Source organism: Electrophorus electricus, chromosome 7 (genome assembly GCF_041902795.1).
Source record: "Electrophorus electricus isolate QZ-2024a chromosome 7, ASM4190279v1, whole genome shotgun sequence".
NCBI lineage: Eukaryota > Metazoa > Chordata > Actinopteri > Gymnotiformes > Gymnotidae > Electrophorus > Electrophorus electricus.
The window spans coordinates 6,033,504-6,321,861 of NC_137503.1; the positions used below are offsets into that span (position 1 = coordinate 6,033,504).

The 288,358-nt window shown below is 40.9% G+C and overlaps 12 protein-coding genes and 1 long non-coding RNA gene across 41 annotated transcripts in view; 5 read left to right on the top strand and 8 right to left on the bottom strand.

Annotated features, from left to right (window-relative positions):
• Positions 1 to 3,446: 3,446 nt before the first annotated feature.
• On the bottom strand, positions 3,447 to 7,258 carry cfap144 (cilia and flagella associated protein 144). Of its 8 annotated transcripts, none has more exons than XM_081716839.1 (6): positions 6,996 to 7,258; positions 6,495 to 6,554; positions 5,550 to 5,653; positions 4,795 to 5,292; positions 4,560 to 4,664; positions 3,447 to 3,996 (listed from the first exon to the last, which is right to left on the bottom strand). In XM_081716839.1, exons 1-4 carry the CDS (start codon positions 7,132 to 7,134, stop codon positions 5,179 to 5,181), a joined length of 417 nt encoding a protein of 138 aa, XP_081572965.1. In that variant the 5' UTR covers positions 7,135 to 7,258; the 3' UTR covers positions 3,447 to 3,996; positions 4,560 to 4,664; positions 4,795 to 5,178. The 8 variants fall into 8 exon arrangements, with proteins under 8 accessions (XP_081572965.1, XP_081572961.1, XP_081572962.1 ...); XM_081716835.1 differs by having other exon boundaries at positions 3,447 to 4,075; XM_081716836.1 differs by having other exon boundaries at positions 3,447 to 4,128.
• A 16,246-nt stretch (positions 7,259 to 23,504) lies between these two features.
• dmrt2b (doublesex and mab-3 related transcription factor 2b) lies at positions 23,505 to 27,892 on the bottom strand. 2 transcript variants are annotated; one of them, XM_026998810.3, is made up of 4 exons: positions 27,554 to 27,892; positions 27,081 to 27,177; positions 26,017 to 26,413; positions 23,505 to 24,631 (listed from the first exon to the last, which is right to left on the bottom strand). In XM_026998810.3, exons 1-4 carry the CDS (start codon positions 27,890 to 27,892, stop codon positions 24,607 to 24,609), a joined length of 858 nt encoding a protein of 285 aa, XP_026854611.2. In that variant the 3' UTR covers positions 23,505 to 24,606. The 2 variants fall into 2 exon arrangements, with proteins under 2 accessions (XP_026854611.2, XP_026854610.2); XM_026998809.3 differs by lacking the exon at positions 23,505 to 24,631 and having other exon boundaries at positions 25,105 to 26,413.
• LOC145658795 (uncharacterized) lies at positions 27,084 to 29,743 on the top strand. Its single transcript, XR_014124687.1, has 2 exons — positions 27,084 to 27,147; positions 27,562 to 29,743. It is a non-coding gene; the product is annotated as an uncharacterized LOC145658795 (long non-coding RNA).
• A 34,864-nt stretch (positions 29,744 to 64,607) lies between these two features.
• Positions 64,608 to 180,180, top strand: lrp8 (low density lipoprotein receptor-related protein 8, apolipoprotein e receptor). Of its 6 annotated transcripts, none has more exons than XM_035524327.2 (19): positions 64,608 to 64,741; positions 65,318 to 65,437; positions 120,036 to 120,158; positions 133,268 to 133,396; positions 144,576 to 144,962; positions 146,578 to 146,703; positions 147,057 to 147,179; positions 148,870 to 148,989; positions 149,386 to 149,511; positions 157,797 to 157,968; positions 162,103 to 162,330; positions 163,123 to 163,241; positions 164,230 to 164,369; positions 167,918 to 168,059; positions 168,691 to 168,843; positions 169,560 to 169,952; positions 172,480 to 172,548; positions 173,830 to 174,020; positions 175,560 to 180,180. In XM_035524327.2, exons 1-19 carry the CDS (start codon positions 64,615 to 64,617, stop codon positions 175,596 to 175,598), a joined length of 3,027 nt encoding a protein of 1,008 aa, XP_035380220.2. In that variant the 5' UTR covers positions 64,608 to 64,614; the 3' UTR covers positions 175,599 to 180,180. The 6 variants fall into 6 exon arrangements, with proteins under 6 accessions (XP_035380220.2, XP_035380221.2, XP_081573590.1 ...); XM_035524328.2 differs by having other exon boundaries at positions 173,848 to 174,020; XM_081717464.1 differs by having other exon boundaries at positions 169,560 to 169,649; positions 169,788 to 169,952; positions 173,830 to 180,180.
• Positions 180,181 to 183,305: 3,125 nt separating this feature from the next.
• mier1a (mesoderm induction early response 1a, transcriptional regulator) lies at positions 183,306 to 190,024 on the bottom strand. Of its 4 annotated transcripts, none has more exons than XM_035524755.2 (13): positions 189,973 to 190,024; positions 188,688 to 188,715; positions 188,141 to 188,289; positions 187,752 to 187,895; positions 187,526 to 187,649; positions 186,976 to 187,034; positions 186,808 to 186,880; positions 186,549 to 186,700; positions 186,291 to 186,372; positions 185,968 to 186,062; positions 185,689 to 185,735; positions 184,653 to 184,756; positions 183,306 to 184,458 (listed from the first exon to the last, which is right to left on the bottom strand). In XM_035524755.2, the coding sequence occupies exons 1-13, from the start codon at positions 189,979 to 189,981 to the stop codon at positions 184,427 to 184,429; spliced, it is 1,098 nt and encodes a 365-aa protein (XP_035380648.1). In that variant the 5' UTR covers positions 189,982 to 190,024; the 3' UTR covers positions 183,306 to 184,426. The 4 variants fall into 4 exon arrangements, 3 of the variants coding, with proteins under 3 accessions (XP_035380648.1, XP_026854689.2, XP_081574493.1); XM_026998888.3 differs by having other exon boundaries at positions 183,306 to 184,551; positions 189,973 to 190,023; XR_014124677.1 differs by lacking the exon at positions 183,306 to 184,458 and adding an exon at positions 185,329 to 185,437.
• An 869-nt stretch (positions 190,025 to 190,893) lies between these two features.
• slc35d1a (solute carrier family 35 member D1a) lies at positions 190,894 to 202,382 on the bottom strand. 3 transcript variants are annotated; one of them, XM_081718211.1, is made up of 16 exons: positions 202,203 to 202,382; positions 201,664 to 201,834; positions 201,323 to 201,426; positions 200,097 to 200,256; positions 198,367 to 199,706; positions 197,903 to 197,936; positions 197,721 to 197,807; positions 196,773 to 196,840; positions 196,477 to 196,548; positions 196,302 to 196,370; positions 195,866 to 195,968; positions 194,859 to 194,951; positions 193,402 to 193,469; positions 193,248 to 193,326; positions 193,083 to 193,165; positions 190,894 to 192,414 (listed from the first exon to the last, which is right to left on the bottom strand). In XM_081718211.1, the coding sequence occupies exons 5-16, from the start codon at positions 198,474 to 198,476 to the stop codon at positions 192,306 to 192,308; spliced, it is 975 nt and encodes a 324-aa protein (XP_081574337.1). In that variant the 5' UTR covers positions 198,477 to 199,706; positions 200,097 to 200,256; positions 201,323 to 201,426; positions 201,664 to 201,834; positions 202,203 to 202,382; the 3' UTR covers positions 190,894 to 192,305. The 3 variants fall into 3 exon arrangements, with proteins under 3 accessions (XP_081574337.1, XP_081574336.1, XP_026854676.2); XM_081718210.1 differs by having other exon boundaries at positions 201,664 to 202,382; XM_026998875.3 differs by lacking the exon at positions 200,097 to 200,256 and having other exon boundaries at positions 201,664 to 202,382.
• A 5,670-nt stretch (positions 202,383 to 208,052) lies between these two features.
• il23r (interleukin 23 receptor) lies at positions 208,053 to 220,281 on the top strand. Of its 3 annotated transcripts, XM_026998862.3 has the most exons (13): positions 208,053 to 208,211; positions 209,288 to 209,507; positions 209,644 to 209,916; positions 210,902 to 211,044; positions 211,192 to 211,354; positions 211,815 to 211,897; positions 212,271 to 212,475; positions 212,719 to 212,910; positions 213,088 to 213,186; positions 216,963 to 217,046; positions 217,524 to 217,611; positions 217,918 to 218,008; positions 218,198 to 220,281. In XM_026998862.3, the coding sequence occupies exons 2-13, from the start codon at positions 209,441 to 209,443 to the stop codon at positions 218,795 to 218,797; spliced, it is 2,088 nt and encodes a 695-aa protein (XP_026854663.3). In that variant the 5' UTR covers positions 208,053 to 208,211; positions 209,288 to 209,440; the 3' UTR covers positions 218,798 to 220,281. The 3 variants fall into 3 exon arrangements, with proteins under 3 accessions (XP_026854663.3, XP_026854664.3, XP_035380419.2); XM_026998863.3 differs by lacking the exon at positions 209,644 to 209,916; XM_035524526.2 differs by lacking the exons at positions 208,053 to 208,211; positions 209,288 to 209,507 and having other exon boundaries at positions 209,710 to 209,861.
• A 2,058-nt stretch (positions 220,282 to 222,339) lies between these two features.
• il12rb2 (interleukin 12 receptor, beta 2a) lies at positions 222,340 to 233,129 on the top strand. Of its 3 annotated transcripts, XM_026998815.3 has the most exons (16): positions 222,341 to 222,530; positions 222,706 to 222,843; positions 222,998 to 223,240; positions 223,761 to 223,875; positions 224,125 to 224,288; positions 224,427 to 224,569; positions 225,843 to 225,975; positions 227,118 to 227,197; positions 228,208 to 228,403; positions 228,662 to 228,838; positions 229,358 to 229,456; positions 229,539 to 229,688; positions 230,081 to 230,230; positions 230,757 to 230,853; positions 230,943 to 231,030; positions 231,821 to 233,129. In XM_026998815.3, exons 2-16 carry the CDS (start codon positions 222,774 to 222,776, stop codon positions 232,286 to 232,288), a joined length of 2,373 nt encoding a protein of 790 aa, XP_026854616.2. In that variant the 5' UTR covers positions 222,341 to 222,530; positions 222,706 to 222,773; the 3' UTR covers positions 232,289 to 233,129. The 3 variants fall into 3 exon arrangements, with proteins under 3 accessions (XP_081573835.1, XP_026854616.2, XP_081573836.1); XM_081717709.1 differs by lacking the exon at positions 230,081 to 230,230 and having other exon boundaries at positions 222,340 to 222,530; XM_081717710.1 differs by lacking the exon at positions 222,341 to 222,530 and having other exon boundaries at positions 222,740 to 222,843; positions 223,075 to 223,240.
• Positions 233,130 to 233,317: 188 nt separating this feature from the next.
• On the bottom strand, positions 233,318 to 238,814 carry serbp1a (SERPINE1 mRNA binding protein 1a). 2 transcript variants are annotated; one of them, XM_026998816.3, is made up of 8 exons: positions 238,462 to 238,814; positions 236,806 to 237,058; positions 236,379 to 236,519; positions 236,178 to 236,249; positions 235,724 to 235,789; positions 235,203 to 235,374; positions 234,777 to 234,956; positions 233,318 to 234,389 (listed from the first exon to the last, which is right to left on the bottom strand). In XM_026998816.3, the coding sequence occupies exons 1-8, from the start codon at positions 238,715 to 238,717 to the stop codon at positions 234,330 to 234,332; spliced, it is 1,200 nt and encodes a 399-aa protein (XP_026854617.3). In that variant the 5' UTR covers positions 238,718 to 238,814; the 3' UTR covers positions 233,318 to 234,329. The 2 variants fall into 2 exon arrangements, with proteins under 2 accessions (XP_026854617.3, XP_026854618.3); XM_026998817.3 differs by having other exon boundaries at positions 236,178 to 236,246; positions 238,462 to 238,813.
• Positions 238,815 to 240,929: 2,115 nt separating this feature from the next.
• On the bottom strand, positions 240,930 to 245,241 carry hsd17b7 (hydroxysteroid (17-beta) dehydrogenase 7). Its single transcript, XM_026998870.3, has 9 exons — positions 245,130 to 245,241; positions 244,249 to 244,452; positions 243,913 to 244,005; positions 243,618 to 243,732; positions 242,724 to 242,918; positions 242,444 to 242,548; positions 242,264 to 242,320; positions 241,751 to 241,849; positions 240,930 to 241,464 (listed from the first exon to the last, which is right to left on the bottom strand). Exons 1-9 carry the CDS (start codon positions 245,162 to 245,164, stop codon positions 241,357 to 241,359), a joined length of 1,011 nt encoding a protein of 336 aa, XP_026854671.2. The 5' UTR covers positions 245,165 to 245,241; the 3' UTR covers positions 240,930 to 241,356.
• A 186-nt stretch (positions 245,242 to 245,427) lies between these two features.
• On the bottom strand, positions 245,428 to 272,414 carry ddr2a (discoidin domain receptor tyrosine kinase 2a). Of its 3 annotated transcripts, none has more exons than XM_081718217.1 (17): positions 272,128 to 272,414; positions 262,466 to 262,573; positions 257,820 to 257,901; positions 257,162 to 257,393; positions 256,801 to 256,948; positions 255,834 to 255,936; positions 254,778 to 254,961; positions 253,660 to 253,900; positions 253,344 to 253,409; positions 253,049 to 253,185; positions 251,952 to 252,168; positions 251,624 to 251,844; positions 251,211 to 251,338; positions 249,775 to 249,972; positions 248,619 to 248,853; positions 248,265 to 248,414; positions 245,428 to 247,836 (listed from the first exon to the last, which is right to left on the bottom strand). In XM_081718217.1, the coding sequence occupies exons 2-17, from the start codon at positions 262,569 to 262,571 to the stop codon at positions 247,705 to 247,707; spliced, it is 2,580 nt and encodes an 859-aa protein (XP_081574343.1). In that variant the 5' UTR covers positions 262,572 to 262,573; positions 272,128 to 272,414; the 3' UTR covers positions 245,428 to 247,704. The 3 variants fall into 3 exon arrangements, with proteins under 3 accessions (XP_081574343.1, XP_026854673.2, XP_026854672.2); XM_026998872.3 differs by having other exon boundaries at positions 253,049 to 253,161; positions 257,820 to 257,922; XM_026998871.3 differs by having other exon boundaries at positions 257,820 to 257,922.
• A 1,973-nt stretch (positions 272,415 to 274,387) lies between these two features.
• On the bottom strand, positions 274,388 to 285,387 carry uap1 (UDP-N-acetylglucosamine pyrophosphorylase 1). Of its 4 annotated transcripts, XM_026998883.3 has the most exons (12): positions 285,244 to 285,381; positions 284,037 to 284,188; positions 282,702 to 282,994; positions 281,232 to 281,439; positions 280,514 to 280,689; positions 279,960 to 280,132; positions 277,551 to 277,744; positions 276,963 to 277,103; positions 276,428 to 276,616; positions 275,992 to 276,033; positions 275,295 to 275,361; positions 274,388 to 275,096 (listed from the first exon to the last, which is right to left on the bottom strand). In XM_026998883.3, the coding sequence occupies exons 3-12, from the start codon at positions 282,976 to 282,978 to the stop codon at positions 275,004 to 275,006; spliced, it is 1,560 nt and encodes a 519-aa protein (XP_026854684.2). In that variant the 5' UTR covers positions 282,979 to 282,994; positions 284,037 to 284,188; positions 285,244 to 285,381; the 3' UTR covers positions 274,388 to 275,003. The 4 variants fall into 4 exon arrangements, with proteins under 4 accessions (XP_026854684.2, XP_026854685.2, XP_026854687.2 ...); XM_026998884.3 differs by lacking the exon at positions 284,037 to 284,188 and having other exon boundaries at positions 285,244 to 285,387; XM_026998886.3 differs by lacking the exon at positions 275,992 to 276,033.
• Positions 285,388 to 285,578: 191 nt separating this feature from the next.
• uhmk1 (U2AF homology motif (UHM) kinase 1) overlaps positions 285,579 to 288,358 on the top strand; it is a 6,024-nt gene continuing 3,244 nt past the window's right edge. The window contains exons 1-6 of the mRNA XM_026998889.3: positions 285,579 to 286,456; positions 286,917 to 287,209; positions 287,370 to 287,561; positions 287,765 to 287,859; positions 287,940 to 288,016; positions 288,108 to 288,206. Coding sequence (XP_026854690.1) covers positions 286,156 to 286,456; positions 286,917 to 287,209; positions 287,370 to 287,561; positions 287,765 to 287,859; positions 287,940 to 288,016; positions 288,108 to 288,206 — 1,057 coding nt within the window. The 5' untranslated portion in view covers positions 285,579 to 286,155. The remainder of the gene's footprint in view (positions 286,457 to 286,916; positions 287,210 to 287,369; positions 287,562 to 287,764; positions 287,860 to 287,939; positions 288,017 to 288,107; positions 288,207 to 288,358) is intronic.

Genomic DNA, 288,358 nt, shown 5'->3' on the forward strand with positions numbered 1-288,358 from the left:
GATAAAAAAAGAAAAATGGATGGGGGGAAAAGCAAGAGTGGTGGGACAGGTGCCTACGTCGCTCTGAAGGGGACTGGCTAGTCCATTAACTGCACATATCCCAGAGGGCTGGAGGAGGGACTGTAGACAAACAAAGCAGAGGGAACATGCAGGAGAAAAGCCAGCTAGTCACGCAGAGCAAAAGGAAAGATTCGTGGGGTAATAAAAAGACAGATAAAGAAGGAACCTGTTAAACACCAGAGAACATACAGAGGCGAGATGGAATGATTACAAAGGGAGAGGGAGACACGCAGGAAAATAAAATGGTCAATCCGTCTTGAAAGGTCAAACTAAAAACTTGACTCTGAGTTTTCCATTTAAATCTCTTTTATATCCCAACATGCCCTTTTCCACTCAGGGTTGCAACACTGCCATGTTGGCCTAAAAAGATGACTTTAGCAGGGGCTAGAGAGCAAAATAATAAGGTGATTATGCAGAGCCCTTCATCGCTCTGTCTCTCCCGCTGTTCCAGACTGATGGAAGCCAACGTCGTGTTTCTTTCGTGACAGCAGCGGTGTCCTCGGCCAAACGCCAGCATCCCCTTGATTAATCTGTCTCCTCTCTTCCAATCAGTGTCACAGCGGGAGAGAATAGCCATGTGCTTTAAACCCACTGCCTTGATGCCCTGATTCGGGCTGCTTTACGAGACGGGCCTCCCCTGTATGCAGGCGCACACGTGTGCACACACTAACCCTGTCTGTCACTTTACCACGTAGTCTGTGCACTGTAAGCCATTAGCCACAATATTACAAGGAATAAGCCACAGTCCTGTTTCTCATGAAACACACAGATGTGCGTCTAAGATGAATGCAAGGCCATTGATTTGCTCCGGTGACAGATCCTTCTCTTGTAAAAGGGTGTGAACTCCTCCAGGGTGACGCTCCTCCTCTCCTCAATGCCTTGGGGCACCTTCCTGTACTCTGCCTGCACCTGGCAGCCATCAGGTTGCAGCTCCTGCTAGTGCTCATACTTCATCGTCAGCCTCTGTCGTCTCGTCCACTCCCAGAGCCACACGGAGGGGTGGGTTGGAGGGGAATGCTGGACTGTCTGTGGACTGTTGCTGGCCCAGGAGCTCAGGTGGCTACTGAATGAAGTAGTTGCAGGTTCCTTCTGCTTCCTAACTCAGGCAGTTGAGAGGATGTAAATGAAACATGTCAACTACTGACATGCAGTGCTGAGCAAACTCCTCAGTATAACAGATCTCTTTCTTTGTTTTCAACCCCTGTTCTTCCTCATCTGAGATCTTCCATCTGAGCAGACATCCATGCGCAGACACTGTCAGCAAATACTGGTCATCAAAATGTATTGCCATCTAAGGACAGGGAGATAATAACCTTTTTAAATAGTTATCTTAATGTCTCCAGGGCTCAGGTGAATAAGAAAAGCCTCAAACTGGATAAGGAAGCTTAATATTCTGCAGGCAAATTTACATGTGTATGGGACACCGTAGCTGCAAGTCTGTGTTTGATGGTGTACTTTGAAAACTGTATGGAGGGATCAAGAAAGGAACAAGCTAAGTTTAGCGAAAAATCTGGTGGAGTAAAATAAATGTTTTCCATATCACTGTTTGGCAGTGTAATAGCTGCTTTTTTTGACACATTGACTGATCTGATTTAAGCCCTTGCTCACAGCATTTACAGTGAAGGGTTTTTCTGTTCACAGAGCTATCTACAAGGTATGGGTCAGAGGGGTGTTTGATTGACTGCGCAGTGATTTGTTTTTTCATAGGCTGCTGCAGATGCAGATCAGTCCAAGAACACTGCCATCTGCTCAGTGTGAGAGGAGGCATACAGGTGGCCAACATTTGTCAGCTTTTATCTTTAGCTGCTCCTTGTTCCAGACCTATTGGTAATGCTTGATTGAAATGTGACCTTCAGTGTCCTAGTTTTCCAGGCCAGTGCCTCTACACTGATGGTGCAATCTATTCTGAATGAGCAGAGAAGCTGCACCGAAAGTGCTTTTGGGGGGCTCAATATTGTGATTAGTGCTTAAGTCTTAAAAACTCACACTTCTTGTGTCAAGGACCTTCTCTTATATTGACCCAGCAATTAGATTCAGCCCTACTGCATTGGAGCAAATGGAACAGGAACACCATCAGGTGCTCCTTTTCGCCTCTGCGTCTTGGATCTCTTTTATAGTGCAGTCTGTCCCCATAGCAAAGGCGGCCTTAAAGATGGGAGAGAATAACTGCAATGTAGCCACTGCACTTCAGCACACAGTCCCTGGCCTGTGTGGGGGTTCCATTCGCACATGGTCCTGGCCAGGACATATGACCCTAGTCACCTGTTGTCCATGCTCCAGGCCACAAAGGGCACCTACAACTACACAGCAATGTGCTGAACACCACCATGAGTTTGCCAGTTTATTTTACTGTACGGATGCGTATTTCCATTTTAGTGTGCAGGTACATGCAATGTTTGAATCACTGACCTGTAAAACATTAATTTGCTTCATCCTCCATGAATGCTATGACATTGTGTGCTCTCACCTTTCCATTGTGACCCTGAAGAGTAAATTGGTATAACATTTCAACTGACTGCAGCAAATTTGTGTCCTCCATGATTAAAAGCACACTGTGGACACACACATAACATTATGATCAATCAATGGTTTTAAAAGAAACTCCTTTAATACAAACTAACAATGTGGCATCAATGAGAAAAGTAGCCTCTGTCAAATCTGATCAAGCTTGAGGTTCACACACTCTCCTTAATTCACATCACGCACATTTTTAGTTCCATTTGTGGGAAAAACTGTTTGATTTTGTATTCAAATGTTTTATGCGATTGGATAAAACCCAAGCTTTGTCTGTTATTGTTGTTTGTCATAAATGAATATTTTCAAAGCATAAATAATAATTTACATCCAGTCATCACAGAGCAGTTAAAAGAAATATGGCCAATAATGAAATAAATCATCTTTGGGCAGATGAAGGCTGAACAGTTCTGTTGTTTTAATTTTATTTTTGCTTGCCTTTGCTACTGGATTAACCTTCCTACAGCCCTGCACACTCTTTGAACTCTTTGAAGCCTCTGATGTCCTTGATTAGTAGGCTTATGAGACACATCTTATCAGAGAACCAAACCAACAGAAGGAGGTTTGAAGGGTGGAGGACAATGCTATATGCCTCCACCTGGAGCTCCTTATACAGTTCCAGTGTACTGAATCAGAACAAAGAAAGATACTGAATTTAGGCTTTGGGGTTTGTTGACCATCCCAATTATGGGTGCTCATATGACAATTCACATGAATTGTCTCAATCTCTACAACTGTCTGCTAGTCAGGCAATGGATCATTACCCCGATGTCTCACACAAGCACAGGGCCTGCAAAGCAAGGGTAATGTTATAAAGCTGGGCCACTTAGCTGAGTCCTACTTCTCATCATCCTCTGCCACACTAAATGATCAGCCAAGACAGTGATGTATTAGCAACATTTCTTTTTTTAATGCAATAACAAATGGTGCCTTCAAAAACAATGCCGCACCCTTCATAAATACCAGCATCCAGTGAGTTACCCCTAGCTCAGTGTATGTCTGAAAAGTTGGTCTACTTTTTCCAGTGTTGCATGCTGCCCTCAGCTGTCCCACCATGGGTCACTTGACTCAAGGTACAGACCCAGAGCCTGTACCAGCAACAACCTGCTGTGGGACTCTAGTTTCTTTTGTGGGGACTGCTTCAGGGTGTCCTCGGTGTAGGAAACCGCTTCATGTGCATTGTCCCATGGGTTAAAGCTCATCAGACATTCATTCACAGGGTAGGATGATCCATTTACATTTTCAGCCATTTTACATTTTCAGCCAGGATGGCCTCGGCAATGGTATTTTGCAGTACTGCTGCCCTTGCTGGTGGCCAGCACTCCCACATCCTGTAGAACATGGTCCAGTCTGGGACTCTTGACTGCCCAAGCGAGTGGTTGGAGTTGGATGTAAAAGCCATGAAGATGAACACCTGAACACCTGTTCACACACATCCAAGATAGCTTTGAGTGCTTTGAGCTTATGGCGAGGGCTGTCATGCTTCGGTTCCTTTCTACATCTGTGGAGAGGATCCTGCGATGCAATTAATTCCACTTAACACTGGTATCACTCCTGAGTTTGTGGAAAATTGAAAACACCTGGAATAAACACCCTGCCACTTCTGGTATATGTTCTAGCTTCCATTTCTGCATGGGTAGTTAATGGTCTGGTAACGGTAGCAGACACAGTCGGCCACCCTTCTGCGGGCCAGGGCCACAGTAAAACTGCGGGGCTCTAGCTGACATTGATCAGCTCTCCACAAGTGCACACAACTGCCTAGTTGACTAATAAGCATTAGGAGCGGTGTGGGCAAAGAAAGCGTTTTGGAAAAGCGTATTTGAACAATGCGGTTAGCACATTGTAATTCCAAATTGAAATCTGTAAGTGCTTATTGAGCTGCTGGGCTGTGAAACCTCAAATGCTTGCCAAATTTTTTCTGGATTTTAAAGTCTGGCTATCATAGTGCATTATAATTGATGTAGATAATGACCTTTTAGACTCACCTTTGACACTGGAGGACTCTGTAAAAACAATTTGTTTCGCAAAGATTTAAAAAAATGAATACTAAAGGCATTCTATCTCCATTAAATGTGACTATTCACCAGATGCTGAAAATAAAATAGAAAAAGATTACACAGGCGGTACACATCCATATTCTGAAAAGACAATATTCTTAAAAAAGAAATTAGTTAATTTAATAGATTTACAAAGCATGTTACGTAAAACCATAAATTGTACCTTATTAGTATGTCATGCATCTTACTGTACTGCACTGTGTAAATGTGTATGAGAATTAATCAACATTTCTTGGCATATCCTTATTATAATTTTTGTGGTGTTATTCCGACATGATCTGATTTCTTAACATTATCACTGTTAAATGGTTAATATATCAAGGAAGATCAAAACCTGAATTCAGTCTACTGAGTTTTCTCAAAAATATTCCACAAAAATAGTTTCAATCATTCATGCCTGGAAAACTGCATGACTCCACATGCTTAATCATATGGTAATAAGGTTTAATAATAGACTCTCTGACAAGTTCTTCTTTATAAGCGCTTCATGTTTGAGGGCTCCAGGGAGAGGCACGGCAGTTCCAGAGCAGATGCAGTCATATGGCTTTCACCCAAGATTCTGAGTCTGCTCTTTCAGACGCCAAGCAGCATCCATGTATTTGGTGATTTCTGAATTCTGGCGTGGAAAGTTCAGTCTTCTGTCTGTGCGATCTGAAACAATCTGAAATGTAAAATCGCAGGGTCATTGTCATGAAGCAAAAAGATCACATACTTATCTGGGCTTTTATTTGAGTGAAGAAGGATGATGAAATAAAGTACCTTATATAGTTATTTACATAATAATAAACTAAGTTACCTGTATCTTCCATCTACTGGTGTTGATTTCTATTCATGAAACTAGATGTGTATCAAACTAAGTTCAGTTTTATTTACTCATCTTATTCCTAGACAACTCCTAGAAACTCCTGGAAAGCCTACCAGAGGGGTGGCGATCCAGCCAATTTCCTGAGCCTCAGTCATGGGGTGAGTGTACTTCTTTGTTGGTTCTAAATGAGCTCCATGAATGGTCTTTAGGAAAGCAGCTGGCGAGGAAATTGAATGAATTACCCAAAATACCATAGAAAAATTAACTGAGAAAAATAACATAAATTATCCCAAGGAAATGAACTTATTAGAATTTTAATACACTCTCCCATTTATCTTTTTAAGAAAACCATGGTCCTGGATGGCTGGATGGTGTGCCTCTGGGTCCTGTGTGATCTAAAGAACCAGGCAGCCAACACAGTAACATTTAGAGAATCCCAAATATCATGATGCAAGAGCTGTGGCAGAGTTGTAACTTTGGCCAAAACCAGCCGATCACAGGTTCCAGTGCTGTCATATTCCATGACAGAAATAAGGCAGTTCTAATATTATCCCTCTCTGTCATTGCATCTCTGTTTTAGACATGTCTAGGTGGCAATAGGAAGGTAATGCCATGGAAGCAGCAGAATTTGAGTAGGGATACATTTAGAAAACGGTTCAGTCTGAGGATGATCCTTTACTTGGTGATTTTTTTTTTTATTTTTTATCAGGCTCTTCCATAGGATCACCAAGTATCACCTTCAGAAACAAACAGAAGAACCCCCTAAAAAGTTCCTAACCTCAGCCTTTTTCTTTTAGGGGCATATCAGTTAAACTGTGGTTGTTACGAATATATGAATGCCTTTTTAAAAAGTCTGTAAAAATCAATTAATTGCACATGTCTTATTTAAATTCTATAACTTGTAGCAAATTACATAATTGAATAAAATAAAATAAAATTTGGTTTTGATTTCAACATTTAAACATAATCCAGTTGTCCATATACCAGCTGGTAATCACTGAATGAACTGAATATATATTACCTGATACTGAAGTGTAAATTCCCTTATAAATACTTACGGTCCTCCTCTGTCTCTTCATGCGTTTTCCTTGCCATGGGTTTATCAGTCAAAACATGCACTGAAAGAAAAGCATGTAAAGCATGATTACCATCATGAATCGTTCACATTCTAGTTTGCAATATGTGATTGTCTTAAAAAATAAGCATGTTCACTCAGTCACCTAGCTACTGACTTGACCTGCTTTTTTAGGCTCATTTACACTTCCTTCACTGCAGAATACAGCTACTGACTAATGGGTCTAAATGCGTCCTTTTTGCAAATCTTAGGGCAGGTTTTGCTAGTGCCACAGCCTAATGTACTCTAGTATCTAGTACCAATGACAAAAATGCTCAGTTCAGCCGTGCCCATGCCTGTTATGATATTAAGAAACTGAAGATAATTAAAGCTAGTTACTGAATTAATGAAGTGCTTCTTAATCATAGTCGCCTATTACTAAACTATTTCAAATCTACATAATATATCTTAGCTAATCTATTTAACTAGCTATAAAAATACTCACATTTTTTGAAAGGATTGATGCTGAACTTGGTGTACAGCTTCTGACTCCTCTGTTCTTTCATTATTGTCTCCACATGAATTGCATTTTGGTGAACTATATCCACGGGCTCTTTTTCTTTGGCTTTACCTGATGCTGCCATACTTACTGATATTTATTATCTATCTGTGGTGGTAAAATGTAGACGGCAATGTATAGCACTTCCCAAATTTAGCCAGGTTAGCCAAACTAAGCTACCTTCGTCAGTTCTGCTTGCGCTCTTTCGTTTCCTGGGAACGGTAAACAAATTACGGTTTATGCTCTTTTTTCCACACGGGGGCGTACAAAGCTAATTTTTCAAACTCAAGCTTTCCGTTAAAGACAGGAAAGAAGTGCTAGGTTCTCTTTGAAAGAATAAACAAAAAATAATTTCATTTAAACTAATAACATTTCACAACCTTTAAATTTTCTAGGTATAAACATATTTAATACTATTTTTTTTCTAAAGTGCAAACATGATGATAAATTGCAAATTATTCCTCCTACTGGCTGGCACCTTCTGTGTATTCCTATTACTGCCTCTCCCAAATAGTTATTTGGTTGTCCCAAAAGCTATTATAGCAGACTTTGTAATGCATAATTTCCTTGTAAATGAAAACCATTTTTCTCTGTATTTCCCTAGTTGATTTAGTTTACAAAATGGCTAAATGTCTTAAGATCATCTTAAGACAGATCACAGTCACATGTGTCTTCACAGAGCAGATGTGTGTGAAGACAGACTTGTCTTATACTGCAGTGGCTGTCGTCAGGCGGTATTCATGCTGGTGCTTTAACACACCCCACAACATCACTCAGGAAGGATGACAAGGATGTAGAAGCAGCTGGCTACAAGGGTGAGGAAGTTTTTTTGTGTGTGTGTTCCAGAAAGCTCCTTAATAAAATGCAGAAAGATTCAGTAAACTGGCACACAGAGCAATACTGGGCATCTCCATGTGAATTAGTAGGCAACAAAATCTCCGAACTGTAGGAACAGCAGACTGGAAATTAAACCCACAACAATAGTAAACACAGCTTAGTGATGCTGAAGAGTGTTTGTCCCAGGTAGTGTGCTTCTTTGTGCTTGTATCTTGACTTCAAAAGGAACTGGCATGAATGATCTAGGAGCAGGAGTTACCAGTGGGGACCAGTCTGACCAGAGAAGTGCAAGATGAGAATCCGTCCTAGGACTGACTCAACCACAATGTCCAGTCATGTTAGACCCCAAAGCACCTTTTCTTTTTTTCTTTTTTTGTGGGGGGTGGGGGGTGGGGTGTCATTTTGTGCCTTGTATTACATATTAATTTTTTACTTTAAGGGTTGAGTTCACCAGTAACTGCTAACTGATAAAATCTGGACCACAACAAAGTTGTTTAGCCCAGTCTGTTTTTTATTATGTACCAAAGAGAAGACTCGAATTACAAATAGCTTACTAATGAGATATAATAAAACATAATTAGTTTATTTGATTTCAGAGGAAACAACTTTATATGTTGTGAAGTAAAACAACAGAATAAATAGCTTATAGAATGTTTTACTCATTAACACTAGATTAATCATTGATTAAGTTATATGTTGATTTTAAAAATCCTACATAAAGGCTAATATAAAATTAGGAACCATGGTAATGAGAAGAGGTAGATAGTTCCCATAAATTGCAATTAGTCTCATATTTTGAAGATTACAGTTAAGAATTAACAATAATAAGATATCGAATGAATTAATGTATTTCTAAGTTTATTGCAATGTAGTGCCAGCTAAAATTTTGCAAACATACTATCTCATTTTTATTTGTTTATTTGTTAAACTCCATTAAAGGTTGTAAATACACATGGGCTAAGATGTCAAATATCCTGTGCCAAACCATTAGAGGTTCACATAGGGCCCAGCCTGCTCTCTTCATGCTAAAAACCACAACACCGCCAGCTCTTTACAGGGGTCATCAAGTAAGCACCGCTCTATGTTGGTGTTTTGCTGAATTAAGCCCATGACGCCTCTAGAAGGCTCAACAGTGAGGTCTGGTTTCTCAGCTCCATGCCCCCTCCCCCAAGCTCACTTTTGAATATGTAAATAAGGTTAAATATTTACAATACATATAATCCCTCTAACTACTGAGACTTAGAAAATATTTAGCAAGTTGGACATGGAAGCACCAGAGTGTCTGTGTCAAGCAGTCATCCATAACCACAATCTGTGCTCAGATATAAACACACACTGCCTACTGACCTATTGTCTCCACAAACATGATGATTCCCATCTCTTACACAAAGGGGCCATGTTTATGCATGTATGGGTTTATTTGTGCAAGTGTGTTTGTGTGTGTTCAGAAGAAATACCCCTGTTATCAAATATACAGGATTTGCCCACTTTGACGGTAATTCTACCATTGTGCCATTCCCCCAAACACAGCTGTTGATGGGCGACTAAAAAATCTCTATCTGGTAGATAAACCTCAGTGGGACATTGATGGCACTGATAATTGTGAATGCACTCGCCAGGGCCCAGTGCTGACGCCACCTATTCATGGGAAAGTAGCCCCAAGGAAAGGCCTAGGCCCATACTGCAGCCTGAAGCATGGATAGATTTATCAGCACAGTCTACACCTTATCCATAATGAGTAAGGCACAGTAACTCGTCCTACCGAGCCCCAGAGATAGAGCAATGCACTCGAGATATCACACTGGTGCTCCATGACGCTTAGTCTAACCTAAATCTCTGTGTTTTGTCTTTCTGCTGATGCTGGGTGTTCTTGGTAGCCTCTGAGATTACAACACAGACGGCGGCTGCCTCTCAGTTCCACTTTGTTCCCATGTGGCCTATTAACTAGTCTGAGCACCAAGTAGACTCATCACTGTGGGTATTTTATGGATTCATCCTATGATAGCTTTTGTAATCACTCCTCCTACAAGAAAAAAAGCGGATTTCCAGTTAGTATTGTGTCAAACGGAAGAATTTATACCATCTATATATTTATACCCAACATTAATGCCTGTATTAAGAATTCTTATTAAAAATCCACCACCACAGAAAGAATAGAGCCACTAGAGGACAGCGTCCAGCACACCGCAGCTCAACATGCCCCAACCTCCCTTTGAGCTTGTAAGGCAATGTGAGGGTAATTTATCCTCATAGAATTGCAACACACTTGTCTTCATTATGTTTCTGATTGAGAGAATGTAGAGATGATGATCTCACTAGCACTGTAGCACGGGTCATTAGCGAAATGTCTGTGTGGGCAATGAAACGGGATGCCCTTACGGCCCGAGAGGACCCGCCTGGGTCACCAAACGACCCATCTGTTACTGACATGCTGCTGAAACAAACAGAACAATCCTTCTCTCTGAGTTTCTCATCTTTCTGTCTGTATGCCCATGAGTGCTGAACGCATTCCAGTACTACAATTACACAATATAATTTTTTTTCCCACAGTCATGTCATATTGCTTATTTATTGTCATGTGAGTATGATGTTACAATTTTACAATCTATGAGCGTAATTTCACTTAACAACCTGACCACTCAACACTGTTCTTTAAAAACGCGGCACTCTGCCTCACCCTCAGGTTTAACAAGCCCTTTTAATTGTGTTTGTTAGAGGCCTCCATATCCCTCAAGCTACACATTAGAGAACGAGAGACAGGGACGTTGAAAGCACTGTTATTGTCCTTCAAGAGGTTTCGTTTTCAATAAATGTGAGTTCTGATGCATGTCAAACCATTAATTTGTTTAGTGGACTATTAGCCAAATTAAGTCACATTCAACACAGGCCACCTAAGGCAAACTGCAGGTAATTCTCACTGTATGCAGTACATCGCTGAGGTTGTTAACATGAGAACCATATTGATGCAACATGAGGCAATCTCTTTTTACTTGTTTCAAATCAGTTTTATGTGTAGATTTCCATCAGACTGTTATCACTCTGAGCTGCCAAGAGAAAAGCTTTTCCCAGATATCAAATGCCTTTCTTCTGTATTCCCTTTCATTTCCTTGTGTTCACATGAGATACGCTCTCCATTAGTAGAAGATGTGCTTGTGTTAAACAATGTATCGATGGCACTGTGCATACCCAAATATTCTATGGAGGAAGTGATATCTTGCTTGGAGTACAGCACTGCTAACTGTTTGTAATTGCGGCTGCCTTATGTAAGTCATATGAAGAAGTTATGCTGGAGACACTGAAGTAATACCTCAGTCATAATTGGTGAGAGGCGTGACACTTTCAAATTAATATCTGAAGATACATAATTACATAATACACAAGCGCCATTCATTTTGTCCACTTCTATGTTGTTACACCAAAATGAAAGCATGACTGTCATATGACATATTCTAGAAAGCTGTTTGTAAAATGATCATTTTCAGTTATTAGTTTGACATTTGTGAAAGTATGTTTCCAACCTTTCATTGGCTTACTCTGGCACTCATCTTCATGGGAGAAAGTTTATCTGATTGGCTTAAAACACTGTCTGCACCTTACGGACTTATCCAATGTCTGCTCTTTGTGTTGTTCTTCATCACATTGCAATTGATTAACACTAAATAACTAAACAAAGAAATGCTTACAGATGTTTCATGCAAAGTCAAAGCCCGAGTGCTAGAGATGGTATTTCACAAATGACTTTGCCTTTCCTTCTGGCCCAACAACTGAACAATTGTCACTATAGTAGCATCAGTCTTTGAGCCGAACTGGAGTCTGTAATGGGAGAGAACTGGTTCACTGCTTATGTCACGTTCCTCAGAGAAGTGGCTTTGTTTGAGAAGGAGAATCAGCCACAGTGAGAGACACCCTGGAATGCAGGATGAGTGAGGTGCACCCCTGACAGGTGAGAAAAGATATAGGGGCAAGAGTCACTGAAAGTGAAAAGGAGGATTAATTTGTCAGCACGCTCCCCATCGACACTCTGCTCTGGTCTTCTACATGGCAAATCCAGAGTTCATTCATTAAAGATACTTATCAGATAACTCTGCCTTACTGACTTTTTTATAAGGTATTAAATGTCAGTGGACACAATAGGTGCCGTACCTAATATAGTGATGCTCTTCCATTTCTTTCTTTTGACCCAGAATGACATTAATTACGCATCAATCTGTACCTGATCAGATGCGCATTTGCTTTGCATTTTTCTTTTACATGATGGTTGATAAGACATTAGCTATTAGAAATATCGATGCCTCACTGACACATAAGGGTCCTTCAGGCATATGTCAAATGAAAACACTGGCATTTGTCATTTCTGATTTCAGAATCATGACTGAAACAGTTATGAATTTTAATCTTTTAAAAGCTCTTTCTTGTGCGATTAAAAGCTGGCCATATTAAGTAAACAGCCTCCTTTCTTTCAAATTGTGGCTGAGAAAATAAGCAAGCAGACCCTCCCTGACTGGCTGATGAGCCAGCTAAATGTCACATCTGTCCTCAGCTACCACTTACTCTCAACGACAAAAGAAGGATTGAGTTACCTGTGAGAAGCCCAGCAGTGTTTGCAGAGTATCATTTGGGACCTGGGCTTGCTTGGGCCTTGCTCCAGGAGTCAGACTGGGAGGGAGCTGGGTTTGGGTGTGTTGAGAGCATGAAGGAAAAAGAATTGGAGGACCTCATGTCAAAAGGTGATCCCTCAACCAAGCTGTCTACAGAATACTAGAAGAAGACTTCAGTCTCCAGGTTTTACACCACAATTACACGTCCAGGAAGCATTTGACCTCTGTTTTGGTTGTATTTTTACAGTGTAATTTCTATCCTTTTTTCAGGTTCACATTTTAATATTTTACCAAAGTAAACCTATATTAACAGAGAAGTTGATATTATTAGAATGCATTTTCTACATACAGAAAAGCCCCATAGCATATGTTAAATGCACAGTTGAATGTTGACTGGCTGCCATACAACCATCAGATTGAGAATTATGACCTCATTAAGTTCAAAGAGACTCAAAGATGGTCCATTAAACCTTTACTATGAGGTGTTCATCTCACAGGTCCTGTATGGCACAGCTTGTCTATCAAACTCCTCCTAGCTAAAAAACATGCCTCTTTCCTAAGCTATGTTCTAAAGAGGGGAAGGAATGTGCTCTGTTTATCCTGCATAACAGTTTGTGTAGCTTTGTCCATCAATCATCTTTCAGAGCGAAGACCATTTGACTGATCGGGCTGATCTGAAACCTGAAAAAATAGGCCACCTTCTCTTTGCTGCTAGTCACATTAGGCCTGTTGAGTTTTACAGGGAAGCCCCATGATGGCATGGCTCTTTGTACTTTTTAGCATGGCTTGAGATGTCACTGAGCCACTGACAAATGCAGGCACACTCCCAAGCTAAAGTAAGCTTTCCTGGGGGAATCCCTCAAAGGTCATTTTGTTGTTTGGGAAAAAAAGGATTTGAATAATGTATAGAACATCTGTGAAGCTGGAGCTGATGGGAAGGACGCCATACAGCTAATGCTGTTCAAGCAAAGAGCAGTTGCTGACAGTGGCCTCCAGCAGGAAACCACAGGAGCACAACTGGATGACCAGTGTTAATGTGAGCATTCTATCACACACACATCTTCAGACAGATACTGATGTAAATCTGTTAATATGAAGAAAATGTGTACTAAATGCTCATGTGCAATGAGACAACCTTCAAAAGAAACCCTTTAGACATGTTGATTGATGCAAGAGGACTCTTTGCTTCAAGAGTCTGTGTTCACTGATATGAATGAGCCAGTGTTCACTGATATGAATGAATATGCATTGCTTAAAGTATATTTTTTTCTATAAAAAGAATTCTAGATAATATTTTCATCTGTAGTGCTTGTCAAGAGCAGGTAATATGTCGGAGTTCATGTACTACTTAAGTAAATATGGTGAGAGCCAGAGATCTATGTTTATTAATACACAGCTAGTAATGTGAAATATCTCTCAACATCTTCCCTACTCATTCCCATGACCTGCCCTGTTCTAGTTTAGACTCATACATGTCCAAACGTGAGAGACATGATGTACGTGTCAGTTAAGGTTTCAATGGTGCCCACTGTTATTGTTGAAGCTCTTAGAGGGAGGTGAGAGAGAGAGACAGCTAGACACATGCCAAACTGCGCTGGTGACTCCACACAGGCAGATAAGCGCACACAGTCTCCTCTCCTTCCCCTTATCCAACGGTATGGCAACAGCGTCTGTTGGGGGAGAGGATGATGCCAGTCACTGGTTTGTCACTTCTACGAAGCGTAAGCAGTGATCAGGTTACATCGGCTGAGGCCCCCTCTTAAAGAAACACTTAGCTTAAGAGTCTCTCCTTTGTTCTGACACGCATTCTCCTCACTAACTTCACACCCTGAAGTGGGGATCCTTGTCCTGTCTCACTTGAGATGTACCTGAATTTCTCATGCCACTGCAGGTTAAAGTGTTAAGAAGACATAGCAACTCACAGGAGCAAATTTGAACCTGGTTGTAGATTAAACAGCATTATCTGAGCAAGTTTGCCATCGCCAGAATTTTATTTTTTTTAAATGCAGATTTCTTTTCGGTCTATTCTTAGAGATACAAATATGTCTCCAAAATAAGGACTCGCATCGGAAGAGCCAAAACTAGAAGCAGTTCTGAGCCTCGAGAAATACAAATGGTAACATTCCTACTTCCCCCTCAACAGCTATACGTTCATGAGAAAGACAAACACAAGCTAATTAGTTCCTTATTATTTGCAGGGCCATTAAACATGCTCGTGGGCCTACAGAGCTGTTCTGTTAGTATTGCACTTACCATTCAGGTAGATTCTTAAGTAGTGTTGATGAGGATATGGGGTTCTGGAACTCTTTAAACACAACTTCATTTTGGTGGTTTTGTGTCTTTTGAAAAAAGAAAGTGAGAGAGAGACATACAGAGATGTGTAACCCATATTTTTAATAATATAAAAATTCCTAAAGACAGCATATGACAGCTTATACATAATGACAGCATATGTATATACTACAACAATTGCTTCAATATGTTCTTAAAGAACATTTACAAACTCTGCTATATGAGAATATGAAAGTTCACAAAGAACCCTCCATGAGTCAATCAAATTCACATGCATACATGTATATTTCTAGTATGAGAATATGTGTAACTCCTTATACCAGTCATCAAAAAACAGATTTTATTTACTGGTATTCAGCCACCTCCACACTTCTGGCCCCACTGTCTGTTAACGTGGAAATAAAGTGGAAATTAATCTAACAGATATTTAGCATTTAACTAAAACTCCTCACATTGCAGGGTCCCATATATGACTGATATTTTGATTTTATGTTCACACACAGGTCATTTTTTCTGCATTTCTATGAACTGCCTATAGATTTAGATGTTGTATTGTCTATAAATTTAGAGGTGGTACATCTGTTCTTTTACTGGAGACAGAAGGTTTTAATTTTTCTGTGAGATACTCTCTGATAGCATCAGCACACACCAATGAGTAGAAAGATGCAGAAATTCAAACAAAAAAATTGCATCAGTCAAAGGTGCAGTGAAGCAGTAGTGGGAAAGGAGGTGTGTGTGTGTGTGTGTGTGTGTGTGTGTGTGTGTGTGTGTGTGTGTGTGTGTGTGTGTGTGTGTGTGTGTGTGTGTGCACGCGCGCATGCGTGTGTGTGTCTTTTGGTTACTGAGGTTGAGGTTAGGGTTAGGTGCAGGCATATCATCATTCGATCAGTAATACACAAGTTATTGGAAATAACCCACAAAGTAAGTATTACAAGATTTTATGTGTGTGTTTGGGGGGGACGATCTGACATCTGACTGATAATCAGGATCTCATCATCTCTCAGTGACTCCTTTGGTAGAGTGAAGTACTGACAAAAACTAGATCTGATTCAAGAGGCTAGTCTCAGACAAACAGACAGCCTTTGCAACAGTATTCTCCTCCCTACATGCTAACCATGAGCAAAACATACCAAAGAAAAAAATATTGTTGTGCTATGTGCTGATTAAGAACGTACATTTAATATGTCTAGGGCCTTGTAACACAAATTCAGTTATCACACAATTCCAATGGTGTAAACAATCAAACAATAAGGCTAAAGAGCTACAGGAGAGTTCATGTATTTTGGACCAATAATTCAAATATAGCAGGAGGATGTAGGATGGCAACTGAGGAGGTTGAAGAAGAAATGGAAGAGGGAGTAGAATATGTCTTTCTGAAGAGATCTGCAACCACGTAATAATTGACAGTGTCCTTACCCAAGGAAAAACAAAGCTGAGTGAAGTGCTCTGCCAAATCTGAGTCCCTCCATGGTAGTAGCATCAATAATCCAATAATTTCCAGTAGTGAAAAGAAGTTTAAGCAAACTTGGATAATTCTGGACTTCTGCATGAGTGGCTCCTAAAATGTAATCTAATATACAAAGACATTGCAACATTCTACATTAATATATCTTCACTGAGCAGATATGGTTTAAACATTAAATTCAGAAGCTTAGAACTTAAACCAGGATCTTAAATCAGAATATTGAATTAATTCATCTGTGATTTTGACCTACAGTACAAAAGTTTGGTTGCCTGCTTGTCACAACAGAAATCTGTCGCACTACATGTAATATCATGTAATATGCTCCGATAAGTGCAAAATGACCCCATAAAATAAGATTTTAAATGAGATCCTTTCTTTGAGATCAGACCACAGAAAGACAAATGGAAAGAATTCATCACTATTGCACTGTTGCTGTGAAACCTGAAATGATTAGGACATCGCACATCACAGAATCCTCTAAAAGAATCCTGTTATGATCTAAACTCAAGAATAAAACAGTACATCAGAATATTAGCCCATTCAACCACCAGACCAGCACAATGAAAAATATGACATTTTTGATCTTTGGCTTGTCATTTGAAACTTTTCTAAAAGCAGTAGAAGAGTAACTAGTGGCTTAAAATGGTAAATCAAATTACCATAAACTATCCAGTCATCTAAAAAGAATATATACTAACTATAATAACTACAGTTCCTAATTTAAACAAAGAAAAACTGCACCCCCCCCCCCAAAAAAAAAGGCCAAACTGGGTTGCTCACCTCCAACCTGCAAGCTTGTTATGCTTAAACACGGATATCTCATATAGCTAGCAATTCCCATTTAAACTAGAATGATGCTCACTTGAATTTGACTGGCTTGCAGCCTTGGGCAATTAGCATCTTCTGGAGAGCCTGTGTCTTTAAATAGTGCGGCACAACCGTTCAAAATCCACCAACATTTAACCTAGAAATCGAGAGACAGAGAGAGAGAGAGAGAGAGAGATCAGGAACACAACACCTCTGGCAAAGGACTCTAAGGTGGCAGTTAAGAATCCAGTTCATTAATTAACCCTGCAAATGGTGTTCATGAAAGGATACCAGTCATTAAATAAATGTTTAACGTGTTGCACATTTCAAGTTTGCTAAAGATCATCTAGATGTTTCAGGACTGAGGATGGGTCATGCAATATAACACAAACACAGAAGGAAATAAATGGCCTGAATGCTAATATATATATTATACCAAAAAAAAGTATAGTCAGAGTCTTGACTTTAATCCCATTGAAATACTGTATGATGTAGGCCTTTCAAGCAAGACATCCTCCAAACTTGAGCAGTTTGAAGAAATCCAAAATGTTCACACTTTCTCAGACTCTTGCACTTTATTGTATGCATTTTGTTTTTTAATTTATTGTTAATTTTACATAGTATACTCTATTTCAGGTAATTATTTTTTCTAGAATGTGTCTTTTAACCTTTTCACTTTACCGTATTGTTGCAGTTTTGTTTGTTTGTTTGTTTGTTTGTTTATTTTTAATACTCAGTATAATTGATCTCAGCAGTGCTTTTTATGTTTTTTTCTGAGGCATCTAAAGGTAAATTTTAATTAAGATGGAAATTGACCATGCCTTCAATGAACCAAATGGCTTTTGAGTAGAGATTGTGAAACTGTGGGGAGAGAACTTGGAGAATTGGGGCTTGGAGACTGAATTAGAACCACACCTGCTGCTGAAGAACTGAGAGGTGTAGAAGTCAAGGATGTCCAAGCAGACAGGGAGGTGGGGATGTGTGAAAACATCACTGCAGAAAATGGACAGAAAGCTAAGAGTATGCAGAAATTTAGATAGGAGTGAAAAGCTTCAATCCCTGCTTTGTAATTTCAGTTACTGTATAATTTTATTTTGAGTAGTGTGTGGTTATGAATGTTTTTTTCACAGAAGTTCATGGCTTGTACAAAACTGTGCATTTTTGGTTTTGAGTTTATAGTTGTGAGAAATTGAGCTCTCTTTCAGGAAATGGTTCTTAGCTGCCTGGAAAAACTGCAACAGATGTTTTTTTTACTTCATGTAATTTAAAGCAATTTTATTTTAGTGTGTTCACTGTATTTTTCTTGTTTCAATGAGACCTCTTGCCTAATTAGATTGATGCAGAAGGACCATCCAGTTGCATTTCTCTTTCTGCAAATGTGAGAGTTCAAATAATGTAAGGTCTATAACTTGCTCTGTTTATTAGTTAATGTGACTTATGATATATTGGGCAGTCTGGCCAGCAAAATTGTCTCTTTCTCTCTTACGTATACATACACACACACACACACACACACACACACACCTTCCTGAGTTGAAAATGTTACAGCTGTATATGCTAGAGTGGTGGGACTTTCAGTGTAACATTCAATAACAGTCAGTAAGCATAAGTGACAACAGTCTTCATTCTTTCCCACAAAGGAAACAACCTGAACTATGAAGCAGTTTCCAGAGTTTACCTCTGTCAAACATAATACCGTCATGCTTACATGGCTAAATGTATAGGTAAAAAAACGCTCACATGTATAGGTAGCTCTACAGGGTAGCGCTTTTCTGAGCCCCCTGTACCAAAGTTCTCCGTCCTCATGGAGGAATCTCAAATTGAGCTGTGTCAAAATTATGCAGCACACCTGATGGCTTAATGGAACTCCAGGGACGCCAAATCATCCAATTCATCGTAAAAGGAAACTAAAAATAAACGCTGCCTTGCTTCCCCGGCTCAGTCAAAAACCCAAAGAAAACAGTGAGGCAGTATGGAGACGCGCAAAATGAGCCGCCTCAGGAAAGCAAAATAATTCTGTGGGTGAAAACGATAGCATGGTCCAGTTACTGCGAGGTTGAATGGCACAGCGCAAACGTTCTGACCACTGATGGCGGATTTTGGCGTGTGTGAAGCCTCTCAAAACAAACTACTATAAAAGCACCTGCGGATTGCAGCGTGTGCCATTTAAGTTTATGATTTGCAGAATATTTCATTTAATTTCTTCAGTGAATACGAGAGCAAACATCCGCCAAGATTCTTGCAGGTACTTTTGTAAAAACTCCTTGCAGCTTTTATCAGCAGAATTTGTCTTCCCTTGAACCTCCCTATAAAGTGGAATTTAATTCGCCAGATTTACAAATCTTTTCTAAATACAAGGAAATATCTTAAAATTATTGCTCGTGACAGCCTTATGATACAAATGTGAAGGAAATTAGGAGATTAGGTTGAAAAAACACCAGAATATTTCTTTAACAGGGCCCCTTATTTGTTTGTAGACCTGAAGGGATTGTGGCCCTTACCGGAGCCCATAGGCTCAGCCATATCCACTGATTGAGAGCAGAATATTTTTTTTTGAGCACCTGCCAAGGTTGGCTTGGATACCCAATCCCATATGTATCAGAATGTATCTCTTCCCTCTGGTGTATGCGGTTGATCTGTGCTGCTTCACTGCCTGGTTAAAGGGGCTTGCTATATTCGGGGACCTTGTAATGAGACCTCAATGCCTGCCTGAACTGCACCTACAACAGATGAGGTGAGCTGTCCTGTGTTTTTGGTGGCTAAGCCCTGCTGCATGTCCCTGTCAGGGCAATATTCCGCTCCACAAGAATCGGAAATTCAGCTTCTGGCCCAGGGCCACAGGAAAGAGACCCACTGGGGCACCAGCCACCCAGCAACACTTGCATTCTTGCATGCTCTCCTTTTTTGATTTAATCTGTCTTTCTCTCACAAAAGTACACAGACACACATACATGCATGCATGCATACCCACATGCACAAACACACACACACACACACACACACACACACACACACACACACACACACTCCTTCTCTTTTCACTCTTTGTGTTCTCCCACTTCATCCATGACTTTTTCTGACTCACACACATTCTTTCTTTTTTTGTCTCTGTCTGTCCCATTTTCATACACACATTCCTTCTCTCTTCATTTTTCCTTATGTTCTCTCATTTCGTCTCTTACTCTTCCTCTCACACATTCTTTCTCTATACTTGCTTACTCTATTTTTTCTGGTGCATTGACCTTGCTAACAATTGATAACATTTTAATTTTTCCTTTGTCTATGACTGACTGACTATGGTTAAATCTCTGTTTAAAGGGGAAACAGGCCTCCATTTACTTACTATTGGTTTATACCCAAACTGAGCTCCTGGCTCCCTATAAGTTCCAACACACGTCTCTGTCAACATACCCAGGTCAACAGGGTGATACAGGTGAAAATGCGTCTCCCTTTGGTCTCCTGGAAAATGCCCACCTCTTGAACCATGGAATAGCTCAGGGTTTCAAACACTGGGTACTGTATCATAAGCCAATGTATGTTATGAGCATAATGATGAGGCTTATTCTGTCACATGCTGATTACTTTCTTCATCCTAGATTACTGTACACTCTATTACTGCACTGACAGCTTCTTTTTTCCATGGAAATCTGACACAGTGTCATAAATGTCACTATGGCATCAACTCCACCTACACATAGATGATCCACATGTCAACGACTTGGACATGTACAGAATGATTCAGTTTTTGTAACAGTGTAACAAGATAGATATGTAAGTCTGCCTTCAAAGCAAGTACTTTAGTGTAAGATATCAAACGTCTGGCACTTCACCAGTGGGTGAAGGCTGGTAAAGCCATGCTAGTTCACGTTTTGTGCACTCCTTGGACAGGGAGGGAAATCTTTCCAACCTTAAATTAGCATGTGGACCTTCCCCCAACAAGTCTCTCCTAACAGAGCAGGTTCATGGGGCTATCCACGCTTCAGGTGCCCCTTTCCACATCGTTAGTGTTTTGTTATCTGGCTTCCGCAAATATGTGGAATTGCTGCCACAAATTGCTGCTCACGTTGATTTATGTCCTGTTTGGTAGCCTGGAACAGTCCGGGGTTTGAGGTGCGGTGAGCATCTGGTGGCGCAGGTTAATTGAGGGCGATTAAGGTGATTAATAGCTTTGTTTAAAGTAAAAACACAAGACAGAAGGGTTGGTGTTGCAGGCCAAACACACCAGAAGGAGGCCAGGCCATGAGGAGCCTGGCTGAGGGGAAAAGGTGTAGGGGCTCGGAGGGAGAGAACGATGATGGTGGAGAGACTGTAAGGAACCTGGGTGCTGTGCAGAACAGGTAAAAGGCTCGCAGGCTTATGCTGTGTGGTAAGGTAGGCTAGTGTGCGAGTACCAGAGGAAAGGACAATATTGACATGAAGCTTCGTACAGAGAGCCACTGTTTATACTCAATTATTCTTTTATAGACGTGTCTGTGAGAGAGTTTACACCAACAGCAAAACAAAACAAAGAGAACAAACAAATAACCATCAGCTAACTTTCCAGTGGGGAATCAGTTCATTATCACAAATGGTTGCAGACCTCTGCTCATATAAAATAAAACCTTTCATCTGTGATAATGATCATTAACAATGTATGCAGCTGAAAACTTAGTAACATTGTACAAATGAGGTTTCAGCATGACCTCACTGATAGAACATATTAAGAGAAGTCATCACCCCCTGTGGACTAGGATCAGCTATGTCTGCTTTCACAACCACCCACATCATGCATGAAACAAATGTCTGATTCCGGCTTTTACTGACGCTATATATTGTCACAAATATAAGAATGAGCGGCAGCCCTTAATCCTCCCTCTGCTCTTGTTTTCTATCAGTATTCACAGCATGAATTGTCATGTCTGTAATGGTAATCCAGTTAGAATAAATAGCCCTTAAACATGGTGGTGTTCTTGGCTGGTGTGCAGACCATGCAGCTGGGCTGCATGCTGGCATTCTCTGCTATATCACGCCATCTCGCCTCTCGTAGTTTCTGCCAGCTCAACTCAGCTCAACTCTCTCGCTCTTCCTCTCTCTAAACCATGCTCTCCCCATGCCTCTCACACATTGCTTTTGGCCAATCAGCTGTTATTATTTCAAATTCCCACATCCCTTTGCTCCTTGAGCTTTTATTCAACATCCGTGGAGGTTTATGTGTCAACAACCCCTCTTTTCCTCTTCATGAGCTTGGCCCTGGTACAATCAATCACTCCTAAGAAGGTACCAATATGTTTGTATGACACCTTTACCGAACTGTGACCACATAACACACAGGAGTGGGTAAGCTTTCCAGGACTATGAGGTGTTAAAACTATCCAGTGTCTTACTCAAAGAGGAGAATAACTTACATGCAGGGTAAATACTGCACAGTTATAAAGGGTAGCAAAGACAGCAGTTTTCAGCTGTATGTTATGGCCCACCCTACTGAAGTCATCCAGGATTCTGACCTTCAAACAGTTGGGTATGGGTTATTAAAGTTGTGCTAGATTTAAATTGCTTTACTGCAAAAGACAATTGTCAAAGCTGCCTTTCATGTACATGAATATGCCATGGTACACTAGTAAAGTGTGCGCATATGTTAGAGGTAATACCAGGGGATTGGCCTGTATGCTCACAGCCTCTTTAGTTAGAATCAAGGAAGTCTGTGATTTACTCTGATGGAATGGTAAAAGTGGATACTGGGCTGGGTCGTTCAGCAGAAGGTAACAGTATAGCCACACAGCTGCAACAGTGGGCACAGGTTCCATGTGCCTGAGAGAGTGAGTGTGTGTGTGTGTGTGTGCGTGTGTGTGTGTGTAAGAGAGAGAGAGTATAGTGCATACTGCAGTGGAAAAACCCAAACTCAGGGGAAAGGGAGTGGGAGGAACTTTATGCTCTTTCATTAATTTTTAGAATTCTGTGAAATTTAAATTCACTAGCACTGTCAAAAAAACAACAACACAGCAATTATGGTTTATGCACCCTGACCCTAAAACACCTTTGGTGATGACTAATATGCTCAACTAAATGGGGGGAGGGGGGGGGGGGGATTAAGAAGAATTCAAAGCTCACATTGACACTTTTTTGTTATATTTGATGTTCCCTAAAACTATGTGAGTTAAGAATAACAATTTTACCAAAGTGCCGTAGTATTACAGTGAAAAACATTTAAGATAACCCAACTTTTACAGATGACGAACCAAAAAACCCCAAAAACGCTTACCTTCTTAACTCAAACTGTAACACTTTGTGTCACGGTCATGAGTTATCTGCCATGCAGTAAGTGTCCATGTATTTTGGGCCAATGACACATATAGGAGTTTTTTTATTGGGTGCAACAGGTGAGGGGCAGAAGGCCAATCCACCCTCCCACCCACCCGCGGCTGTGTGTAACCCTAGAGCCTGTTTTGGGGGGACTTGGCCTGCCTGCCAAGGGCAGGGAGTCAATCTGACAGATTCCGCTTGAGTAGGGATCTGGCAGTGGGATCAAAGTAGCCCCTCTGCACCCTGATACTAAACGTTGCTGATATCCTGTCAGGAGAGAGGAGATGCTGATATCTAGATTGCACAAATAAGATGGGGTGACCATGTTAAAAGAAGGTTATGGCGATAAATAAGTCCACCATGAAAGACATACAGGCACATTTTTTCTCCTCCATGGCCTACATAGTGTGTGACTGTGGTCTAGTTAGCAAAGCTGTGCCTCAAATGTGGTGGGCGCTGCTGTTAAAAATGCCACTGAAATGGAAATAAGGAGGAAATGGAGGTGAGGAAGCTGCTGCATCAACTGAGAAGCTGCACAGGAGTTGGGCTCTGTCAAAATGGGGGCAGAACTAATGATGTGGTTATGCCTCTTACCTGCCTCATCAGCATGTCAGTGCTAACTCGATTCAGCAAAGCCCACAGCATGGCTTTAATGAACAGTGTTATAGTAATAAACTGTAGCATAGCAACACAGAATAAGAGCATTTAGGACTCATTTACGTCCTCCATAACCTTGAGAGATCTTTGGGAATCTAAGAGACACTAAAAATTAAACTAATAATGAGCATCTCATTATTGGGCAGAGATGGTATAAGGAGAAATCAAAACAGAAATGGCAATATTATAAAAGGAAAAAAAATCTTCTTTTGTTCCTCACTGTAATCGTTATGATTTGTGTATTTGTATATTTGTGTTTATTTATGCTTAATTTCTTCATTTTACTTCACAGAGACAATAGGCAATTTATTATCAGTGAAAAGCTAATAATGGAAAAGTGAAATTTCATCATCCCATGTCTGGTACCTATGTAGACAAAACACACTGTGAAACAAAATGCTGATATTTCTCTGCTCTGTAGAGATCTCAGGTGAAAAAAGCGCCAAAGGCCATGGAGACTGTGCGACGCTGCGGCTGTACGCTCCCTAGGGAACTCGCTTCGTGTGAAAGCGTCCTGATGCAGGCCCCTATGTGAGCGTTGAGATGCACTTAGATAGGGACACACAAAGAGGCCACAGCACTATCACTCATGTTGACGCCATGCGGTCCCCAGATGTCAAAACTATCTGACTCCTCTATCGGAGAAACTGTAATGAAAGGGAAAAAATGAGAAGAAAAGAAGACGGATATAGATCAGCTGCAGGTTAAACAACCCTGTCCAGGCTCCAGAATGCCACGCTAGAGAAAAAAGAACAATGTTGCCAAGGCAACATTATCAGATGTTCAAGTGCTAGCATATATAGCTGAAGCTTCCACTTCACTGTCCAAAGGTTAAAAAAGTGGAAATGGTTATTTTAAAAGCAAACTTGCTGCAGCTGGAAGAGTGGCCCTTTTCAATTAAACATTAAGTGTGCTTAATATGATACTTGATTGCTGAAGCTGATTAACCCATAAGTAGCCTAATTTAGAAAAGTGCATTGTAAACAAAACTTTTGAAAATGTGAATTATGGCTTTTACATATTCAAATCATTTATATGTTCTTCTACTCCTGCTTATGTAAATACATGGTCTGGGCTGTGTTATATTTTGATACTTTATTACACAATGTTATGCTTTGTTTAGCTAAAGGCCCTTTAATTAGTTTTCTTTAAAACTGTAGGGAGATGGACATGAAAGGACATGAAGATGTGAGATTTATTTAATCAGCCTTAAAATGATGATTCCCATTGCTGATATAGTATGTTTGTGTGTGTGTGTCTGGACATACCCATTACCATCTGGACATATCCATAACAATTTTAGAACCAATTTGAAATTATCCATATGTAAAAAAAAAAAAAAAAAAAAAAAAAGTCAGTGCTGTACAAAATAACATAATCAGGGAAAAAAAAAATGGATAAATGTAAAACTAGAGGCCTCTATATGAACATATGATTTTAGAAAAGGATAAATAATAAATAAATCTAAACAAATTATACTTAATTTGAAATGGTACACAATACATATCCTAACTCAAAAACTACTATCATAAACAAAACAAATCCAGATATTTGCTTATAAAATGTCTGGAGCATAAATTCTTCTGAAATATCAAGGAACATTTTATTCCACCGGAAAATAAAAACAATTCTATGACTTTATAAAAAAGTGTATTCTGCAGAGAATTCACCATGTCATCACATCAGCAAAGCTTCTACAGAGAAGGGTAAGGGCCTCACGTGGGACTCTTTAATGCAGTTCGCTCTAGTGGAACAGTCCTTGTGTGCTAGAGCTTTAGATCTGGGCACCCTACAGCACCTATTTGGCATCTCTGTCTGTGACAGCACCTTTCCCTCAGTCAGAGGAAGACTGCCGTCCAGCGCCGACGCCATGTCCAGCCTGTCAGCACCAGCACTCTTTGGCGTGCTGTTAGATGAGTCAGCCCGCACACTTTCTGACCCGGGCTTTGCTGACTTGATGCCTGTGTTTTTGCTGCAGCAGTGCTGAAAGCCTTGAATTGAGGTCAATGGAAAAGATTCCAAGTGTAAGTACCTCTCGTTGCAGGTCTCCCAGCCTTCTGCTGCCCGAAGAAGACAGCTCTTTGCGAGAGAGTCCGTGTGACGGGGTTCTGAAGTCCTGAGTGGGAACTCGTGGGGGTGGCAGTGGAGGTTGCACTCATACAGCAGTGGGCCGTACTTGTACACGGGCATGTAGCTGGGCAGGCTGGCGTCCGACAGCGGGTACAGCCATGCAGAGGAAGCAGGCAAGGCAGCAGCCTGAAGGAGCATGACTCCGGGTAGTTCCTCCATCTCTCTCTGCCTCAGCTCTCTCTCCAGCATCACACTCTCCAGCTCTTTGTCAGCGAAGGCTCTCCTCTTCCTCATCCTCACGCTAAGCGAAGGGAAATGGAGTTTCTTTGGCCAGTCGTCTAGCGTGTTCGGTTTATAGCCTATGGCATGAAGAAAGCATCGACCTCACTTAACACACGTTCATGAGAATAATCTTCCAGAGAATAATATTCTAGAAATAACATTTGTACAGTCTAAACTGTGTATTAATGCCTCCATTAATGTTTGTATTAATTTGCAAGCTTATTTTTTTTTCAGCATGAATAGGCACCACATACAGTCTTATTTTAATAATCTATCAATTTATCATTTGAAACCAGATTGTAATTTACCAGTACAGTAATTTATTTGTCACCAAACTCTATAGAACATGAATATAACAATCTGAAAATGTTTATTTTGTTTTCCCAATACATTTAACCATCTGAGAAACATTTTGTACACATCCAAATATCTTGCAATAAAATATTGTGCAGTTAAATGATCAGTCTAACAAACAAAGCCATTACCTATATTAAAACTTTAAACTACCTTTCAAACACTGACACTGAAGAAAGCATATCTGAGAAGTTTAAAATCCAAAGCCATTACATGATTCCACTCTGCTGCAATTCCTACCTTCATTTGCATAATTTTAATTATCTTAAACAAACACAAACAAATCTATTCCAGGCAGAGGGATCTGTAGCATAATGGCTGAACTAATCCAGGTTCTTCCAATATGGCCTGAGAGATGACTTAATGAGATGCATATTCATTAAACCTTACCCTCTAGTATACTCTTTGCCAGCAGACTAGGCTCTCTGGTATAACGTTGGTAAGCTGCACGTCTGAGGTAAGAAGCATTCCGCTGATTTTTCTTACCCTGTTAAAGAAATAAAACAACTCTGAATTCTTCGTGTTTACTATTTCTGAAATATTTGTGATCATTTTGGTGGAGCTATTGCTTGATGATTATGTAAAATTAAAGTATTTTAGATCATGAACACTATATTCGTAAAAAGTGTTTAAAATGTGTAGATTTCTATTAATGTTTATGCGACATAATGCAGTAAGAGCTATCTGAACCAAAATAAAAGCGTTATAAAAAATCGTTTAAAATTTTTATTCATATATATATATATATATATATATATATATATATATATATATATATATATATATATATATATATATATATATATATATATTTGAGCTTCTGTCAGCGGCGTTGACGGTTTGTGACACTTGCCCTCGCTCACCTCGGTAGCCTGCTGCCTCCGGAGGGCAACTTGCGCAGCCATCACTCGTTGTCTCTCCACGACGAGGAGACAGTTCGCGCACTGACAGTCCCGCCAGCGGCAGAAGCGCTTGTGGCCTTTGAGACACGACACGACGCCGTGATTCCGACAGCGAGCGCACTTTGGACTCCGGCTTAGCCTGCGCTGAGGCTGCGCTTCCGTCGTCATCTTCGCTTCCCTCTCGCTTCGACTGCCGCGTCCGTCCACGCTCTCCACGTCAATCTCCTCATCGTATTCGCCTTTGAGGGAATCGAGGTCGGCCAACTCCAGCTGGAAGTCTACTTCAAGTTTAGTGGACATCTATAAACAACCCTTTCCAACTTTGTGCTGTTGTACACTCGTGTATTGTCAAGTTTATTTTCATGTAGCCTAAACTCTAAAATACTGGGCTCTGTGCTGACATGATGTTGTGATCCCCGCAGAATCTATGAGCGCACCAGACTTGAGAAATGTTATGTCACTGAGCTTTTTTGAAGTGCTAGAGATGTCTATACAGGAATGTAGACTTTTACCTACGACGCGACAGCTGAAGAAAATTTTGAAGGAGAAGTTTGCGCTCATCTTACTCATCTCTCCGTATTTAAGCAGCGTGGTTAAGTTGATGTGGACGTCACAGAGTTTGGGGTGATCAAAACAAACTCCTCCTCTCAACTTCTCTTGCTGATTTACTGTGTTCTTGAAAAAGATTTACTCGAACTCTTGTTTGTCCTTTCATAATAATCACGTCTTGTTAGTGTATGTATTTTAGGTATAGAGAAAGATAATGAGAAAGCATTTTAAATTTGTAACATCAAACATGTCCCTTCAATAATTTTAAAAAACGTTCAAAAAGAAAAGATTAATAATAACAGTATTTCCATTGGAAACCTTTTGTCTGCAATATGCTAAATATTTTACCCATTTAATCTTGACTGGACATTAAATGAGTAAAATGTCAGAGTGGACATTAATTGAGTTTTCCAGTATTAGTATGAAAATTGAATTTAATTAATTTAACATGGACATAGCGTCTGGATCATGTTTTTAATAAGATAGGATGCGCTTGAATGTAATTCTGAGATTTTTTTAACACGTTTAACATGCTCAATTCCCAGAGTACACACTTTATGAAATATACATATTACAGGAACAATGGGGGAATAGGCCTGCAGATTTTTGTGACCAACGTAACCCTGCTCTTTCTAGGCAAGTAAGCTACCCAGAGATAGAAAACATTTTAATTGCTAGTGGTGACTGCCAAACCACCAGAGCACAATTAATTAATATAATGCCAACTCATTAAATAAAAGCTTGGGGAGTTGCTCTGGTGTAGAACCAAGTGAGTGTAGCCACCATGTGGATGGTCTTTGTACTGTCACACACTGCTGGATCTGGAAAATGTTACCTTAGGTGCCCCTCTATGCTACAGACACTCATAATCATGACAGTCCATGTATAGCGTGCCACAGGAACCTTTGTATTTTTCCTTCTCTACTGTTTGTTTGTTTTTTTTTTCCTCAAAATAGTCTACTTTTATCATTATTTCTTTATCATTATTTTTAGGTCAAACTAGCTGCTTATTTATCTATTGCTTTTTATTTACAGACTGTATAACAATAACAATAGCTGTACTTACTTATCAAAATTCTATGTTAGCAAAGAAAATATCCCTAAATAAATATAAAAAATTAATAAAAAGAAGTAGAAAAATGTGTTAACAATCACCATGGAGTCAAAGTTAAAGTTTAGTTTTCTCCACATTTTGAAAGTGCTTAGAGTTGACTTTCAGCCTGACACTGGGCAGTGTCAAACATTCAAAAGGAAAATACAACAACTGATCTCGCAGGTGCTGCATCTGAGCCACACTGGAGTTTGCCTTCAGACAGCTTTAAGACATGGGCATTTCCTTTTAATCATTGCTGTGTATTTTGTTGTTTTGTTTGCCCAATGTTTGCCCAGGAAGGGCTAAGGCCACACAACCCTCTTCTGAAGTGTAAGAGACATACACAAAGTTTCCTTTTACACAGCTTTTAACTACTTGTTATATTTTACTGAGAATTTTAAAGTACTGAAGGGAGATAATTATTCCATTGACTGTGGTAATTCCAGTATCTTTCACTGCTTTCCACTCCACGTTTTCAATAAAACAATTAAATTTAATTTGAAAGTGTTATTTTCCTTAAGGGCCATTTATTTTAAGAGGATAGCATTGCATACATCACTACACAATACCCACAGTTACAAGAGACAATTGTCAAAAGACAATATGACATTGAGGGTAACCATAATGTCATAAAGACCTAATGAGTGAATAATACAAAGAATGAAAAATACAAATAAATAATCCTCATAAATAAAATGGAGTTAGATGTGAGTGAAAGTCGCAAGTCACAAAAGATCTACTTCTCAAGTATATTAATCCCAGTCATGTTTTCAAAGCATGCGGGTGGGGTTCTCAGTAGGACTAACATGACAAGTGAAGCAGTGCATCAGTGGAAATGGAGACAACCTTAATGCAAATGCATAATAGCATATGTGTGTGTGTGTGTGTGTGTGTGTGTGTGTGTGTGTGTGTGTGTGTGTGTGTGTGTGTGTGTGTGTAAAGAGTAGGTGTGCTCTGGAACTGGCCCTTCAAAAGTCTGTTATAGAGAACGCTATGGCAATGCATACATGTACACATGTGCATCCTGCTGCATGTTCAGGAAATATGCTTGATGACCTGGAGAGAATTCCCTGCACTACAGTTCACTCCTCCATGGGCCATTTGAGATGACTTATCCTGCAGTTTAATGATCTCTTTAATTCAGGTTTGTGGGATCTTAGTCTTCTCTCACCCCATGAGCTCACACTTAAAGGAAGGTGACAGGTAAAGATCCTCAACAGGGAAGTTCAAGAGCCTTAAAACCTCACAAAATGTTACTTTGATGTTGGATGTATTTGTAAGACAGAGGTATACTCTGCTGCTGCATTTCAGGGTTAAATGATCACATTTAATTGGAAGTGGTTGTTGCAGACCATATAACACATTAAGCATTAAGCCTAGCACACTGGCAACACTGATGTGCAATAGGGGAGGAATCTCCTGTTTCTACTCATTTAGAACTGCTAACTCTAAACTGCAGATAATGAAGCCACTGAAACTCTATCATCATCCATGTTTTACCAGCTATAGCACCCTGGTAGGACTTCACTTGAATCCAATAATACACATATATACTGGAAAATAGAACACTAGTGTGCTGGTTAACCCACCCCAAATGGAAGCATATGGAAGTAATTATTATCAGACCTCTCCTGGGAAATCTATTTGCAATCTCGATAACAGTATTTCATCATTCTCACAGTCACACCTGCTGCAAAGTTGGAGCGCGCGGGTGTTAGGGTGACAGAGAGAGTGGGAAAAACAGAGATAGACAGAGACCATGCCCCAAAATTCCACCCGTGTTAGATTTGTGTATCAGCAGGACTACCGTTTTCTGTTGAATTCTGCACAGGTTAATGAGATCTACTAAATAATGCAGAGACAGCACTGCCCCCATGTGCCTCAAATAAGAACATTTTGTGGTTGGTCTTTGTTTCCTCTCACTGATGGCTTCATTATAGGAATAAAAGAAACTATTGAAGAATTTCACATTTACTACAGATTCCATTTTCTCAGAATGACAACAGTCTTTCAGTAGTCCCTGATCTTGCCTGAATTAGGGCACAAAGAGTGCTGAGGCAATAATAGTAGAAAATAAAACACTGAATGATCAGAGCTCAGATTCCACAGCAGTGCCCATGTGGGAACTCTTCTCTAGCTGGTGGGACAGTGAGTAGTACACGAATGTTTTGCATTGCAGAACACATTGTTATTGCCAAGCATGATTATTCAAAAGGACTGGAATAGGCTGACAGAATTAAACAGCCTTAATGCAGTTTTATTCAAACCAGATGCATAAACAAAAACTGATAAAGATAATTGCTGTTGCACATCCTAAATATTCTGCAGTGATTTCCCCAGAATGTCAAATATGTTCCTTCAGAGCTTTTTTTAAATATCATTTAGCAGACATTTTAAGACAGAGAGGCAGCCAATTAACAGATGAATTAATATTTATGCATTTTATCCAAGCAAGTGCTAAATATAGACCTGGGAGACCACTTAGGGTGAACACATGCTAATTGTCCCCCCCCCCCACTATCTCCTTCCGTTCTTCTCTCTCATTCTGTGCTTCCAACATCTCTCAGTACTGAGGAGCACTGAATGGATTTGACAGCAGGGCAGAACCTATGGAAAACACTGATGAAAAGTACATTATAAATGCTCTTACGCTTCACTGTTTCCCCATTAAATCTACTTATGAATCAAATTAACTTTCCCTCCCTCTCTCTCGCTCTCCCCATACTGAAGTGTATGCCCTGCCAAAATGGAACGGGCTATATAATATAATGAGTAAATGGATCTGTATATGTGCATGGAATATGCACACAATTATCACAAATTTAACTGTAAATTTTAGTTTCAAGGTATGACATTAACTGGGAAACTGCTTCTGATACATTAGCTTGCTCTCTTTGCATTAACATCAGCTAAAACAAGAATAAGCAATACTCTCTCCAGTTTATTTTCCTAATTGTTTGTAAAAGCAACATGTTTTCCATATACATGACATAAGTCATTATTGTTGCATATTGCTCATAAGAGAAAATGGTTTACAGTTAATGTATAAAAGGTGGGATATTATGTTCTTTAAGTTAACCACAAAACCTTTTCAAAAAAATCACTCCTGTAGAAGCAAGTACAATATGTTTATTAAACAATGCATGAGCAAGTAGATTAGATTAGAGTGCGAGATTTCATTATCTATTAATTAGAGGGGGAGAATTCATTATCTTCCTAAGTGTGGTACATAATCACCACAACACTACAATTCTACATTCTACATTACTAGGCATGTTAAAATTGTTGCCATATGAGTGATTGCGTGATAATGGCGCAAACTCAGCCATTTTCTAAGTGAGGTATTGACAGTGGAGGGAAGGACCAGGATGGAGAAGACTTCATGGTGTGTTTAAACAACCTCAGGTGTCTGGTCCTCACACTAAAGCCAGTATCCACGCTCAGTACTAAATCCCACTCCTCTCCCTTTCAGGGTGAAAACAGGCAAGTGTGCGGTGGGCTCTGTGTAGCGGACTCCATGCAGTGGGCTCTGTGCATGTCCTCAGCATGTCTTTTACACTACAGAGTAGTGTGGCATTTAGGTAGAGGCTAAGTAGAGGCAACCTATCAACTGCTTAGATTAATTTGTGAAGTTCAAACAGCAAGAGTTTGAAAAACCAGGAAAATCATAAAGATGACAAAGATTAAATACCCAAAGGAAAACAAATGTTTGCCTTTTGTGCTAAGGCCATTTAAATGGGAAAAAAAAAAGAAAAAAGAAAACCTCATTGCAGCACCGACACGCCATTGTCTTTCTCCCTCATATAATACCATTGAGATCTGTACTCTTACCCCAATCAAAATAAAACAAGTTAGAAGCCTGACACATAAAGAAAATTAGCCTTCATCTGTGATATTATATGTGACCACCCATTGGATCTTCTCAAAGAGACAAGAGTCATGTTGTTAGTTCCTCTCTGATTCGATGCAGTGTGTCTCCTGTTGAATACCTGAGTGCCCATCAGGCTCTCACTTCACTGCAGAACTGCCCTAGAGGCCCTTGACCCATCAGCCTGCTGTAATCTGCAGAACTGTGTCAGGCTATTAAGGTTTTTCATCTTTAATGGGACTCAGTGGCCGAGCCTCTGAAACTTTCCTATCTCTGTGATGAGGACTAGAGTGTCAGCTTGACTTTTTTCAGAGATTTCTGCTTTGAAAGGTCTGTAATTCTGTCTGGCTAGGAACTGTGTTCAAAGGTTGACTTTTTGACGTTTAGGCACAGTAGTTAGGACAGTTCACAATACTCCACATGCAGAGTTCATTCTTTTGGAGGTTTTTGGTATTCAAGTCCAGCTAATGATCAGAGAAGCAGCTGTGGTAAAGGATGACAGTGACCTCTGGTCTTCAGAGGGAGGCCTTACACCCAGATCTCTGTGTTTCCTGGTGATGATTTTTTTCTCCATCTTTTCCACTCTGCTTTACTGTCGGCCTTCATCTGCCTCACCCTGGCTCAGCTTGCTTCTCCCTTCCCCTCTACGAGTTTGTTTTTTCTCTCTTTGTCACACTTGCTTTTGCATCTTTGACAGTTCATATGTAGTTTTAATAACCAGTTCCCATCTAACTGTCCCTGCCCGCTGTTATCTATGCTTATTTTCCTGTGCTGTTATTCAGTAATATGTCATACATCAAAGACTCTAAATTTTAAAAGGCATCAAACAATAAGTTAATAGTAATATTGTTACTAGCTAGCTATTGACACACCTTCTTTATTTGTTTGCCATTTTGACTTTTTAACACTTGACCAATCACAAACAATTCTCTTAACAGTAATGAGTGATGATTTAATGTTATATTGCAGTTTAACAGAAACAATTTTGAGAGTGCAGGGTAAAGCGCTGGACAAAAAAAACAAAAATCTGTGCGAAATATCTATCTAATAATTTTTATGTTTAGGTGGGTTAACAGCCTATCTACTACATGTCAAAATATATGCTTTTGTCTGGTAATCTTTCTAAGATTGCACTGGTGTCTGCTGTAAAAATGTCAGACACCTGATTCAGTGATGCATTTACCAGCTTTAACATCATCTCATATGATGGGATTCAGTCATAGCCAGTTTACCAGGAGGGTTCCCACACTATGGGAGGTCAAGTCACTGTGTCATTTTGAGTCAAATGTCTTTTGTTAGAATTGTTTGCTTTACAGCATAACCTCCGAGTAATTGTGCATTGATGACATTAGAAGCACAGGCTATTTACAGGCCCTGCAATTTACAGGCCCTGCAAAACACCACGCCTGTATATATGGTATTACCCAACCTCCCTCGCAGATGACCTTTCATTACACATAGACTACAATGCACCATGGGACATATATGATGCAATATAACTGTCCTCTCTCCCAGAAGAATTGGAGAATTTCTCTATCTATCTATCTATCTATCTATCTATCTATCTATCTATCTATCTATCTATCTATCTATCTATCTATCTATCTATCTATCTATCTATCTATCTATCTATCTATCTATCTATCTATCTATCTATCTAATCTTGATTATATGCCATAGCTCTAGTTTCCTCCAGGCACTTCATTGCATGTCCTCTGTACTCTGATGCATCCATGATGCAATTTTTTTCCCCATGAAACTACCTTCCTGTCAAAAAATCCTCCTCTCTCATCCACATGCCTGCACATGTGCACATGCATGTGCACATACGTACTGACATACACACAGTGTCTATTTTCCGAACCCAAAAATATTCAACCTAGTTCATATATTTACCACCAAAATACCAACCTTTTTTAAATGCAAAATACATCAGCAGTGATATTCTCCCAGTATTTAGGTATAGTACCTGTACTGTAAGTATACTGTTAATCTAGAGCAGTGTGTCTGCATTCCTCAGTTTAATGTAGTGTTAAAGATCTCCTAGAGTCCTTGAAGCCCCTGAGAGAAGCTGTCCAGTGTGATTAGAAGCTACACAGTGATGCCTGTCCTCCGATGCGATCTTTCTTTTTAAATTGAAGCTCACTGAGAGAGTAGACTACAGATCCAGGTAGTAGGATACATTACACTGTCATTTTGAGCCTAATTTGTGACACCCAGTCAAAAGTACCATGTAGCCAACACCAGAACACCAGGGTTAATTGCTAGTTAGAAACCCCGTCAGTCAGTGGATCTGTAGCAAAGACTGCTCTAGCTCAGCCAGGGCTGCACTTCCATTTGTGCCAGACTGTCTGGTACAGCTACTGTGCTTTTACCTGGCCAATCAGGAGGCTACCCCTAACATCACATGACTCATTCAAAGTCACGACGCAGTTTACAGCAAAACCCTGTGGTTGGTATTGCCTAATGAGTTCATCTCATGCATCGTGCACCTTGTTAGTAAATGAGAGCCCATCTCTAATAACACCTGGCTACCAACATCCTCCAACTCCATTATGCCAGCCAGTTGTGGGGGGTTAATGTGGTGTCAGAGACAGGAGCAGGAGGAGAAGGAGAGCGAGGGGATGGAGGAGTCTGTGGGAAAGGCAGTGCTGGCACAAATCAAAGCAGATGACCCCAATCAGGTGCAAAAGCTGTGGAAAAAATCAGCTACTCGCAGCCTTGTTGGAGTGCCATGCCATGCCTACCCTTCGTGCCTCATAGCAAAGATGCCCGATAACCCTGCTGTGTGCTGATCTGCTCCAGCAAGGGTGCACTGGAGCATTGATAGTTTCTCTGTAATGTAGGTGCTATGGATATAGTGCTCCTTTCAGAGAAGGAGTAGTGAACTATAGTAATGATAGCCTCATCCTATGCCTTATAGACAAGTCAGCAGTGAATAGTATTAACATCTCTGAATAAATATCCAGTGAGCATCAGTGAACAAGCTCATTTCCCAGTGCCCATGCTGATGCGCTGTTCTGCAGCCCTTCCCCTAAGGGGCTTAGTGAGAGGCAGTGGGGTTTAGAGACAATGACTCATTGGAATGACATCAGTGGCCATTTCAGCAGACCTTTAAAAGTCTTGCAGACAGAGGAGCAATCCCCGATTTAATGAGTGAGCTGCTGGCTGGTGCACAGTCAGCCAGGCCCATTCACAACTATGAATGAAGACGTGAGGTCATGGGTGGGGATGAGTCAGCTCCTCCCATGGTCGGTCATAAAGGAATGTGATATATCCCAAACATATTTACAGCTCTTGCAAGTAACTGTTGGGAAAAACAATTGATGGCTTTTGAGAGTAAGGTTAATTAAAATGATCCAGTTTTGTAATCGCCCCAACCATTCTATTTTAGAGGGGTTCTGCATAACAGTCTACTCATGACTGACCATTGTGCTAACATATTTCTTCAGAAAAATGGTTAATAAACAGTCTTTGAATTTGTATCTGGTGTGTATTTGAGTAAAGTTTCTATGAAACTGTAGTTCCAAGCAACAGTATTATATCAATAAACAGAGCATAATCTTGTACCAAGTTAAAAAGAACTGTAAAAAAGGAGTGATCTCAATTAATCTCTAAACCTATTATGACTGGTATCTGAGTTGTTCTTTCAAACTTTTGCTTATGTAAAAGTTTGGAGTGTCACATTTTCTCTTATTCGGGTAATTTCCAACAGAGCAGTGCTTGACTAAAGGTTTCCAGAGACTTTTATCACTGCTTATACAAGGGGATGCATAAAGTGTTGTAGTTTGCCCTCTTGACTAGTGCAGAAGCCCTTATGCCTCCATTACTGTGAAAAGGTTGTACATGTCATAATATGAATGCCCTCCAACAGCTGCAGCTACCGGTTCTGCTTTCTCTCTTCACACTTATCCTCTGTAAATGCCAAAGAAGTAGAACAGAACAATGTGCTTGATGGCCTGCCTCAATCACCATTCACATCAGACAGAAGTAACACACACACACACACACACACACACACACACACACACACACACACAAACAGCAAGTCTTAAAGATGATCCTGGGAGATTACTGTTTCACTTCAGTCATTATACAGTATGAGCCAGTATTTATCATTTCCAAGTCATAAGCAAGACAGTTATAAGCATGCCTGTCACTGCTTTCCTCATCCACATAGCTTGTATGACTGTGCCCAATGATTTTATGTATTTTCGTTACACTGATGTCTGGCTAAACAACTGGTAGACCTGTGCTGTGGAAGGGCGACAGGGTTAAGCTGCAATACTTTCTTGCCCAAATAAACAACAGTCTAGGTGCTGATAATAAATGTCCTCAGGCATATCACATCTAACAGTAACAAAGTCATTGGCTTTTGCCCATTGATCACAGTCAAAGACAATCTATTATTATGCACTGAAATAATAGATTTCTTTAAAGGAAGCCATCCCTCACTGCATGTGTAATTGAACTGTCCTTATTTGTCTTTGAAATTGTTTAAGCGTTGTCTTTGATAATGTTTGTGTCTTTGAGAGTGTTTAAGCATTGTCTTTGAGAATGTTTGTGTCTTTGAGAGTGTTTAAGCGTTGTCTTTGAGAGTCTTGAAGTGTTGTCTTTAAGAGTGTTTAATCATTGTCTTTGTTCACAGCATTCCCATTTGCCCTTGCCAAATCCAAAATTGTGGAAGTTAGTTGATACGGGTTTACGGAGTGAGTTTACGGAGGCAGTAGTAGGGTTTATTGGGAAACTGGTGGATGACACGATTCCAAGAATCACCATCAAGAAGTTTGCCAACCAGAAGCCCTGGGTGGACAAAACCATCTGCGAGGCCCTGAACTCTTGCACTGCTGCCTACAACGCGGGGATCATCGGCGGGAACATGGAGGAGTACAAGTCTGTGGCATACAGAGTGGGCAGGGCGGTGAGGGACGCGAAGCGGCGCTACGGGAGGAAACTAGAGACACAGTTCCAGTAGAGTGGCTCTAGATCCCTGTGGAAGGGACTACGGAAGATCACAGACTACAGGAGCCCACCCTCCAGACTGATGAGTGCGGATGAGTCTCTGGTGAACAAGCTGAATACATTCTTCACTCGCTTCGAGGCTACATCTAGCAGCGCTAATGCTAGCAGCGCTAATGCTAGCAGTGCTAATGGTACTATCGGCGCAGCCAACGGTGCATGCGCAGAGCCCACCATAGAACAGCGCCCTCTCATCATCATGGTGAGTGGTGTGAGGAGAGTGTTTAAAAGGGTGAATACCAGGAAGGGGGTGGGACCAGACGGTATCTTCCAGAGGGTCCTCAAAGCCTGCGCCGATCAGCTAGCCCGGTATTCATCGACATCTTCAATCTCTCACTGACGCTCGGTATCGTCCCGTCCAGCTTCAAGCGATCCACCATCGTCCCCGTCCCGAAGAAACCTCGACCCTCCGACCTCAATGACTACCGCCCTGTTGCCCTCACATCAGTCGTGATGAAGTGTTTTGAAAAGCTAGTCAGAGACTTCATCACATCTTCACTGCCAGCCTCCATGGACCCACTGCAGTTTGCATACCGCCACAACCGCTCCACTGATGATGCAATTGCACATCTGCTCCACACCACACTGACCCACCTGGACAAAGGGAGGGGTAATTATGTTAAAATGCTGTTTGTCGACTACAGTTCAGCATTTAACACTATCATCCCCTCCCTACTCACTACTAAGTTGGAGGATCTAGGACTACATACATCCCTGTGCGACTGGATCTCCAACTTCCTAACAGACAGACCACAATCAGTACGGGTGGGCAACTGTGCCTCATCCACCCTCACCCTCAGCACTGGAGCTCCTCAGGGTTGTGTCCTAAGCCCCCTGCTCTACTCACTGTACACCTACGACTGCACAGCCACCTCCAGCTCCACCATCATTGTCAAGTTTGCTGACGACACCGTTGTCATGGGCCTGATCTCGGACAACCATGAGAGGGCCTACCTGGAGGAGATTAAGCACAAGGAAAACTGGTGCCAGGAAAATAATCTCCTCCTAAACGTCAGTAAAACAAAGGAGCTGATTGTGGATTGCAGCAAGAAGCAGGAGTGGCACTACCAACCTGTGAGGATCAGTGGAACCACGGTGGAGAGAGTAGATAGTTTCAGGTACCTTGGTGTTCACATCTCGCAGGACCTGTCATGGTCCCTCCATACCAACTCCCTGGCAAAGAAGGCTCGTCAGCGTCTTTACCACCTCATACGCCTAAGAGACTTCAGACTGCCCTCCAAGGTACTGCGGAACTTCTACACCTGCACTATCGAGAGCATCCTCACGGGGAACATCACAGTCTGGTTTGGGAATAGCACCAAGCAGGACAGACAAGCACTCCAAAGGGTGGTGTGTTCAGCAGAGCGCATCACTCACATGGAACTTCCTGACCTGCAGACCATCTACTACAAGCGGTGCCAGACCAAGGCCAGGAGGATTGTGAAGGACCCCACCCATCCCAACAATAGGCTCTTCTCTCTGTTGAGGTCAGGGAAGTGCTTTCTCTCCCTGAAGACCAAGACAGAGAGACTGAAGAGGGGCTTCTTCCCACAGGCCATTCGGGCGCTGAATCAGGGAAACTGATAAACTGTGGAGACCACCACCACCATGTAACATAACTGTATATATATTCAATAACTGTATATATATTCAATTACCACCATGTAACATAAAAACTGTAAATATGTCTTTTTACAAAATGGATCTGTACATTCTGTACATTGTGTACATACATACATACACAACCATATACATTGTACATTGTGTATATAAACATAATATACATATATTGTACATACATTGTCAATATATTTTTGTACATATATAGAATATATATTCCTCTATGCAACCCTGTTTTCTTTTTCCTCAGTTTGGACAGAGCACTCTCAACCATTTCACTGCGAGTTATACTCTGTATGACTAAGTATGTGACAAATAAACCAAACATGAAACTTGAAACTTGATGCAAGCTAATTTGTACACATTCACTGACTTTTGGCTGTCTGGTTATCACAAGAACTATAAATTAGTTTGAAAGCTAGAGATTTAGTAAATGAATGAAAGAGTCTTATACATTATTTTTACAAGATTTTCTTTTCCAGCTTCCTCTGTATTTAGTCTATTTTAAAAAATATTTAACCTTCTCCTCTTTCCTCTCGCTCAGTAATACTTCTTCCCTTGCTCTTTCTCTCTCCTGCAATGGCAGCCCCCTCCATCCACACTAGCAGTTAAATAATTCCTCTTTTTTATTTGTGCGTGTTTTCTGCCTGTGAATGCAAAAAATCTGCTTCGTGATTGGACGACCAGGGCGGAAAGATCCCTGGGCTTGTCCATTTTATCGAGGCGCTAATGTGTAGCAGTCATTAGTGGCCCATTACCGAGCCATGCTATAGAGGAAGAGCCTCTCTTGCACCATCTTTTCTTTTTACAGCAGCATCTGTGCTTGTACCATATTTTTGCTTTCTCCCATGCACTTTTTAACTCCTCTTTGCCAACTGATGCATGCTCATTTGTGTCTGCCAGTGGGCCAGATGGTGTGGGATGAGCAGGGACACAATTGTGAGGCTGGTGATTCCGATAATGACAACATGCTGAGTACAGAAGGGATTTTGGTTCTCTCCAGAACAGACTCTGCATTTATGAACACTTTTTAAAAAATCATGTCTACTGGACCAAGGCAGCTCAAAGGAGAACAGTGAGAGCCCGTGTGATTGTGATTGGCTGGTGCATCGCAACACAGACAGTGCTGGAAGAGGTTGTTTCATTACCATTGTATACTGTATATTATTCAGATAATGTGTGGTGCTTGTAAAATTTTCCCTTTTTTCCATAGACTTATCAGGCTGATAAAGTGATTACTCTGAAGCCATGTTCATCTATGGCTTTGTTCTAGTTATCAGTTAATTCACACTCACACGGGCATGATTACAGAGGAGAACAGTCTATGATTACATATCAGTTCTACTGCTAGGATGAAGGCAGCTTGTAAAATCAAAAAGTGGACTTTCCCTGGAAAAAAAATAGTTTCACACTGAAACAATCTTTGGACTTGGAAGGGTATCCCAGATCAGTTGTTGTATTCAATCAATTGTTACATCTAGAAGAGCTTGAGTCAAACTGATGGAGGAGCATGACACTGTACGGTTTTCCATTAGATAAGCATATTCTATTCAGTTGCATTCTGCTGGAACACTTACAACAGGAGATGGCATAGTTCCCACATTTCATTAAAGCAGGAATCAGGAGGGATAACTAATCATATGTTCCCACACTACCACTCTTCCTGAGGATGTCGGCTGTGCTCAGCTCTGTAGGTTCTCTGACTGTGGTTAACGGACATTAGAATAATAACCTGTCAAGCTCTGTGTACACATCTCGTCAAACCACTCATCAAAGTCACACTTTAGTGTGACAGTCACATTCTGCTTTCATTTGAGCTTGTCCTTATCTTATATTTACTTATTTTGACACTTGCTGAACGTTTATTAAAAAACAAACAAACAAACAAACATCCAGATCAACAGAGCTTTAATGATTGGGAAGATGTGATGAGCATGAGCACAACTTTATTTAAATGCAAATGGCACTGACAGATAGGAACAGAAACAAGAGTAAGCTACATTGCTTTCTATTGTTTGAGTTCTGTGCTGATTTCTGAGCAGTAGATTTGAATTCTGACTGATGAGAGTTTTCGAGATAAATGAAAATCTTAAAAGTAGAGTATGATTGCTACAAGATTCCACAGGAACTCTGTGAGATTCTTTGGTTATTATTTGACTTACATTGACCCTGATATAAAACTAGTCTTGCAATAGAGGGTTTGAACAGAACTGAACACTCTTTTGGCAGTTTGTTTTCTACACTGAAATAGCACCTCAATGCTTGCTTCCTTGAGGCATGCATTAAACACTGTGAAAGTTCTTTCAAGGAGAATGATAAACAGTCAACTTGTCATAGTCACACAAAGGAATGGTGGGATTTTTGGCCTTGCAGACAGAAATTCACTGTCAATCAAGGACTACAGGAAATACGATCACAAGGTTTTCTGGAGGGCAGGATGATGTCTTCTTTGGTCGCCCTTGGGGGGGGGTGTCTGGGGGGCAGATGAATAAGTGTGTGCATTTGTGTGTGTGTGTGTGTGTGTGAGAGAGAGAGAGACAGAGAGAGGGAATGTGCTTGTGTATGTGTGCTGTATGTCAGAAAGGTGTGTGAGAGCAGATAAATGTCATGTTATCCTTTGTGACTGTCATTTTGATGTGACTCCCAGAGCTTTATTGTGTGTGTGTGTGTGTGTGTGTGTGTGTGTGTGTCATTTGCTGAACATTCCCTCTGAAAATAAAACTTTGCAAAAATGCAGAACCTGAACCACAGAACTCATCATTTTCTGGTGAAACAGCAATCTCACAGCAAACTTGACTTGTCTGCTGTCTGTGAATGTGTTATAAAGGGTAAAAATCTATACTATATATCTTCTCATATTCAATATGGGTGTTACATCCATCTACATCCACCCAGTAGATGGGGCAAAGATTTCCTCCTCTGTGACAGGAATAAGAAAAAGGGGCTTTCAATAGTTAGCACAGGTTTTTTTTTTTTTTTTTTATCTGTGGCTGATGCGATCAGGGAAGGAGTGTGTGTGTGTGTCAGGTTTGATGTCTGATCCAGACACAACCACAGCAGGGAAGCTTTGAGTTATTGGTGTCCCTGCTCCACTCTCCTATTGCCATCATCCATCTCCCCTGACACACAGCAACAAGCCCTAGATTTCTACCCATAATAATTAAGATATTACACATATGCAAATAATGTATAGGAGCAAAAATATGCAACTGAGAACATGGCTTAACTACAGTATAGATATCAGCGTAATATTTGCTTTTGTTGAATACTAAAAATATCCTTTGGGCAAATAGCACAGACCAGTAATAAAGGATTTGCGTAGTTGATCCTATTTTTCATGGCAGATCCTCTCAAGCTCAGATTGGATGGCAAGTGTCTGTGTACTGCCATCTTCATATCTCTCCATATATGTTAAAAAGGATTCATTTTGGCCATTGGTTGGGCCTCTCAAGGACATTAAGAGACCTACTCTGAAACCACTCCAGTGTTGTTTTGGCTGTATGCCTCAGGTCACTGCTGTGTTGAAATGTGAACTGAGCCTGAGTCTGAGATTGTGTGAGCCTTGGAGGAGTTTTTCTTCAAGGATGTTGCTGTATTTGACTCATTTATCATTTCCTCAATTGTTACCAGTCTCCCTGCCCCAGCTATTGAGAATGCCACGATCCCCATGTTTCACCACAGGGATTGTATTAGCCAGGCGATGTGCAGCATCTGTTTTTCACCAGACATAAGCTTGCTGTAGTGCCAAAAGAATTAAATTTTCATCTCATCACATTGGAAAATCTTATTCCACACGTTGCCGGTGTCCTTCAAATGCCATTATATGCTGTTATATGCATTTTACTCAACAGAGGCTTCCATCTTGCTACTCTGCCATACAGGCTTGATTTATGGTGTGTTGCAGAGATCACCATCCATTAGGTTCTCATATCGCTGCACAGGACTTTTGGAGATATTTTAGAGTGACCATTTCAAAATTATTGAGGCCCCTTTGGACTTAGGAAAATTCAAAGTCTCAGATAATGTATTATATGCTTTCCCTGATCTATTCCTTGCTGCAGTTTGATCACAGAGATCCACGAACAGGTCCTTGGACTTTGTGGCTTTTTTTTTTTGTCCTGACAATGCACTCTAAATTGTGGGTGCTTGCAGATCCAGGCATGTACCTTTCCAAACTATGTCCATTCAATTCAAACTGCGAAAGGTGGACTCCAACTGAGTTCTAGACTCATCTTAAGGACAATTAAAGCAAATAAGATGCACCTGACCACAATCTGGAGTGCCACAACAAATTAATTCTTGCTGCACATTATCAAGGTTGATAATGACAACCATGTTATTTATGTCAATATTGTATCTAGTTAAACCTGCAATTGTTATTTGTGTAAAGCGAGGCAAAAGGCATGAGTCGTGTTGGGCCTCACAGGGCAGTCACTGGCCTGTGCTATTTAATGGCTATGCTATTTAATGTAACCAGCTGAATTTCTCACTTAAAGTATCATTCACAGTGCCCCAGGCCTTCAAGTTCACTCTCTCTCTTTCTTTCTCACTCATGTATTGTTTCACCTGCAGGATCTATTGTGTGGTGATTAAAGTGAGTGCATTGTGGTCCCTCTTGGCCTAATGGCATATTGTGCTCTGTTTAAGATCCGCACGTTTGTCATCTTGATTGCTGGCCTTTCATGTGGTAAGTGAAGGATTATTTATTCATGACTGCAAATAAAGTCTTGCTTAAGTTTTGCCGTTTGTTGGAAACTTTTACAGATTTAGGAGGGTCTTGGTTATTTGTTTTGAGATGTTGTTAAACCAGTGTCCTTTGCACAGTAATGTAACATATAATGTAACATTTTTTTGTGACTGCCAGGGAATTTCCTGCAACCCTAAATATACTTTTCAGCTCTATGTAACTTTTAAAAAAAAGGTCCCATTATGCTGAAGGTTGAAAAGATGTGACTTGTCTCTCTACGTTATTCATGGGGCAGTGCCAGCAGGGCTGTTGGCCAGGCAGACTCTCCCATTGTCCATTCTATGTTATGCAAATGAGAGGTGTAGCCGGAGCATTCATCTCACCGTCCGCTGCACCTGCCTCCACCATCATCTGCCTCATCGCATGCTCATGAGTATGGTATTTCAAGACCGCTGTGTCCCCAGGTAAAGCCCATGTGAGAGCCCCTCTTTCAAATGGAAATGGGGTCTTATAAAAATGCCCAGCAGCTGTGAGGGGCCGGCTGGACAGGTCACCCCACCTGGTGGAAACACACTGGACAGGTTTGCAGAATGTGAAATATGGGGTGGAGACTCTGTGTAGTCTGCCCAGTGTTGGCACTGACTAAAGCTTTCTTTTCACTTTAAATACTTTTTTTTTTTTTGCCTAACACACAGTGTATTCTAATACATTTTAAGGGTATTGAAACTACTAGAAACAATATTAAACAATTATTAAACATAATATATTATAGTGCTATTCATGATCAATTCAGGCAAATCTGCAATTAGAAGCTAAGTGTCAGCCTCTCTTGTAATGGACTAAAGGGCAGGGAGGAGTAATACTGTTTGTCCTAGTCTCTCCAATAACCTTTACAGGAGTTAACATGCATTTAAAAAGCATAATCCTAGCCAGTGCATTAGAAAGGGTATTTCACTTGCATCCACCATATGTAGAACAAGCATATACCACATTCAGTTCCCTGTATCCTCTACAACATTTCCCCTCCTCGAACTGGCTCCTGGAGCACTGGTTGTACAGTCCTAGACCCGTATCCCAGCATGGAAGGGAGTCAGGGTTTCATGAACATTAGTATTTTACTGGCCTCCAAATAAAGCACACAGCCAAAAGTAGGGTGAAGAGACAATGTGTGAGAGCTACATAGTTGGATGTCCCTCCAGGCACTACTGACTGTGTCTGCTTCTCTGGAGCTCACAGTGTGCCTCTCTGCTTAGGAGCTCACGCAAAAGCTAATGATTGCATACGAACACACGCACTCCATAAATATGCATGATAAGTAGCCACATAGTTTATGTCGTTACTTAACATAGACAAACAGAATAGAATATTTTATCCCAGGTCCATCTAAACTTGAGATCATGCAGGTAGTTGTAAGTTTGTTTTCTGTAGTCTAATCCACCATGAACCTATGAAACCATCCACTAAGACCAGATCTGACTGCTGTGTAATGGGTGAGAGGATTACCTTTTTGGAGAGTGTGGCGAATGTCCCTTGACTGTCTCATTGGAGACAGTTACAGTAACAGTTACTCACTTCTGCCTGAAAGAGGGGGCTCTGAAATAAGCTTTCCCCTTACTGATGGGGCCACACTGGACACCCTAAAATGTTCTTGTTTTAAGATAATGCAGAGAGGTGTGACTCTTATGATTGGGCATGGAGAGGTTTGCAAAACAGGCACCAGGGTTGACCCATCCTCTTTAGCCCACAGAGCGGATATCTGGACACATTAACAAAAGGGCAAAGATGAATAATTTTTCATCAGCCCCCTGTGAAACGGCAGTGTTCGTTGCCAGATTTTCTGGCCCTTTCAACTGCAATAGAATGCCACATATTGCTGGCAGACGACTGCCCACATGGTGTGTTATGGCATCTGAGCTGGAAGTAACACCACTGTCTCAAAAAAAAGGCATTTTCTTTTGTGCTGCAGACATAATTATAAGGAGGATCATCATAATCAAAAACTCAGAATATATACAATTTACAGTCTTTTATAGATTTACAAAAAAGTACATTACTGTAACCCACATCATGGTCATGAGACAGGGGTTAGCAGGCGTAACTTTGATTCACAACCTGTCAAAGTTGAAATAAAAAGAACTTCAACAAAATTGAAAAAAGTGACATTTTAGGAGCTTTTCATTGTAATTTTGATTGTTCCCACAATTCTGTGCTATGTAAAAAAAAACAAACAAAAAAACCCAACTTATTTTCTCATTATTTATTTACTGAAGGCCATTGGTCTAAAGCATAGTTTTCCAGTATTGTTCCTTGTTTATCATGTCTCTGCATTTCTTGACTTAGTCATTTGTCATGTTTATTGGGTCATCACTCAGTTGGCGTGGTCTCACTTTTCTCTAGATAGAACTACAGTCCTCATTTTATCTCTCCATTTTCTATCATTGCCTAGACTTTCTTTCAAAATAATTTTATCTCACCAGGTTTGGCCAGCATCATTTGTACCCTTTGCTCCTCAGTCTCTGTTACGACTGTTCATCACTGCGGCCATCATTTGTTTATAGGACTGGAAAGCTTTAATTGCATTCTGGACCTGATGACTTTGCTATGAGTTGAATTATCATTGCTCCCCTCAGCTTTGCACAGTAACATGGTTAATGGTCTTTATTTCTACATTTATATTTATATTAGATTTCTTTTTTACATTTATTTAGTTATTCTTTCCGTTAATGTATGTTTTATTCTTTAAATTATTAAAATTACTTTATTCTTTAAATTATTTAATTTATCTCTTTTCTTTTTTCCCTTCCTGGAGTGATCTTGGGATTTAATAATCTTTATTATTCCTCTACATATTCTCTGTTTTCTGTTAAAAAAGTATATTATTATTATTATTATTATTATTATTATTATACTCTTTATGGATATGTGGGTTATACCTATTTCTCATTAAATGTCCTGGGGTGGGCAACAGAACACAGAGGTTTTAATTCCCAAAGGTATGACCTCTGTCCCAGTAAGTGGACTGCTTAGTGACATTAAATAGCAGTAATATTTGATACTTAGTAACAGTAGTGACAAAAGTAATCTAAATGCTTGCTTGGCAGTTTGTGTGGATTTGAATGTCATGATTGAGGATATTGTGATGTAATGGAACATGGTGTGAAAGTTTTGTTTTGTGATGCAAATTCTGATTTGAAAGAGAAATGATCTGCCTGTGTTGAAAACTTCATGCCAGTGCTCACATCCTTATTAGCAACCTTTAGTCAGGGGGCTTCTTTAAATCTGACATTAGTGTGCATTTACATAGTCTACATAATGCGATCCCTACCTTCCACTCTCTGTAAGCTGTGTGTTCCTTTGTGGGCTTGCACAGAGAAGAGCCCTACTTGGACAACATAGCTCGGATAACATATGACATCCTGCAGAGGCCTGTTGTCTTGTATTTCCCATCAAGCCTCATGTGTGTCCTCATATCTGAAAACCTGGACTTCTTCATTGGAATAGTAGAAGACATATTGGCCTCACTCCAAAAAATGGCCACATATGGACCACATTATAATTTTATAGCATGTGGTTTTTAAAATGACTAACCATGCTTTTGGATTGTTTTATGAACAGATTTGCAAGCAAATATGGAATAATAGATCACCCTTTCTGACATATTAAAACTCTAATGTTTTGAAATTGCACTTTTCTGAAAACAATATATTCTTATATCAATGTGAAAGCATCAAATAACCTGCCCTTGAGCCATTTTAATTCAAAATACAAAATAAGTTTTGTACTCATGAATAATGCACTAGCAGGCAGTTATGTATTTGTGAATAATGTGGTATCAAGACAAGTATGAATGCACAGATCAAAGTTCTCCGTGTTACTGTCAAGCCATCTATCCTGGTTGCTAAGATACATTTGACACTTCTGCAGGTGTACTTTTGGATTGGTTGTGAGGGGAACTATTCCAATCAGGTAAACTGCTATTGTAATTGCCAGACCTAATACACATAAGTATGCAAAAGTGCTCCCATATATTATATTGGCTCATGAAGCTAGAGAAACATTGTCCCTTAATTAGATATGAGGTCACAGAGGTCTGGACCTCAATAGTTTTGGAATAGTTTTTTCCTCTTTTTTAGTTTTGAAATAGTTTTTTTTTTTTTTTTTTATATATTCAGTTGTGAAACTGAATATAGAACATATAATATAGAATATAACCTGCTTTGCATAAAAGCTTACATTGTAGGACTACTACAATTGAACAGTGATAGTTGCTGATAGTTGATAGTCTTTGCAAGTTGCAGTCTTTGCAAGACTACTAATTGCCATTCATTTGCTCATTAGATTTAGCTCTATAACTAGAATTAGCCTAATAACCTACCAATTGTCCTCTCAAAATATTATTTTTAGTCAGATGCTGAACTGTATGAGACAGCATTTAGCTTTAATACTGGGTACATAACTGAGGTTTTTGTTTATACGTCTGGCTTTATAACAAGCTATAACAAGGTTTAACAATGTCTTAAGTTTCAAGTTTTAAAAAGGTATTACTCTTTAGTTTTTATTGCATATGACCACAAGTTTCAATATCTGAACTGACTTTAAGATTAAAATTAAGGTAACAATGAAGTGGGGAAAAAGCAAAGATGATAAGAAAGTGGTGTACTAGACCTCCAGATTTTCAGCAGTGGGGATTATTCCTCTGTGTGACGTAGGCAGCATTTATGCAGCATGTACATCACTAACATTTTACTCCTGGTTATGACCCCGTTCATAAACTGAGTGGAAAGTGCTTGAGTGGTGAAAAACTTGTGGGAGAAAGGTTTAATGTCTTCATTATTCATAAACAAAAAGGTGCACAAAGGGATGACCAAAATTAACCAGAAGCAAGGAAAGGTAATGCTTTCTGGTTGTCAGACTGCATGTGCATGTATGGAACAGGAGCGGTGCACTTCCATAGGTCTCTGTCTGCAGGTCTATTTTAGAATATATTCTAAAATATATTCAGAATTTCTCAGAATGGCTTTATTTTATTTGTTTGTTTTGTTATTTGGGGAGGTTTTTTAAAATTGTTGTTCTTGTTGTTGTTTTGTTTTTCGGTTTGTTTTTTTGTTTGATTGTTTGTTTGTTTTAGCCTCTTTTCTCCATGCTGTTATGAGAGGACTGATTATAATGGATCTCCTCTTTTGTATGTCTCATTTTTTTCAGCCAGAGTAAATCTACATGTAATGCCTGTATCCTAAAGGCTGATCTGTTTGTAATCAAACTAACAGCACTGGTTGGTCTTGATGCCAATAGCTCCAACATTTTGTACTCTACCCTATTATATAAAAATCACACATTTACCTAACAGTCATCTGTTGTGTATATTTTTATTTTGGTTTCAGCTTTTATAAGAACAGGAAATGTAATACAACTGTATGTTGCAGTTACTATGAATGGTGTATTGATGATGTATTTAACCACAACCAGAATGACTTTATATTATAAAGCATGTGTACTACTACAAATATTATCTTTTCATGAATGAATGTTTCTCGCTCTCCTCCCACCCTTCTTATTTTAAATGTTTGTGAGTAACTTCCAAATCACAGTGAGATATTGCACATAAACATTTACTACCTAGAAGGATTGATCACTGTCTATTAAATGGTGCCTCATATGATTTAACTTCACTAGCACTCCATGAAAAATGAACGGCTCCTGTTGGGCTGGGAGAGGAGGGGTGGGGCTTCACAGTGGCACAAAAAGAGGAGAAAACATTCATGAGTGGCCAGCAAAGTGTGCAGCAGTACACCGGCACCTGGATTTGAAATGGAGCAAAGATGATGAAGATAAAGTGCAGGCTGTCAGCTTTAATATGTGAGCATTTACACCTCTATTACATGAAGTGTGTAGGAATTAAAGGAGTTTCTGTCCAATTTTTATCCTAATTTGTCCCATTTTATGCCAGCAGGAATGTCAGAACAGTCTACTTTCCCATCGAAGTGTGCTGTGCTGGTTCAGGCACAAGAGAGTTAACAAAAAGTGTACAGTTGATTGTACAGTTGACACTTGCATTTTTTATTTCTGAACATGAAGTCCAAAAATTGTTAATGCCAGTAAAGCAGGCCACCAGGTTGCATTAAAGATGAGAATGTATAAATCAATCAGAGACATAATCAAAACACTATATGTGTCGCTACTTTAAATACGCATCACACTAATGAACCTAATAATCAGTGTGTTAAATAAGTATGTTAACAAATCAGAATGCTAAAAAGCACATTAAAACCCTGTAGATTTCTGGGACAAAATGTTATGTCCAGGTAAGATGCAGATTATCCTATAGGATAGTGAAGAGTGGAGCAACAACAGAAAAAGAAAGTCCTGATCCTTGGAGCCAAGAGCAGGGCCTGAGTGCTAGCAATGGATATGAATCTGTATGTAGCAGTCAAAGCAAAATAATGATACAATAATGATACAAGAGGCAACAACGTTACAAGATGCAATAATTGTGTGACCCTAATATAGCGGCCCATCTGTAAAGCGTGGTGGCCTGAGCGTGTGTGCGACTACCATGGAACATGTGCTCACCTGTGTTTTTATGCTTGTTTAGATTGCAGATGAGAGCAGTGGGATGAATTCTGAAGTGGACAGAAGGATGTCAGATCTTGATGCCTTACACTCAATCAAGTGCCTCAAATCTCAGTGGACAGTGCTTCATCTTGCAGGAGAACAAAGGCCTAAAATACAATATGAACTAGGGAGTTTTCAAGGACAAAAGTGAATGTTCTGGATTGGCCTAGTGAATCACTCCACCTGGTCCCCTCATAGCATGCACTTATCCAGTCCTGGCTATTGTTGTCCTGACAGCATTATCTTGTGCCAGTTGGATTATTACCCTTTGTGCCCAATGAGTACAGTGTGTGTGTGTGTGTGTGTGTGTGTGTGTGTGTGTGTGTGTGTGTGTATCCTCATTCCTCATGGCTCTGATATGAACTGAGTGTTACCTGTTTTCACATCTTTTCTATGTTGAGATCCTTCATACATGCTGTGACAATGAATTGGCCCAGGAGAGCACTAGAAGTGGATGTATGATCTCTGATAACAAAAAGGTCTCTGTTCCTTCTTTCTTTCCCTTCTGTGCCTCTCTTCATCTCTCACTCAATCGAGAGAGCGATAAAGCTGTCTTTCTCTCTCCAACTCTTGGCAGACTTTGTATGTTTACCATATGCATGAAGGAGCTGGCCATGAATCTAAAGAAGAAGGAAGTAGTTAAATAACTAAACCAGACCAGAGTCAATTGTGGTCAGAGAAACTTTAGTATATTACTAGCAATGGCATGGTATTCATAGGGGTTGAGGAGGAGGGAAAGAAGGATGTGTGTGTGTGTGTGTTTGTGTGTGTGTGTGTGTGTGTGTGTGTGTGTGTGTGTGTGTGTGTGTGTGTGTGTGTGTGTGTGAAAACGTCAGGAGGTGATGAGAAGAGCTAGTTGGGAACAGTTGGAGATGAGCCGACTGCTGCCAGTTATCATGAGCACTGCTTGAGGACAGAAGAGGAACAGAGAACGCTGAACCATCAGATTAGTGCAGGCGTGGCCTTGATTCTTACAATGCTGAGGCGAAGAACTGTACCACAGCTTGAGAGGGAAAAAATGTCAGAACCTCTGAATGTGCATGAGGAGACTAAATAAAATATCCTCCAGTGTATGGAGGGTGAGCCCTACAGGTGTAGAAGCAGCAGGGAAACTGCTCTTAATTTTATGTATCGACCAGAAAAAAGTATCATTTACAAAGTAGTCATTATATGTACCTGTACTATTGCTATGGGTTTGTGTTCTGGAGAGTAAGACAGAAGAAACATATACTGTCCCCTTCTACAGAGGTGGGCTGAGCAGCAGGTGCAGGTAATCCACAGCTAAACTGGGGCATTTCAAATTGTTTCAAGCAGAAGCGTCTCATACATTGATGTTCCTGTAAAGAAACACTCTTAAGGAAATGAACATAGAAAACCATCATTTGTATTTCCAGTTCAGTGGCTTTCTTCACCTGATTTGTGAAACTGTTTTTGATTTAGGCTGCTTTTTCCTCCTTCATCCCGTGTTTGAATCAGAGTCTTAACATTTTCCATTACAGCAGATTTTGGGTTAAAAATAAAGCCCATCAGTCATAAGACACCTCATGTAATCCTTCCTCTGTGCACCTTTGCCGTGTTTCACCTGGTTGCTACTGGCTTCTTTTTTTTAATAGCCTTTGTGTAAATTCAGAGCTCCCTCATACCCTCAGAGCTAACATGCTTATCACACAAAACAAATTTTTATTTTTCATTTATATTATGAAATATTCTTAAATGTAGAAACAGGTTTGCTATACTATGCCCCACAGGAATATCTATCTATCTATCTATCTATCTATCTATCTATCTATCTATCTATCTATCTATCTATCTATCTATCTATTATATATATATATATATATATATATATATATATATATATATATATATATATATATATATATATATATATATATATAAAATACTTAAACATAGAAATCCTACAGAATAATGCAGAGACTTGATCCTTTTTATGGAGCCTTCACTAATCTCTTTCTAGCAAGGCAAAAACATCAAAGACATGCTTGACAAAAGTGATATATCTATCAACATCTATCAATCTCTATCAATATCAATATCTATCAAATATCTATCAAATAATAACTGTGATATTGTAGCCTGCAACTACTATAAAAGTGCTGCATGTAACCAGTTCTAAAGCATCAGTTGTTATCATCCAGTTTAATATTGCAGAAGATACCAAAGCACAACCATGTCTTATGAGTATACATTGTTTAACGAAATGACTTTCAGATTAACTCTCAATGCTTCTATGCACATTGACACAGGCTCTTCCAGGAAGACTTTCTCTGCTTTACCCTACTCTCGGCCACGGGCCATAGTTATGGACTGGGTCTTGCACTTTGTAATAAAAGTTATGATATTTTCCTTCTCATTTTGTTCATATTAATGCCTTTGTTCATCAATATTCTGGCAAATGTAAGGCTGAGGTGCTTGTTATGTGCATACAACTACGGTGATTTACTGGGAGAAGATCTTCAGAGGATTTAAAGTACTATAATTCTCATTCCTTCACTGCTATCTAAAACAATGATGCAAAACAAGTCTGCAAGAGCCAGTGTGCATGCTAATGAAAGAGATTAATGTGCTTTAGAAGCATGATATTCTCCTGCAGACACATTCATCTTCTGGAAACAACTCCCAATTCCTCACTCTACTTATACAGTTGTATTGTTACATTTCATGTCAAGTTTACAATTTCAGGAAATTATTACTCCTGTCATGGTCTTGCCGTTTCCAGCATAAAGCATTTTTCATGCGCCAGAGAAATTCTTGTGGATCAGCTTTAACCTGCAATGTTATTGTGTTGTGTTGCTGATATTTTTTGCTGGAAAGGTTATGACCCAGTTTGAGACCCAACCCATTTGTTCCTCGCAACGGTTCAGGAGTGTTCCTCCAGACATCTGCCCTGTGAAATGGTTTGGCCTGGTGGACTTGAAGAGCCATCTGCTGCTGGGATGTCTTGTGGTGTGATGGTGACTCGTGTCACTGTGAGAGCAAACAAGCGAAATAAATGAACCAGTGAAAATAGGAAAGAGAAAGGAAAGCTCCCAGATTCCACCTGTCTTAAACATCTACTGCCATATTGTGTTTGTGGCCACCTTTGGTACATGTATGCAGTGCACAAGTGAATAGTATGTGATCTCCTTTTTTTCCTGAGCCAGAAGGGAGGAGATTTTTAAAAATACTTTAAATCTTTGTGGCAATATATTTCTTTGAGGTATTTTACATAAATAATGGACTCAGTGTTGCATGATGGTCATCTGCCTCCTCAAATAAGAGCTTGGTGACTATTTTGAGAACATACACCTTTTGGGTATATACATTTAGTTAAACTAGTTTACATTAGTTCAAACAAACAGTCAGTAGCACACACACACACACACACACACACACACACACACACACACACACACACACACACACTGCATTTAATTACTTAATAAATTGCTCATTTACTTAACCTTTATATAACACGTTCAAGACCCAATTCATGTGTAAATATAGGCAGGCTCAGCTTGCCAGGCGCTGTCCGTCGTGTCATGCTCCTCTTGCTGTCTTCTTGGCTTACTGCTTCTCGCTGGAGAACTGGCTACAATTGGCACGCTGTGGGACAAACAGTCCTGGGCTACGGCACCCACATTCCTCTCCTCTGCCTTTCTCCATGTGGTCTGCAGCTCTGGCTCCCCAGAGCCTCCAGCCGTAACCTGTGGTCACATCGCACTGCCTCCTTGCAACAGAAAGAACAGAGGGCTCAGAGTTTAAAATGCTGCTGCAGAGCTAATGGTGAAGAGTCTGTGACTTCTGACACCGGCCACTGCTCTGATTGTACCATAAAGTCACTGCCTCTGCTTCAGTGACAAACTATATCAGAATGGGATGTGAAGGAAGATAGCTATCTGAGAAATCATCTTATCAGTACTTGTCAAGTCGTGCATAACCCTGTGGTCTTGCTGACAGAGAGAAATTAAAGGTTGTCAGATATTCACAGAGAGTGCAAGGGAGGCAATCCATTCATGAGGTCATTTGTTATGTTTCTGCTATGTGGTTAACTGGTTTGGTTTTTCACAAGTTATATATGGTCATTTTCTTTATAAGTGATCTTATTAGGGCTGACAGCTGCATCGGGAAATTGAGTGTTGAAATGTTTATAGTGTTGACTTGCCCTCATAGAGTTTGTGCTTTCCTGCTTGACTCTCAACAGTAAAGTTTTTTTATCAGTTTTCTTTCCCCATGGGCGACATGAAAAATGGATGTTGTTTTGCCCTTAATATGTCTACTTTGCATTTAATTCAGGGTTTGACAACATTTTTTTCACAATCAGCTGTGATTTAATCCAGTTTAGGGTGGGTGTGAAGCCACCACATTACTCACGTTGTCATGGTAATGATGGCAGCAGTTCCGCACCCGGGCTGAAAGAGGTTTTTATATGAGCCCCAGAGACAAAGCTCAAGGGCCATCTGGCACAAGTGGACCAAGTGTAGGAGCATGCTACGTACGTTTGTGAAGTCTGAGACAGACAGACATGTTTATTCACATGCAGCTAGTGCTGTGTGCCCGTGTGTCCATGCATGGCCAGTCAAATAAATAATTCAGAAATTATGTGGCATTTATCAGCAGATAAACCTGACAGATGAGCACCTTGACAGGAAGGTGGACATCAGTGAGACTGAAGGACGTCCTGGCAGACACAGCTAGAGACTTTAAGGACAATTACTGTACAAACAAAGTGCGGAGCAATCAAAGTAGTCAGCGGCAAGCTGGAAAACTGCTGGAACTGCTGGTCTGGTTTTCCTTGGTTTTCCTCATATTCACATTCTCTGTACACTGTGAGAGGTTTTGATTTTAAAGCTTACAGAAATTTCCATGATTTCTGGACACCAGGCTCACCTAGAAATGCGCCAGTCAAGTGAAATCAGCCCTTCATCTGGAGAAAGGGGGAACATATTTTGGAAAAAAGTCACACGCTTGTTTTTTGTTGTTGTTGTTGTTTTGTTTTTGTTTTTTTGGAGAACCCATGTCAGTCTGAATCATTCTATGCAGCTCTACAGTGAAACATTGCCAGATATAACTATTAAACGCAAAGCTGCTAGAATCAAGGAACTAAATCTAACCAAAAAATGACAGCATGAGAGAGATGTTGCTGGATTCCATATGAAAGAAGAAAAGGTATGAATGCAAAAACTCTAGCCCTAATAAGGGGGTTTGTGTCCATGTACAGCATGTGACACATGCTCTTCTCAAGAGCAACTTACATTATCATTAGTGTGACAATTTGTGTGTTTCATGAGAATTAAAGCAATGACCTGGGGTTCATGAACACAATGCTCAAGATGATCTAGCAGTGGAACTACAGACAGGCTAAATTCTTGAAACAATGAGAGCGTTAAATACAGCAATAGAAGCATAGCATAAGGATTCGCTATATAACTATTACCAATACTGGATAAAAATAGGAAATCAGTGGCATATTCTTATAATATAACCCATTAATTTAGAAGAAGGATAGCCAGTATTTTGAGTTTACAATGTGACCTGATTGCTCAATTAGCCTCATTGATGTACAATATAGCCTAAGCAACACCCAAGCAACACACATTACTTAAAGGCAACTGCAGAGAAGCCTGTTAACTGAAGATTTCCCAAACCTTGCAATAATGAAAGCACAAATACCACACGTTTCCACACAGAAATTTCAGCAGGGAAAACGTTTTTTGAAAGTGATTTTGTAAATGACAACCTACAAACCACAGGCAAATTTTTTATAAAAATGCTAAAAGAATAAATATCACTCCAGTGCTTCATCGCTTCTGCTGTTTTCCTGCTTTTGGACACCATGGATTTAAACCCTGAGGCCTGCTTACCTGCAAAGCCAAAAATAGATCACCCACCCACCCCCAGATGCTGGTCAAATCCCACACCGTATCTCTCATCCTCTGCACCATAAGTACAGCTCAGCTAGACTGGCTGTCAGGAGACAATGAAGGAAAATGTGTACTCTAGACTCGTCTATGTAATGGTACTCAGGCAGTGGAATAAACCTCCCTTGTTCTGAAGATGCCCTTTTTAAACAGCACTTAAAAGCAACACTAATGTGCAAAATACTGCACATCAGAAAACAAACCAACTAACTAAACCACTACTGCCCTTCTCCTCTCTCTGTGGATGCATGTTTTTACTGACCCTTGACTCTGGCAGGTTGACAATATCTTCAGACGCTAGCCTCTATGGGCAAGTATTAAGGCTAAATGATTTCCAGACACACAACAAAGCACTTGTGTGAGTCACTCTGGGTAAGAGGGTCTGCCAATTGCTGGAAAGATAAATGTAAATATAATGAAATGTCTTGGGTTTGGAGTGCTTCTTCAATGAGCTAGGTGCCAACTGGGTAAACGAGCAGTTGATATGCAGCGGTCATATGAGGAGGAGAAGGAGAACAAAGCTCAGCTTCATTCTGATTCCTGTTTTTATGTTACACCCCACATGATGGTGAAAAGCTTGCGGAGCAAGGCAGTCAGGTACAAAAGAGCAGTGCGGGAGCCTGCTGCAGTTTGCCTGGATTTCTCATCAAAGCTGTGTTCTTGGCTGCTAGCATGTTGCTGGCTATGCTTTCATTCAACAAACGTAGTAGCATACTACCAGTACAGCCCACCTTATTAGGAAAACCTACCTTGCACCTAATTGGACACCTTTCTGCACTGCAGGTGCATTTTATAGGTGTATAATTACCCATGTGATACCATACCAAATTTTACAGCCCCCTTCTACGTCTGCTCTGATCATAGGACCACTGCTGACTGGAGATGAATTGTGTGGCAGACCATTCTCAACGCAGCGTTGACACAGAGATGCTAGTGTCATGGTAGTGGGTGTTATGCTGGTATGAGTGTATCAGGCATAGCAGTATTGTTCAGATTTTTTTCTCCATGTGCCATGTCACTGCCAAGTTGAGTGTTGCCCACCACCCAAAAATATCCAAACAAAAATATCCTGTGGTCTGGAACTGACTACAGAGAAAGAGTTGTAGAACACCTATCAGGGCTCATTTGGAAACGGCTTGGTCTGTAACTGCACTTCTACAAGGTGTTTCTAATAAGTATATAGTTCTAATGAAGCCTGTGGCATGTGTCCACTTCTACATGCTTTCTAATTTGTGGGACATGATGACCGCTTTGTGTAAAGCGTAATTGTGTATGCTCGACCAGGTCTGTGGGGCTATACAAGTGAGTCGGATGCTTTAAATTTACTTCAGTCTGCCCAGATCAATCACTAAGGCAACTTAGTCTTCACTACTACACTACTCTACAGCATGTTATATATATATATATATATATATATATATATATATATATATATATATATATATATATATATATATATATATATATATAAAAAAAATTCAGATAATTAATAATTATATATAATTCAATAATTCGAAAAAAATGTTGAGTATTTAATCACTATCACTATGATGTTCTAGAATACAGTATGCAACACAAACATATTCTAATTAAGTGAATAAATACTATTTTAGTGTACTTACCTCCACATATCACATGTACACTCCTACAGTCTGTAGAAAAAATGTTTTTCCATTCCTGATCACTCTTTATTTTTGGAGTTGTTATTGCAAGGTAATGCTTTTTTCTTAATGCTCTTAGCTGTTGTGTACATGTCAAAAAATCAATATTGATGTCAAGCCGGTCTTGACCCCATTTTATATCCCTTAATCATTATTCTTGGACATGTGTTGGTCATCTTACCACTGGGCTAAGTAACGGCTTGGAGAAATGAAATGGCACAAGACTCTCCATTTATGAGCTGGTCGGAATTCCATGTTTGTATGAGTGGCATGTTATGGACCCCCATCTCACCAAGAGGGAAAGACCGTTCTTCTTTCGACTGCTTTTGTTCACTCCTCTATGACAGTTTGTCACTCTGTCATCCTTATTCTTCTGCTCTTGCACAACTTTATTCCCCTCAGGTACGTAATATATCTCTATGCTGCTGAACATCCACTAGCTGCTGCAGTCCACCATCTTGATATTAAGCAACTCACATAACCTTTCATGACCACTTTATCTAGCTTTTCTTTCTTTTGTTTTAATCATCAGTTGCTGGCAACCATTTCCATTTTGTTTCTGTGTCTTCATTCCAGACCTACACCCTTTTGGTCTCTGTAGATCATTCAATTGTACCTTAACTTATATCTCTCACTTTGTTTGGTGTTGCGGAGTCAGAATCTCTCTCTCTCTCTCTCTCTCTCTCTCTCTCTCTCTCTCACTCTGGTTATGCATGTCTCTGTCACCCTCTCCTTCTGAAGTGCCACAGTAAATTGTTTCTTGCCTCAGCACTGTAAAATGAATCATTATACTTCAGTAAGCTGGAAGAGAGCAGACAGAGCTCACCAGTCTTATTACTCTCCACCACAATGCCTTCTTAGACGTTGAATACCCTTATTTCAATTCAAGAATATTGCTTTATTAAGTCATGCTAAAAATTGAAAATAGAAACTGATTATGAAATAAACCTGAGTTGGACAGCTACAGAGGCATCTACCAAAGCATTTCACCAACATGCCCTACAAAAGGGGAATGTGTGCCTAGAAGAGAAGGACAGCCTTTTTTCTCTAATATGTCTTAGTCGAACAGATTGCGCACAATCACTGATCCAACTGCTCCTGAGTCCCACTGTAATTACATTTAACCACCTTCTTCTGGTTCTTGCATGTCACAGGTCCTGTGCTGCAGTGTATTTACAATTCTTCACACTAAAGGAAAAACGTGAAATAGCTCACTAAAACCAATGTTGTAACATTTTTTAATCAAGAATGAGCCAAAGTGATGGTGCATTTTGTGTGACTTTCTTGTTTTATTGATTTCATGAAAATTCACTATGGAATCAGGTTGGATGTTTAATTAAATAGTAGCTAATCCTTTCTCAATCTCATTGTTCCTTTTCAGTTGTTTCTGATCTGTTTTCAAATAACATCAGATACAAATGATTTAGTAACAAAAACTGGTTCAAGTGAAGGTTATGTTGAAATCTCTTCTGTACATGTTTTATAACTTTAGTGTCTGGCCTAAAGGATATTGCTTTTAAATGTTTCATTTTAAATGTTTAATATATGAAATTCACTGAATCTTAAATATGAAATTTATCTCAGTACTGTTATTCAGTATAGTATTACCGAGACTTGTTCTCTAAACAGTTAAACTTTCACAAAAAACAGCCAGATGCATGATGTGGAATTATATCAATATGCTGAGAAAATCTTCCTCTCATGATTTGCATTTAGACGAGATGATTATTATTATATTATTGCAATGATAGAGAATGTACCACAAGAACTGAGAAAATAGTCAACATGTTAAAAGGTTTGTGTGTGTGTGTGTGTGCGTGTGTGTGTGTGTGTGTGTGTATGGGTGTATGGGTGTTTGTGTCTGGCCTAAAAAATATGTGACATTGTTGCTATTTCAGAAGTGAACTTATCTAAATAATGCCATATACTGGATAATACCAAATGTTTGCATACATCCCCAGATAAACCTGCAAAGGCTGTGTAAACTGATTGTGCAGTAGTGTTACGGGTTTTTGTCATTACGTGTGTAGACACATCTACACAAAACCACTACTTTCACCACTTTTTCATCTCTTTACACCACCTGATTTACATGCAAACAGGTTAATCTCCAAATCTTAGTGGCTGATGGAGGTGCTTGACTGTTCCAGAGTTGTACCAAAAGCAGGAAGTTGCAACACCCCGAAACAATCTCCATTCTTTTTCTCTGTGTCCAAATAAATTTGGGGAAAAGACTCAAATGTTTTCTCACTATTGCTGTTGAACTAAATGTGTTATCTGGTAAGTGAAGTCTTTTAAACTTTGCTACCTGGGGAGAACAAAACAAAGAACAAAAAAATCTTACCCAGACAATGTGTTTTGGAATTGAATTTGAACTGCTGAGATCTTAAGAAAAGATTGATTTAGATGCTTTACAGATAAGGAACAATGATGAAGCACAATGATTGTTCAATTTCAGGTTGCTTATATTTATTAGATTACCTGCCTTAAAACAAACAAGGCCAGGCTACAGAGTGTAAAGTGCTCACCTAATTTGATATACATTATGTAGCACATACAGATTTGTAAAAAAAAAAAAAAGTTACTGCTTAATGCCTTGAAATGTGAAAATATATAATATATATAAAAAATATATAAATATATAATAGTTGCAGAAAGTACTTAAGACGTTTAACAAACTGAATTGACAGGAGAGAAGAAAGGTGTGTTTTGTCTTACATTCACTAACATGTTTTACCAAAAATCCTGTGTTTGATGCAGGAAGCTTTAGAGATTATCTTTTTTTTTAAAGCAACCCATGCAAGATAGGCTTCGTACTCATTCAGCACAAAGCATTTCACACACCATGGTGTTAATCTGACTGTTATACCATGTAATCCTAAATTACAGCAAGTCTATTTACATATTTCAGGAAAGTCTGGTTAGTTCACAGCTCATACTTTTGTAACAAAAGAGGTATTCTTAAATAAAATAAAAAATCAAATCATATTCTCAATGCACACCCTAGAATTTGGTTACAGTATAGTTTTTACAGATTATGTGACCTAGTATAAGAACACATATTCTCTTATATATATATATATATATATATATATATATATATATATATATATATATATATATATATATATATATGCTATTCTACCTATTCATCTTGGCAGTGAAAACTGTCTCAATGTCACTTAGCTGTTCAAAGGTCACTGAGCATCTGAATTACTGGGCCTGAGATATTACAAGCATTGTCTTGCTTGAATGACATTGTAGTAACACAGACACTAAGAGAACTAGAGGAGAAGTGAGCAAGAGGAGCTTTTGCAGTCAAATTGGCCGAGGCATATATATTTATAAGCTTTGCCTTCACATATTCTGCAAGAAGTCTTGTGTAAAATGTCTCATTACCCTGTAATCATAACACTGCTCAAACACCGTTGACTGGAATATAACCTTGCCTCCACAATGAAATAGGCTAAAGTCCAGAATGAATAACTGCTGTATTACAAAGTGCTAAATGCATGCTTTCTGTTCAAGGTGGATTGAGTTCCTTAACCTAGCTAGGAAAGTAGAAAGTATATGTAGTTTGCTACGTATCTTTTGGAACATCCAGCTGTGTCAGGGGTTTTAAGTGCAAATGACAACAATATCATTAACTTTCATTCCTAACACATTGGATAAAACCGTGTTCAAATCTTGGTCCTGACCACAATGTATGGTGGGCAATGGGCCAAGTATTGACTAAATGTTTCTTTGCTTTTTGGGTCAGTGGCTTGGCAACTAGCAGCTTCAGCTAGTTCTGACTGGAAAATGAAAGAAACTGCTGAGCACTCTCTCCCACATATCCTTTTGCGCAGTGTGCCAGAAAGGCGTTGATCTTATTGTAGGAGCCTGAAGACAGAAAAGAATTAGAAGAATATTTGGATAGAGACGTGAGTCTCCCATGTAGTTACCCCTTTCAGTGGAAAGGTAGCCCAAACACGTAGTGTGCTTTGGTCTTCAGGAGGCTTGTATTAGAAGGCCTAGATAATCCAACTTTACATGATCTGCTTCAGATACAGCTGAATGTAAAATGTTGCGATGCTTCTCAGCATATAAATGAGAATGATTTAGAAATGCACCAGTGAAGACTAACTGGTGCACGGGGGGAAAAGTGAATGAGGGAAGGAAGCCATTGTGCTGCAGGTACACAGACTGACAATTTAAAAGTGAAAGCTCAGGTGTTTCAGAATGGTTGCGTTAGGCTGGCTGCATGTAACATGGCACAGCAAACGTATGTTGTCATTTGGCAAATCCTTTCCAGGATTCCAGCTCATATGTCACAGAATAAAGAATTGCTCTTTGGCTATAGTTCATTAAACCCCTCAAGCTGATGAAATCATAGGATAATACACTTGTAACACCACGCCCCAGCACACACACACACACACACACACATACACACACATATATACACTATATATATATATATAACACTAAATGTTCCACAGTCAAGTGTCAATGGTATTATGACAAAGTGGAAGTGATTGGGAACTAAAGTGGTAGGCCATGTGAAATGACAGAGTGGGGTCAGCGGATGCTGAGGCGTGTAGTTTGCAGAGGTCACCAACTTTCTGCAGAGTCAATTGCTGCAGACCTCCAAACTTCATGTGGCCTTCAGATTAGCTCAAGAACAGTGCGTAGAGAGCTTCATGGAATGGGTTTCCATGGCGGAGCAGCTGCATCCAAGCCTTACATCACCAAGCGCAATGCAAAGTGTTGGATGCAGTGGTGTAAAGAATGCTGCCACTGGACTCTAGAGCAGTGGAGACGTGCTCTCTGGAGTGAGGAATCATGCTTCTCCATCTGGCAATCCGATGGACGAGTCTGGGTTTGGCGGTTGCCAGGAGAACGGTACTTGTCTGACTGCTTTGTGCCAAGTGTAAAATTTGGTGGAGGGGGGAATTATGGTGTTGGGTTGTTTTTCAGGAGTTGGGCACAGCCCCTTACTTCCAGTGAAAGGAACTGTTAATGCTTTAGCATAGCAATAGATTTTTGGACAATTTCATGCGCCCAACTTTGTGGGAACAGTTTGGGGATGATCCCTTCCTGTTCCAACATGACTGTGCACCAGTGCACAAAGCAAGGTCCATAAAGACATGGATGAGCAACTTTGGCCTTCTCATCCACAGCCTCACAAACTCTGACCTCACAAATGCGCTTCTGAAAGAATGGTAACAAAATTCCCATAAACACACTCCTAAACCTTGTGGAAAGCCTTCCCAGAAGAGTTGAAGCTGTTATAACTGCGAAGGGTGGGCTGACATCATATTAAACCCTACGGATAAAGATTGGGATGTCACTCAAATTCATATGCGTGCGAAGTGTGTGTGTGTGTGTGTGTGTGTGTGTGTGTGTGTGTTTACATATATATTCACAGTTTTTGCCATAATAGAATTCTTCCCTATTTAGAGATTTAATATTGCATTTTAAATGGCGAGATTCAAATGTCAGTTTACCCTTAAAATATATTTTGCAGCCCATGTGACTAAATAACGTGGATCACTGTTTTATGAATTGTTCTGTTGAACAGGCTATATTAAAAGTGTCAGTAGTATCACAAACAGCCCTGGAAATTATTACTTCGTGGTCCATCCTCTTCATTGGCTTATTGCAAACAGCATATCCTCCATCAGATTATTTCCTACTGTAACGGACCGATATCACTTTGCCCGCTGCCCACGGCCGCTACGACACTGCAAGCGTGATCCCGCCCATGGACAATGTCGTCACCAGTTCAGATCCGCAGCTATTGAAGCTGGGGCAACTATGAGATAGCACACTGGCTTCGTGCGCTCAGGAGAAAGACTGTCACAACGCTTTTTTATATATATTTATATACACGCATATATATATATATATATATATATACATACATATATATATATATATATATATATATATATATATATATATATATATATATATATATATATATATATATATATATATATATGTATGTATGTGTATAAAAATATATATATATATATTTCGAATGAACAGAGAGTCCACATCTAGAAGGATGTGTTCGGGAATAAGACAACTGCTGCTCTTACATTTGTTCCTCATGGAGATTCTTTATACTAAAGGTAGGTGGTTATTGTCGGAACTTGAGAGAATAATTGCCGTACGATCAGGGAAATAGAGAGAAGAGCAGGCACCGGCGCCGATGACTCCTTGTTCCTAACTCCATATAAGTAATTATGTTAAGAAAATGAATAGATTATTTGTCATGTGGTCATTCAGATGAGCTAAAACACTGATTTCGGCGTTAAGAATAAACCCTGCGCAGACTGATAGCTCGCTGTGTTGCACAGAGACCGAGGACCGTGTGCGCTCTGTTCACATGTGCTTCTGCATGTAATGCTTTTTGTAGGCTACATAATAACATACGAAAAGAGAAAAACAAATGCTGTGAAGTGATGGATAAATGTAAGACGCAGTGGTTTCGGTTTGTTTTTTTTACGCAGCCTATCGACCTGGGCATTAGCGCTCCATGTCTGTTTTGGAAACATAATGTCAGCATCAGTAGTCGGACCCGTCACGTATAGGACCGACACTAAACGCTGTTCAGTGGTCAGTCACAAGGTTTGCTCTTGCCTTTGTAAAGTATCCTCCACATATCCCTAAATGACGCCGATCCTTCAAAAATGCTTTTGTTGCAGGGACCAAAACGGATTGCGAAACCGGCCAGTTTAAGTGCAAAAACGGCAGGTGCATTCCCACTCCGTGGCGATGCGACGACGACGACGACTGCTCCGATAACAGCGACGAGGACAACTGTCGTAAGTCGTCGGCTTTTGATAACAGGGGCCGTATCTGAAGTTTCAGGACCATGTCGGCCAGTATACCGTTGTTGCGATGGCGCTTTGCTGGCTTCAAAAGTGCCACCAAAAAGTTTGATTGCGTGCATTAGCGGGGGTCTGTGGATTATTGTAGGTCAGGGGTTTTTTGTAGAGTGGCCCATGCAGTGTGATTTTGTGTGGGGAGGTTATTGAAGCTTAACTTACCGTTAGACCTTTTTTTTTTTTTTTTTTTTTTTTTTTTTTAATCAAAAGTTTAAAGAGTTTAAAGCAATGAATATTGCACTAGTCAATGTGAAGTAAGGATTAAAATGATTTTGGTGTTTTTCCAGCCATGATTAAAAAACAACCTATCACTTTAGTTCAGACTTAGTCACAATTAACTTGCCCAAGCGGGCAAATTAACATCACTTGAACATGTCTTGGAGGGTATGGGCTAACATGCTGGCTATTAGTACAAGACTGGCATGATGGGCTGCCAGTAAGTTGGCCCCAGGCCTATGCTTCATTGCATACCAGCTGCTAACACTCCTGTTCTTTCCAGCCACCCTGAGCTCTAAAGCAGCAATAACATTTCTCAAAAAAAAAGACAAAATAAAACAGTAAAGGACGGGACATGAGGTGGCATTGCCAGCTCGCTTGCCCTCTGAGTTCAGTTTTGCTGCCTGCGTCTGGCACACTGCTGGCATCAGTTATGCTAGTTAATATGGATCCATGATGGGTGCCTTCATTCACACCATATCTCCAGCACCCAGGGCTTCTGCAGGTCTGTATCCAGTTTGGGGGCACTCTGTTGGATTGTCAGCACCATGAAAGTCCCCTTGTCTATTGGGCTTTCCCCCCTGTGTATTCAGAAAGACAGGGAATTAAAAATAATTCCTCAAGGATGAAGGTTTTGTGCTTTGCTTTAAGACATGGACTACTCAGAGATGTGGAGGGATTCTTCTTTGGTTGCCCATGGAGACGGCTGTAGCAACACTTCAGAATACGGGCACACATGCGTACACATATGCGCACACGCACACACCCCCACGCACACATACACACACAGTCTCTCCCTGTCTCTTTTCCTGTTTTTTTCCTCTAATTCTTTCCTTTGTCACACTCTCTTAAGTGCATGTGTTTGAAGACTGAAGTTATTGTCTTATTTTTATAGTGTGACTTTATGACAAATAGGCTGCTGATCAGCTTCTGGATAATAACATAGCATATTGATTGGAATTTATTTATGTATTCATTTTTACATAAAACGGTGTTTATGGGTGCTTATTAGATTGTTCACACTGTACTTTAGTTTGTTGAATTTAATGATGGGAAATCTGTGGGCATGAGGGCCTGTTATATATTGGGGGTCATCAGGTGGGTGGCACTGAAATGATTATTATTAGCATGTATATTTCCTTGGTTGTGTGCCTGACAGCCAGGGTGTGAGATAGTGAGTGAGAGGGAGTGGTGGAGCTGGAGCGGCTCACCCTCACAGATGAGGCTTCACAACAAATTTCATGCCTCTCTGTTTGTCTGAGTCCTATGAGAGACTGCAACAGAAGTGTTAAATCTCACTACTCCTCATTTCTCCTCTCTCTCGCTGTCTCTCTCTCTCTCTCTCGTTCTCTTTCTCTCAAACAGCAGTGAAATAGAATATATCCTACAAGGTCAAAGGCCAGAGACTTAATCAATTTCCTTTTCTACTATCGAATGTTTCAGTCCATTGAAAGTCAGACTCAGAGAGAGCAACAGAAGCAAAGGAGCTGTATGTCATTTGATAGTGAACTAAGAAAACATGCAAGCTCACAGTTAGCACTAGTCGTCTCTCTTTCTGTCACGCATTGTCCTGTAGCTTTGACATTGTTTGCTCAGAGCCTGTCTATTAAATACACAGTTTCCTAATATAAGCTTTTCTAATTTAACTTTCCTAAATTAAGACTGCACAGACAAATGTGCACACACACACACACACACACACACACACACACACGCACACACACACACACACACACACACACACACACACACACACACACACACATAAAACTTGTGGAAAAATCTGACACTAATATTGTGCTGAAATGCTGTACCAGCAATGTGGTCTCTGTCTGCTTTTCACTGTCCTTCTTGTGTTGTTCCTCACGCTGATAATAAATACAGTGCTGCCCATTAGGCCACTGAAAGGCAACGTGCACAGCCAGCATCCTGAGGAGATGATAGCACTGTAATGTTATCTCCTGTCATCTGATCGCATGGTCACAAGCGCACACCCTGCCTCCTCTCGTCCTGAGCTGCACACGGATTCCACTCATTTAGAGGGATGAAAGGCTTTAAACACAGGACTACAGGTTTTACGTGTTACAACAAGCAAGAACTGCAAATTTTGATGTTTTATCTAGTCAGGTCACTCTGTGCAAGCAGTGTGAACCCTACACCATATTGAACGAGGGGAAATTTGAAATCTTCCAGAGCCAGGATCTGGTGACCTCGAGTAGTTACACTCACAGGATCCAGTAACTCATCGTTTAATCTGTGAGTTAGTCATTTGAGCTACAGTAATTTACTGAAGTGACCTGGCAGAGTGAGTAGAGCAGGTGACTTTTTTGTGTGGAGGGGGATTGTTTTCTATAAATGCATGAATGTTGTTGGAAAGAGCTATAGCGCTGTAGTAATTATAGCTAAGGTCAGTTACTGCCTTGAGGCTTCTGTAGTGCAAGAACATGTTTAGAAGACCCCCAGTTGTTCTTCAAGGAAAATCTGGGTGTATTTTTACTGGCATGGACATGAACCAATCCCCTCACTGCCTGTGCTTATCATCATCATCATCTAATTAGTGCCTATCCCTCTGCAGCAGTGTCTGTGAGTTTGGCATAAGGGGGGTTCTTTAAGGCAACCACTCACCACCCACCTTCAGCATCAGAATCTCAGCTGTGACCTGTGGCATGTTCACAGATACACAACATTCACAGTATACATTCAGGGCTGTGTGCCGGTCTTTCCTCAAGCAGTGGCTGGAGCCAAATTATGCTTTCCTTGAATATGGGGACACATTTATCACCAGGAGGTGTTGTGCATGCTCTCCTGAAATGCAAACACAGACACGTGCACGCACACACACACACGCACACACACACACACACACACACACACACACACACACACACACACACCCACACACACACACACGCATATGTGCGTGCACAATATAAGCCCTGAGATAAATCTATTGGAGCATGTGACCAAGTCTCTGACCAGCTATTGATTTGCATCTGGCTGTTATGGTGATTTATGAAACTTGGGATTTATATATTCTTTGCAAATATGAGCAAAGGATGTGGAGCATGGGGCAGTGTGTGAAGGTTGTATGATGTTGCAGGTTTAACAGCTCATTCTTGTAGTAATGAGGCTCCTCCTGGTCTAGAAGCCCGGGGCTTTGTGGTGTGGCCGAGGGCACTGCAAGGGGAGGAGCAGGGAGGAGCAGAGAGGAGGAGAGAGGCGCACAGTCAGTGCCTAGAGCACACACCCAGTCATGTGTGCGAGCCCCCATTTGGCTTTTCTCTCTCCTCCTGGCTCTTACTCCTATATTCCCTCAACAACTGTGCTGTTTCCTTTCCCTGATCAAGGTAGAAAGGCTAGAATCATTTGGGGAGAACATGATGGGGAGGGGATGGTATCAAGGTTTTGTGTGTGTGCACACACACACCTCTGTACCTGTCCCCAGACACAATTTTTTCCCTACCTCCCTGATAACACAGCCCTAGTTAAATTAATCCCGGTGCTGTGTGATTTGCCTCAGTGCCTGGTGAGGTCTCAGCACCTAATCCCTCCCCAGATTAGAAAAAATATATATCTTAATGTGACTCTTTTATTTATTTATTTACCCATAATTTTCCCAAGTGTGTCCTTCACTTGCTTGAATTTACCACAAAGGGAGTTCATGGAGCTGTGTATTGCTGTTTAATTCATAACTAACGCTTCCCTATCAGAAAGACTGGTGCATTTCAGCAGGTATGCAAAGCTTGCTTAGGTTTCAGTTCAGAAGTCAGCGAATGACACAACACTGTCTAACATCCGCCTCATTAGCCGTTGCCGTCCTCTCAGTGGGACATGGTCAGCTGTGCTTCGGGGAGGCACTGTCCCAGCTACGTAGCTCAGTGCACCAGACTGGCTCTCAAGTTTTTCCTTTGCCAAAGGACATAGGGGTTGAAGTCTGTGGACTGGTCAGTGAAAGTGTGCTAAGCTCAGTTCCTTCTTGAGTAATGAAAAAGCAGGCTTCCTGCCATGTCATCATCAAAGACTCTTATCATATAATCAAACAGTACATGCACATATGCACTCATAGGCACACAGACATGAGGGAAATAATGATGGTTACTTTTTATCCGGTAGACGGCTGAGCTGGGAGCGCTTGTCTGAAACGGTTGGCTAGCACAGTTCTCTACGGCTACCACGTGTGCTCATCCTAGCTGATTGAACATGCACACGTGTTTTACACCACTCGCGTGTCACTTTCTTTGATGCGTCATATCTTTCATCTTGGTTATTGAGGACGCATGAACACAGATAGACACCCAGCTGATCTGGAGGGAAGGTGGGGGGCTGTGGGTGGGGGGGGGGGCATGAGAGAGAGAAGGAGAGTGAAATCGAGAGGGGGAGTCTCCACTCTGACATGCAGGTTCTTGGGTGCATGGACACAGACACAAGATTGGCACTGAAAAAAGTCCAGGGTCACTTGTGGTCCAGCAAAGTGGACGTGGCGCCGTGTGCTAACTGAGTGGGCTCCTGAGAGCCACACCAAGAAGCACTAGTGTTCATGCTTCTGTTGATTAACTCAAGACAATGAAAGGCCTAAACAGTGAGTGCTTTTCCAGACACAGAGCATCTGCTTCTGAGAGATGGGGTCAGGCTCTCACAGAGCTGTTTATCTGAAGCCTGTGACCCCCTTTTAGAACCCCCTCCTCTCACACACCTTCACTTGCTTTTACTCGCAGCTCTTCCAAGTCTCTTGTTGAAATGTTCTGGTGTTTTCTCTCTCTCTCTCTCTCTCTCTCTCTCTCTGTCTCTCTCTCTATCTGTGTCTTTCTCTCTCTGTCATCTGGGGGCCCCCTGCTTCCTCTCCCTCCTTTTTTTCCATGTTTGTGTAAAAGCGCAGCTCCTGTTTGCATGCAGCCTGACACTTCCTCAATAGCCACGTCTCCACGCATGATTAGTGCGAGGCCCCAGGTTCCCAGCGCAGCGTGCGTGGCCAACACGGGACCCACGGCTCGTGTGTGCGTGTCTGCATTTCACCGTGCGTTACTGTCTGCTCCCGCACGCCTCTCCACCTTTGCGTCTGATTGTGTTCGTTTGTGGCAGTAATTGGTTTGGGTTTCATGTTGTCTCTAGTACATCCACAAAGTGCTGCTTTGTTTGTTCTCTGACGTGGTTGCTGATTATTCAGTGCGGATAGGCAGAATCCAGAATTTAATCAATACATGTTGATGCACTTAAATGATCCTCCCAGGTCCTTTCAGATGGTGATGATCAGGTGGCGAGTGGTTGGCTGGCTAGGAGCTGACCCAATGCAAATGTGGTTTTAAATCAGGGGCCCTCTCACTCCATTCACGTTCCCTTTCCTACATCCATTGACTAATCTGTCAAACACCGGCCTTATTTATGATGGGTGTTCATCGCTTTTTGATCTGAGATCCAAGCCTATGAGAGACTAAGGCAAGAACTAGGCTATTTTATTTATGGGTTCTTGTATATTTGTGTATCTGTGTGTGTGTATGTGTGTATTTGTGTGTATGTGTGTGTGTATGTGTGTATTTGTGTGTATGTGTGTGTGTATGTGTGTATTTGTGTGTATGTGTGTGTGGGATGAGGGGGGTCTCAGGCACATTTGCATTGGATAAGCAGGCTGCTTCATCCATCTCTGATGTCTTTGTTGCCGTCACAGGATCCTGCACACAATCCGTAACCACCATTTAGCATCCTTTGATTGCTTTTGCTGTGTGTGTGTGTGTGTGTGTGTGTGTGTGTGTGTGTGTGTGTGCGCGTGCGTGTGTGTGTGTCCTAGAACTGTGAGGCGGCTGTTGGGACCTCAGCCAAAGCAATGAAGAATATCTTACAGCCTTGCATGATTCAGTTGTACTGTATCAACCCCTCTCCCTTCATCTCTCACCCTCTGCCCTTCTTCGTTCTTCCTTCTCTCTCTCCCTCATGTCTCTTTTCCTCACGTCTGTCTCCCTCATGCTCTTGTGAATGGCCCACCGGGACACCTGCTGCTGATTGAGGCTCGGGCTCAGCACAGGAGTTGTAGTCCATGTATTGCCAGTGGTTCCAGCCCCACAGGGAGGGAGTACAGAGCATGGCTTACTAGTCTGCTCTCACAACCATGTCCAATGAACCAGTCCCCAGATGCTGCCAATACACACACACTGTTTGGACTGTGCAGCCAGTCACATTTACAATAAGGGCTAGAGACTAATGCTATCTGTGGCAGTCTTATAAACATTCTAGAATGCACAGAACAGTAAAACTGATTACAGTGGTCATAAAGCCTCACAAAGTAAAAGGATATTATGCTACTTGGCTTAAAAGCACATAAAATGAGCCATATAATGGTCAACTCCAGATGCTGTTTTTGAGATGGGTAATCTGTGAGTATTGTGCTGTACAGTGTGCTTCAGTTTACTAACTTGGTCACAGGCCATGGAGTAGCTGCTGAGCTGGGTGAAGGTCTTGCTGGAGTCAGCCAGCATCTGGTTGCTGCTGAGCTGGGTGGAGGGTTCTGCTTGAGTCAGTCAGCGTCTAGTTGCTTCTGAGCTGGGTGAAGGTCCTGCTGTGGTCGGCCAGCATTTGGGTCCTACTCATTCACTTGTTAATGGCACCATGATGTAAATCTCATCATTACAAGACAGGAGCGGTTGCTGTGTGTTTGAAAGACAGAGAGAAAGCGAGAGAGAGAAAGACAGACAGGCAGAATTCATAAAACCTACAGCCATATTTAATGTGACGTTAACAGCAAATAGTGTTTTATAAAAGCAAATAACACATTTCCTTATTCATAAATGTGATTTGTCAGGAGATTTTACCTTTTACGTGATATGAGGTTCTATCACATATTGTACTCATTTACATATGACATTAGCAATTCATAATAGGGCACCCTTCTGCAAAAAATACCACATGAACATGTCTAATGGTAAATGCCATGGTAAGAAGCTGACTTTTCTCTAAATGATTGGTCACTAATGCAAGCCCTCAACAAAATTCTGCACAGGTACCCATTTAACTAATTGAAAAATGTATTTAACATGCATGTTTTTGGACTATTTGGCAAACGTTGCAGCTGCAGTAGTAGGAGTACATGAACAGGAAGGTGACATGCCTGAAAGGAATCTCAGGATTCCATAAACCTTCAAATCAAATTTTGATGTTACAGAAAAGGAGACTATAAACAGATATAGACTGAGGAGAGATACAATTTTGCTGCTCTCTCATGATTTAGAAGTACTACAGTAATAAACTAAGTGCAACCCTGTATTTCCCATCTTGGTGAAAGTTACAAATGCGTTACATTTTTATGCAACTGGCCATTTTTTTCACTGTGCCACTGGTCTCACAATTGGAATTTGTCAGTCATCTGTCATTGGGCATGGGTTTTTAATATGTATAACCTCATTTACGCACTGATTTTGATTGGCTTTCAATTTACCTCAGCAGTAAGTTGACACCGGTGTACCAATTATCGCCATGGTGGCTTTGTGAATAGGAATAACATACTGTGTCACGCATTTTGTATGGTGTAGTGTGGTTACCATTAAGGCTATGAATCTGGCACAGTGTGGCCCAAAACATCTGCAGATCAAAAAGAGAGCTCATGCTTAGTCCAGCTCTTTAGCTGCTGGCGTATGGCGTGAAGGGGGTCGTGCGGAGTAAGGGGGTTGTGTGGCAGGACGATTTAGGCCACCGGTCACTCATCGCTCCCTCCCTTCCTCACCCCCTCTGACATTCTCATGTCCACATTATGGTGTGTGGTGTCTGAACGTTGTTTCCTCTGTTGAAACAGCTGCAAATCAGCAGCGAGGAGTAGAAACAAGCACACAAAGGTTTCCTAGGAGCTGCCAGGCCCTGAAACCAAGCAAGCATGTGTGGGAATGGGAATGTGTGTGGATCCACTTCAATCTCTCAGCTTTTGACTTTTTTCTTCTTTTTTTCTCCTTGTTTTTTTTAGACACCCACTTTACCCGAGTGACTTTGCCAGTCAGACTTTTTGTTGATCAGCTCACAAAAGTCCCATACTCCTAGATCTCAAACCTCTGTTTAGTTCTTACAATATAGTCTAGCTTGAAACAGGTGATTAATGGATCATGTTGGCACTAACAAAATCATACATCTTTCCATGCGTCTTAAAGTTGTAAATCATTGTAGAAGCTACTGCAGTAAATTGTCTTCATATCTAAGTATGCAAATTACATTCACGGTCCAACCCAGCACCATAACAATGACACATCCTTCATTTCAGCAGGCAGTTTAGATAGTGGGACATGTCCATAGGCGTGTGTTTTTAATAGTTGTTTCTGGCTTTCTTTCCTAGTCCCACTGATTTCCAGGTATTGCCTGGATCCACTAATTTTTAGTATGGAAAATAGCTCAGCATGCGCTTTCTCTAAATGCTAACGGACATTTTTATTTTCTTATAAACTATGTCAAAATAAATTTGTCATACTTTTTAATTACAGTCTGAGACAATTTGAGATGCGTTTTGTACAGAACAAGCTGTTACTGAAATGAAGGTGGTCATTAAGTAACCCACGAATGGGGCGTCTGAATAGCTGTACCTGAAAGTCGAGGTGCAGTGCGTTTGCTCTCACAACTCTAACAAGGCCTTCCGCTTATGGTTATGCTGGTGCGTCTCCTTTAACCAGTGTGTTCCTTTGCATTCACATGTGAGGTCCGAACCCCTGCAGCACCCAGCATAACTACGAAGGGGCCCACGTCAGTCAGACCCATCTCCTTCCACAGCACGTAGCCTCGGCTGAAACTCTGTGGGTTAAATGTGGAACTCCTGACTAATTGGCATTTTTTCACCATTTACTTTTTTTTTGGTTCTTCCTTAGGCAAAGCAAATGTGGACAAAGCAAATGAGTGGGATATTCTGTGATAATTAAAATTCATCACAGTTACTCTGATTAATTATTTTCCCTCCTGCCTCCTCTGCTGTTCATAAATATTAAAGATTGCAAAATATCTTCCTGCCAGCTGCTGAGGACTTGTGTTCACTTACCCACTCAGTCTACTTCCCCTAGTTTTCTTTACCCCTGGACGATGTAACTGATGGAAGTGATTCAAACTTCCAGCTTTGGGAATGACTTGTCCCGCAGTGTGCTGTCCCGCACTGCTGTGCGGTGCCGTGCAACCCACCCTGTAGCCTTAGGAGAGCGGGAGAGGAGCATCGGGACGACATGTGGGGGCTGCATAAGAGCGAGCTGACAGAGGGAGACACCAGCCTTGGGGAATCCACAAACCTCAGAGCCTGCGAGCCCGCCATCTCTGTGCATGAGGGAGGAGGAGGCTGGGCCAACGTTTTGGAACATGATGTTAATTTAAGAAAACGATCTGATGCTCCACACTCCTGGGGTGAGCTCTTTTATCTGTCCACTAGATGGGATTAGAAACGACCTGATTGCTTTACTCCAACTTACTTCTTCTTTTATTTAGCCGGGAATTCAGTGTGTTACTTTTGGAGAGCGATTAAGTGTGTGACAGATAAAACCAGTCAGTCACAAATTGGAGCAAACGAGCTGATTGATGCATCTCTGTCAGTTACACTCCCTTCTGTGCACCGAACATTCGGCTGGTTAACGTTCAAACTAAGTATTCTGGACCTTTGCACCCCCAGATAGCAGTGTAAGTATCCTCTGTGCAAAGATTACCTTACATTAATGTTCCTTATTGGTATTTTTACAACTTCATCTTGTATTTCAATAATTGAAGACCATGCTGTGCCATTGGAAGTGATGCAGACACTGAGGTAGCATCTGGACATTGCGTGCGGTAGCTCCGTTTGCAGATAGAATGAGACTTTTGACCCTGGGGACTGGGCCACATTAAGAACCATGGTGGGCTAATTGAATTAAACTATAATATGGGTTTACAAACTGCTTATTTAATTGCGCACTGCCCAGTCCAGGGGATGCCAGCTACTCTGCGATCTGTGCAGTCAATGTTTTTATAATGAGATCAGTCTGCATCATTGTGTCCACACCTGAATGAACACAGAGAGCTGCGGGGGTGTGCCGTGGGCTGGAGCATGTGCTGGAAGAAAACCCCGTGCGGGAAGAACCCGGAGGCCTTTACCAAACCACGCGATCCCTGTGTGAGCTGTGTCTATGTGTTTGTGTGCAGCCAGTCTGAAGTGAGATCCATCCAACCTGTCTAGCTGATTTAGCAGCCACAGTATGCAGGTGCATTTGTTTCTTAAGCCCCTGGGTTTCAAACATGAGCACCCACACATACATATAGATTTTCAGTATTTGTGCATCTTTGCCATTATCCTCTGGGCTAGTGTTTGTGATTAACACATGATGTCACTCAATCAGTTCTAAAAATATGTTTAGCAAAAAATACAAAACCTCACTTACCCCTAATGCACATTTAGCTGGCAAAGCTAAAATATTTGATTAAATCAACATTGTTAAGATATATAATTTCATCTTGATATAAACAGCTTAGTATGGATAGTCTGTATTTAAAAATGTAAGGTTAAAGTGTAAACCATTCATTTAAGTGCTGAGGTCTGAAGCCTAAATGCATTGTGCTTTATCGTCGTGCACTGTACTTACCTTTGCTGTATATAGTGTAGCTGCAGCTTCAGTTCCTCAAGATTCTTGGTAAGTCAGGACTGAAGTCCAAATGGGTCAGACGTACGTAGTTATGGTCTTACACTCTTATACATCAGCCGTTTGATGAGATGTCATCAGATAAGGGCATTTGGTTGCATTCCTTTTCAGTTCTGCGCTTGTGGGTAAGTTTATCTTTTATCAAGGTAGATCAATTAATTTACAGGTTCATTAAAAAAATTCATATTGTGTATGGAGAAGTACCAAAGCACATGCAGAGCAGATGAAGGACCTCTGGCCAAAACATCCTGACAGGGTACAGTTTGTTGTTTTCTTTCATGTTTAAAAATACAATACAATACGTCCGGATTGCAGTTTCCACCTAAGTGCACATGCCTAGCACTTAACGACACCTGCTATTTATGGAGGCAACAAGTCCCTTATGTTTGTTTCATGTTTTTATCATACATGTTCTCAGGTGGGTTTTTCAGCACTGTAATGAGGGGTATGAGATTCAATTTCCTCATCCACACTAATACCATATATATCACATTCCCACAGAGCTCTATAGGACATCTTCTTTCACATTTCCTCACATTTTACTTTACACATCCCCTCCGATAGCAGTGTATATTTCTAGATGATTCTATCCATTATCATAGTTTCTTTAACCAAATGATACAGTTTTTTATATTGAACTATTTTGCCACACATGCCTGTAAGTCAGTGCTGCTACTGGGCCCTGTTCCCCCAGTGCTAAACTGGCAGCCGTCGTCAGGGGGAGGAGCCAAGAGCTTAGAGGTTGAAAGAAAGTGAAAAAGCCTGTAAAGAGAGACATAAAGAGCGCGAGAGAGTGATGACACCAGCATGCAAGGGAGAGTTCGCAAGAGATCCTCGATGAGAGAGCGCACCGGTTATTTACAATCTTCAGGTGACATGGACTTGCTCTCAGTAGGCTCCTTAAAACGTGGGCCATTATGAACATTAATCCAGACAGGCCTTTATTTCAGGGCAGAGCTGCAAACGGCCATTGATTTTGGGCCACGGTGTAGTGGTGTCTATGAGACCACACGCCGGTGGAGGGCCAGGGAGTCGATGACACCACCTGGCCGAATGCTCGTCTGCGGCATTATTTCTCCGACTTCCTGCTGAGTGTAACCTCAATGTCAGCACACACACACACACACACACACACACACACACTGGCCCAGCCACTAATGAGACCCACTGGGCTGAAGGTAATTATGAGCAGGGCGCGCGCACACACACACACACACACACACACACACACACACACACACACACACACACACACACACACACGCACACACAGTCCAGTAACAACTACTATGACTCTGTACTTTACCTGACTGGTGAGTGACACAGAGGCTGGTCTGATCTGCCAGAAGACTGTGGCTTAACTAAAAGCCATGCAGGGTAGACAGGCAGGTGCGTTGGGGGGAGGGAGGGAGGGAGAGAGAGAAAGAACAGTGGAGTAAAGACTCTTTCCTCCATTAAATCAGCTCAGTCATAGCTGATATCCTTTCTTCAGTGTGATATTCTACAAGGTTAGCATGCTCACACTGTGTTCAAGGTGAAACACAAGTGAATGACAGGTTTCTAGAAGTCAGGCGTTTGAGTACAATTCACAGAGCACAGATCATCTAGTCCTGTTCAACACATCTACTCCCTCTAGCTCGCTTGGTAGAGCCATTAGACCAAAGTGTCTGTAACACCTAGGTTGTGGGTTTGATTTCTAGGGAGCACATATACCATCATACTGATAAATATATGTAATGTTATGTATGTTGAGTGTGTGCGAAGTGTCTGTGTATGTGTGATACACCTGTACAAATAATTAGTTTAGAATTCATGTGCATGTGTGTATTACTGTACTACTATATGCGTTGATTAGCTTACACTGTCTGAACAGTAGTAGTCGGTGGTGCTGGATATGGGGTGAAGAATGCAGACAGATGCGTCGTATTGAGCTAGTGTTATAACAGTGTATTCAAAAGAAAGAATAATGAGAAAATAAATTACATTTATTTTAAATGCACATTTTTCCAGTGAACTTGTTGTGTGTGCATGCACACGTACACGCACACACACACACACACACACACACACACACACACACACACACAAACACACACACACACACACACACTCTCGTTCAATGTCTTTCTTGATCTTGCTCTATTTCATTCTGTTTTCCTTCTTTTTTAGGTGGCTTTTGTAAAGCAGGGTGAGAGCGAGAGATCTGGCTAACAGATCGAGAACAGAGTGTTCCGATGGGTGACTGAGAGGAATGCAGATTCTCGTGTGTGTGCTGTCTGTGTGTGCGTGTTCAAAGCCGCTCTCAGGTGGAGCTCCTTTTACACAAGCTCATACACATACCTGTGGCCCCACACGGCTCCACAGAGCTGGGTCTGCTCAACACCTCCAGGTCCTCCAACTCCTCCGCCCCAAAGCCCGATGCCCCGTTGTCATTCGGCATCATCTCAGGGTCCTCCCCATCTCCGCCTTCACCCGTCTCCTAGTGCTCCCTTCGTCACACCCTTCCAGGCCACCTGCTGCTCCTCCACTCACGAGCCCTCTCCGTTCTGGCAGGCAGGCGTGCCGGGGCTCCGGCACTGCGGCCAAATGCTGCAGCTCCTCTTCAAACATGGAGAAAGAGGGAGAAAGAGAGGGATTAAAAGAAGAAGAAAGGTGGTGGGGGTGGGTGGGGGGTGGAACAATCTGCTGCCTCTTTGTTGGTGGCAGACTTGGGATGCATGGCCCCTAGTGACCCAGATACACAACTCTTTCCTCATCTCTTTCGCCAGCAGCCAGGCCCGCTGGTGTAAGGTACCAGGGGTGAGGGTCATGCATGGAGCTTTTCAGCAGGACATGGAACGACGCCATACAAACATTCCAGGGTTTATTGCTTTGCAAGCCACAGTAAAAGGAAGGGGAATTATTTCAGTTTCTGTGTCTGTGTGTGGCACCTGTTTACAGTCAGCAGCCTTCAACCTGGAAGAGCTTACACATTGCTCTGATCCGTACCTTCTGTAGCTCCATCTGTTTGATGCTTGACTGTGTGTGTGTGTTTGTGTGTGTGTGAGTGTGTTTTTTGCACTGTCTCCAAGGCTCCGTGTCAGATGGCTTGAAGCTCAGTGTATTGCTGCCTTGGCCATGCGTTTGGCAGGTTCTCACATTCTTTGTCCTCCTCTTTGCACTTCTCATCCCTTGTTCCCCTCCTCCTTTCCTCGCTAACCCATCTGTCGCTCAGAGGGAGAGATAGAAAGCGCTCCAGCGATGCACACAATTGGTTTAATCTGTTCTTTAATGCATGTGTGGTGTATGTATGTATGTGTGTGTGGTGTGTGTGTGTGTGTGTGTGTGTGTGTGTGTGTGTGTGTGTGTGTGTGTGTGTGTGTGTGTGTTTGTGTGTGTGTGTGTGAGAGAGAGAGACATGCTGAGTGAGCGGGGGAAGTCTGAGCTACACATCTATGCCAAACCTGATCTTGTGCAGCAGAGTTTAGTGCTGTGAACAGCTGAGTCCCCCCAAGCAGAGAAATGTAGTGTAGCATTCTCTTCATCATAATGCTATTCCCTGCTCTGCCTCCCCGCGGTAAGCCACACCTCCACCATGCACGTAACTCTAAAAGTGCCGTTGCTCATGCTGTGTGTTGGTTGATGCCTGATGCCAATGTGAAATCAGTTTTAATTGGGCAAATTTGTGTCAGGCTGCATCAGCTTGTGCTGTTCTATAAGACGTGTGTTTGGTTTTGAGCAGAGAGCATGTGAAAAACTGTAATCAACAAAGCTTCTGATCAAAGAGGAGAAGGTTTGATGTTGTGCGTGTCAGCTGGACAACCTCTGATTGAATATTATAGACACTACTGCATTGCTAATGGTATTGCCTTGAGTACTAGATACACTTACAACCATACAGTTAAGGTGCTTTCAGCCACACCGTACAGTCCTACAGACATGTATTCAAACACTGTTCTTGAGATCCACACACGTACCAACACAGACTGGCAAGCAAACAAACACTCTCTCTACGTGCACTGGGCTGCAAACAGATGAAAAAGGCTTGTGTCCAAAATGTAATGCTCTGTAATCCCAGTTTTGTGGTGATTAGAGGGAACTAGTCCCTTTTGCGTTCTGTGTCTTGCCTCTCCTGGAGGAGCCGGAGCATTAGCATGTTCGGTTGGCGGCTCCATCTGTGGGAGTGTGCTCAGGGTGGGCAATGTGATGATACTGGGGTTTAATTACTGATCACTGAGAAGAATGTAAATGGGCCGGATTCAATCCAATATGGCAGGAGTAACATAATCCTTCATGTCACACAGTCCGGTAGGGGGTTGCGTCTGAGTCAGTGCCTAGATTTTTGCTGCCGCAGCTTCAAGTGCAAGTTTCTACCCTCATATTCTGCTCTCCAGGCTAGGGAGCTGTCCATGCTTGGTGTGTGTGCTTGTGTCTGTGTGCCTGTGTGTGTGTGAGTATGCGTAAAGATGTATGCATGGGTACAGCATCTCGCTTCACACGAAACTGGCTTGTTTCAATTTCACCACTCTTAACTGTTCTTTCTTCTGTGCCAGCTCTGAAAATCTTTGGTGTCGTTGCTGGATCAACAGCGATAGGGCTCTAAGCTCCGCCAGGTGTGGCGCTGCATATCGATGGCAGTGTTTAAATTCTCCAGCATCCAAGTGCATATTCTCATGCGCATGCACGCGCCTGCTCTTCCTGGCCCTGGGCACTGGCAGGCACCAGCGGTGCCAGGCAATCGGTGGCTCACCACAGCGCACACCAGCGCTCAAGGGAGCTGGAAGGGCCTTGACCACCCGCCTCCCTGCACCACAGTTCGATCTCTCGCTTCCTGTTCGACCCATTTTGGCCGCCGCTGTCTCCACCTGGCAGGAGAGTCCTGTGGGGCCGTGCCTCGCTGCATGTCATCAGGGTGTCATTCAGCTAAATGAATTCCATATAAATATGCAGCAACTGAATTCTCTCTCTTTACATGGGATGAACTCTTTCTTTTCACATGCTGAAATTTTGTCATACACACTTCCCAGATGTCTGGACTAATTCAACTAATAAGCTGAATCTGGTTTGGGTTACTGTGAGTGTTTTTACTGATCTATGCATTATTATCCAGCTGTACTAGGCATGTAACATTCATCATTTGCTTCAAGTAATAAATACCCTAAGAGTCGGTTCAGCGCATTTATTTCCTGAGCAAAACATTTACATTTACATTTATGGCATTTAGCAGATGCTCTTATCCAGAGCAACTTAGAAACGTGCTTTGTCATTTACTTATAGAATACATCCTAGCTGGTAGAGTAGGTTAGCGTCCAATTTACCAATGATCTGGAATACTGTAGAAATGCAGGGATCAATGCTCATGCCTAGAAGTACAAAATACATAAGGTGTATCTTAAACATTGTGCAATAAACAGAGTTGGTTAGACAACATCAGTGTCATAAACAATACCTTATAATAAGTACTAGTTTAGTTAGTCAATATAGGAGCAGGGTCAGTGGTCATATAAATATTCCATGAATATATGGGTCTTCAGTCTGGGTTTGAAGACTGCAAGAGACTGCTGTCCAGGCAGCAAGCAGAAGTTTATTCCACCATCTAGAAGTCATGACAGAGAATAGTCTTGATGCTTGTCTTCCATGAGACCTGAAGTATGGTATTTCAAGCCAAGCTGTACTTGAGATTCAAAGTACTCGAGGTATGGATCGGGCTTTGATCATTAACCTCATGTATGGAGCGGCTGGTCCATTTTTGGCTTTGTAGGCAAGTATCAAGTTTTTAAATCTGATTTGTGCAGCTACGGATGTCAATGAAGGGAGCACAGCAGTGGAGTAACGTGTAAACTTCGGAAGATTGAAGACCAGTCATGCTGCTGCACGACTGTATCACTGTGAAAAGTGCATGTCCAGGGTCGGGTCTATCGCCATGGAGTATCTATAGAGTATATATAAAAATGTGTTTGTAACAAACAGCAGCTGTGAAGCACTAGTATGATTAGCCCCGCTCTGCTCTCCTACACATGGGTGTATTTTTGTCTGTGTGCAGTGAACAGCAAAGAAAGGTGAAGCTCCATGCCCAGTTCCAGCAGGCAACCAACTCCTGCTCTCAGATTTTAGGTGCAGTGGTAGCTCAGTGATTAAAGTACTTGACTTGTAATCAGAAGGTTGCTAGTTCAAGCTCCCACTGCCAAGTTGTCACTGTTGGGCCCCTGAGCAAGGCCCATAATCTTCAAGTTGTACTCAGTTGTAATTGTAAGTTGCTTTGAAGCTAAATGCTGTTAATGAAATTAATCTTCCAGAAAATACTAAGACTATTAGCCAGCATACTGTGCTTAGAGCAGAGCCTTTCAGCACAGGGAAGTTTTCAACACAGTTTAGCCCCCTTTGAAATCCATAGGATTAGTTCTGGCACTGTAAGGATTCATTATATCACTTTAATGAACAATATGCATCTCATTTATTTTGCATGGTGTTAAAAATGGACAGGATTGCCTGAGAGAGATGAACAGCAAGGAAATTTGGCAGATGAACATGTGTTTGAGCAGTTTATTGGTAGAGCATGGAGTTAAATTCGTTGGCTCATATTAATACTGTGATTCATCAACACACTTTAATAACACTGATTGGGAATATAGCACTCAAAAATGTGATCTGTTATAAAATCCACGTAATGGAACTTTATGCAATATCATCATTGAAGAGGGCAGTGTTGTGATGTCATCATTGCAAAAGGCAATGCTGCCATAATGTTTAATAAACAATAATATAATTTCCAGCATGAGTGTTAACAATGGATTTTTCAGTTCAGTGGAAATACACAGGCTCACAGATTCACCAAATGTATGATATCCAGATGTGGTGATGATGCTGATGATGGCCACAATGTTGATATTTGTGGTTCATTCTGCACGTAAAAAAAAAAAAAAAAAAAAAAAAAGACGAGGGGGCGAAATCTGCTTGTTCATTACTGGTCTCCTCTGAATCCCCTATCTTATTAGCAGTGTAATCTGGAAATGAAATGTGCTGATGGAAGAGATTAGCTGAGCTCTAATAAGGACCCTGGTGGCTTGGTTGTGCAAGATTAGGTCTCTGCTCTCTGCAAACCCCTAGCACACCACTTTAACTAAGAGAAGCAGTCCGGCCAAAACCCATCTCCCTGTGCTCTGTCCGTGCCCCGAACCGCTCAGCTAAACAACTGGAAAGTATTGGGTGATATCACAACTCCTCTATCCATTGGCCATACAGGGTCGATCAGTCCTTCACTGTTGCACTGCTTTTGTGCAATTTTGCTTGTGTAGCCTGAGATTTACGAGCATGCTTTCACATTATAGATATCTGATAGCCTCTGGGGCCTTTGGAAAGAAAGCCTCGATTTCCTGTGCCTGGGTTCCCTCTAACACCACGCTGAGGTCATGTAACAATTGGGAGTTTGTGTGAGTGTGTGCGTGTGCGTGTGTGCGTCTGAGTGTGTGTGTGTGTGTGTTTGTGTGTGTGCACTGACAGTGTTTCCCTCCTATTTTGAATCCTCTGGAACCACAGACTGAAAAGGCATGTTCCACTTAAGGTGTCAATAACTGTACTGTAGCAATTTGTGTCCAGTCAGCCAATATCTGTAACCATTTTAAACCAGCCAACCTGCAGGTCAAAACTTCATTTCATGCTTCCCTTCTTCTGTCTGTGCTGCTTTATAGTACCTCTCCACCTACAGGACATGTGTACAATGTCCCAGCACCTTAGCATTCAATTCAAAGCCAGTTTACCTTTCAGTAGACTAGCACAGCTTCTCTAAGGGCTGATTACTCAGACAGATTCAGGGGCCTCCTCCCTGCATCCTAATACTCCTCTGTCACCATTAGGTCTTATTAGCTGGGGAACACAGGACACCCAATTATTCGAGCCCACGATAAATTGGTTTCAAAACAGGAGCTAGGCTGACCCCACCATTGGCCTCAGGAGTCTGCAGGGAGTCGGTCCTAAATGCCAGCTCTGAAGGGAAAGGAACAAGCCGCAGTTGCTCTCAGAGCAGCACGGCCGCACCTGCGGGTCTTTTAATAAAGTCACTAGTGCCTGTTAAGAACGCTGGCTTTGTCATTTTCTCCATTAAAGGCTCTGAGTCCCAGTGGCTGTTTTAGAGTGTGTTCCAGGCTGACAGCAGACGACCACCTAAGCAGCTTACCTTGATTCCTGCATGCACCAACAGCACACCAGACCCCGCATCTCACAAAGGCTGCTACACACCTGGGCCCTTCTCATATGCTATGCTATGTTAATGCTTTTGTTGACAACGTGCCTTGCTGAAATAATTCCGGGCCTGCTGAGGCCAAACTGAGATGTGCAGGGTAAAATGTGACGTGTAATGTGGTTTGGCAGTTAATTTGGCTTGGCAGGTTCAGCTGTCTGATTGGGGTTTAATGAGAACTGGTTCCGCCTAGCTGTGATCTTGATTAAGAACTCGCGGATTTGCAAATACAGAGACATGCCACTTGATCTGAGCTGGGAGGAAAATTTATTTGGCCTATGCTTCCTTGAAGCATGTGATCTGAGCCATGGTCCCATGTTTGCCAGCCTGCACTCACTGCAGATTAGACTGGCTTTAGCACCTTGTTTTGGAGGTCCAGCCTGGTCTCGCAGAGGTACGTACAATGGTTTGTATGGCTTGCTGTGTTTCTTGGCTTGGCGGGCAAGCCTGGGCCTCCGATTCCGGAGGGTAACGCGGTACGCTGACCTGCCCCCTCTCAGCAGGCAGGCGGCCCCCACAAACTCAGCCAGCTTCATTTGATTTCCACCTCAAGCCTCGCTCCTGACATCACCATGACCTCAGCACAACCTTCTCCATGGTGATATTTTTGCCAGGCCCGTGCCAGGTCTGACCGCTCTGATCTGTTAGGCTCTCACTTGGCGGGTAGAGTTCGGTGTGATATCCCCCCATGGAGGAAATGGCATTTCCTGGGACTTCACCAGCTGTCACACTACTGTCCCCTACCAGCCTGCTGCTGGCCTAATGTTACAAGCATGCCTCCCTCTACCTCTGCAATTCAGCATGCAAACACACATCAGGGCATTTACATTTTTCACTCTCATGCTGATTTTTTTTTTCTTCACACATTTCACAGGGCTGCTGTGCTCACATTTGCTTGTTCTGTGAATTTCCACCCTAATTTGTGTGTGTGTGTGCACTTGTACATTAGAGAGAAAGAGTCTGAATCATCTGTTTTCAAATGCACTGAAGCCAGAGTGTTAATCGTCAAACCACGTTTTGTCAGCTTGTGAGCCAGTGACTCCATCTCAGGACTATTTATGCAGGGCAGTCTTGCCCTGCGGGTGTTCTGTGACTAGAGGTATGTTACTTGAGGTTCTGTGACTAGAGGTATGTTACTTATACTGGACCTGTAGCTTCGTTAGTGCCGTGGGCACTACAGTGCTCAGTTAGTGGGAGAAATGGCTACTTGCCACAGCATTGCCACTCATCTCAGGTCCATGAGTATCTGTGACAGTGTGGTGTGCCTTCACGTCCTTCGCAGGCGCTGTGATCATCATCTCCCTTCTGCGCCATGAATCCACTCACAGCACAAGCTCAAGAGGGGTCTGCATGAGAGAGGGTGGTGCGGGGCACGTAGTAGGCCGTCGTGTCGTTCCTCTTCACTGCTCTTTCCGCTGCTGTAATTATGGCAGTGCAAGATTCGGTACTTAAGGGTTGCTAATAATATGGAGGAGAGACAGGAGGGAATAACACGCTGAGATTTCATTGAAACATGGTGTTGTTCTCTGGCCTTCTCCCGCAGTCTGTACACAAAGAGGCAGGCTTGCCCCTTGGCAAGTGGCAGATATTCCTCTGTCGCGGCAATTTGCCAGACGGCTTGCGACGCTAAAGCCTGCTCTTCAGATCCGATCCGATAGGTTCCCGCTTGTCTGTCCGCTCCGCTCTGCTGCCCGATCCCATTTCTCGCACCTCCTCTCGGCCACGGGTGTTAGAGACTGTCTCCAAGATGCGAATGTCTGCTTTCCTACCTTGGCCAAACTCACACGCCTGCATGAAGAAGGCTCCATGAGCCAGAGATCAGCTCATGCGCTTGCTTCCCTGGGGAGCGAATGTGTCTGCGTGCATGGCGTCAGCCTCCTGTTCTGCTGGGCCTGTAAGCACCCAGTTTGGTGCAAAAACCCACTGACTCGCTGTAGGAAGGGTGTGTGTTTAATTGGTGATACACCAACAGATGTTGTGGCTGTTGGCAGGAGGGGTTAATTAGTCTAGTAGGCGGGAGCTGCCATGTTGAAGCGTTTGGTGATGTAATTCCACTGTAAGCCTTTTCGTTCATGCACTAATAGTTTTCATAAGCGTTTTCTCCTCAGTGGGGGGTTAAAGATGTTCAGAGTTCCAAAGCTCAGGAATGACCTGTCACTTGCCAAATCCCCACATCTTAAACATTCCCCAAATTGAAGAAATAAAAACATATTCTACATCCTACACAAAAACAGTGACCTTACTCATCATAATTGCAGCTGAAGTTTTCCTACATGTGTTGAAAGTCTAATTCTGCCTTACTTACCTGTTGATCGGTTTCTAGCACCCGATGTCCTGAGGACAGAGAATAGGACAGGATCACTATAATAGACTTAATTATGGACTTAACCTGCAGACTGTGGTGAAGAATGATGTAGTCCCACTCTCTGGAGTAGGAAAGCCTACAGACCTCTTATCAGGGAGTCTGGTAGGCCTTTTAAAATTTTAAAATCTATTTATAGTTTATTGTTATTGTTAATTGTGTAATATTGATTTACAAAACTGTCCAGAATGGGACCCTGCCTGGATGGGTAAGAGTGTGAGGCTTAATGCAGTTAAACCCTCTCTGAAGGAGTGCGAGTCTCAGCAGTGCGAGTCTCAAACATGGTCAGGTGTATACGCATGCGTGTGTGTGCGCATGCATGTGTGAGGGTGTGTGTGTGCGTGTGCCCAATTGTGAGTGTGTGTTATTATACAACGGGGCTTAGGCTAATATTTAGGATACCTTGACTGTTGTCATCTTGTGTATAGTTTCTATGTGCATGTATAGTAGTCTATACTCCTTTCATGACACCTTTGAAAACCTTATCGTTCTGTCTCCTGTGTGTTGCTGTTTAAAATGAATAGAGCTGAATTTTTTAATGTATTTCATATATATATATATATATAAAATTGTGAAATGTAATCTTTTATTTATACTGTGTAATTTCTCCCTAAACAAGGGACTCTTTGTACATGCATTTATTTTTATGAGGGTAATGAATAATGTTATTGGAGTGCTTTAGTGTGGGAAGAAGGTAGATCTGCAATCCCCCCAGTTCACACGGTGCACAGACAGCCCCTGGGAGGATGGCTCCTCTTCTCTATCATTTCATTTCCTCCGTTGATGGATTTCTTTTCATGATTATAGCCCAAACACCAGGCACTCTGATTCAGCTCAAATTCCTGCCTTCCATCTTCACCCCCGATTCCCACCATCCATCTTGCTCTGATTTTTCTTTTTTTAATGCCATTTTTCTTTGGATCTGAGTATTGGAATGACTTGGAAAGTGAAGTGCATAGTAATGGCACACAAATGTGATGCGGTGGTGGGTTTTTCCTTCTGTGTTCAGTAGTGTTATAGGCACAGGACTCGGACATGTGGGGGTCATACAGACACAGACGTGGCATCATTCTCTTTTTCTCTTGTGCCACCTCTTCATAGCCTCGTGACGCCTGAGAGCCGAGACAGTGCTCCTCATTTGTGGCCTCTAGTTTCTCCTTCTCTCTCACTGATGGGCAGGCCCTGGTATCTCTCAGCCTCTGTGGTCTTTGTGGTGCCATCGCGGCTGGATATGTACACCCTCTCATCTGCAGAGTCATCGCCACCAGGAACCCTAGCCCTGAGCTAGTTTTACTAGCACCATCCATATTTTCACCCATCTGGCTCTCTGCCCTGCTGATGACAGAGCAGCTCCCACCGTGGGCTCTGGAGCTGTGTACTTCCAGGCTTCAGCATCTATTCACTTAGCCTTCTCATGGTGTCTGATGTTTGAAGTGTTAATGCATGTACCTGAAGGTGCCCCGCTGCATCGGTCGGCTGATCCGTGGCATCTCACTGTTCCTTTCTTCTCCAATGACACTGTGATTTGTGCTTGGCAGTGATAGCGTCATCTCCTTTTAAAAGGAAATGTAATTTTTTTTTTTTGGGGGGGGGGGGGGGCTTTTAGACAGCTTGTGTGTTGGGAATTTTAATCGAAAGAGAGCCTGGCTTTGTGATGTTGTGTCACTCTGTTGGAATTTACTGACTGTGCACTTCCCCTGTGCCCTTCCTTCTGATATTAGCCACCTCCAGGGCCCTTTAAAGTGGGTTTTAAAGGCATTTGTGGCTGTGCGAGTGCGGTTCTGCGTGTTTGTGTGTGCACATGCATTTGTATGTGCATGTGCGCACTTTCATATATGCACATATGTGTACATGCATGTTTTTGTGTATGGTTACGTTTTGTGTTGTTTTTTTTGTGTGTGTGTGTGTGTGTTTGTGTGTGTCAGTATCTGTGAGTGTTAGGGAAAATGTGGTGAAACTGCTCTTCCAAAAGCTGCCTGCTCAGGTGGCTTGCAGTGCTATGGAACATGTTCTCTGTGAGATCAGGAAGATTGCACTGCACATTCTATACTTATGAGGGGAATTGGTCCCAGGACTGAGCAGTGAAATCCTCAGCTGTCTCTGAGCCTTAGGTTAAGTAAAATTGCCCTCTCTTTATTTCCTCGTTTAATAAAAACAGGATTAAAGGGCAATAGCTAATGCTACTTTGCAAGGCTGTGTGTTGTGCTACTGTGGTTCACGGGAATGTAAGAGCTGGATTTCAAGAAAGATATTATACATGTAAAGATATTATATGTGTATATGTGTATAGATGTGTTTTCATGAAACTTGGGCATTGTCTTTGAAGATCATGAAAGACCACACTCCTGAGCATACCATTTTTTATTCATTAGGAAATTGTTAGTAGCTGTAGAACCAAAGTGATAAAAGCAATTGCTTATGTTATAGTACTCTGAAACCAAAAATATGGATATGGAACAAACACGAGATGAAATTGTGATAAACGGCATGATTGGCCCAAAGGCTTCATTGGTCCGTGCCAATAAATGATTCAAGTAGTGAGAACAAGCAGTGTTTCAACGTAAACAACAGTTTTTTAACAAATCGTAGCAGTTCCACAAACAGCTGGGTCACCTGAGCCCAACAACAAGCTTTTATAAACATCAGCTTTTAGGCTATTGTATATTTTTATGCGCGAAGCTTTACCGATTTTTATTTATTATGACAGTGCTTAACAATGCCATTTTAAAAGACAAAGCGTGGCTCCTAACAGATAAGTGTAATTGAATTCCCGCTAAAAGGTCCCGCGGTCGAAAAACACCCTTCCTTTCAGCGTACGTCTCTCTGAACCGGCCGCGGTTTTCTTGAAGCCGTTCTCTTTGGGTATTCCAGTGCAGCTGTCCCTGGAGCACTCCATCCTGTTTCTTCCTGCTTCTCCGTCGCGGACAGATGGCCGTTTTATGTTACACAATGCTCGAGCTCAAGCAGCCAAGAATCTGTTGCGTTATTAAGTTTTGTCTCGGTGGTGAAAAAAATAATAATTGCGAGCTAACCGTGGGTCAGGCTAGCCGCGGCGCAGTCAGAAGGTTTAATCCGGATACGGGGGAGATGTAAACCGCTCGCACGGAACAAACGCTTGTGCGCCAGAGATGAGACACGAGGGAAAACGCCGCCTTTATTCATTAGAATGAACGGTGCTTCATAATAGCCGTTCAGGATCTATGTGGAGAAACGTTTGTTGCGTGTCTGGCAGTGGCAGCCTTATAGATTTCAGAAGAAATCATAGGTCTACAGTTGCCTAAGTAGCAGGAGTATTGTAGTGATGGTTGAGAATTAGAAATGTACCCAATTGCTGTGGTAAGTTCTGCAGAAATGTAGCCTTATGTCAGGAAATGATTCCACAAAAGTAGTAATAAGATTTGATGCCAGGTGCTTATAGAGATTACTTTACGAATTTAATCCCACTCTAGATACTCTGCTGGTATCTAGACCTATCACTGTCCAGAGAGTAACCTCTAGTGTCTTCAATCCACAGTTGTTATTGGCTTTATCATATGATGAAAAACTCAACCTCATTTTATTAAAAATAAATGTTTTGTCTCACTTGGATTCTCACTCTGACTCTCTATGATCACAGGAAGATCAGTACACTTTCCTGTCTGTGTTAATTTCTGCCTGTGGCAATCAAAAGCGCTTCCTGTAAAAAAAATGCCGTCTTTTTCATTCTTGTGCACTTCCTTCAGTATTTACACTACTGAGGCTTTTAAGATGAACCTTAGAACAGGGCTTTTTATCAGCTGTGTGTGATGATTCTAAAGAGCTTACGTGTGCAAATGCCACCCCCTCACACACACACTGTGCCTCAACTGACAGGAAGCAGCATGACTTGGTTGAATAGGCTGCAGCTCTGCTGCATGTGCGTAGTTCAGCCTCTTTCTGTGCTCTGCAGCCTGGCTGTGGCCCTTGCTTCCATATCCATCTGTTTCCAGATTTGGCAGAGAGCAGGAGATGTGCTTTTAACTAGGCAGAATGAGGGGTCTGAGGGAGAGAGCCAAGATGATACAAAGCTTGATGGAAGTCCTGGATGGAGGTTGGATATCAGTGATGCTCATTTGAAATGTATATGTTTAGTCACCTCCTGAACGTAATTTAAGAATATTTTGGAAGGTTTTCTCTCTGTCTCAGATCTCGGCTGTTTAATTAGTATGTGTGGAAGATGCTTATGGTTAATGTTTTTTTATGGATGCAAATTGTGAACACTTATGGACACACTTTGTAATGGTCCTAAAGAACAATGCCTGCATAAATCTTGCAATTCCAAGTGAACTGGAGTGGCTGTGACCAGACTGCTTTATTCTCAATGGTCATGCCACTTCCACACTCACTTTGGGCCTTTTCCAATCCTTGCAGGTTTTCTAATAGCCTTTATACAAAAGCTAGATACATATGTGGTATAGTTGTAATTAAATGATTTCGTAAAAATAGCCGATATATTTGTACAAGATCGGCATGTCAACAAATACAGAGTGCTTGAAAGGGAACATATATGGAAAATATTTTACTGTATTTGAAAGGGGCCAAAATAATGTAAAATAAAATGCATAAATACTAACATAAATAATCTTATGATTTTATGAAATCATTTTATTTTTTACACTGTTTTTACATATGGATCAAAAGCCTTGTACCTCCACATGTGCTATTTCAAACGGATTCTTCCTAACTATACCATTAAGGTCCCAATACTAGAGGTCATGGTTCTGGATAGCTATAGATATACTTCTCCAATCCTTTAAAGATATCAGACACAATCTACTCTCATATAAGATTTAGAAGGATTACTGCTATACAGACATGGAGAAGACAGCTTTATAGGACCACTATGCAGTTTTCAATTTGAGATTAACTACAGATTATTAAATTGATAATTTTCCTTAATCTCTGCCCTGTGGGTGAGTTAGCCACAATGAACCAGTTCATTAGGAATAAAACCATATTGTCTCCATGTAATGACTAAGAATCAAAGGTGTTTATCTACAATTAATACCATTCAAATGCTGGTCTCATGGTGCCCTTCCATGTTATGTTCTTTCTGCCATATTCTGATCTTTAGGATCAGTGATATATGAAGAAAATATGATGTCAACATATAATTATATATAAAGCATTGTATTTTATCTGTCTTCAATTGGCTTCTTCTGCTGTGGTCCACAAACACAGACTTGCCTTGTATACTTACCAACCAAGTTATATTTGGACTTGGTTAAATTTATGGGTACATTTTATTTCAATCTGTCAGAACCAATAGTTCCTAATACAAAAGTTGTATTATACTGTAGGTTCTAGAATACCATTGCCATGGCTGTTCACCTGCTAGGTGTTATGACAAAAGTGGGTGGCAGGGCCCAGTGAGCTTCATTTTACCATCCTCGATGGCTGGCAAGGAGAGGAATCATGCCCAGATAGCTGAACCCTGCCTATTCATCATGCTGTAATCACTTTGCAAATGACAGCCTCCAGGAAGCTCATTCTAGCATGACAACCCCTGAGACACTCACACACCTTCATAAAAATATGGAGAGAAAATACCGTGTGTACACAAGCTATTTGTTATTAGATGGAGGCATTGGATTACATCTTTGTTTATTAATTTCCTCCTCCTAGTTTCCATAGCTGTAATGTTTGTTTGTACAAATAAATCCATTGAATAACCTGCATATTAATGTGCTTTGAAGAGAAATACAAATAGTAATAATAATAACTTCCTTTATAGTTGTAAGAAGAATACAAGAAAATAAATAAATAAAGTTTAAGGTTATCTTTAGAATAAACAGGAAATGCATTAATTATTCAAAAGATTGTGAACATATCTTGAACTAAGTCAATAATAGACAAATGCAATGTGCTTAAACTTCTCCCCACCATAGGAGTGAGTATGTTAAGATCACAGGTTGAACACCGGCTCTAACAGCCAAGACCCTGCAGGAATGTCTTGAACTTGTCACTTCAATGTCTTCAGGTTTGTTTGTTGTATTCATAAAAATGTGAAGGAAATGACTGCTCCTCAAAAAAAGTAAGAAAACAAACAAAAATCAAGCACAAAAACCCCCACTGCATTAAGTCTCAAATTTGCAGATGATCACCTGAATGTTCCACGGTGCTTCTACAGCAGTGTTCATAAGACGTTGATAATGTTCAGTGCTGTTATAAGGACAAAACAAGTGTGCACATACACCAAAACCTCAGCTGTGAAGCTTGATGGAGGGAGTGTCATGGTTCCAAGCTTCTTGATGCCTTGCAGCCTGGACAGCTTTTTGACATAGAGTCAAAATAGAGACCAAAAAGTCAAAATTGTGTCAGGAAACTTTACAGGAGTATTCAAGGATTGTGGTTCATCACTTGAATAGCCTGAAAGTGGATGTTGCAACAGGATAACCTGAACAGGATAACCACAAGAGGAAATAAACTTCAGAATGGCTTTAGAAGAAGGTTTGTGTCGACATGATGAGATGATGTGATATAACCTGAGGAAACCTTGTTGTGTTGTTTTGCTGCAGGAAACAGAGTTACTGCTGTACTTTACCAAAAATAGCCATTATCAAACATTAAATCAAACTAAATAATGAGGAAAAAGAAATGGAGAGTAACAGAATGAAAACCTGGCTAAATGCAATAATAAAAATGGTTTGAGATCATTCAAGTGTGTTAACTCTCAGGTGCAGGAGAAAATCCACAGCTTGAGGCCATAGAATCTAAAAATGATTCCTCAGTCTTCTTAGGAGTGGCCAGTGTTTCAGTGTTTTATCTGATTTGCAACATGTTTAATTATTGCTTTGGTGGAAGAGATTATTAGGAAATTAAAATAAGGATCTTACAATCAATTCTAAAAGATAAAGTTGAGCAGAGAAGGGATTTAAAAACCAGCAAAGCCTAATGTAATCACTCATTCAAGACTGGCAAGGGCATTCTGATTCCATTGTACATTTTTAACCAAGCTCTTGGGTTGGCTGGATAAGAGAGAATTACAGTAAAAACAAATTTTCCAAAGTAGTAGAGCACAGACCTTTTTGACAGATTACAGAAGTGATTCAGGCAGTGATTACTTGCAGACATTACTTGAAGGCGAGATCACTATCCAAAATAACTTTTAAAAATGAATAGAAATAAAAACAACTCCCAGTGATGTCAGTTTAAGGCTTGACCAGGGAGGCTAGTCTCATTTTGGAGCCAGTCAAGGAGAATCTCATGGACAGCTCTTTGAGATATTGAACCAAGCTTTAAGGAAACCAAGACATCAAGACAAGACATCTTAAGTCTTTAGCAACTGCTTTTTAAAAAAAATCTGGTGGTCCTAAATTATTTACACATAAAATGGAAGGCTAGGGATGGTTGTAGTTACTAAACACAGGGAACAATACTTCTTCAGTAGATGTCTATCAAATTGTAACACAGCGGCTAAGCAGGATGCAGGAACGAGCCGTGTAAAACAAAGTGATACATTTATTCACACAACAAACGACAACGTAGCTCACAGGCTATCATAAGGTTCAACACCGACAACCAACAATGACTACACAAGACTTTACAGTTGTGTGAAAAAATCACTTTTTTCCCACACAGGGCCATGTAGGTTTGGATTTTTTTTCCCCCTTAATATTAAAAACCTTCATTTAAAACTGCATTTTGCATTTACTTGTGTTATCTTTGTCTAATATTTAAATCTGTTTGATGATCTGAAACATTTAAGTGTGACAAACATGCCAAAAAAATTAGATATCAGGAAAGGGGAAAACACTTTGTCATTGTTGTCTTTTTCACATCAGTTGCCTTTCTATTCTTCATCATTCTCTGTTTAGTAAAATAGTGGTTGCGGTAGGGGGAGATGGCCTGAGGTCTTTAGTTGTCAACAGGGCATGAACACATTTAGTACCTCGATAATTCTCAGTTACACTATCAGGGCATGAAAAGGGCATGAGAGGTGAAAGGGATCATGAAGGTTACAGCAGAGCCTGCAGTAAGGGAGGGCTTGGTAATAGTCCTCTCATCACATTGTGTACCAGTGCAGATTGAGAATTCAAAGAAAATAAAACAGTGGTCCAACATTTAGCCTGAGGCCCCTTAATGACTCCCTCAATAAACAAGGGGGTGGCCAAGACAGTGATGTGTCAGATATTATGTACAGTAAAAGGAATTCACTAGCCTAGTTCCCAGTAATTAAAACCTAGTAAAAATCAAACAAATTCCTAGAAAAAAAATTCCCCAAATTCAAGAAAACCTGTGCTGTGTCTATCAGCATGAGATGACCCTGACTGCTACAAAGATGTGCCTCAAGGTTTACAAATGTAAAAAATCTCCAAGAGAAATTTGATTCCAGCATAAAATAAAATGGTGTAGATAGCTGTAATGAACACACACATAGAAGATCCAGTTGCAGAGGTTTTATTTTAGCAACCAAACGAATACGTGCAGTAAGACAGGTAAACATGGTCGGGTCGGTCCGGGGTCGATGCACGGGGTAGCGTTCAGGAGGTGTCCGAGGGCCAGGTAGAAGACAATAACCGGGAAAGCACACAGGATGCGGAAACACTCGGTACACCACATAGGAGCAATACTTCGCAACTAGTATGCGAGGAGAAGCTTATAAAAAGGTAGGTAATGAGGGAAATAGGAATCAGGTGTGTGCTAGAATTCCGGTGAGTCAAATCGAGGGTGTGTGCGAGTGGGCGTGGTCGTGCAGGGCTGATGGTTGTTCCTCGGGTTCATAACAATAGCCAAATAAAAACAAAACACAAGTAAAATTTAAGTGCATGGGAGAAATTCCACAGGATACAAAATGATTTCTGTCAAACCATGTCTCCCTCACAAAAATTATGTCAAGTAAACAATTTACTATAGCCTGGCCAATTATAAAAGATTAACTTATTGGTTGTTGGAAATGTATTGCAGAAGTATAGTTGCTCTGCACTGCATAGTATTTTTCACTATTATTAAATTTCATAGTAATTAAATGATTCTTATAGGAAAATTTCTCCATTGTATTAAAACCATGCTGCAAGCTATTTCAAATAACCGGAGTGTTCTAGAAAGTGATGTGATTTCCTGCAGATCATGTTATACTGGCAGGAACAAGAGAGTTTGTGCTTGCAGACGATGGCCAGAAGCTCCTCTATTTCCTCTGTCTCATTTCTCAGAATCAAAGTGGATCTAAGGGGAGATGGCAGGGTTCACAGCTTCTTCTTATTAGAGTGCTGGGTCCATGAGACCGGCTTTGTAGCAGACTTGTTGCCAGCATCAACCTCCCGACAGCATTCTTTCAATAGAATGAAACCGCTTAGCTTTAAACAGGTCCTGCTTTCTCAAAACAGGTGAAATTTGTCTGTAAGATTCAGCTTGCGAGCAGCACATGCAGACGGAACAAAGCGTGCGGCTCCGGCAGACTGCTACAGAGGCCGGTCCTCGGCTGGCTGCAGGAGCTGGACATATGTGCTCTTGGGGCGGGGAAGAGTAGGGAGTCCGACAGGTGAATAAAACCTGTTGTTAAGTCTCTCATTGCTTTTTGGAGATTCTATTGGAGCCTGTATGCATCATAACTCACAGGGAGAGGCAGAGGAGGATGTTTTTACTCACAATCATTTGTTTCTCAGATCCTGTAAGTAAAGCATGGGGATGATCAGTTTTGGGACAGGTGAAACGATATATAAGTGACAGCAGCTAGAGCGTGAAGCACTGTAGTGTGTGTAGATGTGCACACTGACTTTATTACAGAGACTTTATTAGAGAGTAATTAAAGAAATGAAATGGCCTCAGACTGCTTGTCGGGGTTATAATCAGTGGCTGATTAAGAGCCTGCTACTACAGTCTCAATCTTTGGAATGTGCCTCATCAACCTTGAATAGCAAATAAACCCTAGTCAAGGGAATTGGACATTCAAGTACGCTAGATATTAAATATGGAATGGAAATCAGACAGATATTTTTGTTAGGTTGTTTAAATAGTTACTTTTATTTAGACAGTGCATGATTTAAAATAGGAGTTATGTAATCTTGAAAACATTAACATTTGCATACAAATGTTTTATGTTGACTAAGTTGACAGAGCCTAGGTTATTATTTTTCAAAGTTAATTGCTTAGCCATTTGTTTTTCTGAGAATTTTTGTGCTTTTTATATTAACAAAAATGACCTAGAAATGAAGTGGTGAAAATGCCTGAAGTGTTTATGCTATACCACTCTCTCCCCAAGACAGACGCCCCATAAAAGTACTATATTGTAGATCAAGTCATATTTGTACTATATGCATTTGCTCACATTTTATTTCTTTATTCAGATTAGTTTTTACTGGAGATGGCATGATACCATTTTGTAATCGATCTACTACTGATATCTCGCATTTGAATGTCAGCTGATATTGATACAGAACTGATATTTTTTCATTAAAACCACGAGATCTGTGGTTGAGTTTTTTGATTGAAATTTAGATTGTTGGGGAATATTTTTGTATGAGATCTAATATATATGCTATCTTTTTACAGATATCATGCATGGATATGACAGATAAATATAAATAAAATGATTTAAAAAAAAGATATTTATTCCTTTGGTCACCACCTGTTTGGCTTCCAGCACACAAACTCACACTCCCTCCCCCTCTCTCTCTCTCTCTCTTTCTGCTTAGCATGACTTCCTCAATGACTGACTGCTGAAATGTGTACATATACTTTGCATTTTCTTCTCATTACTGAATGCAAATGTAATTCCACAACAACTTATTATTGACCTTATAAGTACTCATCTTGTGAATTTCAGAGGTAAATCACTGTCCTTCCTGCTACACACCTCACACACAAAAGGCACTAAAAGAGATAGAGAGACGTGTACCCCAAGTCTTCACTCGACCTCTGCGTAAAACCAATAGAAATGCATTCTGGTAATGATTACAAGATGGTTATTCTTTATAGCTGAAAAATAATGTAGAGAGAATGATATTAAGTTATTATTCTTTTTCAAATGCTCAAATTTTCCAATCCACCTTAAAACTCAGCAGTTTGTTTCTGCTTTTTCATGCAGCTTAAATATACTTAAGACATAGTGTAAAAAACTTTGTGAATGTAGAGAACGAGGGTGCTGTACTTGTTCGGTTAGTCTTTCTCCTCTCCTGTTTGCCTGTTTCTGTCACATTTAGCTGCTCTTGCTCATTCCCCTCACCTTAAACTTCCTTTACTTCACCAGTATGAACACCATTTTTTTTTTTTTAAAGAATGGATTATTAAATAAATCACTGTTGGTCATGGATCCATGGTGGTGAATATACTGTGTAGAAACATGTGACATGCTCAAATTAACCAGGTTCAAACTAACTTGGCTGTTATCAATTTGTTATTGTACTATTTTTAGTCTGGATTTGTGATTTGTATCAGATCAGTTTCCTTAAAATATTTCTTCCCAATATCTGATCCAGCATTTTTTGCTGATATTGACTCATTTCCGATTTGTGGTATAGGACTGGTGACACATCTACTTTTTACTTTTAATATTATTCTTTTTCTTTTTTAAGTTAATCATTTTGTCTTTCCTTGTGTTCTCTTTGGAATTTTGTATCTTTGTTTATTTTTTTTATCTTAGAATTTAAATATTACTTACTTTGTAGTAAGTAATTCAGTGTGGAAAGTTGGAAGGGGGTTGACATAATGCAGCCAAATAGATAATACAACCATGCAACTGTCTCAAACTCTCTTTCTCAAATTACTTTCCTTGTGCGTGGCAGCAAACAAATTATTAGGCCGCATCTGATATTCACGTAACTAGTTTGATACTGGGTCCGCAGCTGAAAAAAAAAGGCAATTTTAAAGAATGTCTTTTGATTTCTGGATATTAAATAAAAGAGAGGATAAAAGAGGTCATTACCAGTGAGCTCACTCCTGCTCAATAAAATAAAAGCCATGGATGCATCAAGGGCACTTAGACGCACCACTGCCTGGCCGTTAATAGAGAGAATGAGGAGCTATAAAACGAGAACTGGGGGACTAAATCAGTATGCCACCATGAATGACTTTCTGCCAGTATGATCTTTACCCACCTTGGCCACTGTCCTGATGATGTAATGAGACATTATTTGTTAGTTAGTAGTAATAGCTGTTATTTTTATCCCATGTAACCATGATGACCATGTTTTGGTGGTACTCCAGAAATGGGATGTGTGGAGTCACGAATCTACTGTAACTGACTCTGGGATCATGTTCTTAGCCTGATGTACACTCTCACAATGTGCGGTCTTCGAGGCAGCTAGACTTCATGCTGGAATAAAGAGTTGTCTTACGTCTCCCTACGGATCTTCTTTGCTCATGAGTGACATATGGAACTTGTAAGATACAGGTCTTTTTGACCTTCTCCAGAAGAAACAAAAGTGTTGAAAAACTAACGCATGGAAAATCACCTTTTTCTTGATGGGGAAAGAAAGATGTTCTAGCGGTGTATCCTTTCATAAAAAGGTTTGTCCCTGTTAAACTCGGCTCCTCTAAACAATTACATGCATAAAGAAATTTAAAAAACACATCTGATTGTCCCACTATGTGGATTGGAAGGAGCAACTGTGTTGGTAGCAGGCGAACTAAGCCAATCATAGTTGAACACCTAGTTCTACATACTGTGGTCTTGGTAGGGCTACTCTTGATCAATGAGCCATTAGCAACAAGATGACCAAACTTAGTGTAGTACAACCTTTGCCATGTAGGACAAGCTTTGTCATTTCTTAACCTTTTTTATGTCTCTGCCATTTGTTGACTGTCTGTCTGTACACTAGGGCCTCAACCCAAATACTCCTCCCCTCTTTCCTGTACGCATCATTGCCTTAGGTTTTGCAAACACAGCAGTGAGTCGTGAAATGAGGTTTCAGTGCTGTTATTGTTCAACCCCAGCCAACCCCAGCCTGGTCCAAAGATTGATGCCATTCCTCAGTGACTGCTGTCACTATTTCCACCAATCAGAAGGGTGGATCAGCAATAGGATTGAGCTATAGAAGAGCTTCCAAGAGCAGATACTGGAAATATGATGCAATTAAATATGGAACATCACTGCTACAAAATAGGTGAGAATGTACCAAAGTGTGGCAAAGTGTGATTAGCCCAGTAAAATTGTTTACAAAGGTTTGCTCAGAAGCTTTTGATCTTGTAATGTTCTCTGAAGAGCAAGAGAACATAACTGGTTATATATTTATTTTTAGTGGTTCACAGTGTGGGGAACATCTGAGACCTTCTTTTAAAATATCAGACTTATTTGGAGCTTCTGTATATCGATTAGGTTCCATCAAACAGTAATTCAGATACTATAGTATGGTCTGCTATCTCTTTGATTCCAGTGTTCATTGATTCCAGTAATTCTAGTGTCAAACAGACGAACAGTTAATAGTCTTTCCGTGGAAGTGTCAAAAAAGGCGACTTTCATCTAATCAGCTTTCAAATACATTTGGCCAGCCAATTATTATTGTCTTTATTTGTGTTTTTGTTGTTATTGTGAGTGGCAGATCGTGGTGAGGGTTACTTTTAACTCCTCCACTTCCCACTCTTTGAAGTGCCAGAGTAGGGGTGTTGGGGGGCAGATTTACATATGCATCTCTTTTATCCACAGAAGTACAGATAAACTACTTCTGTGTTTGGGTCTTCCTTCCTTTTGGTATTGTACTATGAGTTGAGCCCTTGAGCTAGCAGTCACGTTTGGCTGCTGGGTCTGTGTTGGCCATGCTGGTCAGTATCGTGATCATAGTGCTGCTGGGATGGCAATGAGGCAGCAGCATGCTGTATCTCCCACTTCTCTCTCCTTTAACCTTCATAATCCCACTTTTGTGTTGAACACCACACTAAAGATGACCCTCATATCTGTATATAATTACAGCTAAAGTTGGCTTTTAGAATTAAGCAAAATGTTGCTTTTGCATATTGATCCTGTTAACATTATTAGCTGTTAAACTATTATTAGCAAACAGTATCAGTGTTTTTATATCTGCTTATTTAAATATACTTAAATATACTTATTTAAATATACTGAGTAGTACAGCACAGTACAAGGCCTTCACCGTAAACCACTGATCGGTAAACCACTGCACTGCTGCGCCAAGTGCTTCTTTTGATTTGGAATACAGATCAACGCATCCCATTGTTTAGCATTCCCAAAGGCATAGCATGCTTAAATAGATAATAGAAAATAATTAACAGTGCATAATGTGAGGCGTGTCTAAGGGAACTCCACTGGCGGTGTGCATCTCCTGGCAGATATGGTTAAGTCCATGCACCACCTAATATGATGGTGCCTGTGAAAGAGTCCATGCTAGCATGGTAGCTGGCCAACAGTCAATAAATATTAAACTCACATTGATCAAGCACACCATCAAACGCAAAACAACAAAGATAAAATCCGGACTGACATAAATTATACAATATAAATATCTGAGTTTTTTTCCCTTTTCTCAGAAAAGTAACCTCTTCAAACACATCCCCCATGGGCTATTGTGTCTTTCATATGGAATCAGCTTTGAGGTAGTAGGCTTGTTCTTTTTTTCTCTTGTTTGCTTTTCAACTATAGCTCAAGTTCAAAGAGCATCTTAGTTTCTTTGTCTATAACCGTTCAGAGCTAATTGGTGTACCATAGCACTTGAGGTTAGATTTCTTAAGACCGCTAAAGATTCTGCAAGTGTTTCTGGAGATATCACTTCGTGGCTTTATTCTGTTAAAAGGTTTCGTTCAGTAAAAACCAGATCAGGCAATGATCTACTATAGACACTAAGATTTGCATAGCATAAGTTTGTCCATGGATCTAATGACCGAGGCATCGTTTGTGTAAACGGGCTTGAGAGCAGTGAATGCCAGAGCAGCTGGGCATGGAGCGATGGTTAGAGCTCTGTTGCTGTTGCCGCACACAGTGTGCCCTATTCTCTGATGACCCCGCCCCCCCCCCATGGCCCCCATATGGCCCCCATATGGCCCCTGCGGTCTGGTCCTGCACTGAACTCCAAGTGCAATTAGGCAAATAAATCCTGGCCAGGGCACATAAACCAGGGTCAGTGTTTGCCCTGAAGACCACAGTGGCTTCAGTGTGTGTCCTCAGGATTATTTTTCCTTTGCCTCAACACTTGTACATCAATGCTTGAATGGTATTATGCTCAAGTATAGTATTAGTCAATTATTATAATTATTATAAGAATAGTATTATTAGTATTAGTTTTAAGAATAGTATGGTCAATTCATTGTCTCGGTTCTAATTAAAATACATATTAGTCATGTGATAAATTATGTGACATGCTAGAATTTTCACAATATTATTATATAGAAATAAACCACAAAATGTAGCATGAGTTGATGCTAAAGATGTATCCTCAATAACTGAAAAGAAAAGATTCTTACCAGATCACAGGGTGGACATTACTGAAGTAGATCTTTATTCACTTTCCTTCTGACAGTTCTCAACAGATGCAGTCTGAAGTGTTGGGTGCATGATGCGGTGTGTGGTGGTGAGGGGTCCACCCCTCTGCCTTCAATATTCTGCTCACCTGCCTCTGCAGCCATCATCATTACCGCAGCAACAGAGTTCTCTGTCTTTGAGGACTGATTTAATGTGTGGCTTCTTTATATATATATATATATATTTCTGCCCTTGACTTTTATTGAACTAGTTCAAGCCCAGCTAATGTCCAGACTGAGAAAGTAAAGCAAATTATTTCAGATGTCTTGATTAGCAGGTTATTAAGGACCATCACTTTACATCTTCACTGAAGTTTCTAGTCTAAGGTAATTTTGGTTATCTATCATTTGTTTCATTTTTAGTTTATATCTGTTCAAATAATGAAACATTTTATATTGCAGGGAATATATGATCCTTGTGTTTATATAAATACTTTGTTAGCAGTTATATACATCCTTTGGAAGGCAAACACTACCTGTGTAACCTTAAAGGAGTTCTGTAATGCCTGACATTTGGAAGAAAATTGTACTCCAGCTTCCTTTATCTCTGATCTCTGTGACATACTTTCACAGACCACTGCCTCCCCATCCAAAGCTGCCCAACCCCCAACCCTGCAAATTAGAAAGGCAGACTCCTAATGTCAGCATTATACACTGATGCACTGAATGATGTAGTTGGTTAAGAAACAGATGTTGTTGTGGAGATCACGCAATTTAACTGAATTTATTTTAGGTAGATATTTTTAAAATTACAAAATGCAGAGGGTGTGCCTGATGTTGATAAGTAGCCAGGCATTGTCAAGAGACAAAGTCACTGGTGACTTACTGGAACTCAAAGAACAAACATTGGAAGCCTTAATATAGACCACTGGCTAAAATTTCAGCAGCTGAAAATGTTATTGCTTTGTTTGAAATGAGATCATACAGTGATGTTTTAAGGCCGTAGCTTTCCATTAAAGTTTGATGGAGCCATTCACTTAATTGACATTCCAACACATTTGTTTTGAAATGCTGAACACATAATTTGCATCACCCAGCTTCAGTTCACAGTCTGAACTGCTACTGCTAGGTTTTGTGTCTGGCACCCTTGGCAAACGGATTAAAATCACTGTTCACGGGTTTGTATTTTAGATTGTATTGGGGATCATTTCCCTCGAAGTGTGTGCCTCTGTTTAGTTATTGCTGTTTTAAATAGCAGAAGCAACCTCTCAGTGGTTTATGACTGATAGAACACACTTTCAACCATGTGTGTAATAAAGCCTCTGTTGTCCTTGAGAGTAGGGGAACTGCGTGAAATACAGAAACGGCCTCGTCATGCATTAAATTAAACTGCACTCTGGTTCCTTTCATGTGTAGTTTTCAGCTTTAGGCTCTTGTTTCTCTGCAAACGACAAATGAACTTGAATTTCAATTATTTCTTCTCCCTTCACTTTGTGCCCAGTATGTTTAGAGACGTGGAAAAACTCTTTATTTAGAATGCTGTCTATAAAGCTTAATTGCTGTTGTTACCGTATAGTTTTTTTGGTTTTTTTTTGCATGCACCAGTGTATAGAGCCTTGCTTTTCACTGCCATATTCAACTGAATTTCGGAACTCATTGTTTGCTGTGGTGAATCAGCACTGCTTTTAACATACATTTCCCTGCCTCACCGAAGTCTAATGAGATGATCTATTTTGCTGAGAAAGAGAGAATGCAGTCTTCACAGGGTTACCTACCCGAAGCTGCTTATCCGTTGAAGTAAGCATTGTCATTAATACCTTTCAAAATTTCAAACGTGCTGCTCCATGCTTTCACTTTATCTTGGGCTTTTCAAATGAGAGATTGGGTGTATTAGTTCAAGTGTCATGTTTGGTAAGGCAGAAACACAAGGACCAGGAGAATTGGGGGGGGGGGGGGGGGGGTGTCTAGGTTCTGGGCTTAGGGAGGTGCCGACTTCTTCGCTTGGCTGTACACACTCCATGATGGATTCTGTGGAACAAAATGAACATTGCTCAGGAGAGATTGATGGCCAACTCGTGGGCCGCATTTAGAGCTTGAACAGGAGCAGAAACTGCTTGAGGAGTTTGAAACTTTCCACTGTTCTTTGTGATGTGAAGGAAACTTTCCTAACATTCCATTTTGGATTTGAAAAGGAGAAATGTGCTTAATCACATATTTTAAAAAAGCAAAGCTTCATAGGCCGAACATCCCAGAAGTGATTTTAATCTTTAAATCATTAATCATCCAGTGAATGCATTAGGCTCATTACTTGATCATAACATAATTCTGATCTCTAATAATTGTAATAAGGAGAAAATACAAAAAAAAAAAAAGTATCAATATTATTTTAAAAAAGTGATTATTGTGAGGGCAACCACAGCCTTGGTGTGTATTGAGTGATGTAGGGATGGAGCCTGGCTTTGCTTTACTAATGGTGCGGAAAGTTCACCAAGCGCCAAAGCCCCACTGTGTTAGGCTGTGCAGTTAAGTGGAGGGGAGGTCCGTATAGCACAGGAGGCTGTTGAAGTGGACCCAAGGAAGAGCATTAATCTGAGCTGAAGCCTTTAGCTGTCTGCTCTAGCTGTGGGTAGAAAAGGCTCCTACACTCTTGGCTTCTACACAATGGCACCGTGATTCAAGTGGGATGAACAAACTGAAAGCTGATCGGTGATCCTAGTGGTTTATTTTTTGCAACTCACATATCCTCCATTGTCGATCGTCTCATCTATATTAACTGATTAAGCTTCTTTTATCCACGGGTTAGTCTCTACTAATGTTTTCATCTCTTTGTGCTCCTCTTCCTTACACAGCCTTGTAGCCTTATGTGCTTTAAAATTCTTCCCAGGCAAAAGGGTTGTCTTCTTTTATATCAGAGCTTCAGTCAGTCAGTTGGATTTCTCCCTTTTGTTCTCTCTTTCTGCTTTATAGTCTATTCTAGTTCTCTGTTTGGTTCTTAGAGGCTGTCAGTAATTGTGCATAGCCTTTGGGGCAGACCTGACCTTGAGATACCCCAGAATATTCAATAAGCAGCTGCCTCTGAAAGAATTACCTTTCCTGTCTGAGGAAAGGCAAGGGCAGTCTGAGGGTAGTCTCCCTTCCTTACCCTTACACTTACCCTTCACAAGTTCAGGTTTGGCAGTCAGAAACATTACGGTTTAGGGCCTTAAAGAGTTGGGGCATTTGTTAGAAAGAGAAAGTGTTCACATTTTTTGAGCAAACTGCTCATTTTGTATTCTTGCAAAATTAAGGAATAATAATTTTTGTAATCAGCTGTTAGAATGATTTGGCATTTTGATAACATTGGCTTGGTCAGTAAATCTTTTAGTATCTGTTTAGGGCCTGTTTACACCTTGCATCAACTTGTGCTTAATGTCTGGATGTAGATATTCTTTGGCCTGATTCCGTTTACACTTCTCACTAAAATGCGTTCCCAGTAGGACTAGATGAGATCCACTTTTACTATAAAAAGCATACCAACACACATGACATTTCAGTTTTACTTCTTACTGTAAACATCATTACATCTCACCTGTTGTCAGCACTTGCCAGACATATTCACACAACTATATATGGGTATGGTAGACACATTAAATTTACACTTCAATTAAATGTGGACAATATCTCTGACCACCTAATATGGTTTGAGTGATCTGATCATAATCCAATCATATTGTGTCCATGGGTGTTTACACCTGGCTTTTCATGTGGTCAAATTAAATCTGAAGGTGATCCAATCACCAAAAATGTAAACTGTAAACTGTGTCACAGAGAACAGGGACTGTTGTGCTGACATGTTAAAACCATTTCTGCTTTACTTTCTTTCCCTGCGATTGCATTTTACGCCCACATTTCTTTCTTATCCATTTTTGCCAGAGCTCAGCACCTCTCTCTCTCTCTCTCTCTCTCTCTCCTTCTCCCCATCCCACTCTTCATTCTAGGTAATGGCCATGATCCTCTTAGGCATGGAGTTGTATAATGTTCACTCTTAAAAGCAAATTATCTCCAGAGTGCTTTGGGATTACACTTCCTTTCATTAAATCAAAATTCTGGTTTCATTCTGCCTTTTTCCACCTGCAAACACCCCCCCACACACACAACCACATACAGGCACACCCTCACTTGCTCCATGCGGATCAGAGTTAATACAATTAAGATCCATAAGCTCTAGCCTTCAATGAAAGGCGGGAAAGAGATGGATTGTTCCCAGGTTCACCAAGGGCAGCAGAGGCAGCTGTTGTTTTTGGCGTTGCAGGGGTGAGGAGTATGTCAGTGTGGTGGACCCCTCCTGGGGCTCGAAGCCCTAGCTTGCCAAGTCCCTGGACTCATTAGGAGACTATGCTCAGAGCTACTGAATGCATGTGTTAGTTCTTTCTGCATAACTCAACCCTGACTTTGTGGTGGGCACTGGACATTGTGGACAATATCGATAATCTTGTTTGTGTATGGTCATTGCATTATCTGTACCACTACCTGAACTACCTTGCCTTGTAGATTCAATGTCACACTTTATTAGAAAAGGATGACAATAATGCAACTTTACTGTTCAGTATTACAGTATACCTGATTTAATATATTGTATTTGAAAGGGTTCTAATACATTTGTAATAAATTTGGCTTCCAGGTTGTTATCTTAAATGAGTTCTTGGTCACAAAGAAAGCATGTAAAATTAATTCATATGGGCACTCTACAGTAGTAGGATGTTTAACTGAAGAGAAAAGATTCTGCAGCTGGTGGGGGTGGGGGGATTTTTTTTGGGAAAAGAGTATAAAGGTGTAGCTCAACACTCCAGCTCATTTAAGGGTCACCTGAAACATGACCTATCTGAAGCTAAATTGTGCATCTTTATTTCCACAGAGAAAAAGAACCATGAATGCTAATAACTTTAATTCTTCTTATGTCTTTTTCAAATATGTTTCTTTTTCAGATGGTTTGCATTTAGCCTTGCTAGCTAGACGCTGCCTCAAATGAAGGTTTTATGTCGACACTTTGCGTGGCCATGACTAGGAATGGTGTGTGTGTGCATTGCATATAGTGGTCATTTACTGCTTAGGCTGCATCCAGCAGTGTACTCTCTAATGGTATCTTTTGTTCAGATGTTCTGTTTAAAGGAAAGCAGTGTTCATTTGTTAAATGTTAAAACTAACGGTACAGGGAGGCCTAATTGAGTATGCTGTGAGGACCCAACCGCTCTTCAGCTGCGGTCAGCATAACCGAGTGAGTGTGAGTCACATCTTACAGAGGCTGTTGGCTGAAACAACGGGAAAAGGATCGAAAGAGAACAGAGTGACAGCTTCTTTGTGTTCAGCCTGCCAGGCTGATGTGTAAAACTGCCCTTTTTGAAGAATGTTGAAGTGCATTGCAGAGTGCCTGCGAGATGGCTTATGCCTGACTCATTATTTGTAACAGCATGTTAGAATGTGTCTCGTTAGTTTTCTTTGACAGAGTGAAGTTCTCTGATTAGCAGTGCAATTTGATTTCTTCCCTGCCTAATGCATGATATAGTTTTCTCTCTCTGTCTCCACCTATTTCTCTCGCTCTTTCTCTCTCTCTCGCTCTTTCTCACTCTCTCTTGCACTCTCTTTGTTCTCTCTCCTGCTTTTAGAATATGCTGTCTCCTAAGCGGTGTTGAGAATAATTGGCTTTTTCTGAAACAATTTCTCCTAATTCAGTTGAGCCTGGGTGCCACAGAGGTTAGTGGTTTATTAGGCCAGATACAAAATACAGGCCAGAAATAAACAGGGACTGGGATGTCATGTGGGATTCCCTGCTGGTTCCTCAAACGGGCAATACTAGTACTGATGTATAAAAACCAGCCTGCATGTCCTCAGAGAGCTTAGTGTAGCTGTCAACTGCTTCAGTGCACTGAAGGAGCAAAATGTTACCACCTTCTTTCACACACACACACACACACACACACACACACACACACACACACACACACACACGCGCGCGCACACACACACACACACACACACACACACACACACACACACACACACACACACACACGTACGCCATCAGTGCAACCATTTCTTATTGGCGACCTTCTATGCCCACTGCTCATCAAACGGTGTGACGTCTTTTTGGTTTAACACATTTCAATAATTCAGTTTTTGTCCCACAGTAGTTTGCCTGGTAGACCATGACTTGAGAGAAATCCTGGAGAGAGGTCCTTTAACTCTACTGTGGGAAATGCAAGTGTGACACGACTGTAAGTTATTCCCACTATTCTATTAAGCCTTTCCGAGCCCTAACCCTTTGCTGCCATCAAGGCTCCGCTGGCTGGCAGTCGTCTGTAAGTGGCAGCAGTAGATGCAACTCCATGTGGGGGATGGGTGGTTTGTGTGGTAGCCAGAGGCAGCCAGCGTGGTGTTAATGCGCCACTCCACACAGAAGACTCGTTCTTATTCACGGGGTGTCGGAGCAGATTTCACGTGCTATGATGCCTTGCAGGTGCTCCAGGAGGGGGAAGGAGGGGACAGCGTCGTTCGCCAGAGGGCCAGCTCCTCTCTCTGACAGAGGGCCAGCTCTTCTCTCTGACAGAGGGCCAGCTCCTCTCTCTGACAGAGGGTCAGCTCCTCTCTCTGACAGAGGGCCAGCTCCTCTCTCTGACAGAGGGTCAGCTCCTCTCTCTGACAGAGGGCCAGCTCCTCTCTCTGACAGAGGGTCAGCTCCTCTCTCTGACAGAGGGCCAGCTCCTCTCTCTGACACAGGGCCAGCTCCTCTCTCTGACAGAGGGCCAGCTCCTCTCTCTGACAGAGGGCCAGCTCCTCTCTCTGACACAGGGCCAGCTCCTCTCTCTGACACAGGGCCAGCTCCTCTCTCTGACAGAGGGCCAGCTCCTCTCTCTGACACAGAGCCAGCTCCTCTCTCTGACACAGAGCCAGCTCCTCTCTCTGACACAGGGCCAGCTCCTCTCTCTGACACAGGGCCAGCTCCTCTCTCTGACAGAGGGCCAGCTCCTCTCTCTGACAGAGGGCCAGCTCCTCTCTCTGACACAGAGCCAGCTCCTCTCTCTGACACAAGGCCAGCTCCTCTCTCTGACACAGGGCCAGCTCCTCTCTCTGACAGAGGGCCAGCTCCTCTCTCTGACACAGAGCCAGCTCCTCTCTCTGACACAGAGCCAGCTCCTCTCTCTGACACAGGGCCAGCTCCTCTCTCTGACACAGGGCCAGCTCCTCTATCTGACACAGGGCCAGCTCCTCTCTCTGACAGAGGGCCAGCTCCTCTCTCTGACACAGAGCCAGCTCCTCTCTCTGACACAGGGCCAGCTCCTCTCTCTGACACAGAGCCAGCTCCTCTCTCTGACACAGAGCCAGCTCCTCTCTCTGACACAGGGCCAGCTCCTCTCTCTGACACAGGGCCAGCTCCTCTCTCTGACACAGGGCCAGCTCCTCTCTCTGACACAGGGCCAGCTCTTCTCTCTGACACAGGGCCAGCTCCTCTCTCTGACACAGGGCCAGCTCCTCTCTCTGACAGAGGGCCAGCTCCTCTCTCTGACACAGGGCCAGCTCCTCTCTCTGACAGAGGGCCAGCTCCTCTCTCTGACACAGGGCCAGCTCCTCTCTCTGACACAGGGCCAGCTCCTCTCTCTGACAGAGGGCCAGCTCCTCTCTCTGACACAGAGCCAGCTCCTCTCTCTGACACAGAGCCAGCTCCTCTCTCTGACACAGGGCCAGCTCCTCTCTCTGACACAGGGCCAGCTCCTCTCTCTGACAGAGGGCCAGCTCCTCTCTCTGACACAGAGCCAGCTCCTCTCTCTGACACAGGGCCAGCTCCTCTCTCTGACACAGAGCCAGCTCCTCTCTCTGACACAGAGCCAGCTCCTCTCTCTGACACAGGGCCAGCTCCTCTCTCTGACACAGGGCCAGCTCCTCTCTCTGACACAGGCCCAACTCCTCTTTCTGTTCTCCACTCAGCCGCCGCCATCCGCTCTTCATTCCACCTTCTCACCCCTGGCTTTAGCCACCTGATGCTTTTCTGGATCGGCTGCCTTTCATCCGCAGCCATTCCCTGTGATCATCGAGTTCCCGAGAAGGACTAAACGCTGAGAGAAGTCAGAATCTAAAGCCATTGACTAGATTCTGTCTGCAGTCCCTGGCATAGCCTTCATGGAGCTATGAATGGTGCACATTCATACAAGAAGGGTCAGGTTTTGTCCCCCCCCCCCCCCCCCGTCTTTGAAACCCTTCCTGCTTTTGTGCTAACCTTGCACTTTTGGGGCCAGATGCGGGAGTAGTGTTGGCTCAGACGAATACTAATGAAACCAGACAGATTCTATAGAAATTCCACAGGGGAAAATGGAAAAGATGCTACTCTCGGTCTTGGAGGCATGCTGCATACATTTGTTGTGATGCAAGGTCTGCAGTGGTTTGCATGGAAACTTATATATTTGGATATAAGGTCACATCATTTAAAAGATGTTGCTCTGTGTTCCCTGTTTTGGTTGTCTGTGTTTCCTGAGTTCTGTTGGCTTAGGTTTGACCTTTTTCTAAGCCACTGTGCTCATGTTGCCTGTTTTACAATCAGATTAGGTATCATAGCCTGTGTACCTATATGGTCAGGAATCATATATTTGAAAACATATAAGGATAACATTTGCTTGCTTCTATGCAGGTAGTGTGATGAAATGCAAAAACAAATTTTTGCCCTGTTACACAACCATAAATTACATCTGCCTGCAAATTTCAGGTCTACACTGCTGGTGATTTTAGGACTGAAGATATTGTTCATTCCTAATATTTTTGAGTGTATAGATAAAAAAATATTCTAACAGATGTTCTTTTTAGACTGTTTAGTACTAAAATCTCCATTTGTATTCACAAAGCTACTTGAATAAGCCACATATTTATTAGCAGAAATATTCTTTTCTGTGAACGGTTATTTTCACTCCCTCTTAACTACCACTTCTGGCTAGTTTTTTTTTTTTTTTTCTTGGCTAGTTTGTTTCTTTGAAATTGTAAAGTGGTCTTGAGTATGGCAAATTGCTATATAGGTTTAACATTATTATTATTATTATTATTATTGAGACTCAGTTAAGACAAAATTATGAAACCGAAACTTGTTAACCAATTAGGTTAGTATAAACTCCATTTAGTTTCAACCTAACCACAAAAAAATATATCCATTAATGAGAAAACTGAGTGTCATGGATAGCTTGCCTAAACATCCAAACTGTATCTGTCCTTTTTATTCCAGTCACAAAACACAGGCTGCATAAGCTTCTTTCTGAGCATTTTAGCAGCTCACTGAGCACATACAGCAGTTTATCAAATCTCAACAGGGTCCGGGCAGCCTTAAGCTGCCGCTGAACAGGGGAGAAGGCCAAACACATGAAATATTAAAGAGGGCTCATTCACCTGCCATGGGTCCAGACACTGATCAGAGAGAGCTGCATCCAGAGCTGCGTTCCTTTGATGGAGTCCCAGCCCAATTTGCCAAAACCCACACTGGGCCTCTGGGGAACACTATATCAAAAGCCACACAGCCAGGGTGCATAAAGGTGGGAATAGTGTGGGTACTTGTTTTGAAATTCTGTGTTTGCGTCATTGTCTACTGTAAGCATGCACATTTCTTTGCGTCTTTTGGCAAACTTTGCTCAGGATGTGTTGGAAAATTGAGATGACAGTGCATGACTTTACCATTTCATTCGAAGTCTTCGAACTGTGAAAACCTTTGGCATCTCCAAACATAGAGGTATCTTTTGTTCCTGTCCCCTTTTCCCTCAACCCACTGCGGGTCACGTCCTGTGCCCTGGTCCCGTCATGTCAAAGGACTTTCCTGCTGCTGGCCCTTTTCAGAGCTCCCTACACAATTAAACGCTGGTGAACACGTCTCCCTCTGTTCTCCCAGAAAGACACACACATATGGAGTTTTGGAAGTCTTCCTGTCGGGAACAGTCCCGCGCCCCACCGCGCCCCGAGACCATGTTTGCCCCCGTGTCATTCGGCTCTGAAATGCAATGAAGAAGAAGTCAGTGGGTACAGGAAAGTGCAACACTGTGACAGGCACAGAAGCAGCATGGGGTAGCGGGGTGTTCATTTGTATTCTAATAGGACGGGTAACCCTGGATACGCCTAGGTGACTGGAAAACATTCAGAGGAGAGGAAGTGAACAGACCAGTATTCGACCAGTGCGCTCATACCCAGGCTGGGGTAAATCATTGCACACAAAGGAAGGTAACTCCCGGTCATTTTTGTGGACAGAGAAAGATGATCTGGACGTTTTTTTTTTTAAATAGGCAAACATAGGCTTATGTTTTCCCCATGGGCTTTCTAACCATGGAATTTATGGGAATCAGTCAGTTTTGATGGGAATGAACTTGGTCACAGGCTCAGTAGAGGGTGTTTGTGCAGTGTCCTGTTGGGTAATACCCAGCATGATACTCTTATTCCGCTGAAATGAAGGCTGCACCTATTCTATACACATCCTACCAATGCCCCCAAAGAACCCGACATGCTGGTTCGGAGTTTTGAAATCTTGAAACAGGATGCCAGTTGAGTTTGAAACTTCAGATGTAAAAATTCCCAAGCGTCCTCTTGAGGCAAATCTGTGCTACCCTCGATCAAGGCACCCCCTTGTGTCTTTTTATCTTAGCATTATGATACCAGAGGTAAATGACAGAAAGGCAAATGTATTGGCCCGTCCCTGTTACACTGCTGCAAGTTCTGTAGTCAGTGCCAAAGCTGAACTCATCGCTGAGTCTGACACGTTTAAACATGTGTGTGTTTAAAGCTGGGTGATCCACATCCGTCAACCATGCCACTGCCAAATGTTTTCTTCTGCCCTATAATTGAGGCTCCTTCTGTGGTGCTACAGAAAGCACCAACTCATTGTATCTTCGTGCCTTAGAGATGAACTTCAGAGGAAGAACTATTGGAGAAGAAACACGATTGTCTTGACAATCGGTGAGAATGCTGAAGCATGTGTGTGTTTTGCTCCTTTTTGTTTTCTAGTGCTCTACTAATGGAGCACCTGTCTTCGGTGATGGAAAGTGCTGTAAATAAATACCAATATACATTTTCAAACTGGAATGAACTGAAGTCATTATAATGGGACCCATGAGCTTCCTTAAAGGACAGCCTTTGTAGCCACGTATAGCTGATTGTATCCCTAATGTCACCCATTAAAAGGCATCCTACGTTCAGGCGATTGGTAGGAGAGTGTGGAATGCGTGGGAAAATAGGGAGGGAGGGGGGTGTGTGTGCATGGGAGACGTTTGCACACATCCATCCTCTGCTTGAACAAAAACAAGGATGTGGTGCGCTTAATCGGGGCTCACCATCCTTCACTGCCAGCCAGTCGTGTGTGTCCTAGTATGTTTATATAAGACCGTGTAGGCATGTTTGTCTGTTTGCGGCTCAGGGTAATCCAACCCAACTCCGAACACACACACACACACACACACACACACACACACACACACACAAAAAGTGCCCAAAGTGACTGACAATAAAGGACGATGGGTTTGGAAGAACATTGCTGTCACTGCAAAAACACTAAAACTGAAACACAGGCTGAATATAGCAAGAGGGAAGAGGGGGATGGAGTACATGGCATCAGGAAGAGGGGCCCAGACCGTACAAGAGAGAACAGATGTGGAGGCCAAAAAACCATAGCAGGGTCCAAAAAAAAAAAGAGCAACACATCTTTATCGATGATGTACATTTTCAGTTTTCATTTCAGTTCAGTACTCTTTAGCACACAATCAACAGAATATGAACCGTAATGTGCTGTTTAAAAAAAAGCGAACGGAGTGTTTTTATGGACATGGAACAAAAAATGGGCTGTTCTGTGTGTGATTCATGCTCTGATGACAAAACGGCATCCCTGTCTGAAAGGAAAGAATGAAATCCTATTCTCCAGTGGTTCAGAGCAGCAGGCTGTTGGCTGTATTCTTCCCTGGTTTTGTAAATGTAGTGTAGCTTTGCCATCTCTCCGTGAGGTGTCTACTGGACGTCAGGATTTCGGATCGTTGCAGAGTCAGCGGGGTGAATTTATTCACGGCCTCCATTGGAGCCTTGCCGCTTTGTCTAGGCTCTCACTATTACCTCATCTATTCTTCACAGATACACACACACACACACACACACACACACACACACACACACACACAGACACACACACATTGTGTGAGGAGAGTATTATTAAAGTCAATGGCACACACTCTAATGGTAGGATCTGACTGGAGTTGAAGCAGATCTTCGAGTGGAAAACACATTCACTTCTTACACACACACACACACACACACACACACACACACACACACACACACACACACACTTTGAGTGCACACAAGCCTCATACTGAGATCGTATGCAGCTTATCAGCATGCCTTGTCACAGCAGAGATGTTGTTTTATTGCCGTTGTATAAACCCCTGTTGAGCACATCAGTCACTGCAAGTTCATAATCATCTCTGAGTATTGCAAGTCATAGCTGAAGCTTGCTTTCAATGCATAAAGCCAACATGAATGACACTTCAGTCAGTCGCATGACTTGAGTGATGTGTTTTCTCATGCATGGCTTGTGTGCAGGGGTTTTGAGTTGGTGATCGAGGCGATCGTTGAATGTCAGAAATTGCAGACGTGGTAGATGGTTAAGTGCTGATATTTATTTGTTTACTGGAGGCTGTCTGCATCTCAGCAGGTCACTCCACTGTCTTACAATCAGATTGTGGATCTGTGTTTGCGCCTGTGTGTGTGTGTGTGTGTGTGTGTGTGTGTGTGTGTGTGTGTGTTAGTATGCGAACATGCGCATGCATGCATGTGTTCAACAGGCTTGTATGCCTTCATTACCATGTTATGTATGGTGAGACGTGGGTAGGCCTGTGTGCCTGTCTCAGTGGGTAGTCTACTCAGTGACACACGGGAAAATAGGTGACGGAGACACCTCCGTCAGGTGAATGGATGTGGTCCATTGTTGGACAAAGTGAGAGAGAGAGAGAGAGAGAAATAGAGAGAGGAGCAGGGGTAGCGAGGGTTAATGGGTGGAGCAGGGGTAACAGGTGGAGCAGGGGAGTGCTGGTTTGCCTTATCTTTAATGGAAAGATAAGGATGTAGATGAAATGGCCTGAGTTTCCAAACTGTGCTGCTCAAATACACCTGTTCCAGAAATCACCTCTCTCCTGGAAACTGAATGCATGAAAAAAAATCAAGAAATAAAACCCCCAAGCAATTGTTGTTTATCCAAAATTCAGTTTGTCTGGAAGGGAAGGTGATGTTTGAGTTACTCAGGGTGGAATGCCATCCGCTTTCACTTGGGCAGCAACCACAAATCAATGCGCATTAACGGCTGGAATGCTGTTAAATAAAGAAACAAGTGGTCTGTGGACGAGTGAAGGAGCAGGCATGCCAGAGATGAAAGAGCCTTATAAAAGGGTTCGGGCTTGTTGTGTCTCCCATATTCCCTCTTTGTTTCCCGCCTCCACGGTGGTCCCAGCTCAGCAAAGCGCCGCTTTAAGCTGCTCCGGGCCATTACCACCATGCTCATCTGACCCCGCTGTACAGACAAGGCTTTCACCATCTTTGCTTTTATGAGCATCGGCCACTGTAAGGCTTCAGGTTAGCCTGTGGGACGTGTTCCTGCATGCAGCTGTGTGAACTGATTCTGCACTTCAGGTCAGCGTTCTGCCATGTGGGGCACAGCTGACACCAGTGCTGTGTGTTTCCCGCTGTTTCTAGTCACGTATTTTTTAAACTTTTCTGTTCTTGGAACGCGCAAGAAACCTGACTTTGCCTGTTTATCTGACTAAGCTGCGAAACCGTTCAACAAAGCCGGAGAAATGCAGGCGTGAGCCAGGTTTCCTGGCAGGGTTGGGGGCCCTGCACCAAGCCACCCTGAACTCTTGAGAGTGAATAAACAAAAAACGAGCAGCTGAGAGAGATAATGAGATGTAAGAAAGCCATCATGCGAACAGGTGGATGAAGCCATGTAAGGCAGGTGGGGAGCATGTCCATGTTAGCCACTCCTTGTCTGGGCTGCTTGGGAGCTCAGCCAGGGAGATCCACCTGGGATTGGAGATTAGTTGAGCCGGCACCTCTGCTGCCTGCCGCATTATTGTTTCATGGTGTGGTTCCTCCTGTGCTGTTTCTAGAGCGGCATGTCTGGATAAGGTGTACACACATGCACACACACACAAACACACACATACACCCAAGCGTTCTAGCTCTCGCCTTCCTTCAGAGGTGGTCATGATTGTAAGACTGGAATAGGTCACTGCCAAGATGGTGTCTCACTCCCTCTGGGCATTACAACCCATAACTTCAAATTTCATTGTGTTTCCTTATGGGAAGCCTAAGCATTTGATATATTATTCTGTGTGTGTGTGTGTGTGTGTGTGTGTGTGTGTGTGTAGGCCCTCTCTCTACAGGGGTCAGATTATCTCAGCGCCCTATATCCTCATATCTGCACACTCTGTAGTTCACTAGCATGACTTCAACCAACCCAACCATACACACATACACAAATATATAGTACACAGACATAAGTTTTATAATTTAAGATTATTTTTTATACTCTACTGCTGAAATGATTTAAGCCAATCCACAGTAGACAACACAGTCACACACATGCACTCATGCCTATATTCTGCAGGCCAGGAGCAGTGTTGTGCAGAGCTGACCCACCCCTCTCTCATTCCCACTGGAGTGGACTGCATCACACATAACACTATACATACCGTAAATCTTAGCAATTTTGCAGTCTGTGTGTGTGTGTGTATGATTTGTCACGGAGATGCAGAGAGGGCATGCTGTTTCATGCCCAACCTATTCCGATCCATTTTGGGGGTGAGAGTGGACCCTTCATTGGTCACTGAAGAGGACAGGTGTGGTGAAAAAGAAACGAGGAAGTGACTTGGTGGGGTTGGTGGGTCAGACTGCTGCCTGCATGTGTGCTTTTTTGGGATTCTCTTATCCTGCACTGGCTGGCTTCCTCTTCCTCTTATCTCAAATGAGCTCTCAGAAGTAGATAAGCTGCAGTCGATCAGGCACAGCTGCCGGCCGTCTCCTACAGCAAACCACTGACCGCTGAGCACATTTAAATGAGTCTTTCTGTCCATTTGCTCCATGCGATGGAGCGTTTTCCGTCAGGACAGAAGGGAGGCTCTCCAAGTCGAACAGCTTCCCATCAGAAGTGCCTGAGCCAGTGCTGAAGTTGGAAATCCAGTTTATGGATCATGTACCTAAGTGAATCAGGGCTGAGGCATGATGTCAGAAAGGATTTTCACAGTGCAGTCAAATGTTTGTCATTTGCTCAAGTCCTCAAGTAGAGCACTTATTTGGTCACTATTTACTAAGCCTACTTGTTTTGAAGTGCAACAGACTGCTAATCATGAGAAGGTGGTTTACTTTTCTTTACACTCTCAGTAACACCAGTGCTTGGTACATTAAGTCGGCTCTCTGTGCATTGAGACCCTACTACACTCATCTTGTCAGCTGGTTGGTCTCAAGGCCTTAACTATGCTCTTTATTTGATTGTTGTCTTTCATTGCAGTGGAAGGCCAGAAGGAAATGGTGTGGGGAAATGGGAAGCTGTTGACCTTCAGCAGCTGCAGTGCAGTAGGAGGGCAGCGTGGTCCCTGGTTGCGTACACCACGGCCATTCGTCCATCAGTAATCACAGTGACAACTGGACACGTGCCCACATGCTGGCGAAGGCACAGCACGCACAGAAACATATGTTCCCTCCGGTGTTTCTAAGATGGACCTGTGCAAATTAAAGTGTTTCTCCACTGGAAATGAGACGATGTAACATCAGCTCAAGCTGTCTGTGTGTAGAGTTGCACTGTGCATCCCTGCGTGTGTGTGTGGGCATGTGTGTGAGTGTGCGTGGGTGGGTTAGTGAGTGTGCGTTTTTAGTCATGTCTGATGAGAGCCAGATTTGTCTTTTGTATTTTCTTTCATATTAAACACTATGCGCAGTATTAGCAAGCAGTTTCATCCAGTGCATCTCTGCTGTTTGTTCCCCCCGAGTTGTATGTTGTAGCGTATACACTGCTGTTTGCTGTTGGGGCTTGTGCTATATGCCACAAGTCATGATCGGCGCCTCTCTTGGGCCACCGCTGCCCAGCCCCTTGCCAGCACCAGAGACGCGCACTTCCTTCATGCTGGCGGAAAAATAAATGAAAAAAATCAACACTTGTGCTGGCTGGTGTTTTCTACAAGCTTGAACATGAGCACCCCCCCATCCCATAAGCCCTGGCGCTCTCCAAATCAGCAGCATCTGGCTCTGCTCGGGGCAGCCACTCTGCATAATTAAAAGCATGTTGCAGTGCCTGCACAGTCTGCGCACTCCTCCTGAAGAGCATGCCGGACAAGTTCTGGACAAACGCCACCGGCGAGCCAGCCCAACTAGGCCACGTCAATTCGGGCTCTGTCCTTGAGATAAGACTAGTGAAGGAGCTTTGGTAATTAACAGAGACCCAGTGCTGGCTGACCACCTCTGTCTGTGTGTAGAGGGGTCAAACCCTAATTCTCCTCTCATGTTTCAGGAGCAGGTGAGAGGAGAGTACAGCTTGCCCTGTGGGTCAGTGCCAGGCAGTGGTGCAACACACTGCCAGAGCCTAAGTGAAATTTGCATGTCCTGATGGGACAATGAGCCCATGCACTTGTGTGCCATTCCAGAGGAGGACCTAAGAGCAGTTTCACTTCTACCCACCTTCTACCCAGCCTCTCTCTCATTTGTAATGTTTATTCCCTTGTGATTTTCACCATTTCATTTCCATATCAGGCTTTCCTAATGTCCCATAATTTTATATGGTTATTTTTTTTTTATATATATATGTGCATATGTAACCAGATGAAGTAAATCAACGTAATTTGTCCTTCCACTTCGTAGACTTGCACATGATTGATAGTTTGAAGCGGCCCTAAATCCCTGCATCATTACCGGCTGATGCTCTTCCCACTGGTCAGTCTGGCCTCCTTCAAACTTTTAACAATGACCACAAATTTTCTGGACACCCATGGTAGATGGTCTTTATCATACACTCTCAGACACACTCACAGTGGCGGACATGCTCACACATTGTTAAGGATTTATGGACCCACAATAATGTATACCTGTGCTGTTATAATGGCTCCCAAAGGAGCAATTACTCAGTGCTGTGAAAGCCCCTTCTCGAAGTAAACTACACGCTAACAAGCAAGCAAACAGAAGAAGGCTCTCCCCAGCCTCTTCCACTCAGCCTACATGTCCCAGCTAACCTACTTTTCCTACTAATCTACAACCTACTTGGGTTGGTGTTGACCTGACTGTATAGTGGAGTTTGACTGAAAGAGTTACCATGAGGGAATCAACAGTTAATGTGCGTTTAGCCACACAGTGTTCGTCATTTGTAATTAGGAAATCAAGCTTGAAGCAAGCTTGGCTTCTTTGTGCTCAGGTTTGTCTGAGCTTCTGCTTCCGGGCGGTTATTTTCAGGGGGACTGAATGGAGTATTCCCTAGTCTAGGATGCTTGTGAGGTGTTCCAGTTTTACAAGGATGAAAGTAGAAAACAAGCACTGTGCTTGGGCTGGAATTCCCTGCTTGTTGTTTTGGGTTTGTGGTTGTTGTTTTGTTCCACCATTTTAGCTTTATTTATATTATGCATATAATTAATGCAAGGAGCTGGCAAGGAAATTGCATTGGGTTTAATAGATATGTCCAGCATGTTCTGATATCTGTCTTTGTGTGTGTGTGTGTGTGTGTGTGCGTGTGTGCATGTTGTTTTTTACTGCGAGCAGCGAAGAAGACCTGTGCTTCGACCGACTTCGCCTGTAAGAACGGCCAATGCGTGCCAGCACGCTGGAGGTGTGATGGAGAGCCTGAGTGTTCTGATGGATCTGACGAGGCCGATTTCACCTGCAGTAAGTGTCGTGTGTGTAAACTACAGACTGTCCTCTGTTTCCTCAGTGAAACGGTATTTCTATATGCTTCAGGCCTGTGGAGAGCCTGCAGACTAGTCAGGGGTGTAGTCTGCCTGGAATTACTCTTGGTGGCTCTTCTACTAGGGGTGGCATACGCTCACTCAGGCTGGAGGAGATGAAATCATTGTCCATAAGCTGTGACCACGTCCCAGTTCACTGTGCCAGTCATGGAGCTCTGAATCAGATCTTTGCACACCACCCTTGCATGGTCAGTGTCTAGCATGGCAGTGTGTGGATCACACACTGGCACACTGAGCTTAAAATGGATTTTCTGTGTTTATGAAGTGTCACGTTCCCCCAAAATCCTCTGTTCTCAGTGTTGATCAAACTGATGGTGGTAGAATGAAGACAGATATAACACGTGCATACACAGACACACGAAAAGCCCCACACATACTCAAACACACCAATAAAAAAAACAACTCCGATGTCCAAGGTTAGCGCTCCGTGGTATGTGTGTTTACCAAACATGTTCCTCAGCCTCCTTGCCCTTTAGATTAGATTTCTTTTGAAAATTGCTCATGGCTTTGTTCAGACATGACTTGCTCAACAGTCAGCTCATGCTGTAGCCTGAAGTCTCAGTGCTCTCACAAGAACAGCCTCCTCCCATAGTTTTCTGTGCCTCTCCAAAGTCTTGTCACAGAACCCACCCAGAATGTTCCTGGTGCCACTCTAATGGAGAACTGAACGGCTGCAGAGCAGACTGGAAAGCTGATCTCAGCTTCCATCAGCATGCAAAAACTGCTGAAAAATGAGCGCAGCTCAGAAACTGCACGCACTCCATGCGTAGCCTGATCAATGGGGATGACAGTGGAGCCATTATGCTTGCATTAAAGAGTCATAAACAGCAGTGTGCGCACACGACTCAGTGCTTGCCTGAAGCCAGCACTCTGTGCACATCATATAGCTGTGTGATCCTGAATAATGAAAGCAAGGTCGTGCCTCATTGGGCAGGAGCAGCCCCCTGACCCCACGTACACCTATTCTCTCCTCATGCTACATGCCTACATGAGTGTGTGGGAATTTGTAGCATGTAGCTGTTTGGTGTTGGTGGTGTGTGGTTGCAGGTGGTTGTGGTGTGTGGGTGTTTGGTGTCAGTGGTGTGTGGGTGCTGGTGTTTATGGTGTGTGGGCATTTGGTGTTGGTGGTTTGTGTGCATTTTGTGTTGGTGGTGTGAGGATGTGGGTATTTGTGGTGTGTAGGTTCTGGTGTTTGTGGTGTATGGGCTTTTGGTATTGTTAGTGTGTGTGTGTTTGGGTGGTTTTGGGCATTTGGTGTGGGTGATGTGTGGGTGCAGGTGTTTGTATTAATGGCTGCACACAGCACTGCTGTCACATGACATGATGGGTTTTCTGGTTCAGATGTCTCAATACAGTCATTAATGGTCTCTGCAGACCTGTGAAGGACTGTATACCTTTTAGGTATTATAGAAACACTTAAATCTTTACGTTTAACACAAGGTGGCCAGTTGTTGAAGGCCATTACTCTACATGTTTGTGTTTTATTCTCTGCTATAACACACCTGACTTTCCCCAGCTAATCACTAGCCCTCACCCGCTAATTAACAAGCCCTTCATAAAATAAAATCAGCATGTTAAAGCAGTATAAACACTGTAGTGCAGAGGCTCTGGCATATCCAGAGTTTGCTGAGATTGGCTCTGCAAACAATACACTGAAGACTATTATTTGCTGTGTGTTATATATGCATTGCCCAATAAAAGGGATTTTAGGTGTACAGCATATTCATTCTGGCAGGCCCCCAGTGCACGTTTGATGGAGTTGGACGAAGCTGTCATATGGCCCCACATGCTCATGCTCCCACACTGTGCTGGTTTGTCCACAGCACACGCCCAAGCCCGCTGCATTCTGCCAGGGCTTCTGTCTCGTTACCTTCAGTCAAGGTCATGTCAACGGGAAAGGCTCTCCACTAAGTCCCTGGCCCCATCAGCATCACCTTTTTCATTTCTCACACATTCTGCTTTTCTTACCTCACAATTAACGCACCCGCAGCCCTTTACCCCCACCTGTGAAACGTGTCTGCCTCCATCCCCGATCCTCAGTCTGCTAAATAATGCATCTGATTGGATTGAATTCCTTCGTAAAGAATCAATGGCTTGGCCCCAGAGACTCCTGCAATCAGATTAAAGGCAGCAGACATCGCATCAGGAACTCTAGTAATTACTAAATTTGATAGAAATGCTTTGACCAAGTTTTGAGGTGGGAAACAAAACGACCGGGCCAGTATTAGTTCAGCTCAGAGACGGGACATTGAAAGCTAGGATTTGCTGCTCAAGAAAGATATGAATGACCTTGAAAAGCCAAACATTTGTCTTTGTCACTGATATGTTAGATGATCCTTGGTATGTTTTGAAAAAAATAAAAACAACCAAGATTTCAGGGGTTGAAATGTCCTTGCACAGCTGTGGAGTCAGAGGGTGATTTTGTAGGTGCCGAGAGCTGCAACAGCAAGCCAGGGTCAGATAGGTCATTCCTATCCAAGAATGACACTCCTCATAAAATAGTAGTGAAAGGATACATAATGACAAAGGCTTTTCTGTGTAATGATTCATTCCCTACTGCAACATTGTTAGAGTGTTTGAACTACTGCATTTACAGGGGGAAGCTATAGATTGCGCCGCATCTCAAACACTGTTGATTCTCCTGTGTGTTCCACTTGCCATCTCCTCTCCTTTAATGCGCTTGCCTTGGTGATGCTGTTCTCATCATCTGGGGCTTTCTCTCAAACGCTGAGACTTGCAATAAAGGGATGGAAAATGTGGGCAGAGGTCTGTTCTTTGTTCTGGTACCTTCATTTTGGTGTGTGTGTGTCTTTGTGTGTGATTTGTATAAAAATAGTCATGCTGAATTGCTTATTGATCAGTTCTGAATTGTTCTTGACAACTACACAAGGTTCAGTGCAGATCCTTGAGCCTTTGTTCGGTTTTAATACGTGGCGTTGTTATTCCGATCTTCCTCTCACACTCACCTACACCGTTCACTAGCTGAAGCAGAAGACAAAGGCCTGAGCCCGTTCTATTGTAACTTTACATTGCAGCTGTGCTGCATAATTAGTGAGGGCTTCAGCCTGATGCACCGGATGGGTTCAATTTCATGCTCCAGGCAGCGGCTTCCTAAAGAAATTTCCCTCGTGGCAGTTGTGCAGTGGACTGTGCAGCCCCCTGGGGCCTGTCCCCTTCTGTCTCCTTCTGTCCCCTTCTGTCCCCTCTCGTCCCCTCTCGTCCCCTCCTGTCCTCTCCTGTCCCACCACACGATGCACAGTTGTCTAAGCCAGTCTGATTGCTTCTCGGCTGCATGCCCTGCACTGTTATCTTTCATTGTATTCCCATCAAAGCCACTTACCCTTGCTATGTTCTAAGGGTTAGCGTTCCTGGTGACTGGACTGTGTTTTTGCAAGAATTTGTAGTATATGCTTTCTTTGGCTTGTGCTTTGGTTGTAAATGGGTTTAGGTGCCGGAGATGCACTAAGCATTTTTGGTTGTTTCTTTTTCTAACGGCTGCGTCTCATGAGAGCTGGTGACTGCTATCAGTGTGAGTCGGGCTTACAGTGAAAAGCTCAGCGAGCTGGGAATGAGCTGCTGCTGTTTGGCAGGGCCCTGTGGGATGGGGTTGGAGGGCTCTGTTCTGCAGAGGGTGATTTAATTGGCACAGGGCCCAGACACAGGCAGTCTCTTCCACTCTGCTTAGATCCCATAATGTCAGGGTAGAGTCCAGATTCAGAGAGGGCTTGTGTCTGTGCATGTGTGTACATTCGCTCACATTTGTGCCTGTGTGTATGTGTGTGTGTGTGTGTGTGTGTGTGTGTGTGTGTGTGTGTGTGTGTGTGTGTGTGTGTGTATGTTAGTCAGGTTGAATTGATTTGTGCGTGTGTGTGTGTGTGTGTGTGTGTGCATGTGTAGTTTTTTTGCTTATAGATCATGAATAATTTAATGGGAATCTTTGTGAGTGTTTGTCACCTCTAGAAGTTCAGGAAAGGCAACAGAACACAGAGGCACTTTATGAAGCATTGAGTTGTTCTGACACCTGGAATGTTTGCAAGTGGGAATTCAGCAATCAGCCCTTGGGCTGATCACAATGATGTATAGACAGCATGATTTGCATTGCATTTGATGCAAGTTGAAGGTCAGAGAAAAGCTTTCAAAGCATCTCTGCTATGATTCCCTTACTTCCATTTTTGCGCTCAATTAGTGACCCCTGATCCTTCCTGTTTTCTATTGATTCGCTGCCGGTAGTCTTAGGCCCGGGCCGAGTGCTGCTGCCCGTGCCTGTATGTAGGCTGTGCTGGAGAACGCTCATACTCATCCGGCTCATACCGAGTTTAAAACGAAAGTACGAATGACTGTAAATGAAGGCATGTGGAGAGCATCATTTCTTACATGCCAGTGTTCCAAGTGGATTTTGCTTAGTTTTTTTATGAATGTTTATAATTTGGCCAGCTCAATTCAGGTAACTATGTGCTTTCAATTGCCTGGTAGAAGCATCTAGAGACATGCAGTTTAATGCAGTGCCAGTGGTGAATCACCACTGGGATTCTAGGCTTCATCTTAATCTGGGTCTAGGAAGCTGTCAGTTTTGTCTGGTGTTATGCCAGTCGCCAAACAGATATAGTGGCATAAATATAACATCATGCAACTGTGACAAAATGCAAAAGTCTTATCATTTGCATTTTCTTTTATTAGAAGGAACTTAAAGAAGATTAGTGATGAAACAGTAGCATATGTTGCCACGTGTACTCTTGACTTTTAAAATCCTGACTAATTACAAGCAGAGGACATACTGGCAATAATGGAGCTCGGCAGTTCCTGCATGTCTCTGTTGTGAGAATGAGGCGCTGTCCATCATTTACTCAGCTGGCTGGACTGAACTAGAGCCTTTCATCCTCCCACATGTGCACTTCACTTGAGACCCCTTGGATGCGTAACTGGATAACGTTCAGTTCATCTGAAAAAGATCACACTTAGTTCTCAAAAACACCTTCCAGTGTAACATCACTTTCCAGTGTAACATCACATTCCTCTGTAACATCACCTTCCAGTGTAACATCACCTACATCTGTAACATCCCCTTCCAGTGTAACATCACCTACATCTGTAACATCACATTCCTCTGTAAAATAACCTTCCAGTGTAACATCACCTGCCAGTGTAACATCACATTCCTCTGTAACATAACCTTCCAGTGTAACATCACCTTCCAGTGTAACATCACCTTTCTCCCTCAACCTTCCGCCTCCCATCAGGCAGCACTGAGATAAGGCCTCATGAGAAGAAGCAATGCAAACCTTTCATTTATAAGTCATATCCATATCAAACTTACACCCCCTTCCCACCATCACTATACAATACACACACTCACACACACACACACACAAATCGGACAGTTTATCTGAAGGGCAGTGTGTGGAAGACACACAGAAGAAAGCAACCTGTTCCAGAGAGGCCATCCTGCTCGTGACGCAAGCCTGCGTCCTATGTCATCTCGCCCTTGAGCATTTCACAGTGAGGAGCACAGAGCTAAACTCTACTAACATATCACAGCAAAGACATTGCAGTAGATTACAGACTACAAAGCAAGCGCTTTCTCCTGCTGATAAAAGCCAGATATTACTAATGCCATCAGGTGCTTCTCTTCCTCCCAGTGAGATTAAGGGACTTTGAAGAACATTGCGTTCTAATATTTAGACACACATACACACACACACATTCTTATACATATGCTGATAGCTGCAACCCGCTTCATTAGAACTTCTTGTGTTGTACCCATGTTCATTGACCATTTTAGGAGCTACACCTATGGTATTTTATTGCTGCATTCCATAAAACATAAGACCACAGGACCAGTGCTCTCTGAGAATTATTTGGGTGACAGACCATTCTCAAGCTAGCAGTGCCAATAATATGGTAGTGGAGTATTAGTGTATGAGTGCATCAGGTGCAGCAGAGGTTTCACATGTCAGTTACCGCCAGCCAAAAAATAAAACAACCAGCCAACAGTGTTTACAATAAATATTGAATGACTCAAAATGATGTGGAAATGTGGAAATTCCTTAATCCAGTCCCAGTCATGCGTGAATTCCATATTAGTGACTCCGCATTGGATTACCTGATCTGCGTGCACGTGGAAGTCACACAGAGCTGTAACCGTGCATAACAGCAACACAGCACAATGTGCTTTGCTCCAGGCAGTAGCTGGGATGACTAGGATACATCTCCTATCTATACGCCCTTTGATCTATGTCCAATAAGGAAGAAATATAAATATCTGGCATCATGGATTAGGTTTCAGACACAGGCAGGCACAAACAAGGCACACCTGAGACTACATGCTTTATAATGAGATGTTGATTCATTTGAGCCTTAGCTGCAGCTTCCTTACTGACATCAAAATGAGAGATTCATTCTCCTACAAATTGGCTCTTGGCAAGGAAAAGAAAACAGTGTCGAGTGACCAAGAATTCCCCAATGCAGAGTGCCACAATATTTCACAACGGACAGAGAGTGTTCTCCGTGTTGCTTTCCCACGTGTGTGTGTTCATGGTCATGACAGGGCCAGCTCTAGGGACAGGTTGTGAGGAAGGGGTCTCTGTTTATATACATGACGTGAAATCAGAGGGGGCTGCGAGACAAATCGCACCTGTTTGATTAACGACATGGCACCAAACACAGGCATTCCTGCCAGTGACAAACGCATTAACCTTCTATATGTGCTTCATACTGCAGTTTATGTGAACTGCTGAACCATAACGGTCACTTTCATATTTCAGTGGACTTCTTTAGTGTGGATAATATCACAATTAACAGAGCATGATTTGTATGAGTCTCAAATACAGTTTGAATATATTCCTCTTGTATACTGAATCATAATTCTGTTTTTGCAAAAATAGCTTATGGCTACAGGAAAAACACAAACCAATGTTATGTCTTCAGAAGATTACATGTGCCATTTTTTAAAGAACTCCAGTTCTCTACATATTTTACATATTTACTTCCTATGAAGCAATATTTCAGCCATGCATTATTTAGTATTTATTTAGGCCACTGTTTCAAAATATTTTTCTTTTTTTAAAGCCTCTTCTTTAAAAAGGTGCGTTTGTTTTTCTTAAAGCCTCAGTTAAAGGCAGGAGATGCCATAACTGCAGACCAGCATTAAATTCTGCTACTAAAGCATACATTACATTTATCATGCTCATAGTCCACCTAATCCTGGGTTTATCATGGTGCTGTTGGATCAGCCCTCCCTAGGGCTGTGCTTGTTCTTTTCCTTCGCTCTGTTTTGGACTAATCCCGACCGTTTGCCATCTCACCGGTAACGTTTCCTGTGGAGTGTGTGTGTGTGTGTGTGTGTGTGTGTCAGACATGGATGCCTACCATTGATGCACAACTACAAAGGGCTTATTTGTCTGACAGTTCACATGTGATGTGTTAGTAGCGTGTTCCCTCAGGTGGATGGCAAATACCTCCTCACTTCAAATCTGCATCCTCGGTACTGTAGCCGGGACCTGTATCTGACCCTCCCATCTCTCTCCGTCTCCCTCCCGCCCTCTCTCACTCTCCCAGCAAAGGCTAACGAAGCTGTAAATTAGGCACACATGTGGTAGTATTGCCTTTTTAGCACATAACCATGTCTACTAACACGCACTCATGTGGGTCATGTGACCCACTCTAAGTGCACTCTGTTTGCCAGCAAGCCCTCGTCTCCACATGCATGCACCTCTCCTGCCTCTTTGTTCTCATTCTGCCTACCACAGATCTCTCACTATTAAAAAAATCACTCACAACTTGGAGAATCCAAATAAATCTTCAGATCTCTCATCCTGCTCGCGTACAGACCTGGCTCTCCCCTTTAGTTGGATTACATTGCCTGATTAGAGGATGGTCACCCCTTTCATATTCTTAGCAGGTTATCTTGAGACCAGAACATGCACAGTATTGCTGGACATTTTAAAAACAACTTAAACTGAATGCCAGTTCAATTTGAATTCTGTAACGATGAGCAGTAAGGAGGCGGACACGTGCAGAGAACAGCGAGATTTAATAGGGCCAAATCCAGAATCATAGTCGTTAAAGCAGTCCAGGGTCATAGAGCCGACACAGAGAGTACGGGGATACATGATTAACAAAACAAACACACGGAGGCAAACAGGGGAAGCAGGCTATAACAAAGACTAAGAAACACTAAGGCTAGGATACACGGAGCACAAACCAACACATTCAGATAAACGCAACCATTCAACATAAATGTAATGAAACCTAACACATTCAAACGAACAGCCAAAAACACTGAGATCCAGACAGGGTTTAAATACATAAACTTAATACTAGAAACGAGGGACAGGTGTAGAAAATCAAACGAGGGGAAGAGAAAACGAAATCATGGAACCGAACTAAAACACACGAGACAGAGAAAACACAGAACACGGAACCCGGGAGGGACTGATCATGACACATTCAGACTGTAATACAAACATTAAAAATGATCTAATGCACTGTTCCAAGCAATGACATCACATCACTCACCCACCCTAACAAAAATAAACAATGAAATAAATAAATCCGCTTTGCTTTGTCTTGAATTTCTCTCTCTCTCTTTATCTCTCTTCTTGACTTGCTGTCTTTATTCACCTTTATGTCTTGCCATTGCTCTCGGGTTTCACTTTGTTTTTCACCCTCTCACTCTATCTCTCTTTCTCTGACTCTTTCTCTTATGTTTTTCAAGTTTGGGCCCTAATAGGTTCAATGGAGACCAAGTAGACTTATATTGATATAAATGGCTTTCCTCTCTTGTTTTTCTGAGTACACTGTAAAAAAAGGTTTATGTTTCTCAGAGAGACACAGTCACACCTTGCATTTATCTCTTCCCCAACCTGGCTGCTGGATGTTTGTTATAATTCACCTCTCATCAATATTCGTAAATTGTGAGACTAACTGCTCACCTCATCGCACTGTATCAAAAAATGTCTATGAGTAATAAACTTGTTTGTGTTGGAAATGGCTACCACTAATTAAATTACTGAATGAATAAGTGAATAAAACCAAGGTCATAATTTCCTGCTCATTTGGTCTGGGTTTTAATCAGAGCTTTAATCTCTACACAGCTGAACAATGTAGCCTAGACAGATTAACCCCTCTCTGTCCAAACCCCCCCCCCCATAATCACTGTGCATCGATTTTCGTGTGGGGTGAAGCTGCAGAGGGTTTAATCACTACGGCGAGTCGCGAGAGCTCGGCCTGTGAGCTGCTCTGCTGCACCACCTCTGTAAGCTCTTAGGAACCGCTCTATGAAATCACATTTCATTGGGACTATATGACATACCACACTGTATTAGCTCTCCTCATTGTTCATCCGGAGGTATAGGAGTCGGCGCTGGTTTTGACGACTGTGGCCTACCACATGGTAGAGGGAGAATCAATCACCTCCACTGTTAGCCGTTAGCTAACTGGTGCACCCTGTGCTGTTAGACTGTGTTATGCTAAATGCCAGGCTTCTCTTTCTCACCCGCTCTCAGCAGAGTAGCATTAGGAAGGTAGTTAATCAAAAGTGCATTAGCATATTGTACAGGCTACTTTCTCCCAGCCCTACTGCACAGACGTGGCTAGAATGCTAGCACCAGCCCCTCTTCCTCACTGCCAGGATGTGAGATGGTCAGAGAACAGCATTCTCTACCACCGCACTATACACACACACACACACACACACACACACACACACATTTGTTATCCAGTCTTACAATGCTGTATTGTGTTAAAATGAGAATGTCCTACCCGTGATCAGAAAATAGACCATGACTCTCAGGTCGGTGGAACAAGTGTCTGAATCAATAGAGCGAAAGAGCAGATGATGGTGCTTCCCCTCTGAGCACCGTTGCGCCGTCTTGTTTATAGTGCTACCAGTATGACTGCTCTCTTCACTTCTCCATTTGTTTACTTCCATTTTGACTCCAGCTGGTGCCAAGGCAAATAAAATATTCATCGCTTGTGATGATCCAAATACCTGTTGTGTAATAATAGGAGCCTGTAGAAGTAAATGATAAGAGGTGTGTGTGTGTGTGTGTGTGTGTGAGAGAGAGAGAGAGAGAGAGAGAGAGAGAGAGAGAGAGAGAGAGAGAATGAGAAAAAATGCTTTAGATATGCGCAAAGAAAAAGAAGAAAATACTGTAAATCTGTTTTGTTTCATGTGCATTCAGCATCTGGAAGGAACACGCTGACATGCTGTCTTACACTGGCAGCACCCTCGCTCTGACATTTGCGCAGCTTTGTTCTGTCGAGGTTAGATTATATTTCCATTCTTTTTATATTTCACCACTAGGCCACTACCAAACTCACTGCCACTGTGTCCACCCAGGATAGATTTCAGTGTTGGTTTTTGTCAGCACAAGTGTAGGTAGACAGATTTACATGTATTAACACAAAGAAAATGTATTTCGAACAAACTTTGGTTATGTGCTGGAAATCCTAAAATGTATCATTTGCTAGCTAATAATAAACACATTCTTTGTGTGTTTATTGAACAACAATAAACACAATGAACATAATGTACAACACCAAAATAAATAAAGTTCAATATGAAATGCTATTATGCTTTCCTAATGTGTAAACCATAATACTTTCAAACACATTCATTCAGAAAATAACATTGACTATGTCTAATTCACTGATTAGGCCGGGCACTCTACCTACACTAAAATGATGACAGCTGAAGAGTTTGCGGCATCAAACAACATTATCATCTGCTTCCATCTGCTTCGGCTGTGTCTGTTCTTCAGGAAACTGTCAATAAGTACATCGATACATCTGCCACTGGCTGCCAGAAAGTGTGCGTAGCTGCCAGCTTGCTGATAGAGAACCTTCCACCATAAGGACTATCCAAGCCTCACATCTCTCAGCTTTTCTGTTTGGGCAGAACAAGACACGCCCCCTTAAAGCTATGGAGAGGAACTGTCCAAACGGTGCACCAGTAGCCCTGGGCAAGAACTTTGCTAACAGTGAGCACGGAAAATATGCCTTTCATTTTCGTGCTGCCTGTTTTATTGATCATGTTGGTGGCATAGGAAAACTTCCTTTGTTGCAACAGTGAAGCTGCCTTTCCTGGCTTGGCATGTAAGGACATTTACAGTGGTACTCTAGTCCTCTCCTGGCTGTCTACATTTTTGGTTCAAAGTCGTCCCTTGATGCCAGTAGTTCTGTGAAACTTGCTAAGAAATAACAAAGACTTTGTGCCCATATGCATGTAACACAGACTTTTTGCACATATTTATGTAACATACACTTTGCAGACCCCGTCCTACTTATCCCCAACCGCACACGAGCCAAGGCTGTGAAATTCTTCTTATCTTAAAATGTTATTTGGTAAAATCGTTTCCCTAATATAATTAGGTTTTTGCATGGAAGTAATGATTATTTCTTTGGGCTTATTCATGTGCCTGTCTAAAATTTCATTTCTGTAGCCTATATTAGCCCTGTTCCATCAGTACGCGGATGATGGTGATTTGTATTATTAGATAAATATGATAATCTAATAACCTCCCACTTTCGATGGCCTTCTCATAACTTTCTTCCCTGAGGAGAAATTGACCTGAAGAAAAATCGAGTTTTACGGGGTGATCCATTAGTGTGTAGCTAGCGCAGGCTCATTGCTTCTGCTCACAAACTTTCACTCTTGTACGAACATGATGCTTCCCATGTGAAATGATCTGTGAAGATGTTCAGAGTTATATGTGTGTCTCTCCTTTCTTAGCTGAGGACAAATTCTTTGGTTTTTTTTTTGGTCTGGCACCGCATGCTTTGGAATTTAATTGCTTTTCTGTTCTCGATTCGGAGAGATCTGGAGACTCATGAATGATAAAAGTAGAACCATTGGACTGAACCCGGCCAAACTCAGGGCTCTTTCACAGTGTGCCACTCTTTCACACTTACCTGCACTGTAGGTCATGCAGTGCTGACCGGTGACCCCAGACATGCCTCTGGCGCCAGACGTCTCTTCTCTCCAATTACAAGCGCTAACCACCAGTGTCCATTGCTCAGCCAGAGCAGTGAGGTGTTGGCTGGAGGCGCTGATACTTGCTGCACTTTTCGCTGTGACAGGGCAGTGTTACCGGTGTGCCTGTGCAGTAGGGGGTAGTGCTCATAATGGGATAGCAAAAATACAAAAATGAAGAGCTGTTTAAGTATGAGCATCAGATTGACATCCATAAAATAGTTGGATATTTTGACTGGGGCAAACACTAAAGTTTTTTTTAAGTGGTGGGAGATTGAGGATTTCAGGGTACTGCCTGAACAGAGTGTGAGGGGCAGGAAAAGAGAAAGATGAAATAAGAGACTTTCCCAGGTGGCCTTGCTATCTTAAGCAGTCAGCCAGGCAGACTGTCACAATGGGCCATTCTGCTCATTTAGACACCTCCTCATATACTATTGAAAGTCACTCTGTGACTTTTTACAGGTTTGGTTCATTATCCTGCTTTTTTTCTCTCCTGTGTTTTGCAGGTAGACTAGTATCCTCCTAATTCATTCAGCCCCACAGCACACTACAGATCCAATATGGTTCCTGGAGACTGCTGGCGTATTTGCAGAGCCACAATGGCTTGATGTTGATGTTGAGATATCGCTAATGTGAATCACTACAAGTTCTGTTCTCAGTGAAAGCTTTATTAAAAAAAAACACATGGCAAGTGGGGGGGGGGGTTGTATGCTTGTTCATTGGCTCTGTCAAGCAAAGCTCATTAAAAAAAATGTGAGGTTTGTAAATAAAAAATCTAAAATGCAAGGTGTAGCTGAAGTCACTTTAGTCAAAGCAAGATATGTAATTGATAGATTTGCTTTCTGGAATGTTCTGTGATCTCATGTGAGTGAGCTAGATTGATGCGCTTCTTGCCTAATACAGCATTACACATTTTGCACCCAAAGAAAGGATCTATTAACAGATATGTTGCAGCACTTTTGTTGAATGAACGATTAGTAGTCACAGTTTTGTAACACCAGTCTGATGTGAATATCATAAGATGTGTGATGTATTGTTTTTCTTTCTTGCTTGTTCAGGTAGGCAGACCTGTCCACCTGAGAAGTTTGACTGCGGTGGTACCACAAACAAGTGCGTGTCACTGTCCTGGCGCTGTGATGGAGAGACGGACTGTGAAAACGGAGCCGACGAGGACCAGTGTGCTGCCGGTAAGGAGGGGGCGGGGTTTGGGAGGACCAGTGTGCTGCTGGTAAGGAGGGGGCGGGGTTTGGGAGGACCAGTGTGCTGCCGGTAAGGAGGGGGCGGGGTTTGGGAGGACCAGTGTGCTGCCGGTAAGGAGGGGGTGGGGTTTGGGAGGACCAGTGTGCTGCCGGTACGGAGGGGGCGGGGTTTGGGAGGACCAGTGTGCTGCCGGTAAGGAGGGGGCAGGGTTTGGGAGGACCAGTGTGCTGCCAGTGAGGCGGGGAGCGGGCCAGGTGGTTTTCAGAGGGGGGAGAGGTAATTTGCATTGGATGCACTATAAGACGCAGCGGTGACATCTGCCCTGAAGTGTCTGGGGAGGAAGCACATGCCAGGCCTCCCCACAGGCCCACAGGGTTAAGTGACTCACACAACTCCACAATGCCAGTGGCCAAAGAAAGGGCTAGTGGACCGCAGCCGTCGGAGTCTCCCACTTACCAACATCTGCCTGATTCTGTGGAGTCTGCTAGCACTGCAGGGGAAGCCAGAGCAGCCATAGCAACCACACATAGTGTGTGTGTGTGTGTGTGTGTGTGTCCTGAAAAAGTGAACCTCAAAAAAGAACACTTAAACACTTGAACCCTTAGGTCAGCATAAGCCTGTTAGTTGGAATGGAGTTGTACATGACTGTCATGTAAAATGCTTTGATTTTGCTTTATGCTTAAAACTGTGACCTACAGAAGCATCTCCCCTCATATTTTTTCCTTCAGCAAATAGTATTTGCAGATGCATTTGACCTTTAAAGGCCCTTTTGAATCTTTAATGCTGCAGCTGCTTGGGTTGGGGCTGCTGGCTGAAGAGGGAAAGCACTCCCGTGGCCTGGACAGCCATACAGCCCACCATTCCCTTGCTCAACACGGTTGAGTGTGTTGTACCTCTTTATTACAACACCAGAGAAAATTGAAACATTATAAGTCTGTCGTATTACACATTTACTCCTGAATGTCCCAGTATTTAAGCTTTGCCTGCCAGCTATGGCTGGCTGTGGTCTAGTGGGCTGCTGGATCAGTTATATTAGGGGATGACTAAGTGTGTGGATTTGCCTGTAGTTGATGTGCTCTGTCATGCTGTGTTGAGTATTTTATATTACTGCACTTACTCTCTCTAGTTTTAGCAGAGTCAGGGCCTCAGAGCTGTCGCCTGAAACTGATGGGTCACAGTATTTGCAAAGCAAGGCTGCTCACACAGTGGTCACACTGTATTTCTCTTAACCTGTGGATGAATGGGCTAATGCATCTGTCATGTTGAAATGAAAAAAAAAAACCCACTAGCTTTCTAGAGCATCATTGCACTTTATTGCATTTAGCCATGATTGAAAGAAAATTTAAATGTAAATTCCGATTTTTATTACATGTTTTTCTAGCGTATGAAATTCTGGGACCCTGACTTGGGTGAGCTATGGAAATTTGATGGGTTCATAGAGTCTATTGCTGATAATCCGTTCCTGAGTTTATAGAGTCTATTGTTAATAATCAAGTCTTGGGTTCATAGAGTCTCATAAATAAAGTCCTGGACTCTGTTGTTAATAATCAAGTCCTGATGCATAGACTTGAATCATCATGTGGGCTGGACTTTACAGAGATTTAGCTGTGTCTCACTGACTCCTGCATTGTGCAAATACTCACCTGCCACTTAAGTTGATTTGCATCTTCATCTTATGGCCTCAGAAAGGTAGAATAAGTCTATTTCACCATCTTTTCATCTTTTCACCATCTTTTCATTTATTAAATAATCGGTATAACTGCATGTCTGTGTTATTTTAATGTATTCTAAAGATACAGAGAGCAATTAGACTTCTAACCTTTAGCTTTGTATGATGTATGTCTACAACATCACTATCAACCTATGAATAAGAAACCAATTTTTTCATCAGACAACTATTGAATTCGTGGCACAAATGTCTCCGTTTCCCATTCATCGTTGTGATGCATCGTTGTGATACTTTTAGTGCCACAAGAAAGCTTAACTCGAGCTATCAGTTATAGTTCTACTCAAACTCAAATGCCGTGGAACCTGCTGTATATATGAATGTGGATGTAAAGACTTCCCCGTCTTCTTCATGCAGCAACGTGGGTCTGCTGTGTGTCAGTGGTCTAACGTCACTACAGGTGTCCCCAAACCTTCCGCACTGACCCCATGCTGGGAGTGATTCTCCTGCCTCCACCCTGCACGCTGGTCATGACGTGGAAAAGAGGAGCACTAGCATCACCACGGCCTGTCAGCGTGCTCCTTGTCATGATTGGTTTCCTGGTGCTTGATGTCTGTTCCAGAGACTTCCATTATCTTTTCTATACAGTTCTAATAACCTGGAGGACTTTTCTTTTGATTTATAATTTAAAATGTGAAGCTCATGGTCATGAATACTTATTACTTTTAATGGTACAGCTAATGGTTGAATAATGCACCAGTGAAATATTGCAGATTATACATCAAATAATTTTCAAATCACTTACTCTTGACTCAGAACAACCTATACAACCTATTAACATCAGAGGTAGCAGTCTATTTGGATGGCAAGATGTATAAAAAGAAATTAAGTACTTGAAAATGTACACATGGCATATGTGACGAATGTGTTATAGTGATTTTAGAAGGGAATGGTTTCGGTCCATCTGATAACCTTCAGTAAGGGGGCTAAAAATAGGAGTGTGGAGTGAAAAAAAACAAAATAACTAGAAAATAAAACCAAATATCCCTCTTTGTTGTAGCTCCAAAGGGCACTATAGAGTAAAGAAAAAAATCTAACCTGAATTTCTGAAGGGTCATGTTCATGTTCCAGACTCCACTTCCAAGCCACATAAATGTCACGTGGTCTGCTACTAAATAAATGTACAATATTTAAGAAGTTTATTGTTCTCTTGTTATTCTGATCCGTAACACGCTAACCCTAAAACTGGCACGGCTTATTCTGATAGTGCCGCTAACCCTAAAACTGGCACGGCTTATTCTGATAGTGCCGCTAACTCTAAAACTGGCACGGCTTATTCTGATAGTGCCGCTAACCCTAAAGCTGGCACGGCTTATTCTGATAGTGCCGCTAACCCTAAAGCTGGCACGGCTTATTCTGATAGTGCCGCTAACCCTAAAACTGGCACGGCTTCTTCTGATAGTGCCGCTAACCCTAAAACTGGCACGGCTTATTCTGATAGTGCCGCTAACCCTAAAGCTGGCACGGCTTATTCTGATAGTGCCGCTAACCCTAAAGCTGGCACGGCTTATTCTGATAGTGCCACTAACTCTAAAACTGGCACGGCTTATTCTGATAGTGCCGCTAACCCTAAAGCTGGCACGGCTTCTCTAAAACACGATGCCATGAACTAGACAGCCCACTGCACCATTTCAGTAATAAAAAGGGGAGAGAAAAAAACAAAGTACTTTTCCACTTTTTTTTGCCTCTGCTTCCTCCCTCGTTCTGGTCCTCTTTCTGATCCTTTGAATGGAGCAGTGGGGGATATTGGCATTAATAATAGCTGCTAATTGACCATTGCATTAGCCTGCATTATAAATGCACTGTCTGAACACTGGTCCCCTTTGCTCTGTACTGGAAACTCTGTGAATAAAGTTCTGCAGCCCAGAGCTTTCATGGAGGCAGGGCTATTTAGGACCACAGGCCTGCATGCTGAGACTCCGCTGTGATTGGAGGCCAGGCGTAGTGGGAGGGGAGTTGTTGGAGGGGCACTCAGTATTTATCTCCATCTCGCAGATATTTGTTTTAATGCTGAACTCTCCTCACTAATTAGGAACAAGGCAGCCTAATTAATTAATTGGGGTTTTGTGATGTGTGGTTAAAAAAATACCCATGTTGTTTTCGATAGAGTCGCTTTTGTTTAGAAGAGGAGTGGTTCAAAACTTTCTGGACATGTGTGACTTTTATTCAGTAAGCAAATGAGAAGCAGCACTTTAATGTAATTTTGTTCAGCTGAACCTTTGTGTTTTAGGATCTGTTCTAACTCAGTGTTGATTGGCAGGTTTGGACCTGTTGCATTCTGCGATTGTATATAAGCTTACGGAATGTCTCTTTAATCGCTCATTGTATGTAACATAAGATACACTGCCTGGCCAAAAAAAAAGGTCACCACCTGGATTTAACTAAGCAAATAGGTAAGAGCCTCCCATTGGATAATTACTGCATGGGTAATTGTGTTTCAGCTGGCAACAAGTTATTTAACCCTAACTGATGCAGTGAGTAGCTTCTCATTTGTTAAACAACCATGTTGAAAGACACATCCTGTGGTCATGGAAAAGATGTTAATCTGTTTCAGAAGGGTCAAATTATTGGCATGCACCAAGCAGAGAAAACATCTAAGGAGATTGCTGAAACTACTAAAATCAGTTTAAGAACTGTCCAACACATATTCAAAAGTAGAAGGACAGTGGGGTAACATCATCCTCAAGGAAGGAATGTGGTTGGAAAAAATCTTGAGCAATCGTGATCGGCAATCACGTAAACGTGTGGTGAAATCAAATCATAGAAAAACAACAATAGAACTCAGGGATATGTTTAATAGTGAAGGTAAGAGCATTTCCACATGTACAATGCGAAGGGAACTCAGGGGACTGGGACTAAACAGCTGTGTACCCTTAAGAAAACCACTTGTCAGTTAGGCTAACAGGCAAAAACAGCTTCAATTTGTTAGGGAGCATAAAGATTGGAATCTGAAGCAATGGACGAAGGTCATGTGGTCTGATGAGTCCAAATTTACCCTGCTCCGGAGTGATGGACGCATCAGGGTAAGAAGAGAGGCAGCTGAGGTGATGCACCCATCATGCCTAGTGCCTACTGTACAAGCCTGTGGGAGCAGTGATATGATCTGGGGTTGCTGCAGTTGGTCAGGGGTAGGTTCAGCAACGTTATGTGTCCAAAGAATGAGGTTAGCTGACTACCTGAATATGCTAAATGACCAGGTTATTCCATCAATGGATTTTTTCTTCCTTGATGGCATGGGCATATTCCAAGTTGACAATGCCAGGATTCATCAGGCTCAAATTGTGAAAGAGTGGTTCAGGGAGACATCATTTTCACACATGGATTAGCCACCATAGAGTCCAGACTTGAACCCCATTGAGAATCTTTGATATGTGCTGGAGAAGACTTTGCGCAATGGTCCAAATCTCCCATCATCAATACAATGGGGAAAAATTAATGCAGCTCTGGACAGAAATAAATGTTGTGCCATTGCAGAAGCTTGTGGAAACAATGCCACCACGAATGTGTGCCATAATCAAAGCTAAAGGCGATCCAACGAAATATTAGAGTGTGTGACCTTTTTTTTGGCCAGGCAGTGTATATGCAGATGTTGGGTCTAAAAAACATAGAGGTGGAGAAAAAAGTCTGATTTATAAAGGCTTAGTTTATGATATTGGTAATTGCTGTGAGTGACATGTCAGCTTGTTCGTTTAACTGAGAACGTGAGCATAAGTCTGTCATCTGTGTTGCTAGTTTTATTGAACTTGTCGGGCAGTGATGGCATTTTTATGTAGGAAGAGCACAATTACTTGTGTAATGTTGATTGCAGATATGTCATGTAGATTATGTTGTTCTAGTGAAGTGGCTCCCCTGCCCAGCTTTAATGTACACCTGCCTGCTTATTATGGAGAATCGCACAAAAGGTTCGCAAGTACAACTTGCTAATGTTATACCTACACCTAATAAAAACCTAATATTGACTAAATCTAGTAAAAACTAACACGTGTGCACACACACACACACACACACACACACACACACACACACACACACGGGAGGGGATGGAACTGTGTTCTCATAAAAGGAATCTAGATTATACTTTCCTGGCCACTTGACCTTTACAGCACTTTGAATGATTGAATAACAGTTATTAAAGTACAGGTTAGCAAAATTCAAAATTGTGTGTGCTTGCGTGCGCATGTATGCATGCATGTGTGTGTGCATGTGTGCCTGTGTTGCCCACTCATATCAGCAGGACTGCTTGCTGATCGTGTGTATCCTTTTGTGAGTAAGCACACATGTGGGGGTTTTGTCTCGGAGGGTGCGGCACGCCCATCTGTTCATGCTCAGGGCTGCGAGAAGCACGTGGCACTTGCGCTCCTCTATCAGCCTCTCGCAGCTTCAGCACCGCAGCCACTTCAGCACTGTAGATACGCCATAGATACGATACCAGCACTAGATACGTTCTAAAATGAGGTTCAAGTCAAACAATTACCTTAGGATAGATAGGGTTATCACCGATGGTGCATGCGACTACAATGAATCATAAAGCTGTTTTCACACAGCCATGTAAAATGGCAATTATGTAATTGATTGGCAATCTGTGCAGAACGTAGCTAAATTAGGTTAAGAGCTGAATGCACTTCCTTTCTATAGCTGATGTAGGTATTTAAAAGGCTGCCTTTCCATCACACTGTGCGCACATTTTCTCCTTATCTAATATGTGAACCTAATGTACTCCTAATGTATGCTATGTGCGTTCGTGTGTGTTTTAATCAAAATGATTGTAGTTTTAATAGTTAATGGTATGCAGAGAGAGTACAAGCCAGGTCTGTTTGTTACTGATTCTGTGTGAATCTGTCAGTCTGTTTGTTACTGGTTCTATGTCAATTTCACGGTCTGTTTGTTACTGATTCTGTGTGAATCTATCATCCTGTTTGTTATCGGTACTGGGTGAACTGTCTTTTTTTTACAGTTCTATGTGAATCTAGCGGTCTGTTTGTTACTGGTTCTATGTAAATCTCTTGGTGTTTCTTACTGGTTTTCTGCGAATCTGTCAGTCTGTTTGTTACTGGTTCTATGTGAATCTGTCAGTCTGTTTCTGGATCTGTGAGAATTTGATGGTCTGTTTGTTACTGGTTTTATGTGATTCTGTCGGGCTGTTTGTTACTGTGTGAATTCTGTGTGAATTCATTTCCTGCAGTGCATGTAAGAAGGGATGTTGAAGTAGAAGAACAATACTAAAAGCTGAATGTGATGTCCTAACTGGATCCCTGTGAGATGCTTGAGCCACTCCCCTGTTCCCTGCTGTGGCTGGAATTCATTTGCATTGTATCTCCTAGCAATATGCAATACTGTGTGTGAGATTATCACACACAGTATTGCACATACTGTGGCTGTGTTTGGAGTTGGGACTTGAAAGAACATATAATGTCCATGCTTTTATAGACCTCTGAGCGCTGACCTTAAACAGTCGAATACATTGGAAGGGTGTTTACACACTCACCAACCAACCAGCCAGAAACCAAAACAAATGTCTAAATAACTTGCTAAGCTGACTACAAACTTTGTCATAATACACACTAGATATCGCTTTGCTGGAAGCTTTAGGGTCTTTTGAAATGGCTCTATTTTAGACAGAGACATGCTGAAGTCAAAATTTTGTCAGCAACATTTGCCAGTCTATGTAATCACTGGCAAACACAAATGTTGCAAATAGCTCTCAATACATAAAAGTTTTAAATAGCTCTCATCAAACTGTTTCATCTTAATTATTGTTTCCTGTGTGCATTTGAAGACTGGCTGCTTTGCGCGTAATGTTTAAGTGCTCTCATGTGTGAGTGTGCTGTCATGTGCAGGCCACTGGGCTGCCTGCGATGTGCTGCTCTCGATTCTTCCGTCGGCACTGCGCTCATATTTCCCTTTCATCCGTCCTGCCATTTGCAGAGGATACCGCTTGCTGTGTGCTGTGCACGTACCCTCGCCAGGCATCCCGCTGCACTTTAGATGCAGGAAAATGGCCTCACCTCTCGGTAAACATCTCGCAGCCTGCCGAGGGAGGGTCCCGTCCTGGCCGCGGTCTCGTAATGAATTCGCAGCAGAGGGGGCAGCAAGCCCCAGAACTGCTGACGATCACGGCTGCTTTTTGCACTGTTTTCTCTGCTCGACCACATCAGCTCTTCCTTAGCAGACTCTGTGGGGATTTCTTACCCGTCCACGTAATGATAGTTAAGCGTCATTCTCTTGAATTCCTCCCTCACTCATTTCTGCCATCACAACACGGTCTCAGTTTTGGAATTCAAATTCAAATTAGTGAAGTTATATGAAAGTGTATGAGTGGTTAAGCTCTGGAATTTACAGTCATTGATTTTCTTGTGACCTTCATATGGAATCATATGAAATTCATATGATGGAATTCATATGGAATCATGAATCAATTTCTGTGCCAAGTTTACATAACGTGAAGAAAACCCACATGAGTGAAACTTATGTGCCCTGAGCCAGAATAGACTTGAGCGTGTCCTGTTCCCGGAGCCGAAATTTACCTGAGCTGGAATGGACCTGAGCGTATCCTGTTCCCTGAGATGGAATGGACCGGAGCGTGTCCTGTTCCCTGAGCTGGAATGGACATGATTAGTTCCTGTTCCCTGAGCCGGTATGGGCATGTTCTATGAATGCTGTCAGTGGCTGACTTTGCTCTCCTCTCTGCTTTGTGCACATTCTATAGTGGCATGCTGGCTGGCCAGCCATTTTTCTTCCCCAGCCTGCTGCTGCATATAGCCGCTGGATATAGCCTGTAGCAGGCCTTTCCCTCAGCTCTACCTCAGAACTCTGCACACTCTGTCCTACCGTTGCTTGGAGTAGCGGCTGTCTGTTGCCGGTACCTGTAATGATGTGTGGAGTAACGGTGTGGCGTCCCTAAGCACTCCGTCGCTGTGCTGTTTCTGTGCCATGACTCTGCAGTACAAGGAGACTGGAAGGCGTCGCATGCAGCATTTTGCTAAGACTCCTCCTGATGGCTCCTTCTCAGGGACCCTGCTGTGCTCTGAAATGGGGCAGGACGATTTGCGACAGGAGCACTTTGTTTCATGTTGTGTTAAGTATGCGCTCTATACTGAACAGGGAAGTTGTTTTGTTTTTTGTTTTTTTGGGTTTTTTTCCTCAGAATGACTAATTTGCTCTTTTTCTAGTTTCTAAGCTCAGACCCAACATAATAATAATGACAACAACAACAATAACAAGAATATTAATGAGCTTATATATTCAAAGCTGCCATGCAGCAAAAATGTACCTGTGATCATCTCATTCTTTTCACCGGGAGGTGACATTAATGTTAGTACATTGCACAAAGCAGGTGTAGAGTGTAGCCTAAACTAACCTGAGATGAACATATTAGCATGCACCTCTGCTCCCCAGGAGGCCAGCACATATAATGCTCATCAGATATCTTTCCGTGCCAGCAACTCCTATCCTGATGTGCAAAGCAGTGTCTTATTTAATATCACGCTCTAAAAAGTACACATGGTGTATGTCTCTGTGTGTGTGTGTGTGTGTGTGTGTGTGTGTGTGTGTGTGTGTGTGTGTGTGTGTGTGTGTGTGTGTGTGTCTGGGTGTTTGCGAGAGAAAGCGAGAGGGTGCAGAATGTAATTCACTGCTCACACCTACAACCATTTAAGCTCTAGATTGTGTGTATGTGTGTGTGCCTGTGTGCGAGCATGTGTGCATGGCTCAAAGTCGCTGTGATTCTGCTAATCTGGGGCTTTACCTGTTACCCATCTGTTGTGTTGGATGAAGCAGTCTCTCACTGCAGCTGGTCAAAGGTCTAATTCACCTGCCTTTCTGGTCCTTTCGAATGTTTTTAAACCTTCAATCCATTGTGCCTTGACCGCTTCAGAAGATCACACGCACATCACACACAACTGCCAACCTGCATTATTTGCTATAATATGACTGTGTGTGTGTGTGTATACGTGTGAAGTATAATCCCATGCTTATCTCTTCTCTGATAGCCCGTCGGGCCCTGCTGGCCCAGCCAGCCTCACGTAGCCATCAGGGCAAAGGCACTAGGCTTCCGCACACTCCGCACACAGCACCTGTGAACACTGTCAGCACTGGGGCTCCATGACCTGCCTGACCTCTGCTTTGCCCCAGCAGTTATTGGAGCGGCACCGCATAGATCAGCTATGCAGCCTAATCCCAAACACAGCCCCTTGACAAATATGATGGAAGATTACAAACCTTTATCATGAATTTATTAAATTTCACAGTTCACCTGCATTGTTCACTAGTCACTGAAAGGTACCGCACTGCTAGTTTTATTGTTTGACTAATGACAGTGTATATATATATTGGCTAATTATATATATATATATATATATATATATATATATATATATATATATATATATATATATATATATATATATATATATATATTAGCCAATTAGACCTTTGTTGGCTAATTGGCTGTGTAAGAAAAAAACATACCTAGCAACATACTCATTGGGTCATTATTGTAGTCATGGTTGTAGCCGAATGTTTGGGAGGGGACGCAGAAATCCTATGTCAGCTAAAGTGCGGTGATCACCAATGACCTTTGTGTCAACAGCACAAATCACAGATTCTGAGACCAGCGTGGCAGTTTGAGAATCCTACTGTTAGGAGGGCAAAATGTTATCTCAGATACATTTGGCCATTGCAAATGCTCTTGGTCAAACCCTCTGATTAAGGGCTATTTTGACATTTTTTTTAACCATATGAATACATATACACACACACTCTTACACCCTCAATTCAGCATGGTTTGTGTACTTTTTTACTCCTGATGCTTATTTAAACTCATGTGTACCCTTTGTGTGTGTGTGTGTGCGTGTGTGTGCGTGTGTGTGTGTGTGTATTTCTGTGTCTATGTGTGCGTGCATGCGGATGCGTGTGTGTGCATGCATGCATGCATGCACATAACCCATAGCACATCAGCACACAAGAGCCATTTGGGGATAAAATAAATCCTTTCACCAGAGCAGTACCAGAGAGGATATAAAACCCAACAGCTTTACAGCTCTGAGAGTGCTTTACTAACCCTATAGTAACTCTATTGAAACTCCGTTCATTGCCTGACACCACTGAGAAGCTGTTAAGCCACCAGGTCAATTGTAAATCATTAAGGTCAAAGAGTAGGCATAACAGCATTCACTGCACTGTGGTATCTTACATTAGGACTACATTTCCCATCTGACTTCCAAAATCATTAGTTAGTTTTAATTAATTCGGATCACAATTAATTCACCATAAAACCAACATCAAGTATGCATAAAACAAAATAAACACATTTAGGAGCTTGCCTGTATACTAAACATTGTGTGCCATTTCTGCTCTATATTCATTTAATGAGTCAAGCTGCCTGTTTCATATGCTGCTCGTTCCTGATTGGTCTCTTTCAACGGTTCCTTCCTGCTCTTTAGATGCCAAGGCGTGTCCGCCCAAGGAGTTCCAGTGCCGCAGCGGCTTGTGCGTGGCGCCCACCTTCGTGTGCGATGGTGACGATGACTGCGGTGATGGCAGCGATGAGGAGAAGTGCGCAGCGGGCATGGCCATCACATGCGGCCCGCACGAGTTCCACTGCGGCGGTGGAGGGGAGTGCGTGCCGAAGCTGTGGACATGCGATGGAGACCCAGACTGTGGCGATGGCTCAGACGAGGCCCCGGCACACTGCAGCCACCGGGCTGAACCGCCCCGGCCCCGCTGTCCCGCTGGAGAGTTCCAGTGCACTAGTGGCGAGTGCGTGCACCTGAACTGGAAGTGCGATGGGGATGCCGACTGCAAGGACAAATCGGACGAGGCGAATTGCCGTGAGTGGCACGGCCTGAGAGAGACTGTGCGCGTGTGTGTGTGTGTGTGTGTGTGTGTGTGTGTGTGTGTGTGTGTGTGTGTGTGTATGTGTGTATGTGTGTGTGGGGGTGTGGTTAGTGTGGAGTTGAAGCTGTGAGGTGGTATCTCCGGAGCTCTGTGGCTGAGGGTGCAGCTGGTGAAGCCATAGTCTGTCGTGAAATGCCAGCTGTGCATATTTCGCCAATGTGAGGCGCTGTCCTTTGTCTCAGTGCTGACGCTCTCCCAGGTACTGAATGTGTCTGTGTTGTGGCAGCAGAACAAAGAGATTCATTCAACCAAGCCTGAGAATTTACATTGAATCAGGCCAATCAAAGCCATTCAGATCATTCAGTTGACTGCTGTATGCTGTTGATCTAGATTCTAAAGTGTCAGCCTCCCATTCTTGTTGTGTTTGTTGTGTGTGTGTGTGTGTGTGTGTGTGTGTGTGTGTGTGTGTGTGTGAGAGAGAGAGAGAGAGAGAGAGAGAGAGAGAGAGAATCGATCGTCCCTGTTGTGCTTTCCTAAGCTGCATGTGCACTGCTAGGTGTAGGATGTTTAAAATACAGACATAGGCATATGTATAGGCATCTGTACTACAGAACAGACTCTTTTGACATTGCTCTGACACGGCTTTTAATCTGAGCCATGTGTAGCCCCGCCGCTGGCTGGAGCACCAAAATCAGTGGGGTGCCATGCACCAGTGTCCTCCTAGTTGCTAAGTAACTGTGTGTGTGTGTGTGTGTGTGTGTGTGTGTGTGTGTGTGTGAAGTTATAAAGGAAGCCTCTTCAGTTTGAGGGCCTGTTCTGTGGGATATTTCATCTGAACTTGCTGCTCAGTTCAAATTTAGAGAACCTGGAAGAGAGCCCAAACAGGAAGCTTGTCTAAGCACTCATCTGATCATATTAAAACATGAACAAGACAAATGTTTTGTAAAATATACTGCCTCAGAACTATAACGCTGCTGTCAGCATGGGGGTCATATGCATCTTAAAGTTAAAAGATTGTTATAAATTAGAAAGACAATGGTTTTTATCTGTGTGAGTTGTTTGTGTTTTTGTGTGTGTGTGTGTGTGTGTGTGTGTGTGTGTGTGTGTATGCGCATGCCTCTGTGGAGATGAGCAGTAGATGGCAAGGTGCCACACAGCCCTGCTGTGCTGAAATCGATGCTCAGCATGACTCCCCTGATGCAGCACTTCTGAGGTCCACCACAGGAAGGAGGAACAAGAATGACACAGCCTTTGCTCAAACACCACTATTCACACACACACACACACACGCACACACACACACGCGCACACACACACACACACACGCACACACACACACACACACACACACACACACACACACACACACACACCAATTTTATATCCCCACTGCCATGAGGCATTTATGTTTAGACAGTGACTGACTGGATTGAGTGCTTGACTTTTACAGGTTAGCATAGTTATGAAAAAGTGATTGCTCTGGAATTGAAATACACTTCTTGTATGGCCTGCCCTTTTCTGTACTGTAATTTCATTCCAAATCACTCCAAATCATGAAGTTTTCCATGTGCGCGTGTGTGTGCGCTTGTGTGTGCATATGTGCTGCAGCTTTGTTGACCTGCAGGCCAGACGAGTTCCAGTGTGGGGATGGCTCCTGCATTCATGGCACTAAGCAATGTAACCACGTGCATGACTGCCCTGACTTCAGTGACGAGGCAGGCTGCATCAACAAGAGTGAGCAGAGCTCCGTGTGCTCCCAAGCTCTGTTTTTTTTTAATTTATTTTGATTAATGCCTTTGTAGCTCACTTGGTAGATTAGCCAGAGCCTGGTGTTAGAAACACCAAGGTTGTGGGTTCAGTTTTCAGGGAGTGAACTTACTATTTATTTGTATACTATGTAATTCTCTCATCCATAAGATATAAATGTGAAAGTGCTATAAAGTTATATATTATCTGACAGACATTTAATCTAAAAGCTCAACAAATGTTAGTGTACTCACGTGAACAATACCATTAAATGGAAGTTTTAATGCTGTTACACAAAGGAAAGAATGTAAGAAGAATCTTCTTGTTGTGTTCTGTCATAGCTGGTAAATGTGAAGGACCACATAAGTTTCTTTGTAAGAGCGGGGAATGTATTGACACTAACAAGGTGTGTGACAACATCCGAGACTGCAAGGACTGGTCTGATGAGCCGATGAAGGAGTGTGGTACGTGTCGCAACAGAGACGCAAACCACTTACATTAAAATATCTTCATATACTCACAAAATAAAGCTCAACAATTCATTATTGATCAAAGATCAAATCATCCCCAGGGGGCTTTTAGTTAGGCAGCATGACTACATTACCCATCAGCCTGCACGTAAACAATGTGACTTCCCTGTAAGCCTTCATCTTGTTACCTGCATATGTGAAGGCATTCTAAAAGTGAGCAGATGTCCTCCATTTCAGTTATAATCCTACACCTCCCACTGACTTCAGCAGCCTTAGGATAATAGCATCTTCATAAGGGAATATGGCCCGTGTGCTCCCCATCTCAGTGCAGAAGTATGTTAATTAAGTGAATGTGACATTCTCAAAATGCCAGCTTGTGTTTGTAAATTGTCCTGCACACACAGCACTCCCTCATTCTCTCTCACTCTCACTTTCCCTCTCTCTATCTGTGAGTCTGTCTTTCTCTCTCTCTCTGGCAGTATATCCTCTGTTTAAATCTTTAATGTAAAATCTAACGCGTCTGACCACTTATGACTTCCGTGTTGATTTCCCCGAGGCTGCTCTCGATTCTTTCCACCCTGTAAATGAGGACACATGCTCTGTAGCATCCAGCGCTCTGACCTCAGAGCAGGGCTCTCACCCTCAGCACACTCCTATAGGCGTCCTTTAACCATTCCACAAAATTTGTGTGTATCCTGTCTCCCCTCCCTCTTTCCCCCCACCTCTCTCTCTCTCTTTCTGTGTGTGTGTGTGTGTGTGTGTGTGTGTGTGTGTGTGTGTGTGTGTGTGTGTGTGTGTGTGTGTGTGTGTGTGTGTGTGTGTGTGTGTGTGTGTGTGTGTGTGTGTGTGCGTGCGTGGGTGGGTGGGTGGGTGGGTGTGAACACACAGTCTTCCATATTATCTTCCAGTGCACTTTACATTTCTTGCTTCTACAAATGAAGATGGATGCATACTAACATCTATAATAGTCATACATACACACAAGCACAGTAGGCAGGCTAATTACTGCATACCCCTCAGCTTTCAGCGAGAAGCTTGCTCAGGTAACTATGGTAATGAACACGTTTAAGTGCTGTGTCAGCGTGCTGTTGCTGGGTGATAGTGCAGTTCCCTACCTAACTGAGAGCAGTGCAATGCTGGGCAGGTTTCCACAGTGATGAGGATGTAAACACTTCTGCATGATAGTCATGCCTCCCTGTGAGGAATGGAGGGTGAGTTTTAAAAAGCCATTGTCAAACTCCTGCTTCCCCTGCAGAAAAGAGTGGGAGATTGTGCACACGGATTCCACAGACCTTTGCCAGATTACTTTTTCACACACTCTGGCACATACTAACAAGCTTTCACATATACACATACACATCCAGAGCATCCCGGCCATGCCTAGTTTTTTTTTTTTAGCATTTAAGACAAGTTTCTCACATCCCCAGGCCCTTGCTCATCACCTTCCCATGAGCCACTGGCACATACCCGAGACTCCACTGAGAAAATAAAAATGAAACAGCTCGCCTGTCGGTTGCTGTCAGGTTGCCATGGTCACATTTCACACACCCTCCAATCCCTACTGGACTTCCTGACCTTTTACTCACTCCCCTCCTCTCTCTCACTCCCCTCCTCCCTCTCACTCCCCTCCTCCCTCGCCACTCTGGCCCACACTTCCCTCCCCACGACCTTCTCTCTGTCACAGGCCTAAACGAATGTGTCAACAGCAATGGTGGCTGTTCTCACATGTGCAGGGACCGGCGGATAGGCTACGAGTGTGAATGCCCTTCAGGCTATAAGCTGCTGGATAAGAAGACTTGTGCAGGTATTGCCTCCCCTCTGCTCCACCGCTGTTGTCTTAGTAATGGCATCATGTCCTTCAAGGGAATCCTACCACACAAATGGCAGAATTTATAGTTTCTTCCTTTAATTTGCCAGGACATGCCCACTGAGGGCATGCTATCATTTCTCAGAGCAGTTCAAAGGTGCACGCATTGTGGGACAAACTTAGCATGGTCCTTTATGCAGCCGATGCCGTGTAAAGAAGTTGAAGCTGCAGAGTTTGTTGGGCCAGGACTTAGCAGCTAAGAGGATATAGGAATAGCCCTCCCAGGAAGCCATGTCTGCAGCATTAGTCTCGTCCATGGACACCTTGGTGAGGTAGCACTTTGCCCTGTGCGTGTCTGGTCTTCTGTTAATGCACTTCCCTTGACTCCCGCAGACATAGATGAGTGTGAGAACCCGGACGTATGCAGTCAGATCTGTATCAACTACAAAGGCGACTACAAGTGCGAATGCTATGAGGGCTATGAGATGGATCCTGTCACCAAGACCTGCAAGGCTGTGGGTAAGACAATCTTCATTCACTCCAGCAGATCTAGACTGAGGAGAGATACAATTTTGCTGCTTTCATGATTTGGAAGAATTATTATAGTAATCAATTCAGCATATCCTTGCAGTTCTCTTCTTGGTGAAAGTACAAAATGCGTTACATTTTTTAGAAACAGTTTTCAGTGTACTACTGGTCTTTGCTGTGCTCAGTATGTCATATGTCTCTTGGTGTGGATCTTTAATATTGCCTCATTTTCATGATTGATTTTGACTGTTGACACCAGTATGCTAATTATTGCTATTGCACATTTTATGGTTCCTGTCAAGTTTTGTGAATCTGCCCATTGTTTTTAGAATTCTTACTACAACAGGGATGGGTTTCCCATAACATTTGTATCGCAAATTTGTTCTTAAACCGGTGCTTAAGAACATTCTTAAATTTACAAGGGTTTCCTGAAATCCTTCGTAACTAATGTAGAACTTAAACTCATTCATAACTTAAGAGTATTATGACCCATTTGTAACTCACTAGTTGCTTCTTATCTTGAATTTTCTGTTTATACTACATCCAATGTCAAAACAAATCAAAGATACTACCTTGAATTATATAGTTAGTATATTTCTAGTATTAAATTACTTTTGGCTGTAGGTATCATGGTTTACTTGGTAGTATCACAACCTCCCACTATGAAGGTCTTTTAGTTCAATTCTTAACATAAATATATATTGTTTATTCCAGTTTAAATAATTTTATTCATGTGGAACAAACAATATAACTCTATTGAAGTACAGGAGATTATTTATTGATGTAGCCTACACATTTATATGAAATAATAAATAATGTTTTCTTTTTAAAGAAATGATAAAGCTATCCTACTAAGCTTATGACTTACTCAAATAGACTGATTATTCATTTACACAAATAAGTAACTTAGAGTAAGGCCAGACTAGAGTAACACCACTGGTGGATTTCTGCAGATTTTTGGGATGCCCACGGGCTAAGCAAAACTGCTTTTCCCAAATGTGTGCATGCTGTCACTAAAGCACTGCTGTGCCATGCACAAAGATACAGAACATTTCCACACACTAGGGATGCATTACATGAACTCAAAATAGATTTTCAATTGGAAACATTCCTGGAATTGCTGGTGCAGTGGACAGTATACTGATCCCCATGCACATTCCCAGACCCTTGACCTCTAACTACATCTGCCATAAAGGCTCCTCAGCATTGAATGTTCATGTCATATGCCACTGACTACCAAGGACTCTTTACAGACATTGTGGTAAAGCGGAATGGGAGAACTAATGACTCCTTCATCTGGGCCAATACTGGAGTGTCAGATGGCCAGGGATAGTTCATTTGTAGGTGGATATATATACCGGGTGACAGCAGGTATCCATGCCAAAGCTACTTACTCACTCCTGTCATGAGGTACCAGGAAAACGGGAAGCAAGGTCTTTATCAAGCTGGCTTGGAAACACATGATAAATGTTTTTGCCTAAAATTACACAAAAGAAATTATTTTTGATAAGTGACCTGCATTTGCTGTTTGTTATAAACATAACATAGACTCCAAGGCATTAATTGGGATGCAAGTTTTACTTTCATTTCTTTATTCGTGCCCACCACTTGAAAGATAAATAATTAAATATAACAATCATTCCAAAAATTCCATTTGTGCTGCAGTTTGCCATACCTCTGGACTGAAACATGAAAGGTTAATTGTGTGCCTATTATGTGACAGGTAGGAATTGTAAGTGTGATGTTTTACATGTTTTATTCTATACCAGTAATTTAAATATTTATTCATTTTTATAATTATTTTCCTAATAATCCTTTTGTTGTATAATAATGAGAAAATCTATGTAAATTGGTGGTTTGGTTTTTACCTAGCAGTGCTTTTCCAGCATGGGTGCAGAGGCGGAGCAAACAAATAACTATTTGAAACTTATTTGTAATTTTGGAGACCAAGAAGGCTTTTGAGAAACACTCACAAAATTGACATTCTTAAAGTTGTTGATAAATCGCTAAGATTAATCTTTATCAGGAAACACAACCCAGTTCTGTTACTACACAGTAGCAGAGAAGTGAACTTGGCTGTGGAGTGCAGTGGTTTTAAATGGCAGCTTCTGCTGCATGTTATACTGGTCAGCTGCAGCCAGGCTCAGGATTTAAAGGTGCAGTCAACAGTCACAACACAGTGCTCTGCTGGGCCAGTGCTTAAGGCAGCTATGCCAGTCATTGCTTACTTGGCCTTTAATGTATCAGTACCATGTGCAGTGGATGCTCCAAGAATGATGTAACTCAAGTATGTAACATGAGGCAAGATACACACACACACACACACACACACACACACACACACACACACACCAAGATGAATCATTTATTAAAGGCAGATCTATACTCAGCATCATCACAGTCCATTGTCTTAGTACTAAGGGGAAGGGTGTGTCAAACAATGTAAACCAGAATGCATAAGTTAGACAGACAAAATGAATATAAAAAACAAGGAACTAAACAGGTAAAAACTAGTACAAACAAGAAACTAACTAATGTAGAGACAAACAGGTTAACTGGAACAAGGAACCAAGGAAAAAAATCTGACAAACAGGCTAACAAGCAACAGGCCAACAGGTAACGACAGGAACTGGAAATAGGGCACAGGCTACATGTAAACAGGATAACAGATAATAGGGCACAGATTATAAAACTAACAGACTAACAGGGAACAGAACTGAGGTTGATATTTAAGCAAAATGCTGGACTAACAGAGAACATGGATAACGAGCAAACAGGTCAGATAGCACAAGCAAACAAGAAACAGACAGAGGCTAACAGATAAACTGGAAAGCAAGAACAAGATAAAAGAATCTGAATCAGACTCAGGAATACAGAAGGGCAGGAGTCTAGCAATAGCGTAGTGGAGAACAGAATAGAGGACAAAGACAAGCTTGTAAGCAAAAACCAATGAAAAGTACACAACAAATGAAACACGGGGTATAAGTAGGAAACCTAATGTGGACTAATGAGAAACAGGTGTTGAGAGTAAGGGGTGGAGAACAAAAACAAGCAACAAAACCAGGAACTAAACAAAAACAATAGAACACATGACAAGTTGTGACGGAAAGCACCATGCCAGCGGAGGGGAATCTGAAATTAATCGTTGACTGTAAGTTATATTTTATATGTTATACCTTAAACAGAGCTGCAGAGATGGGTGTGGATGGGTGTCTAAATCCTAGTCATCATTGTTCCACACGAACAAACTAATAATGAGGAAGTGTGGATAAAAGAATTGGATCTACTTGGCTCTAAATGGTGTGAAAATGGCATTGATTACTGCAGTCACAGGCAAATGGCTCTTTAGTACTTCTCAGGCAAAAATAAGCCATCAAAGAAAAGAAAACAGAGGGAGGGTAATTATTAGTGGTGTGCAATCACCCGGCCAAGCCATAGTCAAGTTCCTCCTTGTGAATGGAAGCAATCTGTTGTTCATCACCTTCTCCGCGCATGCCAGCCTCACAAGGTAGGGCTTATGATTTAAGAAGCAGCTTATTTGAAAATCATGGCATCGATGCAAGGTGGTTTGCTTCATGGCCATGAGGCTAATGTGGACTTGATAGTGCTTGTTGCTTTTTGAGGCTGTTGTGCTTCTTCAGTTTGGCTGTCAGGGATGTAAAATATTCCAGAACATTTTCTGCTCTTTCTGCCAATAGGGCCTGACAGCTGGAGTGAGATTGCCATTAGATACCTCGTAGCACAGGAGGCTGGGAACTACGCTGCCACTGGCTGTAGAGCATGCCATGTGTTCTGGCATAGTTCAGAAGAAGTAGTTTAGCCTTCAGAAGAATGTTTAAGTATTTCTCATGTTCCTTTAAGAGTTTACTTGTTTACCCAAGTGTAATGAACAGCATTCTTTGAATTCAAATGGACAAAGGATAGAATGAAAGTTTTATTCCATTTTAGGCTCTCTTAAATTAGTTTTTTTTAGCCACTAGAATTAAATCCATCAGAATGTGCTCACAAATTGTGTTCAAAGACTTCATTTGATGTTTGTATTTCAGAGAAAGATAAAGAAATATACTACGCTCCTAAATAAAACTTATAATGTGCTGAATCCAATGAAAATGATATAGGACATAAAACTAGACATAAAACTGAAAACTAGGACATAAAACGGACGTTTCAGCCTTTAAGCCTTCATCTGCGTGCTTGTGTTATGTCCTAGAGTCTAATAAACACTTTTGTATTATGAGTTCTGTCCATCTATTTTCACATTGAAAATTTTCAGAGAGGAAGCTTTCAGAGAGAAAGATTCCACTGTAATTTGTGATGCATGAATGAATTCATCTTTTTAATATATCCATCCATCCATCCATCCATCCATCCATCCATCCATCCATCCATCCACCTTCCACTCCTCAGGTATGCATAGAATCACCATGAAATCCTTTGAGCTGTTGGATGCTCTCACCAGACATCTATCTTTCCGAGTGGGAAATGAAGGTGTCTCGGCTCATGTCCGTGCCAGCTCCGAGCATCTGCAGCGGAAGCGAGGCAAAGATAAGAGACTAACTCTTCCACAAATGAGCCAGCCAAGCCTCTGCTTTCCAAAATTCATTTTTCTGACACAATAGCGACTGCAAATATGACCTTTGGGTACCGGTATGGCTTGTGGTAGTGAGAACAGGAAGCAGCTCATTATAGAGAGAGTAAGCAAGCGTTCCATGACCAGATATTTTATAGGTTTTTAAGCCACATTCTAATTTGGTTATCATTTTTAAATGATAAGGCATGGGGGGAAACATAACTTCAATAGCTTTTCATTTGCCCCTTGCGTTGAACCCAAACTGTTCTGAAATTAAATTTTCAGTGTTCACTAGAGTATATGTATGAGACTAACCAGACCATTAAATTGGTTGCCTAGTAGCTTATAAATCTGACATTTACAAGGAAACTATGACCAAGGTCATATGAACAGAAAGTGATATGTTAAACATAATATTAATCACCCAAATTGTGTTCTCAGTACTGAGTATTTGTGAGATTAGAATTGACTTGGTTTACGCATAAGAGATCAGTTAAAAATCTGAATCTGGATGTATGTCCCTCAGGGGCTGCTTTACTTATTATCAAGAGGTGTTCCCTCTCTTGACCTCTGCTACAGTCCTTCATGTGCTACGACAACACAGCATTCTTTAAGTAAATTTCATTCCCACAAAAAGTGACCAAAATATGTTTTCAGATGCAATCACTAACAAATTGCCTTTTCTGTAAGCAGTAAGCAGTGTTGCAAAAAGCCTTGAATTTTAATGAAGCACTTAAACTGTCACTCAGGTCGCTGTCTGTGCCCATTGGGCCATAATCTAGTCACGCAACTCCTCACATACCTTTAATTAGTTGTGTTTGGTGGAGATGGTGCTGACCTCATGTCACTCTCTCCTGGGACACATGAAGCACTGGGTGAGAGGCCAGTCCAGCCTGCTAGCTCCTCGTTAACAGAATGATCTGTGCTACTGGTCTGCTTTGTGGTATGCTGCAGGTTTGCACTGCGTAAATTGCTACTAATGAGCAGGTGAGCAAAGACCCTAAAGCCAAGGGCATGAAATCATCACCGTACATACTGATTCAGTGCTTGTTTCCTCAGGTCAAGGCAGCTTGTCCATCTCTGGCTTTCTTTCTGTCCTCTCTGTTTGTCGTATTATAGTTTACTCACAGCTTGTTTTCCTTAACCAAACTTATTTTACCTTAACTCCTGGTCCTCTCCTCCCCTCATGTCTCTTCTCCTCTCCTCTCCTCATGTCTCTTCTCCTCTCCTCTCCTCATGTCTCTTCTCCTCTCCTCTCCTCATGTTTCATCTCTTCTCCTCTCCTCATGTCTCTTCTCCTCTCCTCTCCTCATGTCTCTTCTCCTCTCCTCTCCTCATGTTTCGTCTCTTCTCCTCTCCTCTCCTCATGTTTCGTCTCTTCTCCTCTCCTCTCCTCATGTTTCGTCTCTTCTCCTCTCCTCTCCTCATGTTTCGTCTCTTCTCCTCTCCTCTCCTCATGTTTCGTCTCTTCTCCTCTCCTCTCCTCATGTTTCATCTCTTCTCCTCTCCTCTCCTCATGTCTCTTCTCCTCTCCTCTCCTCATGTCTCCTCTCCTCTCCTCTCCTCATGTCTCCTCTCCTCTCCTCATGTCTCCTCTCCTCTCCTCATGTCTCTTCTCCTCTCCTCTCCTCATGTCTCTTCTCCTCTCCTCTCCTCATGTTTCATCTCTTCTCCTCTCCTCTCCTCATGTTTCATCTCTTCTCCTCTCCTCTCCTCATGTTTCATCTCTTCTCCTCTCCTCTCCTCATGTTTCATCTCTTCTCCTCTCCTCATGTTTCATCTCTTCTCCTCTCCTCTCCTCATGTTTCATCTCTTCTCCTCTCCTCATGTTTCATCTCTTCTCCTCTCCTCTCTTCCCTCTCCCTGCCTCTCCTCCCTTTGCCTCACATAACTTATACAATTCACGAACACGTCTTTTAACTTTGACCTTCTCATCATAGCCCCCAGTGTGAGTTTACAAAATTAGCCATAAGTTTATTTTCCACTAATGACATCTCCTCCCAAAAAGGAGTTGAGGGTATACATAGCAAGAATGCTGACAATGTATCACTAAAACATGAGGGCATGGGACAAATGCACATTATTTATTTTTGTGTATCCTTGCCTTGCCCTGGTGATGGATCACATTAGGACTACTTATTTCATTCTTTGCATCAGTGATGCTACCATTTCTCACTACAAACTTGTCAAATCTGTCTTTCTGTCTGTCTCTCTCCTCCTCCACCCATTATACATTCTAGCATTCTAAACTAAGGAGTTGAGATTGATGGCAGCAAATCCAGAAGATGGGGGAAATGATTGAATCCTGACTTGGGTTGAAAATGAAAATATTTGCACGCAGTGCAGTGACCCATGAGGGAATTATGGGAGGGGCAATGAAATGTTCTTGAAAAGTCCCCTCTGCTCTAGGAGGGCCACACACTGTGTTGCGACCCCCTCTACCCCCCACTGACTGCAGCGTCTGCTTGCCTTGCCAAACCAGCTTGGCTTTACCAAGATCACGGTTTGAGATATTGAAATCTTTGGTGGGAATGGAGAGAGGAAGGGCGGGTGTATGAAACACCGTCTTCCAGCACCACCCGTCTCTCGCCATCACTGTCAAACTGGAGTCCGCTGGAGCGTTTTCTCCCTCTGTGTCTCTCTTTCTCTTAATCTCTTTCTGTCTCTCTCTCTCTCTCTGTCTCTCGCCCTCTCTCTTTCTCACTCACTCTTGCTCTTTTCCTCGCTCCCCCTTGTTGGCTCATTCTCCAAGCAACAGCCGAATTTTAAAGGCTCGTGAACGGCTGCTACCTGTGGCGATTACCACCTGCTCGATTATCCAAGGGCTCTGGCCATAGAGCGTTTATTGGACCTGAAAAGGAAATGAATGTTTAATAGAGGGCAAGAGAAGGAGAATTCAGGAAATGGGGGTTGGGGGCCTTGGCTTATTCTCAGGAACTCCACATTATTGGAGTGTATGTATGTGTGTGTATGTATGTGTATGTATGTGTGTGTATGTGTGTGTGTGTGTGTGTGTGTGTGTGTATGTGTGTGTGTGTGTGTAACCCCCCCCCCCACCAGTGTGGTGAGGAGGGAGTCAGTGTGCTGTGAAGGAAGTGAAAGCTGAGAACTGACAGTTGGTGACACAGACCCCACTCTCTAGACCATGCTGACTGCGAGTCCCTGTGGTGGACACACACACTCACACGGACACATGCTGGAGGCTAATTGCCGGCAGGTACTCTGCAGCAGGCCAGTTTACTGGCAGCATGATGCAGGCATGCTGCACGTATCTAGAACAAACACAAGAGAGCCCTTAACCAGGAAAACACATGACCACATGTGTGCCATGTGTCTGCTGGAGGGTGCATTGAGATCAAATGATCCAATTCTAATTTATTAATATTTATATTGTGCAAGTCATCTGAGGATCTAGTGTTATTTAAGAAAAAAAATACTCTATGGTATACAGTCTAGTGCATTTCCATTGCTGTGGTGTAGGGTTTGTTCATTTCTCTCACATGGGATTTTTACAAAGCAATTCAATTACACACAGCTCTTCTACTAGTGCTACCATCATTTGCATTGCACTTTGATTATTGTACAGTGTGGTCTCTGGGAGATAATCTAAAGGATGTTTGGTTTTATTTACACCTCCTGTAGAGGGCAGTGGCATCTGTAAACCTCAGCACTAATGTGTAACGCTCCCCTGCTGTCTCTTCTACAGGTTCCAGCCCGTACCTGATGTTCACCAACCGCCATGAGATACGCAGGCTGGACCTGGTGAAGAGGGACTACACCCAAGTAGTGCCCAGCCTGAAAAACGCAGTCGCACTGGATGTGGATGTCACCACCAACAAGATGTACTGGTGTGACCTCTTTCATCGCAAGATCTTCAGGTACACAGTGACTAAAGAGTTGCTTGGTGGGGGAGATGTGTTATAGTGGGTCGTGGGCATTTTTACAGCTCTAGGGACAGTTTTACCTAGGAATGAAATCTATGTTATTAGGGCTCTACTAAAAGCTTACATTTAATCTTGGGGGGCTGGGAAATCTTCTAGGAGTAACCACTGGCCTTACCACACAAATGCACACCTTCTTTACGTGCCTCTACGCATCGCTTCTTTTTTCGACAATATTTTTAAATTTACCTCTATGCTCTTAAATGCTTATCTCCACTGCCACAAATTGATTTCACTATTGGAAGATACATTTTTCAGAATAAATACAATAATATAAAGCATTATTGTAAGTATTATTTTTAAATGCTTATACATGAATGAAGTAATGTAAGTCTAAATAACACTTATTTTAGCCTTTTACAAAATAAAAAAGAAAACTACAGAAAAAAGAGGAAATGGCTAATGTATGGTTTTTCGTTGGAAGTACTCAAGACTCTTTAAAATACATATTCATTAGTTCTATGGGTTGATATAATATGGTATATGTATTTTTATCGTATAGAAATCTAGTTTTCTTCACTGTAGTGGAGATGCTGGAATTACAGCTAGCAGCTAGGGTGCGTCACATTGTTTGTGGAGGCAGGACGGAGGGGGTGTGGCATCACAATGTTGTGTCAGTCAGTGACTGTCTCTGCCATTGATGATTGTGTATCAGCCCAACCCTACTATAGACCCACGCTGAATGCAAACATGGCTCAACAACGCAGCTGCTCTCACTGTCTGAGGTACACAGGCCCCTATAACTTGTCTTTCAGACACTCTCTCTCTAGCACACCACTCTGCCTCACTCCATGCATAATGCAGTGTGTGGCAGTAATTGGTTTAGATTTCCAGAGACATGTGAAAGATTAAAAGGGTGATTTCTTTCACTGTCTTTCTTCCCTCCTCATATCTACATCTCTCACATTCCCACAGCCATCGAGAAGCAGTAATTAATGAAGAGCTACTGAATAATCCTCACATCACCTTTGAATTTTTACAGTTCTCTTTCTCTCTGTCTCTCTCTCTCTCTCTCTCTCTCTCTCTCTCTCTCTCTCTCTCTCTCTCTCTCTCTCCGTCCTCTGTCTGTGTGTGTATGTGCATGTATAACTCTCTTTTTGACATTATCAAATGTAAAGGAGAGTGGATAATATTACAGACATTAGCTGTCGTAGGCTGATAGTTTCACCCAAAACTGTTCCATTGTCTGTTGTTCTTGAGCAAACCTCCTGGAGCATTAAGTGCCAGGGTGTCATCAGTGTAGACCAAACCTGGCACTACTGTTTGACCCATGTGGCTTGCTTATACTGTATTTTAACTCTTCTTGAGAGCAGGGAGGCTAAAGCACTGTTTCCAGTATTTCATCTTAAGTATCAGTTTTAATCATTGAAGCTAAACATTTAGTAAGCATAGACACATTATTGGCACTATGGTCAGAATTTCTAGGCAGGTAGGATGCTTCTGAGTATGAACAAGAGTGTCTAGTTAGATACTTCAATGTACAAAACTGAATTGGAGAAAATGTTTGAAAGGGCACATATTTATAGAATGCTTTGAAAAATGCAGCCTCTCTAAACACATGTGATCAGTCCCGTAGAAGTATTTTACATATTAGGTGCTACGCTGGGGCCTGAACATTTTGTGCCCTACATGGGTAAATACTGCTTTGCTTGACTTCGATGAGGACTTCTGTCCCCCATGTCACACTGAGTCCCATCAGGCCCTGCTCTGTCATCTCAGCTGCACCATATGCTGCGTTTAATTAACCTCCCACTTTAATTTTTCCCATCACTCCCCTCATTTTCCTCAGAAGGACTGTCGGCACCACTCATCCCTTTCTATTACTGACCCCCATGAAACATTCTCCTTGTGTTGTGTGCATCCTGACATCCGCATCCTCAGGGCACTGTGCCAGATTTCCTGAGATTCAGAAAATATTATTCATCCAGAATGCAGATTTAATCAAGCTGCAACAGCTGCTCCACATAAACATGCACACACACTCAGACACACAGGCACACACATGCATACATACATACATACATACATACATACATGCACACAGTGTGGGTTTTTGACAGTCCTCTTTTGCCAGTGTGCGTTTTAGTCAGTCCTGTTCAATGGGATATCCTACAACTGCCATTTTTATGAAAGCAGGCAAGTTTCTTATCTAATCAGCTGCTAAGAATTTTCAGTCTATAACTTTGTGCATGCTATGTGCAATGCTCTGTGCAAATTAAGTTTCCAGTTGATAAAATATGGGCTTGAAGGCCAGTGAGGAATCAGGCACCACAGAGCAGGTTTAAAAATAAACAGTACTGGGTTTGATCACAGAAAACCAATGAATTTGGTCAACCGCTTGGTACTTGGTATCACACCCTATCTTATCCCAGCACTTTCTACTGTTGTGTGCGTGCTCAAATAAATATGTCATGAGCAGAATGAATGTGCTGTATTGGCATGGTGCTAATTACACACACACACACACACACACCACACACACACACACACACACACACACACACACACACGCAGAGAGAGAGAGAGGGAGAGGGAGAGAGAGAGAGAGAGAGAGAGAGAGAGAGAGAGAGAGAGAGAGAGAGAGAGGGGCTTTTTTTGTTTTGTTTTAATCCCTATAATCAACAGAGATTGACATTATAATTGCTCACTACTTGGAATGTGCCTGTTTCTTTGTAAGGTTTTTGGTGTGTACATACTGATTGGAGGCTAAAAATCTCCCACTGTTATTTAAGTTAATTACATTTAACCTGGGTTTGGCTGCTTTCAATAGCAATTAAATTAGTAAAACATATTCATTGATCTTGGCTTCCTCTGTGGCCTTACTTTAGGTAATGGCAAGAGTGTCTCCTAATGTCGTTTTGGGAGTGGAAAGGCCGCGTTGCGTCTCGTTGATTTATAAATCGTGGCAATGTTGTCGCTGACCTGATTCACTCTGATTAGCATCATTTTGGTTCAATGAGGCACCAAGTTTTAGCCAAGATGTCCAAGGCAAACAAATACACAAGCAATTAGGGAGAGCAGTCTGTTACTCCAGCTCATCCATTCCATACTTGTCAAAACCTTGTCCATATGCAGCATGTGCTTTGCTCAATATGGCTTTATTTACTTTTTAGACAGTAAGTTTTAGGCTTGCATTGCACTGTGCAATATTTAGCATTGATTTTAACTCTAGATTTTCAATGTGAATATTACAAATCACTGCATTTAACTGTGTCTGCATAAAATCAGCATCCATACTGTATATATTTATCAAGCCATTCTTTAGATCTAGCATGTTTATCTGAATGAGGCTGCTTTACTTATGTCACCTTCACCATCATTACCCTCTAGCCTTCTCTGGTCATAGACCCTCTTCTCCTTATTTTGTCTCATTTTTTTTTTTTTTTGAGTCAGCTGAAATGGAAAGGGGCCAGTAATCTGGTGCTGTGGGAACAGTAGGAACACTAGAGAAATGCTGACTGATCAAGTCTGCACCCGCCCCTGGGACGCACGGAAGCTCGTCTTTGAGAAGAGCCTAGTGATCCTGCAGCTTCGCGAGGGTAGAGGGCGACACCCGGACATACAGGGTGGCATCTGTTAAAGGAGTGTCTGCTTAAGCAGTCGCAGATGGAGCAAAAGCAGGCTGTAAAGGTCTACCCACCCCCAGTGACAAGTGGCATCAAAATGATAAGTTGCCCTGTAATGAGCTGCATAGTAGTGCTGCTCAGCCAATTGCAGTGCACCGTTCCCATCGACGGCCATAATGCCTCAAAGTGCGCTCATATGTCATTCTGTACATGCCTCAGCACTGGGTTAGTGAATGGATTCCAAGAGCAGATAACATTGTTGTCTTGTTTCACCATCATTATTTGAGAAATATACTGATGTTGCTTTAATTTGATGCTTGTGTATGAATAGAAACAACAGCTGGCTATGGAAGGTGTTGGTGAGCTGGTCACTCACCATAAAGTTGTACAGGCATTCAGTGCCTTGTGATTGATCATGAACAAATTCGTACCATATGAGCCTGCATCCTGAAGACAAAGACTAATGCGTGTGTGTGTGTGTGTGTGTGCGTGTGTTCTTTTACAGTGCGTATATCAACAAAGCCAGTAATGCATCTGAACAGATCACACTCATTGAATCTGCACTACATTCCCCAGAAGGCATAGCTGTGGATTGGGTTCATAAAAACATCTACTGGACTGACTCTGGACATAAGACTATTTCTGTCGCTACTAATGATGGCAAGAAGAGAAAAATCTTGATTGACACTGAACTAAGTGAACCACGTGCGATTGCTGTTGATCCCAGACAAGGGTGAGGCTTCAGAACACACAAAACTTTAAATACCTTATTTCTGGTTTGCCTAATTTGAATGCATTATTATAGAACTTACAAGGTTAGTTTGACCTAATTTAGACGGGAGGGTATGACCGACATGATACTCTCCCTTCCTTCTGAGCTATTACAGAAAACTGACCTACTCTTCTACAAGCCCTAAAAAAACATGGTGCTCCTTCTCCACTTAACACTCTCAGTGCCCGGTAGCAGCTATCCTCTCAGTGAGCTTCAGAAAAGTTTAGTGTTTCTCTCCTGTCATCGCAAAGGCTATGTCCCCCTGAGCCTCTTTGCAGTGAATTATTGAAGTAGAGGAGCTTAACAAACAGGCAAATGAGCACCGTAGAACAGGTCTTCATGAAAGCTAATTACTGCCTGTGGGCAAAGTGCCAGCTCCTCTTAGACGTAGTTGAGTTTTACATAGCTTTTGATTAACATATAGTTACCTGAACTGCTCTGGAGTCTTGACATGTGTGAATCTGGAGATTTCCTAGAATGGAACATTGTACTATGAGATGCATTCCAGCACATGGGTTAAAAGACTTTCAGTGGTTTTTAAAACATATTTCCTTGGATACATTTATTAAGCAGATTTTATGGATCTGAGTATCTTTATTTTTAGAAATTTGTTTTAACAAAACAAAAACACAATATATAATGAATTTTGATTAATCTTTTACCTCTAAGCTAATTGAAATTAAATTCATGAATTCATACTGTATGTACTTTTTGTTGAACTGACTGCTTTTACTACTTTTCTGTGCTGTTCAGGTTTATGTACTGGTCAGACTGGGGTACCCAGGCTAAGATTGAGAAGGCAGGGTTGAACGGGGTGGACCGGCAGTTGCTGGTCTCTGAGCGCATCGAGTGGCCCAATGGAATTACACTAGGTAAAAAGGTGCTGTTCGGCCATGAATGTTGAGTTCAATTTCATCATCCGATTCCTCAGAGGATGTGTGTATTTTCGCTGAATGTATTCAAATTCAAATTGGGAAAAAATATCTGAAAATACAGATTAAAAAGGGAAGATGGTGTAGAGCAATATGTGATGCATTAAAAAAGGGATTCATTCATGTTACTGGAATTAACCATTAAGTAGAGAGGCGATCAACAAGGGTTGATGGTGAAGGAGAAAAACAATAATACTAACAGTGATGGGAAAAGTTGAAGACAAAAAACGCAGGAGAGAAGGTGAGTGTTAATAACTGGGGGCAGTCTCCTGTGGCTAGCAGGGCTCCGAATCATTCACACACTCTCCTCTTCATCAGTCACCTGCCAGTTTAGGAAAAACTAAATGGAATTGCCCAAGCAGCACTGTCAATATTTTCATCATTTCTCTGACACCCTAAAGCAGGAGGCCATTTGAAAAAGCAGTCATGGTAGACGGATAGAAAAGACGACAGGCACCTCAGAAAGTGAGGAATTGAGTGTTGCTTGGTCTGGATAAACACAAATAATTGTTTTGTTTTGTTTTGTCCCAAGGGATAAATATAAAATAATTCTCTTTTGGATCCTTCAGTGTATGTGCGTTACAACAGTATGCATTTTTTTTCTGCTACCAATCTTGCTATTGATTCTAAACCCAAATGAAGTTCTTTATTATATTAAGAGATAAAATTCACATATACAGGATTTGACAGGCACTCTTTTCCCTGGTTACTTACATATTGTATGACTGTACATGTGTCTTTGGGAATTGAACCCATGAGCTTGGTGTTGCTAGCATGTTGCACTACCTGCGTTGTCTGAAGAGCTACGGGAGCTTATAACTCCTTTTGAATGACTACTTTGGTACTGAAATGAATTTTTGCATCAACAGCAATATATTTTGCACTCTGCGTTGATTGTGAATCTTTGTTGGTTCAATGTTCTTGCCAGATTTATCTAGCAGACGTCTGTACTGGGTGGACTCTAAACTCCACCTTATCTCCAGCGTGGACTTGAATGGAGATGACCGCAGAGTTCTGCTCTCCTCTGTGAACCATTTAGGCCATCCATTTGCCCTAACCCTGTTTGAGGTAAGTCGTTTGTAAGTCATTTTTAAGTCATTTGTAACAATGCATTCCTTATAGTTTGTCAGATGAGAGAGATAAATTCAAAGATAGAGCCACAGAACAGGTTAAAACTATGACATCTTGGAAATGCCGGTCTCACTCTGTTTGTCTGTCAAAATTGACATCTCTGCTAAATTAAGGTTCATGCACGATGCCTCACAGTGAGAAACCTGGTTGTTACATCTCCAAAAGGGCTAGTGAGGGGGCAGATGGGGCACTTCTGTCACTTGGGCCTGACAGCAGAAGCCCTGCGCCTGCCCGTGCAGACGGGCTAGGCCTGGATTCAGGAAGAGGCGAGGTGCTTTTCATTTTCCACTCTTTGAACTGAAGCTCAGCAGTTCTGCTTCAACTCTAGGTTTCCCAGACAACTCGGGGTTGAAGAGGTATAATGTCTACAGAGGTGTACAGCGGTATACAGTAGGGCTAAACACTCTGTGTCTTCTATCAATAACAAAAGATGAAAATCAGAAGAAAAACAGTTTGGCATCCAGCTGTTTTCGGAGCCGCTCTGTCATTGTTCCGAACAGCTAGGAAATATTTTTTCAACAGAAGTTCAAAGTTAAAGGACTGACAGTAGTGATGATAACTCACTGAGCCAGTATCATGTATTAGTCCAGTCATGACAGTTGTTGCCACTGTGTTAGGGGTATACATGTGTTACTGTTTGAAAGAAATACATGAAGTCACAGCAGTTTAAAAACTGTACAAGGTTGTGCAAGCAATATATTTATATTGTTAAATATCCTTTATAGTTTTATTAAACAGCTAAAAATGATTTAAATAATGTATTCTTGAATAATAACTTCAAATGAGAAACATTTTACATTAGTTTGTGATAAATGATGAAATGGAAGCAGTTCTTTGTAGTGAGCTCAGACTTGGACTGAAGCAGATCTTTCTTGGAGAAGATTAGGGAGTAGCCCTGGGAGCTGGGTCTGAAGAAGCCGGGCTCTGGTGTTCTCCGGGCCTAGAGCCTGCTGGGGCAGACGCATGCCAGTCTGCTTGCTGGCCACTGCGTTGGGGAGGTGCTTTTGTTTTGTTTCCCACCGTTGCCCCCGGAGATGTCGAACCCTGTGACACTGAAGTCCAGCTTTGTTCAGGCAGAGATTTCAGAGCTGTTTCTGAGACAGCAGGTCTCAGAAAGACGGTGCCCAGCAAGCATGGACGGTGCCTGGGAACAAAGAGTTCCTTCCTCCGCAGGCGAAGTCTATAGATGAGTGAGGAGGCGGCCGTTTTTTCTTCCTTTCTTTCGTTCAACACAGCGCTGGTGGATAGCAGCGACAAGCAGTGGTAACCTGTGTTGTGAGATCCTTATTCTGCCATATTCAAGCTTATATATCTTCCTGTGCATAAAGTGCCTAAAAATCAGGGAATCCTGTAGTGAAAGATCAGCGATGCAACTATTGCAGCCACAAAGAAGCCTCTTTTTGTTTTTTTCTGAATCTGAATCACTTTTTCACAATCTGAATATATCCAGAATTGAACTGTGCCAGTCTCTCTTTTCAGTCTCTCTCTCTCTCTCTCTCTCTCTCTTCTCTCACTCTCTCTCTTCTGTCTCTTACTTGCTGTCCTCAGACATAGTGTGCGTTGCTCAGTAGTGTGCTCCTCACCAGGAGAGCACCACAGCCTGCTAGATGAATGGCCAAGCCTCACAGTCAGCAACTAAGGACAAACCAAATGTAAAAGCCTTTCCAGGCATGCAGCTCACAAGGGGCCGGCAGGCAGGACCCAGGCTGCACCATACATCAGCCCCTGCTCCTGACAGCCCAGTCGATGAGCCCGCTCAGCACCGCACCGCAAAGGGCAAACAATGGCCTTTCCTTCCCCTTTTTTTTTTTTTTTACTTTGGAGCCGAGCGTTTGAGGAATGAGGCGCCGTGCGGGTGCCGTGCCCCTGAGGCTGCTCCGGAGCTACTGCTGAAGTTTGGAATGACTGAGCCTGGTGTTATCCCACCCCAAATCTATAGAGGCAAGGACAGGTCTTTGCACAGCTTGCTGCTGGGCCAAACGGCCTTGCTATCCCTGCACAGCGGCGTACAGATGAGACTGCTCTGGCTCTGGGTCTACAGCATAGATGTAGGCGTGCAAGGAGGAGCCGGGTTGAGAAGGGCATTGTAGTTGCCAAATTATATTTTTGTCCATAACAGTCAGCTGTAGTTTCTGCCATCAACAGTGGGGACCTGCTGGATCTCAGAAAAGATCCACAGGGCTGACCTTTTCAAAGGCGGCCCCCAGTAAACGTCGTCTAATACCGCCAGGCTATTAGACGCAAGAGCTAGCGGCCCACGCGAGAGCACCTCCAGGCTGCCACCCCACCCGAATCATCCACTTCCAAATTCCATTGAAAGAAAAATTGGTGTGAATGTCCGGTAGTCATAGTAACAGACCCGTCTGCAGGAAAGGCTGGTAGGGGTTGTTCAGAAATGAGGGATAGGGAGAGAGAGGGAGGGAGGGAGGGAGGGAGGGAGAGAAGAGGAGAGAATGGCGGAGGAGGTGTTGTGTCTCAAACCAGCATGTGAACACTGGCAGACTGTTACAGATGGCAGTGGTGCGGCTAAGAGACAGCAGTGTAAACTCTAATTAAGCTGATGGAAAACCTGCGTGATCCAAAAGACTTTGAAAAATATCTTTCACACACTCACACTCGCACACACATTCATTCATATTGTTAACATTGTGCGTTCCTCTGTGTTGAACTTTCTCTGTTCGAGCATTTTGTGTGCCAGGCATTCTCATAGTTTTATCTACTTTACCTCCCCTTGTGCATGTTTATTTTTTCCTGTGTTTTTTGTTTGTTCATTTTCCTAAACAAAACACTTATGCCCACACAGTGAGTTTATCTCCACTATTTGATTTTCACTGAAATGGCCATTTTGACCTTTGGTTAGTTTTGTTGCAAAAGACAAATAGTGCATTTCTTTGGGCAGTGTACCTACTGTATCATAGTCAAGCATTTCACTTTCAATAACCAGTAGTGCTATGGGTACCATAACAGGTTTTCCTGAGTAATTTGAGTGGGTTGGGTGTATTCTGACAAATCACAGGTGTTAACCTTTGTCCACAGAAACATGTCCTTAAGGGCCCACAGCGATTAGGTGGCAAACCATATTTCAAATTTATTTTAAAATGGACATTAATGGTCACCATTGCAGTATTGGTCAGGGTGACTGTACAATTATATTAATTATACTTGTCAAAATCACAAGTTATTCAAGCTTGTGAATAAAGGAATTTTCTGAGAAAAAGCTTAAAATGCACCCATTTTATTTTCAACTCTTTTTTTTTTCAGCCCTTTCATCACTAGTGAGCCATGACTGCTGTTTTCTGTCATTATCCTCCTGTCTTTGTCAGCCAGTCTGTTCCTCGCCCTCCGTCTGCCACAGAACAGGCGGTGTCTCAGTCTCTGCGGTTGATAGTAGCTGCTGATTTGAAGCCCAAGTTTTTCTTTTGTCATCATAGAGGGGGCTGTTTCCAGCTGCCTCTCACTCCTCCACCCCCACCTGTCCTCCACAGGACCGAGTTTACTGGACAGACCTGGAGGATGAGGCCATATACAGCGTGGACCGCCTGACCGGCCATGATGTGGCTCTGCTGGCACAGCACCTCAACAACCCGCTGGATGTGGTGGTGTTCCATGAACTGCGCCAGCCCAAAGGTGTGTGTGTGTGTGTGTGTGTGTGTGTGTGTGTGTGTGTGTGTGTGTGTGTGTGTGTAATTGTGATAATATCATAAAGTGTAATAAAAGGTCAGACAATTATTGTGGTATGAGAATGTAATATCAGCACATGTGAATGTGCGGGTGTGTATCTAAGGGCAGGAACGTTTTGTGCCTTCATGTTCTGAATGCTGTGAAGCTGTAGACCGGGATCTCTCCTTGTCATTGTTCTTACTCTGAGGATATTTCATGATGTCTCAGTGTATTTAACTGCTTTCAAAGCAGCCAGACCCTACTAGATCTGGGTGTGCAGATGAACGTGTTTTTGTTTTAGCCCACTCCTGAGAGCCCTGTTTAAAAGGAACAGAGGGCTCTCAATAGGGTCAGTCATATCTTAGATGGATCTCTCTGATCGTATAATGGCTGGGTTCTTGTGCTCCACTAGTGCCAGTGCACAAAAAAACAGTTTTATTGTCACAGGGTATCAGTAACAGTGGCCTTTAGATTTTACACATTTGCCCTGCTAACATTCCAGCCCTTGCACACTGTCTTATGTCTTATGCTAACAGTCATGAGCCCACAGCTCTGGTGGCTAATGCAGCTAACTCGCTCTGTGTGCTTTCCCGCCCAGCTCCAGACAGTTGTAACATGGGGAGTCTTCCCAATGGAGGCTGTGAGTACCTGTGCCTCAAAGCCCCACAGATCACCGAGCACTCGCCCAAGTACACGTGCGCCTGCCCCGATGGTGGCGAGCTGGGCCCGGACATGCGCCGCTGCGTGGCAGGTAAGCCCTCCGGCGCGCTTGAAGCACAGCCGCTCCGCGTGAAACGCCATGACTGCGAAGGATTCGAAGAAGATGCTCGCACATGGATCGATGGATTTGAGGGGGGGGTCTTTGCGATGGGTCTTTGCGAGTGGGCAGACATATTCAAGCGACGCGCTGTTCTGTTGAACTGAGTGACCTTGCCTCAGAACGTCTTACAGCTCACAGGTCCTTAAAGCTGCTAGTTAGTGTTTCTCAGCCCTCTCAGACCAGCAGCCCAGGGAACAGCGGCAAGGGGGGGGCTCCATGTTGCTGATGTTGTTGTTGTTGTCGGCGGGGTTCTTTAGGCTCAGTGGAGCAGTGCAGTGGAGTTGGAGCAGAAACAGAAGACTTGCCTTCTTTAAAAAAAAAAAAGGATAAAAAAACAAATCCAGGCCACCTGACTGCCTATGATACACCACTGAGGAACACATGTCTGTCTAATAATAATAATAATAAATTTTATTTATAAGCACCTTTTATTATAAGGTAGTCTGAAAGAGAAATGTTTTAAATGCTTTTTGAAGGTGGATAATGATGGGCAGAGACAGCAGTGCAAGGGGATGGAGTTCTACACACAGTGACAGTTCGAATTGTTACACTTAGAGGCCAGGCTCAATGCTTACTTGTTTAACTGTATAGCATGATTTTTTTTTTCTCTTCTCTCTCCCTGCATCTCTGTCTCTCTGCACATACAGTGGAAAAACCCAAGACTACAACTGCCCCACCTTCCACAACTACCACCACAGAACCTGCAACTACCACTCGAGCCTCTGCAGCTACCACCAGTACTACCATCTACTACTACTCTACTACTCCAACTCCAACCATGTCTTCGGCCACTCCTGCTCGTACAGGCACACACAGTACCACACCTCCAGCTCCATCAACCTCAACATCTTCCTCCACCACCTATTCACCCACAGACTCATCCTCCACAGTGAGCACCACACACACCAGCACCACGCTACCGTGGCAATGGCCAGCCTCCACCGGGAGAGTTGCAGCTGGCAGCAGCCAGACATTTGGCCTTAGCACCATCTCCCCAGCCAACAGGGAACACGGCGAGAACACCAACCTCTCACACCGTGGTGAGTGACCTCACATATCAGAGCGTTTAGGTGGTGCAAAGCTTTCAGCTGATAGACATACCAATGCTGTTCTGTCTTTCAAAGCCATGATGCAACCATGTGACAAAATGTTTGATACAGATGGACAATCAGTGCATAGCATAACTGTGTGTATGCATGTGTGAGAGGGAGAGAGAGAGAGAGAGAGAGAGAGAGAGAGAGAGAGAGAGAGACAGCTGGTGTGTCTCTGTATCTGCCAGTGGGGTGTCTGCCTCTTAGCTTCAGCTATTTCCACCTTCTCCATGCACACCTCGCTTTGAGCTGAGCAAAACTCCTGCTTGCTGTGTGCATTAGATATAGAAATGAGATCCAGCTCCTGACTGCCCCATGCTCCCTGCAGCCAGCCGGTGTCAACGTGCACAGGTGGCTGCGCGCACCGAGCAGCGGCTGGCCACTTGAGAGTGATAGATTAGACAGTGGCTGCGACCCTAGGCAGGACGTCCCGCTCTGCTGAATTAGGCCAGGCAGGAGAGGCAGAGGAGCTGTCATGCTGGACTGATGAACAGTGCCCACGGTCCGCATGCCTCCCTGCCGCCCCAGACCCCTCCTCCTCTGGCTTCACTGTTGTGGGCACTTAAGGACAGACACCGCCTGCCTGGATGTGATAAAAATACAACACAGGCATGTTCTGCGCTAAGTTAGAGAGGCTGATGGCCCTGACTTTTATAAGCATCCTTCACATGTGATATGTTCAGAACACAAGTGGCCTTTTTAGGTGTTCTCAAACTACTGGTGACAGTTTGTTTAGACTATACGCAGCCTATACTAGCTGTAGGCTGGCTAACAAGTATGTAATTTAGCGCCCACAACATGTGTGACCTTAGGCTGACTTCCGAATGAATTAACGATATTGTGTACTGCTAGATATACATGGTTGAGAGCTAGTGCGGCACAGTGGGAACTTTATGAGTGCACTAAATATTTTCCACTCTGCTTTTCGGGCATTACTATAAAATGGCGGAATCACAAAATTGTGCACTGTGTAGTAATAGGGTGTGGTTTTAAAAATTGTGATAGTTTTTCATATGGACAGCCACCCCTAAAGCATGATGTAAAGATGGTGTGCTCTTTCTACATTTTGTCAGTGCAGTGGAATCTTACATCCTACTCAGCACATTAGATGGACCTTTAGTGTTACACAGCCATTTTCTGTCCTCTTGACTGGAGCTGGAGAGAGCCAGCCTCCCACTCAAAACAAACAAAAAAAATGGTCTCCTGGATGCTTTAGTGCCATTAAAATGTAATGCAGCCACCCGGCAGAATGTGTTTTTAGATAAGAGCTGTGGCCTGCAGCACTGGGCTGGAGGATGAAGGCTGTAGGAACACCTGTTCATTCCCTTTGTCCTTCTTCACCCTGCTCCCTAATGACTCTGAAGGTGAATGCAATGGAGCGTTCCCCCACTGCCATTCAGAGGGCAGCCGGTCCGTGAGGGGTGAAAGGAGAGGACAAAGCGTGGCCCTGAGCAGGGGGAGCAGGGGGTCTGAGGCAACCTGCTCAAACAGGTTGTGCGCACACAGTCACTCTCATTAGCAGTGCTGCACCACAGAATCAGCTGCTATAAGTGTGCCGTTACCGCACAACTGAGAAGAGGAGAGAAAAGCCAGTAGAAAGCACACCATTGATCTGGCATTTACTCGGAGCCTTATTAAAATGATTACTACTTGAAAGACTAGTAGCCTCTATAAGATTATAATAAATAGCCTTCATAAGATTCTCCTATCATTGTTCTAAACATTCTTCTCGTAATCTCTTCTATGCTTTGAATATTGCTGTGTCTTTTACCCAGGAAGCTTTTATTATGCAAAGCACTTACTAGTAGGGCTATCAGGCTGTGTCTGTATGCCTGTGCCGTCCCCTCTACTTCTCTTAAACTCTTGGATCAGACTCCATTATCAGACACTAACTGTGCTTTAGCTAATGGTGGCTCTGTGTGGTAATTGTGAGACTGGATGTTATTTTATGGATGTTAGTGTGCTGGGATGAAACCTTTTTTAAGAGATGGCAATGTGTACAAAATAGAGTTTGTGTGTGTGTGTGTGTTTGGGTGGGTGTATTTGAGAGTAAACAGGATCTTGTGTGTCCATAAAATTGAGATTTTATTACTTTGCCAAAGCAAGTACTACTGTGCTCTATGCAGACAAATTCAGATTTCAGACTAAGCAGTCGCACAGAGCAGCCATACAGAGCAGTTAAAATTAACAGCCTGCTCTTACCTCTGCCTCTCAATTGCTCTACTTTGTCCTGCCACTGTTGATAATGTGACATTCTGTTTTCACTCGGATAAATGTAAAGTCATATTTTTGTGTTACAGCCATTTGAGGTGTAGCACTTTATACATAAATTCAGATTTATGACTCAATTAAGCTGCAGAAGCAGAGTGCTCTAGTGAATTAGGAGATAATGACATGACCGTTGGCCCTTAGCTCATCCTCACCAACACACACACACACTCACATACACATACTCTCTCTTTCTCTTGCTCTACAGCTGCAAGTGATCGCTTCCTCCTGGGTAACAACATCACAGTGGCCGTCCTGGGCATTGTCATCCCTATAGGTGAGTATGTATGTAGCTCTTCACCCTGCTCACCCCCCTGCCCTTGGCCTCCAGCTCTGCCTGCTTTGGTGACCATTCACTCAACAGGGTCTTAAGTAGCCAGTCGTCAGGAAAACAGTGCAGTCAGCCATAGGGCATTTGCAATAAGTCTGTACTGCTTGTTTCATTATTTTTTCACCATTGGCTACTTATGACTTATGAGTGTTGGGCATGCTTCTTCTGTGTTTCATTTAATTTCCCATTGTATTGTCCTTCATGTGAGGGTGAGATTCCACGTTAGATTATGCACTGCTTAGATTTTGCAAGATCAGCTTGTTCTATGTGCTATGAGATGCAGTACTGTCCACTGGACAGTGTTATATTGTATCTACAGAAGGGTCCAGTGTGTCCGGAGCCACTAATGCCCTCTGCTGTAGAATCAGCCTGGCTGTTGGCACATGAACATGACCTTTTCTTTCCCTTGTCCACAACTGAGCCCAATATAAATAAAATATCAGCCTGAGAGCCTACTTTTTTTGGTTTTGGTCCCTCTTGCATCCCTCTTATCTCACATAGTGCCTTTTAGAGAGCTTTAGTAAAGAATCAGCAAGAGAGACATTCACTGTGTGTCACGCAAGACTGCAGGAATGGGAGAAGGAGAAAAACAAGATGAGAAGGTTTCTGTTGTAGTTAAGACTATAGAGCAATTAAGGGAAGCTTCCAAGGGAGCAGAACGGGTGCTGCTGATCTTTTAAATGAGAAGAGGGGCTAGCAGCCAGCTATTACAAAGAAGCCAAGCAAGTTTACCCACCCCAAAAAAAAACACGTACACACAGGCACACCCAGCCCACTTCCATTTCTCTTTGTGTTCAGGTACCCCAGCACCCCCAGCTAGAGTAAATGTGCACATCTCTTTGGCAGCACTGGCTTTGATAAACCTGCAGATTCACAAACATTTTGTGCAATTAATCATATTTCAGGAATCCAACTCTCTACAACTCTCTACTCCAACTCTTTACTCTCCCCACTGGCAAATTAACTGCTGCGGGACTTTTTTGATCAGTCTTATAAAGTGAATTTAAATGTCATTTTTTGAAATATTACTGTTCGCTAAAGCTGTACCCATCACATATTTTCAGTTTCTCCACACTGAGCCAAGTGTACCTGGGTCTGTGTGTGTGTGTGTGTGTGTGTGTGTGTGTGTGTTTGTGTGTGAGTGTGTGTCATGAAGCGCTGTCCCCTGTCCTCCAGCTGTGTTAACGCCCCCGCCGGCTCTGTCGGCTGTGTGTTAAACGCATGCAGTTCCTATCATTGCCACAGTGGTCGTGGGCCTGCTGTGTACTGGAGGCTACCTGGTCTGGCGAAACTGGCGCCGGCGAAACACCAAGAGTATGAACTTCGACAACCCCGTGTACCGCAAGACCACAGAGGACGACGACGACGACGAGATCCACATCGGCCGCAGTGAGCAGATCGGCCACGTCTACCCAGCCGTGAGTGGCAGCGCCCGGCAGCCGTTCCTCACCCTTCCCCTAGGGGGCGCCATCACTGACCCGGCGGCCCACTGGTACTCGGGGGCACCCATGTTGTCAAGCATGAAGTGAGGGAGGTGGAGTGGTATGAGTTGACTGAGACCGAGGCCGCACAAAACACGCCTACGCTCTCACTGGTCTTAGGAGGGCAGGCGAAGCTGCAGCACCAAACACGCATGTTCTCGTGTTACACATAACACACACAGACACACACACATATACACACACACACACACACATACACACATTAATTTGTGTGCACATGCTGGATCCATCCTTCATCCATTATCGCTCACAATACTTTCTGTTCACAATTCACAGCTTATATTTCCATTCATATGTCATTCATTAAGTGTATCGGATGTCTCCTTGAGCTTCCCTGCACTGCATTTGGTTTCTGGTTGTCGTGTGCGTTTTAGGTTTCTATTTCTTGTTGGATATTTGAAAGCTCTCACTGTTCTTCACTGGGTGTGTTTATGACTAATGAGCACCTTAGATGGCTGGACAATCCTTTTGAGAAAACATGTTTTTTTGTTTGATTCTTTGTGTAGATGTTGTTGTATATATATTTGGGTGTTATGATTTATTCATGTATATTTTGCTAGTGTCTTAGTAATCACGAGCCCAATTTGAACTTTGTGAATCTGAAGAAAATGCAGACAAAGAGGAGCACCAAGCTAACATTTCAAGTGTAGGCCCTAAGGATTAATCCTAGATGACCGCTCGCTCTGAATATTCATAGGATCATTGCTGGTAAACCCATAGGAGAGAGTGGCATGAGCTGGACTCATATGAGCTACCTGCTCATATCCAGCACTGCCTTGTCATATTAAGCGCAGCTGGTACAGGCTGCGAGATGAATGAGTGGATGCTCATCTCCATCTCTGGGATGCTGCTCATCTCATTGGACCCCTGCAAGACACGGGCTGAAATCGATCCAGTTGGCAAGGCGCTGCTACTTCAGTGGTGAGATTGGCAGGTCTCCAGTGAGGCCTTTGCTCTACAGAGGAGCATTTGGGTGGGATCACATGCAAATGCCCAGGAAAGAGAGGGAATTCTAGGCAGAGTTTGAGCTATACGCTCCTCTGGCCTGTTTATGTTCTTCAGTCACAGTTGGTGGCTCCAAACCTAGATAGAGCTGTCAGTGGGTGCTAGGTGGGAGGGTGTTGTCCCAGTGGCTGAAACAGATCAGATACAGTATTTTTCTCTGCACAGCCTGTCACAGAGAGAGATCTGCATAGGATTTTTTTGTGTTCCTGACTTGTCTTCCCATTGGTTTGTTCCAACGCGTGCATGCATACATGCATGCACGCACACACACACATACATCTCTTTCTCTCTCTCACTCGCTCTCACTCTCTGTCTCTCTTGCACTCTCTCTGCTTTTTGTTCTTTGGTTTTCTTTCTTTCTGTCCTCAACCCTGTCTAGCTGTTTGTGTATGTAACAGTGTGTTTTTGTTTGTTTGTTTGTTTGTTTGTTTGTTTGTTTGCCCTCTGCAGCGCGTGGCGCTCAGTATGGAGGATGATGGATCCCCCTGAGGTCATCCCCACCCCCCACCCCACCCCCCTCCCTCCCATGTCCATCCGTCCTTTCGTCTCGGACCCGTGGTCTCCTGGGGAGACTACACCACCACACAGCGAGAGCAGAGGAGACACGCACACACACACTCACTCTCTGAGTGCTACCAGACAAACTGGGTTTGTCTTTTAGTGTCTGTGTAAACCCGTATCCTCTCCTTTAAAATGAGCTATTACAGACTAACAGTAACTACTACTTACTTCCTACTTCTCAAAGCACTGTTCTTACTACTGCATCTCCCTGTAGGAACGGTAGGAATCAATGCTGCTTAACAATGACTAACCTTATACACATGTGCTTCTGGAAATGGTACTTCTGAAAGTCCTGATGGCTTTGCTGCCTCAGTCACTACAGGAGAGTCTTGCTGTGTTTCATGAAGTCGATGCTGGATCATTTTCTGGCATTCTAAACACACAGAGGCTGCTGGGAGTGCTCCCTGGTGGGGTTGTAAAGGTAGGCTTCGCCATGGGGAGGGCAATAGCCCAGGAAGCGGTGGGAGAGAGCACAGCAGCTAGCCCCTCTGTTTGCATGGAATTCTTGGAATTCACACGTACCTTGTGTGAAGATCTGAACTAAATGATACTGTATGTACAGTACAGCATACATTAGTAGACAATCTACAGATTGATCTGAAGAAGGATGGAAGACACTAGTTACATGGCATTTAAGACAGGACCAAGTACAGATGAGCAAGTCATAAGTGTTTATATCTTTTCTTCTAGAAATCTTCCAGTACCATGCTGACTGTATTTAGATGTCTTCCATACAAAGCAGGTCCAGGTGCAATCCTTTATGGTTATGTAACATGTAAGGCTCTGGAGCTGGAAAGGGAGACAGCTTCCCATGATTGTACCCATGTTTTTATAGCACACCAGTTTTTATAGCTGGGTCTTCCATGTCCCAAAGCTCCCTGTCTCCGAGCTCTTCTCTGGCCTCCTCACCAGCAGAAAGGCACACAAACTCCCAACTCCTTGCAAAATCTCCAACTGAGTGCAAACTCCCAACTCCCTGCAAACTCCTGGCTCCCTGCTATGCTACAGGATTATTACACTTCACCCCAATGTAGAATTTTTTTCTTTCTTTTCGCCATTGCAGGATTGATCATAAATTGCTGTGTGTTCTGTTCTGATAACACACACAAACAAATAAGGAAGAAAAGAACTGATTGTGGTTTTGTTTTTTTTCTATTCAAACCTCACACACTTCCTCATGTTCCTGCTCTGTGTGTCACTCTGTAGTAACTAGCCTGCTGAAGATGTCACTGTTTACGACATTGTACTGTACTGACCAAAAGGCCAAGCCTGGGTGACAGCCCACTCTGATTATTTAAGGGATTTGAACATATAGGCTTATATCTGTGCATATCTGGGTCTGCAGGATGAATGAATGGGCCTTTATCCCCGTCTCAGTGCATCCCAGGAGCACTGCTCGACTCTGTAAGGCGCAAGCTGACAGCATAATGGAGCCCTGTAGTGAAGAGGGCTGGCATGCTGCTCAGGCGTGTGGAAGTTGTTGAAGGGGACACTGCTGTAACACTGCTGTAACGTGGCTGTCACTGCAGCAGACAGCAACTCTGCCACTGTGTCCAGTCTAAACATAGAGGAGAATCCCACCCAAAAGCAGGTGTGTCTTACGCTCGCTCATGACTCCTGTCCTGGATTTGCTGAGAGAAACAGGCTTTGACATGCAGTTTAAACTGACAGTAGCACAGGTAGATGTTCTAGATGCATTTTGATTGCAGTGGTGAGTGCAACCCCAGGAAGCAAACCCTGCTTTGGACAAATCAGATTTTTGGGTTGAATTTCTCTTTAAGTAACTGTCAGACAGGGAAAATGGGTGACTGCCTTTTTTTTGTGTGTGCGTGCGCGTGTGCGTGCGCGTGTGTGTGTGTTCACATGCATGCGCTGTGCTGCATGTGGGTGGCCTTGCATCTGGAGTGCTCGTTTCTTCTTGGCCACCTCTGCAGTTGCCCCTTTCTACATTGACGAGAACTCCAATGAGTTGCTGTATGTTTGATCATAATGTAGAAAAACGAAGAGTGCGTAGGAGTCTGCTGGTCAAGGTTCTGTCAGTGTGAATTGTAGGAGTTGTGGGTGACGGATGGAGTTCAGCTTCTGTGTACAGCTGTCTTCTGCTTTAGCTTATGAGCTCTGGTGTCATGCAGCCCAGCTTCCAAATCTTGCCACTCTCCTGTGAATGGCAGCGTTGGGATACCTGTCCTGTCTATGAAAGGCAGCAGTGGGACATCTGTCCTGTCTGTGAATGGCAGCGGTGGGATATCTTTCCTGTCTGTGAGTGGCAGAGGTGGGACATCTGTCTTGTCTAGAGCATGGTGTGTTTTGGGGCGAATTGGTCATATTTCACCCTTAAGTGGACCTTTAGTGGGTTTTAAGTGGACCTGTTTCACAATATGAAATTGAAGTGAAAGGTTATGAGTAAATCTTGTTTAAAACATCATTTTTCCGCTTCACTAGCGTAATAGTCCAGTCTTGTCCCATTCTTGTCCACTATGCCTTCTCCAGCCATGCATTTTCCAACCTGTCCAGAATTCTACCTCACGTGGAATTCTAACCATCGTTTCCACCTAATAGGCCAGAACATTTTATTGATCATTACTTGGCCTTCCTTGTTACCAACCATACTTCCTTATTCTCCTTATTCTAGTTTTGTTGGTGGTTGTTGTTGTTGTTGTTGTTGTTGTTGTTATTGTTGTTGTTTAAATACTCATTGCCTTCTTTTGGGTGTAATGTTAGTTCATCCTTTATTCCATTAACTTTCTTGCACACTTGCACCATTCCAAACCTTTCTCTCCACAATCTTCCCTTTGTATGGTACATAACTCATACTTCAAATACTTCGTTGACACCAGGTCCAATAATGTGAACCATATCGGTCTCAGATTCATAAGAATCTTAGACAAGCAATACAGGGTAATAATAATATTTGTCTTTCTCCAGACTTTGTCTGGGTATGCGTGTGGTTTTTGTATGTGTACATATTCATGACTCATTGTTACAGGTCTTGCTTTAAGAGATCAGACATCTTTTTCAGAGTAGTTGAGACTCCATAACTTGCTAAATTGTTTATCAGGTGGAGTTCAGATCTGGAGTTCGCTCATCTTCAAACATTCTTTTTAAAGAGATTTTTTGATGCCCTGAGCTCTCTAGTTATCAAGGTGTTTGAGGACTATTTGAGTTCAGTATGACACACAAGGAAATATACTGAGCATGATTTTTGCGAGGTTTTGTGAAGTTGTAGAACAAGTTTTTCGATTGTGTCGTCTAACTTAACATCTCTGTAGATGACTCAGTTCCTTAGGAACCTGTCCACATTCTTATTCTATGCATATCTAATGGTAATCCCTGCCTTCCTGGGTCTGTGGAGCAGAGCTGCCCCCAGCTGCTTCCTCATCTGTCCCCTACACCACTAACATCAGTTTCTAACCCATCTCACCTTTCCTCATCCGCCTTGTTGCCCCAGGATGTACGATGTTTTTGAAAGGGCTATCTTTTCCTCCATGCGGAAAAAAACACGCTGGACTGAACTGGAAGAACGAGCCGGAAGCTTACTTGGAAGTGCTCTATGCTCCGTCGTCCTCAGTGGTGCGGACGAAGAGGGCAGAACATACTCCCTCCCCATCCCCCCAGTGGTTGGACTTGCGAGAGAAATTTTGCTGGCTTGCCTGTAAGCCTGGCCCCTCCCACTGCAGGCAGAGACAGTTCGCTTCATGATCTGTGAATATTATGACCTCCATTTTGATTTCCCTTGTGAGATCATGTACTACTTGAGGAAATGGTCAGGCGTTTGTTTGTTTGTTTTTGTTGTTGATGTACAATAACAGCAAAAACGGGACATTTTCATCTTAATTCAGAATAACTTTTCTCTCATGTGCTCATTCCAGACATTTTCTACACTGCTGCACAAACTTTTCAAGAAGCCTTCTGCACTGTGTAACTGATTCCATGGGGGGAGGGGTTGACAGTAGCTGTCCACCGGGTTTGAATCATGATTTGTAAATATGTTTTCATGCCGCAAAACTTTTGATAATGTTTTAAACATTTCTGTAAAAAGATGTCTATATTAGTCTGTTGGAAAAGAAGAAGGAGTGTAGACCATATGTACAAATAAATTCATATGAGAGAACTGGATTTCTTTACTACTTGATTGTAACTAAAAATTAATCTGCCAAAGTGTTTTTATTTTATTTTTTTCTGTCTGATTTTAATTAGCGTTTTAACAGTAAATCATTGCAGAAATAGGTATTCATGTTGTATTTAATTCTATTTAATAGATTCTGTTATTTGTTGAAGAGAGAATGATCAGTTTAATTTATTGGTGCCTTGTTTGTGGTTTTGTTTGTTTTTCCCTCTTGTGTCTATGTAGGACTTTTTGGGGATTGGGTGGTTAACTTAGCAACGCTGTACTTACATGGAATATCTGTACTGTATGCCAAAATGGTCTCACTCACGTTTCTATGAAAATTGAGCTGTTGATAAATATCTCTATATATTGATATATTAAAATTGATTTTAAAAAAATCCACATTTTTGCTAGACGGTCTTTTCGAATGTTCTTGGCAGAATTACAGTTGCACTTATGTCGATGTTTCCACTGGTCTGTTGAGTTGTTTAAGTAACTGGTGTTTCATCACTGCAGCCTGCTGTGCATGTCTGCTCGTGGCTGGCAGGATCTCTCCCCCTGCGTGTTGTCTGGCTGTGCAGAGTTGATGGTGGCTCTTTGTCTGGGATTGGCAGGAGGACCTTCCCCCCTGGCATGGCACTCTAATTTGGGTAATATCTCTGTTCAGCTTTAGCCTGTGCTGAGCGAACGGAAGCCCCAGTGGCCTCCCTCTCTGACAGCAGCCCAGACATTTGAGGGGTATTATATTCATAAGGTTGCTATGGTATCTGGGGGGGGGGGTGTCTCCATTGTTGTCAAGGTTCTTGCTTCTGTTTGACATCACCGTGTTGAGCACACGATGAGACAAGGTCATTTTGCTGCATGCCATTGTGGCCTGTCATTGTCTTAAAAGAGAAATGAGAATTCCACTCTTCTTCTTGATCTTGGCAGTCACAATGAAATTTATTGTAATACATGACTTATTTTTTGCCTGTCATAAGCAAAATTATAGGATAAACCTTGTTCCTTTTGACTAATTTCTAAACATCCTCTTTTGTTCTCTTTTAGTTCAGTTTTCAGTCTCTTTTGGTTTTTGTCCATGAATTTTATTAGCGGCTTTAAACCTGAAAGCAAGTTAAAAATGTACCACGTTTGACTGTTAGTATAGTATATGAAAGGCCCAACACCACCCTTATGCACACTAACCAACCTACTTTTGCATAACCTTTTCACAGCCACCAGGGGGCTCAATGCCCGTCACACCAGGCACAACGACAAGGGCTTATTCGCCAGTGCATTCATCTTTTCCCTTTGTTTTCAAGGTCTGATCCGTGCCGTATCTGAGTGGGATAGATTTTGTGAGTATGTTTCCTCTTTTGTAATTCCTTAATGTCGGCAGAGTGGGTGACATTTAGCACCCCTCCCCCACCCTCTCCACCCCCTCAGGGGCATCTCTCCAATTATCACGTGGCCTTTGTGCATGTGGCAGGGAGCAGCAGAGAACGCGAGTACACGGGTGTTTGTCGGCGAGCCGTGGGGACAGCTATTAAAGAAATAAGTGCTGTTAACTGCAGCAGGGAGTTCTCCTGTCGCGGATGAGGAAGGAGAACACAGAGCGCGACCTCAATCTGCTCCCTGCTTTCGCCTCCCTCCTGCGCTTTCTCTCCCTGTTCAGCTTTTCACTGCCCTATGGTAATTAGGATGATGTACTGACAAGTAATAATCCACCCCTTCTTTACCTCAAAGTCCCAGATTTTGGCATTAGGCATTTTCTGATTCATTCCTCCATTAGTCTGTACAACAGAGTGACTGCCATTTACCCTCCTTCTGTTTTTCATGTATTTCAGACAATGGAATGAATTTATATTATGTTTTCTGCCCTTTCCCTTGTCCAGAACTCGTAATAAGTCTCTGTGGTAGGTACACGCATGACATTTTAGGGAGAGGGGTTTGAGTGTGTGTGTGTACATACGTGTGTGCTGTCAGCAGTTGAGGGAGTCTCCAGCGATAAAGCTCCCTAGGGGAGTCTTTGACAGACACATCTGTGGGGCAGAGCTGGAGAGGATTTTGGGAAGCCAAAGCCAGTCTGTTTTTAGTATGCACAGAAAAGCCCTAGGCTGCACAGCCCAGCCAAGACCTGCAACTCTGCTTGGACCAGGTTGGGCCATTTGAGACTGAGAACTTCAATCCTGAGAATCAGCTTCTACCAGAGGGTAAAAAAAATAAAAATACCAAAGGGCCTGTTACATTCATACCATCCCTCAGTTATATCAGCCTTTATATTTCTGTGAGCTACAGAACCTTGAACACAATATCTGTTTGGTAAATATCAATCTAAATGGTATAAATGTAATGATATATATCTCTAACAGTTCAAGGTAGGCTTCAGTAACTAAGCAATCATATGTCCAGGAACACTGTTGAACTTGATGCTACACTGAAAAAAAAAATTCAGTCTTTGTGGAGAGTAACACTGACACCTGCTGGAAGACCATGTCTTTAAACCAAATCCCACAGATAACCTATTCACCTATATTTGGCTTACTAGGTTTGCTACCTGTTTATATAATAACTGAGTATTTTATAATGCCTAATTAGCCTGAAATAAACATAATGTGCATGCTGGTGAAAATCAGCATCAGCGATTGTTCAGTAACACACCTGAAACATACTCATACGGAGTCAATAAATGCACCAATATTAAATATTGTTAATAATTTATAATAATTTTAAAAATAAATTTGCCAACCAGTATGATGGCTGATTATTTAGCAAATATGTTGTCTGATACCAATAATGTAATAGTATAGCATTTACAGGAAAATAAAAATATACTTTTCTTTTTACATCAGCTGAATTATAACATGCTCAACAAATGCACTTAACTAAAACTTTTTTTTTTTAAATATGGACATTTATGTTCCTGAAATATATGCAAATTAAAACTAAACGGAGGATTACAAATAGACCGTGACCTCAGGGAAAGGCTAATCATGCAGCATGATAAACTCCATCAGTTTCAGTAATAACAGATGGAGTAGCATTAGCATCATATATTTTTAAAGCTTGCTGCTTTAGTCTTTTTACATAAAAACTGAGGATATGCAGTTTTAGGTTTAATGGGGAAATGTAGAGCTGAGTTTTGTTTGATGCTCATATCTTCATATTATTTATGAGTGGTACAATCAGGTAATTAATAACATTTGTCTATTTTAAGCATTGCTATCATTTTTACACAAACCCTCTCATATAAGGGCACAATCAAAGGTCATTTTAAAACAACTGGCCAATGGTCGATTGTGTTGTTCTTGCTTGTTTTCTCAATTTTTCATTTCAGACCTCCTGAGAGTAATAGTTTAATATGCAGTTCCCCCAGTAGTACTTCTACCCCAGCTGTGTTTTGTCAGTGCCATTTACTGTAAAGACAACAGCATTTGGCAGCAGTGGTCACACAGTCAAATGATCAGAATTAAAAAGATCATTTAGCTGATATACATTATCATAGGGTATTTGCTTAAATCAAAAAGACACTTCAGTAGAGACAGGAATCCATTTTGAAGTTTATTTAGCATAAAATGTCCACAAATTAAATGTGGAAAATAGAAACCAATTTAATGAGCCACGACTTAGTTGTAAAAGATCTATTAAGACAACCTACCATCACCATTACCTTAACAGTTTGTAAAAACTAAAAATCTATCAAATTAGATCAATGAATAACCTTAGAAAATGGTACAAAACAAACAATAGCACTGAGGCAGATACACATAGCACATAAGAAATAAATAGCACCAGTCTTACAATGCCCTTCTGCACCTTCTGTGCTAAACCCATGCTCCATCATAATCATATACAAAATATATATAGTTATCAAATATAAAAAATATGGACATATTTCCTTACAAAGAACCTTTCAGCAGTAATACTGAAAAAAACATTCTCTTTACATGGTTAAACATTCCAACATTAAAAAGGTACAGGTCAAACATAAGATCAATATGCTTCATTATTTTTTATAAAATCAAATTGTTGAAAATGGTTTGTGCAGACAATGGGTAAAGGTTTTTTTTTTGTCAGAGTTACTGGTGTTGTATCATATTTTAAAAGAAATGCAGTTCTAAGTTACATTTTCTAGTTGTTTTCTTAGATACCAGGCCACTTTTTCACTCAAAAAAGCATTTCTTTACTTGTTATCTTTTAATCTATTTATAAATATGTATGCATCGTTATAAACCCAAGTCCAGTAACATATACATTAAAAGTTCTTTAGAGGTGGCAGTTAAAAGCTAAGTGCGATGTGGCGGTGTGGTGCTTAAAGCTCTTCTGACTTTACACAGAACACTCAAATTACAAAGAAAGCTTACATTAACCTTTGGGTTGCTAAGGTATGATACTTTGGGGGAATTAGATGAGCCTAGTCACAGACGGCAGAATTTTTCAAACAGAATCCAAGAAATTCAGCGAAATGTATGTACCCTCGTTTCCTTCTTGGAGCAGTGCTGCTGCTAGGTCAGACTGCCTCCATCGTGCCTGTGACAAGTGTAGGGTGAAGCTCCACCTCAGTCTTTGGCCTTTTCAGGGGCCTATCTGAGCCCTCCTCGTCCTCCTTCTGTCTGGCCAGCCTGTTAACAGCTTCTACACTCAGGCTGCTGGTGTCAGGATCAGAGCCTTAGTGGAACGCTGCGTCTGGTGTAGAAAGATCTGGAACACGTGAGGAGCCATTTGTGTGGCTATTGTCAGATAGGGGGTCATTAATGCAGGCAAGGAGTTGCCCAGAACACTGAGAATCACCACCTGTGGTATTGGCAAAATACAGAAGACTAATTAATGTGGGAAGGGGCTAAACACTAGTAATGTCCAAGCAGTGTGAAAAGCTAATGAGCAGCATAACTTACAGCTGTGTGTGGTGCTGCTGCAGCTAGAAGGTCCAGCAGGAGGAGCAAGTGCTTGGCTGACCTCACTGCTCTCTGCCTCTCCCAGCAAGCGGTCTGCAGGGTCCCTGCAGACACACACCACACAAAAAGTCAAGCTCTTAAGCGCAGATCCGTTCTTCATTTATGATGCTCATAAGAGACCCCTGGGATCTGACATTCAATAAAAGATCACTTCATTTATGAAGACAAGAATCTGTATGGAATAAGCACTGAAGTTTCAAATGTGGATTAACGAAGGTCAAATTGTGTGAATGTTGTGCAAAGTTCCTCCAAGATATGGAAGATGGAACTGTTATCAAACGCGTTATGCAGGATCAGCATAACTGAACATGGTCTTCAACAGAAAATCACATTCCACTAGCCAGTTTAATATGGAATGTTAGTAGAAGAATCCCACACTGTTCAGTGCTGTCCAAGTTCATTAAGATTAGGAGTTGATTTACATGGTTTAAAGCAGTTACACTGAGCTGTGCAGAGCTGGAGATCTCTATTACTATTAACTCAAGCTGAAATTTGCAAACACGGAAGAGGGAAATTCCATAATGCAAGCAAATAAGATGGGAGGAAGGGGTTGTTTTCATTTTTACAGGAATATCTGGTACACTTTAATTTATTCTGAATGGAAGGTTTTGTGTACTAATGATTTGTGGAGTCTCTTAGGTCCCAACAGTATTTGTAGAAGACGACATTAAAGAAGCTCAGTAATGGTGAATCATTGCATCATTTGTTAAGTCCCACTGTGCAAACTGCAACAGAATAAATAAGGATTGTGTTGGTTAGAAAAGAACTGCTTAATATTTAAGAAATTTTGTGCTTGGATTTTTTTCCCCCATTATCATTCATTACCACAATACTTTGCTTTATAGCTACAGACCAACAATACTAGCACACCAATTTTGTTTTCCCAAATGTTTTGCTGAGTTTCATTAGAAATTTGGCTGGAATCAGAAACAACAGGTGCTGCAGTCACTATGTACAATAATGAAAGTTGACTTACATGTCACAATGAGGAAGGCTTGGTTTTCTTTGCCACAGTTTCATTTGCTGTACAACGAAATCATAATAGTCACATCTCCTTCAACAAAAAAGAACACTATTCTACAGAGCAAGCTCTGGAATGGTTTAATGAAGCATGCAAAACAAAATGTATTAAGCACATTAATGTTTTCCAAACTATAACTATCGGATTAAAACATTTATTTATATATCGACACCTGTGATCAAAGCTATGCACAACCTTTTTAGTAAATTACTGTATTTAGGTTTCTAAACTCACTTTGTTGGCCTGTACATAGTTTAGATTGTTTCCATAGGCTTCATCTACTTGTTCAAAATCCTGACATTCCTCTTCTGACCAAAGTAACAGCTCTTCTGAAGAGAAGGGGAAGCATTCACAATAAACCAATCACCCGTTACTCCTCCAGAGCATCAATGAATATTTAACCCCCCACCCACCCAAAAGTTAGGACATTTGAATACATCACTGCTGTCTTTAACAAAAACAGCATAGTAAGTTATACTCTAATTTAAAGTCATGATTACTGTTTTTCCTTAAACTGTAGTTAAATACACATCAAATTAAGAACCTGAGATGCTTACCTTTAGCAGGCTTTATTTTGAACTTTAATCTTTTCAAAGCTTCTTCTTTGTTAAAGTTGCATTTTACTAACTCATAGAGAGCCTAGATTGTTGACAAAAAACATCAGCCAAAAGCTGAGCTTATAACATCAGAATGAAAAGCACAAACAAGTACTAAAACTTATCAGAATGAAAAGTATGCTCAGACATGTATAACAGAAAGAAATCCAAGTATTTCCAGTATAACAGAAACAAATCCAACATTTGCCATTAAGCTACCTGCTCGTTGTCTTTCATAAGAGGCCTCTCTGGAAGGGTCTCTACACCAGTCTCCTCTTCGATGCGTTTGGAAGCCTCAGCTAAATATTCCACTACCTCCTTCTCTGGTAACAGCTCTGGATTCCACAATAGCTGATCATCATTCTCATATGCTGCAGTCACAAAAAAAAAATGATGGAGTAATAGAGTTCGGTGACATACGTCTTTCATGGCTCCTTAAATGAGAGTAATTCAAAAATTCTCTTTTGGTGAATTTTACCCTTTTCGTTTTCTTTATATTTGCACAGACCAGCAGGTGTCTCAGCCTGGTACATTGGCCCAACCATAACATCCTGGAAGTCCAAAAAAATATTTAGAAAAACAATACAATTGTGTTGGTATTTAACCTGAAAACGTAAGTACAAATAATATGCATTTGGAAGTTCACCTTCTTCCATTCTTCACATGGAATATAATCCTCATCCTCTGACTCACCCGCATTGTTACCTATGAATGATAAATTCGTGGAATGGACAATTTAGAGAGCTATCACCCTATACTGGGGAGGAGGAATATGTACTTGTATCCTTGATTTACAACAGACCATGTAGGGCCACTGGCACTCTGCTTTACTTCACACTAATGTAACACCCACTACTATAACACTGCCATGATGTTGTTACTGGCATGTTGCTACTGGTCCACTAGCAGTGGTCATGTGGTTATAAACTGAGCAGTAAGGAAGGAGCTAAAGAGTGGTTACAGTGGGGGTAACAAATGAGCTACACTCTGTACCAGTTCGCCAATGAAATACACCTACATGACAGGTGTGCCTAGAGAGTAGCCACTTGGCACAGGTGCCAGGCATGCGTTTGTAATAAAATGGCTGGGGAATGTACAGCATGAGCAAAGTAGCAGAACAAGCCAGTAAAAGGCATTTGGGTGCATTAAGCCAGTGTAATTCCGTTTGTGTGCATTAAGTGGAATTTTAGGCATACCGTCAAAGTAGCTGCCAGGCTCAGAGCAGATGAGCTGAGCTGTGCTGAGTGCCCTGTTGTAGTATGCAGAGTCATCACTAGATGAGTGGGAGTCATCCCCTTGAACGCACACTACAGAGGCCTCCTGACATAGCCAAGCACAGGGCGAGTAAGTGGAGGAGTGAACACTATTACACCACAAGGTTCAATCAAAAATAAGTCTTCTTTGTTTTGTATTTTCCTGAACCTCGTGGACTTTCTCTTGGGCTGTGTTGCTCTGGTGGCCCTCTGAGACACACTGCTCGACTGTTCCTCCGTCATCCTCTTCGGCTGAGTCTGCCCCACCATAACCATACATCTTTAGCAACTCATGGATGGGCATCTCTCCTTCCTTTAGCATAGACAGAGGACATAAAACAGAATAAATAAATATTCAAATGAAAAGGACCTATTTTCGAGTGACTGAATCAATAAAATATATTATATATAATTTGACATGTGCATAAAAGGTCAACAATAATATCCAATATGTAACATTTTAGAATTAACCATTTAAATTCCTGCAGGCACAAAAGTATAACACAGTATTGGGTTAATAAGTATGGTTATAAAAAAAAGCATGTAGCTGTAACTCACTCGAGTAAGGTCATCTATCTCAGTACTAAAGTTAGTCTCTCCTTGTAGCATCTCTTCTTCCTCCAGGGTCTGTTCATCATCAAAGTCATGGACTAGCATGTCTGCAGATGGCTCAAAATCACCATCTTCATCCTGGATGCTGGATTCTCCTAGTTTTAAACAGATGCTTGATGGTATCTAATCTTTTTTTTCCATTTCTTTACCTCACTAATTGCTTCACTGCTGTTTAGCAGTGACCTACATTATGATATATTTCGGTATGCGTTTTTTGTTTTCCTCCTTCATGATGATGGTAGATGTCAGGTGGCTGAGTTTACTGTGGATACTATTGTACAAGCAGTCAAATACAGATATACCTTTCAGGTACTATCACGGAGAATCTAAGTTAAACTGATACGTGCATGCTAGTTAACAGTTGTCATGACATTAGCATGCTGATAGGGACGCACAGCAAATTTATTTGAAAACAATACTATTCAGGTGGATTAAAGTTATTTGGGTAACTATTGTAATAAGAACTTTTAAAAGATACAGTGTTGACAATTACCTTGTGTACTTGCACTGGTGGTGGAGAGCTGGAAAGAGTAAACACAAAGCATCAAGAATTCAAAATCTATTTTTTAAAAGAAACTCTTCTATAGAGCAGGAAAAGGTCAACAATAGTTTAACACTATTTAACACATTATATTAGATACTACTAGACCAAGTCTTTAAGTATATCAACATTTTGACTGATATATATATTTTTTTAAACTCGTCAGGTAATCAATTCTTTGTTGAGAACAGAAAACTGTTAGAAGCACAAATTATCATCATGTAAGATACTCTTACAAACAACCTTTTGACACAATTTTGGATAAGAATACCGTTTTTCCTGTACGCAAAAGCGCCTTGAGTTGTAAATAACAGCGTAAGTTTCAACTGCTGGGTTAAAATTAATAAAAGGCCTAGATAAATGAGGGCTTCGCTGTTGCCGCAAAAATAGCTTGATCTACAAGTACATACATACGACATAAGCACGCAAGCCACGAAAACAGTCTGGTTGTGGAAGTAATACAAATTATGTCTGGTAGGATTTTTCAAAACTGCACTGAAAGCAAGGACCAAGACAAGTTTATAGTCTGTGTTTAGAAACCACGCTTATGATAAAATACAATTCGGTAAAGGAGCCTTTCTATTTAAGAAAAACTGCAAATTAAGCGCCAAGCGTGTCTTAACAGGACACGGCATTTCGTATCACTTGACTAGTCCGCTTTAGCTACCCAGATCACACTGAACCAGATAGCTGCAAATGGCGTTAGCTAGCTAATTCAAAGCGGAGACTGGGTTGAATCAGTCTTTTAGAAGACTTTATTCTGATAGCTAACTAGGTAGTATGAAAGGCTAACGAATAGTAAAACTGGGAGCAAGCGATAGCTAGGTGAAGACAGCATTCAACAAGCGCAGTGAACGCTCAAGTAGACAATGTTGTGGTGTAAAACTTGGGATTTTAAGATATAAAGTTTAACATAAATGAACCAGCCACGTCGCCACACGATTCGCACGATTCAACAAGTCACACGCAAATTCAGCGGTACGAAAGTTTGATAGCTGGTTAGTTAGCGTTAGCTAACTATAGTGTTTGGGGTTTAGGTTTATTTTTGTTTTTCTTTTTTGCGTTAGCCGAACTGGCAGTTACCCGAGCTAACTAAAAAATTGGGAGCGTTGAAATTCTGAAGTGTAAGTACATTAGCTCTAAATAAATCAATAGTGCTCATCTAAACTACAAAAGAAAGCATCGTTATGTATGACTTCCAATTTTAGCGTAATTATTGCTACGCTTTATTTCTTACCTCCGCCATTATTGATTATTGCGTGAACTGTGAAGCTAGCGATAGTACACCGTGACACAATATAAAAGTCTGATTCTACAAAATTGGCCTTAGAATAACTCAGAAATATTTCGGTACAAAGCGAAATGTTGTCTTTTCCAAATAAAAAATATTTTGTTTTGGACCTTCATAAATGTATTACATTGTAATATGTTAACTTTTAATGCACTAACCTTTAATCTACGGGCATTACGATTATAGATAGCTAGTCTAAAATACTGTTTACATGTTAATGGCTTCGGCAGGCAAAGGAAATTCAATGGCAGTGCGAAATATTAGTTTTTTTAATTATTATTTTACCTGTCTTCTATGACTGTAAAAAATGTTTTAAATGTCCAAGACCTTTCCTCCTACTAATCGCTCTTTAATTTTACATCGTAAGTAGCAGACAAGGTTATAAATGCTATATAATCTGTCTTCAATGTGGTAATTCTGTTTTATATTTGTTTAATATAAACGCTTTTCTGAACTGTTTATGGAAACACGGGAAAATCTTGAATCTAAAGTCACCCCTCATCTTACATCTCCACATGACTATGCTCTGAAGAAACGGCCATTCTACTGTGTGTGGCAAATGTAGACTAACAATTTTTCCACATACACCATTACCGTACACGTGAAATAAAGGAGCCCTTTTATTTCCTCCAGGTGGGTGTTACATTGTCTAATACTAGACATTTGTTTATAGTGACTAATCTTGGCATAACTTAAAATATTAGCTCAACTTGCAATGGCAAATAATTGCAAATGGGTAAAAATTACAATTTGGTGACAATCTAAATAAATCAGAGCAGGCATTGTATATCAATGAATCATATTAATTATTACAAAAAGATTTGTCCACAAAGTATGATATTATGAAGAATAAGAAAACAACTAATGGAAAACTTAACTGAGGTATTTTAATATTATATGCAGACACAAGCTCAGTTTCTCATTGATACAAATCACTGAACTTCTTACATGAACTAAACAAAAAAATTTACAAACCAGATTTTTTTATGGGAATAAGGTTATGGTTAATACAAGCCATGTTCATGTCAAGATGGTTAGTGGTCTTTTGAGTACCTTTAAAATAACTGAACAAAAAGAAACAAGGCACAGAAAGTCTTTCAAACCTACACATTTCTATAACATCCATATCAAACAATTAAACTGCTCGACAATAACCAAGTCACTACACGTAGTTGAAAGTACATGCACTAGATACATTCATAATTACATGGGGTATTCCAGATGTATAACATCTAGAAAATATTGACAAACCCCCAGAACATATCAACATTTTGACTTGGTCAAAAAAGTACCAATATCAATCTTGATGTATGCAAGAAATTTTAATTTCCCTCATTACTCATTAACCAAGTATAATTCTAAAACTAAGACAAATCTGAATAAATCCTCAACAAACTGCAGCATATGCTTCCTTAATGTTAATGAAAAAAAGGATCTGTAAACTCTCAAAGTGCAATGATGACATTGTTCACTTTTAAAACAAAAGCGCATATAACAGGGTATCAGTACAAAACAAGATACTATGCGACATTCTTCAGTACAAAAGTTTAGAAAAAAAAAATGCTGACATTTTCAAAAAGGAATGTCCAAAGAGACTTTTATAATATTGAGAACAGAACCCCTTTCTTGAAGCTTAATATCCTAAGCATTTACTCAACATTAAGTAACAGACATGTAGCACAATCACAAATAAACAAATGTCATAATATTCTCATAAGCTATTTAGGGAACATTCCTGTAGTTTTTGATATAAGAATTCAAGTTGAGTATACCCAAAACACAGCAAAAGTATTCCAAAATACAGTATGCATCTCCCTTTTTCTTACTAAAAATACCAAAAAGGAAAATAATAGCAAAACCTTAATTGCTAAAAAATCTGACAATAAATAATGACCTAAGTAACTAGTCCAAAACATTTATAAAATAAACAACAAGCACCTCAGTGTGAACACTGCACATAAAAGCATGGAGCAATCTGGATTTCAACACCATCACTCCCTTTGTTGAAACCTTCACCATGCCTGGGATGCTTGTTTGTTTTACAACAACAACAACAAAACCTATTTATTTATTTATTTACCTATACCGTTGGATTTAATGCCAACCTGATCTTGACTAGTTGAGATTTTACTGAAACTTTTACTACCTTTCACTAGTCCGAAGGCTTCTTTTCATGTCCATCTTGAAAAGGCTGCTCCTTACAGGCTACTAAAACTTGTAATAAATACTAAAAGATATTGTTCCCTGGTGCCATTGACAAGGAGTGACAAAACGCCTGGTCATACAGCCACTTTCCCCTTGCCTTCCAGTTTGTCGATACCTTCACTCTGTTTGGCAATCTGCTCCTCTGTGAACGTTATGTAGGAGTACACTAAACTTCCTGCAATACTGAGGCAACAGAGGTGGATTATGAAGCAAACAATAAGACAGATGCAATAATATGAAATATTATCAACACCTAATTTCTGGAATTTCTCCCTTTTATTAATTTTAAATCCGATTCAGGTATATAAAAAGCACACTGTATGAATGTATCGGTGCAGCAAAGTGCCGCAGCCCACATACTCTAAATTCCTCCCACTCCACCCCAACCAAAAAGGAAGCCAATTAACTCAGAGAAACAGACAGAAAGAGGAAGAAGGGTGAGAGGAGAGAGAAAGCAACAGAGAAAAAGGAAAGTCAGTTGAACAAACACGCACACAGCTTGAAAAGTGTCAGATGTGAGATTTTATTAGTGTGTGTGTAAAATGTGTTATAGGACTGCCTCACAGGAAATATTTGCATGCATTAATTCATGTTTTCATTCAGACCCAAGGCATCTCAAAAGCTTCCATTTAATTCTTAATTGAGGCATTTAATTTTTCCAGTAAAATATAGTCTGATAAAATATTTAACCACTATGCAATGGTTACTGCATTATGACTCACTCATAGTTTATCATTTTATTTTTAAGATATGGCTAATAACATGAGTAAAAGATGTGCATTTTATGATGGAAGATTAACAGAGTTCTCCTAGTAAACAGTATTTCTAAAAACTGACGTTTAACTTCATACCTGATGTTCAGACCCATGAAGTTAGTCCATGTGAAAATATAGTCCCCTCCAAACACCATTCCAATATAGGTCACCAATATGTTCTGTATAGAAGGAAAGTAATGAAATACAAAATCTAATGATCCAGTTTGTCAGTCAGCCTTGCAAATATTTAAACAAGCTTACCTTTAGGCAGCCAACAATAGTAGTTGTTAATGCAGAGTTGTACTGAGTGCAAAGCACAGTGGAATACATCAAAATAAACCTAAAAGAAGAAGAAGAAAAAAGTTCAATATTACATCTTACAAAATGGCTTAGTCTGTTGTTTATTTTGCTTTACCCCATTATGCAAGACATGATGAACTGTCCAACAAAGAAAACATCTGACCATCCATCATAATCCAGAGCCTAGAGAAAACAGGAAAGGATCAAATAAAATATCGATCATACAATACTTTCTATGAAGCAACTGCAGTTTACCAACAGTACATTCAGTAAGACATATGTAACCTATGCGTAACTTCTGATAAAAGCTTTAAAAAACAAGCAAAAAATGCAATCTGTCTTTCATTAGGTGTGAATATCATTTGGTTCTGTCGTTTTCCTTTCATTTTGTTTTACTTCAAAATAATCAGCAATGAGGCAGCAGTACATATCCTTACAAAGTAGAATTAATTGCTTCTTCTATAACCACTGTTTTGAGTTAAGCTTTGCACCACACTGATCACAACTGCCTTTTAAAACCATGAGCAGTGTTAAAACTGCAAATTTCCCAACAGTCTCCAGGCCACGCCATCTTCAACGTATTTCAGCACATTAGGACAACAAACGAGAGGTTATTGTTGAATACGGAAAATCATTAATTTGATGAGAAGCAAACTGGTGCTTAGAACTGGGTTGTTCTGTATATCAAAAGATAGAATACTATCTGTCCAGTAGTGTCATTTCCACTTGCTTGTCTAGGGACAACACCAGTCCCCAGGTAAAACAAACAAAGGCCAAATTACTCAAGATCTTGGTAGAGCAAAGGCTGAAGGGTCAATCTGTGAAAAAGTAATGAAAGTGCTGCCAACTGATCAATAAATAGAACATTTTAAAATAATGTAATGCATTAACAACAACTGTTCAGGCTCCTGTTTCTTTATATTACCAAAACCTTACAGATGCTTAATTCCATGCACGACTCAGTGAGCCAGTGTAGTCATACTATTTACACTAATGGATATAATGGTGCCTTTGTGAATGAGGCACTGGAGCTCCTCTGAGGCAGAGCCTGCCAAAATAACTGGGGCCTCCTTGTGAACGGGCACAGCTATATAAAATGAGGCATTCACTGGGCAAGCCCCTGACATGCAAAGCTGTAATTTCAGTTCCAAGAAGACATTTCAAAACAGTTAAGGTAATTGTGAAATATGTACTTTAGAACAACTTGTTGAGTCTGAATCTTCATCTCTAGACTGACAAATCAGAAATCTATGTTTGTCTCATGAAACTAGTCATTATGGAAATTTCATGATGCTTAAGAAAGGAATCCAGAAAGGAATTTATGACTAGCAGTAAAAGGAATCCTACAGTGCAAGATCTCAATGTGGATGCGACCTTTCTAACCAGATGGCCTGTCTAAAGCTGCCAGATACCCTGGGGATCAGGTCTTGCTGTTGTACACACACCACTAACAGAAGTTATTTCAGGATAAAAGTCCACCATTTTCCCACCCAATTAACTGTTCTGATATTGACACAATCAAAATGTTGTGCTATATGCCTTAAACACCACTCACTATTACAGATTTCTTACCCTCTCCATGTCTCCAGTGACATGTGCCAAAAGTAGTGTTGGCAGGATCATAAATAAAGCGTTGTAATATAGTAGGCCATACTTTCCCAGCTCCTGAAGAAGAGGAGGAGGGAGGAAATGAGAGAAAAAAACAGCAGAGAGACAGACAGACAGAGAGTTAGTTGTGATAGTACACTGGTACATTCCTGCATGCAGATGTCAAATTCCTTCTGTACTTGAATTCAACACATATACCCTAAGCACCTCACTAGCTACCCTAAAGCTAGCTGACATATGCAATGAACTGCCGTTGGTATGAATCAAATGTCAGTTACTTACAGGAATGTAACTCAAAGAGCATGCTTAAAACTAAAAATACTCAGAGCAGTCATCTGCCTTTCTGCTCTCACATGGAACAAGACAAAACACACAACCCTGCTGAACAAGCTTTCCTGTTCGCTCGTAGCTCTATGTAAAAAAAAAAAAAAAGATTCTAAAATTACAAAAGTAACATACCAATCTATAGAAGGCTGACAACTGCAGAGATACCCCAATAACCCTGCATTATAAACATGGTAATTAACGTGACTGATTAGGTTGTCACTCAGCCTAAAACAAATGTAATAATAGTCCAAGTGAACTCCCATCAGCCCCAGTAAAAGGGGCGGGAGTCATTTGGAGTTGCAAGTGAAATAACATGTTTTTTCTGGTTGTTTTGTAGGTTTAGAACTGACGCAATACAGTTTTAAAAATGAAATATGATGAGATACCCTACTACACTATGTGTGCTTCTTTTACCTTAGGACCATTGAACTACTCATGCACTTCAGAATATTAAAATAAGTAAACTTGCTACCCTTATGAAATGAAGCATAGTAATCTTCAGATTGTACTTACATTACAAAATAATCCTTAAATTATCAATACCAAAAAGATATCAAATTAAAGTGAAAGTAGGTCAAATAACCTGAGCCATTATACAGCACTGCCTCTGACTGAATACTGAACACTTTGTTCAGGGAACTTACCTTGGAGTCTAGTTTCTGCTTAACAAAAGCCCCATTAGCAGCAGTTAAGACATCATTCAGCAAGATGAACACATACCCTTGCAGGTCAAAGGACAGGTCAGCACTGAGCAACAGATTCAGAAGACACAAAAATGTGCAAAAAGTTGTAATCAAAGCTTAGAGCCACAGTCAAGAACAGGAAAGTTGTGGCTGCACAGTTACGAAACACAGAAAGAGCACAGGACCTACGGTCATTCAGTAAACCAAGGAAAGCTCTGAATGTTCAAATCCAGTTAGTTAGTTAGTAAGCAACAGAATTCCATCCTAATTGTCCATTTAAATATTCTACAAGAAAATTCTAAAAGTGTTGAGCAATGAGGGTTTTTTTAAATAACCAATGGCAACATCCATAATAATAATGATAACAATAATAATTGCACGTCTTTTGAGGCATTACCTTGCAGCCACGAAAGCTCCAAGGATCATTGTGACTACAGTAAGCTGAACAGACCGGGAGAATTTCTTTCTGTGAAAAGCAGACCCAAAGATGGTTATTATGGTGGTGATGTCATCAGCACATCTTTACTGAAAGAGCACCACTGTGGTCATTCACTGCTATGTAGATAGCTCACTTTAACAGGAAGCCTTCTGCAAGCATCGTGAAGAGAATGGAAAATCTTCTCAAGACTGTAAACATTGGCAGACTAAACAAGGAAAGAAATATGGAAAATGCATTCAATCCATTTTCAAAATGCTGTAAATGCATAAGAGGCTGTAAATGCATGCCAATATATAAATAAACCTTGGTCTACACAGTACACATACACCATTAATAACAGCAATGTTATAAAAACTTGTATGGTTAATAAGAATAATAAAATAATAAACAAATATGAAATAATAAATAAGAGCCTTTGAAAGGTCATACTTTAGCCTTTTTGTTCCAAACAGTCCAGTTACTTGATTCCCCACATACAGAAGAGGTAGAGGAAAGGTCTGAAATGAAAAGACAAAACCAGACTGGCAAGTCAAAACCATAACAAGGACAAGATTCTAGGAGTCACAGCTAAGATTAATTTCTAACAAGTACCACATTAACAGAGATTATTTGGATCTTAATCTCCTGAGCACTTATGGGATAATATTTGATCCATGTCAATAAAAGATACAAGTTGCACTTCCAGAGAAAGTGTGAGAAAAGATTTTTGAAAAGACAAGTTCTGACAACAGGTGTATTTTGTGTGGCTGATGTTGCAAACCTCTGAGTCATTTTATCAACACTTTATAATATCCCTCCTATGCTGGTCCAGACCAGAGCTTTTATTCGTTACATACTCTGCTCTCAATGGCTCACAATAGGGCATTGGTCACAGGACATAGCACTGTCATCATGTTCTAATTTGAGTATTCCTTTGGTCACACTGACAACCAAGTTTACTAATAGAACTACAATCAGGCTGCTTTCCTGTAACAGACCCCCAGTAGCAATAAGCATGAGCTGTAAAAGTGGCAAAACTATAACTGATGCATCTACAACTCAGCCTCATCTAGTTTGTTTTTTAAAAATGGGCCATTAGTTTAACGTTGTCAACTATGAAAAGGTCTTTGTACCATCCCCACGTTTTGGGTGGCATGCAGCAGACATGATTAATTCACTTGTAAACATGCCTTCTTAGTGTCAGTAGTACCTGAGCATGTTTTGTCTGGACATCAACCATCTTTTCTAATGGATGGAGGAGCACGTCTTACTTGACGTATTAAAGTGCTTATATACGTTGATTCACAAACGGTATATGCATTTGTTTATAAACACGGCATTATCAAACTTAACTGCATGTGAATTTAGACAGCTCCAATTCCAGTTTAAGGTACTTACCTTCTTAGGTATGCTGAGGTCACACCCCGGGAAACTTATCACCCGGAGAGCCTTTCCCACCCACAACACTACTACAGTCGCCAGCATCTGTCGACGACACGAGAAAAGCCTCAAAATGGGCATCCGCCTTACTGGAGGCAATTGGAGAAAGTTTCGTATCCTAAGATAGCAATTTCTCTTACCTGTCCAATGCCAAGACATATCGATGAGGGAAACCTGTAAATCAGAATACTGCTTTTAAAATATATCTTTATTGGAATAATGTTACGCAGAGTGGCTCATTGCAAGATTATGATTTTCATGCGTTTAACGACGCAGGATACAAGTTGCAAACAACTCACGAATGCGCTCGTAATGTTTTTTTCTTTCTTTCTGAAATTAGGGATGTGTTCATTTGTCACGGCTTGGCCACTTTATAACCATCCCTTGTCGGAAAACTCTAGACTTCCACTACGAGGTTTTCGCTCGCATTTACACTATTGAAATGCTCGACGCAAATCGCAATCTTCCCATCATTTCAAACGGGAACGGCTGAACGCATCTGATAATTTGACGCCCATCAAATCTTTAACTTGCTCCCTAAAGATTGCTGGCTAGTCTGGTCACGAGTGAAGCTCGCTCCTACACAAGACAAAAGTCTTCTTACCTGTAGTTTGTCAGGACGCTTTTGTTTATCACAACTATAAGAAAAGAACTGATGCCATAGAAAGCAGCCGCAAACAGCTTGATTAAAATCGTTAATGTTTCGTCCGCCATTCCGGAGTGTCTTTTCTTCGGCTTAGCTACATTCCCTTACTTTGAATAGTGTTCTTCTTTCTCTCCATGCTGACGCCTCTAGACTTCCGCCATGTTTGCAATGTCTACGTACAATCTGATGTCATACATTTTCTATTTTTCTAACATAAATAGTACTCTCTGTTACCACCTTGCGGATAAATTATGCAACTGCGATAGCAGTATTACAAATACCCAAACCTTAAAAGAAGGTTACCGGTTGGTTATTAATTACAAATGGGGTATTATATAACAAAATTGCCATTTTAAATTTTGGGTTCAGTGATCTTTTAATTCATGCTCTCAGCAGCTGGAATGTTTATTGGCTGTGGATGGTGCCAGGAGAGCTGATCTTGCAAACACTCTCAGTGTCAGCAGTAAATACTACTGTGCCTGAGGAGGCCCCAGTGTGATCAGCAACCACTGTCCCCTTTCCTGAAGGTGTAGGGTTTTGGAAGTCACAGTTTAAACTATTTGGTGGTCTGGAAAAGCTTTTCCCTCACACACAGAATCTCTTACATTCTATAACTTGTGGCTCGAGGAAGTTTTTGTGGAAGTTTTGTGCTGTTCACATCATTTTGACTATACCTAACAGATTTAGAGATTAACAGGAAATTCTTGTTCTATAGAACGGTGGCTGGATTCTGTTGGGTTTGCAGGGCTGAGGTGTGACAGCTGCTGCTTAACCTTCTCCATGGAGTGCCTTGCAGTGGATTAGAACAGTGGGGGATTTTTACAGGGTCACAGCTTTGACTGGGATTAATGCCATTAATCACACGGCCAAGGCAAGTAGAAGAAATGTTGCTTATTCTAGGCATGGCCAGAGGAATTAGCAATCCTTTGTTGATGCAGGCAGACACTTCCACTGAAGACACATGGCCATGATTATGGAGAGGAAGTCGGCCCAGGTCCAGAGACCTGTTCACATTTCCATCTGCTGGGAACACGCACGCATTCGTGCAATACCCCCCGATGCGTTCCTCTAAAGGCGTGGGACTATGGAAGACTTCACCTCTCTGTCTCCCCCTTTGACCATGCAGAATGTGGTTGGCTTGCATGGACTCAGTGAACTGGACGAAGGCTGTTCGCTGTCTGGCTGTAGGGGCTGGTACAGAAGGCTCTGGAGGGTCCAGCGAGTGAAAACCTGGGCTACTGAAGGGCTCACGGTGATCCTCTGATGTACTGTAAGCCACAGGATATGTTTCACTGAATCTGTGGAAACATGGACAATTTGAAACTAGAGACCGATTCCATATGAAACATTAGAAAATTAACTTGAGAAGGCATGGTTATTGTCACCTTGAAACTATGTGTGTTGAGGCCTTGTGGTGTAACAAATTATTACTTTTAAAGGTGAACCCACTGGGACATGCCACATGCTTTCAGTGGCCAGAGGGTAGAACACAGTTAGCCTGGTTCTCATTGGGAGGGAGAGGAAGATTAGCCTTATTTCCCTAATTGCATCTGCTCAGCCAAAAAGCTCAAGAGTTCACCTCCAAGTGCGATGAGATTTGTGACAACACCATGTGGTCATATTTCCACAATGTGGAAATATTAGATTGCTCTACTGACATAAAAAAAATTACAGATACAGGTGTTTACCGGAAAGGCTTTATAAGTATTCACAGAGTGAGGGGTGAGCATTTTCACATCCTTCCTCTCCAGCACATCAAAGCTAAGAGGAACATGTTGAAAGTGCAAATCTTCTTCAGACTGAGATGATTGTTCATGGGTGAACTCTATTACAAAATTCTTTCCAGTCCTGTGGAAAAGAATGATATGAACTCTGATATAAAAAAATATACTGATTCCTCTTTTGACACTTCTTAATTAAGTGTATTAATGAAGTGTTGAGATACTTATGAGGTAAACTGACACCATGATATTCCCTTGGGGAACTTGCTGCGTAACTATAATTCCAATATAATTATATATTATATTGTATACTATATACTATATACTATAATTCAGGTAATTTAAATAGTCCATTCAATTTTAAGAGACACAGACATACATACATACATACATACATACATACAAACACACGCAGAGACACAAACACGTGATCTTACGTTTTAGAATTGAAGCAAACTGATTAGACCAAATTTCCTCACCTCACAATGCTGTGTCATACCATTATTTAAAAAACTAGTACACCAGTGAGAGCTGTCCGTATATCCAAGGCTACTGCCTACAAGTGCCTTGCTGGTGTCCTCGGTTAGTGTTTATAAACAGGGAACCTTCTCCAATTGAAAAGTAAACAATTCTTTCAGCCAGTGCATGTTGATAGCTACTATGTTTCCATCAATGTACAAAATGTGATATATACCACAGTGTAAAAATATACTCATAATGGTACTTCCATGTGCCATATAAATTGTTGGAGCACACAATGAGTATGACTGAAAATTAATATTTATTTGCTACTCATATGCATCTGTATGTAAATGATTGTGTACAATGGCTCATTAGTTGGGAGAACAGCCCACAAAAGCTAAAAATAAAATGCAAAGACATTTATTAGGCAGAAAAAAAGGTGGGCATTAAATGGAATCACTATTTATGTTCTCTCCAATAACAAAAAAGTATTTTATAATAGATGCCTTCTGTTAATATAAGGCAAACATGCTGAACATGAAACTTGGGTAGACTGTTAAAGATTTAAAAACATCTGTTTAATTAAAAATAAGAACACATTTGCTAATACACTTGCTGCGGACTGTGCAAATAATCAAATCTGCATTTTGCAAAGGGTCAAAGACTACATCTGTATAAAGCATACCGAGCAGAGACTGCATTATTTAGTCTCCCGGCAGGTAATATTGTACCTCTCTTGACCACCTCACTCTGTGTGGTGACTGTAGGTTGGACTGCAAAATCTGTGGCTTCTGCAGAGGTGTGATCATGATGCCCATTCCCTCCTCTTCTTTGTCTAGAGAAAAAAAAATAACATATACAATTACCAGAGCTACCCAAGTAAATGCATTTCATACACAAATGAACTAACCAGTAACAGATCAGATTTTACAGTGTGGGACAAGTGACTAATAAATGAAAATTGCATGAAACAAATTTCAAACTTCATAATGCCATATCAATTCTGACATTATATTGTAATAATTTGAATATTGCCTTAGTGTGTTAAACCTTAGCTATGAGTATATTTTACCTTGGCAAGTGAAGGTTCTTGTTGAGAAAGCAATATTAGCTGCACGTGTCCACCCGGCCATATTTTCAGTTTGTGAAAGGTCTTTTGCTGATTCTTCTACTAATAACCTCAACTGATCCAATGCAGGAGACATCATTCAAGCTTGTTGCCAGGGACGACGACACTGGCACCCTATACATAACACATTGGCCTGGTTCCTAGACCTGTTGGGTACTAGAACTATACCTAAATACATTCACTCCATGTCCTTGCGCAACACAGTATTTAATAAAATAGAATACAATAAATACAATTTCTAACGCGTTATTTTTTGCATGCCTATCCAACACCTTCTTGGAGTAGCTGTCCAAGACACTGAAGGCCGCAAGCAATCCCGTTGTCATGTTTTAACTTTATCTAGATACCTGGTTTAAAAAAACACACACACACACAAAATAAAGAAACTACGAATTCCCAAGTTCACATTTCGGTTAGTTGGTTAGCTATCCAGTTCCCTAAATAGCGTTCGGCTAGCTGCTTATCTTACCAAGCCAACTCACCTCACCATAATAACCGTTCCTCTTTTATTAGGGTTGCTCTCAAAACCACATTCAGAGTTCATATCTTTTGGTCTATAAGAATAAGCTAACCAATCAGATGCCTAACTAGGCTCTGGAACCGATACTCTTATTTAACCGTTTGCAAGCTGTCGGCTCAGGCTCCTTATCCACCTGCGTGCCGTTGCGCTGTATGCCAGGTCGTAGCCATAGCAATTAAACTCACCTGAGAGCACCACGTCCTGGTAGAAAACGCGCTCATAACATTCATCCCGGAGTTTCTCAGTTAAAAGTACTATTAGTTTACCGGACATATGACCGTAATTTTACCACAAGACATCTGTAATGTTTATGACCGAATCACGGGATAAGAAATCTCGATGGCCTAAAAATTATAGATATGGACGTGGGTACTAGGTTTATCCATTATTGTTACAGAAGATAGATCCACGCGTAATAAGTAGTTTCCGCAAGTCTACAAACTACAAAACACTGCGGCATGAAATATAAGTTTACATTAATACTAGTTACATCTTCTAAATTTTAATATTTAAATAAAACCGCTTCAGTAACTTGTGTTTTAATATAAGCATGCTACATATATAGTAGATTTTATCTAAACCGAAAAGATGAAAAGGCCTTTGGCAAGTAAATGCCAAAATATAACGCAACTACGCTAAATACTTCCACGATCGTTGCAATGGTTGAGAAAATCGCGAAAACCTCTTTGACCACAGGATTAAATGGAATATTTACTGACCTGGCAATTCGCAAGGAATTAAAATAACCCGAGGTTATTTCTACGGGACGTATTATAATAGGTGAAAGGGGCCGATGTGGTTCCCCCTCCTCGGGAACGCGCAGTCCGTAAAAATTAATGACATAGCGGTTTAAAAATCAGCGGGAATAAAATCATCGAGGAAAGAGGGCAATAATTACATTACCCCACCTCCCCATGTACAACTAAGAAAGCTAAACACGGTAGTTTCGCAGTAAAACGGAAAATATATTTCTTTTACCTGGTTATGGGAATACTTTATGGCAGTTATTATTATGTAGCCTAAAAATGCAGGTGGCTACTCTGTTTACTGTAACAACGGCCTTCAAGTTCAGTCATCCATCATCTGTGTGATTTGCAAGAAGCTGGCCTGGCCAAGACCCAGCCTAGTTCATTCCATTGTAGAGCTGAGACCAGAGACCACCTCAAAGGAAGAGACCACTAGAAAGGGAGATGTTTCACTAAATAATGTAGTTAAAGCAGTAATTAGTAATTAATTACTAATATATATATATATATATATATATATATATATATATATATATATATATATATATATATATATATATATATATAAATAGGTGTAAAAATTTGAACGCTAATTGGACTAAGGCTATAAGTCAATTGATCCCTATCCTTACATCACTGATTTTGTGTACGCCCAGGGTTGATGTGTTGGACAACAAAAATAAGTATGCATTGGGGTTGTTTACCATAAAACTACATCAAGCGCAGCTACATATTCCAATTCAAAATTGTGTGTCCAGTGGACATTGCCTATTTTCCTGCATACGCATTCAGATCCGTTTTGTCATGCAACCGGCCTCAGTCCGTGACTGCAACTCCCGTCTTCCCGGGCACAACCTCACCAGATCCTCATGACTAGTTTACCTTGTGTCACCTGTGTCTCATCTTTGCTACGCTGTTTCATTCTCTCCGGTTCCGTTCATTCCCTGCGAAGTATTATCGCTGTTCTATCGCGTGTACTGAGTAATTCGCTGGTGTGTATAGCTGGCTATTACCCTCGCTTGTTTCGCTACAAATACAACTCGGCTATCCGCAAGCGTCTGGCCTGTTCTAAGATGTCACACTTCAACCTAATGCCACTCTTCTCATTCATTTTAACTAGCTAAACAAAATGACTATAACATGAAAATGTTGAAGACCCCCTCCAGTGAAAATCATGTTTTAACCTTGTTAACGTGTCCATGTGGTGTTTTTGAATGCTAGAAGACAAATCATCAATAAAATATGCAGTCAGAGCCATGGCTGAGCATGTATCCATTCGGCATTAGAGCTGCAGTGTATGCAATGTTTATGCAAAAATACAGATTTTGACAGCTACGGTTTTATGCATCACAAACCTAGGGAACCAATCGTGTCATCTTTCAGGGTGAGGTTTTTCCATATCGTTAACAAAATGCTAGGATGAAATGAAGGGTATCAGAGAAGAAACCTAGTATCACAGTTTGCTAGTTATTTTGCTAGCAACATTTCACTATTTAAAAACAATGATAGAGACATGGTCTGTTTTTGATTGTAAAAGGAGAAAATATGAGCCCTCATGCATTTCCAAAGGATCTGAAAATGAGAGAGAAATGGGTGCTCCCTAAACAGTTGTGCAACTGCAGATATGTACAAATTTTTACATCAAGCCCAGATGCCATGTTTTCCTGGGACATCACTGCATTTTCCAATATAACAATGCAAACTGCATTCTGTCAAATGCATGGTTGCATAAGTAAAGAGTATAGGTGCTACTCTGGCCTGCCTGCAGTCCTGATCTGTTTCCAGTTGAGAATGCAATGCATTATGAAGCGCAAAATATGGCAATGAAGGCCCCATACAATTGCAAGATCTGCATAATGAAAGAAAGAACGAAAATTCCACCTGCTAAACCTAATGAACTCAAATGCCCAAACACTTAATATTTCTTATTAACAGAAAAGCTGATGTTACACTCAAATGTCCCAACTTTTTTTTGAGTATGTCACAATTATTGCATTTAAAATGAGCATATATTTAAAAAAAAATTTAAATTCACAAAGTAAACCATCAAATAATGTATTTGTCACGGCACGGCCCCCTTCTTCTAGACTCTTCCCTGTGTTTGAGTGACGTGTGTGTGTGTCTCCATCGCCACATCCCTACTTTGTTAGCTGTTTGTGTGTCTCACCTGTACCTACTTATTGTCCTTGTTAGTATGTGTATTTAGAGCCCAGTTTTGGTGTTGTGCTTTGTTTGTGTTTGATCCTATGTTGTACTTATCATAATTGTTTCCAGGTTCTCTGTTTGCTAAGTCAGTTTGGTCTCGTGTGGTTTGTCCTTGATCTTTGTGTGTTGTTCCGATTTTGTTTTCAATAAATACGTTTATGACAGAGACTTGCCTTAGCATCACACTTCCTTGTCATGTCTCATAATTACAGAAACACTGACCACCGAGACATGCAGTAAGTCACCTTTTCGTTACAAGGTCTCCTAGCAGGGGTTAAGTACTTGGCACTGCTTCCTGAGGAAACTGAACAGGCGCATGAGGCCAAGTGACATGTGGCTCACGTGTTTGCCAACATGTTCACCTTCACACCATGCAAAATGTGCAATTTTTTAAGTTACAGAAAATCACTTAAGCTGAATGTGTACGCCCACTGAATGTTTGTTGTATATGTTATCTGATTTAGAAAGATGAAAAATTATTTATCTTCAGTGGATTTTTGCCTCTCTCAGTAGTTAAAGGTTTTTACAGGTGAACCACGTGAAGTTAAAGCTTTACAGTAGGTCAGAAAAAAAAGGTAATAGTTAAAAGATAAATTATAGTTATTGTGAGTGTGAAGTGATATAGGACACCATTTATACATGAACAGTGCTTTCAGTCTCAATGTGGTTTGAGATTGTCCCATCTGTCCATCTGCCTCTACCGGATTCTGCTGCAGAAAAACTAAATAAAATAAAGTAGTCAGAGTTTTTATAATGTTTGTTCCTTCATGAGATTGAAGATATTTAAAGTAGGGGATAGATTACTCTAGTACTTTAGTCTCTGCACTGGATGTAAAAGCCTAGCCCTGTCCTGATGCCACTTGATGCTTTTGATTAAAGCTCTGCATGTGTATGGATTTGGGTTCCAGCACCACCTGAGTTAAGAGCATGGGATACTCTAATACAGAGCATGCTGTAGAAGTCCAAAAGTGATCTTACCTGGACCTTTCTCTTTGAAGAAGGCACCATAGCTAGAGTTCAAAGCATGTGCTAGTTTCTTTTTTTCTGTTAGTTAATTGACGTCAGTACACCACATAACCTACACTATTATAAAGAGCACACGCAGCAAGAAGACATGCCATTTTTGCATATTTCTTAATATGTTGTGAAAACAACAGAGATGATTTGAGCTGCGAATATTTAATGTCTCACTTACCATGAGCAATCTCTGTTACATCAGTTGCAACATTCAAACTATTTACATATATAGCCTCAGGCCGAAACACATGCATTATTATCAGGTACACATCTCTATAGCTTTGCTGTTTAAACTGCCATTAATTTTGAACTAATTTGTAACCTGTAATCCATCACTGTAGGCACCACTATTGTACTCTTAAGTCAGCTGTCTGACTGTGCTAGAGTTATCTACCTGTACAAAATGTGTCAATCTTTGTTGCCTTCATGAGTGACCTGATTTTGGCAAACATGCAAGTGTTAAGTTGCATCCTTTTAATACACATGTATACTGTAATTTTGAATATTGTTTATTTATTCACACATCATCCTTCTCTTTTTTTTAACAGGTCATTCATGAAATTAGCCACTGGGAATATGGCACAATGGTGCAGAGAACAAACTGAGTTCCTATCAGTCAGTTAGTGTCTGAGTGCATAGAGTCAGACTATGCATAGATAGAAAAAAAACACCTCACTACCCTAGTGGGTCCCTAATATACCTGCATGTCAGCATGAGGGCTTTCTTGCCATCAAGCTAAGTAACTGCTAAGAACAGCAGTCAGTAAAGAAAGACTACATACCTAGAAAGTGTTTCCCTCATTTGTTTGTCTATTTTTACCACTAGCACACTGTTTCAAAGAGTAATGCAGGATAATGTGTTCAACTGGTGAAATTAATTGATAAATTATTCTATTAAAGGTGAAAATATGTAATAAGTAGAGTATCTTAAAATAATTTGTAGTAGAATAATTTTTTTTTATTAAACCTGTAGCAAAATAAAACACTGAGATGCTTCTAAAAGATCATGTAAGAAATTATTTAAAAGTTTATTTAGATTAATTGGTGCTTAACATCTAAATATTCATGCATGGATATTTAGAACATTCATTTAATTTATAATAATACAACTTATGCACTAATGAATAGTACTGTTTGGTTGTTCAATAATTATTGAACAGATTCTTTAACATATTACTGTATGCTTATATACTCAGCTGTTCAGTGAAGCAAAAATCAGTAGTCCAGCTAGCTAACCATGGTACTTATGAAGAAGTAAAGTTAATATGCTGCAGCGTGCGTCAGAAGGATTCTTCAAAAGGAAAGAACTGTGTGGGAAGTCATGCTACAGTGTGTCACTGGTAAAAGCAAGATGTATACCTCTCTGAGTAAAAGAAAGCATACATATTATATTCTCCTAGAAATTACCTAAAAGGTTGTCCAATATTAATTTCTCTTTAGTGTTATGAAAATGTTCTTAAAACCCACAGTGTGCGACAGGATTTTAGCCACTTAAACTTGAGTTATGGTTTTCTAATATTGCTGATATAACCGCAAGCACCCCAAAATAAAGCTGATTCTTAAGAGGAAAGAGTGAGTCAGGTTCACAGGTAGTGAGGAGATTAGATAGGTTCCCTAACTTTTTTAATAAGAATAACGAATTGTGGTAGAGGAGCAAGGTTTATACAAAAATAGGTCCCACACTAACTGTAAGTTTTATACATTACAGTACTAGTTTATAGTGGATGATGTTGAATCACCTTTTGAGATACCCAATAATTAAGCATTTTATAAAATATACAGCATCCTCAGGAAGTAAATCTATTAGTCTAGTGGGGCTTCCCCAGAAGCCCTTGAAGATGGAAATTACTAACAAAAAGAGTGAACATCTGAAGTTGGCTGGTTCATGTGTTACATTCACACATGTCTCACTGGGAACATATGAAGACCAGCTACAGTGGTTCATTTTCCTTTTCTTTCAGATTTTAGCATATCAATTTTTTGTTAGTGATAAGGACACAAATGGTAAATACTTCAATTTGTGATATTCGTTATCAGATGCTAGTTGATTATTGCTTGATTTGACTTCACATAAATGTTTGTATAGTTTTTTTTTTTAAGTAGACTGTTAGGTTTTCACTGTTTTAATGTTAATACATATTCAGTAGCCTGTTTTTCTCAGATCAGAGACTGTTAGTCTATACATGAGTATATCATGATTTATTTACGCTTACTTCTGTAATTGTCTAGATTATTTCTCAGTAACAACCAGCAGGTCAAAATCTTATGATTATCTTATTCAAAATGTTGTGTGCATATGTGACTATTTTACAAAGATCTCTTTACTCAGGATTTGCTTACCCAATGTTTATACCAGCAGAAATCTATTAATGAGTTCTTGATCCTTTAGTGTTGCTCAAAAAGCTTTCATGAGTGCACTACCATAGGAATGAGACAGAGGAAATGGAAGAATACTAAGGGGAAGTGGAAAGAGAAGGACTGTGTAACTACAGCTTACTGTGGGAACATGGACTTTAAAACTTATTTCTGTTTTATATATTTTATTTTATATACCTTATTTAAGCCTCATTTACATTAAATTTACATTAATGAAGTCCGAAATTTGTGAAATATTGGAGAACAGAACAATCCACACATTGGGATGATAAAAGCTGATCAGTAATGAAATAAGAGTTTTAATAAGGTTTTATGCAGTTTACATTCAGTGCCTTCAACATTTTCAGCTTGAAGTAACAAAAGTATGATGACTAAAAAAGGAGGAAGATTAAAGTAGGGCACTTGCATGCTCAGAATGATTTTTCAGCACAGGCATAAAAGCCACCAATCTAGGTCAGTGACCCTTAAAAGCTCCATTACACCACTGAAGAATTTTGCTGCAAAGCAGAATAGCATCAGAAGGCAGCAGCATAAAGCAACTGCAGACAGTACAAGCAAACTCTTGGCCTTGCATATGGAATTCTTGTAAATATTTTTGTTGCTGCTTTGTTGCTGTTTCCTTGTTTTATCAATGGTTACCCTCCAAGAATTATGCAACCTCTGAGTTCACATACTCCTGCTAATGGGTTACTTGACTCCTACAGAGTGTGAGATAATCGCTTTATCAGAAAAAGAAGAAAAGCAGAACCATGGTGAGTTGCTATGGTGGCAAGTTGTTTTTCAAAGAATCAGCACTGGAGAGACAGAGTAATGCTGATGAACTGTAATTTGCCAAAGAGAGTCAGCACAAGAGAAGCATGACGGATTATCTCCATGTAGTTCTGCACCTTGGCTCTCTTTTACTGCTCATCTGCAAATCAGGAGGTGAGTGTATTTGCCATGATTGCCTACATGACTACTTTGCAATTTCAGATTTAACAATTACTCCACTCCATCAGTAGCTGTCTTTGGAGAATTCTGCCTCACTGTGAATAATCTGACCGACTGTGACTTCTCACAGACTGCTATAGAATCAGATGTTTTGGGGAGTTGAAAGTAGATCAAGAAGTCATTGCCATGGGCTCCAACCTGACGGTGCACTGCCAATCCGACACCAATCGCTGTGGCAGTCTCTTTGTCATTGAGCTAGACAAGCAGGAGGTTATCCGGGAGACCAGCTGCTCCACAGTGACAGCACAGCTCATTGTCAGCCGGCCCAAATCATGGCTCCATTGCAAGGTGCAACTAAATGGGAAGTTTCACACTGTGTGTGGACGGGACATTAATGTTGAATGTATGTTCCTTTTTTTTTTCATTTATTTTTCTGCATCACATTTAGCAATTCAACATTTCATCACAGTATTAAAGTGTTTAATTAAGAAGTTAAGAGAAGATTCCCAGTGGATAGAGGACTTTATGGGTTCAGTATTTAGCCCAATAAGCCCAAACCTCTTTCAACATGGTTTTCAACATATATCCAAAATGGCTGGGCTTATTTCCCAATAATTTAGGTAGTTGAGTACATTTACATTTATACATCCGGCAGACACTTGCCCAGAGCAATTTACAAAAGTGCTGTTGTATTTTCTATCAAAAACACATCCTCATCTGAGCTTAGATAGCTTTGTGTTAAGAATACTATCAGGCTAAAGCCCTGGTATAAGTGCAAAAGAAGGCAGTAAAAGTTGTTTTTAATAAGTTCATCTATATGTACTTAGTGCTCAGTGAAGAGCTGAGTTCTCAGTCTTCCTACAAAGACAAGTGCCTTAGCTAACAAGTGTTGTGGCCAGGTGCCAGGACAGAGAAGAGTCTTGGGTATTCTAGATGACTTGGAAGTGGGTGTCCGAAAAAAGGCACAAAGTAGCAAAAGCCTTATTCACCATAGTTTTAGATCTACATTTTAAAAATTGTGTGGTTGCTGAAAAAAACGCAGGGTTTTTTTTGTTAATTAATAATGTTCGTTGCTTGACGTTTGACAAGAACGTACATTTTGTGTATTTCATTCATGTATTAGCCTGTGTTTAGTGATTGCTGAAATCTACTGTATAGTTATCTGTGTAGATTATTGTATAGTTTCATAGTTTATGTATAATCTAAAGGTGCACAGTTTGTATTTATCACTGATTGTCTGCTGTAGCGTCATGTGAAATGTAGTACTGTCTCCTGGAGAAACTGTATTTTGCTCATTACTCAGCATGCCTATGGTGAGAAGGAATGATAATAATATTGACTTTTACTAGAATATAGACAATACAGGATCATTTTCTTCTCTATTGTAGTGATTCCAAGCACCCCACTTATCAAAGAGATTGTATTCGCAAAAGACACCCTGTACCCCAGCATCCACTGGCAGACCTCAGACAACATGGAGCTTCTGAACTCTGACCTGAGGTTCCGAATAACACATGGTGTTTCAGACTGGGTAAGAGCTGAACATTTTCAATATCATGAGGGTGCCAGTAACTGCTAATTCTAAGTAACACTGTCACGGTTGCATTATTGCTACAAAAGATCACTTATCAAAGCTCACTAATTTGAGACTGAGGGTTTCTTTAATATATCTGATAAGATGAAGGGAAATGTGACACAGCTTCATCAAGGAAACCTGCTGATGCTGGAAAACTTGGAGCCATTGACGTCCTATGAGTTTAAGCTTAGAGTCTGTACAACCACACTGAGGCTTAACTGCAGCTTGTGGAGTCAGCCAGTCAATAAAACCAGCCCTAGAAAAGGTAAGGAAAGCTGTGGTAGCACATATATTACAGCACTATTAGAAACCTTTGTGGTAGCACATATATTACAGCACCATTAGAAGTCTTTTTTTTAAATACAATATTAATGCAGGGGTATTAGTCAGAATTGTGCAGAATTGTGCATTCCAGGGAAATAGAATGTTTCGAATGGAGGTCCTTCATCAGCTGTGCAAGCAAAGTGCTTCTGAATTAGTAGGAGGAGGAGCCAGGTTACTAATTCAGAAGCACTTTGCTTGCACAGCTGATGAACAACCTCTGCCTAAAACATTCTGTTTCTCTGTAACATATTAATATGTAATATCTCTACATCTTTTACTACACTGTAAAACTCTCTCTCTCTCTCTCTCTCTCTCTCTCTCTCTATATATATATATATATATATATATATATATATATATATATATATATATATATACTTTAACTTGATACATTTCCCCAGCACCCTTAAGCAAGCTTGATGTGTGGAGAATCATCAGGAGAAATGAAGGGAATTACACTCAGAATGTGAGAGTGTTGTGGAAGGTTGGTATTATGACCTCACTCAGTGGCAGAGAGATATAATTACAAGATCCAAGCAGTAGAAGTGAAACCATAAAGTCAGAACTGATGCAGTTTCTCATCATGTAAGACAATTACAAAGCATAGCCCAAACAAATGGGACGAAGAAGGCACCTGGAAGTACAACTGCTCTCTCTGCTGATAACTTCTTACAATTAACATACTAAGAACTATTTTTCCCCAGAAATGCAAATACATTATACATTACATAAAATACATATAAAGTTGTGATTCAAGTGTTTTTGGTTAATACGCTTTTTACAATAACAGCTACATATGACCTAAGTGAGATACCACAAGTCCTTCCAGTGGTTATTAAAACAGTACTCATTCCCAGGCTTTTACCTCAGAAGATCACGATGGAGAACTGCAGTATTATGAGTTGATTTATCAACAGAATGGTAGCACACACACTTTGAACTTCTCAGTACTGGTAACACAGTGCTCACTGCAGCTGCCCCTGGAAGTGACTGGATTGAATGTCAGTGCTGTTACATCAGCAGGCAGTTCCCCACCAGCTTCTGTGAGTCTGATCTACACAGGTGAGAACTTTGCTAACTCTGTTTTATATGTATAGCTGGAGCCTTATAACATGATATGCACAGTAGGTTGGAGTGCATGATAACCCAAATTAAGCTTGGGCTGTGTTTATAAGATTAACCACAATAGAGTTTTCTGCTAAATAAAGTGAGCATATATGCATTTACAGTGATTTATATCATCCATTCAGTTGATAATCAAATATATGTAATGTGAAATTAAATCGATCTGTGAAAATACTGCAGGCAGACCAGCTCCGATGATATACTTAAGTAGAGCAGCAGGTGGCAGAATACTCCTGGACTGGAATACATCTCATCCTTCGTACAGTAATACCTCAGAGGAAATGCTGGGTTTTGTAGTTCAGTGGGATTGCAGCAAACTAAAAGTGCAGTGGAAGAGAATCAGAAGAGACCAAAATTCCACATTCATTGACGGTAAGAGAAAATGCATCAAAGCCAACACACATTTCTTTAAAAGCATCATAAAATGTGAATAAATTCCTGACAAGGCATGGCTGTTTAAACTACACAGATATATGTAGTTTATAGTTAGTATTCTTGTTCATAGAAAAGACCAATGTTAATTATATTTTTACTTACATGTTATTTCAGGTGCAGCACCTTGTACTCTTTATAATATCTCACTGTATGTTGAGAGTTCTGAAGGAGTATCAGACCCGACCTTTGGACAAATCGATTTTAAAGGGGAAAGTATGTTCAAGTTTCTTTGCATTTATATAGACATATATCGCATAATGATACTGACCACTTTAAAAACTCGAAATCAGGTGTACAGACAAACACTAAACTCTTGCAGTACTTGAGACCTGGAGGTTGGGGGGGGGGGCTGGAGGCCTACCGCGTTACTGCATTTGAAGACACTGAAGCTTCTGTACATTAAACACAAACCATGAGCCACATTCTATGGGTTGTTATGAAGTCACATGCTTTTGCGTGCATGTGAACATGCAAGGTACGGGTATGGGGCGGGAGGATGGGGGAGGAAGTGTGATGTGGTGTATGGTTTGACGAAGCATCAGAACGCACCTTTATTCCCACACTGCTTTAAACAGTAACCGGAAATTTGTGAACAGCATGGCACTCCTAAACACTTGAATCCTGTCCCTAGAAGATCTAAATTGCAATACTCAGATGTGAATAATGGAAAACGTTTGCCTGCCTTTGATTTGAGACACAACAATATCTAACCCACACTATGAGAGTAGCTTTTGCCATCATTTACTGAAAAGATTTTCATCTACTTCCAGTAACCTTCACCTGTGAATTACCCTCCTGAAGGCACTACTGAGTAGTTTTGGCTTGTTTCAGCTTCATTGTGAGAAGTGAATGGCAGACGTAGAGCTATCTAAAAAGTAGTTGGACCAAATGAGAATAGTTCTGTGCTACAAAGCCCATTTTTGTTTTGTTTTTTTAAAACAAGAATATGGTTACATGTTTGATGGAAAAAATACCTCATAGTCAACGGGACAGGCCCAAATGTCAGTTTTCAAAGTTTCACTGTTTAAAGGGCCCATATCCTAAATTTTTCTTTTATATATGTTCTAAAAACTGGCTACTTTCCAAACTCTCACTTTGAAAACTTTACATGACCACTTTTCAAACTCTCTTGATCCCCTTGAATTAAACAGGCTGCAGCTATAACTGCACCTATAAGATGGATATAAAATAAATTAGCTCTGTTCTGATTGGCTGTGTTGTGCCTTTAATGTGTTTCAAAAAGCCCTCAGAACTGCAATGTGAGTGGTGCTAAACTGCTGTAGGCTTAATAGGCAGAGATATGTAAATGAGTTTGATCTCGTGAAGAAACAGTGTTTTCAAAATTGGCTGTTTTTACAGATTCTATATATGGACTATATGTACTAGGGTAGTAAACAGTTTCTTTTGAAACTTTAATAATATTTATATATTAGCACAAATTTCATTGCTTCAGTAAATTTAGTTTTATGTGATAGTGTGTTTAAATTTGTGGACAAGTCCTCCCCGACAGCACATAGTTCATACAGAATAACTGATTATATGGAAACTAATGATTATATGGAAACTTCTTACTTCTGCGATGAGCTGTGGCCTTTAAAAGTATTTTCAAAGCATTCTGGGCTACCCTTTTTTGGGTTTAGGATGCATATCAATGTTTTACAGAATTTTTTAAAGCTAGCTAGATTATTTACTGCATTTCCTTATGGGGTTACAGTGCACTAAACATGGCTAAGTCAATAAGCTGCTTTTTTTTAAACAAGTGGTTTGTTTAACAGGAAGTTGGGGCAACAACGGAAGATGTGTGACTTTTTATAATGTACAAATATGCACTATGTATACCAGCTGTTAATGTCCTTCTCAACTTAGAATCAGAAGAGAATGTCTGAAAATGGGTCAAAATACAGGAAAGAAGTAAAGGTTTTGTTTCTCATTTTTCCTAAACCCTATGCTTGATTGATTTTAGAAGATATCACTTTCATATCTTAGACCAGTTCTCTCAGGCTTTGCATCCCTTGAGGCTTGATGTAGGCAGAGTTCTACTGGCTACTGCATTACCTCATTTAAAAATAGATCACTATTTTCAGTTCCTCTATATCTATATGCAGAGATAGCTTCTCAGGTAGCAGCCCTCAGCATAGTTTTCTTTGTTTATATAAATAAGGCAAAGACAAAGTCTGTTTGTCATTCATACAGCTCACACTGGGTTAACTGGCACTGAACTCCCTGGAATAGGTCTCCTTAGATATAATATGCATAAAATTAAAAATATACAGGTTAATAAGCAGGTATGTACTCATATGTATATATGTTTATATAAATACAAGTACAGAAATATGTATATAAATTTAAGTGACAATATAGCAGCTAAAGTATAAACGTCCAAGTCCAAATGTGCAGTAGAATAATGCAATCTAGAGTATAAATACCATTAAAATAACGAGTGACAAGTGAAACATGGCAGTTTATGGGAATTATAGGGATAAATGAACAACTCCTTCTCCTTATTAACTACTCAACTGTCTGACAACTTGGGGATAATAGCTGTTCTTAACTCTGTGCACAGAAATAGAAGTTCTTTGCTTATGAGGAGTTCAGCTGACCTCGTCACTCACTGTAAGTTCTTGCAGTCATGAGCAGAACAAACAGCATAGCAGGTTGTGATGCAGCCACACAGGATGCTCTCAGTGGTGCATCTGTAAAAGCTGGTGAGGATATTGAGGCATGCCAAGCTTTTTCAACACCTGCAGGTTGGGGGAATGTTGATAAATACTCCAAGAAATTGAAAAATGTCTGATCATTGTCAGAAACAAGTCTCATGATGGCAGTTATCTCTGAACGTCAAAATGAAGTTGCCGCTGCATTGTGCGGTACAATTGTAGGTGAACAGAAAATCCAACTGATCATGCATCCCTGGGGTACACCAGTGCTGTGGGCGCAGGTGGAGGACAGGAAGCTGCTTAGTCCAACTATCCTATGGCCTGCCCAATAGGAAATCTAATATCCAGTTAAACAGATGTTCAAACAGGTGGGGATGACAAGTGGATACAGTGAGAAATTAAATATGTCGGTGAATACCTCTGCTAGCTGGCCAGTAAATGCTTTCAGGACACAACTGTAGATGCCATCAAGTCCTGGAGCCTCCTTAGAGCTGATCTTCTTAAGACCTTGATGTTGTTAGAATTAGCAGTGAGCTGCTTTTTTCAATTGGGAGTTTCACTGTACTGGAGGTGTTGTTCATCTCAAGCATTAACAATGTTAAGATCATCTGGTAGTGAGAAAGAGGATCCTCTAGTGCTAGTCTTCCTCTGCAGTCTCTGGCTGAGCATAGTCCACTCCACATGCATCTGATTTTCAAGCTCTGTTAGCAAGATTTCACTCTGTCACTGTAACTTTTCACTGCGAGTTATACTGTGTATGACTATGTATGTGACAAATAAACCAAACTTGAAACTTGAAACTTCTATTAGCCCTCCTGAAGGCTTTCTGAAGGTCATACCTAGACATCCTGTTGGCCATCAGATGACTGGAATATGCTCCCAGCACGGCCCAAACCTCATCGATATTTAGTTCCATGCTGTGTATCTGATCCCTCAGCAATTTTAACAAGTAGACAATGGCAAACATGACAGATATATTATAAAAACAGTGTTGCGTCTCACTCACCACAACACCTGGGGGTTGTTATGTTATTATGTTAATCCCTTTATACGTTGTTGGTTGTCATTCATTGCCATTACATTGGCTTCCTTTTGTTCCAGTTAGTGCACTTTTATGTCCTGTTTCATTTTTTGTTCTTTAAATTAAACTCTTCAGTTGGAGATTCATGTTTGCTTTCTTTCCTTTTCTGCACCTTATGCGCCCATGACAATAACATTTGCCACCTGTGTCATTCAAGTAGGCTAACTGCAGATAGCTGGAGATCACTAGAACTGTCTATATACTGTTAGCTTTTTTAAAGATCTAATTCTAATAATGTGTTCTGGTTTCAGATGTGGATGACCTACCTAAGAGCATTCTTCATCAGGAGATGTCTATATCAAGGTTAGCTTCAGCAGGACATAAAGGACACAAAGGTAAAGCTACAACAGGACACAGGGGTAAAGCTGCCCCTGCAAGGGTGTAAGGAAATCTGGCCAATAATTAGCTGTCAGTTGGACAGATATTTTTACCTCTGGTGGACAAAATGAATCAATGATTAGTAATACCCTTTACAAATTCCCACAGCACCCTTTACAAAATTTCTGTGATGGTCTATAAAATTTATGCTTTTAAATTATAACATAGCAATGAATTACACAAGCTGCCTAAACAGAAACTGCAGTTACTGTAGCTATGCATATATATCAGTGATGCATTAGTGAAAGCAATGAGATCTATGAGGAAATAAAGCTGTAATCGTGTTTCAAAATTAAGTACTCTTGCTGTAGAGGAACTAGCTTTGGCATATGGGTAATACTCCTGTGGTTTTACATACATAAGGTTCCACCTGCTCGTGTGATTAGACACATTTTAAAAGTACTTTCTGAACAAACCACTTTGCTCTTTTTCAGATGAAATGGTAATTGGGATCAGCCTAATAACTGCTGTTCCTCTAATCATCATAGTCAATCTCGTGTACTTGAAATGTGCAAGACAAAGGTGATGTAGTCAGATTATGCTCTTACAGAAGTTAATTATTTACAAATTAATTTGGGAAAATCCACATAGACATCCAACATTCCACACAGTTTTTAAAAAGATCACTAAATTGGAGTTCAGAGTAAGAATCTACTTACCAGTTAGTAAAAAAAAATTTTTTAATTATACAGATTTGAAATTTGAAAATTCTCAGTGAATTGATATAATTTCTGAATGTTCATAGGTGATGTTTATGAAAATTTTGTCTTTATAATGAACATACTATTTAATCTGCCTTTTCAAAATCTCTTAAAAACATTTGTTTAGAATAAGGAAGGTGTGCATGTCAATGGGACCCTCTTGGCTTTTTGAGCATTTACCTAAACTTGGAGACAGTAATGCCATTAAACTACTGAAGGTACCTAAATAAACTCCATAAACTATCAACCATTTTGGTACCATTTTTTGCTTTAGAATGCTCCTTGTAATCTTGGTATTTTACTCTAAATCTCAGTATTTATTCACGACATGTGAGTGATGTTGCTAGATGTGTTTTAAATTGTAATTTATTGTGGTGACATGTTCAGGTTTATGTTCTTGGTGTTAGGATGAGTCATGTGGTTCTGATCTGTGCTGGCAACAAGTGGAGAGCGACCCACCTTTGTCTCCTGTTGAGGACTTCAATCCCCCTGTGGAAAGGAAGGACTCTTACCCTACAGCCCACACAGAAAACCCCTTAGAGGAGATGAAGGCAGTACAGGACTGGGCAGTATGTCCTTATAAACCTCAACTAGCAGTTGTCTCTCAAAGACTGGTGGCAGTCTCTGAGGCAGTCGAGAAAGAAGAGGATGAGCATGCCTGGGTCTCCTCCTCACCTGCCTTCACTCAATTTGAGGAAGTGTTTTTTCCAAGTCAGGGAATGCACAGACCTCTAAATAGCTGCTTGACTGTGGATGGAGCACCCATATCTGTGGATGTTGATGGGCTTCTCTTTCTTTCCCAAATATCTATACAAGAAAACATGTGGAGAGTACAAAGAGATGCCACATTGGCAGATAATGTAAATGGTGATCAGAACACAGATCAGGGCCAAGCAGTACTGCCCAATGACCTGATGAGGTGTGAGAGAGCCAACCTTAATACCAGATGCCTCTCACCCCAAGGTGTTAAGACAGTGCTAAAGAGCTCTGATGAACAATTTGAATGAAATTCGAATGAAAATTATATAGCATCCATTAATTATAGCATCTATATATAACATCAAGATAATTACATGTGAATTAAGCAAAAATGGACTTATGTACTGGAAAAGGAAACCTACTGCTTTATGAACAATCTCTCTAAGGATACACATTGTTCATGGATCTCTGTAATAACTTCAGCATCACTACTTCAAGTGTTTATCTATAGTGACACTGCACCTTAGCATTAATGTATGTGTGATAGAGCTGCAGTGCCCCCCAAATGTCTTATAACTACAACCTTTGCCCATGAAAAATGACATATGGCAAGGTTTCTTGAAGATTACATTGAATTCTAGAGTCAAACCAAGAGGTTTCACACTTCTGAAAAAAAACTGCACAAAACACAATTGCACAAACAAGATGGACAGTCTGTTAGCTTGTCATTTAGTTTGTATTATTAGTATCCCCAGGACTTTCTCTACTCTGTCAAAAATAAATGTATAATTTTTGAAATGTCAGGAAAACTTTAGGTGTACCTTTTTTTGAACTCAATTTCAGGTGTGATAAGAAAAGGCATATTTTTATTTTCATCATATTAAACTGTAATTAAATACAATTACTTAAACTTATCTAAATAATACACCTAGATTTAACAGTTTAATCATTAAAAAGTCACTTAATCATTGAGGCTTTCTCACCATACCCCTGATGATGTTGATGTGATGTTGGCCCGAGTGCCGCAGGGCATGGAGGAGGAGGCACAGACTCCCTCGATTTGGTAATACATTTAATAACATAAAACATATATGACACTCAAGGCACTCACACATAACAGACAGTGTAGACAATAACAATGACACTTAAACGCTGGATCACGCTAAAAGTGGATATATAAATGATTATACTAACACTAATGATGACACTAACGCTAACAATGACAGTAATAGTAACAATGACCAATGACGAGGCACACACAGGCGGGGGTTTAAATAGACAGACAAACACTTAACATCAATCCCTGCACAGGTGTGTGCCATCACGGAGGGTGTGGCTACAAACCATGGGAAACCCCCCTAGACGTGGCAGGCCATACCACGTGACTTGTGTCGGGGAGCGTTCCCGTGACACCTCCAAATTCTGAATTTGTCATAACTATATACTTGTTTTCTTCATGGTTAGGTGGCTATGGTTTTACTTTTCTAAAACTGCCTCATGTAAAGATATGGAATGTTTATACATGTGTGTATAAACAAAATGTTCATTAACATACATACAACATAGAAGCTCTGTTTATGAAATGTTATTGTGAGATTTAATTCCTGTTATACTGAACCTGTTATACTAGTTGTTATACCATGTGTTTTGATTGGCTATTTGCTTAGGGGATCATTTCAGTACTGTTTTTTCATCATTTTCTCACTTTGTTGAACCACATGTCTTCACAAGGCTGTTTTTAGACTTCCTGAGAAGGTTCTCAACCTTTAATGAAGTAAGGAGGTGCAAGTTACTTTTGCTGTGTGCATGCTGGGGTTATTTAACTTTAAACTCAGCGACTGTTTCACAATAATTAACCACTAAAAATGGCTTAGACCAAGCCTATAATGCTATATTATGTAACTAGACTTCACATCACTGAAATTATTTGCCAATAAGAGAAAAATAGTTTGAGGAAAGTACTTGGGGAGACCTGTAAAATAAGATGAGATCAGTAAAACCTCTTCACTTCTTCACAACTTCACTGAATAGTAGAGAAAAAATAGAGGAAAGATACACCAAACCTTAAATAAGACTATGAGTTGTTCACAAGAAAATAAAATGTAATTGACATCAAACTCAAACAGCAGAAAAATATCTAAACATATCAGAGCATAGTCTTAAAGACTCTCAAGAGATAGATGGTAATCCACACACATGACGTTTCGGCTAGTACTTTAGCTTTAGCAAAACACTGAACATGATAAAATATGAAAGAGAAGTGCATGTGAGAATGAGAGAAATATGAGACAGAAAAAAGAGATGGAGAAAGAGAACTTATTTTAATTATGAGTCTTTTGAACCCAAGGACTGCCTCCTAGATAAATCTCATATCTCAACATGGGAATAGAGTTGCACCCAGACATCCACAGGAAAGCGCATGTACCTCTTTGTCACTAGCTGAGGTGGGGGGGATAAGGCAAAGGCAATCATGTGGCTGATTCCACAGATTATTTCTAATTGGCCACAAGAAGGGGTTATGGTCTACACGGCTCATAGTTTAGACCTGAGTGCAGTCCTGTGCATCCACATCTCGAATTATTGCTGAATACAAATCCTTGTCTGTAGTTTCGGTGACCAGAGCAAAAATTGCTTGTGCATCCATCACAGGTGACTGCACACCCAGCTGTACAGTTCTCTTGGATGTAGGTGGCGCTTAGTACATGGTCACTGACATAAAGCCAAGCCAACTTCTACTGAGCAGGCCTTCATTTATCTACTGCATCATAGACCTGCTCCTTGTTCATCACTGATGATAGATGATAGTAGTACTGCTATGTGAGTACATAAAGGCAGTAGTTGTTATCATAAATTGCAATCTGCAATATTACAAATATATATAGGCCTATATGTCTTGGGGGTCATTTTGAGTGATAAACAGTGGAAATTAGGAAGTAGTTTCACTTTATTTTTATTATAAAATCACAGTATTATGCTTTCTTTAATTTCTAAACAGATACAGATGAAGAAATTGAAAACTATCATTACCATCGTCAATTGTCTTTATAATCACAAGTTGGTAGTGTGTTGGTAGTGACATAGTAATGACAGTTTTCACTTTTTCAGCATAAAAAGATGATAGGTCATGGTTTTCTAACACTACTCAACAGCTAGTATAAGATGCACTTTAAATACATTTTTGACATAAAAATAGCTATTATGACATAAATGATAATGATTCTGAATAGGTAGGAATATATGATTATATATGAATATATTCATATATTCACTTTTCCAGACATCAAAGTGTCACTTTTCTCTTGTTGCTGACATTTGCTCCCCCCTCAGTCTTCATTTCAATGGTTAGTGTTACCTTCAAAATATTACAGTAATTATACACTGTCGTGATAATGACAGTAATGTTGGGGATGGTAATATATTGTTAAAATATGCACAAGTTATATATCTAATATATCTATATATCTAACCTAAATAATACATTTTACATCTGATTAAGATGCTATAAAAACACTGTAAAGTTTTAATACATTGATTATTTTTTATCATTTTATCAGAGCAGAGAAGTTTTAAATTCTGGTTTGTAGACGAGGCCAAAGTATTTTTCTGAAATTATAACCTGGGGACATAAAAATTCCTCTAATTGAAGAATCACCCCATAATGTCTAACTGGAATATTTTTAAACACACACGAACTGCTCCACAGCCTTTAATAAGTTAATCCAATATGCTTTGCAGCAAATGCTGTGCCTCGGTATTTTGATTAGACTTTGCAAGTGTTTATGCAAAACTCAAGCGAAGGAACCGAAACGTTTGGTCACCTGTACATGTAATATTCCCAAGACTGTTGACGCGTGCGCTCTGCTCCGCCACTGCATGTTCCGAGCGTAAGCAAGGAGGGAACACGCTTAAGGAAGATGTGTATGAAAGACCTGTTTGACTTTAACTTAAGGTGCTTCTTTCGCAGCGATCGAAAAAAAAATAGTTATCGAAATTACTTTGACTGAAAAGACTGGTGTCGGAAACTATGTACATATGACTCAGGTAAGTCACTGTAGTCAACCAAGTTAAAAAAGAAAGAAAAAAAGATTATGGGCTCCTGTGTTATCGATAGTATGACGGTGGGAGGTTAACTTTTTAGTAGAACCGAATCTCAGCCAGCTCATCGCCCTGCATACTTTCATTCAAGAACTAATTATTGTTACTGTTTTCTTTTCAGCACGCGGTATGGTAGAAGTGGTTGTGCAAAGATCCTTGGAGTGCATATAGCTACTGGAGCAAGTAGCAATGACAACTAAATGCGGATTTTGGTTCTTCCTCATTTTTGAACTGGTTCTGGCTCCTGGAGCACCAGCAGGTAAAAGATACAAAGATTAGTGCTATTCTGGATTATAATTCTGGAGCTAATTGAAGTATTTTTTTCTGTCATGTTCTATATCACCCCCACATGAGAACATTTGGTCAGAATAAGTCACTGTGTTGTTTTTGCCCACTGTTCACATGTTTTATAGAGAAAATATGCATTGTTCATTCAAGCAAGGAAGTTCATATGGGCTCAAGCTTTCAAATCTCCTGTATCTTCAAAAAGGATTGCAACAAAATGATTCACCAAGATGAGGTGCTAGTAAATAACAAAAGCAGCTTCAATTCAACCATGGCAATTATGAGCATCGTGAATCTGACAAAACACACCACCATCACCTGCAAGTGCGATGATCATGTAGAGCCCTGTGGAATGGACATCACTCCTGGATGTATGTATCCAGCATGTAACTTAATATAGGACTCAAAATGTATTCAGTATGATTTTAAAACAAAACATTTTAATATCCTACACTTGAAGTGGTAACTTGAAGTATATGTGTACAATTTGAGAACAGCCGCTTAACTAAACTGTTACAATTTCTTAGTGAAAAAGACTCTAAATGCTGAGTGTTAGATAAACTTAAATCTGATGTATTAAAAGCAGGATGAAAAATAGGTCAATGGACAAGTATTACAGTGGAGTGGGGGGCTGTGAAAGCCAACTTGATGCATGCACAAACATAAATGCACGCCTACACATACACACACACACACACACACACACACACACACACCCTAACCAAAGCTTACTATTTTCTTAAAGTCATGATACATATTAACACATTTCTCTAAAGTAAATACTCATATGGGCCATTAAAAAGAGCATATTGGTAATGTTGACTTCTGACAGCTCTTTGGCTACATTGGCTAAGTAAATTTAGTATGGAATCTTGTGACCTTCATTTTCAGATCCTCCAGGGGTTCCACAAAACCTAACCTGTGAGCAAGAAGGAGAATCTGGCAAAGTGAAGTGTACATGGACAATGGGTTTGGAAACATACATAAGGACCACATCGAATCTATGGTTAGTAAAGAGAAACCAGATAGCCTTTTTTAAGGAAGCTCTGTCACTGTTCTTATGACCCATCTCAAATGTTAGTATAGGTCCACTAGTTAAATTATGTGCACGCGCAAACACACACACACACACACATACACACACACACACACACACACACACACACACACACACACACACACACACACACACACACACACACAACTACACTCTTTCATTATGTAGTTACATACTGTGAGTTGTATTGTTTTGCAGGGTGCATGGAACTACCCTTGCTGTGTACCCTAGTGATGACAAAACCACATCAGGTTCCTTTCCCATCTTAGACAAGCAGACCAAGTTCTTTGTGTGGGTCACTGCTAACAACAGTCTGGGTTCAGCAAACTCATCATTCCTCAGCATCAGTCACAATGACATAGGTACCGTAGGTCTTGTCATTTTATGTGTGAAAGAATGCAATAGAATATAATCTCAAAGTAATTCAGCAACATAAGAATACAGCATTTTCACAGGCTGACTTGTAACTCATCTCCTTCTGGTGGTCTCTCTGTGTACAGTGAAGCCTTTGCGCCCAAATATTACAAAAGTGGAGTGCTCCTCAAGACAATGCCAGCTCTACGCTGACAAAGCAGAAAGCATTCAGCTGGTGGAGATCCAATACGGAGCAGGTCAGGAGATGCAGAACACCACCTTCTTCAATGTAAGTACACATGGAGCTAAGACAACAGCTTCAGTGCATTATAATATATATAATCAGATTGGTGGACTGAGCTATAGAGATCTATAGCAAATCTACTTCACAATCCTTTTTTCAAACCCATTGAACCATAAGACCTACAGTGAAAAATGCAAGCCAGAGAATCAGTGACTCAGGAAGACACTGGTAGTCTGATCAGGAAACTGATTAGTTTACAATGTAAGCTTTTTGTGGGCTGCTTCAGAACTAGGCAAGATAAATATATGGGGATTTTGCTAACATGAAGTGACACAAATGCTGACATTTTCACTGTAAAACATAATTGGAACTTTTTTCTCAATTCACCATGTTTTGACAGTGATATTGTATTTTCACATATCAGAAAATGTTACACTGGTGCAGTATCAACAAATAAGGCAAAAGAAGTAAATGACGTTAATAACAATTTTCTGCTAGAAGCTGATGTGACAAATGACTGCAGATAAAGCATATTATTAATTTAATACAACTAAAAATGATTAGGAAAAAGCATAATCTGAACTGACCCCAAGACTGATTCTTGTTTTCCATTTATCTCTTCATGTTTTCTTACTTTACTTTTGTCTCTTCTCGGAGGTTTTTATTAATTCAGAATCAGTGTGTATTTGTCTTTCATTCGCTACTTATTAATTGGTACAAGGCATAGCAAAACTGAAGTAATGTATAATTTAATAAGAGACAGAGTGAGCTGGCAGAGCAGTGTCTGTAAAAATGTTGCTACAATGTGTGCTTGTGGCTCTAACACTGCACAAGAGAGCAAAGAGGAAATGTGACTGAGAGACTCAAAACTATACTGAGTTCACCCTGTAGTGAAAACATTCACAGCTACCTGTAGTTGCAGTTCATAGATGCAGTCTCTAATGGGATGTATTAAAGAACCATATATCAAATAAACCAATTAGAAATCATCATGTGGATATGTGTATTTTGCCATTTTTAAGACATCAAAGTCATCCAGCCATAGGCCTTTTCGGTTCTGCATAGTCTCATCTCAAGACCTGGATGCACAAGGCTGCTTTGGTTCTGAAGTGATTATTTAGTGTTGGTTTAGAATGAGATATCGTGTCAAAAATCATGGACAGAGATTGATCTGTGAATTGTAAGAAGTTCACAGTCTTGTAATTAATGAAAAAAAGCAAAAGTTCCACATTTTTGCAGGTACCTCTTTCAGAGTCTGAAGTCGAGTCTCTTTGAGACAGCTGTTTTGTGTTATTGAAACTGATTTCTCCCTCTTCAGCATACAGGTTCATGGACCATAACTTCACTGAGTCCATACACCCGGTACACGTTCAAGGTCAGATGGAAATATAAACCAACAACAGGACTGTGGAGTGAGTGGAACATAACTTGGCCTACGACTGATGAAGAAGGTGACTCATTAAAACTGATAACTGACACTGATCACTTTAGCCAACCTGAGGGATTTTATTTCCTTTGAAAATTTTAACCCTTTGTGGTCTATTACAGTGCTGGTGCCTTGAAAAACATGCTGCAGTACTACAGTAATTCCAAGAGAATATATAGCATTTACGGCATTTTAGCTGACATTTACTTTTACGGGATTTATCTGACTATATATAACAGTATTAACTCCATATTAATTTCAAAACCAAAAATTACTCTTGGACCCCAGAGAGTTGCCGTAGTTTCATTCTGTTTTAGCTGTGTTTGTCCATGATGGTTTAAGGTCTGCAGAGTACAGTGTACAGAGTACAAAGTGAACTGTGGCCTGAGGAGTGGAATGGAAATAAAGTCTAATGTGCATGATGGCGCTAGATAAGACACTTAGCACATAATGACATGAGCATATTTCTCTTCTTAAAGCTACTGTGTTCATCCATATAGCTGTAGGTTTTACTCATTGTCTGTGTTATTTCTCCTCTTGTATCAAAAAAGAGGTTGGTCCATGTTCTCATGGTTTTACTACATTCAAATAGCTCTCCAAATGAGCAGGAAATGATCAGAGAGTCAGCTACCCAACTCCAAACAGCCAGGATGCAGGTCTCTCTTTACCCCAGTGTGACTGGCTCCTGCCAGTCGGCATGGATTTCTAGAGTTCAGTCTATTAAGAGCAATTAAGTTGTTTGGTCTAATTTGTATTATTTGGGTTCATAGCTATCTAACGTGCATATTTTTAAACAATATATTACCATCCCCAACATTATTGTCATCTGGAAACGTGATAGCTAGACGTAGTAATTGCAATCAAAGAAAGGTTTTTAAATAGTTCTATAAATGTAGATCTTTAAAAGATCCAAATGTAATTTTACAAGACAAAGTATATTTCATACATATGTTTATTTTCTCAGACATGCTGCAAATATGGCAATCATTAGGGTCACCTATGATGGGTCACCCATACTCACATAATCATTCATAACATTTTGCTTCTGTGCAGTAATTTCTTTGCAGTTAAGTGGGTATTAACTCTTTTACACTACCGTCCATATCATATTTATCAGTTACAAAAAGGGCAGCAATGAACATAAATAAACACTGCCTCTTTTTCCAGCTCCTGTGAGGATGCTTGATGCTTGGTACATTGAACAGAGCACCCAAGCAGTCATCAGATCTTCACAGTTATTTTGGAAGGCAAGTATTACAACACAGGGTTGAATTTATCCTTAGGTCAAAGTCATTCTTGTGCCTTCAAGTAATTACAGTGACATGGGTAGACTCTGATACCACAATTTTTTAATCATATTTTCAAAGTTAAAGATGTCTGTTCAACACTGTCATTTCCTTGTTTGCAGTAACTATGGTTATGTATGCTATAGTCAGTATGTTACTCCAGACCATGCCCCCTCCCAGGAACCTTGTAAAGGTCAAACCACTAGTGAGCGATGACTTGCGTGATATGCATCCTTCCAACCACTTGGTTAAAACAAAAGCTAGAAAGCTTTGAAGTTTCCATTTATGAAAAATCAAGTAAAGGCTTAGAGGAAATGATGAAACTGACAGATATCGTTTTCAGAGGTGACACCTCAGAACATCATGTGTCATGCCAGACAGGCCCATACATCTATTTAGTGTGGTTAAGGTGCACAGGACTGGTCTAAAGCCTAGAATCAATATAGATGTAATTAAATTCCAAACAGACTGGGAGGCAGCATAGTACAAAGTAGAACATTACAGTAATCTAGTTACAGTTTTCCCTTATAACTAGATGGTGTAAGGCAATACAGTCTTTTTACAGTCACATTACAGTACCTAACATAATTAGCATTTCATTGCTTACATTACTCATAACGACATAAACATAGTAATAACATATAATAACATATAACATATAAAATATATATAATAACATGTTTATTATTATATGTTTGTAAGCAATATATTACCTACACAGAATGCATTAAAATGACAAATTTCATTCAAGGATAAATTGACATGCCTCTTAAAACTGTGGTTGGCTCTGTCTTACATAATGAAGCACTAAAACCATTGCTTTCTCTCCTTGTTCTTTCCAGGTGTCACAGGTTTTTTATTGGTTTTAGAGAGTAAACTGAAAATAATGTAATGAGAAGAGTGGTTGATTTATCCAGCAAATCAATGGTAAAATAATCCTGATTGAGTAAAGTAATTCCATGTTTGTTTAGGATCTGAGCGAATCAGAAGCCAGAGGAACTATTCTGTTCTACAGAATAAGCATTGTAGACAAGGGGAATGAGACCACTATTAACATTACATCCACAAGAAGCTACAAGGTTCCGTGCTCTCTCTGTAACGTATCCATTTTTGCCATCAACTCAAAGGGCCAGTCTCCTCCCAGAGTGATTCAGCTACAGCCTATAAGTACGTGACTGCAGCATGCAGCCCTTTTCCTCTTCTTTGTGTTAATCTTCTTGCTCTGTGACATAAACACAATGCATTGACAGGCACATTGGCATACCTAAGGCTTGTATCAGGTATATGTGCCAGAACATCTGTGAATTATAAGCAAAATGCTAAAAACTGGCCTCTCAATCATATGAATCCTTAAGAACATTAAAGGATGATTAATTTACTTCTGTTTCTGGTTTTCAAAGCTAGTTTGTGTTTGTGTTTTCACAGGTCTGCTTCAGTTAAAAGTGTCACACATCTATGTGAATAACCACAGTGTCGCCCTCTCCTGGCCACCCAGTGTAAACACTGTGACAGAGTACCTGGTAGAGTGGTATCCTGTTGGACGTAAAGAGCAGCTTCAGTGGATCAGAGTGAAGCGCCATCTAAACACTGTAAACATTACTGGTTAGTTTAAGACCTGAGTAAATGTATTACTATCCTTGCAATTTAAAATGGATTTGGAGAGATTGTCTTAAAGGTGTAATGGAGCTTATAGATCCAGATCATGTATTTAAACAAAGGAGTTGTGTCCACTGCTGTCAGGTCTGTAGGTTTCTCTGTAGTCAACCACATTTGAGAAAGAAATGGGGTTAGATTAGAGAGGGATGAACAATAAAATAGGATGTTTGGGGCATTTATAAAATCATTTATAAAGTCTTCCTGTGTGTTATTGGAGTAGTTCACAGGAAAACCAGACCTATTCTAGGATGCTATTTTAACCTGCTTTCTAACCTAGTGGTGACTAACAGTAGGACAAAAATAGATCAAATATGTATCTATTTTTATATTTGATAAGTAAAATGTTTTTGTTTTTTAAATTTGACAGTGTGGGAATAAAAGTCCATTTGTCCTTTCTTACTCTCTCTCTCTCTCTCGCTCTCTCTCTCTCTCTCTCTCTCTTTCTCTTTCTCTGAGTGTGAATAGATTTAAAGCCTGCTGAATGCTATGAGGGTGCAGTCATTTATCTGCATTTATTGGGGACAGCAAAAGCTGTCTTCAGCGGTATCTCCACATGGCAATCAGGTTAGAGAGTTGCTATCTAAAAACAGCTCATTAACAAGATAAATACACTGCTGTCATACCAATTGTATTTTTGAACCCACAGCACCACAACACGGTCCTGATTGTTACACCAGTGTGATGAATGAGGATGTGCATGTGAAATGGGCTGAAGTGCCTCTGGAGAAGAGAGGGGGTTGTCTGACAAAGTATACCATCTACCTGGAGGATTTAAAAGGGAGGAAGCAAAACTACAGTAAGCAACTCTCTGGACATATACCATGCAGGCCACAAGTGGACAAACACCGTTTGATTTCATTATATGACTAGCATGATAATAATTGCATAAAATAATCACATTATTTTGGATATTTGAGGGGTTGGGTTCAGCATCAGTGAGAAATCTGCATTGTAAGGATTGTTTTTCAAATTTGAGACTTTTCTGTGATTATGTACATTATTCCTGCAGCTGCGAGACTTCAATTAATGTGAGAGTATTTGGCAAAGGTGTGATCTAAATTCTGGCCCTGTTTACTCACTATATAAGACAAATCATTTGTTGTTATACATTTCTGGAGGCAAACACCAGTATTGAATGATTCCCTTTTTCAAGCTTTTCTGAGTTTGTGAGGGATGACTATGTTATAGGTGTGCTGCACCCACAGAGACAGTATACCATCAGTGGCCTGACTCCTGGACAGCGATACAAGCTTTGGGTCTCAGCCTGGACTGAAGCAGGAGAAGGCCCCAAAGGCAGCGAGTACCATTTTATTGCAAAACACTCAGAAGGCCTGTTAGGTATGCCGCAGGCAGAGCCTCCCACAGATATAAAAATTCCATACTAATTGGTGTTTGTGATCACTGAATTCTACACTACAAAGCTGGTTTACAGCTGCAAAGATATCATGATGAGCAATTGGATAACCACAAAATCTCCCCCAAAAAAGCTTTTATAGTGTTGTAATGTTTTTAAAGTGTTTTTTTCTATTTATTAGTGCTGTATACTGTTAGTTCTTAGCATTTTAAATAATAGCTTGCGCATGTGTTTATGGTATCAGTTCTTTCATTGTAATGAGAGGAACCCATACCCATACCATATCCATGGTATGTGATGTGAATGTATAAATGTGATGTGATTTTTATGCCAAATTGTTTGAAAACTATTTATCTATTCTAAACAGAAATTCCACCTCATACCAACTCATATGTATACGTTGTGTGATTAAAACATTACACTTCCCTTACATGTACTGTATCTAGCATCTGCTTCCTTGTGTTGTTGATCCGTTGCTGATCTTAAAGAGACCATGTCCTCTTTTTTCAGCTGAGGCATCTCTGCTCCTGGTCCTGTGTACTGGATTTGCTTTCTTCCTGATCTGCCTTTTGCGGTGTGCCTGTCAGTTCTCTTCAGTATACAGAAGGTCAGTAGGTCAAGAACCGCAAACTCCCAAACCAAACCTCTCATGTCTAAACAAGCCTTTAAGCATTGCTGTATGGTTTTATCTTGCAGATTTTCACAATGCTGTCACTGCCTAATGCCCAATATTGTCCCTGATCCTGCTAATAGTAAATGGGCAAAGGAGTGTGCCAGTGAGAAGGTACAACTATACACATTTACATATGCCATCTGTGTACACAGTGAGAAGATACAGCTACACACATTTTCATATGCCTGCTGTGTACATAGTGAGAAGGTACAGCTACACACATTTTTATATGCCTGCTGTGTACACAGTGAGAAGATACAGCTACACACATTTTCATATGCCTGCTGTGTACAGTGAGAAGGTACAGCTGCACACATTTAAATATGCCTGCTGTGTACACAGTGAGAAAGTACAGCTACATTTGCATATGCCTGCAGTGTACACAGTGAGAAGGTACAGCTACACACATTTTTATATGCCTGCTGTGTATGCAGTGAGAAGGTACAGCAACACACATTTTCATATGCCTGCTGTGTACTCTAGCTCAACACAGAATATACTCTCCACTATATTAAACAGATTTTACAGGTGCATATTAAAAGTTTACCATTACACAGTAGCCCACTGTCTTTCCCATCAAATAGCATTAAAAGATCACAAGAAATCCCTTAATAAATCTTTCTTTACACTTAACAAAAATCTTTTATTTATAAGGCATTCAGTGTAGCTTCTATTTCTAGCACATCTTGTTCCAGCAGGGCTAAAATCTTGTTAACATGACACTAATAAATCTTGGTCAACTGAGAATTTCAATGAGTGGCATGCCACATGCAGGGTCTAAAGAAATGGACAGAACATGATAGACAGCAACTGCATTGTTTGACTGCTTTCACTTCAGTGAAAAAGTCTTCAGTCTAGCCAAGCTTTAGTACTGTAACTGATATTGCCATTCTCCACACAGGGTGAAATGAACCTGCAGTTGCACCTCAGTGACTCTAGTTTGAGTGAAGAGGAGCCAGATACTGTTGAGGTGCAGGAGGTTCCTCAGGAAAAGCTGCTCCAAAATGAGACTATCCCAGCCACTGGAGCCCTCAACTCTGTTAGGGACCTTGACCTTCAGGACCGGGAACTTTGTGCCCCAGCAGCACCATATCAGTCCAACATCACTAGCTCTTACCTCAAAAGCTTTTCTCATGAGTCCAGCTTCTCAAACGCTACCCAGAGCACGGATATAACTGTGGACTACATTTCCACTCATGCGGTGATCAGTGGAGAAGAGGACAATGATGAAGAAGTGGAAACCATGGAGGTGTTAGGTTTTTTTCCCTGCCCCCAAAGCCCTTTCCTGGAGCCTCTAATTTCCATCGGAGGAAAACTGACTCTCGACACAGTGAAAATAGACTGTAGCAATTTTTTAGACTGCACATGACCCTCTGAATGCAGTACAATTTGAATCGACTATAACAGTGGCAATATGACTAACATATGTTCAATATGTGTACATGAACTGGACATATGCCTTTACAGGAACTAAAATGTTCCTGCAACATCAATCACGGGGACCAGTTTTGGCATCTACACTCTATGCTTCATACTTTTCTTACTAAACTCAACTCTGCAACACTAAAAGAACATGATAGAAACTTGAAGTTATGAATATTATAGGATTAGCAACACAACTAGAAAACCATTACTACACCAATGTAATCTGATAACGACCCATTGTCACAATTTTTCTGAGCTTTAATGTCAGTTTCTGAGGTTTATAAGGAGACCTTATATTTTCACAGTAAATAGTATCATACACATTTTGAGGATTTTGCATTCAGAATAATTGTTTTTCACAGAAATCTTGTGTTTGAAATCACCTATCAATTTCTTTGCCAGTGGCACTGTTCCAAGTGAGAAGAGCTTAAGGTATTTTTAGAAAACATACACTTGCTGAGCATTTTAGGTAATGGTCACTCCAATAAAATTGTGTTCCAATACCTCATAAGCTACACTACTACTGCTCTCACTCCTTTGCAGAGCATTCAGCCAGAACACAACACAGTGAAAGAGGCTTTTACCGATGTGGTGGCCCATTTCCAACACAGCATTACCAATTACATGGTAGTGGGTGATACAGCTGGTACAGCACCCCCACCCAAAAACATCCATCAAACAAGCCTGTTGAAGGGCTAAATGACAACTAAAATTGTGCCAGGTAATGCATATGGGTTCTAGCTGCATAAGACATGTTTATAATAAAGGTGCTCATGTGTATTCCATCATACAGTGTCAAAAATGCTTCACACGTGTATTGCAAATAGGGAAATTCAGACCTTGCACATTTACAGGATCATGGATCAGCTTTAACCTACCAGTTAAAGTCAGTAAGGTCAGGAAACCTCTCGTCCAAATAGTAAATGAGTTCCTATTTCCTCATTTAGTGTTAGAAGTCCACACAACAACTCAATTTGAATAGACCATCTTTTTAATTATGGACAGAGGTCTGAGTAATAGCAGGGTTAGAATTCACACATTTTTCACAGCACTCAGTCATTCCACACTGAACAACTGGTATCTTTCAGAACACCTATGGAGTAGTGCTGTTGTAGAAAAGCACCAAGACATTAGAGAACCAAACTTAAAACAGAACTGCTGTCATAAAATAAGATAAACCAATTCTTGTGGTAAACAGGAGTGCAAAATGTAAACTAGATTTTTTTTTTTTTTATCCAAATTCTTTGATGAATGAGTACCTTACTATCCTGAACGCATCCTAAGTCAATGTCAATAAACTAATCTATATCTTATGGTCATAAGTCACATTTGGGATATATGAAAATGCTTCTCAGGATTATCTTGAGCTATTCTGAAGGTAGAAAGATTTTGGCATCAAGCTACAAATGTTGCTTCATTTAAGATCGCAGATATGAAGCTGTTAAAGGCCCAAAGAACCAACACCAACACAAATCCAGTTCAATGCAGTAACACTTTCAAAACAAAATATGCAGATTGGTGCAATTTACAGATAAACTCTTGGGTAATTTAGAAGTGTCTTACGAGTATCTAAGGCATAGGAAGAAAGCAAGCCAAGGGTCAACACAAGCTACCTGATGCACTCTTCATACCAAAACCTATATTTGGAAATGCATATTTTCAAGCAGCAGTACAAAAAGTATTCATGGAGAATGAAACAACCTGAAAAAAATATTGTATGAAAACATCCCTGCTATCTTATATCTGAATACAAAACCTCTACCAATAATTTGCTTCCAAGTAGCAAGAAGTCCTTTCTTTTTTTTGGTAAGATTTTCTCCTTTTTTCTAAAACAAGTAAAATTCAGTCCTCAGGGGTGAACGGGATGGATGACAGTCTTCCATCATTTCATCTGCTGAAGGATCCACTAGCATGCAAGCCTCGTAGCAAACAGCCTGGGAGGAAGGACCCAGTGGCAGGCTGATCATAGCCACGCACTGGGTGGCTTAAGCCAGGGCCGGGAAGGCCTCAGGGTCATCCACATCAGGGGCAGAAGCTCCGCTTGCCTAAGAGAGGGCACAAGATTGGACACAAACGATGTTGAGATGCGAATCCTGCGAAGCCTGCAACTCAATCACATGTTTAGCACACTGGAGATACTTAATGCTGTTGGCACAAATGCTTTTGGTCAACACTTTCAGACAAAGCCATTAAATCCACTAACACATTGGGCGGAAGTCCTGGTTAAATTAATGCAGAATGTGTGTGTTCTTGGATAAATAACTTGGCCAATACACAAATGTGTCTAACTCTACCAAAGTACTAATTAGAGGTGATCAAAATAACCATGGAAGGTATAATAAAGTGAAATGAAATAAATAAACAAACAAACAAACAAACATACATTCATACAAATACATATACACACGCACACCAATCTGTTTAGAGCTCACCTTATCGGACCTGCGTTCACGGGGCGGCCGGGTGGCACCGCGGCCCCCCCTCCCACCTCGGGTTCCGCCACGGCCACGCCCAGGGCGGCCCAGGTCCCCAAAATTAATCTCCAGCTGGGACGTGATATCGTTGGCTGGCTTGCGGAAGTGGTGATCACCGGCAGCATCATCACCAGAAGCCTAAATGGAGCAGCAAAAACAATCACTTTAAATTCCGTGGAGTCTCAAGAGCTCTGCATTTAGGCCTTCAATGTGCCATGGGGTAAACCAATCTCAGACACTAATCTACTAAGCCAATCTTTTGTTTTTCAAACTTATTCACCATAGTGCTTTGCTCTAATGTGGTGCTGAAGAAACAGCATTACAAGGAAGAATAATCCCACATACTTCACTAGAAAACTGAACATCAGAGGTCAGAGCACTTGCCTCCTTGGCCTTGGACTTGTGCAGCACATAGCCTTTCTTCCAGTCAGCACCCTCGTTGGCCTTGCGAATGTTGAATTCCACCTTTGCTCTCTCCTTGTCCTGCTGTGCCTTCCACTCGTCCAGAGTCATCTCCTTTGGGCTTTCCTCTTTCCCCTCTTCGGCTTCGTTCTCCCTGAGACAGGACCAAACCAACAGGTCAGTATGCTACTGATGACTATCTTCAACCAAACGAACAAATATCAGTAGCATTAGAACAACTATATACCTGCATTTGGGTTATGCCCTAGCTCATAAACCACACCCAATACAGGAACAAGAATTGCCAACCTTTTTTAAAACACCACACCCCCTGAAGATTTTAAAAGAAACTTGTAGTTATGGCAGTGAGGTGATGTCCAATTAAAGGTGATGTGTTAAATGCATAACTTTATACATAACCCTTTCCCCTCATCCAACTATAACTGATCTGGTGACAATCCAGAACTTCTTACAACTGTTTCCGATAGAAACCATATACATACTTGTTTTCCGAGTCAGCAGGCGGGTGTTCCTCTCCTTCCTCCGTGACATTTGACTGGTCAAGCTCGCTATAAAGAGTTATTACATTTAAATTAATTTATAAACGGCACTGTTATGTGTTCTGAAATACTAAGGGCTTAATCAAAAGTTTTTGTATGCTAAGTGCACAAGAGCACACCTACACATTAATGGCAAAATTGGAAAACCATTTTCCAATACTGCCTACCACAGTTAAACTGCAGAAGGAAGAATATAGACATTTATATAAATTATGAACTGGCCCCATTTAATTATTAACTGAAACAACACTGGTAAGCAACAGATCACATGTGCAGTGCCACATGTAAATGTTTTCCCAATTTAACTAGTGATTTCAAAAATCTGTCAGCGTACAATTAAGGGCTTAACATGTTTTACAAGTTCATGACTAATATGGGTGTGTGATGCTGCACTGACCTCAGTTCATCCTTGACAGTGCCCCAGTTGTGAGATCCACTCCCTCCTCGCTTTTCCTCTGCTTTCAGGCTGCTGAATCAAAAACTCACATTTAGCTTTGAGATGATTAGCAATGCCTACTGCTGCACTGGACTGCGCTGTGGGAAGGTGTGTGTACACACAACTGTCAAAAGAATAAAAGGTGGCACTGGAATCACTTACGATCGATCGCTGCCACTGTGTCTGTCAAACTCGCGTTTGCCACGTGAATCAAATCCGTCGCTCCGTCCAATGCCTCTGCCGCGACCTCCACGGCTACCCCTGCCACCTCCACGACCCCGGAACGGTCTTTCCCCGGCTGACCTGGACGGGGCAAAAGTAATTAGAAAAGAACATTCAGATTATTTTTCAGTTCTATGAAATTTGTGGTTCCTCCCATATTTACCAGAAATTCTTTATATAAACAAAAGTAAGGAATTCAAACTGCAGACTCTACAATACAGCTTTTACTTGGAAGAGGTCTGTGGAAGTTTTTCTAGCACTGTAAGAAATATGTAGGCCTAAAATGCTCACTTTCAGTTATACACGGTATCTTTGGACCTTTGCCACATTCCCTCTACACTAATAAATGGTACTCCGCATCCCTCACTTTTCTACAGAGAACTCTCCGCCTTCAGCTGGCTTGTCTTCGGCAGGTTTGTCTGGCTTGCGGTCACGGGGTGGCCTTCTCTCAGGCCGCCTATCTGCTTGAGGCCGACCTTCACCCTGCCCCCCCTGCTGCTGTGGCAATGGCTGCTGCTGCTGGGAGCCCTGCTGGGAGCCCTGCTGGGTGACCTGCTGGGAGCTCTGCTGGGAGCTCTGCTGGCCCTGCTGCTCAGGTCGCCGACCCATTCTCCTCATGCCTGAAATAAACAGTACAAACACTTCACATATTTAAATACAATCAAAGAAGGGTTCTTCCTCTCTTTTTTTTACATTTTGCTTTATGTTTTAAAGAACCCTTTTTTATTTTGCCTTGCATTACACAAAGGTAAGCATGGCTGAAAAGTATTAAATGACCAGAGAACCAATCAAAACATTTAGATCAGCTTATTTAAGAGTAAGCTATTATAGTATCTATCCAAGTCAAGCAATATGCAATAACCGAAGCAAATCTAATGCATGGAAACCCACTGCTTAACACTGGCCGATTCCTGCCTCCACCTACCAAAATAGACACCAGCTTGAAGCTCGCACACCGGCAGCTGACAGCACGTTTGAGCGTGCACCTGTTTGGCCCTCCCTCGTTTCACCAAATTTGAAGCCCCTGTCGAGCCTCCAAATTATCACCACTTGCAAAGCTCAGAAGAGAACCCGGGACGTTTTAAGCGAAATCAAACTGAATAAAAAGCTTGGTTAAATGTAACGTCAGTAAAAGTTAAAATTACTTTGCTGAAGCTTGCCCCATTATCTCTAGATAACCAGCTAACATGCTAGCTAACTAGTAAACTAACCGCTAGCTGTGATAGCGGGCTAACAATGTTTTCGCCTGCTTTTCAGGCAAAACAAAGACCGGTCCAACCATCCTAGCTGGAATAATTGTTTCTAATGGGGGAAAAAAAATCAAACAGCATCTCAAGACATACCGGTGATAGCGTCAGAAATGGAGGAGTGAAATAGCTAGGCTACGCTAGCTAAGAAGCTAACTAACCTCGCTAGCTAGACTATGTTCAACTTTTCCGTTAGTATTTTAGCCATGAGGTTTATCATGTGTGATGGCGTAGTAGCGTTAGCAAGTTACATTGTTTGATTTCAAGACTGAAATCGGCCGAGACGGTATCGACAGAGGCTTTGTCCTCACGTGCAAAACACACGAGGTCCTAGCAAACCGTGCTAGTTCACACAGCTAACCCAGGTTACACAGACAGTGGGTGAAAGTAGCAGGGTTACCCCTCCACAGAAGCAGCTACCCAAGTAGTTAACCAGATCAGGTTTAACCTGAAAGTTACTACTCGGCTGGGTAGCATTGACAACATGATTATGGCAAAAGGCCCTCAGCCTGCAAGAGGTGCAACAGGTCCAGAAAAACGTGCACCATCAGAAAAAACGTGGTAGAGTCCAGATAACCAAATAGCTTCTAGATCCAACTCGCGTTTTCTATTGTCAGGCTACAAATGCACAAGTGCTGGATGTATGACCTCATGGTGAGTTAGCGGTGCGTTTAAATCGTGCTACTTGCAGTCATTTAAGCAGAACCTGGTGAAAAATGTTACCAAAAGCCAAGTAGAGCAAAAGAACCCCCCCCCCCCCAAAAAAAACCACTCACCATCCTTCTTGAGGGAAACTGGGGCCTGTGTCTCTTCCTTTTTGTCGGGAAGAGGGTTTTTCCTGTCTTTTTGTGACTCCTTTTTGGTCTGCTTTGTAGCTTGAGCAGCGGTCTTGGCGGCACCAGGAGTGGCCGTGTCCTTCTTCTTAGTTTCTGCCTGCTTTAATACCTCAAACGGATCTTCTTCATCATCAAATAGCTGGTCGAACCGATTGGTTACGACACAGCCGAAACCTTCTTGCAGATGTCCGGGCATGATGGCGCCCCTTCAGCAGGATTTTCCTCCGATTCTACGAGGATTGTTGCGAAGTTCTCGCTGCCACAAGATGGCTGGAAAAGAATTTTGCTTCTCTTCCGGCGTGATTAACATCCGGGACCTCAACCATAGAGACGCATGGGATATGTAGTCATCTTGTTTAACATAATTAAATACTTTGAGACTGCATTTCCATTGTTAAAAAGATTTAAAAAGTAAATCGAAAAGAGCTACTGAATGAAGTAATTGCAACCCTACTACTTTAGGCTGTGGGTATGAATGAAGATATTTGCGTACTTCTTAATTGAACCCCTTAGTCAGGTTATATCACCAATAAGGAATGCCTAATCAACTAATTTAAACATATTTTATATTCACCTCTTGAGCACAACATTTACCTTCGCTTATCTGATTGTCCAGTAGTCTTTCCTATAAGCTAAAATCTAAAAGTCCTTCGTATGAAGTTTCTTTATGTCATGTGTGTTTCATCTTTTTTATTTTACATACGGACTACAAGTATATTAAAAACCTAAAGTCTAGGCAATGTAGTGGGGTGCAGGTTTTATGTCGTTGTTGTGAGTGAAACATCATCAGAACGTTCGCAGAACTACCAATTTATTGAGCGGCATATAAGGCGTGCGACACAGACTAACATCTATGCTGCATAAACAAATCAGACAGTTAACGTAAATGAAAATAAACATTTATTATAGTCACTCAGATTTGTATTATTCTAATTCGCATGCAAAGAATAACCTTGAAATAAACATTAGGTAAATTGTATTGTATGAATATATAAATTTATTTGAACTTCTCATAGCCTATCAGGTACTTACTCCAGATAAGCACGTCAACCCATGTTCTTGTGCAGCAGAAATACCGCTGAGCTAAGCCCGTTTTTGACAGTCGTATCATTTTCACAATTGTTCTCAGCGTCGGCTTGCAGTCTAAACAAAAAAGACACCTTTGTAAAAACCGGATTTGATCAAATTGTCCAAAAATGTCGAATGCTGTTACAGAAGCAATGATTGAATCATATGCTCTGATGTTCTTGGTGATGGCAACGTTTTTTGTTTACTTCTGTGGCATGGTGTGGGCATTCTGCAATCCTAAACTAAGTGGACTAGAGGACGAAATCATATCAGGATGTGAAAACGACATTTTAAGGAGCAGCGATATGTCAATGGAGACATTATTGGTAACCCCTGGAGAGATGCGGCGGACGCAAGAGTGGATAGCGCAAACTTTTGATAGTCAAATGCTGCCAGATGAGTCGCTTTACAGATGTTACATAAATTCGTTTGATGACGTGGATGAACTGAGAAGCGCGATTCTTTGATTTATGTATGGTACAACAATGCGAATTCGAACCTGTAGGAAAAGCACTGTTGTAGGGTAAGATACACCATGTTCAATCACACACTTTTTATCTTACATAATACAAGGTATTCGTATTACTGTTTATGTTTCTTTTTGCAATGATTTATATTTTAAATGCAAAATAATTAGATTTGTTCTTTTTTATTGTTTAGGTGACCTTATCTTCTATTTCCATCACCCTGGTTTTGCCAGAAAAATCTTAATCAATTCAAGAGCTCATAAATGGATCAGTCTGGCTTCAGTATCATGCCTCCTATACTGTGCTGTTAGCCTGTATTAAGAAACCAATATAAGAGTAGACGTCCATCTCTGAAGACTGCTAGCTTTGATCCTTTCTTTGCATTAGTGCTTTTTCATTAGATAGAACAAGCTCTGGCACTAGCAGCAGTGACTTGTGCCACTTATATTAAAAGTTTGACAATTACAGTGAAATAGTTTATTCTCTCATCTCTTGCAAGTATATGATCACAAGATGACCTGATACCATATAACAATATTATATATATATATATATATATATATATATATATATATATATATATATATATATATATATATATACACACACACACACACAAAAACACTAACACAGCCCCAAATCAGTGAGACATGCAGCTCAGTTATAGTAACCCTTAGCAGGATGAACAAGACCACATGCATAGTGCTTTGTCTGTGTTCATAGTCAGTGACTGGAAGGTGTTGACTCAGCAGTCACTGTCCAAGACCCCTTTACTGAGTTAGGCCCATCTCTCACAAAAGGGTGACATCGTCATTGTTTCATGAGGTGTTTGGGTTAGATCTGTAATGTGTGAAGCAATTCTAAGAACAGGGAGTCATTTAAGAGTTTAATTATTGAAATTTTTCAATGATTTGTTAAATGTAAAACTACAATTGTAAGTTTGCAGACAGTCACTGAACACTGTAATCACATAACTGTTGTAAATATAGATATAGGGATATCAGTGACAGGATGTATCTAACATTTACAAATTTTAAATTATGAAATAAAAAATAATATTTCGTTACATACAAGATCCAAAACCTGGTGGGGTTTGGTGGATATTACAGCTCAGATACAAAACATCTTGATGTTTTTACTATGAACCCATGTAAAATCACCAGGGTTAATTAATTTTAGTGGAGTTCACATAAGCCCACTTTTAAAAGGGTTAATTTGGGGTGATTTCTAGTTTATTTTTCTAATTATGAAACATTTACATGAATGGTAAAATATTCTCCACCCCCTCTATGTAGCTGACTTAGGATGTATGTCCAAGGTCTTCATCTTTCAGTTTCATCCGCACTGTATGTTCTAGCGCTAGTAATTTCTCATAAAGGGCTGATGATATGGTGTCATCAATATCCATCTGAAAACACAGGGGGGGGGGGGGGGGGGGGGAAATCAAGATTCTAGTTTAATTTGTGCATAGAAATATCCTTCATATTTACAAATCAAATAGGGCTCATCGAATAGCAATGAAATATCACCTTGAGATGAGCTGTTCAGCAAGTCAGGGCTTATTTTTCTCAAGATAAGCTATTATATTTCTATAGTTTCATGTACATCATATCACAATTGACCTTGAAATGAAATGGAAATGGGCTGGGATGCTGCAAGCACAGGGTCAATATGACGTAGTTGTCAGTGCTGACCTTGCGAGGCTGAGTGTAATTGTTTCCCAGCCCAGAGGTTAAACTATGGTATTTCGCCAGTGGATCCAGTGTCTCAGGTTTCTGCATGAACAGCCAAAACTGTAACAAAAAACAAACAAACAAAAAAAAAAAAGACCTTGATGCAGAGACAGAACCCCAAACCTCAAACTGAGGATTGAGAAAAAAATATTTTGCAGCAGACAAATTCACCTGTATATTAACTAGCTCAGTGGATAGCTCATTGGTTAAGGTACTGGCCCCACCACTGCCGGGCCCCTGAGCAAAGCACTTAACTCTCAATTGCTCAAGGTGTACTCAGTTATAATTGTAAGTTGCTTTGGATAAAAACGTCAGGTAAATGTACTATATAACATCATTCATAGGTGTACAATACACCAAAGATTTAAATATAATTATGTACTTGAGGGTTTTGAACAAGAGATCACTTAAGAGGATTTACTCTTAAGTAATGTAAAGCAAAATTAAACAGGCCCTACTGCTCTTTGTACATACCAAAGCCTCAGCTCCGTTGTACGGCATGAGGGTGAAAGTGTTGGTGAACATTCGTAGCTGAACAGAAAGGAAACGTAGAAAACAGCATTTTTTAGAAACATCATAGGGAATAATTTATAGAAAAAGGCAAAACTTAAAAATAGAGATAACACTGACATAGAACGAATACTGAAAACTTACAAGCCACATTAAAGGCATGATAAGTGTCCATAAGAAGGAGGGTAGGATGCCATAAGTAAGGTTAGTCATCACCAGTCCAGGGCAGATCACCGATGAGTACACACCCTGCAGGACGGAGCATCATTACCTTGGGGAATTCTTACAGGTGCTCTTTCTTTCTTTCTTTCTTTCTATCTATCTATCATATGCATGTCATCAAGGTTGTGACAGGTCCTTCTCATTGCTTTTATTGAGGGTGGTGTGCCCTGTGCCCTGCATGGGCTCAGTGAGCTGCACTTACTTGGCTGTTGTAGCGGCGGTTCAGGGCTAGACTCAGCAGATCGGAGGCATACTTGGAGGAGCTATAGGGTTCAACGCCTCCCTTGTGCTGTATGTCATCGAGGCAGAAGGCTGACCGTTGGGCATTGCTGGAGGAAGTCCAGATCACCTGAGAACTACAGCCTGGTCTGCAGAGCAGGGGCTCTAACTCCCGCACCTATGGAAAAGGGAACAAAACCTTCTACAGGCATCACTCCTGGCTGCAATGGGGAAACATCTCACACAGAAATGCAGGCCATGTTCATTGGTGAGACACGATTAGTTGGTGTACTTTTCATTCCTGGTGAGGAATTAGCTCCTTTAGCTCCTTCAAAGACTTTTAACAGTGCAGCATGGACAGAAATGTGAACCCTCATGGTCCTTGTCCTCTGCTGCCACACCAGAAGAAAATTAATCCCTTAGACATGCAGGGTGACACTAATGCAACTTTAATGCCCACCTCAGCTACACCATCGTCCTTGCACAATGAGCCATGGGTTGAAGCAGAACCTGTAATTCTGTCCCAGTCAGAGTTTTTAAATTTGATGAGTTAAGTTCCCAGGTGAGCATCAGAATGAATGTTTTTAAGCCAGTCACCAGGAGTGCCCAAAGGGGCGCTGTCATTTGAAGAGCCAGAAGTATGCTTGACCTTGTTCCACATTAATAATTGATAAGGGAAGCTATCAGGGGACTGTACATTTCAGTGCAATATTATTTTGAATTTACTGATGTGCAAGATGCAGACCTTTCAAGGTACATATAACCTTCAAACATTGTTTTATAACAGACATGCAACAAAATAGATTTAAAGAACATTTTGACTTTGAATGGTAACTGAAAGCAGTGTTCTACATATAATCCTTTGACAACTGCTTACCAGTAGAAAGTGGCCAAAGAGATTAGTAGCAAACACTTTTTGTAGACCATCAGAGGTGAGTGTGTCTTTTTGTGTCAGGAGACCCTCACCCGTTGAAAACATGTGGATTGCACGACTGTGGCCAAATGGTAATGATAATACAGCACTACATTAGAAATTAGAAGTATAATAATGTATGATGGTATATTTATGATATGGAGAATAGGTTTATAAATATAAACAACAGCTGTATATGATATTGTACTACATGTGACAGATCTTATACAGATGGAGAAAAAAAAAGTAGGGTCTGTACCCAGAAAACAAGCCTTTATAGAAAGCTTTGTAATCCACATGTGGATTAGGCATGATACCAGCATTGAGGTAGAGATAGTCCAGCCTGTTGTATCTGTTTGAAAGGGAAAAAAAATAGACTTAATATGACTTCAAATAGGGAGGTAAGATGGGAAGGTCCCAAATGACAAAGGGTCTTGTATTGATAAATGCACTAATATGATATGGGCAAAAAAGGTTTTGACTTTCCATTTTATCTTCTGTGTCAGAAGATCTCAACATACATTCATGATCTATAGTGATAAAAACTTAGCAAGATAGCAAGAGTACAGAAATGGCACAAAAGGATAATCTTTACCTGTGCCTGATCTCCTGGGCAGCTCTGAGGACAGAGTGCACACTACTAACATCCAGCTGGATGATGGACACCTGCGCTTTGGGGTGAGAGACCAGCAGGGCGTGCTTGGCGGCTTCAGCCCTCTGCATGTTCCTGCAGCCCAAACACAGCTGCAGCTGAGCGTCATGGCTCAGGAGGCGCTCACAAAGGGCAAGGCCGATGCCACTACAAATGCAGGCGCACAGCGCACGCCACACACACACACACACACACACACACACACACACACACACACACACACACACACACACACACACACACACACACACAGAGAGAGAGAGAGAGAGAGAGAGAGAGAGAGAGAGAGAGAGAGAGAGAGAGAGAGAGAGAGAGAGAGAGAGAGTATTAATTATGGTGGCATTTGCCAAGTATTTTCTTATCGGGGATACTGTATGTGAATTTCAGACACACACAAGCCAATACAGTCTAGAGCCCTTTCAATGTTTGCTTTCAACGCTCAATGGCAAATAATTACAAAAATTTTAAATGTTTAAAGACGTTCTCTAATGAATAACAAAAGCAAATAAACATGTGATTTTATTTAAACATTTTATAACTATACTTTTTCCACAACACCACCCAATTCTACTAAAAAATGTCGGGGTCGCCTAATCAGCAACAGTCTGATTAATTTTTTAGGTTTCCTTTGCCATATGAAAACGAGCAAACATCTTCATCTTTGACTACTAGCAACGAGATACTCCTGTGCGAAAAAAGTCAGGCTATTCTGTGGAACTAACCTGATATTCGGTTTCTCAAAAGCCTTTAACCACTACGTGAATTAAGTCAAGGGCATGGTAAATTCAGATAAAAGCAAAAGTGAATAAGACGCGAGTCTTTACCTGTTAGCACCGGTCACCAATACAACTTTCCCCATATTTTAACCCAATTCATAACGTCAAGCTAAACAAGGGCACTACCACTGCACTTCACTGGCTGGTTCGTACTTTGTACCACCTCTATGGTGTGATTGGATGTCATGCCGACATCTGCCAATTAAACAGTACCATAATCTGACGTCATATTCGTATTAGCCAATGGTGGCTTGCCTCAGTCAGCCCAGAAGGAGGAAACATTTGTAATTTGACGTCTACCAGAAACGATACATAGGCTGAGGAAACGGGAGGCATGGACAATTACTAAAACCAAAATTAATTTCAGTTTTATTTGAACTTACAATTATTTAAACCAAATATACCCCAAGCATTTGATTTTGCATCAGGTAAAGGAATCATAAAAAACGATTACAAAGACTACAAAAAAGTTATCATACATACAAATCTCTATATGTGCACATTTTGCATACATAATAGTAGAACAATTGTGAAGGAGTTGTCTTGTTGGTGTAAAATTCATGCTTTAAGAATAAAATCTAACAGGAAAATGTTTGTCAGTTTACTACACTTTCCTTATGTAAACAATTTAAGTTCCAGAAGGAAAATGAGTGGATTTCGAGCATATTTCGAAACAGTGCAGGAATCTAAAATACCAACAATACATTGACTGTGGAATTACAAAAGGGTTATTTAAGATCACTTTGGTGCGGTATGTTGCAATCTCGGCAACATTGTAATCTTGTAATCTTTTTTTTATCACCTGGGGAAAACAGGATTTCATATAATTATACAATTAAGGAAAAATCCTAACATGTAGGCAGACATACAATGACATGCTTTATTCAGTTAAATAACTATTACTTTGCAAACAAACTTTCAGCATCAAGAAGGACCAGCTACACTATATGGGACAAAGTTAAATGACAAATAGTCACAAGGAAGGTCACTGTATTAGGGTTTAAAAAGAGAGCTTGTTTATGTTACTGTTCAGGTTTTTAAAAATACAACACACAATGTATCTCTAGAGCAACATCAATAGTCATATCATCCCATGGACCCAACCAGTGACCATCAAAATATTTCAACCTATAACAAGACCAATGTCTTACAATGAGGACCAGACTAATAGACATGGTGTATAAAGACTAGACTTTATATTAATGAATAATAATACACCTAAGCCTATACAAGTAACAAACTGGATTTCACATGTGCAGCACTTTTGGCATCCCATTTAACAACCTACTCTGAGTCATCATCTTAATCTTACAAATCCATTAACTAACATCAAGGCTTGCTCTCACTGAAAACAATTTATTGTTTCTAATTAGCTTAAAGTTAGCATAAAAGCAGACATAGCTTATCTTGACTCTTTTCTTTTTGTGTAACATTAGTTTTGTATTATTTGCTATGCATGGTTTTCACTTTGTTCATGAATTATAAAAATAACACATATAGAAGAGAGAGGAAAGAAGAATGGATGTACTTTGCTCTGATCAAATGTGAATGCTCGATGAAAAATTACTTAGAACTGACTACACCAATGTTCACCCATTGTAATGTAAAAATCATTTACTGTTTCTACAAGCTGAGTGATTGTAATGCAGCAACAAAGATAATTCATTGTTCATTTAAAAAATGTCTGTAAATGCAAATTTAAAAGGCTTTAAAGGTAAGCGTTGACTCCAAGTTGTTTTGAAAGAGAAACAATTGTGAATGGTACAACATGAATGTCAAATGTGAAACCATTAAATATTGTCATCATTAAGATGACGTCAGCAGGAAAAGTAAAAAGTAAACCCAAAACCATATTGTACTAATTGTATTAACAGAATCATTTGCATAATTAAACTCCTATAAATCATTTAATACATTTAACAGTCAATAAAACCTTTGTAAATGTCAAGATAATGTGATAACATTGTTTATTTTTGAAATGATGACGTTAGGCCCACTGCTTGTGTTTCATTGAAAGTGGTTATTTGGTTATAAAAACAATTAAAGCATTTCCTGTAAAATCACTATAATGTAGTCTTTTGATGGTTGAGATGAACATAAAAATAAGAGGCACAATTATTAACATGTGAAAATCTGGATTATTTCTAAAAGAATTTTTTTAATATTTACATTCAAGCTGTCCTCTAATAATGTATCAGAAAAGACATAATTTTTTATTGTGTCAAAATTCATTAAGTTTCCTATCCTATTTTTTGTTAGGAACTCCTCCTCTTGGAGTTAACAAATGTCATCAGCATAAAAGATATAAAAATACAAATTGGGTTTCTTTTCCAAAAGTACCTGAACTCACTCCTACATTTTTCATTAGCATCCTAGACCTCTACCCTGTGCCAGCCAAAGGCACTAAATTATAAGCGCAGTTCATGTATACCATATATTTCACTTTGCTTTACTTTTTCCAGATTCCATTTTGTATAAAATGGGAACACAGAACAATTCTGGGTACCCATTCAACAGGACGGTGTGGGGCTTGGTGTTTGGGTCTGTGGTGGTAAGTTGCCTTGAGTCCTGTGCACACATTAATGCGTCTCTGGCAGTGTTGGGGTTGGCACAGGATCAGGCACTAAGGCCTGCTCTCCAGTAGTATTCGATGGATCTCCTGGAAAGATGGTCTCTCTTTGGCATTCCTGTGCCAGCAACTCAACATGAGCTTGTAGATAGGGTCAGGACACAAGGCCGGCTGTGGCAAGTAGATCTGGAGATGAGAGTTTGCTCGTAAGTGCCAGACATTATGTTAAGTCCTTAAGTTTAAGTCCTTATAATTAACAGTTGACAGACTGTATATATTTATGTGTGAATTTTTCTCCCAAAATCAGATATATGAATGTATGGATGGATGTATGAATGAATATATATAGGACTAGATGGAAATTCTTTTGTTATAGCAGCAGCATATGTAGAGTAATAGTAAGAAATAATAAAAATAAACATATTTCAGGACAAACTGTAATATTAACAGAGTATAGAATAAGTATGGCTTACTTATACACAAGTCTCCTGAGTAATGTAAAATAACAGTGCACTGGTTCTAACCACAGAAAATATGAATGATAAGTTTAATAAATGTTGCAAATGGTGCAATAATAAATAGATAAATGATTATGTAAAGTTCAGCTTGTCTACCTGTCTCCTCTGGTCTCGGAAGAATTCCCCTGTGTTTTCAATGACCTGCTCATCTGACAGCTGAGAGTATGGCTGTTCCTTGCAGAAAGTCAATGTCTCCCAGAGAGTCACACCAAATGCCCACACATCACTGGCTGTGGTGAATTTACCCTGCCAATCACATATACATATGTAGGGTCCCATTTGACCACATTTTATCAGCAGTTACAGACTATTTAGGCCTACCCACAAAAGTTGAGGAAGATAGTTTAACCCTTTCACAATATGCTACAAGACGTGTGACTATATCTGTGTATCTATGTGTGTGCTTCTTAGAGAGAAACCATTACTGGTCAGTGCATATTAGTGTTTCACCAATAGTATGCTCTCCCAAGACATCCAGCGGATAGGCAGCACAGCTCGGCCTTGGATGCGGTAGTAATCTCCGCTGTACAGGTTCCTGCTCATGCCAAAGTCAGCGATCTTAATGGTGTAGTTCTTGCCAACAAGGCAGTTGCGGGTGGCGAGGTCTCGGTGCACAAATTTGAGTGAGGAGAGGTACTTCATGCCTGAGGCAATCTGGGTGGCCATGTGCTGCAGGTTACTGTAGCTAAAGAGTGATAGGTATCCAGCACCCACAAAAAGAAAATCAAGAAGCATCCCATTATGAGACGATACATGTTTAAGTGTAGAAAATAACAGTGACGTTCTGTGTTTCTACTGTAAAAGTTGCTACTGTGTTATTACTATTGGGTAGGATATATTCAACAGACAAAGCCATAGACAAGTCTATATATTGCACATATATTCTTACATAAACATATAGGAAGCACAACAGGTGGGGGTTGTGCAGTTGGGGTAAACAATAGTTAACAATTAGTCTATAAGTGGTGATTTTTCAAATTCTATCTAAGAGCTGAGTTTTGGTAAGTGGCCTTAGTTCACTGATAGCACACAATATTTCAAAGTCAAATTCCAGGTCTTGCTAAGATGTGAAATGCATTTAGTGGGTTTTTCTAATGAGATATATTCTGTTAGGAAATGCTGCCACTAAAACCTTGTGGTTTGTGCTTTGTTTTCCAATTTATAAGAAGGTTTTCTATGCTAGAGTTTTGTATTGGAGGCTATTAATATTGGAGTGTTTTTTAACCTTTTAAATGTGTTTGATCTACTATAGAGACATCTCCTACTAAACATAGAGAGGTCGACAGTGGACTGCTATAGTCCACTGAGATATGCCTGACTACAACATTCCAAAATTACCGCTGTGTAGGACTATAATGCATGAAATTAAGTGTCTAAGGTATCTTATGAATGCTGTGAATAATTGTAAGAGCACAGATCTAAGATCAGCACCTGAATTCACAAAGTACCTTTGAGTAGGAATACTGATTTCTATTTTTCTCCTAATTATTATGAAAATTGAAAGGCATACATTGATCTCATATCAGCATTTGTACTCAAAGAAGTTTGATAAATATGGGCCACTGTCAGTATTGTTCATAGGAGGAGGCCCAATACAGATGACTACCTGACTGTTGGTGCATTGCTGAGCAGAGCGATCATGCCCTCCGGCTCATGGCGAGACAGGAACTGGTTGAGGTCGCCGTTCTCCATGTATTCGGTGATCATACAAAGGGGATCTGAGCTCATGCACACTCCCAGTAGTCGGATAATGTTGGGATCTTTTAACCGTGACATGATCTTTATCTCTTTCAAAAAGTCATTCCTTGGAAAAGCAAGAATTGAGGAGCAGTGAGAGACTGTTTTAATAAAAAGAACAGTAATTCTGCATAAAAAACCACATCGTTTGTAGAATGCATTTTTCACATAGAAAAACTAACAGCACTGTAACGGGACTCCGGCCCATTCCATGTGGACAAACAGCAGAGCCGAACATTAGAGGGATAATGTGAACAATACATGGGGCTGAAAGACCTTTATTTTAATTACACTGCTATTATAGGGAACAAACCTGCCATTTGCTGGAGTTCTGTAAAGTTATTGTAACTGTCTTACATTGTTCAGGGTGGCCAACTGACTGTGTAGATAACTACTAGAGTTAATGTATGTGTGTAGATAACTACTAGAGTTAATGTATATGTGTAGATAACTACTAGAGTTAATGTATATGTGTAGATAACTACTAGAGTTAATGTATATAAGTAGATAACTACTAGAGTTAATGTATGTGTGTAGATACAGATATATTTATTATAATAAGGTAACGGGAGTTTGGGTTCAGCGGTTGTAAGGGGATGAGTCAAGATTCGTGCCCAGAATTGAAGGGGAGTTTTAGTTAGTTTTAGTTCAGTGGAGCAGGTAATTTTCCAGATAGAAAGGGGGAGGATAAAATTGTGATTAACGGCTCTGTGTTTGGATATGGGTATATTTTAATAAGATCATTTTTGGATAATGGGAAAATATTTTAAATGATAGACTTTGTTTTGAACCATAGTGGAGAGATATTATGATTTTAATAAATTAGGTATCTAGAATGGTTTGGTCTAAGGGGCAAAGATTAAATATAAGGAGTGGCGTGGGAATGCAAGAGACAGACACATTGATTGAATGCCATAATTGGGAGCACGTTAAGTTGCCTTATTTTGGGTTAATTTTTGTTGGCGTGGATGATTGGATTTATTTTTTTCCTTTGGGTTTTTTTTTGGGGGGGAATTAGAATTTTTCTCTGCTTATGGCATCATGCCCCTGTCACTGGACTTTTTGAGGAAAATAAATCTCCATCATTGGTATAATTACTTCGGGAATCACCCTCTGTTTGATCTCCCCCCGCTATCCTGTTTACAAAAACTAACAGCAAAAAATTCTAATTCAAGTCTTGTATAGTAAATGCAAGATGGTAAATATAATAATAAATTGGAAATATTAATGATAAAGAAAAGTTTCTTTAAATGTTATTGGTAACTCTTGACACTGAGAATGTAAAATTGTTGTAAACCTCCATACCTGGCATTTTTATTAGCATCAGCTCGCAGCATTTTCACAGCCACAAGAACTGTTTGTTTATCACTGATGTCAAAAGAGAAGTCCTCATCCATGAAGTCCTCCATGTCTTCTGCCTCACAAAGATGCACCTGTAGCACAGCCAGTAATGACAGTCTTTAATCTTGAAGGCATTTTTCTTCATCCTCATCTAATAATAGCATCACCAAAAGCCACATGGCTTTTCACTAAACACACTGAACACAATAATGTTTTATTATATTTTTTATAAGCTAATTTGCTTGTATTTACTGACAAATGTAAAAATTTTGAAAAATGTTTTTAAAGGTGATGCTAGTGACATATGTTTTAAAACCATAATAGACAGAACATTGGTAGCATAAATATCTTGAAAAATTTCAGTTTCTAGAACTGACCTCTCCAAATTGCCCTTCACCCAACTTCTCTTTGAAGGTCAGCAGTTTCCGTGGAAACTCCTCTACTGCAACATCCTTGCCTGACAACAGGTCCATGGTGAGGGCTGGTACGGCGTATGTGTTGCCTCCCGTTACTCCTTGCAAGTTGACGATGTCAGCCTCAGCGTAATGTGGCACGCCCTCCTGGGCACTGGCTTGAGGGGACTTGGCGGCTGTCAATGCTGCAATAGGAATTACTTCATTATTTTATAAGACAACTAATAAAAAAACATAATTTAATCTCAAGATTCTTCAAATGTAATTCTTACACTACCAGTGCAGGACTCACCAGTGTCCTCTGACAGCTGGGAGAACTCGGGCAGCTTGCGGACTAGACGGGATGGTTCCTGGTAGTCTGGGCCCAGGGGAAATATGCGCTCGTAGGTGGAGTTGGACTCCTGCTCACTGGGTGCTGAGGAGGGGTGGTTGTTGTTGGTATAAGTGAAGGCCTCGCTCTGTATTGACAGACTAGCAGTAAGTTCATCGTCCAGCATCCGTCGAGATACCTGGAATAAAGGAGGCTCAGTGAAGGAATCCCACAGGACAGAAAATGTGTGAAAGAGCACGCCTACTCATTCCATGACATTCAGCCATGACAACACAGAGGTAAATTAGAGATACATACACTAAGAATTTATGCAGTGTTTTTTTCAGACCCTTCATAGTGTATTTTGTCATCATCAGCATGATAATATATTAATGCTGCAGTAAGCAATTTTTTTCCTGACAGATTTAGCAAGTTAAGAAGAAATTTCTCCCTTAAGTCCCATACTCACCATTCAAACATTTCTCCAAAGCCCCTCGCTCTAAAAATATGCATGTTGAAAACTATATATAGAGTTTTCCAGGTTGGTCTATATAACTAGACCATGTTGAAATGTTTTGACAGTCACCCAGGCTGCTACTTTAGTGATATCTCACAGGATGTAAAAACAGTCCAGCTAAAGTGCTCTTAAAATAAATCATTTAAATCATTTCTAATAATAAGCCCTTCAAGGACTTGCAAGTTGACAATGTCTGACTCAGCGTAATGGGGTACGTTGTCCTGGGCTTTGACTTTTATCTGCTCTGTGTACTCAGTGGTAGTATACACAACAGATAAAACATTTTTTTGATTCCCAGGGAGCTAACATGCTGTCAGACTGATAAATATAAGTGTAAGCGACTCTGGATAAGAGCATCTGTTAAATACTGAAAATGTTAATGAAAATGTAAATGTTAGGTCAGAACGATCTATTCTGAGACTTTATTTGGTGAAAACCAGATTTAAAGAATGTACAAAAACACTTTTGTGATAAAGTAACATATTATCAGTATTGAAGAACTGCACAATTCAGATGAACTACATCATGTAAAACATGAATAATTACACAGCAGAGCTCTGACCTTTTCCAACATCTTCTGCCAGACTTGTCTCCAGAGTATGATGACAATGATGGCAACAAGGATGAAGATAATGGCTACCAAACAACCAATCAGAATTCGGGTGTTGCTGTCATCTACTTTGTGAATAGGGTTATCCCCTAAAGAGGGGATACAAAGGGAAAGAATCTTCTGAGTGAGTGGGCTCAAAGTTTAGGAGAAATTTAGTGAGTCACAAATCTGTCAAAAGTCATATAGTCTCTTAGAACAAAGCCACTCACACCTCAGTGGAGCAGAAAGTATGGGTTTGAGTACCGACCTGGCTGAGTGCTTGTTGGCAGTCCAGTCTTTGGAGGAGAAAGAGTTGTGTTGTACATTGCCGTATCTAAAACAGCAGGTAGAGGACATTAGACTGACACATTTGGGAATTCTGTAAGTCAAAATAACAAATAAATGTCTAGCAATGTCCAGCTCTTTCTTTATTTTCACTGAAATCAAAGAAAAAGCTTCAGAAGAAATCAAAGGATTACCTTTAGCGCTGACTTCTGTGATTACAGTGACAAAGTAATCAATTCTGCAGTTACCTGCCCACAGCTGGACTTCAGTTTGGTAGTGATGATCATTACCAAGCTCACCTGACTGGAAGGTGATCTCACTGAACATCATCCAGATGTCAGAAAAGTGATACTGGCACTTGATGGCGCTGGCCATGTGGTTGTGGAAGGCAACTGTAACAAAGCGGGCGCTGGGGTTTACGTCATCCATCACAGGGCTGAAAGACACAGGTGTAGGCTCCCAGTCGGACTCTGAGCGGAAGTAGCATACAACCTTCTGGAAGACCTTCACCCTCCGAGAGAACATGTTGTTGCAGTGAACCTAAAACAGGCAGGTAATGGCAGAAGGAGAGAAAGACAGATGCAGGAAGGGCTTGCGACATCTTCAGAATAAAACTTCTTCAAGATGTATCTTGCTAAGAGAGTGGCAAATTCCTATTCTGAAAGGCCACAGCGTTGCCTAGTTAAATTAAATGATACTAATGATCTAAATGTAGCTGATGTTTCATTTAGATTTAATGTAAGGCATTCATATGTAAAGGATCATGTGTGATCATGAGTTCATATGTTGGTTATATTAAAACATATATTATCTGTTATTTTATCTAATAATAGAAAACTGATTATTTTAGCCAACTATCTTATTATGGTCACTTTCATTTGCAGAAAAGCAGTAAAGTATATGCTCTCTTTCACAAATTTATAACATTGCATTTGACACATTTGCATTTGATTTTAAACATAGAGAGTTTACACATTTTTATGTGTAATTTATAAGACATGTGTGATACAGTTTGTATGAGCAGAGAGTCCTTATTCCATAGGTTTTAAATGGTCAGGATTGGAGTTCACATTCTTTAGTTTCCTGGTGACAGTAATGCCTGGATAAATAGTGTCATGATGACGGAATCAGCGAAGTCATATGGGAAAGGGGAGAGCTGATGAGTTTAATAATGTGATAAATGAGAAAATAAAACCTAGCAGCACAGGACTGGTTTGCTTGCTCAAAACAAAACTTTCTTTTAAATTAAAAAGTAAAACATTTGTTAGAACTAGTCATAAACAGATGATACAAGCAAATATTTTCTGTAATATGAAAGAGAGCCATTCAGCATGAAGCTAGTAAAAAGCAAAAGCTTGTCATGTTAGCAACACTAAAACATGGAAAGATGGGACAGGGCCCCACTGTGAAAAACTACCTTCATGGTGGTGAAATTGCGGGTGCGGTCAAACTCAAACATGATTTCTACGTATCCACTGGGGAAGCTCTCATTGGTCCATCCAACATAGTCATAGCCAGGCCACACATTGTAGACATGGCTGAGGGTGAAATCGTCCAGACCACACATACCATCTGTCAACTGTCCAAGCCCTTCTGTCATACTGAAGAGAGAGAGATGGTGTGAGAACTTATATTAGGATATACAATTATTCTATTGTCATATTAACCAACAATTTGTAACACATTTGGAAACTTTTGCAAATCAGTCTTAGCACAGAAGTTACATACAATATTGGTCTAGCTATATTATTAAATTTAGCACAAAAAAAAAATCCTACCATTACACCACTAGGTGGTAGCGATGTTTTTTTTTTGTTTGTTTTTTTACACTAAGGCCTTTGCCAATACTCAAACTGGGGTTTTGTTTAGCAGTTTAATGACTGTGAGATTGTGGGTTGTTCATGGTAATATTCTACACAAACACACACACACACACACACACACACACACACACACACACACACACACACACACACACACACACACACACACACACACACGCACACTGCCATGGAAGCATTGTTCAGGAAGGCATGAGTCAAATCCTTCCATGAACATTGAAACCACCCTCTCATCTCTGTATGTTGTAAGAGTCATGACAACCGGGTACAATAACATTGTGACTCTGCTCCATCTTCATCTTAACTGATTTTGGACCTGATTCCTTTGTCCCAGGGTTTTAGTAAACCATGCAGATCTAATAATCCATGGAATCAGCTGAGAACTACGAACTAAGACCTAAGAACTTTATATATATAGGCATATTAACATCTATTTTTGGCATTGACAATCTGTGTCATATATAGGATCTTAAAACAGGCAAGCAGTTCCCTCTGTTACTGTAATCACTAATTCACTAAGATCAAGACAATAGTCTGGTATTTGGTTTGAACTGCACTGAGAAGGAAGACAAGTTAGATTATTCCTCCCTGACTCCTTAGTTTCTTTTCAGGCACATACAGAGACTACTGACCTGTAACTCATTGCACCATCATAGACAGAGTCGTTGAGGTAAATGTTCTGACCGTAGAGGATCATCTGTTGGCCTAGTGGGACGTTGTATGATACCAGCCCATCTGGAAACAGAACAATACTGTAAACCTATTAATAATGATTTGAATAGGTGAACTGCATAGGAGAGTCGCTCTAATACTTCTGTCCAACAAGCTGCTATCATAGGAAAGGGGTTAAAGGGGGGGGGGGGGGGGAATACCTCCTTGGCTGTTAGCTTTGGGAGTTATATATCAAATTATCAGAAGGGGAAAAAGAAAGCCACATCTGTCTTGATAAGAGACTTCATTGAAAGAACCTGAACAATTATTGCTTGGTATGAAGGTCAACTTAATTTATAGCAGACAGTAAGATCAAAGTTTCGGGGAAAAATTTAAACTCTATCACTGTCACTACAGAGCCTTCAGCTACAGCAAACAGTTGAAAGGACACACTACTAGTGGCAATGCCACTGTTTCAACCCATCTCTAGCTGTCTGAGGTCTTTAACAGGTGTGAGTCTTCATGAGCTGTGTAAACCCAGCAGGGGCCTTAAAGAGCCCTGCATGTGCAGGGTCATGGGTGTGACTAAGACATGGTTCTCAAGCCAAACAAACAACCCTGCCTTTACGTTCTTAATGATTAAGCTGTGTGAGTCATGTGTCCACTACCTTCCAGGAGGACCAATGAAATCACAGCTGGTGGTCAGCATACAAAAAAGGCAGATGATACAGCTTTCTTATAGCATAAAGGCCATTGGATCATCTCTTTTATTGTTAAAGGGCAGTTGGGGCATCTTTCTAATTGCATCACAACTGACCAAAGAGTAAAAGTGCATCTGCATGACTGATACAGTAATGATCAAGTCCTTCTCAGTCTGATAAAGCAAATGAAGAAAATGTAAAGGAAGAGTGCACTATGGCTTGGATGGAGGGCCACAGGCGTGCGTACCGAGCCACTCGCAGCCGTACAGCTCCACACGCATGCACACGTTCATTGAATGGTCCATGACGGGCATGAAGCGCACAAAGCGGGCAACGATGGGCGGCTCAAGGTCCTTCAGCTCGATGTCATAGGCATTCCTGTTCCCCTCAATCACCTTCAAAACAAGCAACCATCACAGTCACAGTGGTTCCACTGAACATGCTGCACAGTGTATGCTCAACATTGATCTACTACAATAACCCATAAATCACTACAGAAACAATTTTACAGTGTGTAAGTAAAAGAGATGTAGCTTAGAGAACGAGACGGATCTAGAATGTGCACTTGCTCTGGGTGTACAGTAGGGGGAGCTGTCTTTGGCACGTGCCTGCTTTCTCTGCCGGCTGCGCCAAGAGATCCAGCGACTGCCGTCGCGGCTGTACTTGATCTTGTAGGTCTGGGCAAACTCGTTGCCCATGCCGCCTGCGTGGCGCCCCTGCGTGCCCACCAGTGTGATGAAGTGCAGAGAGCGCAGGTCTATCTGCAGGAACTCCTTCATGTTCTCCGGCTCGCCAGTGATCTCGGGGCACCAAGCTCCGTCCCCCTCCTCGCAGTCCAGCCTGCAGCCGCACCACCCCACAACACAGAAAGCTACTTTCTCATACTGGGATCTGCATCCCTTGCCATTACCAGTACCATAAATGTACACAAACCTTTTAATTTTGGGATGTGGAGAATATTAATGGGACAGCTTAGCCTAAATGATACCAGTATTATCTGAGGCTTGGGTGGAGGGAAGGGGGTGCAGTCATAATTATATCATTCTGCTGAGGTTACCCACATTGAGCTTGATGTGGTCTTCCTCATGTTGAGAAAATCTGTACCGTATACACATGGACACACACACACACGTATGTATACATGTATACGTACGTGCAAGCACACATGTATGAGCAGACACACACACACACACACACACACACACACACACACACACTATATATATATATATATATATATATATATATTTCCCATATATATTTTACCTGCCATATTTTGCTGCTGTTGAATCAGACCACTGACTTGAAGCGGAAATGTCTTCATCCAAAATCTGTCCTCCAGACATCCCTAGAGGGGATCGACACACGCCTGTAGGAAACCCATGAGCCTATTAATATACTCTGTAAATCACACCCCATTATATCTGTCAAGTCTCCAAAGCACTCCGTTAAACTGAAAAGCATCACTGGCACTCATAATTTCCTATAACCTAGAAAAAAATCTTCATATAAATATTTCTAACCAGCTGATGCAGTAACAACAAACATATAAGGCAGGACATAGCACTGGTGGAAAGCCGTAGGCGTAGTTTGAGGTGAAACTGAACAAAACCCTTTTCTCCCATCTCCATCTATGTGGTTACCCCGCATAAATTTAGTTGGGAACTATTTCATACTCTTTGGCGCAGACAATTAGCCCAATCACCGTATAACCTCATTTGGAGAGAAGTCCTGGCCAGAGCTTCAGTCAGCTCCTGTGTGGTCTCTGAATTTTTATTTTCCTTACAAGGAAATGTCGAAAATGGTCCTCCTGCCTTTTCTTCCACCATTTGTAGGGCTATTCTATAATGTAACTGTGCTAGCAAAGAGATTCCAGGGTGTGCTAACGGTTAACTTTTATGAGCTGGAAATAATGTTTCATTACACGTGGATGCTACTTGCTGTAAAAACAAATGATGGCAATTCTTTGATCAACACTATCACAGTACGCTGCACAGAAAGAGGAGGAGGGTTTCTACAGCTTTATGGTTAGTTTCCGTTTGTCTGGCCATGACTGTGTGTGGCAGCACTGCCGGATGACCCATTCAAATACAGCTCCAGCACGATGTGCTAGGGTAGACAAAACCCTACACTGCTCTCTCATGCTCTATCCTATTCTCTTATGCTTTGACAACATAGGACAGCATTAAGAATGTTTGGAGTACCAATGAAGTAAATGATTAAATAACTGAATTAAATGTAATTGTTGTGAATGCTATTTGGAGCTGAAAATTCAAATCTATTACATATTTGTGACCTCTTTGATACCCTGGGAGCTAGTGAAGTATGCTGTTAAATATTATTTTGCATCCATGTGTAATCAAACAGCACCAGACTGCAATCATGAGATCATATTACACAATGCACTGCTGGATAGAATAGCTTTGATGTTAAGTGTGTGTGTGTGTCTGTGTCTCTGTGGGTGTGTATTTGTGTGTTATGGACTTGATATTAAAAGTGTAGTCGGAAGTGTGCATGGCCTCTACTGCTCCGAATGGCCCCTCCAACTCAACAGCGAGCCTCTGTGCTCCTGCCAGCAACAGCAGAGAGAGTGCAGAAGGACCTTTTTGTCTTCCTTTTCTCTTTTTTTTCCGGCTCTCCTCCAAATGTTTGCTGAAAAGTCAAGATGGGGGAAACCTCAGAGGCTTGGTCTTGGCAGCGACAGGCTGATATGGTCCAAAATGGGCCGAATCCCCCAACAAAAACTTCTTCCAGATGTGACAGAGCCGCCTCCTGCTCTCCGCCCGACTCCACCACACCCCCTCCTCTCTGACGAACTCAATGGCCGTGCGCACAACCAGCAATGTGCACTGGTTCTGCATGGCCCTGCCTGACTGTCCTTGCTCCATGGATTGAAACAGATGGGTGTCAGTCTGTTGTTTGTTTTCATATGAGCAACAAACACAGAGAAAAAGAGAGAAGAAATCACAAGCATCCAGCACTTATTAAGGCACAGAAACAGAGACATGGATGGCAGGACTCTGAAGCCAGTGCCACAATATGTCCTTACAGTGACATTTTCCCAGCACACTTAAAGTAATCAGGCTCACCAGAGAGTTTAAGTACCCTCACTGATGCATGTGTTCACTATTGTCAAAGCTGTAGATTTTCTTACAAGGAATAACCAATCGTTACCATAAGAATTGTGCTTTAAAAATGCGAGGAAGTTATGAAAGGAAGAACGTCTATGCTAAGCCTGATAAGAGGTGTCTAAAAGGCATTTCCTGGGCTCTGTGCTGTAGCACACATGCTTGGATCCGTGTTTACACAGTTTGTGTTTTCTTGCCCTCTCTCTTTGATGCAAGGGAATAGGGAAGGGCAGTGGTAGCATTTAGCTACCAAAGCTAAAAATATCCCACACTCGAGAAAGGTGGAAAAATACAAATATTATCTGGAGAGAAGGAGGGCTTAGCCCGTCTGTTCTCTCTCTCTCTCTCTCTCTCTCTCTCTCTCTCTCTCTCTCTCTCTCTCTCTCTCTCTCTCTCTCTCTCTTCTCTCTCTGTGTATGTGTAGCTATGGAGGACTTGTGTAGCAGCTCATAGTTCCAAGTGTCCCCAACCCCCATCACTAAGCCAGCTTTTTCCATGCCCTGGCCTGTGAAAGGCTCATTTGTTCTACTATGCTTGCTAACTACTGGCTCCAATACATTGCACACACATTAACACAAATACACATGCACTCACACACAGACATACATGCATACATTGTGCTTGTCCCTGTCACCCATAACCAGTACACAAAATAGACAATAACAATAAAAAATGAGAAGTTGGATGATTATGTAAGTGATTATATAGTGATTATATCATTTCTCTTTACAGTATACAAGAAGTATAAAAATACAAAGTTGGAAAAGAGTAGTATGGTATAACTACAGTGCTTGGGAATTTTAAACAGGGGAAAGTTGGCACCAGAGTTCATCTCATAGCTACTAAATTCTGCAGTGCACTTTTCCTGCTGCTGGAAAAACCTTTCAGTTTAATTTCAGCAGAAATATGGTGGAGCAACTAGAGATTACGGCATGTTGAAATCTGCCTCATATCAGAAGTATGTTTAAAAAGTGTAAAAATGATGACAATTTACCATCATAGTGGAGAGCAGCAGATGAAGAATATCTACTCTTTTACAAATAGACAGTTATTGCTCCTCTGTCAGAGAACATGTGGGCGTCTGGCTATTCCTCTTTTACCCTCTGTAGTTGCAGCTCTAAGTGTGAGAAACACCCAGTGTACGTGGTTTACAAGTTTGGCAACAAGAATCTGGAAAACGCACAGAACCTCTGGAGAAATGAGAGAAAGAGAACCCAATTCAATATGCTTTCCTGTTGTCAAAATGTCTGGTATGCACTAGCCACAGACTCCAGCTTGATGGCTAAATTCTCTGCAAACAGTCATGCTTGACCTCTAGCTACATTCAATAATACACTCAAAACAAGGTTACAGCCTCTTATAGACCCCGGGAAAAATAGGGAAAGCCAGCAATGTATTTGACATGTTCACTGATGAAACCTGAACGCTCCCACCTCTGGGCTACTATGTCCTTATAAACACCAACATGAGCACTGTCTCCATTCTTGCTTGACTGTAACCTTTTAAACATCACAGCCAAACAACTTATTGTATTCAGTCAAGTTTGAATGATTCTGGGCTCTGACTACAGGATTCTGGGCTATAAATAAATAGGATAAAACAAAGAATAAAATCTATATGGTATAACCAAATAAGAAAGAAAATAACATTAACATCAATATACAAATTTTTATCTAATGAAAGCCCTGGTGAAAGTTGCAGCCTAAAGCCTGCATCCATGTGCAGAGCAGGGCTGAGTAAAATGGCTATGTCTGGCAGGTCAGGTGCTGATAGCTCTGGCAGCAGCTGCAATGGCCCCCAGCAGGAAAGGAGTGCAATGGGAGCCAGGGCATGGTTTTGTAATACAATTAGAGAACACAGTTGGAAAGGTATAGACTTTATGACTTTATGACACAGTGTCATAAAACCACAGAGAGTGGTGAGATATTTATTTTTTTGTCTGTTTTGTTTTTATCCCTGGGATAATTCTGGGATCTAGTGATAACAATCAAACAAGCCTGTTTTAAATATGATAAAGGAGTATGCCACTCAGCTATAAAAGAAACCACTAAAGCATACTAAAAATTCCATATTAAACTCCAACCTTCGTTTTTCTCTAAAACTACTCATATGTGCAGTAACGACCTCATCTACTCTATGAACTAACTTTTCTTCATATATTGTAACAGCACAGTGTGAATTTCATTATTCAGAAAACATTAAACAGAGAGACTTCCTTTTGTCTTTATCCTGTGTCCCAACTGTATTACTGCTTAACATGTGCTTGATTCTGGTTTCCTTGTAAAATATAATTGAACCTTACAGTGACATCACACTTTCCTCCCTGCAAACCACCCAAGCTGGTGAGAAATCGCTGCATCAGAAAGGTACAGATCAAAGCTGCACAAAAAGTTTCACATATAATCCAGAAAAGAAGTTCAGTTGCTTCAAAAACCCAAATAGGCTAAAATAGGCCAAATGGAATATCCTACTACACAGGGATCTGAAGTTCAAAGATACAGGCTATAGTACACCATATGTTAAGTAGCAAGTATCTTGCATAGTTGCTGGATTTATATGATCGATTAAATGATCAATAAAATATTAATTAAACGGTAAACCAACACAGTTAACTTGAAAAACATGCTAACTTATTATCTTGATGTTATTAACCCAAATAAAGTTGGAGTTTAATCCAAGCCTTACGTTTACATAGTGCTTTCCAGTAAATCACTTGGCTTCATTTCACTGTATATTATAAACAGGCAAAAAGAACACATCCGAGGAGCAAAAAGCTTATCTTACTTGGATTTACTTGGGATTTCACAGTCCCTGACAGGTAGAGGAGAAGGGGCAGTGGAAAAAGCATCTTCCAGAAGTGGTTCATCTCAAGCAGAGACCAGGCCTTCATTCCTTTGGAAGGAAGCATTAAGAACAAATGAGCTTTCAGGTAACACCATACATTGAAGGAAAAAGTATACTGGCACATCAGGAGCAATTCTATCTCATACTTTATTATTCCACCATATATTTGAAGGTTTTTTCAGTACAATGACATAAAGCCACCAAGTTGAAACAAATCTTAATATTAAGATTTGTTTATATATTAAACATCAATGAGAAGCTGAATAGTAAAGCAAACACTTGTTAACTGAAACCATCATTTTATTTGGGCTGATAAAGATACTATGATTGTTTGCAGAAGCTACTACAAGTTCGCTCCGAGTGAGTTGTGCTTCTCTAAACCAAAGAGTGGGCATTTGCTTCAAATGACACATTGAACTGACCTGAAAAATAATATTAGTGAAAGCCACCCTCAAGATGGCTAGATTTATTGAATTGATCAACTGAGTCATGGAATTATGATGGTTACAGAAAAGAGAGGAAACTTGTACTTAGGTGTAGGGATAAGATGTAGCTTTAAACAGCAATATACATAATTTAGTTCCAGCTAACTTTGTGCACCACTGAAAATGCTACTAGCAAAGTGCTGTTCAATTTTTATGCTGCGTGAGAAAGAGAGCTGCATTAGCAAAGAGAGCTCTTACGATAAAATAAAAAAAATCAAACCAAGCAGGAGAGATGAAGTGAGACACCTGATGGTGACTCTCAGCTGACCACTGCTCACTAGGCTAGGACAGGACTAGTAGCCATTTCATCAGCAGGTAACACGTCAACATGACACCTTGTCTCATTAAACAAACTACAGATGCATGCCACGGTGAATAACCAGTTTTCATATATTTGTTCTGTTTATCACAAGCCTTCATTTGATGATGTACAGTGATTCATGCTCCATTCAGGTGGTTTAAAGACAGATATATATGTCCCTAATCTATTTATGGCCTGAAAATGATTAGGGAACATACAAATGCCAAAGATATAGTACTATGCAAAGCTTACTGTGTCATAATAAAACTAGAGACAATGTCTCACAAAAAATAATAAAGATAATGCAAAACTCAATGTGATTTGTAGCCTTTTGAATTTTACAAAAATAGTAAATGGCCTTAAATGAATTCTATGTGACAAATAATCCATATTGACTGCCTGGCATAATGCCCTAATATATTATAGATATCTATTGAAGAATGTTTGCACAAAACCCAGTGGCATGTTCATGGATATTTTATTTAATTGTTGTGTAAAAACAGAATGGCTGAGGGACAACACAAATGTGGATCTCTGTTGGATAACTCAAGAGAGGTTTTTCCATGAAAAGTCTTCATCATCAGCCAAGCGCTACTTTCCTCACAGCACTGCGTGGGAGTGTGGCCCATAAAGGAACATGTTAAGACCAGACTGTTTTCTGCCCTTTCTATCTAGTTAAGACTCTTTTTTTTTCTTTCTATCTAGTCAAGACTCTTTTTCTTACAGAAAAGCCCTTTATCTTTTAAACAGGTTATATTTTGACCATTTCTTTCTAACAAATCTTTTTTGCTTTTTTCCTTTCACAAAGAAAATGGTTAAAAGCAGCTACAAATCTTTGTGTAATGATTTGGTTATAGAGAAAGAGAAGTGTATCACGTCACTTTATCCATGAGTATTTAAAGAGAGGAAACGCTAGCTTGTCCAGAGCCGTGGACTTGTAGTCATGCTTGGTTGGGAGGTCAAGGCTCAAACTATAAAGTTACCCTCCATAAACTCCAAACTCCATCTCACAGCTCCATATATGTCACTTTAGACTAATCTTATAATAAAGGTGCATTGTACTTCCAAGGACACCCTTAGCGCAGAGTTGCCTTGTGTGAGTCTAAAACCACCGCATGAACTCCCCACTAGAGGCCACACCACATGGTGAGAGTGGCAGCCATGACCTGGGTTATGAGGGTCCCTCAATTATAGCACAGCGCATACTGGGGTTACAACACAGTGGGGAGAGCATTCTTCAGTCTGCTATTCTAATAGCACTTCCCAGAACCACAGGAAGACATGATTTATTAACATAATCACTACATTCACCATCAAAAATATCCAAATTTTAAAGCAGCTTCAATCTTTTCATAGACATGCTTGAGGTAATTAAATACTACATACACTTCTCTATATAAAATTCAAATATAAACCAAAAGATGGATATTTGATAATTATTACACTTTTTGTATAGCAAGAAAATTAACAAATTAAAAAAATAAACAAATGTTCAGGCCTGTCTTAATGAATTAAATGTAGTGAATTAAATGTTTTGGTGCAATATTAAAGCAGTATACATTTATCAGAATATTCATTTACAGTAATATAAAAAATAGTGCCCGAAATCTACTGCACTGTGACTGGAATTCACATTCACCTCTGTTACAGTAAAGCCAAATAGCCATCTGTCTTTGCTATACCTGTTTCCATAGTAACAAAGGCAAAGGACTAACATAAAAAAAACCTCAACAGACAGTTTACAGTTACCAGTTACTTGACATTCTTACAGATGTAACCAACAGTATTCAAGAAAAAAAAAAGTATTTGGTTGGTTCATTTTGTAAATATAAGTTTGCTTTGTGTTACCAAATTATGTTCCTACACATGTGTGTATACATACAACAGAAATGACGCAATTGATGTTGACTCTTACAGGTGTTTTAAGTTAAGTGCAATATTTTTTATTCTCAGTGGTTGTGACTATCAGAAAGAATGTCCCAGTGAAGATGTTGGGCCTATTCATAATTTGACATTACATGATTGCCCAGGGGGACGGAATCCCTCTTTTCCAACTTTTTCAATGTGTTTCAGAAATGTCATAAACATGCTTATGCCTCTGTGGATATATATTTTTCAAAGGACCTCTGTCCTGAGTACTTCACTACAATGTTCTCTCTCTCTCTCTCTCTCTCTCTCTCTCTCTCTCTCTCTCTCTCTCTCTCTCTCTCTCTCTCTATATATATATATATATATATATATATATATATATATATATATATAAATTGTACTAGTCTGACAAGTAATGTTTCATGGAGTGATTTTACAAAATGGCAGATGGGACTGATTAAAGAACACAGCAAACTGGGCACATCAGGAGCTGTAATAAGAGACACTGCCTCCAAACCAGTAGGCAAAAGTGTCTGTGGTTAGTGCTGAATTAAGTTGTCATGAGCCCAGTTAGTTCAAGGTGAAAAACTAGTCAGCTTTTAGACAACTCTAGACCTTATGACACTTTAAACATATACCTAGACTTACAAACTGAATTGTTTGAGAAAGATTTCTATGCTTGCTAAAATATTTCTCCTCAAAATTGGAACTCCAACATTTTAATGCCTGCCTTTTGATGCTACTTCAAAGCATATCAAACAATAATGCAACACTGCTTTCACAACTTACTTTTCCTGTAACATTATAAAAATGACCTGTATAGATTCAACACCTTTTATGTACAGGCATTAAATTGCCTTCATTGCAGGGCTTAGCCTTCTCATCTTAGCTTTCTCCAAAGTATCCGTGTCTCTGACACAAACAGGCATTTTCTGTTATAAGGCCTAGAATATTGTTACTGAAAATATCATTGCTGAGATGCAAACAGGAAACATGCTGGGTGGAAACAATTTCAAAGAATTGCCTCTTTAACAAAACACCTCTGCAAGCATAGGACCTCTGGTATACTACAAGTAATTTCCCTTCTTACAAACTCGGTAACATAAATAAACTGGGATTTACCTGATCCCAAAACATAATACTGGCTCCAAAGAGCCACAAGAGGAGGAGAACAAGCTTCAGTCCTTTTGTGTGGGTGCTATCGTCAACACAGCTCTGAAACAACCATTAAAGCTATGACTGGTACAGCAAGTGTAGATCAGATAAAATAGTCTGATAATATGACATAGTATTTTGCTTTCCCCTGTATTAGCATACATAGCCATTGTTTAAGTGACGTGTTTTTGCACTGCGCATTTTATCGGGGCAATTTAGCAGAATAATGTCCTCCCGTTATTTACTTCTGCCTGTATGTGCAAATATATAAACCCACATCACTAATCCAACACAATCCCTAAGAAACTCATGACTGTGAATGAAAGCACATTTTTGCATCCAATTAGGGTGCCTGCTGAAAGCTTGGGGATAACAATGTTTGTTCTATTAAAATATATTAAAATCTGCTCTTCTAAAATTAATTCTTAATTAACGTTTTACTGACTCAAAGCAATCTCCTATGAGAATTGTAAGCATGAACAGCAGAACAGAGTGCTAAAAAGTGGAAAGACATGCATGTGCAAGTAGGACAAAGTTTAGAGAAGTGATGATCTCCCGTACTGGACAGATTTGTTGCCTGAGTTCCACAGTTTCGTCTGGATTCTCATATGCTCATCTCACCAGCAAGGTAAAGGGAGTCAGTTTGATTTGTAAATCTTGCCCATGAGCTGAGTGGTCTGAAGAGTGCCATTGTACAACTAAGACTTGCTTTGATCATTTGTACTGACAAAGCAATGTAACAGTCTGAAACACATGCAATTTTATTGGCATTCTTTGTTTTTGTAGTTTACTGATTAACATCTATTTTAACTTTTTTATTATGTAGATTGAGCAAGGCAGTTTTATTTTCTAGGAAAGCTTGTCAGTTTCCTAGCTATTTGCAAACTCCTCTTGTTGTTAGTCTTTGGGTTCACCTTGTTTGCACTGCTGAGAGACTCAAGTGCACAGAGTATTAATTATGAGTGATCAGGGAAAATGCTCAACAGTATCTTAAACAGTCAAAACCCACAGTTGAGGTGGGGAAGTCAGGATTTAGCTGTTCAGGTTTATCTCATTAATGGCTTGGTCATGGTTACCTAGTAATAATAGGGAACTGCATGACCAGCTGGGTAGAAGGTTTAGACTGGAGTTACCTTCTGACTCTAAAATTATAGGTGGCTTTCCAGTTTTAGGTGATTTGTCATTTATTTTATAAGAAACCTTTTAATAAAAGGGGGCTGGGTGAAAACATTACATTATTGACAATATAAATGTGTATACAATACATAATATTTTGTAAGTGAAAAAAATACTTTATCTAAAGCCTACAATTAACTCACAACATGGTTCAGTGTCAAAGATCTGTTTGCAATTAGTGGCCTTGGCTAGGAGATCTGGAGAATGAGGGCTCTCGTAGCACTGTAATTGGAATAAGTGACGTGAAAATGACAGTGAAGGGCTTCTCAAACAGCACCTCTTTAGGCATTTTTGTTTTGCTCTGGAGATTTTCACAGCTCATTTGAACTCATTCTAGATGACAAATGAATAATTTCTTGGTACAAAAGAAATAAACTGTAAGAGGTTTCATTATAGCCGTAAAATCAGTACTGGCTTTATCAATACTGTTGGTGAAACTGGTAGTTTCAGACAAGCGCACAGGCATTACATGATGGGGAGGAATGGCGCTAAACACTATTGCTTGTACAAGTCAACCTGCTTTTAGACTTTGTGAAACTGGCTGGGGACTGTGGTCATTACAATGATTAAAACACATGAAAGGACCTGGTTCTGTTGAAAGCAGAGTATATACAGTGCCAGTTCTGAGTGCACTGCTATAATAGCTTATTTATTAGGTAGTACTTGAGTTAGAACAGCCCTGAGCAATGTGCTTTATAGGGCCATCTACGTAGCACTGGAGTGAATGCCTCATACTTGAGATAATATTCAAACACCCAAAGATTTAAGCATGAAAAGAGCATGTGCTTTTCATTTGAAACCCTTTTCTTCTCCCCACTAAAGTAATGGACATTGCATTGTGGATATTTTATTTTTATGAGATTGCATGAGATCCAAATCAGTTGGCAGTTCTGCTAAAGTGGATCCAGGTGATGGCAAGAAAAACCAAATACCCATGAAATAACATGACTAATGTAAGCAGTCGGAGAAATCTGAAAATTTATAGCAGTCATACTAGGGTTATAGATTACTTTTTAGAAATATGTGTGGAATTGTTTGGTAGGAAATTGTTCCTTGTCTCCTGGTTATATTTCATAGCCAGCCACTAGATTATCTGATGAGATAAGCAATGTGTCAGGTACAACTCAATTTTTATATCAACAGCCACAGGCAAACTTCAAAGCTGTGAATTAAGTTGGCTTGAAAAAGCTAACTTACTGTTTTCTTATTTCTTCTTATTATTATTCTTCCACCCTAAATTTTGAACCAATTTTTTGACAGCTTTTTAAATAGAACCATAAAACTTTAGAGAAACCTCAGTCTTATACCTGAATTTTTAGCCTTTTTCATCCCTCCTCACCCCATCTTCCTGTAGGAATCCACTGATTTTGTAACTCCTTCAGCTGTAAAGATAGAACAACTAAATTAACTGTACTGATTGAACTACTAGGCCCAGTCACCATATGGCACTTCATACTGATGACACTCATCTATTCACCCTTTCTATCCTTTCATTCATCCTTCCTTTCATTCATCTTTTCATAGGAATCAACTGATTTTATAACTTCCTTAATTTTCAAGTTATAGCCATCAAACTTGGTGAAAGGACTCAACCGCTGACCTCAAGCGCCAAAGTGCCACTTGTCTGTCAACCTCTTCTATTCTTTCATTCATCCCTCCATCCTACCATAGGAAACCATTGATTTTGTAACTCCTTCAGGTGTAAAGATAGATACTATACTGATTTACAGTTAACATAACAATGTTACAACAGGGTTTGGCAAGCCAACTTAAAGTTGGTTCACAAACTTTACTTTCTAGTTTCATATTATAATTTGATGAAAAATTTGTATTATATGCTATAATTGAAACAGGAGATTAATTACAATCCAGCTGGTTGGTAAAAATAATACTTCAGACTCTGTGAGTTGTGGCTTGAATGGAATAATTCCCTATGGAAATGCAAGTGGTTGTGCCTTTGCACCTGCAGAAACCAGACCTAACTGCAAGACCGATTCTCCTTTTAGTTGTCAGAAGGATTTTAAACCCATCAACATTGCCTTGTGGAAAAACTGGCCCTTGCCAAGAAACTCTGTCCCATTTCCTTTTATAAAAACAATACTGGCTTCACACAGTGCTGCTTAAATGATGTGTGACTGAGACATGGTGAAAGCTGTCAATGCCTGCTAATTACATCTTCAATACACAGTCTTAAAGAGCACAGTTCAGAACCTAAACAGCAACTTTCAGTTGGCTAGATGACATTTATTTATAAAGCTATACCTAGTATATAGGTCTTCAGTACATTAAATAAACTACTTCAAACCTAGAAGTTAAAGGAGTATCAGTTACTGTATGGTTAACATTCATGGAGGTTAAAGGAGTATCAGTTACTGTACTTTTGTAACCTACAAAAGTCACTGTTGCTAATTATATATTTAACAAACTAAAGTATTTGAATTACAAATAGGTGCACATATGTATCTGCAATATCTCAGGAAATGTCATCTAATTTTCATGATAACATGAAGGTCATGTATGCAGTGAATTTCATAGTATACTACAGTGCCATTAGTCAGAGAGAAAGACAAGCGTGGAAGATGAAGCTCTGTTGAAGAACTCTGCAGGAGAGACATAGTGCGAGGAAGGCATGTAGTATGCAGCAGTTCAGATGAAAGCACGGACAAGGATAACTAGGCACTAGACTAGGATCAGTTCAAATATATGTGTGGATGTGCAAAACGCTCTGCTGCTGGTGTGCTGAAGATAAGCTTGTCCAAAACAGGAGGGGTGTATAGAGCGTTTGTGGGATAAAAATTGTAATATTTTCTCCAGCGATGTATTCAACATGTTGCTATTTATATATACCAAACAATTTGTTGTTAAGACATGGTATACAGCACTGCATTCAACTGCATTAAAACAAAATGATTTTATCAGATGGTGAGTAGCAACGTAAGTCTAGAGAACTGGGTGCCTGGCTGTTTTGAATCTCAAATCCAAATTACACACCAAACTGGAGTATATCATTATGTCTGACTTCCTGCCAGTCACTCCTTACTGAACTCTCATCTAGGAGGGCTGCAGCAGACATGTCCATGATCCCAGATGATAACATCTTGCAAATCTGTTGCCACCCTTCAGAGGGATATAGCTGAGGATCTTCCCAGACTGACTTCAAGTGTTGGAAGGCCATCTTCCCAAATCAAATGAGTGCCAGACATTGTAAGAATTTATTAATTTGGCTACAATAGAAGTGAAATTCTGCATCTTAAAATGTATAGTTAGCATCAGTTTAAGGAATTCACAAACTTATTGTGCATAGCTGTGATTACCTGAAAAATATGTAAAGGTCTCACAGAGAGCACCCTTGGCTATTCCCACCAGTACGTTTGTGAGCCGAATGGTGGTATGCCATCACACCCTCCTCTACCCGGTGTTCACTTTTTGCTATAGTGGATCTTTTACACATAGCACAAAGATGCTAGAACAACTCTTTGTTTGCATCTATTGTTTTTGACTCTCAGATCTCAAATTTTTACATATTCTTTTAGGGTCATGGACTAAGAACTAAATTGTAATGCCAATAGTCAATCACCATGGGATTATTTTTAGGTTTAGGCCTAATCTGACTTTGGGAAACTGGTCATTAGATTAATATTAATATGAATATTAATTGAAGATTTACTGTATTCATTAAAAGGAATTTAAAATGTTATACATTAATAATGATAACTAAGTAAATGTGCTTTTAAAATAAAAGTTAGGATGTTTAACATAACTTTGAAAGAAAACAAATTTGATTGCAAATGGTCTTAATGTCTTTCTTTGTGAACTTGTCAGAAATGTGTAATGGCAATGATACAAAATCCAATTTCTCTACTCAATTTATTACTGTGAACCTGCAATGAACATTAGGTTTCTTAAGACATCTATCAAATCTTTAATATTATTACTGTAATTAACAATAATCTGAAGAACGGTCCAAGAGGAGTGCAAAAAAAGCAAATATGAGACATATTTCCTTTGTTTTGACAGTGATTTGCTAAAAACAAATAACTATCTAGAGGAAACCATCCATCTTCATAACCAATAACCAACAACATGCAGTCTACTATACTATATAAAGTTTAATAGGGAAGTGGCTTCCTAAACTGATATTCTGCTCAACACAGTTGGGTTTGCACTGGTTCTGAGTATGTACAATACATCTTCACACCAGTTACACTGGTTCCAAGCAAAAAATAAATTTTTGTAATCAATAATCAAAAACATGCTCTCCACTATGCTATATAAATTTTAGTAAGGAAATTGCAAATGGCTTCCTAATTTTATAATCTATTCAGCACAGCTGGGTTTTCACCGGTTCTGAGTGTAGTGTGGGTCAAGCATCCGTTTGCTCTGTTATCCACTATTTTAGCCTGCCATGCAAACAGTAGCTCTTCCAGAGAAATTGTTAAGCACAAAGAAAAGATCTAGCCTACATGTAAAATAATGTATAAGCAATATATAAATTCTAATAAACAAAGAAACAAAAATAATTCATCACTATTCACTATTCATTACATGCAAGTGATAGCCAAATCTTCAGCAATAATAATAAGGCATTCAACTGTTCTCAAGAAAATCAAACTTACTGAATGAATTTTGCTTTTTCAAACCATTTATCCAGTACTGTCTTAATTCCAACCAGCAAAACTGAACAAAAGTAAAATCCAACCTGGACCTTTCTCTCTATACTCTCTCAGATCTCATATCCACGCACACTGAGTTGATGGAAGACAACTGTAGAAGAGGGGGAAAAAGGCAAGTGAAGAGAGTGAGAGAGAGAGCGAGAGAGAGAGAGAGAGAGAGAGAGAGAGCAAAAGAGAGAATGAGAGCAAGAGAAAGAGAAAGAGGGAGAGAGGAGAAAGAAAGAGCAAGACAAGAGTGAAAGAAAGAGAGAGAGAGAGAGAGAGAGAGAGAGAGAGAGAGAGAGAGAGAGAGAGAGAGAGAACTAACATTCTGAGGATTCTTGGGTACATGCCAAAGTCCCAGAATTCCTCATGCCATACAGAAGGTTTCAATTAAGTCAGGCTCCAGTGACCAATCGAAGATGTTTTTTCTTGAAATATTTTGACAGCCTAAGGGAATACTGAAAAAAAAGCATAATTCATAGCAAAAGTTATTTATGGAGACTGCTGAGAATTTTAGTGCAATTCTGTGTGTGTCAGCTCTTGGACACTATAGTTGTGTATGATCACTACAGTCCCTTTTATCCTGTGTTCCGCAGTATTGAAACAAAAGACAGATTCATTGCAAGCAAGCATGGCAAAAAACAAAACAAAACAAAACAAAAAAAAAACAGCAAAAACACTTACTTTAGGGAAGTTCATCTTTCGAGGCTGAATAAAACAAAACCAGCTATTATTTACTATTATCACTAAAGATCTCAAATCCCTCTCTATTCAGTATAATTACCCTTAATTAAGTTCCCATTGTATACAATTTAAATTACCCTTAAATTATTCTTGATTAAATAATGAAAGTAATAGGAATTAAACAACACTTTCCTGACCATTTTTTCCTGACCATGGATAATACTAGCCAGTGACCCAGAAGTCACAAGCTCAGCACACACCACTTGAACTGCACATTCAGGGTGTATATCAGATGTTTCCACTAAAGGATTAAATGGAAAAAACTCCAGAAGATCCATGATGGTCCACTCCACCCAGAAGAAAATTTGTATCAGTTGCATGTTTAACGGTAATATAAGACTGTTATAATAAAATATAATAATAATAATAATAATAATAATAATAATAATAATAATGAAATATAAGATTTCTGAAGCAAGCTATAAAGAAACCATGGTGTCAGTTCTTTTCAATTGTTTTATAATTAGGACCTTCATGCAAGAGAAATTCTGGTTTACATGTTTAAAATTCAAGCAAAATGTCTTTTTATTCAGATATTAGTTTATGGAGTTTTTGCCTATAAACACGGCTTACAGGTACAACCATAAAAATATAATTTGAATGTTTGAATGTTTGAAACAGTATGTCATTGGTTAACCCTAACCGTAATTCTACATCTACACATCTGTACGCTTTTGACTATGAAATGATTTGGTAATAAGTTTATGAAAGATGCATATTATTGTATATTATTGTACATTATTATTGTCACATCCACAGTGATTTAGTACATTCAATATGAATACACTGACTTAAGCCTTCATATATTAAACATGCTTAAAATGTCTTTTCACTACACACTTCATGACTGAACCTGGACATCAGTCCTGGCTTGTCCAAACATGAGTGATTTCACATAATATGCTTGCTAGTTTGGCAACTATTTTGGCCAAATTAGACTGATAATACTAAAATGATGAAATTTCCATCAATTTACAATGACTCTAGTTTACATAGGATTACAATTCTAAAATACTCATAAATATGCTCCCACAAAAAAGACATATGAATTTAAAACACATTGAACTTTTATCAGTGCATTTGCTAAAATATATTGTGCTGGATATTATGAATAACTGCAACAGAATAATAAGAGTGTACACGAAGGAGAGAGGAGTGTATATATATATATATATATATATATATATATATATATATATATATATATATATATATATATATATATATATATATATATATAAATGAGAGAGAGAGAGAGAGAGAGAGAGAGCGCGAGAGAGAGCGAGACACACACTCCGACTGCACTAAGATTTCCAAAATGGCTGTAGTATGTGGTGCTTGTGCAGACACTGGCCGATACTATCCAACCTCATAAAGTCTGGGCTGGAAACTCTGATTCAAATGAGCCTCATCTTAAGCCGGAGATGCAAAAAACACAGACACACACACACGCATACAAAGAAGCTCCTAACACTCATTTTTTGGTAAACAATTTATTTATTTTTGAAAATATTGATTACACTGGATGATACAGTAGGTCTAATATTACAAGTGCTCTGTCTACTCTTGACAGAAAACCAAAAATCATTCAAGACCACAGAATTGATCAACTAGTGTACTCCTTCCATGAACTAAGGTTTTCCTTTCTTGTGTGAGCACTATGTAGCAGTTTGCATAAAAGCATTATTTGAAAGAGTTGGAAAAAAGCACTGAGCAAATCCTGTCCTTGAATTTCATTCAGTGTCCTGGAACAAATCTAACGTGAGCAAAAGCAAAGTCAGAGTGGGAAAGCCCATTTAAAGCACCATCTAGCACATGCCACAAAGACAGATGAACCCATCTACTGCTCTATTATGTTACATTCATTCCTATGGTGTATACATAGATATAAATCACTAGTTACCATGTATGTTTCCCTTCTACAAAAAAATCTTTTCTGTACAAATAAATTTTAACAAAATAAATAGCTTAAATCCCACCAGGCCTCAAGAGGTCCTTCTCCTTCATGTTATCACACAAGACTGACACAACCTAATCTCCCAACCTAATAAGAAGAGAGATGAACGGGTGCTTTTCCCATGTTGCTTTCATTATCACAATCCATTTTTCACATTCTCATGGATTCCACTCTCGTCAATGATCAGAGTAGGTTGGAATTCTCTGCCATGCACTAGCTTTTCCAGTCCCTGGGAAATAAGGACAATGAAGAATTAGTTCTTGAAACCTGGATTCTAGCACTTAATGTTAACAAATGGACCAGGCTTGGGATTGTTGGCGAGAAGCACAAGTTTAGATTTTCTGTGAAAAAGTCAAAATAAGAGGCAAAATTCTCTTCTACAATATGCTCTACCAAAGTGCTGGTGTTTCCTGGTAACGAGCCTTACCTCTCCTCCATAAGACACCAGTGGAGAAATCTCACATTTAATTTGCAGGTCCATGCCATCCTTCAGACTGTAAGGTACAGAGGATAAAAATTATTTAGATTCAGTCATTAATCATCATCATCATTGAGTCTCATTAGTCAAAGTCACAAGAGTTGATAAATAGAAGGAAGAAATCAGACAGAAAAAAAAGAGTCCAAGTACACTGGGTACAGAAGAATTCGCTGAAGCCATTTGAAACCCCATTCCAGTCATTGCAAGAGCAGAACACAGATCACACCTCATCCAAATGATGCAAAATAGTCATTTAGTTACCCACCAAAACAAATGATTGACAAGAAATGTTCCTCCATTTGCTGTCAATAAGCAAAATATGACAAAGGAAAGCTTGAATCATGAGCAAAAAAGTGCCATCAAGGCCTGTGTGTTACAAGGCTCAATGAGCAGTACCAATGCCGATTGCAAAGCATGCTGAGCACCCTTTCCCAGCATGCACCTCTCTGTCTGTTAGTGTCTAATGCCTGGGTGAGAACCAGTCAAGGACAGCCGGTTGAGGATACCAACCTTCCCCAGGCATCAGAGGAGCTGTGGGTCACCCCCTCTAAGCTGGGTTCTCTACGGTCTACCGGCTGCTAAACTGAGTAAGTGAGAAGCAAAAGCCCCATCACCATGCACTACATACAACCGTGGAGATAGTTACTTCTGGCTGTCATCGTGTGAGTGTGCCCCTGCTGGTCCTCGTCTAGAAACGTTAAACAGGAAAGAAGGTGTGAAAAGGATGGATGAAGATGTAAACGCTGTGGATATTCGGTGGAGGCACTCCAATGAGAAGTGTGATCTTCAACTTCTTTCTACAGCCCTGTTTGCTAAGATGAACATGAGCCTGTGAAGTTGTTTTATGCTGTGCCAATGCACAGGAGAGCAAGAAAACATTAGCAAGCGAATAGAGTGAGCAAACGTTGTGTCACCTAAAAATCATGTTTGTGCGTCTCTGTGTGTGAGAGTGAATGAGAAAGCTATGGAATGAATAAAAAAATGGAAGTAAAACAGAACAAAAATTGGCATGGGTATGCTAAGTGGTATGTGCATGCGCATGTGTGTGTACGCATGTGTGCATGCACAGGTGTAAAGCTCACCTGGGTATAGCAGGCAGGCGTGTCCCATTCTCGTCGATGAAGTGACCACCCGCATTGAGGACCCAGCGGTGGTGGAGGGACATAAGAGCATGCCGTGCTGTGGTGGGGTTATCCTTTCCATCCTGACTGTCTGCCTTCTTCAGCGGAGCAAACTCATCCTCTCGCAGCACCTCATACACCACAAATCTCCTAAAATCAACAGCAACATGCCCAAATGTCCATTGCTAAAGCTTTCTTGCTCTTCAGCATAAAAATTCTTCTTGAACTACTGAAGCATGATACTGAAGACATCCAGTGCACTGGACACAAGACATATGCCAGTAAGTATGTATTATACTTTATAGTACATGTTAGTATGCATTTCGTTTGTACAGCATATTATAGTACATATTATATTTGTGCTGTGTATTTTAGCAGATATTATATTTTCCTTTGTACAGCATGTATTCCAAAATGCTGCCCATTATGCTTCTAGAGACCAGTTACTGTAGAAAGGAAAAAAGGGAGGAAAAAAAGCAAGAAATAAACCACGAACTTTGCAAACTGGAATATGTCAAAGACGAATTTTTCCATCTTGATTCCATTGGGTTTGTCAGGGTTGATGAGCTGTCCTTGCGTGTCCACATACGGGATTTTCTTCTGGGCCACATGGTACAGCAACTGGGGCTCATATGCACTGACAGGCAGACAGGCAGGCAGTCGAGTTGAGTGACGCACACACACACCCACCCACCCAGGCAAGTGAAACATGCTCTTTCTATTAGAATATCATAAAAATACAATAAAAGAGTAGATCTGGCAAAGCCATCATGTATTTAAAATACCAGACACATGACATCTGCAGATGGTTCTCTTTTGACTTTACCTCATATTCATAGTGCACAGTAAAGCCTGTTCCTACCTAGTACTTACAAGATGGCAAAACTCATTGGCTACAGCTTATAGAAATAGCTGGCCTATTTCAAATGTTAATGACAGAACTATCTAGCAACAAATTACACCTTCAACTTCAAATTAATTCCAATCGAACTGACTTTATTTTACTGATTTACTCCACTACACACCTATATTAATTAGTACTTCACTAAACACATAGCATTATGTAATGTGGTAACTGACTTACTTGATAACATCTTTGAGGTATGGAAGAGAGAAAAAATGATTGGCCAAATTGGCAGCATTGAACATAAGCCGACCATCAGTGCTCCGCTTCTCAGCCGTTGCCAGGGTGATTTCGCTGTACTCAACGACTTGGTAATGCCCGCTTACCTTACAGACCACACCCACTGTCTCTGTTGGATTGGTCTTCTCCACTACCTGCCAATGAAGTACAACATTTTAGCTGATATACATCAGCTGTTTATTAACATGCTTTCATAACTGATTAGTCATGTGTGTCTGATCTTTTATCATTAGACAGATCTCATTAAGAGTTTTAATTTGTTATATATATATATAACTGTTTTTCACCCAAAATGTCACTTACACTCTTCTGGTTCCAAGCCCTCAATATGCAGTTTGATTTCTCATTACACAATAAGTCATTTCAAATATAATTTTCACAAGATCCTAGCAAAGGAAAACTATGCACTTTATTAGCTATTAATAAGCATTTTACTGAATTCAGGACAAAATGGAATCTTTGATTGCTTTCATATAACAATCTTTGATTGTTTTCATATAAGATCAAAAAGAAAACATTTCCAGTGAAACGTTTTCTTTACTGAGACACATTCAAACCATTTTTTAAGATAGCCCTAGTGTGTGTTTGAAGAGGTTAGACCACACACTCCATGCCTGGAGTCTGCTTTAAATGAAAGGCAATGGCAGAAGCACAGAAAAACACTTAATTCATCTATGAGTAACAAATTACAAAGTGCTCAGCTGATGATGGGTTAGCAAGGGGAAGAGTCACTGGACTTAAAGCCACACTAAGTGGATGATTTAGCATCCATGTGAGGTGGGCAGGTGGAGGTCAAGTTTATATATATATATAAATAAAATGTGCCTTGTAACAAAGGAACTTTTTCACTAGCAGAAGCCTAATACCTCTGCATTAAAACAAACAAAAAACTCTTAACAATACATTTTTCATTCATCGTAAATTGTAAACTGATGCTCAGTAATAATGGTCACAACTATTTTCTTGTCACTGAACACCAGAATAAATCTGTTTGAGGCCACTGGAAATAATGACCTCTTTAGAGCCAAAACACAGTACACAAAGGCTTTTATTCTCTTCCAGTGTGATCAGAATGTGCCAGATTTCTCCTTGCTTCATCTTCCTCCACCTTAAAATAAAGGAGGAGTCCACTGGAGAGGCAGGCGGGTGCTGGAGGAGTGTTTCCTGAGCACCTCGCAATGCAAAACAAGTCATAAACCAGTGGAGCCATTCTCCTTGTCTGCTTTTCGATTTAAAAAAAAAAAAGAAAGAGAAACATCTGCGCAAACCACAGCGAAACACAAAGAACCAAACTGGAAGAATGCGTTTTCTCTCTTACCAGGCCAAAGCCTTGACATGTATCTACAAGCACTTTAAAATAACTCCACTTTGAGTTATAAGGCCTTTGAACAAATGTAGAGTCACAAGGTGAAAGGGAATGTGAAGATGAGGGTGAGACGAAAATGAACGATGTCTTAATTAAGTTAATCTCATCAGAGGCCAGATCAGACTTGTTCAAACATTCTGAATCTTTCAGAATAACTAAGAGCACCCGTGAACAACTAGAGAAGTTAATTAAACACAGCATTCAAAAATAGAGGAATGGTCTAAGCTAAGATGTCTGGTGCTTGGGTAATTCTTAACATTTCTAGTGCCACCAGCATTGATGTAATACCCAAGCACCTTCACATGGGATTCTGTGTTTAACACAGACTAAATCCTAAATATTATACTGAATAGTTTCAGAGGAATCCTTTCATATTTTCCTCAGCTAAGCAGTGCATTCATCTCTCAAGAGAAGGATTAATTAAACACTGTGACACCGTAAAACACAACAAGAATGATTCATGTGCCTACTGCAAATCTGTGCTAGTTATAGAAGCATTGCACAGAACATTTATTTTTTTCCTTTACTGGCCTTGGAGTCAAAATACATCATTAGTGACAGCAACAGAGTGCTGCATGCTGCTTAATAATTATTTCTCAGTGGCTAAAAAGTATTGAAAGATATGTGGTTAAGATCTTAAAATAAACATTTTTTTTTAATTAAATGTTATTTTATTGAACCTCAATGGAGCTAGCAAACAAAACAAAGTAAGTTAGAGCAACTGTCATAATGTAAAAGAAGTCTTTTATCAATTAAACTTAACCTTCCAGTGCCTGAAAAACTTTTTTCAAAGAGAGAAACTGCCCCATCTAGTGGTACTTGGAGGAGAATGCAGGTTCTCGTTCTTACTCCCAGTGTACAATTACATTAATTATATAGGAACACTGACTGAAAAAGTTTACAATTCTGGTTGGTCAATGTCTATCCTTATCAGGCATTATATATATAATTTGTTGCAAGATGTGAATGCTGGCATCACTGACCTTTGCCCCACAGTCTGCCCCCTTAAGCAAACAAAGGCCAATGAAGGCTGGGTCTGCCACTTTCACCAGGATGTTGTCCACACAGTAGACATGGACATAGGCAATTCCCCTCCTCTCCATGTCCTCCACAATCTTATGTTTCCCCAGCGCTCTGTAAAGGCCTCCATTGCCATCTAACTCCAAAAAAAAAAAAAAAAAAAGAAAGAAAGAAAATTATGTCACTACTTCCACTGCCCCCATCTCACACTAAAGCACTTGTATGAATAAATATTAGCATTTGGAAACTGAATGTGTTTCTTCCATACACCTGCAGGACGAGGTGCCAAGTTGTTTGTGTTTTCGGGCAATCAGCCAGGAGTGTCAAAGCTGTGTAATGGGACAGTCATAGCACTACAAAAATTGTTAATTTGTTCTAACACACCTGATTCCATCCCCAGTGAATTCCTGAGGAGTTTAATTAGGTGTGCTATATCAGGAAACAGAACCAGTGCACTGCAATCTGTCAACTTGCCCTAACCCCTCTTGAGAATCAGACTGCTTTCCATAAACCTCACCTGGTGCCAGGGACAGTTTGCCTTTGCTCTCAAGAATGATCTTTCCACTGAAGTCCATGGCCGGAAGCATGCCTTGCTGGAAGAATATGACGTTCTCTTCTTTAAGGCCAAAGTACTTGTGTTTTGAGAAGAACTCTTTAGTGGATTCCATTGTTCTGCCACTTGTCATAATGTACCTAATATGAAACCATATGACAGGACCATCTCCTTGTTACAAGTGTAACTACTTTTGTATGTATGTGTATATACATAAGATAGAAAAGAGCATAATTTAACCTTAAGTAAATATACATTTGAATAATGATTAAGAATACAAAAATCCAGGTAACATAATTAAAATTCATGCATAATAAATGGTCCACTGTTGTTGGATCAATTAGCATAAAAATGTTCTTCCGCATTCAAAGTTGCAATTATACATAGCATCGGGCAATTCAGTAAAACCATATTTGTTCTACTTCCTTATGGGTAACATCATGTGTGGAATAATGTGATAAAGGCTTAAGGTCAGATCTGATAAGGTTTCAATGAGCTCAGGATCACAAAACAACTGAGAAAGACCTCTAACAGAACAGCAGGTCTGATCTACTTCCTTCAGGGCAGCACACTACTCTGACCACAGTCTGATTCTACCTCTTCCAGACTGGATTGTAATTGTTTTTAACATATCCATAATTAGACCAGCTGAAATATGCACCCTCTAAAAGGTCCATCTCACCATGGAATGCAGCACTGGTTCACATGCTGCTGCTGCTCGACGAGTTGCTCCAGTCTCAGGATCCTTTCTGCTTGGAGCTGAAAGAGGGTTTTGTGGGAGGGCAAGCCCACATCATACATGCCTTTGGGGTATGAGACACCCAGGCGTGTCCCCTGGCCTCCGGCCAACAGCAGAACGGCCACTTTGTTCTGAGATATGCAACGAAGGCCTGTGTAGAAGGGCAAGAGGTCACCTACCAGACACTTTCAGGGGGCAACTACATCATTTCTGCTCAAGGTGTTATTACAGTATTATAAATACAGGGACATGGTCATTAGATTTAGTCACTGTGGAAGAAGTGTAAGAGGTCACAATGTTAAACAGTGAGGATAAAAAGAGAAAGATATGGCTGGGAGGAGAAGGTGACATTTTTGCTGTTAGTTTATACAACCTTGGCACAGCATTGCCTATATATATACACAAGTTAAGCAGAAACAGGCCTAATGATAAAGATAATCAGACCTTATAGCATACTACGTACAGTCTTCCTTGGTTCCTTTAATAACAATAATTGGACTACTCATTAAGCCGGAATGAGCCACAGTGTACGTGCAGATGAGAAGAACCCAGATTCATAACCCACCTTGAAATTACAACCATAAACCATGTTTATCTGAATAGTAGGATCACAGCATGACAGTCCTTGATACTACGGTACATGCTTATCTTACATAAACTGCAGTAAGGTTTATTATTGCCCAGCCACACTCAACTTCTAGCACATAACCACATATCCTAGCCTATCATTTCCTTCAGGAACCAAACCCCACCCACACACAGACACACACACACACACACACACACACACACACACACACACACACACACACACACATTATGTGCATTTTGAATGGGGAATGGTATCTATGAAATGGAAGCTAGACTTTGGATGTGATGGGCAGTGATTAATAGTTGATACAATGCTGAGGAACCTCATGAGGAGCCTACGTGCGTCAGTCCTAATCAGAACCAGATGTCTCTAGCCCCCACTGTGAGCCCAAGACTTAAGGGTGGAGCTCTGGGATAAACCCCAGAGAAGGATTCAACTCCTCCGGTCACTTTTGTCTCATCTTTCGTGTACTGGTTCAGGGCTGGTATTGATCACACTATTTAAAAGTTGTTTCTTATTTTCACTATTCTACAGAAGTTTGTGATTGAAGCCAATTATCTATAACAGTTAGATATGGATTTCAAAATAACTTTGGTTACAAGTTTTTTTTAATGATTGTAAGCTCCTGTGAGGCAGCACTACTCATGCTGTATGATAAACATTACTACAAGCAATGATTTCGTATCTGCCCACAGAAGACACTAAATGATGACGCATTCCTCATTACAAAATGTATTGCCTATCAGCTGAATGGCATGAATTTCAAAGATATGAGTCTAAATGGCACATCAGAGACCCACAAATGATCCATTTATTCTAACCTTCTGCCTCCCATTCTTTGAGGGACTCTCGATCACGTGTCACGCTGCCCAGGACCTCCCGTGGCAATGGCTCCATTCTGCTGTCTACCTGCTCCTGCTTGGCCTGGCCAGAGGTCGCCACGGCATTTTTAAAGAACGTATTGATCTCTATGAAGTTCATGCCCTCCAACTCATGCGCCAACTCTGCTTGCTCCTCTGGGCTGAGCTGATCCCAGAACCTGAGGAGGTGAGACTGGCCCGCCTCTGCAAGCCTCTCTTCCAGTCTATCAAGGTCCATGTTCACAGGGCGAGATCTGGGAGAATCAGCAATGGAATATACATAACAAACTGCACAGATATTGGTTATCTAATAGTGAATGGACTTTCTGGCAAGCTTGATTAGCCTGACCAACAATTCCAAAATAACCAAGTCTAGGGATGATGTGATGTTTGAGAAAAACTCTTAAGTGGTATGATAAAAGAATCAGTATGCAAAGGATTATTTGCTGAATTGCATTCTTATCAAAAAGTTATATTAACAAGATAACATTTGTTTGTACTGTTTTATATCTTTGAGAACTAGAAAAATTAATAGTTAAATTGTATTCATAACTCTTTGGTGTATAATTTTATTCACATAACAGAAATAAGTAGCATTTAATTGGTCGTACGAGCAAAGCTATACGCTAGCTAATGTTTTGGTACTTTTCAATTAGCATGAATATGAAAATTATTAATAGCTACTAAGATCAGATTTATAACAGTTTAACACGAAAACCTAAGTAGTTTAATCATCATTACTGCTGATGGGGACCAGGACAGCTTTAGCTGTCGAATATGAAGACAGTTAAACCGACAGATCGTAAGATTTAGGTATAGTCGATATATAGGTTAGCTTGCGTTATGTTTTCTGTGCCAATACTACGTTGCTTACGCCACATTTAGTCTTAACATATATGTAGGATGTGTACAAGTAGAATGTACATAAGGTTTTCTGTACAATGAAAACCTCAGCGTCACCAAATATCTTTGGGATCGCTCGGTCCAGTAGCTAGCCAAGGTAGTCCCTAGATTTCTCAAGATTATCAGCCTAACCAAAATAGCTATCTAGGTTAGCTGTTAACATGACTATTCCTAAATTACAATAGTAAGATTCCCCAATAAAAATCAAGCGGATGGATTAATATCCTAATTGATGAGACTTACTAGGAGTCAAGAATATCGAAAGTGCCGGTTTTGGCTGCGCTGAGACGTGCTGGAAGGATTGTATGTTATCCAGCTAACTAAATAGACACAGATTCTAACTATGTTACCCAGCCAAATGAACTACAGCTTGCTACCCGGTAATGTTCTTACCTTCAGCGCAGGTTTCGATGGTCACTTGGTGAACTTTCTCTCGCTTCTCATAAAGACAAGGATACGTTACTACTATCTCCATCTCCGCCCCATAACAAAATCCGCCTCCCGTTTCCGTAATTTGACGTGGCATCGAGAGTATCAGGGAACGCCTAAACAACATTTTATTACAGCCAGTCATTAAACTAGCCACTGCCCCTCTATACCTCACTTAACGTTTGTTACTGACACGTTGTAGTTTACACAGTCCGTGTGATCTTTCCCCTCTCTAGATCACGCACGTTATGAACACGTTAGGATACCACTGTTGGTGAGAGTTGCTTTCTTGCGAAATTATAAATGGCCTCATTTATGTACGTTATCTAGCTAGGTGGTATGCTAAACTGTACATGTTCTCTTTTAGCTAGCTACATATTTTGTATTATCTCAGAAGCTAATAGTAATTGATTTCCATTAAAAAAGGGGGGGAAATGAGTTCCCACCTGTAAATCAAGGGTGTTTGCGCACTGGATAAGTAGATATATATTTTAAAAATGACCAATTTATTAATATAATATATAACAGAAAATGTACCAATTGGATTGTTATAAAATAAATATTACTATTACTGTTTATTTCTTTATAAACGTGACCTTTATGAAATATTTCGCGGGTAAACACACGAATTCCACGGAAGTCGTGTTTATTACAATTACGTCATTTCCGAAACAAGGGCCAACGTGTTTATTTTTATGACCGACGTAAACCCACTTAACTCAGCTGCTGTACTTTTAAATGATATGTGTTCTCGTTTTCCACGTAGTCTGCGTATTGTTAGGTATGCCGTGAATACTGAGCCTACGTGTGTTATGATGTGTTATTTCAAGAACATTTTTTGATGTGGCTAGCAAGCTGAACTCACTCATTTCATTGCTAGCTAGCTAACTGCAAAATTTAACTGGCAAGTACAGGTTTGGTTAACATATCAAGTGAACGATAATTTTAGATAATGAAATTTTGAAAAATAGTTAGGAGTAGCAGATCTCACTTCTACCCTTGGCTGATTCTATGTCTATATTATATTTTTTCAAATACAGTCATTTTTACCCGTGAACAAGTTAGCTAACTAGCGGTTACTAATTGTACTGAGCTAGGCAGTTCGTATGCAGTATCTAACATTATCTAGTTTGCATATTTTCTCAGCAACACTACAATGTATCCACCTAACTGGTTAAACCTGCTGTCTCTGCCATGGCTTGCAGTTCAGGAAATGCAGAAATGTCAACTTCCAATGCTAATACACCGGTACGCCATTACATTCCATTTCCGCCCCATAACAAAATCCACGTCCCGTTTCCGTAATTTGACGTGGCATCGAGAGCACCAGGGGACGCCTAATCAACATTTTATTACAGCCAGTCATTAAACTAACCACTGCCCTTCTATACCTCACCTAACGTTTGTTACTGACATGTTGTACTTTACACAGTCCGTGTGATCTTTCCCCTCTCTAGATCACCTTTATGAAATATGTTGCAGGTAAACATGCAAAGGAAGTCGTTTTCATTAAAATGTCGTCACTTCCGAAACAATGGCTGTCAAAACAATGGCAAACATGTTCATTTTTCTGACCGACGTAAACCCACTTACTCAGCTGCTGTACTTTTAAATTATATGCGTTCTCGTTTTCAACGTAGTCTGTGTATTGTTAGGTATGCCGTGAATACTGAGCCTACGTGTGTTATGATGTGTTATTTCAAGAACTTTCTTTGATGTGGCTAGCAAGCTGAACTCACTCATTTCATTGCTAGCTAGCTAACTGCAAAATTCAACCGTCAAGTTAACATGTCAAGTGAGTGATAACTTTAGATAATGAAATTTTGAAAAAAATAGTTAGGAGTTGCCTAGCTCACTTCTACCCTTGGTCGATTCGATGTCTAGGGTTAAATTATATTGTTCAAATATAAAGCCCCCCCCCCCCTTTTTTTTTACCCGTGAACAAGATAGCTAACTAGCGGTAGCTAATTGTACTGAGCTAGGCAGTTCGTATGCAGTATCTAACATTATCTAGTTTGCATATTTTCTCAGCAACACTACAATGTTATCCACCTAACTGGTTAATCAACCTGCAGTCTCTGCCATGGCTTGCAGTTCAGGAAATGCAAAAATGTCAACTTCCAATGCTAATACACCGGTACTACCACCGCCACAGGGAAACGTAGATCAGACTATGAAGCCAGTTTTGTTTGAGATCTTTGGAGAAATGTGGAACGTTCAGGTTCGGTTAGGACAGGGTGTTTCAGCATCCGTTTACCGAGTCAGCTCTGGTCGAGCAAGTATGGCTGCAGTAAAGGAATTTCAAGTGGATGCACAAGGTGGAGATTACGGGTATCTTAAAGAAAGATCCGTGCTGGAGAACATTCAGGGGCACAAAAATATCGGTAGGGAAATAAATTTGCGTGCACTGGTTCTGAAATTAGATAACTTCATTACATTAACATTGTTCAGTTTGGGTATACTCATTTTAGATGTGCAAGACAAAGCTTAAGACAGTCACATAACTGACATTCAGTGAATAAAAATTACATTTAGCTGACATTTTATCCAAAGAATCTTACAATTATATATCAATGCAACTTGAGGGATAAGGCACTCTTTAATCCTCCTTGCTGAGGGGCCCAGAAGTGGAAACTTTGCAGTGGTCAGACTTGAACTGGCAACCTTCCAATTACCAGTCAAGTACCTTAACCACTGAGCTACCACTGCCCCATTATTGTTTCTAAGACTCAGTAGTGGCTCTAAAAAGTCAAAATGGATGCATTGTTAATGTAACTTTGATTGCACAACATGAGGAGCAGACATCGAATCATTAATATTCATTGTTCTAATCTTGATTTGTAGTGACGCTGTATGGGGTGTTCACCAATCACAACCCGCTTGGCATAGCCACACACTGCTTACTGCTGGAGCTTTTGGATGTAAGTGTGTCAGAGTTGCTTGTGAGAGCTAGCAACCAGGGCCACTCCATGTGGCTGATCCAGCACTGTGCCCGTGATGTCCTGGAGGCCCTCTGTTTCCTGCATCGTGAGGGCTATGTGCATGCTGACCTCAAGCCTCGCAACATCCTCTGGAGCCCTGACGACGAGTGCTTCAAACTCATTGATTTTGGCCTCAGCTTTAAAGAGGGCCACCAGGTGAGGGGCTGAGATGAACTTCTCACCAGATTGGAATGTTCACAGCTGTTTGAACAAAATGGACAATGTTTCAGGATATGTCTAGGATTGAATAGTATATGATATAGTTCTTATTACCACTAGTTTAGCCTTTATGTAGGTTCATGTTTGTTGCTTGCAGGATGTGAAGTACATCCAGACGGATGGGTACCGTGCCCCTGAGGCAGAAGTGCAGAACTCTCTGGCCCAGGCTGGGCTGGAGGGAGACTCAGGCTGCACGTCTGCTGTGGACCTGTGGAGCCTGGGTATCATCTTGCTGGAAATGTTCTCAGGAATCAAACTGAAAGAAACTGTTAAGTCTCAGGAATGGAAGGTCAGTAAAGACTTCACCTTTTGTTCGTGTGTACAAAGTGACAGTGAAGCTGGAAGGTACAGTAAGTGTATGTGCTTTGAAAGCATTTCTAAGGTGATTTATCAGACCTGAGCCCCCTGTGCAGGTTGTCAAAAATGACATGCTTGTAATGAGTCCTGATTGGAGGTGCTGTGTGCACATCATCACATGCTCTTCTTTTGTAGGACAATCCTGCTGCAATAGTAGATCACATCTTTTCAAGCAATTCTGTGGTTTACCCTGCAATCCCTGTCTATCATCTAAGAGATCTTATAAAAAGGTATACATTGGTATACAGCAAGTGTCTGTTCACTTAGGCAGAATTTGGTTTGTGTAACACCTGTTCTTTTCTCACCCCAGCATGCTTCACAGCAACCCTAGTAGCAGAAGCACAGCTGAAGCTGCACTGATCAGCCCCTTCTTCAGTATTCCTTTTGGTAGGGCACTTTCAAAAACAACTTTGACAGTTTTCATACCCAGACACACAGAACCCCAGTTATGTGAGTGAGAAAACTGCTTTGTTCTCAGCACCTCACATTGAAGACTTGGTTTTGCTGCCCACTCCTGTCCTCAGACTGCTCAATGTGATTGATGACAGTCATTTATACAATGACGATGAATATGAAGGTAAATGTTTCTGTCAGCACTTTTTCTAATCCTTTGAGATCAAAGTAACTTTAAACACAACTGTTACCTACCTAATTTAAACATTTCAGTTGGTCACTGAGGTTGAGACTGCTTTTAGGGCCTTGTTTTGCAAATATTATTAGCAATGTCCA

What these genes read in the sequence shown, in the direction of transcription:
- cfap144 (XM_081716839.1), bottom strand. Translation starts at nt 7,134, where the DNA reads ATGGCAGCATCAGGTAAAGCCAAAGAAAAAGAGCCCGTGGATATAGTT. An exon ending in CATCAATCCTTTCAAAAAAT is followed by an intron (nt 6,555 to 6,995) that starts GTGAGTATTTTT and finishes CTTTTCTTTCAG; the next exon opens with TGCATGTTTTGACTGATAAA. An exon ending in GCTGGATCGCCACCCCTCTG is followed by an intron (nt 5,293 to 5,549) that starts GTAGGCTTTCCA and finishes TTTACATTTCAG; the next exon opens with ATTGTTTCAGATCGCACAGA.
- dmrt2b (XM_026998809.3), bottom strand. Translation starts at nt 27,892, where the DNA reads ATGTCCACTAAACTTGAAGTAGACTTCCAGCTGGAGTTGGCCGACCTC. An exon ending in GGAGGCAGCAGGCTACCGAG is followed by an intron (nt 27,178 to 27,553) that starts GTGAGCGAGGGC and finishes TTTCTTTAACAG; the next exon opens with GGTAAGAAAAATCAGCGGAA. An exon ending in GGCAAAGAGTATACTAGAGG is followed by an intron (nt 26,414 to 27,080) that starts GTAAGGTTTAAT and finishes TTCATGCCATAG; the next exon opens with GCTATAAACCGAACACGCTA.
- lrp8 (XM_035524325.2), top strand. Translation starts at nt 64,615, where the DNA reads ATGTGTATAAAAATATATATATATATATTTCGAATGAACAGAGAGTCC. An exon ending in CAGCGACGAGGACAACTGTC is followed by an intron (nt 65,438 to 120,035) that starts GTAAGTCGTCGG and finishes TACTGCGAGCAG; the next exon opens with CGAAGAAGACCTGTGCTTCG. An exon ending in GGCAGGCTGCATCAACAAGA is followed by an intron (nt 146,704 to 147,056) that starts GTGAGCAGAGCT and finishes GTTCTGTCATAG; the next exon opens with CTGGTAAATGTGAAGGACCA.
- mier1a (XM_026998888.3), bottom strand. An exon ending in GCCTGGCAGCTACTTTGACG is followed by an intron (nt 187,035 to 187,525) that starts GTATGCCTAAAA and finishes TATCATTCATAG; the next exon opens with GTAACAATGCGGGTGAGTCA. An exon ending in ACTATGTACAGGCCAACAAA is followed by an intron (nt 185,736 to 185,967) that starts GTGAGTTTAGAA and finishes TTCGTTGTACAG; the next exon opens with CAAATGAAACTGTGGCAAAG.
- slc35d1a (XM_081718211.1), bottom strand. Translation starts at nt 198,476, where the DNA reads ATGGCGGACGAAACATTAACGATTTTAATCAAGCTGTTTGCGGCTGCT. An exon ending in AGCAGAAACTAGACTCCAAG is followed by an intron (nt 194,952 to 195,865) that starts GTAAGTTCCCTG and finishes CCTCTTCTTCAG; the next exon opens with GAGCTGGGAAAGTATGGCCT. An exon ending in ATCATGTCTTGCATAATGGG is followed by an intron (nt 193,327 to 193,401) that starts GTAAAGCAAAAT and finishes TTCTTCTTTTAG; the next exon opens with GTTTATTTTGATGTATTCCA.
- il23r (XM_026998862.3), top strand. Translation starts at nt 209,441, where the DNA reads ATGACGGATTATCTCCATGTAGTTCTGCACCTTGGCTCTCTTTTACTG. An exon ending in AATCGATTTTAAAGGGGAAA is followed by an intron (nt 213,187 to 216,962) that starts GTATGTTCAAGT and finishes TTCTGGTTTCAG; the next exon opens with ATGTGGATGACCTACCTAAG. An exon ending in ATGCCATTAAACTACTGAAG is followed by an intron (nt 218,009 to 218,197) that starts GTACCTAAATAA and finishes TCTTGGTGTTAG; the next exon opens with GATGAGTCATGTGGTTCTGA.
- il12rb2 (XM_026998815.3), top strand. Translation starts at nt 222,774, where the DNA reads ATGACAACTAAATGCGGATTTTGGTTCTTCCTCATTTTTGAACTGGTT. An exon ending in CATCAGTCACAATGACATAG is followed by an intron (nt 224,289 to 224,426) that starts GTACCGTAGGTC and finishes CTCTGTGTACAG; the next exon opens with TGAAGCCTTTGCGCCCAAAT. An exon ending in AGAACACCACCTTCTTCAAT is followed by an intron (nt 224,570 to 225,842) that starts GTAAGTACACAT and finishes CTCCCTCTTCAG; the next exon opens with CATACAGGTTCATGGACCAT.
- serbp1a (XM_026998816.3), bottom strand. Translation starts at nt 238,717, where the DNA reads ATGCCCGGACATCTGCAAGAAGGTTTCGGCTGTGTCGTAACCAATCGG. An exon ending in CACAGTGGCAGCGATCGATC is followed by an intron (nt 236,250 to 236,378) that starts GTAAGTGATTCC and finishes TTTTTGATTCAG; the next exon opens with CAGCCTGAAAGCAGAGGAAA. An exon ending in GTGAACGCAGGTCCGATAAG is followed by an intron (nt 234,390 to 234,776) that starts GTGAGCTCTAAA and finishes GCCCTCTCTTAG; the next exon opens with GCAAGCGGAGCTTCTGCCCC.
- hsd17b7 (XM_026998870.3), bottom strand. Translation starts at nt 245,164, where the DNA reads ATGGGGAAAGTTGTATTGGTGACCGGTGCTAACAG. An exon ending in GCCCAGGAGATCAGGCACAG is followed by an intron (nt 244,006 to 244,248) that starts GTAAAGATTATC and finishes CCTTTCAAACAG; the next exon opens with ATACAACAGGCTGGACTATC. An exon ending in TATAAAGGCTTGTTTTCTGG is followed by an intron (nt 243,733 to 243,912) that starts GTACAGACCCTA and finishes ATTTGGCCACAG; the next exon opens with TCGTGCAATCCACATGTTTT.
- ddr2a (XM_026998871.3), bottom strand. Translation starts at nt 262,571, where the DNA reads ATGAAGGCCTGGTCTCTGCTTGAGATGAACCACTTCTGGAAGATGCTT. An exon ending in GAAATCCCAAGTAAATCCAA is followed by an intron (nt 257,923 to 262,465) that starts GTAAGATAAGCT and finishes GGTTTCCTACAG; the next exon opens with GCGTGTGTCGATCCCCTCTA. An exon ending in GATGGTGCAATGAGTTACAG is followed by an intron (nt 254,962 to 255,833) that starts GTCAGTAGTCTC and finishes CTCTCTCTTCAG; the next exon opens with TATGACAGAAGGGCTTGGAC.
- uap1 (XM_026998884.3), bottom strand. Translation starts at nt 282,978, where the DNA reads ATGGACCTTGATAGACTGGAAGAGAGGCTTGCAGAGGCGGGCCAGTCT. An exon ending in AACCAGTGCTGCATTCCATG is followed by an intron (nt 280,690 to 281,231) that starts GTGAGATGGACC and finishes GTTTCATATTAG; the next exon opens with GTACATTATGACAAGTGGCA. An exon ending in TGGTGTCTTATGGAGGAGAG is followed by an intron (nt 275,097 to 275,294) that starts GTAAGGCTCGTT and finishes CTTATTTCCCAG; the next exon opens with GGACTGGAAAAGCTAGTGCA.